The sequence below is a fragment of the Dermacentor albipictus genome, chromosome 2, assembly GCF_038994185.2.
Source record: "Dermacentor albipictus isolate Rhodes 1998 colony chromosome 2, USDA_Dalb.pri_finalv2, whole genome shotgun sequence".
Taxonomy (NCBI): Eukaryota; Metazoa; Arthropoda; class Arachnida; order Ixodida; family Ixodidae; genus Dermacentor; species Dermacentor albipictus.
The window spans coordinates 82,603,805-82,844,990 of NC_091822.1; the positions used below are offsets into that span (position 1 = coordinate 82,603,805).

Below are 241,186 nucleotides of genomic sequence, written 5' to 3' on the forward strand. Positions count from 1 at the left end.
TTTCTCAAGCTGACAGGCTGCCGCAGCAGCCTTCCAGCAATTCTTGAAAGGCCCCTTTTGGGACCACCAAATTGGTGCCTTGGCGGTGCTTGCATATCGCTTGCCACCTGTGACACCTCTTTGCACTTGTTATAGCAGTGCTATTCTTTAACACTGACAGCCGTGGCTTGTTATATGCGATCGGAGTGCCCGGGAAGCAGTTAAACAAGTGAACACAATCAGCGGCCAGGCGGAGGAAGGTGGTGGAGAGGGGCACTGGCCTTCCCACCTATACAGTTTTCTCATATCAGCTCTACCATCCCCCTATTTTGATTTTTTCATGCAACCTGGTTATAACAATTATGGATTATAACAAAGGAATTTTTATGGAACTTGAATATTGTTACAAGTGGGTTCGACTGTACTAGTTTGCTGTTACAGTTTAGTTTTTCCTAAATGTTAAACCAACTGAATTGTCACACGAAATATAAAAAAAAATGCACTACACTTTTTTATTGTTACATAGTGGCATTCAATATCTGCCATTAAGAAAATTCATGGACAGTTACGATACTCCCTAATGCAAAACTTTAGCGCAGCCCTATACGTGTTTTCATTTCGTGTGTCTATATTTTGTATTGTGATTATGTAGGTACAGGGTTTATATTTGGAAGGGAACGTTGTGAGTAGGGTGGCTGGCGTGGACGATCTGCCTCCTGTGCCACGCTGCAAACAGAGTGAAGTGTGGCGCAACTGCCTAGCTAATCAGGAGATTGCGAGAGGCAGCATGTGGGTGACGCTTGGACGTGATTCAAAGCAGCCACCCCATAGAGATCTCCGCTCATGCAGCACTTTGTGTCCATTATGTCTGATGTGTGCTACTTTGGCGCCATCTCATAGCCATCGTCAAACACCTTGCGGTGTACATTGTGAACCCACTACCGGTGAGACCGTGATTACGTGCAGCTGTACTTGGCGTCTCTGCGTGAAGCGCCTAATTAGCCGCACGGCCAACTAGCCCTTGATGTAGTCAGCCATCGTCGCCGCAGAGCCCGTCTTGCGCGGCACTATGCTTTTCTTCTCATGCTTTTGCCATATCCCCCTCCTCCACTTTCCTCTTTCTTTGCTATCGTCATCTTTCGTCACCCACTGCGCTCCGTGTTTGCTCTTTTATCCTTCGCTGTGCTCGTTCACTCGGTTACGAGTGACGTCGAGGCACGCCGACGAGGCATGCCGGCACTCAGCGCAGGAATGAGCGCCTATGAGCTGTGCCCTAAAGGAAAGCAACACTCGGCTATCACCGTCATCAGTTGCCCGTGTGAAAAGTCGTAGCAGTCCAGCAGTAGCTGCACTGCTTCCGGCTTTCAGTGTCCATTTGTGTACGTGTTCAGGCATCTTTGTTTGTGTGTTTGTTCTGAGCATTTCACACTGCAGGGGCAATGCCAGCAACACACTTCAGTAGGCTTACGTGCTGCACAAATAATTCAGAGACCAATGATGGTTAACCAGCAATGTTGTTGGCCAAAGTAGTTCAACTTTGTGACCATGCGTTGGAAGATGAGTCCTTTTATGGTCTTCGAGCGAAGTGCAATAAATGTCGGTTTCCTGCACCTAAGAGGAGTGCTGGTTTAAGTATTATTCTGCTAAAATTTCCAGCTTGCAAAAACATTGCTTATGACAATTTAGTGTCCTGAAAAGGGTGAGTACGGCATTTTCCGATAAATGTACAAGGTATGCTTAATCATGCTGACTGATTTAAATGGGTACATCTTATACGCAGGCAACCGAGGAGCCAAACTGCATCAGCCTTCATTACCGAACCTTAATTGGCTGTGGTATGTGCAGCCTTGGCTCACTTGCGACTGGTGCACTTTCTGTTTGATTCATATTCGGCTGAGTCTCAAAAATTGCTATCTGTACACTCCTGCATTACTCCGTTGAAAGTTGTGGTTTCATTTTGTGCTCGTGCAACTCGCAACTGCTGTTCAATATTTTTTTGGCTAAGCCTCTTGAAAAGAGAATGTTTCTGTTCATAGTCTTGCAAATTGTGAGATTTCTATTATTTCTTGTGCGGTGCATATACACACTGGTACATTTCAATGCTATGTAGGTTTTTGGTTTCTTAAACCGGATTTGTTTTCAGGTCACTTGCTGCAGAGTGGGCAAAATACGGCATGCGCTTCAACTGCATTGAGCCTGGGCCTGTCTACACCAAGGTGAGCTTATTATGGCACATAATGTGTGAAATAAAGGGATTATCTGTTCACACTATAGGACTTTTAGTCATGCTACATGCTCTTTCTTGCTCATAACAACCAATTATTTTTCAGGCATTTTGTGCCTCATTCTGCTTTTTTTTTTCACTCGGAACTTCTCACGATACGACTCAGCTCTTCATTGAGTGAGATAAGTGTAACTTTTATTTACTGAACTTCAGTTTAATCAGAATCGTAGTGTAATGAACATTTTACTGCAATCAACTATATGGACATTGTTGCCATGGGGCTCTGCATATATTTAGGTTATATGTATGCTATATTATCGTGCTCAGTATAAGCTACACTGCTGGAGTGCGTGTCCAAGCACACTGTACGGTTGTGCAGTGACGCCGATCGTGACATGTTTTCGAGTTATCGGGAGAGGGTTTGGCTGTTCCTGCTAGCGCGCATCACCTCCACTTGCTTGCTTTCACTCTCACCCTCCTTTATTCGAAGGAATTTTGTGTCATTTTTTTGTTCATTCTGTATTTACTGAAGAAAAATTGGAAGATGATACAGAAACTTTGCCACCTACCACAGATGGCGTGCGAAACGTGTCAAGGAATGAGTGCTACTTTCATCGAAGAAAGCCTATGCAGATGCTTTTTACTTAAATTGAACACTTTCTGATCGCATCGTGCTTCTAGCGAAGAGGGAGACCTGGTGACGAGATGTGCCGTGCAATATTTTCTGTAGAGAGTTTTAGCAGAGTTGTGCTGCCAACGCCTAACGTGTTGCCGTTGATATTACCGTTCTGGTGCTTGCATGCAGCATTTCTTCTATGGCTGCAGTAGCCGTATACTTTGCTTGTTTACCGGAACTACGCTGATAATACGCTATAATATAACAGCACCCGTTATCAACATACGCCAGTCTCCCGTCAGTTCTAGAAAATGGAGAGGCAGGAAACGCTTTTCTTGGATACGTCAACATGAGGTCGTGTGCAGTGCTCTGACTAAGAAACTTACGTGGCTTCCCAAAAGATTGTCTGACCATCAAAAGAGAGCAAAATGCGGCGGAAATGAAAAAAAGGGTTCCGATATTTAAGCGAAAACAAAAGATGTGCCTCTTTTTTGGTTTCCGTTATTTTTGTATGACAGGAATTGCCATGTATAGCGTAAGATGGCAAAGAAAAGCCAATTCCTTGTAGTCAAAGAAATTAGGAACAGAAAAATAACACGAAAATTGTAACATATCTCTATTGTAATGCAAAGCAAATAACATAGTGAGCAAGCCCTAGTCAAGATATATATATGGGTAACACTGTGAATAATGCGTACTGACTGCATTCAGAATGCATAAAAAACGGAGGAAGGCAAAATTGTAGTAATAATAAAAATAATGACATTTTCTAATATGAAAGGAAATATTAAAGCGCAAGAACACGAGTAACGAGAAAGGAAAATATATGGTGTAGTCGTCACGCCTTAGTAGTGGGTCATGGCCCCTTAAACGGTAATCACATTCTGAATCATTGATGGGAGTGACGAGTAAGATTCTCAATGAAACTGTTCATTTTGGAGTGCATCGATTATTCTTCTACAGTGCTCCATAGCTCATCAGCGGATGTACTGTGCAATACTCTTTTGCAGAGCCTAACTTTTATTGTACCCCATACAGCCTCAATGATGTTAAGGACTGCCTTTTTGGCGACCCACCTGAGACATCGCACCCCTCGCATGCTCAGGAGCTCCTCAACAACCTTTGCAGTGTGGACATGTGATAGGTCTTCTTGGAACAGGAAGTCTCCGTCAGGAAAAGGCCCGTCCAACGTGTAAGGGATCATGACATAATCAAGAATGTCCCAATACCTTGCTGATGTCAGCGGTCCTTCAATACGATGCAAAACGCCAAGTCCATCTCGGGACATAGCGCCCCAAACATTGACAGCAGTGGACCGGCCGCTCGATGCAACTTCCTGCATGTAAAGGGGGTTGTAGTGGGCATTGACGGGGTGCCACATACGTCATTGATCCCAGCGTGTTGTACAGTTTCTAATCGTCCATGGTCTAGGAGACGTGTTCGGTCGTCAAGTTAAGATGCACCATCTTGTTTGCCTTGGAGAAGCATGGCTTCTGGGCCGCAACATGGCTCTGGAGTTCTCCTTTCTCTAGTCGTGCTTTTATTGTCGACACGCTTGCAGACACATCAGCGGCAGCACCGATCTCCTTTGCAGTGCTGAAGGGCCTTGCCTGCACCGCGGCGAGTTTATCCATGTCCTAGAGCAGCAGTCGCTGCACGAGGCAGCCGTTTATGAGGAGTGCCGCTGATGCAGCCTTCATCCCCATAAGCTTGGATGATGCGATAGACATTCGACATCCCCGTCATCTCTGCTATTTGGCGTTGAGTATATTGCTTCAGGGACAGTTAAACTACTCGCAGACGCTGAGTATTTGGCATTCGGGACATTTTCCAAAGTGAAGAACCTGTTTGATTGTGCGCACTACACGCGGCCACTTTCACGCAACAGGGCGCATGGTGCGTCAGTCTGGAATCCCGCATTAAATAAAATGAAGCAAATGCAAAGATCCAGGCTAGATATCGCCTGTTTTGTGAAGCTCGACTTGTCGAGCAAGTCATGGCGGCAGTTATCATTTTCAAAGCTCATATCATCACTGTACAAATCGAGGGCGAGGGCGAAAGCAAACAAGCAGCGGTGAAACGCACTCCCAGGAACAGCCAAACCCTCCCCTGATAACTCGAAAACATGTCACGATCAGCGCCACTGTACAGCCTTACAGTGCGCTTGGCCACCTGCTCCCTGGTGTAGCTTATACTGAGCACGATAGCACACTTATCCATGCCCTATATGTGGGTTATATTGCTACACTTTTCAGTCACTAACGCTGCTCATACAAGGTCTTATGTTCATGATTAAATTATTCCTCGGAATTTGTAGAATGGCAGCCCAGAAACAAATATCATGAAACATAACATTCACAGTGCATGCTTTTTATCATAAATTTTCTCACACTACTAAATATTCAGTGTACAAAACAATATCAGTGCTCACCTGAAAGTGATGTAATTTTGCTGGCACAGCTCTTTACAGGCAGTATAGTGCCACTTGCGCAATGCTATTGCAGGCCCTACACTACATGTTCAAGCTTTTAAGGCTGGTAGAAATTTTGCCGCACCTGTGTAGGTCATGTCCACATTAGTCGGACCCACGTGTAGTTAGAACACCCATCTGAGAAGTTCAAATGCAGCATTAACCCGTGGGTTGGGGCTTCCAACCTGACGTTGGCGGCGAGAAGCCATCACTACTTCCCGTAGTGGAGAGACACATCACCATCAAACTCCGCCACCTGCTGCCCGCAGAATAAAGCAAGTCAGAATGCCATTGCCGTTTGCCGTTTTCCTGAATGCTACCTATTATTTGCAGTAGCGTTGTTGCTTCACCTTGCAGCTCAGTCGTGACAGTTTTCTCGTAATTATGAGGTTATTACTACAGCTCTGCTTCGACATACTTTGAGTGATGCATTGAGCGCCGGCTAATTTGCATGTGAGAATCACATTCTGCTTTCTCCTGTTTGTATGACAATGCGCATGGACTGTTTGGACAAGCTTCTTGATGGGTAACATTTCTGTAGTAGCAAATTGCAAGTAATTGAGTGCTTTATCACAGGCGTATGATTAGGTGTCAAAGGGATGCTGACTGTACTGTGTGACACCTATACTCCTCGAGTTGTGTTGCTAGAAAGGGCTGCAGCGGTTCGAATAGCTTGGGTTTTGCGGTAATTCTTTAATACAGATGCAACAAAGGCACTTCGGATCATGCTCAAGCCCGATCCAGATCAAGTTTGTTGAGCAGCATGACGGTGCAAACGACAGCCTGCAATCGCGATCGACTGGATCGAGATTGTGAATAAACGTGGTTGAAAGTACTTGTGTAGGTGCACTCAATCCGGATCGGACTCGATCGCGATCCAAAGGGCCTGTGTGTCAGGGGTATGAATTTGTCATGTGTTTTGGGAACTCAGCGATAGGACACTCGTGTTGTGTGACATGATAGTAAAAGGCTCTCTCTATACTTGTAAGGTGGCTTTCCAAGGGAGTTTTTTCATGCTTTCTAAGTGTTTGACGAATTTGTTGCCTCTTTCTTCGTTTCCCTTTTTAGTATGGTGATCGCTTCACATCACGTCACTCGCTGCACGTGCACAAAGCTGCCGCTGTTGCCGGCGCTCAGCGGTAGCAACCAGCTGAGGCCATGAGTCCTCGTACCCCCTTTAATAATGGACCCCAGTTACACGCGAGAGCCCCATTGACTGACTGCGAGACACAGATAAAGATTTCGCATGCTAAAGCAAACAAGCGCAACTTACTTGACTTTGCCGACAACAGCAGGGGTGCCCGCTTGTCCTCTCTCTTCTTTTGCACTACCTGCTCCGAAATATTTAGAATTTCACGGACATACGTCGGCACTTCGTGTTTTTGAGGCTGCTGTGGAATTTAATGGCAGGCTTGTGCGAACAAATGCACAGGAGACACAATATTGCATGCAGTCCTTACTCCCATGTTGAGGTCGAAATAGCAGAAGAAATGTATGAGCACTGGCTGGGACCTTCGGTCGGGATTGAATTGATTGAAAAATCGAATTAGGCAGAGTCAGTTTAACGGAAGTCTACTGTATAAACGTAAAATTGGTTGAACAAGTGTCGGTAATTGGGAGGGTGTTTACTTCTCCAATTTTTCATATGTCAGCAGAGCCGTGGTATCTCAGGGCCCCTTTGACTATGGGCACCATGTTGCAGCTTATATTGAATGTGTCTGTACATATGTTCTTCGAGTCTTATGACAAGCTTATAAATGAAGGAGAGCAACATTACCTGATACAGAAATAATTTGTGCGCATTGTTTTACAAATGTTGCTGCAAGCAGCAAAAAACATTGTGAAGGGGTAAACGAGACATATCACTGTGGCACCTTTGAAGTAGTAGTTTAGCGCGAATAAAACCACGGACACAAGGAAGACAGACTGGGTCAAGCGCTTCGGTCAAAGTGGCATCGGTCAAAGTGGCACGGAAACCACATTGGGCAGTCTGCACTCCATTCATGCTCGTGTGTATGCTCTCAAATGTGTCAGCAGCCGTTACTGCCCTTTAAAGAACTCTGTACTTATCTTTGGTAAAAACTGGGTCTCCATCGGTGAGGTAAAGACTTACACTAGCGCATTAAATGAATGAGAGGAAAGAAGAAAGTTTTTTTCGTACATGATTATTTCACTTTAATTCATAATTTCTACGCTTCAATTATTACTACAAATTACTTTCCTTTGCTTTTCGTGGATTTGCCATCTGTTGGCTTCAGCGCCACCAATGACCGCCTTGCGGGAGCTTTCAAAAGTACGCTTGGGATGCGGTAGCAGACTTCAGCACTTTGCAGCAAGGATGGCTGAAGTTTGCAGCTGTGATTTTTCCCTATGTTGATCTGCCAGACCGCTGCGTCAGTGGTACAGTCGCCGACCGTTTATTCGGACCTCACGGGGACTGCGGAAATGTCCGAATAAACAGGTGTCCGAAAAAGCAGATTATGAAAAAAAAAATGAAATCCTTTATTTCCACGCACTTATTCGGGCTCGGCAGTAGGCTTGAAGAAATCGCGAATGCGCCGTTGCACGCTGTTCCGTTTACGCGCAATCAGATAAGCCTGAATCTCGGAGAGGGTCGTACGGTCACTATAGGCAACTGAAAGCACAGTCACTGCTTGTACACGCTCCGCATGCGACGGCAGCGTAGCACATGGTGCGTCAACTTCCGACTCGGTCATCGTCCGGCGGTGCAGCAGAAACCTGACGAATGATCTCGCCGTCGTCGAGTTCTGCGCATGCCAGTACAGCAGTGTCAGCACCTGTGAAACTGTCAATGAGACGGTGTCCGGAATCGCAATGCAACCACTGCGCAAGTCTCGGCAGAACATTTTCCGCGTCGGTAGGGAGCACATCGGAAGGCGACAAATCTTAGGCCTCCCGGCACCCGCTTGCCGGCATTCCGCAGCGCAGTTTGCGCGGGCACTGTCGGCGCCATCAGACACTTGACGAGATGTTTCCGTACACCGCGTTGGATCACGGAAACCTCGACACAGCACACAAACACCACCGTGCCGACACCAGTCGCACAAACGAAAAACGTGGCCTGCTCGCAGCGTCGTGCGTCGTGCGCGAAAAAACAAATCAGCTGCTGGATTGTCTTGACATGGCTTACTAAGCTGAAACCGGAACTGCTGCAGAGCCACTCTAACCAGGCAGAAACGATGATGATGAGCGGGGATTTCCAGTAGCGCCACTTCGTGGGGTAGCAAGGAAGCTCCGTTCAAAACAAACATGGCGTTCAGCAAGTCGAACCATAGCCTCCTATATTTTTCATGCCCGCGCAATGGTGCCGCGGAGACCGTCCATTGCCCTCTCCTTTCCTCCTCGATTTACGCCTCGGCTCTCCGCGAGAGGCGCTCACACCCCATACTACCTAAAATGCTGCCCTCACATGCCAGACCGAGCTACGCGTCGAGGCCCATCGAAGCACCCTAGCCGATCCGTCAAGCAAGAGTTGTGCGATTTCCGTCGTGTTGGTTGCAGGTAAGCGTATGCGTTTTGCAACAGCAGCATGTTTATATACATATTTTCTTGAAATATCAGGGATGCATGACCGAACTTGTAAGCAGTGTACATAAATGAAAGGAACGTTTGTTTACTAGATTTTCCGCGACCACGTGTTAGTTGTTGGCGTTGTTGCAACGTGTATTGCTTTACTAGTGTAAGATCAGTGATTTACGATGCACAGTTCTTATCGTTTCCTTGCGTTACTTTCTTTTTGATACCCAATCAGTTCTCTATCTGCAGTGTGGAATCGGTTGTGGTGTCCTGCGCCCGACAAGATGCCGTACTGCTGTGTGCCACGCTGCAAGTCATCCAGTAAACAACGGACGCCGGGCATATCGTTCCACGAAATACCAAGTGATCCGGAACTGTGCGCAAAATGGCTGAAAGTCATTTCTCGTGAAAACTGGGTGCCGAATACGACGTCGTGCTATTCTACTGTATGCAGCCGACACTTCAGTTCCTCTGACTTTAAGGAAGGTTGCAAAATTCGGAAACTTAAGAAAGATGCTATTCCCAGCATTTTCGAAGAATATCCGGCGTACTTGCAGCCTCCTAAAAAAAGAGAGAGAAGCTACGCGTCAGTGAAAAAGCGCGAGGCTGCTGCGCTAGCCAACCCACCACCGCCGAAGCGACGAGCAGTCATTGATGACAACCAAATGGAGTCGTGTCCGCATCCGCTCTACGAATTGCCGGTTGTCGACGTCGTCTTTGAAGATTTGTCGCCTGTGGACTGCACCGCTACCGAACCGTTGCCACCCGTGAAAAACGGCGCTAGCGAGCGCTGCATCACCGCGACTTTGCAGATGGACAGAGCAGTGCAGGTGTCCTCACAATTCTCGGTTTCTACAGTGGACAAACGAAAGTGGAGACGCAAAGAACGAGACTTAAACGCGCATATTCAGCGGCTCAAGAATACCGTCGACAATTACAAACAAGAAATACAAAAGCTCAAGGAAGAGTGCTTTGTTCATGCATTCCTCCAAGTTGTCGAGAAAGCGAAGGAGAAAGACTTGGCTGCGTCAGTATTAGTAGAACAAGTTAAGAATTTCGGGAAAACGAAACCAACGTGGTCTGATCTGACAGTGCGCCATGCTGTAGTTTTACGTAACCTCTCGACTCGCGCATACGAGCACATAAGGACTACAGGCATTCTCCGGCTGCCCAGTCGAAGCACCCTGGAGCGTTTTATGGGCACATCACGTGGCGAAGTCGGCGTGACGGAACTCGCGAAGCAAAGGCTGTCAACCGAGCTCGCTTCTCATCCCTCATCGCAAGCCAGAGCGTGCTCTTTAATTGTCGACGAAATGCGCGTGAAACAGAGGCTACTTTACCATAAACAAAGGGACGCCTTCATCGGTGAAGTAGACTATATGGTGGGAGCTTTCCTAAGGAAACAACAAATGAGCCTGTGCTAGCCAACTCACTTCTGTGCTTCGTCCTCAACGGCCTTTCAGTTTCGTTTAAAATACCCGTGGCATACTTTTTCACGAGAAATTGCACTGGCCGCGAGCTGCACACGCTCATGCGACACGTCCTGAATGAAGTTGAAAACATAGGATTTTTCATCGTGCGCATTGTCACCGACAACCACAAAATCAGTGTCTTAGCGTTCCAACTTCTATGCAACGGAAGCCTCACGCATTGCATTGAGCACCCAGGAACACCGAATCGAAAGCTTTTCTTAGCATTCGATCAGTGCCACTTGGTCAAAAACGTGCGCTCGCAGTTTTTATCGCGTGACATTGGAAAAGGCGGCGAAATAACGGCGAACCACTTGAAGAGCCTCTACAAAATGCAGCAAGGCAGCCTTGTAAAGCCAGTTAGATTTCTAACGAGAAAACACGTGTTCCCCACAAACATCGAAAAAATGAACGTAAAAAGAGCAATCCAAGTTTTGTCTCCTGCGGTGACAGAGGCATTGAAGCTCCTGCAAGAGCAAGCGGGCCACACATGCGACGCAAGTTTCGCGGGTGTCGGACCGACCGTTGAATTCATGGACACCGTGCACCGCTGGTTCATGCTCATGGACGTGAGCAATTGTACCCAGCACATACACCAGAACAATGCCGATTGCAAGCAGTTCGAATTTACAAGCGATGAACGGTTAATCTGGCTTGAAACAAGCTTCCTCGACTACCTGGCCGATCTCAAAAGCCAGTGCCTGGCGAAGAACTTCTTAACCAAGGAGACTTACGAAGGCCTGGTGATGACAACTCGTTCAAATGTTGAGTGCATTCGATATCTTCTTGAAGAGATGCGCTTTCACTTTGTTTTAACGAGAAAAATGTCGTCTGACCAAATCGAGTCGTTTTTTGGCTGGCTGAGGAAGTCAGCAGGGTCAAATGATCAAACGGATGCCCGAGCTGTTCTGTCAGGTATTGAGAAGACTCTGAAGACTGGCATCGCGTCGGCGGCTGGTACGAGCAACGTAATGGCAGCAGAAGGCAGCGATTACTTGTCAACGCTGCCGCAACAGAAAAACACAAGGGAAGGAACCAGCGAGGAATTCCCTGCAGATGCATGTAGAGAGCTCACAGAGCGACTCAAGCGAGGACAGCCTCTGCTTCCTACTCCAGATGTCGCAGCATTGGCTATGGTCGGCGGCTACTTGGCAAGAGTTGTACAAGAAAATATCAATTGCGAGGAGTGCGTCAGCCTGTTAAAAAAGCCAAACGCCTCGGCGCCCTCGGACTCGCTGATAAAGCACCAAGACCGCGGTGGACTCATCTACCCATCGGGACAACTTTTAGCGGTTCTCTACGCATTAGAGAAATTTATCGGCGTTCTTCTCGCAAGAAGAAGGCACATGAATCAGCCTTTGAAGGAGGCTGTGAGTAATGCCGCTGCAATACTCCGCGAGCACAAAACTTTGATGTGCTCGACGCCAGGACACCAAGAGAACCTGCTGCAACTGTTGCTGACAAAGTTTTTTCGCCCAATATTCACAAATTTTGCATTGAAGGCGACAGACAAACACGACATGGCTAAAGTGTTTGAAATAAAACCGCTGTCACGAAAGACCCTCAAACTGTGAGCTTTGATCTCACAGTTCGGCGCTTTTTGGTGAAGGGCTGGCTCTCCACAACATGTTTTGTGTTGCTTACTTCCACTGTACATTGTGTACGAACATCAATTTAACGTGCGATTATATTTTATAATTCCATCTCAAATACGAACGCCAAACTTGTCTCCACGAGCGCGTGCGCAAGCGGCGGCGTCGCGTCGTCTGCTCTGGGACAGGGTATGGGAAGGCAGCGTGGTCTGGTGGCGGGCGCATGAACTAGGCGGTACGGACGGCGCGCTTTGTTCCCCCACTCAGTGAGCGGGCATGAAAAAATATAGGAGGCTATGGTCGAACGATGTATGGAACCATGCACCGGTCAGAGTCGGTGCATGGTGCTCTCGACCGAGTTGGCTCAAGGAGTGTCCGAAAAATCAGACGAGAGGTTGCAAGGTGTCCGAACTTTCGGCAGTTGTTATACATTATGGTCTATGGGGAGAACGGCGGTGCCGCGAGGCTGACCGAATAATCGGGCATGTCCGAATTTTCGGAGTCCGGAAAATCGGTCGGCGACTGTAATAGCTGCAGGAAAGGCACGGGCCTCTTATGAGAGTGGACACGCACACAATGTTACTGGAATTTGGGACAGCCCAGTCCACATATGTGCCAGGTGCGTCCTGCAGACAAGCGCGATGAGGCCCAGTTATTCGAAGAGCTTGTGCTAAGTAGCCGATTCGTTTTGTTGATCAATGTGGGGTCTCTAATTCTACCCTAGCTGGGGTACTGTTTCTGTGCCTCAATGACAGGCACATGTCGTTGGTGCCGATTTATATTGGTGCGATGCCGGCACACATGATAGTGGTCTTAGTATTGATGAATGCACATGACATCACCGAATAAGTGTTGTCATAGTCACATCAAAAATAGTATAATTACGAAATCGGTAATGGAAATGCGTACATTAGTCACCGAAGCCACCAAATGCACGGGTGAATAAAAGCACGAGTTAGTCTTGCACGGCCGATGCAATTCCACTGTGTACGTCGATGAACTGCCCTGCCAGTTACAGTTTTCACAACCTGAAATTCCCTTAGTGACCTGCATGGGAACGTACAAAGCTGAAATCTTCATAAATATAAGATTTTTTTTTTCAATTATTACAAAGGAAAGACGGCCAGAATACATTGAAAGGTGTAGCAATGGCAGCCAGGGCAAATTGGCAGTGGTGACAAGGCCGGGTTTAGTCCTTTGTGGCGTAGGCATGCACGCCTACACCACAAGGTCACCGTGATGCAGGTTCTTGTGTTCAAAGGTTTTGACGGTTCTCTGAGGCGGAGCCTCCGAGAACCTAATTGAGGACAAAGCCATTGGTTTCAAAAACACACACACACAAACTTCTAATAAAACTAGAAAGAGGCATAAAATAAAATGATAGAAAGAAATAGAAATAAATAGAAAGAAAGCATAAAATAAACACTCAAACAGACACTGCAGTAAGGAACACACTCAGGGCTATGGTGGCGTTTAACCAGTGCACGAGTCCGGGTTGACCACGATGGCAGGGGCGCTTAATAGTCTCGACGTGGAGATGTGGCGACAAGGTGATGAGAGAAGGTGTGCCAATCTCACCAAAGGTCGGGGTGTTGACCCACTGATCAGGCGACCAGAGCACCCTAGCTCTGGCTTGGAGATGGAAGGCAGGCGGTGTGGCGGCACGAGCGCACGACGACAGCGTTCTGACCGGGCAGCTGGGCGTAGTGTTCGGGCCTGTAGCCCGACTGCTCTCGTCCTGCTCATGGGCACAGAAGCTCGCTGGCCTTGGGCAGCTGGCGGCACGATCGGGTAGAGTGGCGACAAACACGAACGGGTTGGCAGGGGGCCCCGGTCGTGTTAAGTCCTGGTGGCTCGGGTCCAGAACCCGACGGCCCGTCTTCAACTCCCGGTCCGGTGGCCGACCTTCTCCTGGCACCGCCTCCTGGAACTTTCCCTGTGTCTCCCCCCGCTTCTGCCAGCGCGCCTTGCTTTTTCTTCCGCTCTGGCCGATTAGTCGTTTTCTGATTGGCTGTTTGACGCTCTGTGGTTTCTCCTAATTGGTTGGCATGTTCTCTTTTCTTTTCTTGCGCCTCACGTTCACGTGCCGGACGCTCTTCGGCATTGTCGCTTTCTTTCCAGCAGGGAATTCGCCTCGGGGTGCACACTCCTTGTCGTCTGCTTCTGTCCTTTCTGACCACCGCACCATGTCGCGCACTACACACATGACTGTCACAAAGTGAAATGATAATAAGAAAGAATTTAATTGAGTATAAAATGCACACACAAAAAGGTGGTCCGCATGCTAAATCTGGTCAGAAAGATCAAGGTGTAATCAATTGGCATACATGATGTGAATTTTTCAACAAAAATCAAACAGCAATACTCTATGCGACAGCTGTTAGCTGTTGCATAGTTAATTTTCACATTGAGCTCTCTTTCCTAACACATGTCCCAAGCAACCATAATGTAGGAAGAACACGGTAGCAATACTGTGAAAGACAAAACTAACTTTTATTGGGCGAACCTGTGCCCACAAGAACAGGCTACATTTATAGTACAACGATAGCGGTGAACACGGTCGGCGATCATCGAAAATCTTATCAACGGGTCAAGTGCGTTGGCTTTTATACATCAGTCGCTGAATGTCCCAGACTAATCACTGGGACCCGCGTGTCTTCCACAAAGTTCTACACTATTCGCGTCGCGCATACATGCAATCAGGTTACATCAGGTTCGGTGACAGACAGCGGATGGAACCATCGATAACATTCCAGAAACTTCCTTTACATGCAGGCGCGCCCTGCGCTGCGTGATAACATTTGTTAAGCAGTGAAACGTGGTCACCCGAGAAAGATAAACATGTACACGTGTCAATATTGAACATGTTCTCATGTGAAAAGAATAAAGCTATAAAAGAAGCGCTTGCCTGTTATCATTCTGATTAAGCATGGCGCTGTTTAAGCGCCTTACAGAGGAGGGGAGGTCGCAACCTCATTCTTAAAGATACAGTCGACTCTCGTTACAACGGACCCTGATAATCCGAAAAAAATGTCTGTTTTATCCTAAGTCCGTAATTTCCTAAACTCTTCTCGTCCGAAACTTTCCCTGTGATGTCTTACAACTTTATTGCAAAGAGTGAGTGACGAACGTCGAGAGTAAAAATGGCTGTGGCTTAGCTAAGGTTAAGCCCAGGATGCGAAGCATACTAGCCTTTATTTTAACGCGACAGCGTTAAGGAGCTCGTGTCGCAGAAAAACCGGTGTCGTTGGCGTCGGCTCAGGCGTGCGGCGCTTGCTCAGGCGCACATTTCGTTGTCGCGCCGAACACTGCGTTGCTCGATGCTGCGACGGTGCGAGCGACGGTGCGAGCGACGGCGCGAGTTGGAGCCCCGTTTCTCCTCTGTCGTGACGTCACGGTGTCACGTGGTATTGAAGGCAACACCGCCGCGCCTGAGGAGCTGGGTTGAGCTCTCGAGCGACGGCGCGAGTTGGAGCCCCGTTTCTCCTCTGTCGTGACGTCACGGTGTCACATGGTATTGAAGGTGACACCGCCGCACCTGAGGAGCTGGGTTGAGCTCTAGTAATATGCTTCGCATAAAAAACGAACAAAAAAAGTTGCAGTTTCGCTCTAAAGCCGAAGCATCGATAGCAAATTAAGATAAGTGTGGCAGCAGCAGCGAGCGAATTGGCCTTTGTGCCGTCTCTCACTTCAACGCCAACCAAACATTGAAAGCACAGCGCACATGAAGCTACCGGCATTGGGCGCACTTTGCACGCATCGCAGATCACTTTGAAAAAGAGGCCTGCGCAGGCGCGCACTTTGTTTGCATCACAGATTGCTTTCAAGATATGGCGGCCACGCAGTAAGCAGCAGCCGCCAGAGTAGAACCCTCCTTTCTCTAGTCCCCCCACCCTCCTTGTGCCTCGTGTGCAAAAGAAGACGGTGCGTTTCCGCTCTGCCTTCCTCCCTCGCGCACTTGATATTGAGCTGCAATCATCGGCTGACTCTCGCAAGTCAGTTGTCAGCCCGTGTCGACACGGCAAAAGTACATTATATATGCCCGATTTTGAAAAAAATTGCAGCTTATTTCGTCCACTGTAGCCGATAGACCGTTGTGGTGTGGTCCGTTAAAAGCAAACTTCGTTGCACGAATAAAATAGGTAGAACATGCTAAGGCGGAAATATGGTTCGTTACATCCGAAAGTCTGTTGTATGCTGGTCCGTTGTAACGAGCATAGGCTGTATCGTCAACAGTTCTGCGTGAAGCAACTAGCAGCAGTTCAACATGTGCAAAGCCACACTTAAGATCGTTAAAAAATATTGGCAGCTTCGTCCGAGTGGGGAAACACTGGCTGTGATAGCAAGATTTAGCATTGCATTTGAGCTTCTTCAATGGGGTTCTAAATATATATACTGGTCCGACTAATGCGGATGTGACATATGCGGATGTGATAAAAATTCTGGCACTCTTAAAAGCTTTGACATGCCGTGCAGTGTCTGTAATGACATTGCACGGGTACTACTGCACCACCCGTAAAGAGCCGCGCAAGTAAAATTCCATTACTTTTCAGTTTTGAGCTCTGATATTGTTGTGTACATTTAATATTTAATAAGTTTGAGAATACTTCAGATAAAAGGCATGTGCTGTTAATGTTATGTTCCACGAGATTTGTTTGTGGGCTGCCATTCTCAAGATTTTGAGGAATAATTTACTCATGAATGTAAGAAGTGGTATGAGCAACTTTAGTGATTGAATAGTGTAGCAATATTGTTATGGCGCAACCAAGAGTGGCGCCATTCAGGAGAAGACCATGGGACGTGTAGAGGTGGAATTGCTCTTGACAGCCATGTTATTTATGCGTCATTGTCTCTCGTGTAAATATTGTAAATACATTGTTAGTGTGACTTCTGCAACGTAAAAAATAGGCGGAGGTGTGGGGTACCCATGAGAAACAGCAACGAAGCTCCGCAGTGGCTCTCACCTCAGAGTTGACAACGTGATGAACGAAACGGGACCCAACATGGTGTGGCCCTTATCAACGTCTGCAACCCCGACGGTTGTGCCGGTTCAGCAGGGGGATCCAGGGGAACATTCTGCAGCACCGACCACCTCTACGTGGAAGACTGGATTGCTACGTATGAGTGTGTAAAATCCCACAACAAATGGGATCTGACGATTGTGTTGGCTAACTTGGTCTTCTACCTACAAGGCACAGCGAAGGTGTGGTATGAAAATCACGAGGAAGAGTGAACGACTGGGACACATGCAAACGGAAGCTGAGAAACTTAGTCGGCCATCCACTGGGCGGAAGAGCACCACTAAGAAAGAAGCAGCAACCCGCGCCCAGACGTTTACAGAATCATACATCTCTTACATCGAGGACGCGTTGGCTCTGCGCTGTAAGGCCAACAGCGATACTGCTGAGTCAGACAAGGTTGGGCATGTACTGAATGGGTCGCTGACAATGCTTTCAACCTGCTCATGTGCGAAAACTGTGAAACTGTACAGGACATCATAATAGAGTGTCAACGCTTTCAGCAGGCCAATAGCCACTGCACTGCAATGTCGTTCGCACATCTGCGGAACACAGCTGAGACATCCTTTTGTGATGACGGGCTAGGAGAGCAGCGACCATCATCATCAGATGACCTGACACGTATAGCGTGGCGAGAACTTGAAGCCATGACACCTGCAGCCCTTTTTTCCCGCCCCAGTGAGCCGAACGACTTGCCTGCAGCACCATTTGTTCAGGCAATAGTCCGCGAAGAACTGGCTAATCTTGGAGTTCATTCTGTGTGTGTTGTTGCCGCTTCACAGCTGTCTCGTGCTTCAGGTCCATCAACTGGTCTGCAGTATCCTGCACGCTAGAGAAATCCAGCCGAGTGGCGAACCGCAGGTGATCGGCCATCTGTTTTGCCTTTCGGCATATCGGTCAAGTTGCTCACCATTGCAACAGCCATGCTGTCTCCTCCCGTCTGTGACTGCCATTCACCAGTTATTATCATTCTGAACAGAGTGAGCATCGTTACCAGCCTCCATTGGCACCGCAACATCCAAACAATGACGCTCATGCCGCTCTTTCGAACAGTTCCTCGTTTTCATTCCGACGTCCCCAATTCCGCTATGAAGCAAACTTCACGAAGTGGATTCGGTTTTGCATGCGATCACACCACGCAGGAAATGTTCGGCCCGATTTTCATGAAGGTGCGCATTAGGATCAGGTAAATACTGTAATCAGACAATATGAGCTATAGTTACTGCTAAAATCTTCCTGTGGCTGACCAAAAATAGGTGTTTTTGACAGAATATGGGTGCATGCTCAATGTATCACTATCCCTTAAGCTCCGCTGAGACTGATGCTACCACTAAAGGGGTTACTCTTAAGGTCAACATAAGGGTCACGCATGTGCTTGCTGACTGGTCAAGCTTTAACTCTTTCCCTACCATAGGGAAAAGGTGTTTTTTTAGGGTATGCCAGATATTTTTTTTCTGATGGAACTACTGCACTCAATATTTTATGTAATGCACAAGCAAAAAACACAATGAATGCACTTTTCACGTATACTAGTTTTACTAACGTGATTTATGTCATAAAAAAGATATAAGTTGCTAGAATCATGATTGTGGGATAAAATTTAACAAAGTTTGTAAAGACACACTTGTATCTACTAAGAAAAATATCTAACAGAAATTATGAGATATACAAAATGTATTGCCGCCTGATAGGCACTATCTCCAAAAAAAATCTAATTTTCTGCGAACAGGTATTCTGCTACAAATATTTAACTGCAAGCACTAGAGTTCGGCGTGCCGGGCTGTGGCCGCCAATATTCTGGGCTTGTTTGCGTCTTCAGCGCTCTCTGAGTCAAAGTCCGATGTAAAGGCAGCATCCTCAGACTTGCTGCTGCTCGATCCATCGATAAAATAAGCTGCAGGTGCAATGGAATCACAAGATCCGCGATCTTTCGAAGTGCGTGTGCTGCTCCCGGAGACAGTCATTTTTGCTTTCTACTTTGACCATTGCGAAACTTCGAAGCGCGTTCAAAAATCACTGCCTGGTGGGAAAGAAGCAAACTGCTTAGAAAACAAAAACATAGTTCTTCTTCACGACCGGTTATACAGTGTGCCCGTGGGCGGTGTGGTAGGTCTTGAAAGCGGCATTTGAATCCATTAGTGGGCTAACAATGCCCAGTAGGTGCGGTACGGAAAGTCTTATCTGGCGATGGCCAATTTTAGGATTTAAATAGCGAAAGCTTGGGCCCATAGAAATGAATGGGTGCCAGCTGGGACCTTTGGTTGGGATTGAATTAACAGAAAAATCTAACTAACCGAAGTTGAATTAACATAAGTACACTGTATTTGGCTGTGTTTGTTTCGTGTTCGAGTGTAACAAACTGATTGTAGGTTTTTGAGGAGGTTTGTTCTCTGTTTACACACAACTGCTTCTTTTGTGTTTTCTACCTAGGGTGCCTTCAGCAGGCTAGATCCTGATGGTCGCTTCTCCAAAGAAGCCGTGAAGGGTGCCATAGAGAGGCAAGGAGAAATACCCGAGGTTGTCAATTTGGCAGCGTACCTGGTCAGCGATTACTCCAGTTGGCTGACAGGAGAGGTAAGCCGGCACACTTGTACAGTGTAAGAACTTGTGTACAGGCGATGTTATTTGAATCCACCACTTCCAAATGTAAACGGCAAGATACCAACCAATTGCTAGCTGCTCAGTATCATTCTTGTACCTTTGTTAATAGCATGCTTTAGTGTAGGTGTAAGTCTGATTTTAGTGCATAAATACTTGTCAAATACACAAATGCATTTGTAAAATGTCTGTTTGACCAATCTGAAAGGAACTTGTTGCGTTTGAAGAAAAGGTCAGATATCTGATGAAATATGAATTTGGAATTTTGCCCCCAAATAATTGGTCAAAACTGACAGTGGTTGCAAAATATTTAATATGCTCAAGCAACGAGGGGCAGTATTGCATAAAGATCTCAGTTTCCGAATGTTCGCTTTGCATTTTACATCACTGAGTAGTTTGCTTTCAATTTGCGCTCCCATCTCACTGTGCTGACGACCACTAATAAAAGTGTGGTGCGAGCAAATTACGAGAGATTAAGTGAGCATAAAGAAAGCAAGATGCTTGTGTGATCTCGCCCAAGATTACCACCCTTACATTACGGTAAAAATAGGCATTAAAGCTATGGAAATGTTGCCTTTATGTTGAGGCTTGATAAATTGGTTTATGTAGTTGTTACCTCGACAACCTAGGCTTTGCAGAAGTCCTTTTTATAAAATGCTGCTTTGTCGTAGAACCAAATACACAGTACTACAAATTTCGTTCATTTGATTGGTAAAGACATGGATTGTGGGCAATAAGATGCTAACTGGATACTGTAGTCATTTACAGAATTAAAAATTGGAGGCTTGTTCTGGCAAAGTGTGTTGCATTTGCTCTACAATGCAATGCTCTACGGTGCTCCCGAAGACAGTTCAAGGACAGTTTGGCAAGGCATTCATTGGGATCACTGCTGTTCAAGAGAGAGAGAGAGAGAACAAAAAAAGAAACAAAGCAAAAACAAGCATACCTGCATTCATGTACCATGCTCTGCCTAGTGTAGTGGTCGGGAGACATGAAGAAAGTACAACCTCTCACATGCTTTGCACGCAAGGCAGTTTAGAGAAAAAGGTGTTATTCTTGCGTTCAAGGTTTAAAATATTCATGAATCCTTTACGTTATTACCTCAAAGAAATTTTATGCAATATCATTTGAGGGATACTATCAGTCGATGATTTTCTGCCAGTTATCTGCATTGAAGAAACCTTAATTTTTCAATGAAACACACTGCGAGACATTTTTCAGACAAATTACACAAAGGTGCAATTCGAGGTTCCTCCAACATCCATTAGGATCATGATTGTTTTCCCCATGTTCAGAAAAAGAACACCCGCAGAGGCTGAGTTAGTTCCACCTTAGTCGTGGCTGTCATCTTTTGTTCCTCTTGAACGAATAGTATGTTTCGCTTCTCTAGGGCTTGTGCCCCTACCTTTCTGATGAAGGTAAAGAGGGGAATTGGATCACGAAAGCGAGGGCTGCGAGGTCGACAAAGTGCAATTGGTGGGCATGTGTTTATAAATTGTCATCTGCCATCATTTCATCCGGCGTCATTTTCCGCTGAATTAATTAGCTTAGAATTGACTGTCATGTAACAAATGGGCGAATCTCATTATCATCAGAAAACTGTGTTGAATGACAGGTTCCCCTTTGCATTTGTTTAAGTTTTCATGCTATAATCTTCCCCTAATTTTTGCGCATCTGTACGAGATAACAAAAACAAATGAGCCCTTGCAAGAACATGCCTGTAATTTATCGTCATGGCTACACAGTTGCACCATCCGTGAGGAGCCTGCTTTTGGGGAGGTCGCGGGCACGTTGCTGGCTGCGGTGGCCACGTTGTGCAAGCCATTCGAGCAGCAGTAAAAATATTTATTAAGCTTTAAAGGCCTTGCCAACACTATCCCTTCTAATATGTGACATGTCAAGAAAAGTGCTCTCATCTCGCAACACCAAGCACTATCGAAGCGCACACAATGAGTTGCACCAGCATGCATTCGCTTCTGAGGCATAGCACTCAGACACTGTTTGGTTTTACCGATACCTGACATGTGTGAAACAAACCCAAGAATGCTGTGCTGTCCAAAGGTTTCACAGCATCATAGCTGCAGCACTTTGAACTCAAAAGCATTTGTAATCACCAAGAACCACACCACTGGTATTTGCCTCTGTGACGTGCTGTTGGGGCCATTGGTTGATTATGGGTTCTGAGGCAGCTTAAGACACAGCTGAATGTTGTGGACACCAGTAAGAAATGGCCCCATGCCTTATATTTCTTGTGCCAGCGCTCGTTCGTGTGAGCTCAAAGCAAATCTTCATTTACCTTCTCATTGGGCCACAGGTGCAGGACACGGAGGGCATTGTTTACTCTTGCTCACGACAATATAATCGCAGTTCAGTCTTTTCTATGTGTTCCATTACATCATAAGCCGTGTCCAGATTACATCGAAGAAACTTTTTCAAGGCAACACTGTGCAAAAAACTGCAGCGAGCTTAGCAGAGTTCAGCCAGTGCTTGCTGCTCCAGTCGTGCCTTTGGATGGAAGAGCACGGGGATGTTTTCGTTGTGCACAGGAAGAAGAAATAATTTGTGGCAATGTTCTGTCCGTATAGCCGTTTTACGCACGGGAGGAATACGGTGGCATTTCTGTTCTACACCAGAAGTTCGTAAAAAAAGTGAGGAGGATGCGCCAGGGGGAGGGGAGGTTGGCGGTACTCAACCTGGCTGGCAGAAAATGTAATGGAGGGGCTTTAGTCACTTCTTCAGCTGTCATGTCGTGCCTCATTGCTGCATTCCACGGTTCATTCTTAAGTTCTGTAGATGCATCATTGGCTTAACAACTGGAATGACTATTGGATTGTTTTCCTGTCTGCAGGTTATTCGAATGGACGGGGGTCACCTAAACTACAATGCTAGTGTTTTCAACAGACTTTCCAATGTACCCAAGGACCAGTGGAAAGCCATCGAGGCTGCCATCAGGAGTGCCAAGGGTTCATGATTATTCGTGGTTCGCCTAGAGTCGAGTGAAATGTGCTCCTCAGCCATAAGGTCTGCTGAGCTCTTTCTTTTTTTGAGCTCCATACTTGGTGACAACCTAGGAATTCAGTACAAGCTCCAGCCACAAAAAGCATGGTGATTGCCTTCTGTGCCTCTGTGCGCTGAAACATAATTCCAGAGAGATGCCAATATTGAAAAACATTCGCCTCCACTGTGACAACCTAGAAACAAGCGAATGCAATTTGTTGGCACATGTATGCAAATTCTGTTTGGGTTAGAAAGCAGTGTATTTGCAACTGCATCCTTAGGCTGTCACAAATTGTATTTGTAGCGTGAGATTGTAAAAAATTTCTGCTGGTTTTGCAGCTAGAATTTACACTTGCACATCTCTAGGTTAGTAGTTTGTAAACTTTGCAAGAGTTCAGCTGCATACCTAAAGCAAACAACCTTAAGTAAGGCAAGAGGGTTGTTAGCCAAATGACGACGTATTCATTTGTGTGATGGAAAGAGAGCAAGAAAGAGGGCAAGAAAGAGTTCGAATTGCCTAAGACTGACTGGTTTGTGGAAAGTCATGGCAAATGGTGGTTTACTGGCAGCCACATGTTTGATACTTTGAATTTAGGGTGTCATTTACATCCAGTAAATTGTAGAACAGAACCTGGACTGAGCCTTAGTTTTCATGCAGTTGACATGCATGAAACTGTGGTCCTATTTTTTTCTTCTTCTCTAATGCAGTATTGGTATACAGTCTGCGGGAAGTTGTAACTTTTATCTTTCTGTAGCTGTTGATGTGGGAATTCTTTGTCTACTCCTTTGAACAGTGATGGGTTTCAAACAACAGGAAGTTCTTGTGCCTTATCTAAAACTGTATTTTTTAGAGAAATAAAAGCTATATTTTTACTGTTCGTTGTATTCTGTCCATTATTGTAGCATGGGCTGCTGCGACCTTATTTACTGGTTGTAACTTGGTGTTGCTATAAACTTGTCAGACACAGTGTCCCTGAAAAAAAGACCCCCCCCCCCTTCCATTTGGTCACTAAAAAGTAAGTTTTTTTTCCTCCCTGTAGTGATCACATCTGCAACTCTGCATCACGATTGGTGCCCTGGTTTTGATTATAACTGACGATGATAGCTAACCACGGGTGCCAGATGTGCAGTCTTTTATAAGCAACTTGGTATGCGGCATGCGGAAGACGATAAATTTAGGTACTATTAATCACGTGTTCTGTTCCTGTGTTTGTTGCCTAAATAAAACTGGTGTTTGCGTCCTTATTCTAGCTCGTGCCATGCAACAACATTTAACTATGCAATGTGATGCACACGCCAGTCATCTTAAACAGCTGGTTGACATGAGAGATGTAGATTGGCTCCAGAAAGTAGAACCACTTATGACATAAAACAAATATTTAGCCCCCCAAGAACAAGATGCATTGGGCTAATGTTTTATTTCATTAAAATTTGTTAATTCCTTTTTTTATTTTTTTGTTACTGTGCCGTTTAACGCAGCTTGGGCAATACAAAGAAAGGCGAATGTCGCCTAAAGGCTGTTACCTCGGGCTGCTTCGTTTAGAGGCCGAAGTTCGATCCTAGCCTCATAATCTTTTTTCTTTCAAAATAAATAAGAATGAGGAAACATTTCTGAACTCATTATTGAGTGCATCACCCTACCCGAAGCACGTCTAGGATGACCCCCCTTCACTGTCAAGACCGTAGGCAACATCCACCTTCCAGAAGCTCTTGGGTTCAAAGCTGATGGAAGCATTAGGTGGTCAGCAGTAGGCATAAGAGCAATACATTTAGAGCACTGGCATCACTCGGCTTCCCAGCACCTGGTGGGTCAAGCCCACCGCCTCTTTCTCTCGCAACTCCCTCCTATTTCTTGACTAGCATTTTGTATAGTGAATGTGAAATAGTTTAATAGAGCCACACTCCTTTTTTTTCCCCTGTAAGACATCATTTATTTATGTAAAAATAAAAAAGGACAATATGGTAGCAGTTAGATCTGTCACATTTCGTTAGCGTTTAGAAATGTATTTGTTGTTTATTCACAGTACCCTTCTAATTTAATTTAATTTCATTTATTTACTCTCGGGGCCATTCGACGTTACAGAGACGAGTGGGTATACAAGAATGCAAATGGGTATACAAGAATACATTTGTAGTAGGCAGGTTAATGAAGATGATCACATAAAGTACACTTGAAGGCTTCGGGTACTGCGATGGAGACGACTGAGGCAGGAAATGTGGTTCCAGTCCGCACTTGTCTTCGGAACAAATGAATCAAAATAAAGATTAGTCTTGCAGCTTGGCACGCCAACTTTGAACCGGTGGTCCATGCGGGATGAAAAGTAAGTGGGAGTAATAAAGAGTGATTGCTTTAGGGTGTCATTGGTGAAATATATTTTGTGAAAGAGCCGTAAATGAGAAATACGATAGTGTAAGGAAAGGTCAGGAAGATCTAATGTTTTCTTCATAAGCGGTACACTGGCTGAACCAGCATAATTGAGAAAGTATAAAATGAACAGAACGATTTTGGGTGGATTTGAGGACTTGTATGAGAGATTTGGTGTGAGGATCCCAAATGGAAGAAGCATACTCTAGTTTCGGGCACACAAGAGCATTGTATAGAAGTAGGTTTAAGGACACGGGAGCCAGGGAAAAATTACGGCAAAGAAAACCAAGTGTGCAGTTAGCATTATTAGTGATATGTACAACGTGCGTTTTCCATGATAGGTTGGCAGTAATGTATACGCCAATATACTTATGATCAGAGACTGAAGTTGAAGAGTTATTAAGAAAGTAGGTGCATGAAGACTGGTTAGGCGTCCGTGTTATTATCATTGCTTTGCACTTACCAATATTTAGTTTCAGAGACCAGGTGTGACACCAAGTGGAGATATTATCCAGATCAGATTGAAGAGTGGCGGCACCAGGAGGTTTAGATATTTGTCTATATAATACGCATTCATCAGCATAGAGTCAAATTTGTGACTCATTGGAATCGGGAAGGTCGTTAATATAAATTTGAAAAAGCAGAGGACCTAGTGCGGAGCCTTGGGGAACTCCGGATGTTACGGGGCATACAGGTGAGTCACAGTCATTAACTGAAACGTTCTGGGTACTGCCCTGCAAAAAGCACTCGATCCACTTCATCGGATTAGTATCAAGATTTAGTTTACTAAGCTTGAAAAGTAGTAGTTGATGTGACACAGTATCAATTGCTTTTGTGGAATCTAAGAAAATGCAATCCACAAATGACGAACAATCCAAAATGGAAAACAAATCATTGGTAAACGCGACGAGTTGAGTTTCGCAGGAGTGGTGTTTGCGAAAACCATGCTGATTAGGTGTTTAGAAACAGTTCGATTCAAGATGTGAAATAAGTTTAGAATATATTGTATGTTCAAGCAGCTTGCATGGAATTGATGTTAATGAGGTAAGCCTGTAGTTGTGGGCACATTGAACATCACCAGATTTATGCACCGGAACCACCTTCCAGTCGTCCGGCAACGTGGCGCTCTGCAATGACTGCGAAAAGACATATGACAATATAATGAACGAATAAGTCTGGGTGTTTTTCAAAAACCTTTAGTCAATACCATCGGTACGAGATGACGATGAAAGTTTCGCAACTTGAATGAGTTTAGAAATGCCTACCCAGTCGATAAGGATAGGGTCCATTTGAAAGAAGTCAGGTGCAGAAATAATAGGAACGGTTATTGGTGCAACATGTGAAAAAGATGATGAAAATGCGTCATTGAGTAAGATACAGCACTGTTTATTTGAGACAAAGAATCCATCATTCTTGAAGCGAACTTCATCGGATTAGGATTCCTTGAAGGCATGCATATAGTTGAGGGTACAGTAACCCGTTAATTCTACCCCGGTTAGCTCAAAATTTTCGATTAATTTGATTCCGACCGAAGGTTCGGACAGCGCCCATATACTTGTGTGGTCCAAGACTTCCGTTATTTCTATCTCAAATTGGCTTTTGCTGGATAATCCCAACGTGACTGGTCAGCTTCGCCGCCATGCATCCGTGTTATGCAGTGTAGAATACGAAGAATGGAAATGGGCCACTGTAACGGGGCATATTACACGTTCCTTGTACGTACGCGTGCATGCGCCGTCTCCGGTCCCAGTAGGAGCACCTAGACGCTAAATAAGCATACTGGCAACCATTGAAAGCTGTTTGTGGCGTTTCTGTCGCGGTTTGAGCTCTCGTTCGCCTCCCATGCGTGTCTCGTATACGAGTCCGTTACCGGGGCCTAGTCACATAATCGTACGCGCGCACACGTGCTGTGCAGCGAGAAGCGGAGAAAAACCATCTGTGTTTTGGGAAAGCGAGCGAAAAGGAAGGCTGTAATATGAAAAACTCTGAAAGCGAGAGGATATTTAGCCCCCCCCCCCCCCCCCCAAAAAAAAAAAACAAAGCGAGATTTTTATCTAAATCTCTGAAAGCATGCCAGTAAACTTATTAGGCATTTCGGTGACCGCACTATGACTGGAGACGGCACATGTGCGTTTGCGAATTAAGGAACACATCCTATGTCACGTAATCAATTGCACTTTTACCTGCGTAACATGCTTCACTGCATGGCATGCCTGAATTGTGGCGAAGCTAACTTCAAAGGCAAATACTGTCAAGTGAATTAGCGGCGTTTCGGTGTTCCTACTATCTTCATTAATTCGACCTGTCGGATAATTCGAGCAGTTTTCTCCTGTCGCGTCAGGGTGGAATTAACTGAAATCGACAGTAGTACATAAGGGGGTGCAGTACAAACAAAAATGATTACGAAGTAGTAGTCCCCCCCCCCCCCCCCCTAAAAAAAAAGAAGCATTAGAACGAAGCACAGGACAAAAGTATGCTAACAGAGTTTAGCTAGTTAGAAACAGTGTAAGATACAATAAAAATAGAAAAAAAATTCACCGACGATTACGATACTCCCTAATGCGAAATTTGAGCGCAGCTTTATACATGTTTTCTTTTGCACTATTCAAGGTTACCGAACTTTTCAACAGGCCGCAGTACTACGCAAGGGCAAAGGAAAACAACAAGCGCAAGGCCAAGCTTCTCTGTCAGTTAGAAACGAATGCACCGCAATAGAACTGCAAATACCAGATTTGTGTAACGATTTCAGAGAACTTGTGGCAGTAAAGCTACCGGCCAATGGTTATACACTCTGTGCGTACTACAGACCCCTAACGGGCAAGGACCAGAATGACACCTACCAATGGCTCGGAAAGGCGCAGTCACAAGCCGGAGGCCTTCCTGTTTTAGTGGGGGGAGAATTTAAAGCCGAACACCTAACCTGGGGCTATGCCAAAGCTGATTTGAGAGGGCGCATACTACACGGTGCAATAGAAATGTCAACCCTTGACATATGCAACACACCAGAAACCACGACCTCCTCTGTAAAAGTTTATAGAGGAAGTCGTGCCAGAAACACCAACTCGCATAGGGCTACATGAGTGACAACATGACACAACACCTGATCTGACACTAGCCACTCCAGGGCTCATAAGGGTGGTATAGTATCGACGACATGGGCAGGTGACCATTTACCAATAATAGTCACGGTCAATCTCAAAAAGATCCCGGAAAGGAGGGAAACTGTTTGTAGACTGGAAAAAATTTTGAATGGCAACCATACAGGAGTACCTTTTTTTGCGGACTTTCAACAATTCAGCGCTATGGTCGCGGAGGCGCAGCCAGAGCCCAGAGGGACTAATCCTCTGCGAAGGCACTGCAACTCACACGAATATGCATCTTGCAAATCTATGGCGTAAAGTCAACCGTTTGATACCGTAATGCCGGTATAAAAGAAAGCATTACGAAAATCTCATTCGCCCTAAACATCAATATCCACTCATACCAACGACAACTAGACGCAGACGCTTGACACAATACGTGCGCCACGCTTGGCCGCGAACCCGATCTAAAAAGGCTATGGCAGATTTTGAGGAGCCTGCCTGGCAGAAACAAAGGTGCGTCTCCTCTCGCGGAACTATTCTTTTGCGAGAAGAGCGAGCAGCGCTGGAGGACCGCGTTATCCACACTTTCTTGCCGCATGCTGCCGAAGCGCCTCTGGAACCGCTGCCTTGTGCCACGATAGACAACGCGAACGAGGAGCTGGACACGCCCTTTACGCTTGAACTCGCAGCAGCCATTGCACAAGCCAAAACGAAGTCGGCTCCCGGACACGATAGAGTGACTTGGCAGGGACTTCGAAAGCTCAGCAATGAAGCTCTAGAACAGCTCTTAACAATTGTCAATGAATCCTGGGGATCAGGACTAGTGCCAGATTCACTAAAACTATCTCTCATCTACCTTATACCGAAGCCGAGCAAAGAACACACGAAAGCAGCTAATCTAAGGCCCGTAGCTCTAACTTCAACTGTCTGCAAATTGATAGCAACAAGAGAATACAGCACTATATGGAATTCGTACAACCAGCTTTGCACCCTACACAAACAGGTTTCCGGCCGGACATGGACGCACATGACTGCCTATGGTTGCTCCGCAGAGTGATCAACCGCAAGTCTCTCAAACAGATGCCTGACTATATGCTTGCGGTATATATGCGTGAACCATTCGATAACGTCATGTAAGAGGTCATCCTACAGGAATTGGTAGCCAGGCATCCCAACCAAGGAACATATAATTGGATCCGTAGGTTCCTTCAAAGCAGACCAATTCAGCTCCATGGCAAGGCACCGAGGGAAGTCCGAAGACCTACCACTTGGATAGGGGAATACCGCGGGGCTCCATTCTCAGGTTTATGCTATTCAATCTGGCCATGCCACAGATGGCAGAACGACTTGAGGGAGAAACTTCGGCCCACTTTGCTATTTACTCTGACCAAATCACAATGTGGATGGAAGCTGCGGATTATTCGAATGAGCAGAGAATGCAAACCGAACGGCAAGCAGCGATTATTAGCCTTACCGACACTAGCTTAGGACTGCAACTGTCGCCAGAGAAGATGGAACTGATCAGCGTATAGAAGGAAAGAAAGCGACTAATTAAAGCAAGCAGATCATGTTACACATCGGCCAAAGCGACATTCTATCGACCAATGGACAAATTAGGATCCTCGGCGCACAGATTGCTGGCTGCAGTGGTCTCCAGCAATCGATTCGCACACTGAAGCAAAAAATGCGTGGCTCTGCTATCGCAAACACCAGAGACTAGCTTAGCTGGGGGAAGGTCAGTAAAATAGTACCAAACCGCACACTTAGGAAGGAACGCAATGATAAAGGAATGCCAGAAATCGGATATCCTTACGGTGTCTCTCTTTCGGTTCGATCACAAAGTGCGAGTTCTTGGAGTACTTTGTTTGCATGAGTAGATCGATACACAGCCTTGGAGTTAGCGGCACATATATACTGACTCCAGGGGATTGGCCAAGGAATTCGCTTACAAGAGCACGGGGTCAGTTGCACTGATTTTCATCTTCACTTCATACTCTTCATACGCTGCGATAAAAGCATGCCGTGTTTGACCACGACTAGTGCTGGAACGCGAGCAGTAGTGTTTGACAGCGTGACCAAATTCGCTTGGGCATGCAGAACGATGTTTATTTCCAATATTGTTGCCCCTCCGAAATCGACCGAACCTGTTTTGTGTGATTTTGTTTCACAACGCCGTTCGAGCGGAATGTCTGGCACTAGTGGTAGTAAGACAGTCGTCTTAGACCAAGATAACCGTCTTGAAGGAATGGTGTTTCGGTGTGGCTTATTTTTAATCGAAAGCTAGGCGGCCATTAAAGGCGTATAATCAATATGGCTGCAGGGTACGCTGCACTGACTCGCACATGTGTGCGTCCAGGAATTCTTCCAACTGCAGAAATATTTGCACGAAATCTTGTGGAAAACTAAAATTGCTTTTGCTAGAGCCCCACAGAAACGTTCGCACAATAGGCGTCCAGGCGTGTAGCCGAAGTTGAGAGCCTCGTAAAATTGGGCCATATTTCGCCGATATGTTTATTTTTTCGTATGTGATAGGAGTGCTCGTACTTCCATACTCAATGAAACCGATCCTAATGTAACTTTAGAATGCTAACTATACCTCTGCATACCGCTGCTACGTGGCCCCAAGCAGCACCCATTGATACGCGAACGCCGCACTTCAAAAAAATTGTTGCTTTATGTGCACACGAAGAATGCGTTTCAATAGCTCTCATCAAGATTGCGACTGGAGAATGCTTTCACAGGCTTCTCTGCCGTAAGGAAGCCTTTAATTTATCGCCGACATCGCTCTGCTGGTGCGTGTTTACTGGGTTGATATACAATTGTTCTCCGCCAAGGTTTGTAAACATGACACTATATGTACAGTTCTTTTTATATTCACTTTTCTTTCGACGCATTGTTGTTCAGGTCACTGTAGGATGGCGACAGCTGTTCTCCAACCCGTGACACCCACTATAAACGAAGGAAACCGCATCTTATTTTAAGATGGTCTTTAGCAGTGCTAGACGGGCGTCAAGTTCAATACTCTTCGCTTCAATGAGCACGCGCACTGCGTGCATTACAGGAATATGCCTTCGCGGCAAACGTCGACCAACAAGGCAGATTTTTTATTCAGGTATGTTGCTTTGCTGCTCGCATTCGCTACTTAGTTCAGTCGCTGTTGTAAGGTTTAAACCGTTTTCTAGAAAATAGCGATGGCATGGTGTGGTATGGTAAAGCTTTATTGAAGTCCTGCAGATCGTAAGTCATCACGAAGCGGGCCGCTCCCACGTTAGGAACCGGAAGGCCATGCTCTCGGCCGCATCGTGGGCCTGCTGGATAGCCCAGAATTGGTCAGCCAAAAGGGAGCTGCGGAGAACCGCCTCCCATCTGGCCGAGCTGTTATCGATGATAGAACGTGACCGGGCACACCGCCAGAGCATGCGTTCTAACGTGGCTATTTCTCGGCAATCGCGGCAAGTACCATCGGTGTAAGTATCCGGATAGATTGTATGTAAGAGCGACGGATTGGGATAGGTATTCGTTTGTAGCAGGCGGAGCGTTAGTGCTTCAACTATATTGATCCACGAATGAGGAACGAAGTGGGTTCTACGGCTGAGATAGTAGTGTTTCGTAATCTCGTTGTTGGTGGAAGGCGCATCCCTGTTCTTTGTGGAGTCGTTTTCCGATTGCTCGGGGATAGCGCAGTGGGCAAGTTCGCGCGTACCAACTCGTTTAGGTTGGGAGGAGCACCTTCTATCTGACCCTGATGTGTGGGAAACCAATAAATGAAGAGGTGTGTGATTTCCTTGCCCCCAAGAAGTCTGAGGGCCTGTTTGGAAATGGCGCCTTTCTTCAAACACTCTAACTGCAGACATTGAATCGCTATATATAGCATCCAGTGAGCTATCCAGTAGGGCTAGTGCAATAGCCATTTATTTATTTACTTACTTGTTTATTTATTTATTTATTTATTTATTTATTTATTTATTTATTTAAGATACTTTCAAGGCCCGGAAGCATTACAGAAAGGAGTGGGCGAACATAACAAAGAAATTGTGCTATATACAAAGACATATTCAACGTGGCGTTTCATGAATGCTGGTTTTGAAGGTGTCGATATCCAGGATGGCTGCAACGGTGGCGGGAAGGTGGTTCCAATCTTTGCTTGTGCTAAGGATGAATGCATTACTACAAAATTTACTACGTGAAGACGGCACAACAACTTTGAAACTGTGGTCAGAGCGAGATGATATGTACGACGGTTGGGTGATAAGCTGTTCTTTCTGCAAAGGGTTGTGGTGGTAGATTTTATGGAATAACGAAAGGCGGAAGCATCTACGACGGAAAGAAAGTTCTGGCAAGTTAAGTGTTGTCTTCGTTGAGGTAACGCTAGCATGTCGGGAGTAGTTTGATAAAATGAAACGCGCTGCACGATTTTGAATGGCTTCTATGCTGTTTATGAGTGTAATGTTAGCCGGGTCCCAAATGGCGCATGCGCATTCTAGTTTGGAGCAAACTAATGTTTTGTAGAGAGTTAGTTTCAGTGACGATGGTGCGGATGAGAAGTTTCGGCGCAAATAGCCCAACATGCGATTGGCATTGCCACATATAATGTCGACATGCATGTGCCAGGAAAGGTGGCTGGTGATGTTTAGTCCAAGGTATTTGTACGATGAGACAACTGAGAGGGCTATTTTTTTAGGAAATATGTATGCAGGTTAGTAGTATTGGTACGCTGTGATTCGCGCATGCATTTACATTTGCTTAAATTAAGCTTCATAGACCACTTGTTATACCATAACAGAACGTTATTAATGTCGTCTTGAAGTTTATGAGAATCATTGAGGTCAGTAATTTTATGATATATAACGCAGTCACCAGCAAAAAGCCTAATAGTAGAAAATTTCACACAGGAAGCAAGATCATTAATATAGATTAGAAAAAGTAGAGGACCGAGAACCGACCCTTGCGGCACGCCTGACGTTACCGCGAGAGGCGCAGACGACGAACTGTTCGCGATTACGTATTGTGTTCTATTAGCAAGAAAGTTTTTAATCCAGTCCAGTACTAGCGGGTAAATGTTAAGAAGACTAAGTTTATAGATTAGTAGGTTATGGGATACGGTATCGAAGGCTTTAGCAAAATCGATAAAGATGCAATCGGTGTCAAATCCTAAGTCGGTGTCAGAAAAGGCGTCGTTAGTAAAGCAAGCTAGTTGCGTTTCGCAGGAGAAGGATTTCCTAAAGCCATGCTGACTGTTGTTAAAAAAAGAGTTCGTCTCAAGAAAATCAACTATGTGGGAATATATAATGTGCTCCAGCATCTTACAGGGAATGCTGGTTAGTGATATGGGACGCTAGTTTTCGGGACAATGTGTGTTACCTGATTTGTGAACAGGAACCACTTTCCCCACCTTCCAGTCGCTTGGTAGTGATGAGCAGTGTAATGATTGTTGGAATATCCTAGAAAGAATAATTGATGAATACAGTTCGGTACACTTGAGTATACTTGGTACACTGAGTATACACTTGTTCAGCAATTTCCGAGCTACTTGTCCGAACCGAGGCAGCATTGGTGATTCCCCGCTGACCATCGACAGCGACGATGGTGAACACCGACGACCCTTGCATGAGGCAGCATCCACAAAGCTGACCTGCCGCTGATCACTCTGTAATTGCCTAAGAAGGTTGGCCGCCCTTGCTCTCCTTTTACCACGATTATGATCTGGGTGCATGTTCCTTGGTAGGGGCGCGACCGTAATGTTCTCACGAATCGATGGAGGAACGTCAGAGAACGCCTACGCTATTCTACCGGCGTGATGTCCGAGTTCCTGCAAGGTGGATCTCCCTGCCTTAGTTGTAGTGAGGCAAGTTAGCTGTGCGCACTCCTGGGCCTCTGCAATGTGTTCCAGAGTATTGTGAATGCCAAGCTGCATTAAGCGCTCTGTATAAGTGTATACGGGTAACCCGAAAACCCGCTTGGTAATCTTCCTAAGCTGTGCATTCAATTTATCTCGCTCTGCTCGTTTCTATCGATGCATGGCTGCCACGTACCTAAAGTGGCACAGAACGAAAACATGCATTAGTCGAATAAGGTTATCCTCCTAGAGTCCATGATGCCAATTTGATTCTCTCCGAAGTAAACGAATGGCACTTTAAGTTTTAGCAATTAGCTTGTCTATAGTGTTTTTTTGTACCACTTGTACCCCCTGACTCAATAATCATGCCCAATACCTTGATTGAATCGGCTCTGGGTATGCGGCAACCATTTCTAGTATATAGGTTGGTGTCTGTGTCTTCTAACGATGTCTGACCCTTGGGCCTTGGATCACGTTTCTTGGGTATGTGGCAACCATTTCTAGTATATAGGCTGGTGCCCCTGTCTTCTAACGACGTCCAACCCTTGGGTTTTGGACCACGTTTCTTGCGACTATACAGTAGGAGTCCCGACTTCAAGGGGAGCATCTGATACCAGTTGGTTCGAGATAAGTTTCGACAGTGTCTATGGCCTCTTGTAAGGCTCCCTCAATCTGGCCATCATTGGCTCCTGTGGACTATATAGTGATACCATCAGCATCCATGGTCTCTGGGATGATTTTAATCTTCAGAAGCTTTCTGTTATATTGAATAAAGAAGGGGGAAACAGCAATAACCCCGAAAATATTAATAAAGTGCGAACTCTAGCATCTACAAAACAATCACTTGCAGACCTCTTGCATAGTTCCAATAACCCTGCATGCGCAATGGGTTCCAGCCACCACCGTGAGGGGTAGAAGTGCGGGAGAGCGCAAAATGCGCGTCGGAAGCTTATTGGCCGCGTGGGCTCTGCTACAGGGTGCACTGAGTTTTCTGCGATGTTCCGATATACACATAACGTTTCGCTGCATCTGCTAACGCAAGCTTGGCTCTGCGCAGCAGGATAGGTAGAATATATTTTACCACGTGTCCGCGCTAGCGGCATGAAGGCGTCGTTGACTACTACAATGCGAAAGCGGCGAAGGGAAACGACTTCACTGCAGGAGGTAGAGCTTTTGCCCAGCCTTGCGTCGTTGCTGATTTTATTAGAGAAAATTACGCAACAAAATAAGCTTGGCGTGCAGCAATATCCCATGCACTGGTGTAGCAACCTAGCGCCATCATCTATACTCTGTTTCAGCAGTTACCCGCAGCAGAGACGAGCCTACGCGACCTGCGAGTGTAGATTCTTGCGTAGCGAGATGTAGTGCCAGCAGTGACATAGCCAGAAATTTAGTTCGGGGTTGGGGGGGGGGGGGGGGCGGGAGGGGGCTCACGTTGCAGCTCAGTCTTCTCGTTATGGATTTGTCGAGTGATCAAATACATGAATGATAACTGCATTGACATTGCCAAACATGCTGCAAACGAATTCTTGAACGCTATGCACTGGGAAGACAAGTAAAAGATGTATTTTTTTCATGAAAGAATACACACGTATGTCCCAAAAATTGTACCCGAAATAAGTGATATGAATGCTTCCATGTTTTTCGTGTATTTATTAAGTAAAGAAAAAATTACATGAACTTTAGAACTATATCAGTTCGAAACCAGCAAAGCAGTGCATGCAGCTGATAAGAAATATATGAAGGCCATGAAGTGAACAAGTTGAGAACAAATATTTTAATGAAACTTTCATTCAAGAACATTGTTTACATTTTTGTACAAATGCAACGGCCAAGGAAAAATATCAGTGACGCTGTTCTTTGTTCTAATGTATTGTGCAGGAGCAGCTGTCATCTGTCGTGTATTGTGAGTAATTGCACCGAAATTATAGTCGCAACAGAGAGCACATATGAAAAGCAGGAGTTCTGCAAAATATACGAGGGTGAGTCAAATGAAAGTGAGCCAATGCGAATTTATATATGACAAACGGCGTAATTTATTTAAAAGTAGTCTCCATGACCATTTAGACATTTGTCCCGTTGACTAAAGACTCGCGTGATTCCCGTCTCATAAAATTTCTTGGGTTGCTGCTTCAAAACGTCTGTAACTGACTCTTTCACGTCATCTTCCGACACGAATCTGGTTCCTTTGAGCTGTTTTTTCAATTGCCCCACAATCTGGAAGTCGCAGGGCGATGGGTCTGGGCTGTATGGCGGATGTTGCAGCGTTTCCCACTTGAAATTTGCCAGCTTTTTTGTTAACCACATCAGCGACGCGGGGATGGGCATTGTCATGGACCAAGATGACTCCATTCGTCAATTTTCCACTTCGTTTGGTCTTGATTGCGACACGCAGTCGATACGGCGTTTCACAACATTTGAAACGATTGATAGTCTCTGCAGGTTTAGCTAATTCGATCAGTAACGGCTCATGACGATCGAAAAAAAAGTGACTAACACGTTTCCGGTGGAAATGATGGCCTTTCTTTTCTTTGGGGTGGTGAATTCGAATGTTTCCACTGTAAGCTTTGCCGTCGTGTTTCAGGCTCGTAGTAGTGGCACCATGATTCGTCCCCGGTCACAACTGCAGCGAAGTCGTCACCCTCATTGTGATACCGGATTAGGCGACTCAAGGCAGCGCCGAAACTCTCCGTCTTCTGGCGGTGGTTCAAAATCTTGGGCATCCATTGCGCACACAAGAGCCGATAACCGAGATGTTCATGAATTATGGTGTGACCCGAACCGTGGCTGATTTTCGCGCGCTCTGCCAGTTCATTGATGCTTATCCTCCGTTCTTGTCTAATCAGTTCATCAACCTTTGCAATTGTATTGGGGGTGAATGCACGGCGGCTTTGGCCCGGCCTTGGATCGTATTTGAAGCGCTCACGCCCTTCTTTGAACCGTTTGCTCCAACGCTTCACAGTGGCCAATGAAATACAATGCTCAACGTACACGACAACCATATGGAGACTAATTTCTTTTCGGGAAACACTTTCAGCTGTCAAAAACCTCACGGCACCATGTTGTTCAGCTCTTGGAGCGTCTATTATGTCACACAACCATTTTAAACTCAGTGTATGAGAACATTAAAGAACATTTATCCTCACAGTTGTGTGCCACTTTTGTAAATGAGAGATACCCGTGTGCTACGCGCATGCCTAATTAACAGAGAGTGAACCACACCATTATTGAGCGGGATGCATTGGCTCACTTTTATTTGACTCGCCCTCGTACAGTAGAAATGCGAAGATACAATGAAATATCCAAATGCGAAGATAAAGCTTGATAAATGGCAAGAAAGTGTCACTTGAAACAAAGTTCACTGCACGATTACACAACACTTTGCAACAACATATTTAAATATACGTATAAGTCTCCAATAAATCTACGCATCTAAGAAATATTCACTGTATATATTGCGTCAAACAAAACAAATAAACATGTTGCGCAATCACATATTCACAGATCACAGAATCCTAAGTCCTGCCCCCTCTGCTTCCACATCCCCTGACGTATCGCGCGCGACGGAAGGCAGCGCGCTTCCTCCCCGCTTTTCTCCTTTGCGCACACACGACTGAGCCATCATCGTCGGCTCACCCATGCGATGCCCCCCCCCCCCACCCCCCCACCCCCGCTTTCACTCGCACATACAGCATGCGGCGCACGGTCACGATGTTATCGCCCTTGGATTTTATCCGGAACATGACGGTGACGGCAGGAATGCGCTTGGAGTGCCCATATAATTGCTATCGCAATAATATAATAAGATTATCCGGCATCTGAAGCGTCCCACGGCTCATCACTTTGCGCAAAAGAAGTAGCAAAAGCAAAATTTCACCATGCGACAATTCACTGCGCCGCAACAATGTCTTCTTTTCTTTTGTGGGGCAGGGGCACCGAAATAAAATAAACCCGAAGGTAAGCGTGTTGGCCACAATCGAATGCCTACTTTGGGCACCTAATGTGGCTACCGAAGGAATATCGAAGAAAACGTGAGACGCTTGGTTTACGGAGAACCATACGCATACTGCTTGGTATCCTACACCGCCGAGACAAGACTTTCCGGGGAGGTTGCGCCCAAGCGAACGCGTTGTAATACGTCGAATCCCCTCAGTGATGGCGGTGAGCGACCACGGTTTCTTTTTGTCGTCTGCTAGCCAGAAGGCGTCCAAAACTCTGCCAGGTGAAAACTATTCGGCCAAAGAAAAGCGAACGCGCACTGAAGTGCGCCGCGCGGCGGTCGAGGCAACACGAGGAAAACGCATGCGCTCTGTCTAGCTCTGGCAGCCCGCGGATAGCAAGAACGAGAAAATTAAAGAGGGTCAATGTGTCCTCGCGAATAAAAGTCAAAGTACAAAAAGAAAACATAAGAACGTAGTTACCTTTGCTGGCTTTAGTGTCTTGACGTGGATGCTTTGGCACAGGTAAAAAAAAATGATATTCTTTTCTGGGACATGACGGGGCACAAATGAACCACCACAACGCTTCGTCTCATCGGACCTCGCTGCGCGCTTTGACAACTTGCCGGATAGTGTGTTGATTTAGCTTGCCCCTTTGTATTCTCCATTGTACGATTTTAGAAAAGTCAATGCACCTTTGGTGTCAAATGTTTATAACAACAATAAACCCACAAAGTTCCGGAATTGAAAATCTAAAGCATGACTTTGGAAATGTCAATGCACCTTTCGCGTGAAGAGTTTGAGAACTTTATATCCACAAAGTTTCAGATTGGAAATCCATCCGCTCGTTGGATTCCGCGGCCTTTGCGAGATGCCGCGACGAGCTCACTGGCCATCAAAACGCCCTTGAAACTTTGGGCTTGAATGGGGTTCCTTGCGTTACGTGACTCCCGATGCATGAGCGTTGGCACGGAATCAAGCCCGAGTTCGCAATGTTCGCGCTGAAATGTGTTTCCGAGTGTGAAAAAGACATTGTAGACAAAATCCAGAGTGATTTCCGGTGCCGGGGGTTGTTTTGGTCGGTGGTGCATGACAGCACGAAAAAATTTCGGGTAGGGGTGGGGGGGTGGGGGGTAAAGCGTTGCTTGACTAAATAGCCTTGACCAGCGGTCTTATCGTCGGGTGCTTGCTTGGAAGCTTATGTGCAGGACGAAGCTACAGTTTGTTGCGCGATCTTACTTCGTTTTTTAATAAAATATTTATTGAGACTCTGTGAGACTGAAAATGGAGTTCTTCACTTATTCGAATGAAAACGTGCAAAGATCAGAAAAATAGAAATGCGCGAAGAACAAGCCGCCATCCTCTCGGCTCAGCCTCGCAACCTTTCGTTCGCACCTACAGAATACGGCGCGCGGCCGCGATGTTATCGCACTTTGAATTTATATGGAACATGAGGGCGACGCCGACAACGACGACTGAAATTCGCCTGGAGTGTCCCGTCTTAAATTTGGATTCCAATGCAAAATAGTGATATTGAAGCATGAAGTATAGATGTTTGTGTACGCCTCCAAGTAGCTAAATTCACATCTCATTATCTTCCACCCAATAGCTACACGATCGAGGGAATGACAGTTGGAGCAGTGCTCGTATTTTTGGGTAAGTTCTCTGCCTTCCGTGATTTTCTATTGAGCCACGTCGAGGCTTCTGTCGAAAACACTGACGTTACCTTTAGTAGTTACAGTACACCAAAGTTAAAAAGAAGTGACTGGTTCGGAAGTGTACGTTTTGGTATTCTTTCCTGCTTTTCGTTGTGCCGGTCATTTGTCATTCAGGAGTTTTTACAAAGTTTGTGTCACAGCGAAATTCATGCGTGCGTAAGATCACATTAAAAAAGCAAATGAGTCGAGTGTGCCTTTTCTTTACAGCGAAGCTTTTGTTGCGACTAGACGTGGACAATAATGTCCAGCTCAATATCTCTGCTACTAACGTTCAAATAAAAGTTTATTGAGAGGACAGTTTGCATTGGCACAATAAAACTTCGATGGGAAAAATTTGGCTTGTCGATCGTCATGTGTGCCCAAAATTATCAGTGTGGGATAATTAGCACAAAAGCACCTAACATCTGTCTATTGCGCACTTGCGCTATATGGGATATTCAAAGATGTGTAGCTTTACAACCGTCCAGTGTATTACGACGAAGTTTAAAAGCAATTAAGCATACTTCTGGGGAAACGCAAAATAATAAATGTTGTAGTTATACTTTGAGAGTGCCAAAAAACACGATAAAATCCGTGATAATTAGAGTTATGGATGCCTATGGTGCGACGAAAATGTTTGCTGTTTGCGAATTGCTAGGTGCATAATATGAACCACTGAAGTAAGGAAATGCGCATTGTATGAAGCATGCTGGAGAAATTTTGTAGTTCTGCGCGTGTTGAAAGACCCCGTAGGGAACTTCCAAAGTGCAGTGAGAGCATTTAAAGCGCTCCTTCGGGCAGTCAATTAAGTTTTAGAAGTGTTCACGGGAGCACACAAATCATTAAGGATTGAAGCTGCGTATACGTACGTAGGGGAGGTCAACTACTTGACGTGCGCTACGTGAATACAACCAACTCAGTCTTCTTGATTGATGTCTTGGGAAACGCAAACTATTCTTTAGTATGAGCCTTTCAATAGTTAGCAAAATTTTATTAACTTGTAAAGTATTGACTGAAACGCCGAACGCGCAGTGGAGAACCTGTAGATCGCATTCAGAAATATTGAATTCAATTATTTCCATGAAGATAGCAGTTGTGGTTTCATTTATTTCGGGTTTACAAAAAAACCGTCGGAAATCTGAAAATATACGATGTGACCAGGCGCTTGCGCGTCTTGACATTAGCGGCTTCAAACATGTTTCGAACAAATGATCAGTATTACCACCATTGTTGGATGCAAACGCCACAACTTCATGCACAATTTTCTGCTTTAGCTCAAACAGCGCGTTAGAGAAAACCCCAGCAAGTTAAAGCACAACTGATAGTGATCTTTGCAAGTGACATGCGAACAAACAAACTTAGATATATAGATAGGCAGATACATAGCCCCCAGAAAGTGCGTGAAGTGCTCTTAATGTTAGTAAACGCATCAACTTAAGAAGGTTGGCTTTGACTTCATTCCACTGAAGTACCATCATTTTCGCCCAAAGAATGGGTGTTCTGTTTCGAAAGACCAGCCTGCCAACGCACCTGGATTTATATTTCCCTTCTTATTGCACTTTGATTGCATGGTTGAGCAAATGGGGAGACACTGTAACATATTGTTTACAGAGGTGCAACTAATGAGTGGTGCATAAGAAGAGCGAATCTCAAAATAGTTTTCTGTCGCGCAGGTCTCCTTGGGCCGTCGGTGGGATACAAAAGTAAAGGAACACTTCTTTATCGATGCGAAGACAAGGAGAGAGGAGTGATGCCATCTGGGTATAACGAGACAACGGTACCGGAGATTCGTGTTCACAACTAATCGTCTGCAGAATGACGTTTCTTGCAGGTACACCAAAACGGAAATGCGGGGCTAGTGACGCAACCACGACTTAAGCCCATGACTCTGACATGAGAAAAGATCAGGTATACGCATGCATGTGTCGCTTGCGGGGGCGCTGGAGGGAACCTGTATTGTCGGGAGGGCAGCTCGCCTCCTTGCCTGCTCGTACTATCGCTTGACAACGTAAGATGTGCTTCTGTACCAAAATATTAGCAAAATGATTGCAGCAGGTTGCTCCTTACGGCATTGCCTTACAATTTCCAGTGTATACACAAAATAGGGACCTGCTCAATAATTTCCGCGAGGAGGGAGACGTCCCCTGCGTCGTCTCCCAGTTATAATCGGCCGGTGAAGCTTGAGGCGGTGGGATGATGATGTTTTTTTATATCAAGCATGTCAACCCCACCCGCTATAGGGGATTGACCATGAAATGGACGAATTATTCTAATTTATAATGAAGAATAAGTTTCATATTCTCTATGAACTTAGCGCTGTTGAACGTAACATTATCTGTTAAAATAAAATCAGTAAGAACAAATCGAATCAGTAATGAATAATTTAATGTGCAGAAATATACAAAAGGTGGAATGTTAACTAGGCGTTCGGTTGGATATCATAACAAATGTTTGGAGAGCTGAGCAAATATTCCTGTGACTGAATTTCAAATTGGAGACTTCATACGAAAGAATAACATGTTCTGTTAAGTCCAGGCCAAGTCTTCGAAGTGCTTCTTCTGCAGTAAAGCGGCGACACAATAGGATGAAGTGATGAATTGTTCTTGCTTATTACAAAAGGAACAGAGAGGGGAGGGTACCAAACCTGACCTGTGTAAGTAGAAGTTGAGGGAGGGAATGTGTGGCAACGTAATTTTGTGAGGGAGACCTCAAGCATCTTTGTGTTACAGGATTCACTACGCCAGGGAAATATCAGGTGCTTATATTCTAGAGAAGCAGTCAGCACTGGGTCTAATAATGCTTTCATACTTGAACGCATCTGAATCTAGTCACCGTGATGTATGATATCACTGGTAAAACAGGAAGGACTGGGCCGAAAAGGGACGTCGTTGGCAGTAAATAGGCATTTTCATTAAAAAAAAAACCTTTTATGACCGGATACCAAAATCAAATGAACACATTGTAGAAACTAGCTAGTGAAAGCGTTTTAGCGTGGGCGAATCACTAGACTGTCGCCTTTTAAGTGGCAGCACACCCTGCTAAGTGCGATGTTCGTTTGTACGTGGAACGCTTGGGAGCAGTGCAGTCATTGCGCGCAAGTGGGCATGTCACGTGGTATTTCTTCGTATTTAGTAAGGCATCTGCGGTAATCGCAAAACAACTAATACTTAATAGATAGAAAGTTACAAACTGTACAATAGGACGTTTGGAAGCCGCTCTACAACTGTTTAATTGCAATTTTTTGCCTCACTTCATTGCTTCAGAAGTTGGTTTATTAATCTTGACTAATTATGCAATTACACAGGATACAAAAAAATAGTGTGATATACTCCATGTGGTACGCATTTGGTCGTGCCGTCTTAGGGGGCATCGGTATATTTTTGAACTCTGGCTAAAGTTAGTAGGGACACCCTATATACCACCAAAAGTGATTTTCTTCGCTTACCTGATCGTCGATTTTGCAACTTGCGCAAAATGCCCATGGCGCGTACTCCTTTTGTCGCAATATATTCAATATGCGGATGATTGTACTTGTGAAATATATTCCAGTTGATAGTTAAGCGATATGTGTCTTTATCGGGAAAAAGAAGAATAGCACACTTACATCATTCAGGTTTGAGTGTAAGCTATCGAACCAGCCTTCCAGTTCTATAGATAGTCTTCAGAAGAGTATAGGCTTGGGCTGGTTGGTAACTATGCAAATCTGTAACTCTGTAATAGGACTCTAGTGTAACTCTGTAGATAGCACTGCAAAATTGGGTTAATGGTTGAATTGTCTTTAGCCATAGCAAAAAAGCAATGCCGTCAACATTAACATAGGTACTCACGCCCTGGTGAACGGGTATTCTGCTCAGCAAAATATTAAGCAATAGCGGTGACAGGGATGATCCCCGAGGCACTCATCTTGTTTTCTTGTGTCTAGGAGAAGAAAAGTCACTTTGAAAACAGTAGAATTCCCTCTCTCTTGAAATTCATTTATCCATGCTGCAACACCGTGGCTCTGTAACCAAGTTATCAACCTTAATTGTTCAGTACTATCATAGGCTTTACATATATCTAAACTAACTAAAGCCGCACACTGTTTTTTTGCGACTTTCAAGGTCTACATGCGCGGGCCATGTCTAATGACCAGATTTAAATCTAATTTGACAGGCGCTCGACAACTGGTTTTTTATAATAAAATCTATTATATGCCGATGAAGCCCCTTTCGATAAGTTTCAGCACATCTGAAGTTAACGAAGTCGCTCTTATGTTGTCATATTGTCGACAGTATACCCTGTTCCTTGCTTTGTAAGTAACGGAATAATTTTGGACAACTTATTTTCATGTGGAATCCGTGCACTACAACAGAGTAAGTTGACATCTTGAAAATTTTATTCGGAGCTTCTTGGAACAACATCTTTACCATCGCATTTGTTATTTCGTCCGGGCCAAGTGCTTTAGTTGGCAACGTTAATATGACTGGGCCTGCTTTCGAAGAGGGTACCTCCCTGTAGCTCGAGAATGCCGGAGTAAAAACATAAGCTCGAAGATGCGCTGTGAACCAGCTTTCCGATCCTTTAGCCAATAGTTCTAATTATTATTGTTATTAGTTATGGAAGCACACAAGCACACAAACCAAACAGGGAGTGAGCAAGCTGACAACTACCACCAAGAGAGGCACAACGCCTGTCTACTCTTTCGGGAGGAGGGGAATAAAAAGAGAAGAGGAAAGGAAAACATGAAACGAGGAAACAGGAAATGAAATAGTAAATAAACAAATGACAGAAAGGCTCCTGCATTTCATGCAAGGTATAGACTATTGAGTCTGCATTAACGGTCGCTGAAACACTCTCTTCAAAACGATGGGATGAACATGGCGGTGCATGGTGCTCGAGCATAGCTCGCTATTTTTATCGCCTTCTTCTAGGACTAAGAAAGAGCGATTATATATAGTGTGGACGCCACATAATACTACGCACTGGAACCACACCACATCGCACCACATTTTTTTGCAGGGATTAGAAGCGTTAACTAGAACAGCGACGTATTTCGCCATGTGCATGTTTTCATGGCTAATTTCTTGAAATTGTAAATTGGTGGTATGGGCACAGAACCTCGATTAAACGGATGGTTTAAATGAACTGGCTTGTTTCACTCTTGAGTGAGCAAGTGTCTTAAGGCTAATTAAAATTTTATTAGTGAACGTAAGATAATTAGTGTGTCAAAGCACATTAGTTCAAATGACATTGCTAGTGTCAAAATTATCGAGGTCTTATATCGTCAAAAGCTTAGCTGTTATTTTGTACACATCGATTTGCACTGACAATATCCTCACGAGGGGCTGAAATCGGATAACAGTGGGAAACTAGTATGACAGGATATCAAACTATTAAAGAAGCTGTCAGGGTACGTCACGCTCAAATATGCATAGTACGGCTGTGTGTACCAATAATACCGAAAACGTTTCTTACACTTCTCTTTGAAAACAAAACGATGGGCAAAAATAACGCATGAATTGTGTGCCTATTCCTTTGGAATGTTAGGTAAGCAATATGTTTACGCTATGAATGAACACGCGCGAAAATTATGACAGTCGATGAAAGCATGGGAGGTCCCAGTCTTATCAACTGCAACAAAACAACGGCGGTCACAGCCTAAGCACATTCTTAATTGTAAGAAATAATGTGATGTAGTGCATGGCTCTAAGAAGACGTAGAGTATGCGAGAAACACAAACGGCCTAATATTACACCATGAATGTTAGCGTTAGAAGGCTGAAAAAATAAAAGCGTTTTACAAAACAAAGACAGTTAGACAGACAGTGTACAGTGCCGTATCGCGAAGGGCAGTATAAAGGGATCGTGTACTTTTATTTTCAGTAGTTTAGCAAAAAATCTGGTGTACTTTATCTCAATAAATACGCGAATATTGTTGTTTTGCGTGCTTTTTTTGGGGAAATAAGTTAGGCGGGGATATTTCTAAGGTTAGTCATTCAAATGTAACCTCATAACGTGGGGGGGGGGGGGGGGGCGACGCACAGTTCCCACTGAGAGGCTGTTGCACCATGTGGTAGTGCACAGCTCATGGTTCAGGAACCGAAAACGTTTTTTATAGTTTGACAGATCTGACTCCCCAGAGCGCACCATGACTGTAAACAGGCGAAAGAAAGACAATTACGAATACAGTGCCGCGGACGACTGTGCACGACCACTCGGTAAACAGAGCAGTCGGCTTGCTTTTGCCCTCTAGTTTCGTCATTTCAACAGTTCTCTGCTTTATTTCGCCGAGCAGCGATTATTTGCAGGCTCTTTAGTTGTTTTGAAACTCGCGGTAATTTGGGCATTTGAGCACGGTACGGCCAACGGCACATTTGAATTTATTACTGTAGCTTGCAGACTTATCAGGCACGCCAGAGCATGGAAAGAACGACTTCCCTAGACTGCCATAGATTGAAACGTTTCCTCATATTGTAATGGCGTTCGCCGCAAAAAGGGACTTATGCATCATGCGTGACGCGGGCCTAATCATTTAGAAGCTATTTGCTTGTTCATTTCAAGGTTCACCGCGAGCGGGATTTTTTCTTTCTCGTCCCCGTAGGACGGGGTAAGCGTGCCGGGGAGGGGGGATCGAGGGGGGTGTTAGGGACGTGATGTTAGGATTATGCTGTTACAGACACCCTGCTGGTTCGCAGTTCCCGTTTGCTGGGGGGTGATAGTTCCTAATTTTCCCAGAGTTTCTTGTTGCACGTGGAATCATTTCATCATCAGATTGTTTCGCGTCCACTGCTGGACGAAGGCCTTTCCGAGCTATTTTCAATTACCTTCGTTTTGCGTCTTCCTACTCCATAAGCTCTGATGCAAATTTTCTTATAACCCTTCGCATTACCTAAGTCTCCGTCTCCCTTGACTGCGCTTCTCTGCCTTTGGCGCACGGAGCCCAAACAGCAACTCTAATGCCCTGTACGCCTAGACCCATGCGGTTACGCTCTGATTCTTGTTCGCACTTTATTTTTTTTTTCAAAAGTTGTAAGACCACATGTCGTGCCATGCTTGCTTTGAATTTTCGTTAATCGAAGCCCTTAACGACCACCACTGAACTTTTCACAGATGGTTGAAATAAAGACGGAATGCATTTACTGGTGCAAATTACGTGCTAATGATCCAATTTGGTATTATGGACACATAACTGATGGCGAAGAGTGTAAAGTGAGTATTTTTTTTCCAGCCATATTCTCCTACTCTTGGTTATTGATAAGTAAAAGACACATTCTTTTAAACTGCTGTGGCATCGCGGCGTTGAACTCTATCTTTTAAACAAGCTGCGCTTGAGAAGTGTCGCTGATTTCTGTCCGCTCTTATGCGTGGCTCGCTTGCGCTCTACGCATGTTTCTGGTAGCAATAACGACGATTCTGGCCTTAATAGCAGAAAGTTAATTTTTTGTGCTACAATTGGTGCGATGTTTGTGCTTACTCGTATCCGCACCTCATTGCCAGATTGCTACGTTGACATGGAGTAATATGTCTGCACCCATGCACGGCGGAGCACAGTGACTGCACGATAAGTGAAATGATGTGCGATACCCTGGAACTCAGTAAGCTCGCGGAACTCTGACAAACATAAACAGCGGAACTTCAACAGCCCCATCACTTAAACAGGCCGTTTACTTATGCACTACACTAATGAACCGGTGCATCGACACATTACGCCTGTGTTGTGTTCCCGAAACGCTGTTCGTGAAGCAATGGTCAAAAGCGTGGCAGTTTGGGCGAGTTGGTATGTCATGATTGAAACAGAGCGCTCACTCTGTTTCCCGTTCCCTTTGATTACCCCTACCTTATTCCTTTTTTGCTCTTCCGAGCTGCGCTGCAAGCCTAAAAAAAGAAGCAATGGTCGACTGCTCCGCTTCCCGAGATTGAAACTCAAAGCTTGATAAGGTCGACTGCTCAAACAAATCAGTGCTCATCGCCACGCATGCCTTTGCTTACTTGTGATTGACGCGCTCATACTGATTCTTTGCAAGAGAAGGCATTTCCTTTCAGTCACCAGCGAATATGCCGCCACCTCTTGCTGGGGATCTCGTTTCCAGAAATCAGTGGCACACAACAGGATGTGCTTCAAGGTTTCGTTCTCCATGTACAGCTCGCATTTCCGTGCTGGATTACTCGTGTATCTGGCAGCACGGCTACTTGCCCCCATGTGAACGCAAGTGCGCAGACTGTGACTAACAGAAAGGCAGCCAAGCAGAGAAGAAAAGAGAGAGAGAAAAATAACTGGCATTTTTTCACCACAAACGCCTATAATTGGCTAATAATAGGCTCCACACTAAGCTGCCATGAGCTAATCTAAGCAGGTCGTGTGGTTATTCTTGTCACTCGTTTCTTTCTGTTGCCACTTTTAAAATATGGCTATTGCTATTATATTGCGCATCTGGAACTCGCGACCTGGCAGTAGGATCACGACAATAGATAGATAAATGGATTGATAAGATAGATAACCTAAAGATTATCCATTTGTAGCACGGTAGCGGCATGGATCACCTTGCCACAAAGAAAACACTTCACCCATTCACCAATCCTGCAGCTTCCTGTTGCTTTTCTCCACGTAGCTTTCACCCATCAACCGCTCCGTGGCGGTATTTGAATTCGTTTGCTCCTTGTGCCCCTGTGCTGGTATCATCAATTTGAAGCTGGGTGGAATGCCAGGGATCATATATAGCACAGCACATTTCTGGCGAGCCCGGGCTGTGCCGTGGATGATAGTATCTAGGGGCCGCTGCGATCAAGGTCGTACACGATTCCGTAAAATGGAAGACTCGCAGAGAACAAGCGCGATGACAGTGCGGGAGCGACGAGATGCCCAGTTCCCATTTTGCGTTGCGCTCTCTCGCTTACTATTCGCAGAAACGCAAAAAGCCGGGACGATGCAGACAGGGCTATTGCATTACCGGCGAACATTCGAGCACGAGACCTGATGATAGCACCAATCATGAACTCACAACGCCAAGTAAGTATATGGGCCTGGGAAATGACTCAGGCGACAGGAGGACGCCCGGAACCAGAGGGACGATGGGTTATTGTGCACACTGCATTTGTAAATTTGTACACCTGTATCATAGTGCGGTGGGCACGTTCGATGCCGTGTTAGTTGTAGGAGAGGCGCACGCGTCTGATACGGTAAGCACAGGACGAAAATAAAGCCGTAGTGGTCAGGTCAGCTGAATCGCTGGAATGTAAATCTATTCAGCAGAAATCATCGCATCCTTGTCAATAGCTCGCTACAAGTTTTAGGGTTTTATATTTGGCAGTGACTACTGTGACGGAGCCCGGTACTTTTAACATCTGCACTACAGTGACGGGGCCCGGTACTTCAACATCTGCACTACGGTGACGGGGCCCGTCACTTTAACAACACTGAAGCGACGGGGCCGTCCCATAGAGTACGATGTTGGTATCGGGGGCGAAGACTTACCGAGTCGCCCTCTGTCGGAAGCGCCTTACATGCGTACGCGTAGTCTGAGGGATAACTCGGCGCGCTCCGCATAGGTTTGGCTATCGGCGCTAAATAAAGATACTACGCGGCAGCCGTCCTGACCATTTTTGCAAGTGCTCTCGAAATGACAGAAGTATTTTACCTTCAAAATAATAATGTTAAAGAAATTATGGGGTTTTACGTGGTAATAATAATAATAATAATAATAATAATAATAATAATAATAATAATAATAATAATAATAATGTTTGACAAACAGAAAGCGCACAATGGTTTACAGATGCTATCTCTTTACCCACTACGTACGGTAAGCTGGGACACTGTGCGCGGTCGCCGCGATCGATTCCCCCGAACCGGTTTGCGTGAAACGTAGGCAACCGCTGAGAGAAAACTATGTGAAATATGTTCTTATATTGGGCTGCCTGTATGTGTAACCAAATGTAGCATAACAGAATGAAGCTTCAATGCAGCGATCCCACGGGTTCGCGGTGACCGACTTCGCGTCTGCATGCATGTCCTCGCACAATGTTTCGCTTTCGCTTCGAGCGCGTTTTCGCACCGTGCCGTGAGCTTTATGCCGCAGCATACGACCATCACGGCGACTTGCGATGTGCCGTCGCGATAATTCAGTCTTTTTCTTTCCTTCTGAAGTCTTGGAAGCTTCAATATCATTTCTCAATTTTCATCGAACTGCATGTTTATGGTCGTCTAAGCGAGCAATTACCCGCTGCTTCTCTTTCTTAATCCAGTACAATATTCATTGTTTAGTGCTACACAAGCATGAACATATGCCATGCCTTTCTTAATGTTTTTTACCGTTCCCCTTCCATTAGAGTTAACTTTCTTGCTCTTTTTGTATTATAATCATCATAGGTGTTACAGTGCATACGCAAAAGATTGTTGGAACAAATAGCCGCAAGCTAGTGGATGGGTCCGGAGGCGAAAAATAATAGACATGCGGTACAAGCATAAGAGTATCAATACAGAGGATGAAAGCAACACATTAGCACATTAAAAACAGAATTTTTTTTTTTATTATAGCACACATAAAAAATATTACCAGTTACGTAAATTATCAAACCGTAAAGAACAGAACGCCAAGCATGAATACAGGCACCAAATCAGTGGTTTGTAGCTAATAAATACGATTTCAGTGCTCTGCCGAAATTTCGTGTTTCTTTTATTTTGGTGGGTATGTTGTTCAATGCCTTAAATCAAACAAATCCAAATAGTCTTTTTCCACATACATTATGTACAGGAGGCAGGTTGACATTTCCAGCGGCAGTACTTCTGGTAGAACGTGAAAAAATATACGGACACATGGAAAGGATGATTGCGTTTCACAATATTGTTTACATAATAGATAGCTATTTTACGCCCACGCATAAAATCGAATGGCAATATGTTTAGTTGATTGAACAGTGGCCTGCTGGGTGTATCGGTTCTTGAGTGCGCCATTATTCTTAATGCCCGCTTTTGTATGCAACCAAATGGAGCATAAGAGAGTGAAGCTTCAATGCAGTGATCGCACGGGTTCGCGGTGACCGACTGCGCGTCTGCATGCAAGCGCACGTTCCGCTTTCGCTGCGAGCGCGTTTTCGCACCGTGCCGTGAACTTTATGCCGCAGCATATGAGCAGTTGACAGTACGCAAGCAACTATTGTTGCGTGGACGTTATCATACAGCATCTGCCATCAACCTGTTCATAGACCAAAGCTTCACGACAGTCGGGCAGCGCGCGCGGGCGAGCGTTTCAGTGCGCACTTTCTGCTACTCATCGAACATCGCAGCCCGACGCCTTATCACAAATCTTCCTCGGGGAAGTGCTCGCTGCACAACCGCGTTGTAGCCAATGGCTGCTTGCCGGTTCTAAGTTTCGCGATCCAAGCTTCGCGCAGCTTTTTGTCCTGCGGGTGTGCACCGAGCAGTAGCCTACCATGTTGGACGCCTTGAAAGGCAGCCACTACCTATTATAGTTTTTTCAAGTGTTGTTACGCACACACCTGAAGCGGGGAAATCTCCTCACTAAATCAGAACCGCAGCTGCAAGTGGAGACCTTAAACATTCGTTGTTAGCTCGCTTCGGTGCTTCCGAAGCAGTCGACGCGGCCACTGTGTCCACGTGATCCCTCATACGACGTCACGCGCCGACGGCGGCGCCAGCTCTCCCAGTGGTGGAGCTCGCCCCCAATAGTGACGGGTCTCTTTCGAGCACGTGCTTCGCCAGTCACAACGGACACCTCATCCCTACACGTGTTTCGCCAGTCAGAAGAGCAATCTGTTCACGGCACATGTGTCGTTAGTCAGTCGTTTTTTCTTTCGTTCTTTCTTTGTTCCTCCACCTTTCCACACACTTTGTGGCATTTGCCACGGCCGTATTACGGGGCCATAATAATCATCACAATAATAATCAATGCATTCCGTTACTGCACGGAAGTTGCTGACATCGTGAAATTCACATGGTGCTGTGGACAGCACTGGAATAAAATCTCGCGGTCCGTGAAGTGCTCGGCGTCCCCATAGGCGCCAGCACGCAGAAGCTCATGCAACTGTGGGTCCACAACACCTTCGATGAGGTTGTCAAGTCACATAAGTCAGTCCAGGTTGTCAGGCTCACTTCCTCGCCTGCGGGGAGGCGGATCCTGGAGGCGCTGGACTTTAATCCACTGCCCTCAGGGAAAGGCGGCGCGCGCTCGACTCGGGGTCGCGGAGGCCGGCACGGTCTCGCCGTTTCCGCGCAACATGCACCCGCAACACAATGTGCGCCGTGCTTCTCGGATCCGTCGCCGGCGATCCACGATCGGTCGCGTTCGTCGACATCACCCAATACGGTTCGTCCGACCGGTTCGCGGCGGCCGTGGTGGATCACAGCGTCCGTGCGGGGCTCGTCCCCGGCACTGGCGGAACAAATTGTGGCCCTCCGGGACGAAAGCAGACTGCAGGTCTACACGTATTCCCGGGCGGCGGTCAGGGCCTTCGCCGCGGGTTCGGTTTCGAGGGAGGCACGTCGCCCCCCAGGTCATCACTTGGTTCCCGGCACACATGGGCAGCCTCGGGTCTACCCCGTCGTTGCCAACGCCAACGAGCTGGCACACGCCCACGCGCCCGAACTCACCCACCGCGCCGGAGAAACGCCGCTCGCAGGCGCGGACGCAGGGCTCCACAAGGACTCGCTCGACACGTTGAACGAGATTACAAAGCACTATCGACAGGAGGGTCTATCCCCCGCACCACGCCAGGACTCGTTCAAGCCCGATTGTTCGGAGTGCGGAGATCCATTCTGCATCTTAGAACACATGCTCTTGCGGTGCCCCTCGTTGCGGGACCACGATCACCTCACCACGGAAGAAGAGTGGCAGGAGGCGGTCAGGCACGGCCTGCCCGTCCCAACGTTGGAGTGGCTCGCGGCGGCTCTTCCCTCATAAGGGGGTTTTGGAGTCGATCCTTAGGACCTTAATAAAGTTCAGTACCTGCCGTGAAGTGCTCGAAGTTGTTTGCATAAAATTTTTGAAAGAAGTGCTGCCATTGACCTCGCTACAGCGTCACTAAGGGGCCCGCCCCGTCACTGTAGTGTAGACGTTAAAGTGCCGGGCCCCGTCACTGTAGTGCAGATGTTAAAGTACCGGGCCCCGTCACTGTAGTCACTGCCTTTATATTTTGTCACCGGGCTGTTGCAATTGCGTGACGTACTTCGTAAGGGACCACAGCTCACTCCTCAATCATACCTGTTAACCTGTGAACCTTATACAATTAGTAAAATTCCAAGGGAGGCGAGTTGGGGGGAGGAAAAGGAAACATAAAACGCGTCTTTTTTTATACTTGTCCTAAACTGGCCCTCAGCGTACGTCTTTCAGAGATACATATACACGTGAGTAACGATACTTTATAATCTTCAGACGCAGTGCACCGACGAAACTTGGAAAAGCAACTATTGACAAGCAGCAGACTATTTCTAGATCTCGGGAACTTTTTCAGCGACCTTGCTGTCGCCAACTTCACCTGCTTCAAGAACTTCATCGTAGGAGCTTACTCGGAGCAAGCATCCCTCTTGCGTACTTTCACTATCAAAAGCCTGACACAGAAGGTACTCAGGCGCGGAGACCGACGCGCGATACATTTACGCAAGCAGAATTAATTTTTTCGTATAACTTCACGCGACGTCCGTAGAATGGTAAAACGTGTCCGAACTCGTAAACTTTACAAAAAAATCGGGAGAGTTAGGAAATACGTCGTGATGCATTTGGCTTTCCCGGTACTGGCAATTCCCTGCGTGCTTTCATTTCATATGCTCGAATGTTTCCCATAGAAATACGCGTTTATTTCTTCTATCGTCCATATAAAACTTTAATGACCTCGCATTCATATCCAGCTTTTATTTATACGTAGCTACTAGCGCCCCAAGTGGCCGCGGCATCAAGCTAGTGCGTTTTCAATGGAATGAGCGACTTTTTAGCGAATAATTGAAAAGGGCGGTCGAATATTGAAAAAGGCAGGCGACAGACATGTTCTTGAAGACAATCCACACGAGACAAATGCAGTGATCATGCTGTGGAACGCTAACAGTTTGCTCCCAGAGCGGTTAAACATTCAGCAATGGAAGCCTATGGAAATGACGAAAATTTTTCTTAATTCCTTAGAAGAAACGGCCGCTGTGATAGAACTACAAGCGCTATCGTAATAGCCGCTACAGCATATGCAGTACCGAGACTCAGCTTCCGATTGATGCCTATATCGAATTTGTACACATGGCGTAACACTGTTCCCAAAAGCGACTTTCAGAACACAGTCGTGCAAAGTCACGTGGCATCTTGATAAACGCAAGCGTACTATTGTGGAAACGTCGGAAGCCGTGGCTGAGTGGTTTAATCGCACACACTTATTGTCCCGCGTCATGCTGGCAGCTGTTCAATACCGTGCTCCGCAATATTCTTTAAAGCCACATAGGACTTGGTTCCACATTCGTCAACTATATAAAAACAACCCTAAGCTCAAAATTTGGTTTCGGTTTTGATTTTTCAGTAGTGCTCTTCAACGATTCTATTTTCTCTTTTTCCTTCCTAAAAGGTAGCAATGTGTTGCTCATTTGTTAAGTCCTCACTTTTATATTCAGATATTATTCCTTGGATAACATAACAACAAGCACGCGCATGTCTTTGTGTTACATTAAAAACGAAAAAAAAAGTTTTCGTGCCTTGTAGCACGGACATACTTAGAAATTCTGGCGATTACACCTTCACCATTCTGTGCAATTTCACGACAATGCCCATGTGTAAATGCATGGGCACAATTTTAGAACATTTTATTTCAATACATCGGCCGAGTACCAACAAGTTTCAAACGACTGCGCCGAGAGGGTAGTCCCTTCTAACAGCACATACATTTATGGCACTTAGTCGAAAACATTGGTGGTGTGCTACAGCAGTGTTTTGGTCTGGGACGGGCACTTATGTCACACGACAGGAGCAAATGATTTTGCTGATTTGCTGCATATATTTTGGCTGTCCAATGTTAAGACCTAAAGAAGAAAATACGCTGGTTTTTGTGACAAGTGATGGTGACATACGTACAGTCACGTGTAATATGAGCTCCGACGCAGTGCCCGTGGTTGAACTGGCCCCTGGACTACAAGGTTACTTTGGCACACGAAATACTGGTTTGATAAGTACCAGTAATCAGAAAGTGTTTAGCTCTTGAATTTTCAGCATGTCGTCGCCGCTGTGCAGTCTTGGGGGCACTTTTTACCACGCGCACTATGTTTCAGCTAACGCAACTGTATATTTTTTTTTCTTCTTTGGCTGAGCTTTCTTTGGCGTCTACCCGCTGCTTCAAAGTTATCGGTTAGCTCAACACGCGCCTGCATGTATTTATAATATCCAGAATGTTGTCACGGATTAAATAGGGAAAAAGTGTTATGTAACCAGGTCGCGCGCGTGAAGCGAAAACTGGTGTACGTACTCTATCACATTTGGGCGCCCGAGATCGCACTGCAATGTACGAGCGTTCCAATCTGACGAACCGATGGCTTGATCCGTAGATCAGATTCAGAGGAAGCACTACTTCGCGCGGAGCCGTCGTTGTGCTTCGAGCGTTATTTTTTTTCCAGCGCAACCTCGCCTTATAGCGAGCTAGATTGGTGACTCACTCTTTTGGAACTGCCTTGTTCTTCACATCAGTACAATTCGACAGCGCAGACGTGCTGCATTTTCATTGAGTGAATAGCAAAAAAATGGATTAGGACTTTTTTTACGTATGCGTTTACACACCTAACGCAATAATTTATTATACATAATATACTTCCTAATTTAGGTGGTTTTAAAGGATAGCAGGAGTCTTAAGAATAAAAAAAAACTTAAATGCTTATTAGTCAGCTTTCACCTCATGATAGGGAAGGAAAGTTAATTAAAAAGTATCCTTAGGATAATTAAAAGCCTATACGCTTGAAAACGTTTCATCTGAGCTTCCACTATGCAAGCTGATACCGATTTTAAGGTGGTTCGTATCGTGGGCCCTTGACGTATGTCCAACCATCAAACAAAGGGTTATTCCGAATGTTTCATTTCAGGAAGGCCTGTTACTCTCCTGCCCTCCACTCCGGTTGTCAACCATGGATCAGACGAAAGTGGTGCGTAAAGAGCGTCGTTAGCACAAGGTGGCTCGTGTAGCTGAAGTTCATAAGCACCGGCTGTAAGCACTGCAGGTTTACCAGCTCAGTACGAGCGCTAAAACGCCTCTCCTCGTCAATGTTCCTGTGTAGGCCATAAATGGACTGTAGGACAACTTTCATAAATGTTGCTCAATGCGCATATGTAAGAGTCGTATTGGAGACAGTGAATAAGCTTGGAAAGAAATGTTGAATTGGTAACCGTCAAACAAAGGGTTATTCCGAATGTTTCATTTCAGGAAGGCCTGTTACCCTCGTGCCCTCCGCTCCGGTTCTCAACCATGGATCAGACGAAAGTGGTGCGTAAAGAGCGTCGTTAGCACAAGGTGGCTCGTGTAGCTGAAGTTCATAAGCACCGGCTGTAAGCACTGCAGGTTTACCAGCTCAGTACGAGCGCTAAAACGCCTCTCCTCGTCAATGTTCCTGTGTAGGCCATAAATGGACTGTAGGACAACTTTCATAAATGTTGCTCAATGCGCATATGTAAGAGTCGTATTGGAGACAGTGAATAAGCTTGGAAAGAAATGTTGAATTGGTAACCGTCAAACAAAGGGTTATTCCGAATGTTTCATTTCAGGAAGGCCTGTTACCCTCGTGCCCTCCGCTCCGGTTCTCAACCATGGATCAGACGAAAGTGGTGCGTAAAGAGCGTCGTTAGCACAAGGTGGCTCGTGTAGCTGAAGTTCATAAGCACCGGCTGTAAGCACTGCAGGTTTACCAGCTCAGTACGAGCGCTAAAACGCCTCTCCTCGTCAATGTTCCTGTGTAGGCCATAAATGGACTGTAGGACAACTTTCATAAATGTTGCTCAATGCGCATATGTAAGAGTCGTATTGGAGACAGTGGATAAGCTTGGAAAGAAATGTTGAATTGGTAACCGTCAAACAAAGGGTTATTCCGAATGTTTCATTTCAGGAAGTCCTGTTACCCTCGTGCCCTCCACTCCGGTTCTCAACCATGCATCAGACGAAAGTGGTGCGTAAAGAGCGTCGTTAGCACAAGGTGGCTCGTGTAGCTGAAGTTCATAAGCACCGGCTGTAAGCACTGCAGGTTTACCAGCTCAGTACTAGCGCTAAAACGCCCCTCCTCGTCAATGTTCCTGTGTAGGCCATAAATGGACTATAGGACAACTTTCATAAATGTTGCTCAATGCGCATATGAAAGAGTCGTATTGGAGACAGTGAATAAGCTTGGAAAGAAAGGTTGAATTGGTAACCGTCAAACAAGGGGTTATTCCGAATGTTTCATTTCAGGAAGGCCTGTTACCCTTGTGCCCTCCACTACGGTTCTCAACCATGCATCAGACGAAAGTGGTGCGTAAAGAGCGTTAGCACAAGGTCGCGGGATTGAATCCTCGCTACGGCGGCCGCGTTTTGATGGGCGCGAAATGCGAGAACACCCCGTGTACTTAGATGTATATGCATGTTAAAGAACTCCAGGTTGTCCAAAGTTTCGGAGTCCGGCATTACGGCGTGCCTAATAATCCGATTGTGGCTTGGCACGTATACAGCCCCATAATTCTGCCAACACTTCTGCCCTGATGCGATGTGCCATGTGAGGCAACGACAAGGCTCAGTATTCTCACAGGTTGTACACAATGGTGCACAACAACGCCTCAAGCAAACACGTCTCCCTGTATGTTCTGTGTAACACGCCGACGAACAGCAGTGGTACACGCAAGGTAACATTTGCCATCAACTCACTACTCTCGAATCGGACCAAACGGTAAAGAGATGGAACATTCGCAGTCACCATCACCGCTAAATATTGTCAGTCAAAATACAAAGCACATAGAGCTTCGCTTACATCGATTCGCACAGTCCGCGGGATCTGCATTGTTTTCTAGATAGTGAAGTTATATGGTCAAACATCGCGCTAATTAATGAAATAGTTGCTTTCAAAGTGGGAAAGAGCAGCTGTCAGGTCCACGGTAAATTTGATTTAAACGGCTTCAGTCAAATCACCGTTGCGTGATTGCCGACTTCCGTGGAAATGTAGTTGTCAAAATGGGCTACAATTAACAGTGAATTGCGAACGTTGATAAAAGCCAAGAATGCAGAAACTTGCAGAAGGTCTCACGAAAATAAAATGACTTTTTGAGCACCATGGTGAGAGGGCCGAGCTATGGTTTCAACGTCTGTCAAAAATCCCCTAAAATATGAACAGAGGCCGACAAAATGCGGGCATCTTGGGAAAGGTTAAACCGATGGAAATCTCAGGATAGCACTAATTTAAATTTAAAGATAACTTAAAGATAAAAAAAACCATAACGCACGTTGGCAGGGTTGCCAAATTTTGAGAGAAATAAATGAGCTGTTTAAAGAGTTGAGCTGAAACACTATGGTACGAGACAAGGCCAGAATGTCGGCAGGTGTTGAAAAGAGATCCAGTAGGTTCTAAGGCCGACGCCAAGCCCGGCAACAATTGGTATAATACACATATAATACACATATTACACAGCAATACACATATAAGCGAGATGCTTAGTCCTCCGTCTTGCAAGGTGAGTCCTTGCAGGGTGAGGCAAGGGTTTGAAGTTTGGGACGTGGAGTTCATCACATTAATTACAATGCACTCTACGGTGTCGTTTTTCGAAGGACCATCCCAATTTTTTACGCTACGAGGATGCGAACAAATTGTCTCATTTGCCAACTGTCACCTTCCTCGAACTGCCAACCTTCCTCAATGATGTCCTCGACAGTCGCACAAATCTTGAATGCAAGTAAGTGTGAGGAGTTGTGCGCAAGGCCTTTGAGTACGTGGGCGGCCTTTTTGGCGCTCGGCACCTGCTAATCTGCATTGCGGCTATACTATAAAGGCAGAACAGCAACACGGTGGACAATATGAAGAACAGGCAAATCCTGCATGTATTACTGCACAATAATCCTAAATAGTGGTCATCTTTCACGCACATGAATCAGGGTGACAGGTCAGTGCTTTGACAATTAAATACAAGTACTGCATATGTCATGCCTAAAGGTGTACCTGGCCCGATGACCAGTAAATCTGACGTGATAATTTGAGCAGTTTCGGCCATAGCATGCTAATGCACGATGACAATGAAACAGTTCGCACAATTATTGTGTCATACATTTTGCCCCAAAATGCAAAACCAGCTTGTTCATGCGTCCATCTTAATACCTTAGCGCATACGTTCTCGGTTTGCAGGTGCTGCGGTAGCGCATCAGTGCAGGAAGCAAAATTTCTAGGGAAATAATAGGGGGTACCTTGACGAAACGGATGGGTGAAAACGAAAAACCGTCCATGAAGGCGTCTGCTGTAGGTGCTGTGCGAGGTTGAGAAAGGTTTTGCTCGGTCTCCTATCTAAATTAATGGAAATGGAGAAATTGTTTTTCTAGGCGAGCATATCACCAAATTTGATGAGGTTTGTTCCATATAAAAGACAAATTTAAAGTATAGTTGCTGTCGGTTTGGAACTTTTTATTTAGGTCGTCAATTTGTTAAGAAAATTGGCAAAAAGCTCATATTTTCAGAAAACGAAGCTATCTATAACCCAGCAGTAAAAATAAATATCACAATTTCGTCAATTGAACCTAAAGGTACGCCTGAAGTGGACTAAACTAGTACATTATACACGACTCTCAAAAATAGCACTAATTTGCGAATAGAACATTTGCGAAACCCTTGTCAACATTGTAATGAATTCACTTATGATATAAATCGATATATCAAATTTGTCCGCTTTGGATGCTCTCATAGATGCAGGTTACAGAGTCGTGATTTATATTCTAGGTGCAGGGTTGTGAAATTGTAAGCTTCGTGTTTCTATATTTTTCGAGCTTACGAATTTTCGAAAATTATTTATTTAGGACATCCAAAACTAATCCGAAATTCCACTTCCACCATTTCCTAGAATTTAACATCCTCTTTCATATTCAACAGATGGCATTAGATCCCGCAGGGGCGTCTGCGTGAGCAGGCGTTAGGTGCGTTGCGACACCACGTACCCGAGCGCACGAGGGTTCGACCCTCCAACGTGTAGCCATGCGCGGCTTAGCCGTGTCTGGGGAAAGGGGGATCCTGGATTTTGAGCCGATGCTGGGTGTTCGGAACTTTCAGGCCTCCCTCCCCGGCGAAGGCAATACACCTCTTTGGCCACTTCTTCACATAGACGGCACTTCCAGACTGACCCACCTGGAGGAAAATGGCAGTCACCTTTTCCTGTCTCTCTCTCCTGGAATCTTTCTCTCTCTTGATTTCGGGCCTTTCCTGTCTTCTTCTCTCTTCCATTTACTTCCTTTCTCCTTGGCGGCAAGGGTTAACCTTGTGTGGCTATCCTACCTTGGGTACACCATATTTGGTTATAATGAAGGTGCACGACTGGCGTCGTGCAGACTTGTACGCAAGTTCTGTCACGTCCCCTCATTGGGCTTAGTGGTGGACGGTCGGCGCTGTTGCCGGACATACACATTTTTCTTATGGCAGCGCAAACCTCTGTCGCGTATGATCGGCGTCTGAAAAGTTGCCGCACCGATGCACCGTTCCAGTTCTCCTTTCGGAGCAATGCTCCATCATTTCCCAAGTACTATGTACTGCGCAGCGAAAACATTATACCATTAAGAAAGTTCTCTCCATTCCTGGTGGCCAAGTGCCTGAAAGACAAAATCGGACCGACATGCAAAGCCTCAAAAATGTCTGGTGAGGACCTCCTCCTAGAAGTAAACAACAAAGATCAAGCACAAAAGCTCTTGGAACTTACCAGTATTGGCGACGCGACAGTGACAATTTCAGCCCACAGAACACTAAATACAGGCAGGGGTGTGATACCCGAGGAAGACTGTCTTGGCTTAAGCGATGAGGAACTGCAGGAAGGTTTCGAGGAACAAAACGTTACAAAGTACAAAGAAGTGTGACCCGCAGATATGACCAAGAAATCCCGAAAAAACATGCTATACTCACCTTTGGAACAAGCGTAATGCCTACCTCGCTGGACGCAGGTTGCGTAAAAGTAGATGTAAGACCACATATCCCGAACCCCAGACGATGTTTCAAATGCCGAAGGTTTGAACATGCTTCACATGCATGTCGAGAAGAAACAACCTGCGCTAAGTGCAGCTGCAACGGTCACCAATCTGACAATTTCACTCCTTCTCCGCATTGCGTTCACTCCAAAGGAAACCATCCAGCTTACTCGCGGTCTTTCCCTTGCTGGAAAAAAGAAAAAGAAGTAATTGCACTAACTGGTAAAAAAGCTCCTTCTTTGAAGGAAGAAAACGATCGTCATACCTCTCGAGAAGAAGTTATGCCGATGTGACGCAGGTGGGGGCAGTGTCACAGAGGCCTCAGGAGTCCTCCTGGCCCACGCATAATGGTCCCGCAGTGACCCCTCCCACCCCCGTGGGGGAGGCAGCCAGTGCTGCTCCATCCTCTTCAAAGGCCCTGCAGACACCAGTTTCGTAGGGCCCTAAACGCAAACGAATCCCAAGGGCCGGGACACGGGTCTCGGCGGCCAACTCTCGGTCCTCCATCGCCTCATAGAGAGAGCGATGGGGGTCGACCCAAAAACCCTGGAGTCATCTACGCCGAAGGACAAGCGCTCTCTCAAGCGTGGAAAGAGGGAGAAAGTCCCAATAACCACATTAAATGAGGAAGCGATAACCTAAAAGTTATCGCTCCTTTGTATTAGCTTTCTTTATATCTATGTCACTTAAGATCTTTCTTATGTTTTATGTTCTGCTGACAAACATGGACACTCCGGCTGCTCGTAGCGCACTGCAAGTATTGGACGCGCTGACTCCAGTACTTCAAAGCATCGCACAGCACCATGGCTCGCCCCTCGCTGCCTTTCCACAAGGAAGTTAAGCAAGTATCTCTACTGCAGTGGAATGCCCGTGGTCACAAGTGGAGAATTTCAGAGTTTAGACATTTAGTCTTTGAAAACCGTTTTCCCATCCTCGTAATTTGCGAACCGAACGTGCAGAATGCTATACGCATTTCTGGCTATGAGGCATTCATGTCCTCTACCTGTGGTGCTGTGAGCAAGGTAATTGTATATATTAGATGTGATCTGACATACGTGTTGCACCCAGTCCCACCTCACGACGACAACCAGTACGTTTGTTTAATTGAGAAAACGAATAAGCTTACATTCACACTCGTCGCTGTTTACAATGCTCCTTCAAGTGGCTTCGACTCTAAGCGACTGCACGACGTGCTATCAGCGACAGCCGGCCCTACGATTCTCACCGGAGATTTTAATTCTCACCATCCCCTTTGGGGGAGTTTCAAGATGGACTCCAGGGTAAAGAGACTAGCACCCTTTGCCACACAGCACGACCTTTACTGCCTCAGCGATGGTAGTCCGACATATTTACGTGGGCCAACCTACAGCAGCTGCCTAGACGTGACCCTAGTTTCTCAGCGTCTTTAAAGAAACGTGCAATGGTTTCCAGACGTCGAATCACATTGAAGCGACCATTTCCGACGTACCTGAAGATCAAGGGACTATCTAAATACTCCTCCACGACCCTCCGGCGAATTGATTGGTCGGAGTTTTGGTAGCACATGGAGGGAGTAGGTCAGCAAGGGAACCATGCAAGTGTGGAACACGAAATTCAAAAGGCCATGCAAGAGTCTACGCGTAGTTTTCAGCCTTTCCCGAAATGTGAAGAAATTGAAGCCGAACTGCAGTGACTACGAGCAATTCGCCGACGGGCTGAAAGAAGATACAGGGAGAACTAAATCCATCCATGATCTCGGAGAGGCAAGTGGACGCAAAAGAAGATTCAACGCCGCATCCATGCACTACAATCTCAAAGATGGAAACTTTTCTGTGAGTCGTTGGATCCACGTCAACGATTATCTCAGATGTGGAGAACCACGCGTGGACTTCGCATGTCACCGCAACAGCGTGTTCCTTTCAAATCTTAGAACTGAGGTGAAACAGCGCGAAAAAGACGAGGACACAAGGAAAGAAATACCACAGACAAGCGCTGACTGCGAACTGGAAGTTTATTTGAAATTCACCGGACATTTATACCTTCTTCAGCATAGGCATGCACACATCAGTCGCAAAAACATCTGCAAATAAACATTTTAATCTTTCTTCCAAAAATGTGATTTCAAATCCCTCGCTTTGCACGAAAGTCGCAGCGAAATTGACATTGGTGAAGAATTTTGCTCAAGACTTGCCAGCTTGCAGCTCCAACGCGCACTTACGCCATGTGCCATTCCTGTGCCACGGAATTCCCGCATAGATGTAATGTTTCCGGTGGAGGAGCTTGAAGCGGCACTGGTGACTTGCAGGCGCTCTTCGGCACCTGGCCCGGACGGCGTTACCTATGCGGCGCTCGCGAATCTTGGGCAGAAAGCATGACTCATGCTGCTAAACCATTACAACGAGTCTTGGCGCAACGGTGTGCTTCCACGTGAATGCAAATGCAGTCGCTTGGTTCCACTTCTCAAACCTGGTAAATCACCGTTAGTTTTGTCATCGTACCGCCCCATCGCTCTGGCCAGTTGCATAGGGAAAATAATGGAAAGAATGATTTTGACACGCCTAAAATGGTATCTGGAAAATTACAATGTGTACCCAGATGCTATGGCTGGCTTCCGGCGTGGGCGCTCATCCATAGATAATGTCATCGATTTGGTAACGTTTGTTCGGCATCAAAAACGTCTGAAACGACTCACTGCGGCATTATTCCTTGATATAAAAGGCGCCTATGATAAGAGAGAGAGAGAACAAGGGTAGGAAAGGCAGGGAGGTCAACCAGAACAGCATTCGGTTTGCTACCCTGCACTGGGGGTGGGGGAAAGGGGAATAGAAAGAGGAGTGGAAAGTCTCCGCTTGAAATCTCATCATATCGTCCGATTGCGCTTTCGAGCTGCGTCGGCAAAGTGATTGAAAGAATGATTCTTGCTCGATTAGAATGGTACCTAGAGCGATTCAACATCTATCCGGACGCCATGACAGGTTTTCGTCGAGGTCGCACGTCCATCGACAACGTCATTGACATCGTAACATGGGTCCAAAATCAAAAAAGCCTCCAGTGCCTATCTACGGCACTTTTTCTAGATATAAAAGGAGCATACGACAACGTCGCCCATGAGGCCATACTAAACTCACTTGCGGCTGCTGGAGTTGGTGGCCGGATGTATCAATGGATTCGGGACTATATGACTGATAGGCGCTTTTTCTTACAGACCGAAGACGGCCCAACTTCAGACCATTACATCTGCCGTGGTGTGCCGCAGGGTGGAGTGTTGAGCCCTATTTTGTTCAACCTCGTCTTGGTAGGACTAGCGGATTGCCTACCACAGACAGTACATGTCTCAATATACGCCGACGACATTTGCATCTGGGCCTCTGCGGTGACTCGCCCTCAGCTAAGAGCCAGGCTTCAGCGGGCGGCAACCATGACGGCTTCTTATCTCCGAGAACAAGGCCTCAGTGTGTCTACTGAAAAGTGCGCATTACTTGGTTTTACGCGGAAACAAATGTCATCGTATCCTGTTACCATCAATGGTCAAGCTGTATTCTATGTTAAGACGCATCGCTTTCTGGGCGTCATCATTGACCGTAACCTCTCGTGGAGCCCTCACTGCGTCTATTTGAAGAAGCTAGTCGCCATTGCTCAGGTCTTCAAATTTCTATGCGGGAAAAATTGGAGTACAGCAGTACATTGTATGTTGCAGCTGTACAGGGTTTTATTTCTCGGAATTCTACGTTACAGCCTACCAGTATTGTCAAATGCATGTAAGACGAACTTTCGCGCCTTGGAGAGCATACAAGGTCAAGCCCTACGCACATGTTTAGAGCTGCCTCAGTGCACCTCATAAGCAGCAACAATCGCCATCGCAGGAGACCATACAATCCAGACACATGTAGCTGTCGACTCTCTCAGAGCGCACATTCGCCATCTGTCAAGGATCCCCGACCATCATTTGGCCTCCCTACCAGCCGAGAGACCTCAAGCGACCTTTTCACGAGTGATGAGCGCTCATCAAGAGTACATACCGGCATCTTTTACACCGGTGGCGAAGCCTTCCTCTCCCCTGTGGTGCCTGCGACAGCCTCAAGTGAATTTTGCTATTCCTGGAATTACAAAAAAGTCTAATCATCCATCGCCGGCTCTGAAGCAACTTACGCTCCTGTTACTGCACCAGACGTATCATGACCGCATACATATATATACCGATGGTTCGACCTCACCTACCAGCTCAACTGCCGCATTCGTCGTTCCAGCCAAGAATGTTACAGTTAAATTCAAATTGTCGCACACGACTACATCTACATCGGCAGAACTTGCAGCTCTCCATGCCGCTATGATGTACATCACCGAAGAGCCAACAGAGAAATGGGTCGTACTTTGTGACTCTAAGGCAGCTCTTCACAGCATCAAGTCCGCATTACGTCACAGAACTTACGAGCAAATGACATCTGAAATCAGGGAACTGCACCACCATGTTCTGGAAAGAGGACACCACAATATATTTCAGTGGATTCCTGCTCACTGTGGCATCGTCGGCAACAACCTAGCTGACAAGGCTGCCTGGTGTGCCCACGAAGATACCAAGACGCGTACAACACCTTTGGCGAGGTCGGACGCTGCCAGAGAACTTCGCCAACTTGCGCGCAAGAAGTCCCAAGATCTCTGGATTTCAAGTGGCTTCAATTGCAGATTATGTAAACTGGACCCCACGCTACGGCTACAACTGCCATCTAGCCTTTCCCGCGGCGAAGCAACCTTGTTGTGTCGCTTGTGGCTGGGAGTGGCGTTCACGAACGCATACTCCTACCGTATGGGAATGGCCGAGAGCCCGATGTGTGACTCCTGTGGGTGCGAGGAGACCATCGAGCACCTATTGTGTACCTGCCCTCGCTACGATGTCCAACGCCTCTCTCTGCGGGCAACTTTACGCAGACTGGACTCGAGGCCTTTCACCGAGTCAAAGATACTCGGACCGTGGCTACACCCGTCACTGGCTCGAAAAGCGATTCGTGCACTAGTGCGGTACTTGAAGCGCACGGGCTTAACAGGCCGCTTATAGTGTCCTTGTGTATGGTGTCCCTCCTACACGTACTCAGTGGTTACTTTCTCCCTTTCATCCTATGATAATATAACACATTATGCCAGTGTAGATGCTATGATTGAAGCCGGAATCCGTGGCCGCACTTTTCAGTGGCTCTGCAGTTATTTGACCGACAGGCACTTATTTATTCGTGATGATCGAGGATGGCGCCACGACTCGACACCAAACGTTCCGTGGAGTATCACAAGGCGGAGTATTGACCCCGACGCTAGTCAACCTAGTGCTCGTTGGCCTAATCTGATTCTTGCCCATCACAGTTCGAGCATCAGTATATGTCGACGGCATCTGCATTTGGGCGTCTGCTGTAACACGACTGCAGGTACGAGCACGGCTCCAAAAGGCAGCTATGTTAACATCACTGCACTTGCGAAAACAAAACTTAGAGCTGTCTTCAGAGAAATGCTGCCTTGTTACATTTACTCGGAAGGCAATGAAGCGTTACTCTGTAAGTGTCAATGGGCAAACAGTTGCAAATGCACGGAAACACCGCTTTTTAGGGATAATTATCGACCGCAACCTATCATGGAACCCACACGTTTCATACCTAAAGAAGAGGTTAATGACAGTAATACATCTCTGATTTCTCGGAGAAAAGTCATGGGGCACATCGGTGTGGTCACTGCTGCAGCTTTATAACACCTTGTTCCTTGGTTACGCCAGATACAGCCTTCCTGTGCTTGGTAACGCTTGCAAATCAAACCTGCGTGTACCTCAGGGACTACAAGTTCGAGCCCTGAGGACGTATCTCGGTCTTCCGAGGTGTGCGTCTACAGCGGCAACGAATGTCATAGCTCGAGATCACCCAATATCAACGTACTTGGCAACCGACGCTCTCAGGGCGCATATTCGCCACGTTGCTCGACTACCTTCTCACCATCTTGCCGCTCTACCCGCAGAAAGGCCACACACAACTTTGAGTTGTATAATTGTTGCCAATCGTACCTCATTACCATCGAAGTTCATGCCTGCAGCAAGACAATTCTCACCTTTATGGTGCCTGCACAGACCTGAAATACGCCTTACCATCCCAGGAATCATGAAGAAAGCCAACATGTCGTTTACCCTGAAGCAAGCCTCATTAGAACTTTTACATGAGGTGCACAGCAGCCGCGTACACGTTTACATCGATGGCTCAGTCACATCTGCAAGTTCAACTGCCGCTGTGGTGATCACAACAAGATCCGTCAAAATACAGCTAAAACGTCACATGCATCATCAACGACAGCTGAACTGGTAGTCCTGCGTGCGGCTCTTTGTTTCATTCAGGAGGAACCACCCCATGCATGGTCAGTGTTCTGTGATTCCAAGGCAGCCCTACAGGGTGTACTCTCAGCACTGCGCCATGGATCACATGAGCAGCTCGTCGCAGAGATCAGAGAAGTCCACCGTCGCATAGTTGACGAAGGACACGATGTAATATATCAGTGGTTACCTAGTCAATGTGGAATACATGGCAATGATCGAGCAGACGCAGCTGCTCGATCTGCTCATGACGGCGTCAACTGCGTTGCCATTCCTCTTTCGAGAGCCGACGCAGCGAAAAAACTTTCCGCACTTGCACGTGACCTGACATTAGCTCAGTGGAATTCATCTGAGTTCGCAAGTGCGTGCGTTCATACCCCGGACCATAATTTACAGCTCCGTATTCCGCCCGAGCTTAACACGGCGTGACTGCACCCTTCTAGTCCGTCTATGGCTTGGAGTACATATTCAAAGTAGCATTACGGCACGACAGTACTCAGGCGAGCCGGCTTTCGGGTAGTCTAGCCATTGTTATGTAGGGCGGTATTGCAGCTAGAAAAAATGCCAATGATAGTCACATAGAAGGCGTTGCTCAATGTTTTAGGGAAGAAAACCACCATCATTTCTTCATTATACATTCCGCCATATTCGCATTTTACTGTAAGAAAGCTGGAGTTAACTTTAAACCAGCTAGCTGAACTTTTTTTGTAACGGGTGATTTAACGCACATAATGCGTTATGGGGCAGCAACACAACTGACACCAGGGGACAAACACTTTAACATTGTATCCTAGCAAATGACACATGCCTTGTAAACACTGGTGCTGCAACTTAATGCTCCTCAAGTACAGGAGCTATGAGGTGTCTAGATCTGGCGCTATGCTCTCCATCTCTCTTTATCGATTTTAAATGGAGTGTTATCGACAATCCCTATGATACTGACCATATGCCTGGTATAATTAAAAAAAAATTATCTCTTTTCCAGACAATACCGTCCAGATCACCTCGTTGGCAACTCCATCTAGCGCTGCGGCCTCTCTTCAGTAAAAAGCTCAGTCTGGATGAAATATACGCTGAGCTAACGATATATGAAATGAATTAAAATAATACCGCCTCTATATTTGCTGCAGCAGAACCGACGAACCCGCAATCCTCCGTCTTCTTAGGAAAACGATTAAAACCCTGGTGGGCGAATGAATGTACAAAAGCGAAAAAATTACAAAGCAAAGCGTGGCGTATCTTTCGGTGATACCCAACACAGTATATCCTACTCTCTTTCAAAAAAGCAAAAGTGAAAGCCAGGTGCACACGCAGACAAGCCGAAAGACAGTCCTTAGAAAACTATGTATTGTCCATAAATAGTTCGATAACATCCAAAAGAATATGGGATAAGCTTCGTAAGTTTAGATGCGACTACTGTCCTTACACTATCCCCATACTCTCACTCCCAGGCACGCAAATAAATTTAGAAGAACAAGCAGACATATTAGGGCAGCATTTTCATAGCATATCAAGCTCAGCAAATTATTCTGTTCCATTTCAAACATAGAAGCAATCAGCAGAAAAACTAAAGCTTCCGACCACAGGAAGTTCAGAGAGATCGTATAATGCCTCCTTAACACTCCCGGAAATCGACAGAGTACTCACTATTGAAAAAAAAAAAACAGCACCTGGACCGGACAAAGTTCATTACGCAATGCTCGCTCACATGTCCCCTAAAGCAGTTGAAAGCTTGCTTCGTTTTTAGTATAATCTGGGAAACGGGAAAAATGCCGAATCAGTGGAAGAAAGCCATCCTAATCCCTTTCTTGAAAGCCGGAAAGCATCCTACAACAGCAACAAGCTACAGACCTATAACACTCAGAAGCTGTGTTGCAAACTCTTGTGAAGCCACTATAAACATAAGAATGACATACGTCCTTGAAACCGGGAACCGGCTGGATATCCATCATTGTGAGTACAAGAAAGGTTGCTCTACAACAGATCACCTAGTCCGGCTACAACACGAGATACGTGTGGCCTTTGTGCACGAGCAATACTGTCTCACTGTTTTCTTCAATCTAGAAAAGGCGTACGACACAACCTGGAGAATTGGTCTTCTAAGGGACTTAGCGGATTTGGGGATCCGCGGTAGAATGCTCAAGTGTGTAGCCGATTTCATGTCTGACCGAACATTAAAGTGCGTTTAGGAACGATGCTGTCACACGTATTCGCATAGAAAATGGTGTGCCACAGGGATGCGTATTAAGCACAACACTGTTTGTGGTGAAACTGAACTCGGTCATTAATGTAATTCCATCCTCTGTACTGCGGACATTATATACGGATTATCTACAAATTGCATGTGGTGCATCGAACTTGGCAACCTGCTAACGCAAATTTAAATTACGTGAAACAAGCTCACGCAGTGGCCATCTGAAAACGGTTCTCGCTTCTCAACTGAAAAAAAAAACTATTAGTGTTGTCTTTTCACAAAAACGAGGCCTACAACCACATTCCGTCCTTAAGCTTCAGGAAGCCACACTACCAGTAAAACAAGAACAGAAGTTTCTGAGTGTTCTATTTAATAAAAAGTTAAACTTTCTTGCGCACATAAATAGCATTGAAATCAAAACTAACAATGCACTTAACGTCCTCAAAGTCCTGTCCCGGTAGTGCTGGGGCTCTGACCGTAAATGCCGTCTACACATCTACCGCACTTTGGTACGTAGCATATTAGACTATGGTAGCAACATAAATGGTTCAGCCAGACAGTCTTACGCCCAGCGACATGATCCAGTTCATAACCTTGGACTACGACTGGCAAGTGGTGCTTACAGAACATCACCTGTCCCAAGCGTATACGTTGAATGTAATGCGCCTCCTTTACAGCTTCGCATAGTGCTACTAAAGTTTTCCTTTATACTAAGAATCCACTCCTCACCAAAACACCTATGCTTCAACATCGTCACACAGTGAAACTCACGCTTACAGTGCGTAAATAAACCGAACATGATTAGACTTCTTTTTCTGCGATGTGAGGAATACTGTCGCGATTATGACATTCCTGATGAGGTTCTTCAGGTTGCTTAAAGGCCACAACGACTACCCCTGTGGTGCGAATTCATGCAGTTATGTGACTGAGCATTGGTGCACAAATAGATCATACAAGAATTCAGCGCTCTTCAGGACAAATATCAAAATTGCATGGAATATTGCACTGACGGCTCTAAAACAAAAGAATACGTGGACGTGGGGGCTGTGACAAAAAATGTGGAAAGGAGTATTCGACTACCACAGCATGCCTCTGTCTACTCAGCAGAATTCAGTCTACGCAATATGGATTGTGGTTCTAAAGACCACCGCTGAAAAAAATGAAAACACAGTCATATACACTGATTCATTAAGCACACTGAATGTTCTTCACATAAAATCCGAATGTGAACCCCTGTTAGGATATGTTAAACATGGTAACGTCAAACAAATATGGCAGGCCAATTAGGTTTTGCTGGGTACCAAGCCATGTTTGCATACCAGGTGATGAAGCAGCTGATAGATGCGCATCAATGGCAGTGCACAAAGACATAACAAACACAACGCTTCGATATAAAGATAGTTAAAAAATTATGGGGTATTTCGCGCCACAACCACTTTTTGATTATGAGGCACGCCGTAGCGGGAGACTCCGGAAATTTGGACCACCAGGGATTCTTTAACGTGCACCTAAATCTAAGTACACAGGTGTTTTCGCATTTCGCCCCCGTGGAAATGCGGCCGCCGTGGCCGGGATTGGATCCCGCGACCTCGTGCTCAGCAGCCCAACACCATAGCCTCTGAGCAACCACGGCGGGTATATAAAGATGGTATCACTGCGATTTGGGAACCCTTGATGTCAAAATTTCAACAAAAATGGGACCATTGTATAAGCAACAAGCTACATCTTACCAAACCTGTAATTGGCGAGTGGAAGTCGTGCAATCACCAGCAACGGTTCTATGAGATGACCCTGTGTCGACTTCGGATCGGACGCACACATCTGACAGAATTTTCTCCTCCGAAAAGAAAACCCGCCGACTTGCGAAACATGCTGCGAACCTCTTTCAGTGATACATATCCTCATGACGTATCCACACTTTGAAACACAGACATGGACACTTTTACACACGCTTCATAATTTACATATATACATTTACGCCCTGCCCTAGTGCCATTTACTAACTTGTCTGACTTTTTAGAGCCTACTGGTTATTTGCGCCAACTATAATGTAAGGCAGGTTTACCTGTTTTAATGTTGCGTTTTCTATTGTCTTGTGACTGGCGCAGCATGGCCTGTGTACCCTTTGCGCCATTAATCCTCGACCGACCGACAAACTGACCGACCGACCAACCGAACTTCATTAAAGTCGGCCCAGTGGTTATCTCAGAAAAGCGTTTCTGCGTTTTACATGTATTTTAATAGGAGTCATCGGAGACAGGACCCTGCTAAAGCTGCCGGGAAGTGCTTCCGACGAGTATCCCAGCTCGCTGACTCCGCAGCATTAAAAAAAAAAGAAAAAGAAAAGCCGTGTCTGCCTCTCGGGAAGACTCTGAAAAGCACGGAATCAATCAGCGCTGGGTTCGCCTGGTCGCGACTAAACGTTCTTAGGATGACAACTTTTAGCCGACGAGCGGCCACTCATAATCAAGAACAGTGATAACGCCGGTGGGACAAATGTGAAGTTCAGTCCATACGGAGAGCTTTTATTTCTTTTAGTTTTGTTTCGTTGACGTCATCAGTGCGTCACTGCAGGAACATTGAAAAGTTTAAGGTGACTATCCACGTAGTGGAACTCAGGCGAACTAAATCCTTGTGTCCAGAAAAGCTGGATACGCTGCTAAGGAAGCCTTTGTATGCCGCGGTAAATGAGTAATTGCAAGTGTAGCTTTGTACTCCTAGCTACACCTTGCTTTCAGCGGAAAGTCTACGGAAAGATTTGATATGCATCTTCCATTTTGGTTGGGCTGCGGTTGCAACAACAGCCACACGGCACATCACTCACAGAATTTCGTGGAGGAAGAGGCTTGTTTATCCGTACTTCGCCACGTGTGCATAACCGGGTTCCGGTCGCAATGCGCGTGACACCCAACGCCTGTTTTTCTGCCTTGCGGATACTGGCGGAAAAAAAGAAAACCAACGAAAACAAACGCGCACCCATTTTTCGGCCCGTTGTACACAGTCGCACAATGGTGACTATGCTACCGGAAGCTGACATGCTATTGTGCGGAGTGATAAAAGAAAACAAAAAAAGAACATTTTTCTATATAGCTGCATTTGCAAAATGAACTCATGCTGTTGTTTCGTTCGTTTGTCGCAGTTTGCTTCAGGTGTGGCATGACTGAGCTATAAAAAAAACAGTTAAAAAACGCTACGTCACGGCGTTTTTATTTTATTTTACAGCATAGAAAAAAGAACAAAGTAACATAAAGGCTCTGCGCAACAAGTGCTAAGGTTTTATGTTTGCGTGCAGTTGTGAGGCAGCCAGACAGCATGAGTTTAAGACATTCAGTTAGCCTGCGACTCTTGAGCCGCGCACACAATTCTTACTGTGTAAGACTACGAGTACACGTGACGATTCGCTCAAATCGCCCATCCCGGGCGTACTCTCTGATGCGCATCCTCGCATCCTCTGATGCATACGTGGTGCACACGTGGTGGGCGATATCAGTGATATGTCCTGTGTACTCGAATTTTGCCTTTGATGCACGCAATAATTTGTGTAGTCAAGCGAGTTGACGTCCAGCACCCACATTGTGCTAAGGTGTCCGCATTTAGTCAAGCATTCTAACGATGCTCCATAATGCCAGTAACAAACTCGCGCAGCTTTCAGCAATAGTAGCACCACAGTGACTTCCAGCGATTGAGGACCTCACATATAATTATTGAAAAGGTACGGATTTGCTGCTCATGACACGTGCCATGGCAACAGTTTCAAAAAGGGTGTTCTTAACGAATAATTGCGATAGTGCACTGCGCGCTGCCATCTAGGATCAACGTGCTGGGAATGCCGGGAGAGTAACGAGTTCATGTCCAACCATTTCTAAACACGTCTGCCGCTCGTATGCTCTATACATGCATGGCCTTTCACTGACTACAGGTACTGAGGGACGACGAACGGACGTCTGCAGGCGGTTAAATACGGGAACGTAAACCTCATTTCGTTTGATGATTGCGGCCTTTCGCTTAGTTATTCTTTGTTCACCTGCTGATATGAGCAAATTCTGATCTCTTTAGAGACAGGTATTCGATAAGAACGCGCTGATGCTCGAAGGCGCAATGAGGCGAGAAACTCGAAGGCGTATATGGCACTGTGTCGATGAAATACCTACTGACATCTTTTGCAGTGCGAATGAATGATGTGTTGAATGATGCGTTATAAATGTGTTGTAGAGGAGCTGGATGTTTTAAAATGCTTTACGCGTGCACTTCAATAAATAAATGAATTGTATTTTCCCCTTTATTTTGAGGGCCTTCTCTTTTGGGACCGTAACTGGCCGGCACAGAATAAGAACCAGGCCCGCAAGAGCAACGGCGGCGCTTTCGTGATGCGTAACGCATGGGTACTGCTTTGCCACATGCCGAGAATACGCCGCAGTTCCAAGTTGGAGTCACGTTTCAGGTGCAGTGCCGCCTTCAAAGGCTGTCGCTCTGACGCGCAGTGGCCGCAGCTGCACAGAACATGTTGAAGGTCTTCAGCAGTGTTACATTCAGAACACATAGCCGAGTCCGTCATTTGAATCTTGCACTTGAAGTAGCTCCGCGCAAGCCACGCTGAGTTTGATGCGGTGAAGGTATGTTTAGTCTTGCCTATTGAGACCTCGTGGCATATAAAAGTCACAAGATAGATATATTTTGTATAGGGCTCCGTACTGATGCCATGCATCTGTCCAGAGGGATGGCTGTAAACGACAAGCGTGTACAGGTACCAGTGTCGCCGCCTCTTCTCTCCAGACGGGTATCTGGACCATTTCGCTCGCAGTGTCATGGCTCGAGTGGTACAGTAGTGTGGAAGGGAAATTTTAGATGAAGTTGTCTGATAGTAAAACGATCCAGTTAGTTTAAATGAGGGTGGCAAAGTGCAAGTATTGAGTGACAACTGAAAGTAAATTCTAGAAAAGCTTATACGAGGAATGACTGGGGCGTTGGCTGTTCATTTCAAAGATTAATAGGGAAGATCGAGATGTTCTGGCCACGGTATCTGAAATTAGACAAGAGTTTCATCAGCGATGAAGCAACAGTGATATCTATTGATGTCAAGCCGAATGCGCAGTTTGATGTAGGTGTGGCAAGGCGTCTTAGAAGAATATGTCAACGCCATGAATTTAAGAAAGCTGTGAATTAACGCAGTGCAATGTGAACAAATAGCGAATATATATATCAGAAAGCGCTTATAGTAGAAGTATGGATAACGTCTTTTTTTAAATCAAAGGCCAAAGAAGCGGTGATCCTGTAGTTTCCAAATATATTATTGATATCGCACGCAGAGTTTTCGCCTATACCTATCTCCTACCTAAGGAACTATGCAGATCTGTGCTCTAGGACCATTACCGTCCGAAGCATGCGTGTCAGTTAAAAACACGACGCTCGGGTGGACGCCAATTTGCCTCTCGGCTTCTATTTGTTACATCTGCACAATATAGTTAATGAGGCCAAGGATGAAAAATACGCTCGGTCCATAAAAGTATGCTACACCTGTGCTATTTGCCTCCGTGCTTCCGAAAATATATGTACGTCACACAGGCACGCAGAAGAGGTTCCGTAAAGCGGTAGCACTGTGCACGTCGCGGTTACGCACCCAGACACACGAACAGTCAACATCATCATGAGGAGTAGAGCTAATGCTTTTACAAGAGATGCATCGTTTATACCTATTTTATTTTACTTCGAAAGGCTCTCAATAAAAGGGAACCACCTGAGGGATGTGCTTCATCTGAGAGGAGCATTTCAATAGTAAAACAATGAAACTAGATAGTTTCGACAGGACCACAGCTGCAGGGGGCAGGTCATCCTAGGCCCTTGATGCCTTGGCGAAGAATGATGATAGGTGCGCCGATGTCCGGACGGGAAGAGGGTAGACCGCGTGTCAATGGCTGATGTGGCTTGACATACGATGAGCCGGCCAAATGACAGAAGGGCATAAATAGGAGTGTTAAACACGTGAAAGAGGCAAGGACTTGCCATTTCATGGCGAGATGACCAGGCTGTGTCGCTGGTCTTGTAATTGACTTTAGTAATGCTGCAGTAATAGCAGCAGTTGCTAAAGATGCATCTCATTGCACGGTTTTGAACAGATTTTAGCGGATTAGAAAGGCGTATTATACGAGGGTGTCAAACTGTGCACGCGTACTTCAGTGTGTGACCATCATGATTACCATGGTCACTCCAGTACTCATGACATGGCAGAGCTTCAGCATAACAAAGGCTGGGACGTGAAAACGAAAATGGAGGAAGGAGAAGGAAATTCACAGGCTATGATTGGCTAGCGTATGCACACACATTTCCTGTGAGGGGCATCCTTTGTATTGTTGGCGTTTCCTCGGCTATAGCTGGGACAAGCACACCTATGCGTTCTTTCATACACGGCGAGTATAAACGTACATGCGTACGCATGCCTGTCTGCAATCTCAGTAATAGAATATAGTGTCGCAGGTTCCGGTGCGGCCGAAACAGTGTTGAAATAGCGGTATTTAGGCTATGAAAACGTCTCACTCTTTCTGTATCATTTCACGTAAGCACTTGTGCTGTTTCGCTTCTTATCGTACGCTCCTGAATCGCGTGTAATCGGAAGAACCGGGCAGAGCGGCCAACCCCAGTTTGTCGAAAAAGCGAGCAGTTCGGACTAATTATGTCTAACCTATTCGCGAATCATTTCGACTTTGCGATAAATAGTGGGCTTTTCACTGCGTTTCTGTCACCGCCCTGTTTGTAATTGGTCCGTGAGCGACGTTTTGTTCGAAGTAAAGCATACCCGGCTTCTACCAAGCACGTCATGCAAACGTGGATCCGAAAACGACGATAATAGATCACGATGAATTAAGAAGGAAAGAGTTTTATTGTACTATTCACACCAAACTAAAAGTTTCGTAAAAGCAATCATCTAAAATTAGCAACGCGGAGTTTGTAGCGATTACTTCGACGCAGTTCTGACGGTCATCCGTGTTTCCTTTTAGCTCTTAGCTGAGAATCATATGCGAGAAAGTTAAATTCTCAGCCCACTAAATTGCAGCAGATGAGTTATGTATGCGAAAATTGCACAGAGCTTATTAATGCTTGCGGTTCTATTGCGCGGCTTCCATGTCACCTGTGGAAAAGGAATGTGTGTTGCACTGCACTAGCGCACTAGTTATCCCGTCAGGACCGTAGTTACACTTCGGCATTATAGCGTATGTATAAAAATTTGACTCGTCGGTTCCCCGAGTAGTTATTGCAATTTTTATGCCAGTTCTTTGTTCATGATATCTCAATGCCATGCACCTGAAGTATTAATCATTGCGTTGATCGGGACTGAGATATTCATATTTTATTTAACTCTATCGCTATCTCTCTCTCTGATCTGTTTTCAACGGGAAAGACAAATGGTCGTATAACACACGCAGCTGGAAGAGCAGACGACTGTCGTTGTTTTTGTCATCGTGTTTTTCAGCCTCGTTCACAAGGTGGCCGCCGCCACCTTGGTAAGTTGTTGCACGTGACGTAAGTTCCACGTGACGGATGATTATCACATCCGTTTGATGGCGTATAAAAAGTCAGAAATTTGTTGAAACACCAGCAACATTTGGTCGTCTCGTGTTGGTTGATACCTTTGCAGATTCGACTCCTTTGGTATGTATGCATTAATTTTATTTTGTCTTTCTAGAAACCACAAGGACTGATGATGTGACGGGCTAATGTCGAGCATGTGGAAAAAGACAAGCGATTTTCTTCTTTCAACATAATCTTAAGCTAGAAGCGTATTACGTAGAAGGGAGGCAAATTGAGAATGTGCTGTTACACAGCACTATGAATGCTTTACAGTGCTAAGTGCAAAACCTTTTAACGCTCTTACAATGAAACGCAGGTTACATCATGATACTCGCCTTAATTGGTCAGTCATAGCCGCCGCACACCAATAAAACCTAGATGGGTGCAATATGAGAGCAGTATTCTAATTGTTCTCCTTTTTATATTTCGTCGATGGTCCGAGTGGCACTCAATCTACGTTATCACCAGGATCGGCTAGTAGAGAGCGGCGACTGATGCCAGTGAAATATAGCGGAATCAATCGTGACATTATACCATTTGCTTAGTAACCACTGTTTTTGTGTCAGAGCGGTTACTTAGCGGCTACTTCGCTGGCGGTTTTATCCGGACTGCTCAGCTGGTGGCACTTTTCTTCTTTCACTGCCAGCACTTCAAATTACACAAACGATCCAGTGGAAATTTGACGTGTTACTAAACAGTACAGTTGGCAGTTCTTTTCTTGCATAAATCGGCAGGAGGAAGGTACCACAAAAGAATGCAAGCGCACTGCTTATTTTATTGTGTACTTTTATTTGTCAGCGTTCGGGTCACGAAAGCGCTCATGACGTCACTGCCTATTTTTCTGCTGTCTGAACCACAGCGGTTCCATTCTGGATCGTAATTTTTTAAAACTTGAACATTGCGTAATACTTCATCATGAAAATTTGTCCGGGTATTGAACTGCGCTATCTGGTATTGCTCATTCCTTTGCTTAGAGACAGCGTATTCAGTGATTCATTTATAAAGTGAATTTTCAACATCATCGACGATAGTAAAGTGTGATACGACGTAAGGTGTGCGGGGAGAGATTTTGATGCTTTCTCTTGCTTTTTTTTCCAGATAAGTGAAGAACATCCAATAAGGTGTTCATCATGACGACGTGTAAACCCAATCAGAGCCTGAAGACCATAATATTTATAGCCATCCTGTGCTTTTCGTGTGGTAAGGGCAGTCTCGAACTAATTTTTATTCTTTTCATTTACCGTACCAAAGGTGTTGAGTGGGATCTAAGGCTGGGTAACTCCGAAGTAGTTTAGGCTTCGAAGTGAATCTTTATTAAGCACAAGACAATTCATGCACTCTGTCCTCGATCGAAGCCATGTTCCGGTAATGAACCCGTGACCTCGTTCTCAACAGCCTAAATCGAAGAGCCACAAGTCTAAACGTTTCAACCAGTCAGTTATTGGAAGCAATAATGCGCATACCGTGGGAAAGAAGGGCTACGCTTTCACATTGTCTGGTAGCTGTCTTACGGCATGGGCCCGTTGTCACCCATAGTCAGTGAGCCATCCGAGCAGTTTACACTGGTTTGAATTGAGCCGAGCCTGGTTGTCGATTGTGCCCGACGTCCCGTTGCGGTGGCTGAGTAGCTATAATGCTCTGCTGGTGGGAATGAGGTGGCAGGTTCGATTTGAACTCGAGGCAGCAGCATTCGAGTGGGGTGTAGATAACAAAGCCCGCGCAGGGTGCTTAGGGTGAACGTCACAAAACATTATGGCAAAATTTATTCCCGAGACTTCGACTACAGTGCCTCTTATAGATGATGTGCTACTCTCAGGTGTTAAATTCAATCAATCAATCAATCAATCAATCAATCAATCAATCAATCAATCAATCAATCAATCAATCAATCAATCAATCAATCAATCAATCAATCAATCAATCAATCAATCAATGTGCATAAAATTATATCCTTATTTTGTAATGCCAGCTATGTTTGATACAGTTAACTGCTTTGCCATTGGGTTCTCAAGGTAGCGTCAATCAATATATGCTAACAGTATCACTTTTAGCCTGTGTTCCAAAACCTTTGGGAAAAAGAAAATTCATTACACTGAAAAGCGAAAGTGCATGGAGCGCCTTTAGACACGCACAACAGTACGCGCGGCGCAGTTTCGACGGTGCCACAGCAGCAGCAGCCTTAGCGAAATATGTTGAGCCGGATTTGCCGTCGCACCATGTTAATGCGGAGCGGTACTATTTACACGCATCGTATCGAGTTCTGAGTGGCTATGGCAGTGTCGTATGCTATATTTCACGTTAGAGAGATGAGGTTTCGGTGGGCGCAATGTATCGTTCTGGTCTTCTTCCGAATCATACACAGTATGCTCTTTCGTCGGTGCCTTGCAGGAACAATGAAGAGCCTGGGAACAAGTGCGGCTGGAATTTTGCATGCAATAGAGTCCATATTTGGCCAAGAAGGGTCATCAGGTTCTGGCATGGCTAGTAGTGGCAGCTCACCAGGCGGAGGCAGCAGTGGAGCAGGGGGGATTGGCTCCTCGCTTGGAACGGGCGCTGACGGAAGCCTCTCGGGTGCGCGGAGCTCTGGAACAGCGGGAATGGGCCTTTTTCATGGGTGCCTTGTGCGCATGCGCACCGGAAGTGCTCTGACAGCGACACTAGCGGCGAGCGCCCGAAACATTTTTGGTGACATCCGGCAAAGAACGTACGTACGGGCTCTCCGTGTTGGCCGCGCTGCTCCTTGGCAGGCAGGATCATAGCTTTTATTTTTTTGCGATGCCACAGCGATGTGCTGCCGTAGGCTGCAGTAATGCCAGCGGAAAGCCTCCAAATGTGCGATTTTTTAGATTTCCTGCCGCGACACTTCAGGCAACGAGACGAAAGAAATGGGTGCAAGCAATACATCGCGTCAACGCCGACGGATCGCCGTGGGAACCGACAGCGAACTCCCGCGTCTGCAGCAATCACTTCGTAACAGGTAAAGAAACAGTGACTTGATATTCCTTATTACTTGATGAACAGCGTGTCTGTTGAGCGCATAAGTGTAACTTCGAGCCCTTTCCGAGCGGGACCGTGGCAGGTCGGCGATCGTGCATTTGTTTAGTACGCAGTTTCGGTTGTGTTAGCGCAGTGTGTCCTGTGTCGTACACGCGTTAATAACAGAAACACTCAAGCTGTTTAACCGTCACATTTTATTTCAGGAGCGCCCTCCCGCTTTATGCCCCACCCGGACTACGTACCATCGGTTTTCAAGCACACGCCAATGAGATGCCCTGTGTCAATCGCTCGCTTTGACAGAGTGAAGAAACGGCAAGGTATAGACTGTGTGTGACGCTGTTTGAGATTCGTCAACTGTCAGCATTTACGACCTTGCAGTAATCTTTCTTCATTTTGTATTCGGCACTTGATATTATTTTTCATTATCATGAAATCGCCCGTGTAATGCTGAATACGCCGGCTGTCGTGCGATTGCCGATGCTAAGCAGCATCGTGCAGTACTTTTCTCCCGCAATATAACTCGCGCTTTCGTCTTGGGCGAGTCAGTTACGGTATCGGCGGCAAGATGCTCCCTTCTCTAAACACTAACCCATTTTTAATGGGTCTTTATCTAGCAAAGGGAGATTAAGTGGTCACTTATTTATGAGTAGTACAGAGTTTTTATATTTGATGTTGCGCCTATCTTATTAGTCTTAAATAGCACATTGTTACACTGTCGCGAAATATATTTTAATGTTATTTATCAGCTTCAAGACTGGCAAATGCAAGTGGCCAAGCCAGCAGCGGTGCAACCACATCAGCTGTTGGACAGAGGACTCCACCGAGTGTAGCAGCAGGCCAAAATAGGACACCACAAGATTGTCAACCAGTTGCCGGGGCATCTACTCCACCTCTTGGTCAAGGAACACCATTAAGCAGAGCAGCAAGTGCAATGTCATTAGGCTCTACGACCTGTGAAGATGGTGCAGTATTGCATAGTGTACCAGCTGAACACGAAAAGAGCTGCCAGACGGATAATTTCTCTCTAGAGCGTATTATGCTGCTTGAAAGCCAATTAAGTGCAGAAAGAAAGAAGGTGCAAAAGCTAGAAGTACAGCTAAAAGCTGCTGAGGAACAGACAATACAGTGGAAAGCACATTACTACGAGCTGAAGGCTACAACACTGTGCCTCGATAACATGCAAGGTACTGAGCATATGTTGTATTACACAGGATTGCCTTCTGTGCAAGTGTTTTACGATATACTAAATTTAGTTTTGAACAACAACCCTCGGTTTGCAATAGACATAAAGAGCAGGTCACTCACTGCTGCCGAGCAGATGTATGCAGTACTGGTTCGCTTAAGGACAGGTATGGCCACACGAGAGATTGCTCGCAATTTTTTAATTTCAATGGCCTCATTCAGTCGTATATTTTCAGAATGGGTACTTATATTGCAGAAGGTTCTCACTGAAATAACCAGCTTCCCCACACTTCCTGAAGTACAACAGCACATGCCACTTCATTTTAGACGGTACCCAAACACACGTATAATACTTGACACAACAGAAATTCGTATACAAAAGCCCTCAAGCTTAACTGCCCAAAGACGAACTTTCTCCCACTACAAGTTCGCAAACACAATGAAATGTGTTGTAGGTGCAACACCTGACTGCTATGTTAGCTTTGTGTCGCCATTATATGGGGGAAGTACCAGTGACAGAGCTATTGTGCAACAGTCTGGAGTACTTGATCTATTCGAATCAGGAGATGGCATCATGGTTGACAAGGGATTCAAGGTAGATGACCTTCTGCCACGTGGTGTTGTCCTTCATATGCCTCCATTTCGTATTCCTGGAGAAGCGCAGATGAGTGCCAAGGATGTTGAAGCCACAAAGCATGTTGCAAGTGCACGGGTGCACATTGAAAGGGTCATAAGAAGAATCAAGGAGTTCCATTTATTGGACAGACCCTTACCTATAAACATGTTAGACATAGCAGATGCAATTTTCACAACATGTGCATTTCTCTCAAACTTTAGGCGACCACTAATAAATAATGGGAAGGAAGTGGAGACGGACACCATGTAATAGAACACGAAAGCATGCGGTATATTTATTTATTTATTTATTTATTTATTTATTTATTTATTGATACTGTTGACCCTCGCTTGAGGGTCGTTACAGGGAGGGAATACAATGTACAACAATGTACAATTTTGCACAACATACAAAATTCATATATCATAATCATCAAGTTGGGTGCTCCTGACAAAAGATGTCGATAGAACGTTCGAACTTGTGCACGTCCGATTGCTCGACAACTTCAACAGGCAAACCATTCCAAATTTCGATCACATCAGGAAAAAATGAAAAACGAAAAGCATCAACACGTGACTCGTAAGGCTTGATGGATCGTGTGTGGTTTGTTCTCGCGCTCCGTTTTCCCGGAGGCTGAATATATCTATTTGATTTAATCTTAAAGTGCCCTTGAATTATTTGAAATAAAAGCTTTAGTCTTGATTTTTTCCTTCGATTTTCAAGTGACTCGAGCCCACATGAGTTCAGCATTTCCGTGACTGAATCCCTTCTTCTGTATCTTGACGAAATAAAACGAGCGGCCATTCTTTGAATTCGCTCCAGTTTATCTTTTAGGACTTTTTGGTGCGGGCTCCAGACAACACAAGCGTACTCCAAGGATGGGCGGATGAATGTTTTGTAAGCTATCAGCTTGACATCTTTTGTTGCATGTTCCAATTTCTTCCGCAGAAAGTAAAGTTTTTGGGAAGCTGTCGAGCACACATTATTAATATGTTTATGCCACTGCAGATTATGTGCAATTGTAACACCTAAATACTTGAAGGTATCAACATTTTTTAGATTATTTTTTCCAATATTATAAGAAAATAGCTGCACAGTCTTCTTATTAGTTATATGCGTAAAAGTTGATTTTGTGTAATTAATTTCCATGTCCCATTTTTCGCACCAAAGATGCAAGGAATGAAGGACACGGTTTATTCTAATTTGGTCGGTAGCTTGTGTTATTCGAGAATAAATTAAACAGTCGTCTGCAAAAAGCTTCAATTCTACGGGAGATTCGGTAACCTCGTTAATATCATTAATATAAATTAGGAACAGTAATGGAGCTAAAACCGATCCTTGAGGAACGCCAGAAAGTACTTCTAGTGTAGAAGAAAAACAATCATCCACATGCACAACCTGCCTGCGATTGTTCAAATAGGCTTTAATCCACTTAAGAATGGTTTCGCTAATTCCTGCTCTGTATAACTTGAAAAGTAATTTACTGTGTGGAACCTTGTCAAATGCTTTTGCAAAATCTACGCAAATGACATCTATTTGTTCTTGGGCATCTATGGCTGAACTAAAATCATGTATCGTTTCTATGAGCTGTGTTATGGTAGATAGCCCTCTTCGGAATCCGTGCTGATACTGATAAAAGAACGCGTTATCCTCGAGGAAAGTTAGTATATGTTTACTTATGATATGTTCTAATAGTTTACAGCTGATACTTGTCAGGGAAATTGGGCGATAATTATTTGCGAGTAGTCGGTCGCCGTTTTTAAAAACAGGTGTTACGACTGCGCACCGCCAATCTTGTGGCAACGAGTTAGTGTGTAGGGACTTTGTAAAGATTATTGTCAAGAAAAATGATATCCACTCAGCGTATCGCTTTAAAAACTGGGTTGGAATCCCATCCGGCCCGCTAGCCTTTTTTGAATCCAAAAGTAACAATTGATTAAACACGCCGGCCTGAGTCACGACCAGGTCTTCCATCGAACATGAGAGGGAGGAAGGCGGGTACGCGTCAAAGTCGTCATTGCTTGGTTTAGAAAAAACAGACTGGAAAAAGTTATTGAAATGATCTGCTATTTTTGTTTTTTCTGTTACTATGTTGTCACTAATTTGAATTCTATTTATTTCCTCTTTGTTGCCACTAAGGTAAAGCCAAAACTTCCGAGGTGCCGTTTTAACGAAGCTACATAGTTTTTTATTAAAAAATTGCTCTTTTGATTCCATCAGAGCCGTTTTTAAACTCTTTCGTAATTTCGATACCTCAGCTGAGCTGTCTTTTCTCCTGCGCAGCCTCTTTATCTTGCGCTTGATGTGTATAATAGGTCGATTAATCCAAGGGTTACGGGGTTTTATTTTCTTTTGTCGAGTTGGAATGAATCTGTCAACGCAATGTTTTATGATATTCTTGAAACGTAGCCATAGATCTTCAACTGGTTCACAATCGCAGGCAAGTTCGAATTCACTATATGACATTTCTAGAAAATCTTGAATGGATGTGTCGTCTGCCTGCCTATAAGCCTTAAATTGCACAGGTACAAAGGGTTGGCCACGAGTGTTTGTTCTGATCGGAATGTGCACAGAAACCATTTTATGGTCAGATATCCCGTCTTTAACAGACACAGTATAGTCACCCACTCTGCCCGAGAGAAACACCAAGTCCAAAAGTGACCGGGATTCGAGTGTTACCCTCGTGTCTTCTTCCACGATTTGTTTAAGATTGTGCGAAAACATTATTTGCAGCAGTGCTTCGGAACTAGAAATTTCAACGTTCCCAGGTATCAGTCTGTCCCAGTTGATGCTTGGCAAATTAAAATCTCCGGTCATTATTAGTCTGGTGGTACGGTTCAAGTGAGTGCATAAGAACATATTAAGGTCATCCAAAAACTCTGGTGAAGTGGCAGGCGGCCTATACACTGCACCAACAAGGTAAGTAACACTCGCATAAGTAATTTTGCACCAAACTGTTTCAGGCAAAGTGCACTCGACCGTTACTGCATCTATAGATCTTTTGACAATGATTGCAACACCCCCACCACGAGTATCCCTGTCCCATCTGAACATCTGGTAATTTGGGGGTACCATACAGTGACTAGGCACACCGTTGTTTAGCCATGTTTCGCTTACGACGAGTACGTGTGGACTTTCTGTCAGTAATACATATTCTAATTCGGTTACTTTGTTAAAAAGGCTACGAGCATTCAAAGATAAGATTCGTAGCTATGACGGGGTGAGTTCAGGCATTGATTCGCCGGAATTATCCGAGGTGTCAGAGCCATCATGCGAGTTGCCTGCTTTTCTAGTGCGTTGCTTGAACTTATCTCGGGAGTTCAGGAGCGAGCGTGCGTTCTTCTCGTTGTCCCATGTGTATAACTTGTCATTTATTTTGAGCTTGTCGTCGATCAAAAAGACTTTCTTGCCCTGCGCCCTTTCAGCAGAGGCACTTTCCCACAACTTCCTTCGCACCGCTACCGTTTCCTTTGCATAATCATTGCTTACACTAACCGATTGTCCTTTCAGTTTATTGCAGTTCTTTAGCACTTGTTGCTTTTCTCTGCTGTCATAAAATTTCATAATAATTGGCCTAGGTCGTTCTTTGTTCTTTTTCCCTATACGATGAATTTTTTCGACGGTTTTTACTTCAACTCCCAGCGTATCGTGAAAAATTTTATCTATGACAGCTGCCTTTAACTCCGTCTCTGAATCGCCGATTTTTTCAGAAACACCAAAAACCAGCAGATTGTTACGACGACTATAGTTTTCATATTCAGTCAGTTTCCTGGCCTGTTGCTGAACTGTTACCTCAAGATATTCAATTCTTTTGTTCAATTCTTGTATCACTGCCAAGGAATCAGTCAGTCTATCAGTCTTTTCATTAAGTTGACCAATATCCTTGCTGATATTAGTCAACCGGCAGTCAGACGCGGCTTGATTATCAATAATCGTCTGTAACAGTTCAGCTGTCTTAGGCCCGGGGTTTTCTTTTATGTCTCCCGACATCAACAGCATCAGCACGGACCAACAGTCAATAGCAATGCAATGAAGCCTACCAGGGCACGGCAGGACAACTAAAAATCTATTGTCACTATGGTAACAGCAGTCTGTGGATGGGGAACCAACCTGCACAAACAGCAGCAGCGGGTGAGCCATGCTGTTTCGGAGCACCTAAAAGGTGTCATCATGCACTAAAGTTTTATGATGCAAAGGAACGCACTATGTGTGTGTCAGCCTTCTGATAGTCATCTTCAGATGGTCCTCATCACAATGGTCAACTAGATAAAACCCCACAGCATACTTTTTGAAGGACACGTAGCCTGCACCTGTAGTGTAAAGAAATCCAAGGCGTCGGATACGTCGTGTCATGAGTTCTGGAATAATAGCAGCCTTATAGAAGTACACCAGGCCCTGAAGTATGTCTTTCCAAATTTCTGCGTCAAAATATATACGTTCCACTGATATGCAGTCTTGCAGGTCAGCATGATCTGTGAAGACTACAAAGTCGCACCATGGCTTCTTCGCGACTCCCATCTGTCCTTGTACTTGGTAGTAATAATAATGGTCTTTCTTCAGGGTGACCTCACCATTAGTTACTGCCAAGTAAAAACCTTTGTCAGCGCAGGCGTCGACAACTCTTTGGCCAGCTTTCGAAGCGGGGCACTTCACTTCTAGAAGGCCATCCTCACTGCCATCTCTCACCAGGCGATCGGGCGATGCGGCGATGAAAGAATGCAATTCATGAATATGTAATCCTGTTTCCAGGACATCTATATTTTTGTCATATAGCTGCATGAATTCTAGATATTTTTGAACTGCTTTTGCTTCATTTTGTATTCCGTAGAGCCTGGGGTCACCACTCTTCATTATTTCTTTGCGAGGATAAAGTATTTCTTTAACAAGCCCTTCTGGCTTCAGGCAGTGCAGTATTCTGCGGAACTTTGAAGCAGTTAGCTTCCCGGTTCTTTCTGTGAACCATAGAGGGTTCTTATCCTGGCCTACAGTCTTTGCACAGATATCTGCCCTCTCGGTAGCTGTGAGCGACACCTGCTCCTTGAAATATTCATCGATCAATGTGAGGCACTTCTGCGAATTCATGTCCTCTGTGTCGTTGATGGGGCTCGCATTTCTCACTGGTGCTGGCCTCTCTGTGTAACGGTTCCACACCAGCTCAGGTGCATGTGTTGCAATCGCACTCCTGAACTTCAACAGCCCAGCCTGCCCAGCTGTTCTCAAATGAGGAGGAAGTTGTCGCTTAGCCTTAACGGGCACCGTCTTGTTAATCACATGTTTCTTAAATGTGATGTCCACCAAGGGTTTGGTCAGCAAATGGTTTTGTCCTGAAAATAACAAAATGCGGGGACTTGTATACAGTTCATACACATGTTTTATAAAGCTTACTGGCCAAGATCTATTTTGACATTTGATTACGCATGCGGTTATTTTGCACTAATGATGGACACTGCAAACTCCTGTGAATCCGATCAGCATGCTAGCTCACCTCTTTTCAAATACAGTGTTTCTCTATCAGCATGCTTACATTCTACATTAAGGTACCATTACAAGGAAGAGTGTAGATACCAGACCAAAGCTCCTTTTGAAGTCATTTGTCACATCGTCTTGTGTTCTACCACATACGTCCCTCCTTATTCTGTTCGCTGCATTTTACCTGATTAACTTGAACTGTGTTCTGAATAAAAACATTCACCTTACCTTGTGTTGGTGCCATCCATCTGCACGGGACACTCGTACAAGACGGCCTCTGGATACTTCGTATGGCAAACAGCAATGCAGCTATATGCTGGCACCTTTGGCTTTGACTAGGAAAATCAGAAGAAAATAAAAAGTATTCACATTTAGATGCCTGGTAAATGCTCCTGTGAGTGGGCAAAACAAACGGAAAGAGAAAGCTAATGTTCGTTACAGAATATATATTTAAGAGAGCACGTTGTTGGGCGAGTCGGTCGTACATACTTAATACTTTAAATATATATTTAAGAAACGCGGACTCGCTGCACTACATTGAAGTGCGAGCGTACATTGATTTTCATTCTTTTTCTTTTCTAGCTGCACGGGCAAGGTTCTCGAAGGCGCTGTTATCCGTGCATGATATAGATAGCTTAAACGGTTTATGCACGGTCGGGTTGTTTCTTTTTTTGTGTAAATACGGTAGAACATCAAATAATCGCCAGAACTATTCGCCGCGAACTACTCTTCGCAAGGTCATATAGGCCCGAACCAGTGACATGTGAATGCTTTTACGGCACCCATCGCCCACAGCCTGTGGCTCGACTCACTTTGTAAACGAAAAATGAATGTTTCCCGACAGCGAGCCGTAGCGGTGCCTGCACGTAGAGACGGTGAAAGCGCTGCCACCTCGCGAACGCACCGTTGTTAGGACACCGTTTTCTACATCGTCGTTCAGTGTTATATCATAAGGGCGGACAGCACATTCGTGCACAGCATTTCACGTCTCTAAAAAATGTACTTACCCAGCAACGCAATCGCAGTATGCTTGGACGACGGCCCCTGCTCCGCCTTTAGCAAGCGCTACGACTTGCTTGTAGTGGCCAGCTTTCATCGAGCACAAACATATGCTGCGCAACACAAGTTCGGTCCCTGTTGGTTGTCCGCACATCAAATACTCGATCCGGCGAATGTACCTTTCCTCCTTGAACATCCAGCCTTTATGCAGCTGCCGGTGCGACTCGCCGAAATGGCTGTCGATCATGTTGTCAGTCACTGGCGGCACCAACTCCAAATCGCAGCTCCACTGACCGCCGGAGTCGTGAAGTTTCTTGAAGTCTTCAATAGAAAACATGTCGAAGAAAGCTTCGCAAGAGTCGACAGGCGGTTGCGAAAATCAGCGGTGACGATGCAAGCGTACTGTGGAAACTTTAAACAGCAGCAGTCACAGCACAACGCAAAGCAACAAAGAGTGTCATGCCGCCGCGTCAACCGAGAGCCACCGTATTTGCTTTCGGCTCTCGCCGCTAGAGGCGCTCTCCCATCGTGAAAAAGGTCAATTCCTGGTCTCGGTGGCAGTGGAAGCACAGGGACAATGACTGGCTCGGGAACAATTGGAAGCGGAGGTTCGTCTGGTACGGGTGGCGCTGCTACTGGTACAGGAACTGGTGGGCTCGGAAGTATCCCAGGCATCGGAACAAGTGGCAATGGTGGCGCTGCTACTGGTACAGGAACTGGTGGGCTCGGAAGTATCCCAGGCATCGGAACAAGTGGCAATGGTGGCGCTGCTACCGGTACAGGAACTGGTGGGCTCGGAAGTATCCCAGGCATCGGAACAAGTGGCAATGGCATTCCTAGTGGATAGATCACTGACATGCATGTATGACTCGGCGTCGCAAGATGTACAAGTTATAGAGTTAATGCTCTACTTGGAACAAGCTACTAACGCCAAACAACAGATAGAATGGTGACGGTGGGACACTATTTTCTGGGAAACCAATCTCGAGCGAGTCTGTTTCTTTGTTACCTTTTGCGTTAATAAAATGGACATAAAGGAGGAAAAATGCTTATTTTCTTTTGATGACAATGGTTTCAAGAGCCACAAGCAGTCATCATACCTATAGATTTTATTTGTTTATTAAGACATACTGTCATCACCTTTCGGTGGTTTTAGCAGGGTGTTAGATAATGATAATGATAATCAGAAAGGGGTTTTGTTACGTAAAACCCCATAATTTAATTTTTAATATAACTCCTGCGGGGACGGTAGAGTATCCGTCTCCAGTGAAAGAGGACCGTGATTCAAATCCCGGCGCCGCGCAATTCTCCACCGGAAAATACAAAAATAACCGTGTGTTGAGAAAATTGCACAAACAGGCCTGGAGTGCGGCCTGATCCCGGTGACCAGAACCAGTAACGCACTCTCTCACCAGAGCAGGATTGGCCAGCCTGGTGCAGCACTTGGCCACAACCTCCTATATGAATACAACAATCAAACCCCGGCCCTCAGTCCCCAGCAGCTGCGAAGCAACTGACCACGGCGGCGGTCAGATCTGTGATGCTGCAGAGGGTGCTAAGAATACCTGGCTCCGGACAGGCCGCCATTGGAATCTGAACCTGACAACGTTTAACGTTAGAACGCTATCTAGTGAGGCGAGTCTAGCAGTGTTATTGGAGGAATTAGAGGGTAGTAAATGGGATATAATAGGGCTCAGTGAGGTTAGGAGGACAAAAGAAGCATATACAGTGCTAAAAAGCGGGCATGTACTGTGTTACCGGGGCTTAGCGGAGAGACGAGAACTAGGAGTCGGATTCCTGATTAATAAGGAAATAGCTGGTAACATGCAGGAATTCTATAGCATTAACGAGAGGGTGGCAGGTCTTGTTGTGAAACTTAATAAGAGGTACAAATTGAAGGTAGTACAAGTCTATGCCCCTACATGCAGTCATGATGACCAGGAAGTCGAAAGCTTCTATGAAGACGTAGAATCGGCGATGGGTAAAGTCAAAACAAAATACACTATACTGATGGGCGACTTCAATGCCAGGGTAGGCAAGAAGCAGGCTGGAGACAAGTCAGTGGGGGAATATGGCATAGGCTCTAGGAATAGCAGAGGAGAATTATTAGTAGAGTTTGCAGAACAGAATAATATGCGGATAATGAATACCTTTTTCTGCAAGCGGGTTAGTCGAAAGTGGACGTGGAGGAGCCCGAATGGTGAGACTAGAAATGAAATCGACTTCATACTCTGCGCGAACCCTGGCATCATACAAGATGTAGACGTGCTCGGCAAGGTACGCTGCAGTCACCATAGGATGGTAAGAACTAGAATTAGCCTAGACTTGAGGAGGGAACGGAAGAAACTGGTACAGAAGAAGCCAATCAATGAGTTAGCGGTAAGAGGGAAACTAGAGGAATTCCGGATCAAGCTACAGAACAGGTATTCGGCTTTAACTCAGGAAGAGGACCTTAGTGTTGAAGCAATAAACGATAATCTCATGGGCATCATTAAGGAGTGCGCATTAGAAGTCGGTGGTAACGCCGTTAGACAGGAAACCAGTAAGCTATCGCAGGAGACGAAATATCTGATCAAGAAACGCCAATGTATGAAAGCCTGTAACCCTACAGCTAGAATAGAACTGGCAGAACTTTCTGAGTTAATCAACAGGCATAAGACAGCGGACATCAGGAACTATAATATGGATAGAATTGAACAGGCTCTCAGGAACGGAGGAAGCCTAAAAACAGTGAGGAAGAAACTAGGAATAGGCAAGAATCGGATGTGTGCTTTAAGAGACAAAGCCGGCAATATCGTTACTAATATGGATGAGATAGTTCAAGTGGCTGAGGAGTTCTATAGAGATTTATACAGTACCAGTGGCACCCACGATGATAGTGGAAGAGAGAATAGCCTAGAGGAATTCGAGATCCCACAGGTAACGCCAGAAGAAGAAAGCCTTAGGAGCTATGCAAAGGGGGAAGGCAGCTGGGGAGAATCAGGTAACAGCAGATTTGTTGAAGGATGGTGGTTAGATTGTTCTAGAGAAACTGGCCAACCTGTATACGCAATGCCTCATAACCTCGAGCGTACCGGAATTTTGGAAGAACGCTAACATAATCCTAATCCATAAGAAAGGGGACGCCAAAGAATTGAAAAATTATAGACCGATCAGCTTACTGTCCGTTGCCTACAAAGTATTTACTAATGTAATCGCAAATAGAATCAGGAGCACCTTAGACTTCTGTCAACCAAAGGACCAGGCAGGATTCCGTAAAGGCTACTCAACAATAGACCATATTCACACTATCAATCAAGTGATAGAAAAATGTGCAGAATATAACCAACCCTTATATATAGCTTTCATTGATTACGAGAAAGCGTTTGATTCAGTCGAAACCTCAGCAGTCATGGAGGCATTACGGAATCAGGGTGTAGATGAGCCATATGTAAAAATACTGGAAGATATCTATAGCGGCTCCATAGCCACCGTAGTCCTCCACAAAGAAAGCAACAAAATGCCTATAAAGAAAGGCGTCAGACAGGGAGATGCGATATCTCCAATGCTATTCACAGCATGTTTACAGGAGGTATTCAGAGGCCTGGAGTGGGATGAATTGGGCATAAAAGTTGATGGAGAATACCTTAGCAACTTGCGATTCGCTGATGATATTGCCTTGCTTAGTAACTCAGGAGACCAATTGCAGTGCATGCTCACTGACCTGGAGAGGCAAAGCAGAAGGGTGGGTCTGAAAATTAATCTGCAGGAAACTAAAGTATTGTTTAACAGTCTCGGAAGAGAACAGCAGTTTACAATAGGTAGCGAAGCACTGGAAGTGGTAAGGGCGGTAAACATCTACTTAGCGCAGGTAGTGACCACGGATCCGGATCATGAGACTGAAATAACCAGAAGAATAAGAATGGGTTGGGGTGCGTTTGGCAGGCATTCTCAAATCATGAACAGCAGGTTGCCACTATCCCTCAAAAGGAAAGTGTATAACAGCTGTGTGTTACCAGTACTCACATATGCGGCAGAAACCTGGAGGCTTACGAAAAGAGTTCTGCTGAAATTGAGGATGACGAAACGAGCTGTGGAAAGAAGAATGATGGGTGTAACGTTAAGGGATGAAAAAAGAGCAGATTGGGTGAGGCAACAAACGCGGGTAAACGACATCTTAGTTGAAATCAAGAAAAAGAAATGGGCATGGGCCGGACATGTAATGAGGAGGGAAGATAACCGATGGTCACTAAGGGTTACGGACTGGATTCCAAGGGGAGGGAAGCGTAGCAGGGGGCGGCAGAAGGTTAGGTGGGCGGATGACATTAAGACGTTTGCAGGGACAACATGGCCACAATTAGTACATGACCGGGCTAGTTGGAGAAGTATGGGAGAGGCCTTTGCCCTGCAGTGGGCGTAACTAGGCTGATGATGATGATGATGAGATAATGATCTAATTACAAAGAAATAAATGACGTATGCATGAACCTATAATAGATACAGGTTATACAATAGATACGATAGATATAAGCTATCAAGGGCGCAAGAAATATCGATACAATAAAAGCATAGAGGTTTAGGTTATGCGGGGTCCGTTTGGGAGTATACTATAACACCTTTGCTTAGAGGAAACTAATGACAATAGGATAAAAGTAGGTACAGTTCACTTCAGCACAATTTATTTAGGAAGTTCATGTTCTAAATGTGAGGAAAACGACGACAACGAGGGTGCTGAAACAATAGCAATAGTTACGGTATTCCAGTCGACTATGGTGCGAGGAAAGAATCAATACTTAAATATTATTGCATGTGCGAAACGGGGTAATAGTAAGGTCGTGTTTCTGCCTAGTGGGGTATACTGAGCAAAAAGTAAAAAAAATATCTATGTAAATTTTATAATGACCATTAATCTATGGACATAAGTACGGAAGCATTGAACAACGTTATCTTAAAGATAAGGGCGCAAGTCGAGCTCTATTTAAAAGGTCTGTAACTGAAGTCCTTGAAAAACTGTTATATATAAAGCGCGCCACTCGTATTTTCACTTTTATAGCTTGTTAATATCAGATTTAGTAAAAGGATCTGATATGATCCTGGCGTAATCTATGATTGGTAATACAATTGATTTGTAAGCTAAAAGGCGGACTTGTTGCAGCTCAGATCACTCGATATATAAAGCTCCAGATAGGTATGATTAGTTATTTTAGAAATGAATACATCTTTAATGTTGCACCTAGCATGCAGATGAATTTTCTTATAAGTAATCTTCATAGAGACAGTTTTATCAAAGTGAACTATTGCCGTTTTTATCACTAGGAGGATATCTTATGAAATGCCTGAATGAACAGCAACTGGTCGGATGTACTATGAACATCACAGTGTAAAACAATATGAAGCTTGACCTTGGCCGGAATTTGTGTCACAATATCATTAATACACAAATGAAACAACAAAGGACCAAGTACTGAGTCTTGGGGAACACCAGAATGAACCTTCACATGTTTTGAACAAACAACAAACAATCGCGGAAAGAAACAAATTGTTCCCTTTTAGTTAGGTATGAAGAAAAGCAACGCATAAACATTTTATTGTTAAGTAGCTTGTCTAGTTTGAAGCACTAATTTTTTGTGCGATACCTTATCAGAGGCTTTGGAGTGATTCATAAATATAGCATCTATTCGTTTGCCATGGTGAATAGATTTCGGAACATGATGCACGGTTTTGTGGAAGCTTGGGCAAGTTGGTGTGACATTCTTTTTTCCACAGCGCAAAGGACTGGGACCAGACGAGTGTACATACACAGCGCTGAACTTACAACTGGCTTTATTGAGGCGATTTCCACTGCCTAAATACGGTGGCAAGCAATCTCAAATGAAAATACACAAAGATACACAAAATTGGCGGGAATGACAGTACTTGAGCACAGGGCTGCAGTGGCACATGAGCAGCTGTGCACATGTTTCCTATTTGTCTTCAAGAAAACGCAGTTCATTTTCTTACAGAGCTATTGAGGGCAGCGCTTACGCATTTCTCTTTGAATTCGTGGATTTCATGGGCTTCAATAATCTCTATAGAGTGTATGTGCACGCGGCTCGTACTTTTCCTTTGTGCTTTGGAAAAAAGCCTGTACGATTTCAACGAGATGTGTGCAGGGTTGAAAAACATTTCTGAATCCGTGATGATATATAGTTAGAAGTTGTGTTCATCAAGAAATTCAAGGATGTAGTTGTGTAATATATGTTTCATTTTTTTGCGAGAGGTCGGAGCTAACCAAACTGGTCGACAGTTCACAGCGTGGTTCATCATCTTTCACGCACAATAAGACACGCATGGTCAAGTTTCTTGCCATATCGTAATTAGCTGCCTTACTTCACTAGGGTAGCAATGTGGGCTTGTTGGTAATGCATCTTCAAGGGGAGTATGGTAGCGCGATTCAAAGACGGGACAAGAGAAGACACAAACTTATGATAGACTTATAATAGAAGCCGAGCAGATTGATGCCCTAGGTGATACATGTATCAGCAAACCATCATTGGCTCTCTCTGAAAAGGAACTGAAATTTCTGCGCATGGCCTAACTTATCACAAAATGTATAGCTATGATTGTTAATCTGTTCACGTGGATGTGACTCATGTTCTTTGAGTGTATAAGTACGACCTGGTTTTCGACAATAAACAGTGTGTGAAGTTAGCGCTGTGTGTGTCCCTTTGTGTCTTCTCTTGTCCCGTCTTTGAATCGCGCTACCATACTCCCCTTGAAGTTACTTCACTAGATTTCAGCATGGGTAACCTCCCTGCCTTTTTCCTTATGACTTCTCTTTCGCTCTCTCTCTATCTCCCCGTGTATTTATTATAATTGCGTTCGCGACCCAATTTAACGAAGTTGAGGAGTAACAGGAGAAGCACAGGTGCGCGAGTTTGTGTACGTGATTATTCCTTTCAGTGTGTTTTCTTAAATTGCGTTTGCTATGCAGATTACGAGCGCAACTAACATGTCAGAGTATAGGAGTAGGCGGAGCCACATATAGGCACCAACTTCTTCTTGAATACCGTTACAATTGAAAGAGAAAAGCTAGTGTCCCCGTACAGGGGTACATGGCTCTGGAATTCTGCTGCTGAAAACGAGGTCGAGGGTATAACTCCCGGCTGCGGCGAAGACCGCAATTTGGTAGAGGCAGAGTCAAGAGCGTTCGCGGGCTGAAACTTCAAAGCATGTTCGATTACGCCAGATGGTTGAAACGAAATCGGTAGCCCCAGCTGTACAGATGGCGAGTCTCGTAGCCTACTACAGCGTGTCTCATCGCCCAAGTGTTTCTTCGACAGACCAACCCCTATGACGAATGAATCAAAGCTGAATTGATACAACGGCTAAGATTGCCGATTCAGCCCGCATGTGAGCTTGACGTGGCTGAGGTGCAACGGATCGCGCCGGTAGCACCTCTTCTGCGGTGTCCTTGCGCGCGGCTTTATTCAACGGCGCAATGCTAATCGGCGAAGTTCAGTCCTCGGTGGGAATCTAGCTTAAGGGGTGTGTAGAAAGACGCTCTTGTCGATCATGGTTACCGCGACATCGATCTCATATGCCTCTACCGGCGCGCATCGTGTATATATTTTCGAGGCATTTTTGGTCCACGAGTGCCCGGAGCATAGGCTGCTTTTAGGCACGAAGTGTTCACAGGGAGCTAAGCAAAAACTGCCATAAAAAAGGCGCTTGCTGTGCAGGACGGGCTCGAAATTAAAAAAAAAAAGCAGCCTGCATACATTGGTGCCCCATGGGAAGTGATGAATAAACACAGAAAGCAGAAGCGCCAGGTGGTATATCGTCAAGTAAAAAAAAAGGGGGGGATTGTCAGGCGGAAGTCACTGCACAGAGGCACTTTCCACTGCGTAGTTATGTATCGCGTTGCTCACTAAGGAAAACAGTCGCATACACTCCCCGTTTCTCGGGAAAAAATAAAACGATGAAAGAATCAGAAGAAAGGAGAGCCCGCCAGGTGTTTTGTAGAAAGCTTCCGTATGATGAAACTCGCTACACAGAGGCCACTTCAACTGCGCAGTTATTTGTCGCATGTTTTTCAATGTAACCGACATTGCGATGCAGAGTGATGTCGCTGGGCTGCTAGTAAACAAACGGTTGTGTGCCGTACCACATGACATGCAGTTTCATCTCGTTCCGGGAAGAGATGCTTTATGCACGGGTCGACTTGAACTGGCTCACTCCAGCTTGTTACGCTGCACGTGGGCAGACGGAAGGAGAGCAAAAGTAGCGATGAATCATAATGACGAAAAGGAAAGGAATGGATGTACATGTACAGTGCGGACCTCTGTTGAAGGGAGCACTCTAATGTGCGGGTGGGTAGCTGCGCTGACACTCTAGGTCCAAATGCCGGCTGAATTTACGTGAATACACTGCGTAGGTGTGTGGAAAAGTGGCAGCGTCACCAGCCATAAGCCACCTGCTGCAAAGCTTCGCCATTGTAAACATACTAGGGTAAACGTACTAGTAGACCGCAATGTGCATTATATAGCGGCAATAGCCAGTTGTACAATCTCGTGACACCGAGGAATTGTCGTTACGCTATAGCTGTCTACTTCGCAGACGTAGTATCAGGTAAGGGGCCGAGAAAAGCGCCCTCGACAGTACTTGCTTACCAGACTTAATTTGCACATGCACGTTACAGCAAAAAATTAATAATAATTATTGCGGTTAGTTCCTTCAAAAAGTGTATTTGATTACAGTAACCAATTACATAGCCACAAATATGAGTGAGGAATTATTAAATGCTATCGATTTCTTCTACGTTACTTTCTTCCCCACCCTTATTGACTTTGCATGAGCGCATCAAATAGGAGAAGCTTACTTGGCTTTTTCGGTGCGTCCTCTGCGGCACTTTGCACGTTGTTTATCTTCGCTAACAGTTGCTTACCGAAATTTTCGTTGGCCATCGTCCTTCGTTTCCTTGTGGAGACATCAGCAGCGACACCGAAAACTTGCCGGAGGGAATGCGGTGGTGTTACATACGAAAACCTTGCGCACAAGAATGTGGTCACTCAGTGCCGCGATGCTCGTGTCTTGGTACTCGATGCGGTGTAGCACCTCATTGCTGCCGTGGCTCGAAGAAGGCGCTCCTGGTAAGGCCAATGAAACGCTGAAAAAAACCGTCCATCGCTGGTTACCTGTTATAAACGTCAGAAATGGTCATTGCTATCGAGCTACACCTGTTCGATTCGTCGGTTAGTATCTGTTGGAGCGTTAAAGATGAAGCCAATACTAAGCGCCTGGGTCTGCCTGCCTGTAACATGGGCATCCACGAAGCTGCAGCGTGGCCCGCGATTGCGGGCTTTGTACTGCGGCTCCGCCAAACATAGTAGCTCAAGGATTCGTCACCTGTCGCAGTTCGTCCTGTCGATGTAGTAACTGGTTGCGTGTAATCAGTCATTGAACATTTTTGCATTAAATGCGTAAAGTAAGTAAAGTAAATGAGTAAGGAGCAAAAAAACTAATCGATCAAGTGCAAGATTGCCACAAAAATGCAATTCATAACAAGTAATTATTTGCATGTAATTTATTACGCACAAGTATAGCTCACCGGAACTGTCGTGCAGCCTTCGTCAGGCACCCTTCCCCCTCTCCCTTCCACACCACCCCCTCCTCTAGATAATGTGCACTCAGGAGAAAGAGTATGGAGACCAGTGGTACCATGTGAATTTTTTTCTTTGCAGCATACGCATGCCGGCTGCAATCAAGTAGTTGCAGGATACATGCGCGTGTCTGACCAGTGCAATGTAGTGAAGCAACTCCACGTCGCTGAGCTGTGGTAGAATTTTTTTTTTGTCGATGCTGTGATCTGCACACATTTGCTCGCTAGGATCAACGCTTGAAGCAACAGGAAGAATAAACTTTCACTGCCGGTTAAGCGTGTTCCCCCACATTCTTTGTTAGCGATATGTCGATGGCGTAATTAAGGCACACAAGTAGCGTTTATTCAGAAGGATTACGAACGGTTTTAAGTCATGATACTTCATGACTGCGGGTAATGCCACCAGTGCCAACGGAAAGCGCCGCGCGATAATCCGCTCGCTACTCGCGCTTTTTAGCAGAGCTCAGTACGAGTGAGCCACTTTCTTCCGCATTACGAAATGGTGCGGCGTGCTACCCACAACGAAGTACAGCTGTTAGAACGGGGCGCATAATTAAAACACACAGAGACGAAGGAGACAAGAGGAGCACCTCGCACGCGCGCGTCCTGTCTTCTTCGTATGTGTACCTGTTCATTGGCACCCTTTTTCTAAAAGCTGTGCTACAATTTATATTAGAAGTACTCCCGCAACGGTGAGCTTTTATAAGGACATGGAGCATCGGTACGCGCATCACAGATGGCATAGCAAGGGTTGCCCTTGGAAATGTTTCCAGCTCGGACGCGGAGTAGTTGTTTTCGCGACTGAACATATTTGAAGTTGAAAGTACGAAGAGGATCCGACGTCACTGTCACGTGATTTTCACCGTCACGTGATCTGTACTCTGCTATTAATTTTTTTTTGCGCTCATCTCACGTGACGTGATTCCAGGCAGGAAGTTTTTGCGCGCGAACAAAAGTGGCTCGGCCCCGGTGGAACGCGCCATCTCAGTGAATACGTCCGATTGAGGACGCGAAGAATTAAATCAGGTGAGTTACTGCATGTTTTTCGTTTAAAAGCTTTTTTTGATTGGTCTCTTTTTATCTAAAAGAGAATACGCTTTCTGACCAATTCATCTGCGCGGAAGATTACTTCCCGTGTGGCACATTATGTACACGCAACCGGCAACGTTAAACTAGGGGAATTGTAGCTATGATTTTCGTTCTTGTTCTGTGAGAAATTTCTTAAAGTGACATTGAAAAAAAATTCGGCTTGCCAATATTGTGACTTTTCCGGTTTAATTGATAACCTGAAATACTTGCTATAAACTACTTTCTTCATAAACACACGCAGTATACTTCGGTATATGCGTGTTTTTTTTTCGCCCGACCCATAGATCGCTTATTTGGCGCTACTACCAAATCGTTCCACCTTACTGGGCTAGTTATGAGTTATGAAGGTTAGAGTAACAGTCATAGTTCGAATGCTTTTGTCAATAAAATTACATTTACAACTTTTGCAACATAGTGCGGGTGATGGGGTCTTTAAAACCGGCCTTTCAAACGGTTACGCGCTGTAGTAATTTCAAGATCATTTTTCTTTCGGTCGGCCTAATCATAAATAATCAGTGTGCACACGCCTTATGAGATCAGGAGTTTTCGCGGTCTTCGTGACTTCGGTGACCTCCAGGTTAAGCGGGGTTAGCATGAAAAACATTTTGACCGATCGTGAAAGGCTGATTGCACAGAAAGAGAAGAGAAACAGCTTGTAACAGTCTTGCTTAATTGAAAAGCTGATTGCACAGAAAGAGAATAGGAACAGCTTGTAATAGCTTTTCTTTATAACATCCCTGGTGTACATGTATAAAATAATGTAAACAAGCTTTGAGTTGCCGAACAGACACCTCGAGAATTTAATTTACCTTCCTTTTTCTTTAATTGTGGGTTTTCAATATTTGCTTCGATATTCCCCGGTCATTTCTCTCGAATATTCATATTCGATTCAATTAAAGAATTTCGCTATTCGAACACCGCTGTATGTTAGTATTGTAGCTATGCATCAGGGAACCTATTCTTTTCCCCTCCTGAAAAAGCGCATGTGTGATGCAGATCAGTCAGTAGTACTCTGTAGCGTGTCGCCATCATAGGGGAATGTCGATAAAGTTTACTGTGCCGTACAGGTCGGCGAACCGGTTCAGTGTTGCATAACGGTTTGGAAGCCGGTATAATATTTAACTTCTCCGAACCGGAACTGAACCTGAACGAAATCGCAGCACGTTGGACGCGAACTCGAACCGAACCGGCATTCTTTTTCTTGGATTCGACACCTTGGTTACAACGCTGCAACTGAGTAATAAAAACGTTGTCACAAGTTTGGAAAGTGCACCTACTGAGGCATCCAAAGCGAACAAAATTGATGTACTTTACGGCACTTTAAAATGTACCACTAATATGTAAGTAGGTATTTTGCGAAAGACTCGTAAGCATTGTGACAACGGAACGTAATTTTTAAGCATATAGATCACAATTTTACAATATAAATCTTTAACAGATGTAATACACGGTAGGGTGATAGCTGTTATTGGTGCACAGCTACATATTTGTAAATTATGCACGTGTTTTTTAATCTCACCAATTTCTGGCAATTCTTCAAAAAACTAAAAATGAATCCAGGCTCTAAATTAAAATTGTACTAGATAGAGTCAATACAGGTAATGTCTTTGTCCTAAATGGCCCTTAAATCACCTTTCATAGTTTGAAAACAATCACGTGCTCCTCTCCATTCTGTTCCTGTTTCTTTAAGCCGTCGTGACACCAACGGGATCGTGCATGCGACGAAACCAGCTCAGTACCTGTCGATTGGCCCACGTGAACGAGAAATCAGTTCCGTTCAGTTGGCCAGAATGCCTTTACTTGGGCCAGCGTCCAAGTGCGTCCACTGCGGACGCTATATGAAGCTTTCCCATAGCGCTACACATAAGTATCGGGACCAGACAGAAAGTATTGAAGGGTCACACCAAGGCAGAGGGAGAAACAGTCTCCCCTGCCTTAGGGTAACCAAGGAAATCGTAAATACGGCCTCCGAAACATCTGTGTCTTTCACTGCGAGAGCAGTTATGTGGACCCTCCAGGCAAATTTAAGTGTATATATATATATATATATATATATATATATATATATATATATATATATATATATATGGGTCATTCCATCTCAAGTGTACTCGGTGTTTTATCGACCATCCGCGATTCTGCTGAAAAAAATCATACTGTTTTACCTCAAAGTGCGAAGTAATTATTCAAGCGATTTTTCTTGAAAAAAAAAATTTCTAATGCCCTGAGGACGCTTTGAAGATTGCGCACACAAGTGAAACTATGCCAGGTAGAAAAATTTCTACAAAGTTATTGCTTTGACTTGTTACTGCGAATATTTTTGGAAATAGTCGCCAGACGGTGCTCTTTCGTGACTATTGTCGTTTATTACTTTTTGCTTTAATTTACATAATTTTTAGCCGTAAGGAAAAGTCGACAATTGCCCCTTTTTTAATATTTTTTATAAAAGAAAGTAACGTTTCCACGAGGAATATATTCACAATAGGGGCTTGGTATGTGTGTATACTAGATGATAAAAATATTAGTTTAAGAAATAAAGCCTAAGCTTTTGCTTAATGTCATGGTAAATATGAAAAAAATTACGTTCTGACTCAATTTGTGGCTTCATTTTCGCAATGTAGCGTTCCAAGTAAAAATATGGCATAGTCGCCATCGGATAGTATGCTTTGCTGTCTATCTATGTACAAAGATTCAAAAGATTAAATTTTGTTTTAAGCGAGAAAAAAATTTTTGAACTGCACAATCACAAGGTTGCGCGGAGCATCTCTTTGCTTCGCCTTCACTGCATAGCACGTCGGCCGGTGTTTCAGTCTCGCTCATTTTACGCGCTTCTTCTTTTTCATTTTGAAGACGAGGTCTTTTTTGGCGACTTCAGGTTGATTTGCGGTTCGTGGGGACTGAGTTTCTGGCCATTGTCATCTTGTAAGATTATATAATTGCAGGCCTTCTAGTGCACGTAGGACAAGAAATAGGCGTCTGAGTTAAGCTTGGAACGAAAAAGATGCAGAAAGTTAGTGTGCTACTATATACAGAACACGACTCAACATCTAGCGGTGGTCATCGAAGAAAGTGTCCTCCATGGCGTATTAGGGCACCATGTGGTTTGTTGTCTATAGTGTACTGCCTTTGGGATCAGCCAAAAATTTTAGACAGCAATCTCTCCGGGATTGGCCCATATCTTTCGTAGAGCCACACTACCGGTTCCGGTTTTAGCCGCATGCTGTGCGAACGGGCACATGTAAAGTTATTTCGCCATTAGGCATTGTAACTTCTCCGTATATAGTAGCACACTAACTTTCTGCATCTTTTTCGTTCCAAGCTTAACTCAGACGCCTATTTCTTGTCCTACGTGCACTAGAAGGCCTGCAATTATATAATCTTACAAGATGACAATGGCCAGAAACTCAGTCCCCACGAACCGCAAATCAACCTGAAGTCGCCAAAAAAGACCTCGTCTTCAAAATGAAAAAGAAGAAGCGCGTAAAATGAGCGAGACTGAAACACCGGCCGACGTGCTATGCAGTGAAGGCGAAGCAAAGAGATGCTCCGCGCAACCTTGTGATTGTGCAGTTCAAAAATTTTTTTCTCGCTTAAAACAAAATTTAATCTTTTGAATCTTTGTACATAGATAGACAGCAAAGCATACTATCCGATGGCAACTATGCCATATTTTTACTTGGAACGCTACATTGCGAAAATGAAGCCGCAAATTGAGTCAGAACGTAATTTTTTTCATATTTACCATGACATTAAGCAAAAGCTTAGGCTTTATTTCTTAAACGAATATTTTTATCATCTAGTATACACACATACCAAGCCCCTATTGTGAATATATTCCTCGTGGAAACGTTACTGTCTTTTATAAAAAATATTAAAAAAGGGGCAATTGTCGACTTTTCCTTACGGCTAAAAATTATGTAAATTAAAGCAAAAAGTAATAACGACAATAGTCACGAAAGAGCACCGTCTGGCGACTATTTCAAAAAATATTCGCAGTAACAGGTCAAAGCAATAACTTTGTAGAAATTTTTCTACCTGGCATAGTTTCACTTGTGTGCGCAATCTTCAAAGCGTCCTCAGGGCATTAGAAATTTTTTTTTCAAGAAAAATCGCTTGAATAATTACTTCGAACTTTGAGGTAAAACAGTATGATTTTTTTCAGCAGAATCGCAGATGGTCGATAAAACACCGAGTACACTTGAGATGGAATGACCCATATATATATATATATATATATATGTGTGTGTGTGTGTGTGTGTGTGTGTGTGTGTGTGAGGAAACGAAGGCGCACGCTTACGTAAATTGCTTTTTTAATGTTGCAACGTTTCGGCCGTGGCATGGCCTTCGTCAGAATAAACACAGACACAAGTGCGCACCCACATAATACATATATATATATATATATATATATATATATATATATATATATATATATATATATATATATATATATATATATATATATATATAAGTGTGGTATACTTCTAGGCTATGTCGTATATTCTAGGCACATGCATACATGCCCTACTATTCAACCACCAGAAATGCTCACACCAGGCCTATGTTATTGGTTGAATTATTCCTGCGAGTGACAGATAAAGTGCAAGAAATATTACAACTCACAACCTGAAAATGATGTAATTTTATTGCGCTGCTATTTATGGGCAGCGCAGTGGCACCTATGCGATGCCATTACAGGCCCTACGCGGCGTGCTCAAGGTATTTTGAGTGTGTTTAGAATATCGTCGGAAAAGTTCGAGCGCAGCGCCAAGCCTTGCTAGAACTGTCAGTGCGAAACTGCCAAATTCGCCATATTGATTTGGGTCAGTGACAGCAACTTCTTCATGTTTTGCACTGCGCGTGTGAAGGGCACAGCGTGTAGTTGTAGTGTAGTTGTCTAAGTAGGTGTAATGATAAATCTCAGTTGGCCAACGTTCAAATTTCAAGTTTGCTCACCCCCAAATTTAAGTTGGCCTTACCCCAATTTTCAGTTGGCCCACCTCCACATTTCAAGTTGACTCAACCAGAAATTTCAAATGGACCCACTCCCGAATTTCAGTTGGCACATTCCTACTTATGCTTCCCCGTGCTTTTTCTAAGGAGCGCTATGTATATCTATGAGTATTCTTAGTTTCATTCTTTTGTTTAAGTTGTTTCTTATCGCTTATACAGCTTCCAATCACCTACATTTACGCTACTACAGCGATTGAATGTCATAACTTTGCAAATTACGCCTCTTTGTGCCGATACAAGGCATTCCATTTTTTCGCGTGACGGGACTGGTGTACTCGCCAAAGGATGCTTGCGCCTTTAAAGAAACAGTGCCAACGTGACGTGTGCAAGTGATGTAATCTGTACGCGTCTTTTAGAGAAGTGTGTAGCGAGAAAGAGGGACCACCTGAGGCGCACTTATCGAAGCCGAGAGAGCAATCACTCACTCCCCTTCGAGCACAGCGTTGTTTAGGGGTCCTTTAATTGAAACTAATTTGTTAAGCAGTGGTCTAATGAAGGCATTTTTGCATATAACTTGTATTTGAACTGGGAAATAGGCGCTGGCCTTGAGCTAAAGCTTCCTCCTAAAGTATATTCGTGTAGCAAATAAGCACTACTGAATGGTTCGAAAAGTATCTTCACATAAAATGGCTGGCAGTTTTTAGTTGTGCTATGTTCCGAATATATTTGTTAGCAATCTTCATTAGCTGTTTTCCTGCAGGTCCACTTGAGACTGCGCTACGCGCCCAACATGCTTTCGTGGACGATCAAGAGTGGGAAGGGTGCATTTCTAGCGGCACTTTTCCTCTACACCTGTGGTAAGCCTGCCTTTAGGTTAAGTACATCTAGCAAGAACACGCGAGTACTGTGTCACGAGAATATTTTAATCAGCTCACAAAGCTCACTGGAAAGTGCTTCACGATGAAGCCTGCTCTGTTAGCGGTTTAAGCCATGTACTTGACTCTCCCAAAAAGCAGTTTCTAAACGTATATTGATTTTGACAAACGGCTTCCCAGCAAGTGATTTTTGATGGGCAGGATTCGCGAAAAGCTTTAGCGCTGGCAGCCAGGACCGGCGATAGGTGCTACCCTTCAACCGTTTGTGCACAGCAAAAAATGAAACGCATTTCTTTCGATGACTGCTATAATATGATCTGTAGCTTCCGGTTGCACGCGGCGCTATTATTAGACACCCGCGCGATGACTGATTGGATGGCTGTAAGCGCTGCTGGCATTCGTCGAAGGCAAACATTTCTTTAATTTCTTCGAGTATATGACCAAGTTAATTTGGCTCAAGTTCATGGGCCTCATATGCTGTGTGAACATTGCTGACGTTCACCGTCGTTGATATTCCTGGCTTGTCGTACACACTCATTCTTGATCTTTGAACGGTAGCATGACAGAGTTTTGTTGACGCTTCCCGAGGAGTCCGCTACTTTTATTGCGATAGCAATTAAACGGACACCCCGGGCGCATTTCTGCCGTCGGCGTCGCCATCAGTGTCGCCGTGAGGTTCCGTGCGAGTGAACGCGTGTGAGGATGAACCGGCGAACGCGGCTCAACCTGGCGTGCACGAGCGAGGAACGTCGCCCAGATGCGTGCCCTCTCCTGTGGTGCGAGGCAAGGCAAAGCCACCTAGAAAAAAATGTAAGGCCTCCGCACGCCGGTGTGACGTCACGCTAGTCGGATGGGCCGGACAGTCGACGCCGTCGGCGTCTCCGCGCCTAGGTTCGTTGCGCTGGCAGGGTGTCTCTTTGCGCGTCGCGGATACTATGGCATGAGAAAATTAGTGCTGTCCTTAAAGTGACAGCAACCTATAAATGCATATGCTTCGGTTCCAAAGCAAGACACCTATAGCTGACGCAAAAAAATAAGGGGGAGCCGCTGGTTAACCGCACTCAACACCACCACAGAAAGAAACATTATTTCATACCTTATTTAGGTTACTTGACTCGCGAGATTTTTTTGCGTGTATCGCAACACGACATCCCTTATTGTGCTTGTGATGTTTGGATGAGACTAAGACTAGCAAACTGCATGCTGCTTAGTCACTTTAACAATTAGACGGAAAGAAAGAAAGAGGAAAACTGCATATTAAAGACACAGAATATACTTTATTCACAAATGATAAAAACTGCATTCAGTAACAAACATTTGAAATCTTCCGTATACAATTATCATTCTCACTCTGGCATTGCGTAAAACAGTCCTCGCTGGACACACGAATATCGAGGTTCATTTTATTGTGAAAATTTTATTTTTATAGGGTCACGCACAACTAATTGTCTAATAGAATAAGCTTCCGTCTTTGTTGTATCATTTCTTGTGGTTCTTTTATTTCCACCCGCCTTGTTTGCAGGCCTTTTCGGTCTTCATAAAATGCTGAGATAATGGTGAAAAGTAAGTAAAAAATGAGAGGCCTACTCTCAGTCCTGAAGGAAAACATGCAATTAATGGATTGCGGTAGCATGGGGAGTTCGAATCATAAACAGGTAGCACAATACACTCAAACGCTAACATTTGAATTGGCCAAAATGCAGAGTTTAAATTTTGATGATGTAGGCAAATAAGTCCTAGCTACGCCACAGGTTTCTTTTTACAAGGATTCTGTCAATACAAACATACGTAGATGTTAAAGAAAACAGAGCTTCATGAATAAAAAATAAATAATGAGAAACATATCTCAGGCCTTCAAGGTCTGCAATTTTCGGTCGTTCTTGGCGTTGCGTAATTTGTCATTTCCTGTGCGGCACAAGTTGTTCAGCAGTGTATTCGCTGCAGCACTTACGACATGCCCCATTACCTCCTGTGCAGGATGACCGAAATCACACACCTCTACATCCTCAAAGTCATGAAGCGTAGTGAACACAAGACCGACAAGAGTATCTTTCTGCCTAGGAAGGCTGAAAAATCGTACGGAATATTCTGGTGTCCTGAGCTTGTCCAATATAATTTCAGTAAAGAGTACAGCATTAACTACAACTGCTCGTGGAAACTTCAGGCCACCCCTCGTCATCTTCGTGATTAATGCATTTTCAGGGTCATCTAGATCGACGTCTTGCAACACAAGGCTTTCACTGCAAGATGCGCATGTCAACTTTATTAGAGCTGCATGGGCACAATAGCCGGCAACATATGTTAGTGCCGGTAGCCTTGACGTTTTTTTCTCAACGTTAGAGTCGGTCACAGTGACATGAAACTGGCCGTTTCCTGAATTTGCACTTGTCTCCAACGTGCTCGCGCTCGGTGGTAGCAAATCTGGCAGGTCCAGAACCTTCTGCAAACGCAATTTGTTTTCAGATTCATATATCTGCCTTATAGACACGTGGTAATTGGCACCAGACAATTGCCGATACTTTCCAAAGCGATCCTCGAAGCTATCAGTTTGAAATTTGCCCAAAAGAACATACTCGAAATGAAGTTCTTCGAGACAGTATATGGCAAGTTCGTGCAAGGCGTGGGTAGTGTGGCTGAAAGCTGTGTGCGTTTCACGTGTCAGGCGGCAATTGTCATGTTTGGGGGTTTCCCAGTGATCAAGCCATTGAACTATTCTCTTTAAGAATTCTAGTTGGGGACATGACGATGAAACTATGGGACCTTGCAACTGATCACGCAACAGCTGTCTTTTTCTTGGCGTCTTGACGTTAACAATGTTCCACCAAGTCAAAATGGTGTCGACATATTGAGGTGTTTCCTTTGCATGCTGGAATGTTGCGACACTGAGAGCAGCAACAGTAGATGAGTTAAAAATCTTTAAGGCCAGTTTAACGTTCTCCCGTTCCATGTTCGAGGGGTTCAGTGCCTTCAAAGTGAGCATTGGCGCTAGCCTCAATAGCTCATGCTTTTAAGCTTCGTGCAACTGGCATAATACCTTGAAAGATGCTGTAAGTATCTTTGGTTCAGCCTCATCACTCTTCGGTTCAGGAAAGTACATGCATTTGCCAATGTTTCTTTGATTCAGCCAGTTATTTCTTATACACTTTAGTACGTGAACTGGGTCCACCACGAAAAACAGGGGCCGTGATGGGTCAGCAGGATGCTGGTAAACAATGATGACACTTGCCGTCTTAGTGAAGTAGGACATGGCTTTTCTGTTTATAGAGGTATTGTCCGAGATCACTGCGATTATTCTAAAACCAGATACCTCTAGATCAAGCGCCTTAGCATCGATTTCTGCCACAGGAAGAATGTGTACAACATCCTTGTTTGAAGAAAGCAGGTTATGTGTCATAAATACGTGGGCAGTTATTGCTGCAGTCGATGAATTTACCGCAGCACCAGTAACAAAGCCAGCCTTGTAATAAAAAAATGATTGAAGGTGAATCTCATCAATCATTAAGGTTAGTCTTTTCACGCTATTTATATGTGCTTACAATACGCTTTCCATAGGAAAGAAAGCTACATTCTTGCTGCTCCGTTTCAGGGCGTACATCGTACTATGAACACAGTCTTCTGATCGTACCAGGATGCGGCATCTTAAGCTTCATCGAACTTCTCAGGAATCTGTATGCATGAGGCGAAATTGTGAACAAAAAGCTAGCGAAAACCAATAAATCGGGGGGATATCGGCCAGCATTAATCAAAACAAGATCAACTTGACTCTTCAAGAATTTAAGCACTTCCAAATGCCATTCTTGCAACTCGCGTGCAAATTTTTTTCCCACTTACTTCCTCTAGCAATGACAAAACCAGTGTCAGTAGATGACGGGCCTTTTCAGAACGCTCCGTGCTGATATCCTTATGTGTCTGTTCGATCATGTGTAACACACTTTTCAAATCTCTCAAGTCGCACAGCTTTTCAGGAACTAACACATCACCACACTTCTTCACACGCGTTTCACCAAAAAATACTTTGACGCGCAGGCCTGTGGACACGATCACCGAAGTACGGACTGCAGGAGCAAATTGTAGTGACAAGTCCAAAAAGAAAACCTTGGAGCCCTTGTTCAAAACTGTCCAGAAGTCCGAACTCTGAAAGCTTGGCAAGGCCTTGAGCAAGTCCGCAAAGCTACCAACCACATTTTTGGCATCCTCTTCTGCTTGAGTTTGCTGAGAAAGCATTATTGCTTTTTGCAAATATGTGGCTTCCAAGCGCGCTCTTTTCGCACCTGGCGCTTGTTTCCCAGGGCAACTGGGAAACAAGCTCGGAATTGCAGTTTTCTTCAGACGAATGTTTTTCATGGCAATTTCGACCACTTTTCCTGTCTTGACGTCCTTGTAAGATGTCGTCTTCAAGTAATTCGTTGGCAAGAAATGCTTTTCACAGAGCTGAAATAAAAAAAAGAACAAGCCGTTACAGGTATGCAGTTCAACGAAAACGTTGAATTTACAAGCGCGTCGACAGGTGCAAAGACCCATCTATTGTGCACGCATGCACGAATACATTGCGCACTATGCTGACGAAACCCATTCGTCTGGAAACCCAGAAAAACCACAGAGAGAAGAAATACTTACCACTGTGTACTTCGTTGGCGAGAAGTCCTTCCGAGGAACTGCTCTCGTCCATGCTTCCCGAGTGGCTCGGTCAGATGGGAACTTGTGCACTCGGACACTTGGTCCTCCGTCATAATTGGACTTGCAGTTTGGTGCGCAACAACAGCCAGACATCGCTGCGCTTCCGTGTACGACGAACCACGCACAATCGAAGAAAAGCAATCGCGTTTACGGTGCAGCCAGCCCAACCAAAGCCACCAAGAAAATGCTCCGCGCGTTGCCGCTCTAGCGTTGCAGCCACGGAGAAAATTTGTTTTTCAGAACGCGCGCCGCGTTGTAAAAACGCAGCGCTCCCCCATCCACCGCTACCATCCGACTCTTGTGACGTATTGACTAGGAGAGGAGGTGATGCGGTGGCCTTATATTTTTTTCTAGGTGGCTTTGCTTCGGCCCGCTCTCAATGGCGGTAATTTCTTTCCAGACCGCCAGGCGCCGCCAGCACAATAACGGCTCCGCGGGCTTGTGACCTTTTCTGGCCGCCGCAAACAGCGGAGTTTCCACTCCTAAATGTTTCTTGCTCCGTGACCTGGGGCGCTATTCTGGACATTCCGCCATTTTCTTCGGTGCGTGACGTAGGCGCGACGCAAACAAAATGGCGCCGGTGGCCCAGTTTTGCTTACGTAACGTGACGCCAACTTGACGTTTTGCCTAAGAAACTGAAATGAAGGCAATGAATGTAGCGTTATCGGTAAAGCAAAACAGTTTTCCTCCGCAGTAAAAATAAAGCAGCTATCTCAAAGCGTATGATTGTTCCGTCGAAAACGCTTCGCGCTTCCATCGTCTGCTGCGTACAAGCCGTCGTCTGCTTCAATAGCTAGGATGCGTGTCCCCGGAAAATGCAATGAGTCATCGCATGTTGGCGCCGATGCCCTTGTTTTCTTACTTGAGACAACATACGCGACCTACCAGTGGTGATGCGCGCACGTTCTAGGCCACGTTATCGCTATTTCGTGAAACGCAAGGGACTCAGCCCGACACGGCTGGCTAAGAAACGGCCGAATATCACCGATAGCGTTGCGGGCGCCAGAGATAACCACTAGCGCGACGCAAGCGCCGGCGCTGCCATCTCTTGTTCATTTCGCTAGTTACTCGCACCGCGGGAGGAAACTTCAAGGCGCCACCTTGCGTACATTTCTTTTTATAAATTAGAAAGAGGCCGTTGTCATAACGTCTGATTGTGCGAAAAGGCATTAATCTCGATTATAATAGAAATGCAGCAGTGAAAAGTGGACAACATTGCTGAAAGTTTGCTATATTCAACCAATATTATTTCGTATAAACGCGTTCTTTTAAAAAACGATGGCCCCAAACACAAATGCCAACACCACCCGAGAGCGATGCAAATACTATGAGCACGCGTTATGAACAAAAGATTTTCGTGGCGCCAAACGACGGGGAAAATGTGGCGATACGCATTCCTCTCGGCTGCCATTGCATATGGCTGCTCATTAGCATAATTCGCGCGGCTCGTCGCAGCAAAAATTATGGCGGAAAATCTCAGCAATGGCGGCCCAGTGCAACGTCACGCATCGTCAAACTGACGATTACGAAACAGCCCTTCCTGTGACGCTCCTCACAAGATATTCCTTCAGCCAATCAGCAAGCTGGCATGGCGCATATCTTGAATCGCCACCACATATTCGCGCAATTGCAGATGCATTGCACTGGCTTCTGCACGCTACCGCTCACATTCTTTTTGAAGCGCTAACATCACAATATATCTGCCAAGGACCAAAAAAATGTATTAGTCCATAAAATTTGCAGCTCCACGTCACGTTTCGTCATCTTGATGAAAACGCAAAATGACATTTCGCAAAACTTCCGTTTCCCGGCAAAAATTTCAAGGCACGTGAGCTCGCCACAGCCAATAAGAGATTAAACATGGCGGATAATGGCGGCTGTGCAGCCGCCATGCGTGTCCAGAATAGAGCCCCTGGGTGGCTTGCGTGCGTATCGTGGACAGCAATGCGCGCAGCTAATCATTTAGGGAGAGGGGAAAAGAGTGTCGCGATGGCGCCTGTGCATGTGGTCTGGGCTTCTGTGGTTATAATGTCACGCGCATTAGAGGTGCCGGCGCTGCTGGAATGCAGAAGGGTAGGGGAGAGAGGGAAAGGATGTGGCGACAGCGCTACATCATTCTAGATGGATAAGGGAGAGGGGAAAGAGTGTGGCGACCACAGAGTATCCAACAATAATTACTAGAGGGAACGCTGGCGCTGCAATCGTTCAGCCACCATGGGAAAGATGGGAAGCACATGGATTCGTCTGATCTTCATGCTTGTGGATTCAAACGTTCTAGTGGCTTTGTTTATTACGCTTTGTATGCCTTGTCGTAAATTTCAGAGCAATCTATACTATTAGAATTGTAGAAGACGTCGCGAACACGCACAATCGCTCATAATTGCAACGGTTGAGCTTGTCGAGGTGACAGAATCGAAACGCGCCAAGCGTCTCAAGCCACTGACTTGCCCGGGATAGATCCATAAGGGCGTTCTATGTCGCTCATCAACGCATGCGTCCATGGCTTAATAGTTTCAATATCGGGTTTATGTGCTATAGAGACAATCGAATCCTGCCGTCGGATAATTTTCATAGTTTTTCTTTAATTAATAATGACATATTACTATGTTGAAAATGACGAGTAAACAAAGTCATGAAGCTGTTTGAAGCCAAAAGGACAATGTTTATGTAAATCCATGTACTTCCCATAATTCCCATGCTGGCTGGACCACCCCCGTTGCAGCTCCCACGGACTCTAGCGCCAGAGTTCTCCCTAGCTATTATTGCATGAAACTCTATGCTGGCGACAGCGCTGCAGCAATGGAGACGGGCAGGGTGAGAGAGAGGGAAAGAGTGTGGCGATGGCGCCTGCGCACGTGACCTGCGCTTGTGTCACGCGCGTCGGAGGTGCCGGCGTGGCTGCAGCAGCGGTTGCGGTGACCGCGGCGGCGAATGTGTCGGCGTAGTGTGGTGCCATATGAAAAAGAAATCTATGGGTTTCATAATGTATGCAGCCCATGCATGCAGGCTAAAGAGCTTCGCTGGTAGTCCGTTCCCATATGAATGTTGCAGGCCCACAAATTATTAATGCAAAGAATATTAAAAGCTAAAGCAATGAATGCTGACCCGAGCATAATTCCCACCACATCCCTCTACAAGGTCACTTTGCTGGATAGTGTGCGAGAAGGCCTGGAGTTTTGATCATCCGGAAAAGTAGAAATTGAAGACAACTAAAAAAAGGGAATATAACATGAACAATTCAGTGCACAAACGTGTGAAAAAAAACCAAAAAAAACGAAGTGTTCTGCGATCCACATGAGTCGCATCAAAGGGCACTGACAGTGTTTGGTATGCAAGTCGTGGAGCCTCTGTATGAATTTAGTGCACGAGCTGCAGCGAGTGTGCTCATGAAGCGTGCGTAGGGGCCCACGCCTACAAGCATCTAATTTATAAGCAATGAATTACGGGAATGTGTCGAATTAATGAATTTTTTTTAGGGGGGAGGGCAGGGGTTGTCTCATTTTGCCCGCCCTACCTGTCTCATTTTGACCGACCCGTGGGCAAAATGAGGAGCATTTCACTTTTGAAGAAAATTTTTATTTAATACTTATGCTAATTGGAGCACCCTAACTTTTCCTGACTGCAAATGTTTCATAATTTTTCTTGCCCTTAGCAAGAATCTGCGTACGTCTTTTTCGAATTTATAATTATAGCAGAAAACTCTGCATCAATTAGACAATTTCTCTGTAATTTTGCGTTGCCTTACTCTACTACAGGCACTGGTGGCTCCACTAACGGATACGGAAGCGGAAATTCATCGGGTAGCAGTGGAAATGGTACTGGCAGCACCAACATCAGCGAAATATCCGTAGAGATCACATTTGGTTCAGGTGAAATTCCAGGCATCGGAGGGGCTGCAAGCGTCCCCGGCAACGGAAGCAGTGTACCAGGACTCGGAAGTATCGGAACTGGAGCAGCAGGAAGCGTCCCAGGAAATGGAGGCAGTGCAACTGGAGGGCTACCAGGAATTCCTTCCAGTGGGGCTGGAAGCGTGCCGGGAGTCGGCAGCATCGGAAGCATCCCAAGCGCAGGCAGCATTGCCTCGGGGATGTCCTCGGGCACCGGAAGTGGAAGTGCAGGAATAGTTCCAGGAGCGACACAACCGGGGGTTGGCTCTGGCGGCCTCCGAAATCTGACCGGTGGCCTGACAGCTGGCGGAGCATCCGGAGGTGTTCCAGGTGTTGGAATTACGTCGGGACCCGCAACAGGAGTGGGCAGCGATGGAAGCGGTACCACAGATGCCCAGCAGGTTGAAGTTGTAGTGAAAATTAATGACGATAGCAGTAACGGTGGAGCAAGCGGGTGAATGGGGCTTGACAGGCGTGTGCCATGGTCATAAATCCATTCGAGTAGAGAACATAGATTGCGTGGAGGGAGTCGAAGAGCTTGGCAGATAGGCAACGCTGCTGGATCACTGTAGTATTTCTGATAACATGCACCGGCATATTTAGGCGAATATTTGCACGCAGTTGAAATTAATGTACGTACGTTGTTGCCGCCACGTCGGAAGGGTGCTGGCGTTCTTGTGTTCTTTTGTCACATTGGACGAATAAAAATGAACATGTAGTAAAGTTCGGGTACTGACTTGGCAGCCCACGTTTCTAGTGGACCTGCAGCTATGGCTCAGGAATTGACTTTCCTCTGTTGCGCACGTTGTGCTGAGCCAGGTTGCTGTGGCCGCGTTCTGACATCGACAGTGGCATAAAACGGGACCGCCTGAAAACTCTAGGTGGTCGGGAAAATCTGGCGACACATTGCACAGTCTCACAAGGTCCTCATAGTCTGACATTGCATTCGTACGGCTAAACGATCAATCAGTGAGTAAGTAAAGCCTGTTTACACAAAGCAATTATTGAGGCCCTTTTTAAAAATATGCAATAAATTTTTGGCAGCGCTATGTTATCTGCGTACTACTGCTAACGTAAAAGCTACAAAATGGGTTAAAAGTAACCGTTTGTTTGTTTCTTAGCTCGCAGCATTTGTACTGTGCCGCTTTGCCGAAGACCGTGACGAGTGATCGCTGAATTTCCCTAACATTGTTGGACTGCGTCTTCGCTGCATCATAACATGCTACGCAGTGAACGCATAAAATATAGGTTCGGTGAGAACTGAGAACACCAGTCATCAAGTAGAAAATGGCCTAGACATCTGGGGGGGGGGGCTGTTTTTTTTCGTATACAATTATATGGACGCCCGAGGCGCATTTACGCCATTGGGATTGTTGACGTCGTACTATTCGGCTATCAACGGCACATGTGCGGCGCGCACATGAAGCATTAGGAGTCCAGTGTGTTTGGCTCTAAAGAAAAAAAAGAAAGAAAGAAAAAAGCTCGGCGAAGCCACGTGGACGCACATTCACGTAGTCGGGGCAGCCTTTTGGCTTCCGCTGCTGACATCGGGGTTCCTGCGGAGGAGCTGCGTGCATACCACTCCGTGATGAACGTCAGGCTAAATTTTGTAATGCTTTCTTTGGACGCTGACCAACGCAGGAGATTTTCCTTTGGTCTCGTCATGGTCTCGTGCGCCACGGAAGTGCGACGCTTGCAGCCCCGCTGGCACGATTCTGATCACGCCCGTGTTCTGGGATCCATTCGGCGCGAAGCTTAAACATTGCTGCCGCAGCTGTCAATTTAATGTCCTTTTGCAAACTGTAGTTGTCCTTTTGCTGGGACAACTAGAAGTGTGGTCGCATAAAAATGCGCTCGCAGTTAGTGTCGCTAAACCTAAGGCAGTACTTTTTCGCCCCTATAGTAAGAAGTACAGTGAACTTGGTACTTCAGTAGAATTGTTTCAATCATTCGGTGTAATGTTCTCCAAAACATATGCGATCGAACGACCACATAAAGCGTCTGACATGGAAATCGTCTAAAGCCAGAGGTTTTTTATGCCGCGTTATATAGATATTGTAGGTTATAGTTATATAGGTTATAGAAAAACAAACTTGTTACTGCAAGATGTGTCACTCTGCTCGCACATGAATTACGGTACACTGGTATGGGGGTGTGTGGACGACGACTGCAGAAACTAGCCTTCAAAACCTAGCCGTGCTTGAGAAAGGTGCTCTTCGCACTGTGTTTTAGTTCACCCGAGAGACACTCGACAAAACAAGTAATTAGAAACCAAGCAATTATTACCACATTAATATGTATACGTGTAAATTATTACGTTAGTACAGAAAAGAACCAAATAAGCACTCAGAAAATATTTGTCGATTAGCTGCACTGCATATGTTTGAATCACCATACCCTAACCGCTACAAACGACACTCGTTGTTACCAGCTGTTAGAGCAACTATGGGTACCAAACATTATGATATCAGTTACGACTAGCATTAAACAATTTATATGACGCACACTATATTATAAACAATGTCAGTAACTCGGCCTTGCATGAATTCTGTATCTTATAAGGCTAGCCACCTCTGCGCCACATTGTTAGATATAATCAGTACAAAGTGGTAATGATCTGCTTCACAATGTTCTTATCAATGCTCTGTTTGTCAACTACATACCATACATGTCTTCTTTTCTTTTTCGTCAACTGCGCAAGCTGATATGTATTTTTTAAAATATTATTTATGCTGTGCAAGTTTAACTAGTTATTCTCAGCAAGAATGCCAATCGTCGTTCCGTCGCTGCCTGCTGTAAAGGGGATGGGAAGCTCGTGAAGTGCTTTCGCTTTTTTTCCCACCTCCTACATCCTAATGTAGTCATGAAAAAAAAAATAATGCATTTCGTCTGCACTGCAGCACGCTGTATTGTAAGGTGAGAGGCTTGCGAGATGCCCCTGGATGCGTAGAACAATGCGCAGTAGACGGAGTAGAGAAGAGATTCTGGTATGGCAGTTGTAAAATAATGAGAAGGAGCTTAACAGCGAATGCGTGGGCTTTGAGAACGGGTGCGCTCACAGATGGCAGAAAATAGGCGGCGGTTATAAAGCTCGGGGACAGGTTTAAGAACAAAAAAACCAGTAAAAAAACGCAAAGCACAAGAGGAGAGGTTCACACCCCAATGACTGGTTCCAGTGGTTGTGGCGTGAACCTCTCCGACCCGCCGTGGTTGCTCAGTGGCTATGGTGTTAGGCTGCTGAGCACGAGGTCGCGGGATCGAATCCCGGCCACGGCGGCCGCATTTCGATGGGGGCGAAATGCGAAAACACCCATGTACTTAGATTTAGGTGCACGTTAAAGAACCCCAGGTGGTCGAAATTTCCGGAGTCCTCCACTACGGCGTGCCTCATAATCAGAAAGTGGTTTTGGCACGTAAAACCCCATAATTTAATTTTTTTTTAACCTCTCCTCTCGTCCTTTGTGTTTTTTGACTGTTTTTTCCCCTTAAAGGATGTACCAACTGACCTGGATTTCAACCCCTCGGGAATAGGCTCGGTTGTTTTCAGAAGACCTACTTCTCGAATTCTAGGTGTTTCATTCAGCTCAAGAAGCTAATGGACATTCATGTACGGGTGAGGCACTACACTCACGTATACCCTGCGTGCATATTGCGAGCTTCTGTTCGCTGTTCGCAGCAATCAAGAGAAATGAAAGAAACACTGTACTCTGGCTTCGTTGTTTAATAATCAAGAATGACGCGGTACATATAAAGAAGTGTGCATGCTAGAATTTGTATGGCTCATCCGTACTGTTTTCAAACAGGTCGCGAATGGACTAAGGTGTCTACCTTCCGAAATGGCTGGCCGTCATATATGCATAACCTACCAATAATGTTAGCCTTCTGTGACTACCAGCAACTGGCCTTTCGTGATGCCAGAAACTAAAGGTTCACTGTTGCTGGTGTCTCCTAGTGCTTGCTACAAAGGCACAACCGATTCTAAGCGACACACGAAAGTGGTCGTTGACACGAAGAGGTGTAGCCACGTAATTCGTGGCTACACCACTTCGTGTCACGCCCATGCGCCCTCATTCAATGTTGTGCACTGTGTTTGTCTCTTTCCCGCTTTGTTTGGGAAGCAGCGTGGCCGGTTTGCTTAAGCATACGTAAAAACTTCCACTGGTATTCTCGCCAAATAACTACTCGAGAGACTGTGAGATGGACAGTTATGCTTTAAAACTGCTTTTATATGGTTTGGTTTAAATGGGCCATCATTGCACTGCATTTCAAAGCTAGCTATAGTATATTTAAATATAGCTATTTTGGGAGAGCGCTACACGTATTTGTGGTGGAATGGAAAGTGGTTAAACGCTCGCGATCATATCCAGAAAAGCGGATTACTTCAAATAACAAAATGATGAAAATGTGAAGAATGGATTGTGGTAAGCCCTCCAAGTGTTCTGAAAGGAAGTCTACTGATTGCGAAAAAGTATCAAGAAAGATTATGTAGACAATTATGTAAATACAATTTACAAATGCGAAAAGGTATAGGCGGTCTGCATCAATCAGCTTTTTTTTTTATTGCGATAGCAATTGTATGGTCCCCCCAGGCGCATTTCTGCCGTCGGCGTTGGCATTGTCGTCACCGTGAGGTACCATATAAAGTCTAAGGGCAATAAAATTGTCGCCGCGCACCGTATGCTGTACGTGCGAGTGAAAACGTGCGAGGGTGAGTTGGCGATCTCGGTTTGATCTCGTGCAAGCAAGAGAGGAAGGTGAGGAGGCAGCGCGCCGTCTTTCGCCGCTTGTAAGGCTTAGGGAGGAGGGTGTGAAGGGGGGGGGGGCGATCTACACCTGGCGGCCGCGCCCGCCCGCCAGCGCCACCGTATCTTGAAAACCATCTGCGATGGGGGAGAATCCGCCATGCGCTGCGTTTTCGCGGCTTAGTTCGCGTTCATGCGAGAATTGGCTCGCTGCTGCTGCCGTGCTTCTTCATTGCAGCTCTGTGACAGCGAGCTTCCGCGGTCATCGAGCGAGATTTGTTTATGTTTGCTGGTGCGCGCGTGACACCACGTTTGTTTAATTTAGTTATTATGCCAATGTTTACGAGTTCATATGATCGATAAAACTAGTAACCTCAGTTCGTATAGCTGTCCAGTAATTTGTTATCGCAGTCGATGCTTCGCTCAGCAGGAGAAACTGCAACATATTTTGTCTCTTGAAGTGAACAGACCACTGCATATTTCACCTTTTATTGTTTATTACACGACTAAGACGTATATAGAAGTATTTATAATACAGGACCAAATTGAATGAAACCGAATGACGCAGCGCCGTAAGGAATAGATGGCACATGCTAGGGATGTGGCTGCGCGACCACAGGTTCGGGGTCCAATGCTGAGAGCTGGTGCAGTTCCATCACGGATGACGGCACCAGGCACCGGCTTGTCGCGCTCTGCATCAAGGGAATGGACACGGCACATCTTTAGAGACAATAATTACAAACCGAATGAGAGCACGGGGTGAAAAGCAAGAACGCAGCGAGCACACTTTGACGCTTGTCTGTCGCTGTTGAGTGTAGCACTAACGGAAGACGCATAAACAACAACACGAGGACGAGTGCTGTTACGCAGCATGCTCCATTAGAGAAAGCCGTCTGGCGTTTGCGGTTTTTCTTTTCTGCGACAAGGTATGCACGCACGAGTTAACGTGTCAGGCGCTCGCTCAGAGAGGGCTCTGCTTGGGTTATTCAAACTTTCATAAAGATCTGGGTGGGAGGTAGTTTTCATGTTAATCCTGCAAATACAGCCGAAAGAAAAAAGAAGTACGACATAATAGCAAGTTTTATACCCGTGGTTAATTCTGCACGAACGGGCCCCGTTCGCACGCTAATTTAGGCTCATTGCACCCGCATCGGGTGCTCGATAAATGTGGTTGAAATATTTTCGTAGAGATCATAATTGATATGGAATTTTATTTCAAAAGAAACTACAGAGAATACAGGAAAAGGTCAGCACAAAGACAATAAATTTTCTATGACACCTTTTGTAAGAGACATGTACTGTAAGGCTAGATTAGGCAATAAAATGCGTGTTTGAAAGTGGAGCAATGACTTTCAGTCCGGTACGTATGTACGTATACAATTTGCTTGTCCACTCCCGATGCTAGGTTAAAAAGCTCATAGCTTAGCTACAGATTCATTCATTCATGGCCGTATTATTGGGCTTCATGGTTGCCTGAAGTGATAGTTTAGCTATAACTGCAGGCCCGTCTTTTGTCCTTTCTCAGCACTACTAGTCTCTCGTGTAGCTTATGTTTGTACACATTATGGAACGAGATGCTTTGCTGGGCTAGTTGATCTGTAGCACCAAAAAGGTGGACAGATATGGGTGAAAGGGCAGAGTGCTACAGGGCGCTCCGGATTTTAGTACACTTAGAACTGTCGCTTATTTCGTGGCTATTCTTTAGGCCTTGTCGCTGGGGAAGTTGTTGAAGACTGAAGAAAGCCAGGCCAGAACTTCTTGATTGTGCAAGAGGGAATAAAAACGCGATTGTGCAGGTGCAGCAAGTTTGTAAGCTGGCTTCTATCAGACGGGGACCGAGGCTTGAATGGGATATAAAAGGTAAACATGCTTTCTTTCTTTACTTGAGATGGCGGACACATATGGAAAGCTTGAAGACGATCCCGTCTTCCTGATACTTTTAAAACGAATCCGTATTTTTTAACTCTTCGCTCACTTTGCGAGTGCTGGCTGCTGCATAGTTTCTGGCTAATGCATTGCCGAGTCGCGAACAGCACGTTCTGTTAACTTGTCCTAATACGTACGTACCGCTGGGCATGTGCCATTTTTTGGCTAATCTCCTGAATGGGCCTGTGTCAATGTGACAAAAGGGGGTGTAGAAGGAACAAGGAGAGGGGAAACAGTGGGACTAAATTTTTGTTTATCACGACTGTATAAAGCCAACAGGCAATGAAGCGAAGAAAAGGATAGGAATTCCTTATGTTGCCCCTGGCTTCGTTAGCTGTTGCATTTATGAGGGTGGTATGGAAGCCCTACGTGTATTTCGACTTGTGTCGTATTTCTCTGTGGACACGTATCGCATCAATATTATTCTTTCGCTCCGCATCGTACATCGCCTTCGTTCTGATAACAGGATAGCTAACAATTACGGGCGACTAAGCTGTGCTCGCTTCAGCCGCTACTGCTGCCACCTTACTAACTCGAAGAAGCTTGGCGTCATTTAGATTCTAACATAGCGTCGGAACTGCATGATTTCTTTAGTTTATGGACAAAAGTCTTCTTGTTTCCGAAACAAGGCTAGGCGAGCATTTAGTTCAACGTGCTTGTTCTTTCGTTTCTTTAAGCTCATGTGTACAAGTGATCTCCATGGTTGCAAAATAGTAATGTTCACAGGGTATCTGACTTCGTTATTGCGGTGCAGCGTAAGGAAGCCGGCACTTACTCGTCTCACCGATGTGGCAGCCCTGGCGGCCCACAGCGGTACTTGCAGAGCTCCGAGCGCTATAAGCACCCAGGCCACGACGCAGGCTTCCGGAAGACCCGGTGGTGCCTCCGCGCCACCGCATCCGCCACTGAGCAAACCACCGGCCAACGCGCCGGAGAGAAGGGCGGGCAAGAACCACGTCCACAGCGCCTCAAGAGTCGGACTCCATGACTCGCCGTGCATCAGGAGCACGTCGAGGCGGAAGTGCTCCAACCCTGCGAGAGGACCACGGCAGAGGCCGCGGATATAGTGAATCACTTGCAGTCTCGCCCGAAAGGCGAAGCATCGATTGCGATACCAAAATAGCAGACAGTAGAGGCGCCAGGCTGAGCCGCGATCATCGGCTCCCCTTGCGTGCTTATGGGGCTTTACAGGCCGAAACCCCTATTTGATTATGAGGCACGCTGTAGTGGGGGACTCTGGAAATTTGGACTACCTGGGGTTACTTACCGTGTAGCTAAATATAAGTACACACGGGTGTTATCGCATTTCGTCCCCATCGAAATGTGGTCGCCGTGACCGGGGTTTGATCCCTCGACCTCGTCCTTAGCCGGCCAGCACTATCTTAGCGACTTCCCTGGCTATATATATATATATATATATATATATATATATATATATATATATATATATATATATATATAGGGTGTCCCACATATCTTGAGCCAATGTTACAAAAATGAAAGGCACTCCGGACGCGAAATGCACCGAACACATCATGTTGGCACTGGCTTAGAGTTACTCAGGGCGTTTTTTATTTTCGCCTTTAACTAACGGACTAGTTATGTTTAATTGATCAACTTTTTGGGTATTGGCTCCAGACCCCAAGTAAAAAAAAAAGACTTTTCACTCGCACTCTGCCCGCCTGCCCGCCTCTTCTAAAGCCACAACAACTTGCCGCAAATGATACCCCTGAATGCTCCCTAACCTCTCGCTTCCCCAACACCCTGTCATGCCCCTCTTTTTTTCTTTTTCTTTCTTTCTTCTTCTTTCTTCTTCGTGTCTCCTCCTTTATTTTTTTTCTCTCCTTTTCTTTTTTTTTCTCCCTGCCTTGCCGCTGTCCCGTTCTTGTCTCCTGGTCTTGGGAACCACGCTCACAGACGTCAGGCGACAGCGCTGATTCTCTTTGAAGTCTCTCCCTTTACAACAGCCGGCACCGACAACAGCCGTACGTGAAGTCACTACACTAACGCTTTAAAGCTAACATGTCGAGGATGATGAGGTCACCTTTGACGGAGATAGGTGCTCCTATTGACACGTTGGCCAGCCTTTCTGAGGCACCTTATTCCTGTTCACAAACTTAATACCACAGTGTGCTATATCATCTGTCAACCCCTTTCTTGATTTTGGACTTCAAAGTCCCAAAGCAACAAATTTCCTATGACACGCAATGTATTCAAGGGTTGCACATTATTTTCACCGTATACGAGTGTTATCGCATTCCGTCTCCATTTTCGTGGCCTGATATTGAACACGCGACCCCGTGCTCAGCAGCAGAACATCAACACCATGGAGGGCGGGTAGCGGAAGTGACCGCGCATCACACTACCCACGACACGTTTATAAACACGAGGTGGCTGACAGCGCCGGGGGCGTGTGAACTCGAACATTGGAATCTCTTCGTGTGCATACCGGTGTAACTCCGTTTAACGTGATTGAAGGTGAAGAACTGTCTCAAAACAGAATGATGCTTTCGACCTTGTGGTCTTTAACATGCTGAAAATCACGGTACACGATTGTTTCTTTGCTTTCCGTCGCACATTTACACCGCAGAGAAATAGACCTACAACCTCGTGCGTGAGCAAGAAGGTGGCCTTGGGTTTGTACCCATTCACAACAAAACGGGTACAAGTGAAGATTGTCGTTAAGGGACTTGCGTACCATAGAACCAGGTGACGGCGATTACCTCGCAGAGCGCGGTATACGCTAGCAAGGGACCGAGCACCTGGGCGTCGAGGAGGTGCAGCAGCTGCAGCCCCGCCTGGCGCGACACCAGCGGCAGGCCGGCCACGAATCCGGCCGCGCAGTGGGCCATGGCCAGCGCAGGCCTCTGTGCACTCAGCCCCGGGAACGTGTCCATCCAGTGGGTCAGCGCCGACTCCACTAGGGCCGCCTGCGAGCGCGTGGAACATAAGTAGACGCCCTTGTCTTTTTCACAGATCAAGGTTAAAATTCATGTTCAGGAAATTACTTGCCTACTAAGAAAATTCGCTTTGAAGCGCCATAGAAACGTGCGCGGTTACAGGCAGCCAGCAATACACGCCGACGCGAGGACACGACCGCTAACTTCCAACTGATTGTGATGTACAATTGACTGCCTCTCAGAAATACTGGGAAAGCCGAGACAATGCGCCAAACACAAGAAAAGATCAGATTGTTTGGTCTTGTGTTTCGTTTTCTCGCCACATCACAACGCTCACAACATCACAACAAACAGCCCCCCTTCTTGCTGACAGTCAAGGAGCCCGGCGCATACATTTCCTGAGTTGCCATTACTATTTTCCTAATCACGTGGTTCTATAACTCTCATGCACTGACGTCATCAAGACCACGATAGTGTTGTGCAGCTAGCACAGTGAAAAAGCGATGCGTTACCTCCATCCACATATCCTCTAGCAGTGCTGCAGAAGTTGTAAATAGAATAACATGGAGTACGTCAGGTCTCGGGAATTACTCTCGATGTTGTTGTCGAAGAACACCACCACCTGCAGTCCCTCTTTTGGTTTTACCCTTGTTATAAACGAACATTTGTGGTAATTACTAGAGATCATAAGATGTGCTAAGATACACCCTTTTCTGTTACTTACTTTGACCACGGTGGAAAAATGAATGGGCGTCTCAACGACACCGTCCCTCTGCGGAGCGGGGCGACTGTGCTCCTGTTTGTGCTGCCTTCCGTCGCCGGAAGGTGCAGTACAGTGTCATTGTAGCGCTGTCCTGTGTGTCAGGGCTGTACAGTGTCAGCGCTGTCCTGTGTGGTCCTGCCTTCTGTCTTCGTCGTCTTGCGCCGCCCCATCAAGATGTTCAACCAGCACCAACTCGCCCAAATGTCGATCCTTCTACACTACAGTGCTGGCGTCGTCATTGTGTGGCACTACGCTCGCATACTTTGCTGAAATCTCCCAATTTATGCGTGAAGCTACCTCTGCTGTGGCACTATATACCAGCACTTGCCACTTCTGTGTTACCTTTTCCCGTGATATGTGTGTTTAAATCCCCTACCAAACCCCCCTGTTGGATGTCTATTTGCTGGACGGTCATCCAGCATCGCACTTCTTAGTTGTGGCTTTTAAGAAAATTTTCGGGACGCCTGTACGTGCCTGACTGTGCTTGTGTGGGAATTTGAAATCGCTGCACCGTCGCCTCGATTGTGTCTCAGCCTGCAGGCAGTGATAAAATACCATGCGGCTGAAGCGAGGTGCACATTTCTGTTCAGTTGTAGTAGATTCTTAATTCGGATTATCAGATTTGGGAGTACGACTCCGCGAAGCAGTATTTTGCTTGTCTCTTGATTCATTGTTCAGCGCACGAACAATGGACCTCGCTTGCCTATCCAGAGCTATTGCGTTCATCATACAAGCAAAAATGTGTCGTGCTGGGAAATGTCGGTGGTCGCGTAAATTATTTTCTGTCATTTATCCCAAGACAAAGACACAGACAGAGTGGACATACTTCTCCGTGTAAAGTGCGGATTATAAAAGAGTAACCTGCTCACCGCGCACAGTGCTGCACTAAACAAAACATAATCCTTGATTTGTGCGCAATGACAAGGGTGGATCAGTTCCTTTATTATAGTGCAATTTGGTACAACCATACGAGTTAATAATTGGAGAAAACCTAAGTTATCGGCAATAAGCATGCGCTCTCTCACTCTGCAGCGTAGACAGAAGTTTTGAAATAGTAACACCACGCTCACGTCAGAAGAATTAAAAGCGCAGTTCCAAAAGCGAATACTCCAGGGTGACCTAGAATCACTCGGGAACTGCCTTGCAGTGCTTTGTTTCGTGTGCGATTGTGAAGCCGTGTTGGAAAGCTCTGAAATCATAGCCCATATCGTCAAGAGTTGTTTTAATTCGGGTTTCCTAGTAATCACTGTAGCGGAAGAAGTTACCAATTCGCATTCAAGCCAAGCGGTACTGATTACCCAGATTGCTTGAACACAATGAATTTTTCTCATCGGGGCTACTATTCCTTATTTTTGTGCATGATCCTAGAGATCGCGCATAGAGTTCGATTCTTTCCTCCTGGGAGATGGCGTTCTTTGACTTCTTGCGCCATCTGACTAGATCAGCGGAGACTCGGATCAAGTGAGCGGCACGTCCGATATAATATCACGTGTTCTCGTTAGTTCTCTAATTATTTTTACCCCGATTGGGTTTATTTACGGTGGTTATTATCCAAGTATTCACCTCCGTAGCTGCGTGGTTTCTGCTGTTCACTGTACGCCAGACTCCAAGCTTCGGTATCTAAGTAAGTGCCTGAAAAATATAGCAACTGCGCACTTTTCAGAGACGCTTTTAGGCTAGTGCTTTAGTGACTCGGAATTTTCTGCCAAAGTGCTATAACACCCATTCATAACCTTGCTGTTGGCCACATTTAAACCAACGACCTGTATTACAGAAGCCTGATAATGAAACCATTACGGCATAGAGACGTGCGCTCACAGCAGGCATAAAACACCCTTCCCCGGGGCAACCTAGCGTGTTGAGACACTTGGCGCGTTGCGATTTGGCCACTTCGACCGCCAGAACAACTCCAATTAATCGAGATTATACATATTCACAATATCTTATTGCCTTGTGCATTTGAAAACGTATACATCGCTTTGAAACTTGGGCAAATAAAAGCAGATAAAGCATACTAAACAAAGCCGCAAGCACGAAGACTGGACAAGCACGAAGCACGACAAGCACGGTTAGCCAGTCTTCGCAAGCACGAAGACTGGCTAACCCTGATTCCCATGGTAGCTGAACGTTCGCAGCGCTGTTCCCTTTAGTTTCATTACGGGGACACAGCGCGATAAAAAGCGAGACAAGGAAGACGGACAGGACATGCACTGACCGCCAGTAAAGCGCTTATTTTTGCGAGCAAAAACATACGCACATTTTAGGAGTGAGAGAGGTGAAATGGTGGAGGTGAAACACGTGCACGCGTACTACCCTTTCTAGAACAGTGAATAGGTCAGCTGCGGAGATAGTTAATCCATTTGTTCGTGCAACTGAAAGTGAACTAACATATGCAGGCCCTAGGAATGCATGACAAGCGCCTCATAGATTTCGCGAGTGCGGGTATCGCGCTAGCTCCGGGTGATACGCGTCTGTGGGAAGTGACGGCTGCATCTGCACTGGTCTCAATGGATCTCCAATTTGCTGCCGGTCTTCGCTCCAAGGTTGCTGGCATGTTCACGCAAGCGGTCATTTATACAGCTTCAAACTTCAATTACAGCGCGTACATAGAGAAGGAGACCGAAAGAACGACGAAGACGAGCGGTGTTATTTCGTCTTTCTTTCGGTCCATTTGTATATGTGTGCGCTGTAAGTGAAGTTTGCAATCGAATATCCAATAGCCCGTACGCAAACGCTGCTTCGTTTATACAACGGCTCGTCTGCCCCATGTATAGGCCACCACACAACGTGAGAACCTCGCACACCACCTCTGCCTTACAGGGGACGAAGCGAGTTGCATGTTTTTTCTGTAAGTGGGTTTGTCTAAGCACGAGGCATTCATTCGCACTCAGATAGAACCGAGTTTTATGGTCGCCGAGTATACCACTCTCACTTCAGCGTGCGGCAGACTTCTTCACTCTGTGGGAGACGCCGTGCAAGTTAGGGATCACGACCACTTTCGCCTTGTCAGCCTCTGGCTGAGCATTCTTTCTTGGCAAACGTGACCCTCGTAAGACTGCTTCTGCCAGCCCCATGACAGGAATGGCTCTGGAAAACGTGCCCTCGTCAATTTGTCAACTCGATGAATGAAACTCGAAGCGACTTGGTGAGGACAGGAACAACTTAAGGCATTCTTCATGTTGGTTAGTGCGATAGCGCGTTTCACGAGCTTCGATTGGTGAGATGAGAAAGGTAGAAGTTCCTTCCTCGAGCATAGGTCAAGTAAGTGTGCTTGTCGCTTAAGCGAAGCGTGAGGTCGGGAAAGTGAAGTTGATGACATTCAGGCAGCTCCCTGGTGAAGGAAAGTTCGGGGAAGGTTGTGCAAAAACTGCGGAAAATTTGGTCGACCCTACTGCTGGGTTCGTCAGGATTGGCTCGGAATAAGACCATAAAGTCATCGAGATAACTAATTATCTTCACATTGTCTTCCTTGTCTTGTTATTGGGCGCTATTTCCCCGTAATGACGACATACCAACAAGCACAAGTTCAGACCCTTTTAAAGTATATTCCCTCTAGCGATTATTATGCGAAACTCTGTGGTTCAGACAATTGAATGTCATTAAACTCAGCCACGAACCTCGCGTCGAGTGACCGCCAGGAGCTGGGACATTTTAACGTCGTCTTCGGCTTCTGTTGCGGAATCTGCTTAACAGCAGTTGGCTGCTTCTATGGCGTGGGTCTGCATCATATGGTCTACCTTGATGAATTCATCGATATTAGCATGTGTACTTGTTTGCCTTTCTCTGATGACCACTTTTCCCCCGCTAGCAAAGGGTAAACGTTATCGCTCGGCGTATCGCAGGTTTATCGAATGTCATTGATTGTTCGATCCGTCCACTGTTGTCTCCGACCACTGTGTATTTTGAGTGCGTGCGCGACGTGAATAGTGCGGTATTTCTTGAAGGCGTGCGGGCAATTACTTAGGAGCATTCGGCAGTCATGTATAAAAGCCGACACGCTTGACCCGCAGATCAAATTTTCGATGATCGCCAACTTTGCTCGCCGCTGTCGTTGTGCCTGAGTGTTACTCGCTTCCACAAGTTCGGCAAATAAAAAGATAGTTACGGGATTCACAGTTGTCGCTACTGTGTCCTTAACGGTCACTGCAAGGTGACAATATCACTACACTCGTTTGATGACTCGCGTGCTCCAACTAAACAAGTGAGGTGCTCCAGCTCACCTGAGAGTTTGCGCCTACAACGAGTACGAGTAGGAAGAAGACGCCTGAGTAGGCCCAGTGCACCGAGTAGCTGTTGAGGGCAATGAACATGGCGCCCTGGCCTGCGTGCGTGGAGTGACCATAAAAGCTTGAGTGAAGCACGCTGCTGCAAGACGCACCACGTTTGCAATATCGGTGCCGCACACTGCATTCCGATAACAGTTCTTTGCCAAGAGGGCATACTGCAAGTTGAACAACAGAAGGTTGAGCGACCACTATATGAAAGCGGTTTACTCTACCAGTACCGAAATGCACTGGTGTTCCAGTTAATTTTGTGCTTCAATACATAAAACATGCTAAGGGTGCTAACTGTAGGTTAGATTTCACTGTGGTGATGCTGGCTCTCCTGTTATAGTTGGATAAAATGTGTAAAGTGGAATTGTTCTGCACCATTTGAACTGAATAAATTACATTATTTTGACTAGGATCCCGAACTGAGAAGGCATATTCGAGTTGAGACCGGATTAGTGTTTTATAGAGCATCAGTTGGAGAGACTGTGGCGCACGTGAAAAATTGCGTCGGAGGCAACCCAATGATCTATTAGCATTGCTTATTACGTGTGCAACGTGTGTCTTGCAGGTTAGGTCACATGAGACGTGAACACCGAGGTATTTATAGGATGAAACGCAAACGAGTGGGACGTTGTCGATGTAATAGGCTGGTGGAATGTTTGTTACTACATTTGGATATTCCCAGTGACTTATATTTGCTTATGTTTAATTCCATGCGCCATATTTTGCACCATCCACTGATATCATCAAGATCAGATTGAAGAGTGGTTGTATCATGGTTAGTAGTTACTTGTCGAAATATTACGCAGACGTCAGCAAAGAGATGAATATGAGATGTCATACAAGAAGGTAAGTCATTAATATAAATTGGAAATAGCAGTGGTCCAAGGACAGAGCCTTGCAGCACGATCGAGGAAACCAAATTAGAGGGAGAGCAAGCGCTGTTAGCAGAAACGAACTGAGAACGACTCGGCAGGAAACACTCAAGCCAAATAAACAATTGGGGATCAAGGTTAAGCGTATGCAATTTACACATTAGTAGATTATGACGTGCTTTATCAAGCGCTTTTGAAAAATTTAGAAATATACGATTCGCAAGAGAAGAACGTTCTAGAATGGCGTGCAGCTTATGTGTAAACGATATTACCTGTGTTTCGCATGAATAAGTTTTGCGAAAGCCATGCTGCGAGTGCTTGAAGAAGGAATGAGATTCGAGACAGTTAGCAAGATTAGAAAATAAACATGCTCAAGAAGTTTGCAGGGGATATGTGTGAGCGAATTGGGACGATAGTTAAGTGGAGAGTGCCTATACTACCTGTTTTATGAAGTGGAATTACCTTTCCTATCTTCCATTCCGCAGGGATAGAACCCGTGTCAAGTGAATGTTAAACAAAATTTTGGTTAGTATAATGGAACTATACTCGCTCGTGCTTTTCAAATTTCATTTCAAAATAATTAGTTACGTAATCGAACGGCCAATACGAGCATTGATATATAGGGGTGTTAAAGTAAATCAAGACACGCATTCGAACAGCTATTTTACGTAAAGATGACGATAAGAACACAAGCAAAAACAAAAACCGTAAAAGCATAACAATGACACATCCGAAAACTTGAAGACACCTATGGCCGTTAAAATGGGTACTAGAAAAATTGAGGGTTGCTTGGAATGCGTAATTCAAATGTAAAATGCTTGTTAAATAGGTACACTTGCCAGCGGACACTACCTGTAAGAACAGAAGAGCGCAACCAGAAAAAAAAATTAAACAGTCAGGAAACTCGGTGCTAACCTAAAGGATAGCCATTTGCACAAGTAACATCAAAATACGGTGATGAAAAAAAAGTAAACGCAAGAAAGAGAGCGCAAGAACAATGATGTCTTTTGTTAATGAGGAAGAAAATCCTACGTGTGTACGTTAAAATACTGTTTCTGTTTTTCTAGAAAATCATCATGAGTTAGGGCGGATACGATTTCATTTGACAACTTATTCCCGTGATATACCGCGAGAAAGAGGGACGAGTGACCGAAGAAGTTAGTGCGAGCAAGGACGAGCTGCACTTTGAAGGGATCGATGATCGATGCGTGGGAGGATACGATGGGCGGGCCTGATGAGGCATGCGTTAACGCGCTGATGTGGCCTTTCTCCATGCTTCTCCCAAGACGAGCAGCAGGGCATGGCGTGACAAATTAGATTGCTGTCTCCGCTCAGCACTAAATAATGTGGTTTATCATTGTTGCTTTAGCAAGTGCTTTCTGTACCTGAATGTAAGGCCCGTTCGACGGGTGCGCCAAGCTCCCAGGAGAGAGAGCCGAGCGACGAGAACACGATGATCGCGTACAGAAGACCGGCGCCTACGGTGAGCGCTAGAACCATGGTCACCGTCCTGCGCCGAGTGCACGTCGTGTTTTAGATTGGCGCGGCTACTGAAAAAAGAAAAGGCGATTTAGTCTGCTTTGTGTCATTTAAATCAGCTTTTGTCTGAAACGTCTCTAAGAAGAGCCTTATACAATATACAATAAAGCGTAGTGTCTTGTATTTCGATTAAATAGCGGAGAAATTCATGGCGTCAACCCTTGCTTTTTATGATGGCTTTAGTCTAAGGATAGTTCCATTTATTCTGAAACAGGATACAGAAACAAATAACGATGCGCTCCATCGCCCTGGAGCTTGTACGATATTTTCTCTAGCTTCCTGGTGCAATTCAGAACTGTTTTTGCATTCTGGCTAGCTATAATGACCATATTAGTAAATGCACTTTTCTTTCTTTGCTCAAGCGGTGAAGATCTAGATCATGGAATGTAATAGTATGTCCAATCGCATACCTTTTTAATATATTTATTTTTTGTGCTTTGGGGGGTGAATACCAAGGGCGCGAATGGGGGAAGATTACTCCAGCGTCGTCAGCTTGTGCTCCACTACTGCACATACACTCTGAAACATTGCCGAAGAAAGAACTGTACTGTCTCTCTTGCCCGGTGACCCTATAGTACGACCGGCGTCGAAGGTGCTGGTGGTTGCTGCATTTGTGCCAGTAACTGAGTGCCGTGACGTTATCTTTGAAAACAACGCGGGTTACTTCGAAGCACCGGGAAAGGATCTATTTCAATCGCCTTCCGCGTCATGCGAATAACTGAGCTTGCTGTTTTCAATGAAGACCTATAAACTACTGCTGGAGAACAAAGGAGCAATAGAAACGTTGAAGGAGTGCGACGGCAATACAAGAAAGATCGTGAGTAAAGCAGGCCTACTGACCGCAATAATTCTATTTTCTGCGTTCAGTTATCTTCCCTAATTTGTCCCTAATATAATTAAATGAAATTAAAAGCACAATTATTTTCGAAGAGCCCGGCTTACTTTATAGGTGTGCGACACCCCGCATAAACTGCGGGATACATTGCAACAATGGAGTAGGCACGCAAAACATGATTTCCGCGAATTGTCGAGTGCAGCGTTCGCGTTTGCTTGGTGCGCGAGAGTGCTACACAGGCCAACGACTCGCTTGTGCACGTCGTGCAGCTCGCGGCAGTAGCTTCCGTTGGCCAGCGCCGGTCCGTGCGCCAGGCCCAACACCAGCAGCACCTGCTCGGCTGCGCGAGCCCACAACGCCGGCTTCACGATGTCGGCGAGGCGCGGCATGAACAGGTACATGAGTCCGCGGCTGGCGCCGGTGAGCCACGCGGTGCCCACGGCCAGCAGCGCCACCATGGCGATGGGAAGCACTAGCGCGGAGGACGGCGAGCGCCGGCGCAGAGCTGCCCACGCGAGCGCCCAGGCGGCGGCCAGGCAGCAGACCAGCTCGGGACGGACGCCCGCCTGCTGGTCGCTGCCCGTCACCATGCCAAGGGACGTGTGGCTGCGAGGCGCGCGGAGAGCGAGTCATGTTGAATTCCAATGACGGAGTCGGAGCAATTTTAACGCGATAGCGATAAGGAGCTCGTGTCGCAGAAAAGCCGGTGTCGTCGGCGTCGGTGTCGGTGTCGGGTGTCGGCGTCGGTGTCGGCGTCAGCGTTTTGCGGCGTTGACCGTGAGCGATAAATCACGGCATGCACTCCATAAATAAAAAGCAACTTCCAAGATGGGCTGGGTGGGAATCGAACCAGGGTCTCCGGAGTGTGAGACGGAGACGCTACCACTCAGCCACGATTTCGATGCTTCCATAAGGTACAAACGCGCCTCTAGTGAATGCGGTGTTGCCTTCGAAACGAGCCGTGGAAAGTTATACTGTGGTGTATATCGGTAATTATGAACATGTAACTTACAGAAGTCGCAATTACACGAGTAGCGAAGTGCGTTTCGTTGCATTTCTTCTGCGCTTTCCGCACCCGGAGAGCCATCTTGCGGCAAACACAGAAGACCCCCTCCTCTCCATGTACGGCGCTGCCCCGACAGATGGCGCGCCACGCGCGCATTGGAGCTGTAGCGGCTCGCTCCCTCTGTAGAATCAAGCGTCCTTCCTTTCTTTAGATCACTATCTCTCTATCTCTCTGCCCGTGCCGATCACGGCGTTTGGCTGGCGTGCATCATTTCCCCCTCCGGGATACCGAGTTCTTTGGTTCGCTCCGCTTGCTCAGGCGCACGTTTCGTTGCTGCGCCGAACGCCGCGTTGCTCGACCATATGGCTCGACGCTCACCGCGTCTGATGCGGGGCGCCTCGTAAGTGATGGCTGCCCTGTAGCCCATTGTCTTACACCCATTGGCGGGTCGACGGGAACGCTATCGCGTTCCACTCTTGAAGGCGAAGCTTAAGCGTCCTCCAATTTTTTTGTTCTTGTTTCGGAGCAAGTTTGTTTCAATGACAGAGTGAGGGCGGGAGTAAGAGAGAGAGAGAGAGAGACAAAAGGGAAGGAAAGACAGGGAGGTTAGCCAGTGTAAATACCGGCTGGCTACCCTGCACTGGGGAAAGGGGTTAAAGGAATAAAAGGACAAGAGAGCAAAACAAAAAAAGAAATATGCACAAAGTAACGCGATGTTACGCGCAACAATAGTCGAAGGCGTTCGCACAATTCACATGTCTTTAAGAACTTGAGCAAAGCCCTTAAGGCCTTGAGTGCCGAAGCCCGTCTGGACCAGTGTCCGAGAACTTTCTCGGGGCGATTGTCCAGTTTTTCAAGCCCAGGGCGGGAGTAAGGTGTTCCAAGGAGAGAGTCGGAGGGGATTTAGAGCGGGAGTCACTCCGTGGAGCAGAAAAAGATGCTCCACCAAGATCGGCGCTTGCGTTCGACCAGTCTTGGTCCAAGGCGCAAACGCGTCCCTTCAGCGGCGGGTCAGCTGCGCAGCTCTGCTTAACGCGGTTTATGTTACGGCAAATCGACCCTTTTTTGTCCTTCATATCGAAAGTGATACGCTGCATCTATGGTGCATGCCAAGCTGTTTTACAGGTATGCTGGTAAACTGACAGTCAAGCCGCATGAAGTGAGACGGGTGATATGATGGCTGCTCGAACCTCTGTAGTATTGTACTCGCCACCCTCCCCGAATTCACTGATAGGTTACGTGTTTGTCGCAACAGTATTACAGTTGGGTATAGCCGGCCGACGTGCCTCTAGCCCTTATGAAAATTAGTGACCAGGTTACTCGTTGGTTGCTCGTATAGCTAGCTACTCGATGTGCTGCGGTACTCGCGAAGACTTCGCGTTTTCGATGCTTGCGGCAGTGCAGGACATAGTAGTTATCATACGACTTTGCATTCAAACAAAAATACAAAGCCAAACATAATACTAGTGTAACACAAGTTTTCTATATGTTTATGAAATCAAGCGCTGTTATCCGTAGCTTTAAACTGTGGCTTTAATTTTGGCTTTACTTGCACTCGAAGCGCTTCATGCCGATTGATGTCAGCGACGGTCAAAATAGCCCATGTGGCTCTAGTACAGAAAGAACACGCGGAATGCGAAATGAGGCGGTAACGTTCACATTGTTTTAAGTCAGGGTAATTCTCAAACAATCGGGAAATCCGTACTGAATATATAAAAAATATCAATCTAGTCGCAGCTACGACTTACGGTGAAGGACGCAGGCATTTCACTTTAATGGTACGCAAGTCTTAATGGGACCTGTCTTTCAAACGCTTGTCTGTAGAAGCGGTTTCCTCTCAAAGCCTGGTGTCACTGGTGTGAGTGATTTCTACGCACTTTGTCCGGTGCGAGCATACGTCATTTCTCTTGCTGCTGTTCTTTCCGTTTCGCATTGCAAAAAGCAGATCTGAAGTTCGTATCCCAAAGAATGCTTTTCTGGACTCCCTGTGGCTGGCTTACCCGAAAGCCAGTTACCCTGGCATTTCTTTTGGCTTTTAGTCTTGCAAGACAACTTGGATGTTCTAAACAATACAAAATATATACGCTTTAATCACTGGCGTACGGAACGATTGCGACCAATTACTTTATCTATGCGTCCGCTGCATCGCGGCGTGGGATACTTATAGCGGGATTTCATCTCGTGACCATGATTTGTCTATCGGCGGTGCGACATCGAAGAGAAAAGGGCTGCGGTACTGTACATGTTTTAGCTACTTTTTACAGGAGCAAGTGGTGAAGGATAACGTTAATAAATAATGAATGAAAAAGGGCAGTGTCAACCATCACTTATCTACGACGAAAGCCCAGATACAGAGCCCGGTATACGGAAAACTAAAGGAAGAAAATAAAATGTAGACTTGTCTGCGGAGCTAGCCAACGTATACGTATGTGCTCATTAAGGCCGCCTTGTAGATCTAGATGCATTAGTTTTATTTGGTTACTGTTGTGTCGTCACTGATTCACGATTACCACTACTACGAGCGACATAACCTCAAGCCGCTCACTTACCCCATCAGACAAACGGGTCCAAGTTGAACAGATCAATGGTCAGAAAGACACGGTACACCTTTCTAAACGTCGATCAGAAAGTTCGACAGATGCATCGCACCCTGGTTTCCGCATTCTACAGCCTGTTGATCAGCGTCTCAGTGGCGCTGCCATAATAGCTTAGGTGTGTGTTACGTCTCGAAGCTGTACGCCTGGGTTATGTGAAAAGTTTGATACAAGGGTTTTAGTATTTACTGAACCAAAAACGTTTCTTCAGCCATCTCCGGCCTTAGAAATGTGGACGCCGCTGCAGGGATTGGACCTTGGAGCATAGCACTCAGCACCGCATTAGGCGCTGAGCCACTTTGGTCACTGAATAAAGAAGAGAGACTGAACAGTCCTTATCGAACGTCTTTCATTGGTGTGTCGCTTTCATGTGTCGTTACGACTCAGCATGGATTCTGATCTTTCCCATGGCAGGAGATCGCTCATGCGCCGATAAAATGCGAGAAAATATTGGTCATGGTAAGCGTGCTCACATGCCACTTTTTCCTCATAGTGACTGGCGTTTCTCGTGATTAAATCGATAGGCACGCGTACTGAGATTGATGTCAGAGAGGAATGCATTGGAAAAAGTCGCAATATCGCGCCAAATTCGAAATATTGACAGCGATAGCAAGGTACGTGAGAGAGGTTCGTAATTTGCTCACTAACCAAATTAAAAGTATGGCGTCACGCGCACACGGGCAAACATGAACAGATCCTACTTGATGACTACGAACATTCGCTGTCACAACGCAGGTATTATGAAGAGTGCCGGCAGTGGCGAGCAAACTCTTCGTGCTGTCTCTCGCTTCACGGCGTCTCGGAAACTTGACACTGTGTGACGTACAGACTAGGCGCGCAGAAACATAGTGCACGCGAAGCCACCAGCCATCTCGGGTCGCCCTTAGTCTTTGCACTCGCCGCAGATGAGCTCCAAGATACTGTGACTGGACCCCGTATGCACTCAGCCGCGCGGGCAGCAATGCGTAGCCATGGCTGAAATAGAGGAGGAGATGCGTGCTCACCCCCCCTCCCCCTCCCTAGAGTGCGCTTCATTACGGGACCCCCCCCCCCCCCCCATTGGGCGGGAGGGAAGACGGCGCGCAATTAGCCACCATCCTTCTCACTCACTCTCGCACGCTTTCTTTCGCACCCACAGCGCACGGCATTTGGAGGTCGATAGAATCTTATACCACTTTGACTTTGCATCAAACATCACGGCGAAGCGTGCGAGAAAAATTCGTCTTGGGTGTACCTATAATTGTTATCGCAATAAAATGTTTTGAGAACTTCGGCAAGGAATAGAAAGATCATATTGAAGCTAAACAAACAAAGGAAATCATTCTATGGTGCCCCTCTTGTGTAGGCCCTGCGTTTTTCTAGCTGTCTAACTTCATTTGCAGTGGAGTGCGACCGCACCATTCCACTAAGTTAGTACCTGTTACGGGCTATCCACCCGGTAGTATTTCTTGGGAGGGAGTTCTGTGCGTCAGTTCAGACCGATGAGCCCTCGCCTTGATGTTAAAAATATGCCGGTGTACCGGCACTCACTAGATAGCATGTTGTTGGCCAGCGAGCGGAGCACCTAAGAATATTGTTCTCCTATCTTAAGCTAATAATTAAGTACCGGTTAGGAAGCATTGCAAGTCGTAAATTGAGGGCGAAACTCGGAAAATTAAGAATGCACAGTTGATTCCGAGCAACGACACAAAAGACAGAATAGATTGGACAGATAAGTGTTGAGAAAGTTGTTGACCGCTCTCCAGAAACTCCAGTGAAGCAGCTAGTTGTTACCACGTCCTGAAAAAAGCGCGTGACATACGAAGGAAAGAAACGTGACAACTCGATATATTGCGCCGCGACAGACTGCTGAGCTTCATACACAGCGCACGAACGGTTACCCGAGTGAACTGCTGCTGGAAGTGTGGCAGCGCAACAATGCAGTCCCTAGCTTCGAAACACAAGCCGGTAGTCTGATTTTGTTGCATCACATAAAGCTACGGGTGTGATAGCGGCGGGATCACATCTGAATTATGGGAAATCAGGTATTTCTAACATGGATGTAAACCCTATGGTCATGGCGAACTAAACGTCCTGCAGAGGAAAATTTTCTCTGTTACTCACACCTCCGATGTTTTGCCATATCACTGTCATCAAGGTCCTGACAAACAAGCTTCGAACTTTTCTTTAGCTTCATCAGGATTCTCTTGCCACCGTGACCAACGCACACAAAGTAAATGACTGGAGTAACCGGCGCTCGCGCCACGTCTTCGGTGACCAATCGTGAAAATATAGGAAAGTCAGTGTACATAGGGTTAGTGATACAGCATTAACGCTTGGTAGAGGCGCAATACGCCGTGGTAGCGTAGTGGCAATGGAATTTTGGGGTTAAGCTAGCGGTCGTAGGTCGGATCCGAGTCACGGCGACCGTATTTAGATGAGGGCGAAGGCCGAAAACGCGTCTGTACTTACCTGTAGATACACGTTAAAGAACACCAGGTGGTCCCAATTAATCCGGAGCGCCCCACTACGGCATACCTCATAAACGTTTGGTGCTGTTTGCACGTCAAACCAGAGAATATAATTTCGGCTGGTGGAGCTTTGTGCACGCATGTGTTTGTGCCATTTATGCGTATGTGTGCTCGGTCGCAATCGAACGGTGTCTACTTCTGTCAATGCGTTGCATTTTGCACAAAATCGCGTATTCTTTTTCATGAAGTTCTACCTAGCGACCAAGTTTACGTACAATTTCTTGTATGTTGCTCTCTGGATTCCTATACGCATGAATTTGGTGCGAGACGACGTAAGCTAAGGTTACAAAGGATGGTTACATGAAGCAGCAGTACCTGGGAAATGTAGAGGGGCGTTTCCATATGTGTGCCGATTTCCGTCCGTGCGCTTTGAATACAAGGCGTATGCCGGATCTGGCTATCTTGTAACCACCTCCATAAAAAAAAGGCGGTTGGTTAGGTGACTTGCAGATGTCGTATCAACATGAAAATAATATGCAACGATTCCTGACTATGCCGAGAACACTTAGAAATAGCCAGCAATTAAGAATATAATAAATATGAGTATAATTAGCCGTGAACATGGTTCAGATGGTTTGCGATGTGAGTGCCTCTGTCGCTGTAACCCTGTGCACCACCGCCACCAAGTCTCACCTAACTTGATTGTCGCACACTCAGCCACAGATGGCGCGAAGTTCCGAGTATGGGACGGAAGAAAGCTCAGTGTGAGAAGCAGGAAGAGCGGAGAGTCACTGGCTGCGCATCCTATAGTAAACATTCAGACGTAGATGGGTGAATAAATTCATGTGTATAAATAAAAGATATGTATGCAATCCTAATACCATACTAAGGGAAAAAGAAAGAAGGGGCCAAACGAGTGTTGAGGATAAGCAAGACAAGGTCGACGTAGTTGTCAGTGGAATACGATAGGAAATTACAAATGAGAATAATGAACATGAAAAGGAGTCTGAAAGACACAAAACACAAAGATATAATCAAAATTTAAGAATGGAATCATTTGAAGCATCATTTACGTGGACCTTGCCTTCCTTAGCGTCAATACTTGGTCGACCTTTCTTTGTTATTGAACTCGTCAAGCTTGGTACTCTGATTATTGCGCTAATTACGAGCTGTCATGGCGTCCATGTTTTCAACAAGGAAGCATTATAAACTGATTACTGAAGGCTGGCACTGATTACTTTGACAAAATTGCCCTGAGGAAAACAACCCGAACACTCACCCCTTTGTTTTGGAGGCGCAGCGTTCCAGCCTGTATCCCTCTTTTTGTTATGGTCAGTCAGAGGCGTGACGCACACAAATGTAGATTTTCAAGACTCGCAGGGTAAGTGGAGCAGTGCTGTCACTAACCAGGTACAAGGAGCCAACGCACATGAATCATGCAACAAGAAGCCAATTGTACTGTTATAAATGGAAGAATGAGGAATGAAAACCTGTAGCGAAATAATCCATGCAATTCATAAATGTGTTGACGAAGTCTGAGATGAATTAAAAATGTGGCTGATTCATTGAACAGATTAATGGTATGTGTGTCCAGAAGCATGTAAGCGCTTCTGGAAGGTCAGCTTTGTAACGCTACTCCTTGGTAAGTGTTTCTACGGTAATCTGCATATGAATTCGCTGAGTACATGCGTTGGCAGTTGCAGACAAGTTCTTCGCTAGAGAAATATCTTTCCGCGTCAGCCAAAAAAAAAAAAAAGAAGAACACATGTAACACATGCAAGAACTTTAAGAAGATATAAGTTTCAGCACTCACAAAAAGTGCTCGTTGACGCTTTCGGTGACGTTGACACAGTGCTTTGTGGCTTGTCCAGGGGCACATAACCTCTGCATTGTCACAGAGACATTACAGTTCATTAGAACGTATACGGGAAGTCGTGTGCATTTAAATAAATAAATAAGCAAGCAAGTAAGTAAGTAAATGAATAAATGAATAAATAAATAAATAGGAATAACGTGCAGCGGGTTCTTGACTTTACTTGTGCATTCTCACAAAAGGCTTCGACTATGCAAGTCCTCGATTGTGTATTCAACAAAGAACACGTGCCGTCGGTTGCATATTGGCTAAGACTAAGACCTTCGCTCGAGAAAGTGCACCACCAAAAGCGATAATTTTCGCATGTGTTAGTTACTACTTCGTAACATTTTACGGAAAAGAATTTGATACGTTATATACCATCCTGAACTAATCGAATAATTAGTAAAGGACACCTTTGCAAAACTCACGTAACCAGGGGCCCTATAACGTAAAACTATTCCAATATGTTTCTATGCCAATCTCCTGACGTCAAATTTGCGTAACCACCGACGCAATCACCGGGCGGTAACCCGCAGGGTTGTTTGAACAGACCAATAAAACGCTCTCCTCATTCATAGGAGGTCACTTTTGTTCGCTTGAAAAACGAATAACATTGCCATACTGAGCGCCTTGTCGTATCTAATTGGTTGACGTGAGGCGAGGGGAACGCTCAAGTGGAGAGGGATTCGCTGGGGCAGAGCCAGTGCACTGAAAAATCGATAACCGGATGAAGAGGGTGGTGCCGGCGTCTGCGATTGGTCGACTTTCACTTACTTAGCTTGTGGTGGCTGGTCGAAAATCGCGGCGGCACGCAACGGAAGCTTAAGAATGACGCTAAAACTGACCCTCCGCAATGAAGAGTTGGGAGAATGAGGTGGTAAATATGCCGAAAGGGCTCGAAAACGTTACATGGCCACGCAAGAAGTTTTATTATACGCAAATACACCCATGCTCTCCGGCAGGTGCTAGTAGCCAGGGCCTCAGCGATTGGCGGCAGTCATCTTTTATTCCTTTCGGAACTGGGCAGCCTGCGGCTATTCCGAAGAAAATTCAGTTTTGTTCGGCATATTAATGCATCTTTATCGCGTACACGTCACTTTGACGCGGTGAGTTTGTGCGGTTTTGTGACGTCGCGTTACAGGCAGGTGAAGTGGGTGCAGCCCGAAAACTTTTTACCAATAGCCGAGGGCTAATGGCGAAAAGGGGTCGAGTCAGAAATAACTTTTTCTTTTTTCTGTCAAATCATGCATAATCAGTGTGTACACGTCATATCAGATGGGGAAGTATTGCGGTTTTCGTGACGTCGCGTGACAGACAGATGAAGTGGAGGTGGTCGAAAAAAGTTTTTGACCAATCGTGGAGGACTGATAGCAGAATTGGAATAGAAAAGTTTGGAATAGTTTTACGTTATAGCGCCCCAGACTAACAATTTTCACATAATCTGAAAACTATTACGTCACGATCGTCCAGTTCTGCCGACCTTACAGGTACAGTTTTACGGATTTCTGATGTCGGCTTTTCGCACAGAGTGATGGAGCTGTAAGGTTCGTACTTCCTTTTTGTCGACCTTATCGACTTCCGTCAATATCTTCAAATTTCTAGGTACTAAATAAAAAGTTTGCTTCCTACCATTCGTAAAGGCTTTAGTTTTCTCTTGTATGCAACACCTTTTTTTTCAAGTAATTTGGCGGTTGTTTGATGAGAACATTTCCGAGTTTCACAAGTATTTGAAAACGGAAGAGGGAGTGGGCCCAAAATAAAGCTCCTTTGTGAGAAATCGCTTTTTTTTATCACAAACTGGTGAACCGCATGTGAGCTACAGCGACTGCGTCCACGTGGAAAGGGAGAGGGGAGCAAAGTAACATAGAACAGAATATGGCTCACTGCGAAGTCTACCTCACTACTGTAAAGACATTGATCATATTTTGCCCTTTTCCTGGCAGTCGTGACGGGTAAAACGTTAGCCACACGGGGCCGAATATCATTTTATGCGTTGCATATTGCAATCACTCAGTTCAGCCCTTGGGCGCCGCCGGGCAGCCCCAATTGAGGGTATGAGCCATTGTTCATTGCTGCGAGTCTCATATGTGGGTCTATTCTCTTTTATGTTTGCTATGTTTGTTATTAAATTGCTTCTATTTTTATGCGTTGCATATTGCAATCACTCAGTTCAGCCCTTGGGCGCGGCCGGGCAGCCACCATTGACCTTTAGCGCAACCACGTGACGTGACGTCACGACAGCCGGAGGAAAAGCTGGGCCGCAACTCGCGCAATATGCAACGCATTCTTGGCTTAACCAAGTTAAGCCTGGCCATTTTTTTCTAATTTTTCGCCGTCAGATCTTGGCCCCTTTTTGTTTAGGTTGCAATTAATTTTTTTTCGTATACCTCTAGGGCTCATAAAAAATGGGTATTACAATTTGTTGCACTGTAATGCCAGTCGAGGTGTGTTTCGCGCGGTTACCGACGGCACAGTGAATTTCGTGGCGGCAGTCGTCGCAAGTGGACTTTGCGGCGCGTAATGGCCAGGATGTTATAATGGGCTAGCCTGCGTATATATTTTTGCGTAGTGTAGTGGTGTCACAGGTATCATTACGCGACACAAGATGAACATGTAATGTCTGACACCAGAGTGCCAAAAAATACGCTAAAGAAACTTCATAGAGTTTCGTATATAAATTCCTAAAGGGAAATGGGGTGCTGTAATTATTCAGCCATCACAGGAATCCTGGGTAGCACACATATTTTCCGAAGATTTGGTAGGGCTTCGTTAAACAAGGTGATCACCGCTTCTTCTATAGTTATTTGCTGTTCAGTAGTATACAGTGTGCATGTTGGCTCGTTGAAGTTTATCGTTAGCAACTCAGTGTATCGCATTTCCAAATGAACAATTTCTTTGATTAATTCCCATCACAGATGTAAATTCTGACATCCTTGTGTATGCATGTCAATAAATATACCAGATTTTGGCTTAGTGACACTCACCACATGTAATTATCTTTTCTGTGTTTTAAATATTCATTTTCGTCCTTAATGACCTGAGGACCATCGAATGGTACAAGTTAGACGGAAAATGGAACTAACCATTGCGAAATAAACATTTTGAGGGAGAACATGAGTTTCCGAAACGGTAATATCAGGATAGGCAAGGTATCTTAAAACCCGAAGGACGTAGTAATTTAGGCAAATCAATCGACTAAATGAACAGCATAGAGGTGGTAGACGCACGTGAGTGCACGCGCACGCTAGAGCCATACTTGCCTTTGGTGTTCTGAGAATTAGCTATATGAAATGAACACTTCACGCGCCTAGTGCTTGAATGTCTCACCCTGGAGCCAGGGTGGAAGCACGTCTCGAGCGGCTTCTTCTCCCAGAAGCCCTGGCAGCCGGCCCAGCGCGGAGGCAGCTCGGAGAAGGCGAGCAGCAGGTGAAGCACGGCCTGAGCCATCACCGAGCCCATGGAGGCGGCGGCGCATGCGCACACAAGCGCTATGCTCACCTCGACCCCTGCGGCACAGGAAAGGGCGAAGGACTGGTCGTTTATGGTGATGAGTAAAAGGAAGCGCGCGTGCGTATTTACAGGTTTGACCCTGTTTAATGAACGCTCATAAGGGCTAACTACTGTCAGTGTTTCGTCCCTGAAACCAGCGTCCATCGGAACCACTTGCTTAGGTCCGTCGTCTCTGTTCGCCATTCTGGACGTCGTCCATAAAGCTAGCGATAGAAGCTATACTTGGCATTGTTAACTTCCACGCCTTTTTGCAAATCTCCTAAATTGTACGCTGTAAATTGTACGAACATAGGTTTGCATTGGTTGAGGCAGACAATGTCTTACTGAATTACAGGTTACAATACAAGCATTTCGTTATTTTTCTTCAGCAGATGCGACTAGTTAAAATATACCTGCATCAGTTTGCTGAACGGAATGAACCGGGCTATATTGTGTAATACACTTTGGTAAAGCAAACTCCTATCAAGCGTGAAATGCTTTTAGCTCCACTTGTGGGTGACCTTCAAGTCACCCTGAGCAAAAAGTTAGCGCCGTTATCCGGGCACTCAAACGAGAACGCCCGGGCAAGTTGAGGGTACGCAAAGAGAAGTTTATTGAATTGTCTTCTCACATGTTAAATCATCTTGTACACTTTGTGTAATGAAGGAAACAATCAAAACAAGAGCAATGATATTTACAATGTACTAAACATAGCAGAGGGTGAGAATGTTATTTATAGTTATACAAGAACAGACGTATCAGCATGTGTACACACCTGTCAATTTCCGCTAGCTTAAGCAGGTCCAAAATACATGGGAACACTTGATACGTGATCATGCGGGCAACCAGTCAAAAATTTTAAAAATTCAGTATCTGGCCCTTAACCCTTTGTACAGGACCTCATTACATACGCTTGTTACTGCCCAAACAAGTTAAAAAAAATATTGATTTCGAGTTCTTCCTAATGTTTGTTCACAATATCAATCAAGCTGTAACTTCTAGTACGCCAAATTTTTATTTGTCATTTCCAATAGCGACATTAAAAAGGTAGATACAGGGCTCCATACACTTGACTGTGATCTTTGAGCGCTTAGACGGTGAATATGGGGCAGTCCTACGCATCTAGCCCGTTCATGAGCTTGTCGCTCAATCATCAACGCCCGATCACCAGCTTTAAGCACTCTTGTGAGGCTTTCAGCCACAGACGCCACAAGTTACCTAGGGAACCGTGCCTTTGTCAGGCGAACTGCCTGCAAATGCACACTTTCATGAACCTTGTGTGAGCAGGACTTGTCCAGGGCAACGCGTAAGCGTGTTGACGATTGAGCGACAAGCTCATGAGCGGGCTAGATGCGTGGCACTGCCATATGTTCGCCAGCTGACACGCCACCTTAAAAAGGTGGCGGAGAAAGGCAATGTCCGAGTTGTGCTCACGGCACCGGATCAACTCGGGAAACTTTGCAAAGTTGTCAGTGGCGCTACTTGCAGAAAACCATCTTGCCCAATAAAACATGAACTGCCTTAAGTGGAGTGCAGGACAATTGTGGTGTACAGAATTCGGCTATCATGAGGAAGTTGCTAAATCGGTCAAACTGGCCGGTGCATCAACGTTAGACTAATAGAGCTCAAGCTGCTTGTCGAGGCCCCATCGGGATCTGGGCACTTGGCGGCACATTGCAAGCGTTGTGAGAACGAATGCATGCCGCTCTTTGATAAGACTCAATTGATTACTTGTAGCACAGATCAGAGAGAGCATGAAATAATAGAGGCCTTCCTTATTCATTGGCAAAAAGAGGCCTGCGTCAGCGAACCTAACGTATCGAACCTAACGTGACGGCAAAAGAAATAAAATTATTGCACAAAAAGGTGCCATTGCGCATGCGCTTTAGGGATTGATCATTTAGTACGTGTCTTTTTGCATATATATTTGTGTCCTCCTGATAATAAAGCCAGGTAATGTCTAGCGTTCGGTGCGTCTTTTTTCATGTTCCTGTCCGTGTCCTTTTTTACGCGCTAGTGCGATGTCCCCTTATTCGAATAACCACCAACTAGCCAAGCTTTCTGCCTTAAATTTCCCCGTTTCATGTCTTTCAAGGCTCTTCTGACCTGATCTCTAGATATAGGAGTTGCGTATCCTGTTCATTATCGTGCCGAATGGAGTTCTCCTGGGTCCTTTGGGTACTGTAGAGGTCTGTATAGAATTCTTCCACTGCACTTATTATACCTTCGAGATTGCTGATGACATTACCCTGCCTCATAATAATATCGTGGTTTTTGCACGTAAAACCTCATATTTTAATTTAACGCCATTGATCCGTGCGTTCCGCAGCGCGGGTTTTGGGTCGCCTCGAGAGATGGCGCCACGCTGCGTTGTGTCTCATTCAGGCGATTTTCTTGTTGCAGCTTGGCAGTGCGTTCTGTCTCCCTAGCGTTTTCGCTGCCTGTCGTGCCGCCTTCAGCCGGTTTTCTTCTCGTTCGGCAGCGTCCATATGGACCAGTGCGTGGTATGGCGTGGCGCGGTGTGGCGAGGTGTGGTGCGTTGGGGTGTGGTGGGGTGTGGTGTAGTGGGGTGTGCTGTTGCGAAAGCCTACTACATCTAGTTTAAGATTGTAGCTAGTATGATCTACAACCACTCTGCTTTGCTGGCTGCCATTTCATGCTTACACTTACTCTCGATTACGGGAGAGCCAGAAATGTTTATGGTAGGTGACACACTGCAAGAGCGTTTATTGGGCGCTAGAGAGGATGAGCGCACCTTCGGTTCATTCATTAGCGCATTTATGCTTTGTTTGCAAGAGTAATGTGAGGTCAGTGCCAAACAAAATTGGTTAGAGTAGTTAGTTGATCATGAGCTAATTTTATATTGCCTAAAATATAAAAAAAGTTCAACAGCCAGATATTTAACTATACGCGCACAAAGGAGAAAAAGATTTGAACAAGTTCAGTATTTAGGTACGATAGCGAAAGCCTCAATAGGATTAAAGAAATTGTAGTTGCATACACGTAGGGATAAATGTCGACATTAGTGCTATTAGCAGTGAAGCAGTGCAGTGACACACCGCATTGCCATCGTAGCGCCGCGATGTTTATTGCGAGTATGCGGCCTTGCTACTCTCTCTCGTGCTTCCCTCTTGACAAGCTGCATCATTCAGCGGTGCTGTAGGAAGGTCCGCAGGGGGCGCTTTGTGTGAATAAATATTCAGACAAGATTATCTTCTTATATATGAAACATTTTCGATTCATCCAGCACCGGAAAAATCTTAAGTTACCTTTTCTCCAATGAAGAGCTGCACATACAGTGGGGCACATGTATCTATATATACATATTTTAAGGTGTTTATTTGATTGGAAAAGGAGTAGCGCAGCGGCGACAGCCAAAGTAGGGTACGGACTCCGAGCGCGAGCGGCATGCCTGATCAAAAGCACTGGAGAGGACGACCCACTATACCGTTCCAATCCTTTTCTACACTTATTCCCGGGAACAAGAAGGGAGCCACCTGGCGACCTAACAGCTTCTCACTATGAGTCGGTCATAGTAGGTCTTGAGGCGGTCGGCGTTGAAGATGTCTCGTCCACTATGGCGCATATCCGAAGACGGTTCAACGGGTTCGATCACGTAGTTGAACGGAGATGTGCGTTTGACAAGGTGGTAGGGGCCTTCATACTTGGGCAGCAGTTTCGACGACTGACCAGATGCAGTGGAAGGGACCGGGAGTAACACAAGCGCTCCGGGGAAGAACATGTGCGCATAAGTGGTGTCACCGCGAACGCTTTTCTGACGCTGTTGGTGATTTGAAGTTAAAGCCCGCGCGAGATTGAGACACTCTTAGGCATGTCTGGCTGTGGGAGAAACAGGCGCATAATAAGATGCACCCGGTTTGTACGGAAGGATTGTGTCGATTGTGTGCGACGGGTGTCGGCCGTACAATAAGAAAAACGGTGAAAATCAAGTGGTGGTCTGAGTTGCGATATTGTAGGCGTAGGTTGCGACGGGTAGGACAACATCCCAATTTATGTGGTTGGAGGCTGCGTACATCGCGATCATGTCACCAAGCGTACGGTTAAAGCGTTCTGTGAGGCCACTGGTCTACGGATGGTAAGCAGTAGTTGTGTGGTACTCAGCGTGGCATTCTTTGAGGATGGCTTTGACGACTTCCGACGAGAAGACACGTCCGCGATCACTGAGCAACTCCCGTGGTAGGCCATGACGCAGTATGAATCGGTGAAGCAGGAAGGAGGCCACATCGCGTGCTGTAGCCGCTGGGAGGGCGGCAGTTTTGGCGTAGGTGGTCAACAGCCATGATGGCCCAGTGGTTATCAGCAGATGTGAGGTGAAATGCCCATACAAATCGATGCCGCCGCACCCGAATTGCCGGGTAAGGCTAAGTAACGGTTGCAGACCAGCTGGTGAGAGGTGCGGTGAAGATCTCCGGCACTGACAATCGGGACACGAGCGAACGAACTTCTGAACGTAGCTGTACATGCCGCGCCAGTAGTACAGCTGTCGGATGCACTGGTACGTTTTGATTATTCCGGAGTGTGCACACTGCGGATCGCAGTGGAACGACGCGCATATTTCAGAACGCAGACTGCGGGGTACTACTAGCAACCACTGGCGGCCATCGGCGGTGCAATTGCGTCGGTGGAGTAGGTCGTCACCAATGGCGAAATGGTGGGCTTGACGACGCAATGCGCGAGTGGTTGGTTGTGCTGATGGATCAGAGAGCATGTCGATCAGCGAGGCAATTCACTGGTTCTTGCGCTATTCGGAAGCGAAGGTGGGAATGCCGATGGAAGAGACGGCAAACTTCTTTCCCGTGTTTTATCTGCTGCAGGAGGCTTTCGCCTGTCACACAATACAAAGAAAGTTGCAGTGTGATTTAACTGATTTCAACTTGGCCTTCGCACATAGTTTTCCTTTGCATGTCGGTTTTGATGTGAAATAAAACGCTTTTGCGACAGTAGACCTCTTAATTTGTAACTCCATTATTCGAACAAATATTGAAGTAAAGCACCTCGGTTCTACCACGTTGAGCCGCGTTGCTTTCAGTATTTTATATCCAGCTTAGCTTTGCTTACGTCATAAGATTTTTTTACGATGAATTTTTCACCACTGAGATGTTATGAATGTGCTCTGGCTCTCACGCTTGTTGTTGTTTTCGAGACTGTTCTTACTAACTTTTGAAAAATATCTTTGGCTCAGAGAATGCAAAATGAGCAAACATTTAACAATACGGGCTAGCTGACTTCTATAGAGCTCCATAATATACCTGGTTCGAAGAATAAGGACGAGAAAGAACCACCGACTGGGACAAATACTACTGCAAATTGAAGTTTATTTTGAATAGATGGTCTATTTATAGAAGTATAGGCACACGTACATGTTACATAGAAAAGGTGCTAACAAGGGCGCGACGAAACGTGGTGTCGAATTACAGGTATAGTGTCTTCAAGAAAGCAATTTCAGCTGCGTGCAAAGGAACAGACGAATCACTGACACAGTTAGAGCAATATTTTGCAATATAAAACACCTGCAGTGTTTCCGTTATCGTGGTGCCGTTGCTTCTGCCTGACAACCAGGCCGCGTCTTCACACTCTAATAAAAAAAAATGAGAAAACCATCTACTTATGTCAATGTTTTTAAACGCATATTTGTTGTCCAACTTCTTGCCGGAATTGTTTTTCAATCTACTACTTGTGGTTTTTTCAATAGCTTTGGCTAACGTATTTAATTCCGAACCATGGTACATGTTCACAAGCTTACTATTTACTCCTGGAGCGGCTGGCCTGTGATGTTCAAAACAAAGAAATGACACGTTTTAAAGAGTAGGATTTCACGGAAGAATTTATGGTTGACGAGCTTTTATCTGTTTTTGGACAAGGTAGCTGGGGCATGCTCTTTACGCATGAACTTCTGGTCTGCGGCTCTATTCACTTTTTATTTATTAAGCTGCAGTTCTTCAAGCGACATGTGTGGGGGACCTATTGCACGCTGGCAAAGAAAGATCTGTTGTGTCACTCTGCACATTTGAAGACGGTTCAGAGAGTGATTGCTGCTAACTACCTGAATTCTAACTTTCAAAAGGCGGACCTCATCAGAGTTTGTTTACCCTTCAAAATTGGTTATGGCGAAATTGTCCGCAGGCTTGCCTTGGTATGCAGTCGCTAATACTATTTCGCAAGGAAAAAAGAAAGACAGCTGAAGTAGTGCAATTTTCACACAAAAGCGAGAACTTCAAGAAAGTGGCTCCCAGGCACGGTATGCCTTTTGTATTATTTGCGTCCGTCAAGATGGAAAGCTTTGTGGTGTCTTCTGCGATGATAGCTGGAAAAAATTCACCGACGATTACGATACCCCCAAATGTGAAATTTGGGCTCAGCTATATATGTGTTGTCATTTCGCGATATATTGGCTAGCGTGGACAATCTGTTTCGTGCGGCCCGTTGTAAACGGAGCGAAGTGTGGCGCGACTGCTTCGCTAATGTGGAGATCGCGAGAGGCAGCTCGTGGGTGACGTATGGGCGCGATTCACAGCCGCCGCCGCATACAGACCTCCCAGACGACGCGCGCTACCGTGGCGCCATCTCGCAGCCGTCGTCGCCGCGATTCTCTTTTTTTATGATTTCTCTAGACCCTCCTCCTCCGCTTTCCTTCTCGCGTCTTCCTACCGCTGTGCTCTTTCGCTCGCTTACGCGGACGCCGACGCTCGCTGCAGGAACGAGCTCCTAAGAGCTGCGCAATAAAAAGAGAGTGGCGATAAGAAATATGGTACGGCCTTCGCCAACAGTTCTACGGGAGTGATGCGTTATATTCCGTTGTCCTGTGGCAAGTCCAATGTTGTGCAGGCTGGGCGCTGCGTGAACGACAGAATGAGGGAGCATGCGCAAAATTTAAATCGGACCTTTACGGCGCACTTTGGTACGTATGGTAATCGGTGTGGTCGTTAGCCGCGGGTTTAAGAAGGTAGAAATTCTGAGCAATACGAACAACGCCAGCGCAAGAGAACACTGGTCGCCTCTTGTATGAAAAAATTTATGGTGAGAAAATGTGCCAGTGATTGGTCTGTTTGTTTGCAAGCAGCGGAAATGGCTTTTTATAGAGCTATCTCTGTGATTTGACACCGCGTCAAGTCTCGTCCTTGTTAGCACCTCTTATAAGTGTGTGCACCCACATGTATAAATGTGCAATCGACCAAATATATGCTTCACTTGGCAGTGGCATTTGTCCGTGCCGCCTTTTTCGTCCGCATTCTTCGAGCCGCGTATACCATGACATCTACGCACAAATTTCCCCACTTCAAGCTGTAAGTCAGCGCACGTGTGTGTCGTCATCTCTTTCGTTCGCGCTATTATTTGTTCGCACTTTGTTACAGAGCTACGTACCTTTCGCGATGGGCAGGCAGCGCGTGAGTGCGCCCGGACCAAGGCGGGCGTAATGTCCCAGCAGCAGCTCGAGGTAGAGCAGCGGGTAGCCCAGCAGTAACAGGAGCATGGTGTACGCCAGCAGGAACGAGCCTGTGCGACGCGCGGAGTATCTATGAGAACTAGGCATTTCGGAATTAGCAGACATCCGGACGCTACTAGCAATGCAGGCTCCGGTGCATACTATTTCTGAGTGCGAAGTGGCGTGTCCAATTACCGGCAGCGGCGACGTACCCATCATAAAACCCATGTTGACATCCTATAGCTTTTCTACAGAGTTTCCATGTCCTTCAATTATCGTTCTTTAGAATTTTTTAAAATTTTAAGTACTGTTTTTGCAAGGAGCCGAAATCCATCTGGTAAAGAAATTCGAGGAGAACCATGTACTAGAGAGCTGGTATTAATACTCTAGTAAATAATACTACAAGTAAAAATTAATATAGTCAGTCTGCCAAATGCTTACAGAGGGTGCAAGAAACCCGTTTGCCTCAAAGGGGAGATAATAGAAAAAAGCAGAGGGGAAGAAATTAATTGCAATGATGAGGATGAGGAAGACGCCAGCAACTCTAATAGGGGCACTGGAACAACAAAAAATCAGCTAGCTCTGGACAAAAGTAAAGGACACTTCACGGAAAACACAATGTTTGTAAGAAAGAGGCACGCTGCCCGACAAATTTGTTAGAAATTATGACAGGGACCGCGGGGGAAGTGAAAAGTACTCTGCCATCCACCAATAAGGCGTCCACCATAATATCTGTAATTGTCAGCAAGTCAAACATTAGCCATTACTAGGCGGTGAAGAATACGTGCCTCCGCCGTTGTCGTAGAGTAGGGCGGGAAGGCGCCAGGCGCTGACCAGGCCGATGCCGATGCTGGCGCACGACAGCGTTAGCTGCAGTTCGGAGCCCCACAGTCGGCGCTCGGGCCGCGCCGAAGGCACCAAGGGCAAACCTGCGACAGAGTGCATGCCACCTGACATGGTGTCTCGCTGAAAACCTGGTTCTTCTCCTCTTGGCGGAGTGCTGAATGATGATAGTCATGACGATGACGACGATGATGGTAATGATGATCTTGTACCCGCTGCCCTTCGAATGCTCCGGGTGGTGGTAGCGATGATGCAAGCCATGCTTCTAGAAATACGAGTAATGCCCCGAATGCAGATGAATGTATGTCTAATTCGAACTTTCTTATGATAATTTTGGTTTACTGAAAATTTGAGTTATTGTTCGCTTCATACATGCAGTAGTTAGCATTTATTGTCACTTACGTCCAGTTACTAATACTGTTTCAGATATTGTTCGTCGTGTCTTCTTTCCTGGACACTCGTACCACCCAAGGCATAGCCCATCCCCGAGAGTGAGTTGCGTCATTTTATTTAGGAACAATAAACCGATCACTTTAGATTGTCATGTAATACTTACTTGCATGGCACTACTTTGTTTCAGGACTTTTTGAGGGCAAATGCGCAATGAAAGCAAATGTTTTTCGAATGCACCTGAAATCAATGGGAATGCGATGAAGCAGAAAAGGGATCCCGCGAAAGTCCATAAGAGTTAGTGGAATCAAATGCATATGGTTAGTTCGTCACACATGAATGCCAGAGGGGAATTGCACTTAGAGGCAGTGGCGAGGTTTGAACTGCGGCCTTAGTACCGTAGTTAAATTTAAAGTGAATATCTTTGGCTCTGAGCTGTAGCCCGAACGATGCGGCGCTTGTTAATACATCTTTGATACAATAAAACTAGGACTCTCAGACAGTGACGCTGCTGGTCCCACTTTGTGCACGGTGAAGTTGGGCTAAAAATCATGAAAGAGGAGCAAAGCAAGATATTGTGTAAAAGGGAAAAGGAATTCTAGCTGGGCGGGAAAAAAACCTTTTGTTTCAGCTTTACGCGCTAGAACTCAAGTCTGAGGGAAGCTCAGTGTAGTGTCTGAATTGCTTGCCTTTTAGGATCTGTACGAGGTCTGTTAGAAAAGTATCCGACCTTTGGCTGAAGAAAAAAAAAAACTGGCATAACTGAATCATTGGAAACCTAATGATCCTCAAAGTAGTCTCCTTGGGACTCCACACACTTCTCCCAGTGGTGCTGCTATTGTTGGAAGCACTCCGAGAAGGCCTCGTTCGGAATGGAGTTTAGCTCAGCTGTCGTTGCAGCCACAAAGACCTCTCTTGTCTGGAATCGCGCTCCTTTCAATGGCCTCTTGATCTTGGGAAACCGCCAGAGGTCACAGGGGGCCATATCAGGAGAGTAAGGAGCCTGATGAACTAGAGGCTGGTTCTTCCCCCCAAAAGTCTGAATCAAGTGCGAGGAATGTGCAGGAGAATTGTCGTGATGGATGCGCCAATTTCCTGCTGACCACAACTCCGGTCTCTTCTGCCGCACATCATCACGTAGGTGACGTAGGACATTCCTATAGCACTCTTTGGTGATTGTTTGACCCTGTGGTGCGTACTAGCGGTGTACTACACCGCGGGAGTCAAGTAAAGGAGCCAGCATCACTTTGACGTTGCTGCGCACTTGGCGCGCCTTCTTTGGTTTTGGTGACGTGGAATGCTTCCACTATGATAACTGGGATTTGGTTTGCGGGTCGTACCTGTATATACCTGTATACCTGTATACCCAAGATTCGTCACCAATGATTATAGTGTTCATGAAGTTGAGGTCACTGCTTGTAGAATCCAGCATGTCCTGTGGGACTTCAACACGACGTTGCTTTTGCTCCACGGTAAATTTGCTCCACGAATTTCGCCGCAACTCGCTTCATGGCCAAATATACGGTCCTAATGGAATGTGCAGAAAAAGTGCTGATGCGCACCTCTTCCGCAATTTCTCGGATAGTCACACGACGGTCCCGCATCACCACAGCGTTTACTTCGGCAATGACCTGGTCCTTTTGGCATGTTGATGGCCGACCGGAGCGTGGCTCCCACTCCACCGATGTGCGGCCATCTTTAAGCCGGTTGTACTACTCCTTAATCTGTGTGCTGCTCATAGCATCGTCACCGCAAGGCGTCTGAATCTTCCTAATGGTTTCCACTTGGCTGTCTCCCAGTTTCTGGCAAAATGTGATGCAGTAGCGCTGCTCCAGTCACTCCGCCATTTTCGTTGCAATAAAAAAGACCGACGAGAGCAGTGCGCACTGCCTCACTCAAACGCTGCGTCCCACCGACTGACGCTATCGGCAGGCGGGAAAAAATTCGAGCATGCGCACGAAGGTTCGAGGTCGGCTGATACAAGCGCGCTTGATTCATATCGATCAGGTAATAAGGTCGGACATTTTTCTAACAGACCTCGTACTTATTCCTGCGCTCCATATTGCCTGTGCATGAATTTGGCCCGAATAAAAAGATCGCCTTACAGCTCTGTTCCGCTTGTTCTCCAATAAGCCTCGAGGTCATGCGGTCCGCTGGCCCTGTTTTGCAGAAGGGTGGAACGGCGCTGGCAGTTTCCTCAACGGCACACTCGCCGACCCATTGTGCATAGCCCGAAATGCCTCCGGATGTCTTCGTGGCAATCGCCCCTGCCGTGCCGTATCCGCATGTGAAGTAGCCTGTACAAATAATAGGCTAGCACGCTTCGTTGAAGAAATGTCGACGTTGATTCTTGGATTTAGTTTGAAGGAATATTTCTTTTTCTGATTGTTTGGTTGGGTGGTTGGCATTCATGAACTCATAATAAGGGTTATAACTTCTTTTTACTTTTTTTGGATGCAGGACAATACTGAGAGAATGCTGGGTGACAACTATCCCACTTTACGCAGCGGGGGTGTCGCATCGTGTTTCCCTGCACAGCGGTGTTACGCGCCGCATTTTTATGAGGTGAGGTGGCCTCGGCAGCTCTGAAGGCCGTGGCGTCACCATTAACATATAAAATAATGGCATAGGTCGGAAATGTAAAGCACTTTCGATGTACCGAGGTAGTGCACTTGTCAGCCAGAAGTTTATGATGAGTAATTGGAATTTGTTAGCTTGCCTGATCCTAAATCACTGCGCATTTGTGACATGTACTCTCCAGCCCTAAATGAGCTCAGTTTGTTCATGTCTAGCAGGTCCTGTTTTGATTTCACCCGACCTGTGCCTCCCCTCGAACAGTGCGGGCTTACAGGAATTGGAATGTCACCAAATTCAAGTTTATAGCATTTCTCATGCTGCCGTTTGTGACGCCGGCCATATTCGTAGCTTTCTCTCGAGGACCTAGTTTGTCGGTAAGACATTTTGCTACAAGAAAGGATGCGCGAGGGCTTAACAGTATTTTAGAGGATTTTATTGTGTATCACATGGAAAGGTGGCAAATTTAGTTTGCGTTGAACAAAAACGCTTCAGTAGAAGGTGTTGGAGCATGCTTCAGGAAAAAGCACATTATACCGCATCGACGAGCACTAACATTTGAAGCGGAAACTTGTAGGTTGACAAAGGAACTTGAAACGGAGGTAGAACAGAAAACGATTAACGAAAAAAAAAGCAATACGCGATACGCTATGCGATGGAAATTCTGCTCTTTAAAACGTGCTGTCACAGCTGCTGAAAACTTGTTTCTCAGGACTCGCATGTTGGCGAAGGCTTTTGTCTTAGAAGGCAAGGAGGGAACATTATTGAACGACATATTGAGTTGTGCGGACCAGTACATTGTATTCTAAAATTAAAATGACAACAAGTGTTGTCAGCCAATGAAAGCAATATGTAACCTGTAGATTCCACATGTTTTTTGCGAAAACACGAGAGTGTGACTCAGCGGGGCTTGAGCTCTTGGCGGACCGATGCGTCGTGTTTGGACGTCTTTGTTGACCCAACCAGGTTTAGGCTTAGAAAAAGATCATATGATTTTAAGCAGAAATTACGTACACAGAGTAGTGAAGAAACTGACTCAATTAACACTATGTCAGCACAGCATTAAATACTACTTGGCACCTTTGGCTCGTCGGTGAATCCACGCGTCTAACAAAAGTAAGGCGGACGGTGGCAATCCTGAATATGCAGGTTATGCTCATTTCCTGTCAGAAAATGCACGGGAGAGTCGGCTTTGCATCATTTAATGGGACACTAGATAGAAAAGCAAATTAAGCTTAGACTTATAAGTTACTATTTCAAAGCTCGGTTATAATTGATTTCAAGGTAGCAGATTTATTACTAGGAAAAAAAAACAAGGACCAAGAAGTAATTTCTGAATTTTGCCCTGCAACCACATCACCGGTACGCCAGTGTTACGCTGGATAGATCAATGTTGTTGTATTTGGGCCGTGGTGGCTCGAAAAGCGTTGTTAAAACTTGCCAAGTCATGTTTTTGTCCCCTTCAAAATAAAATTCAGTCCCTAAAAATGAAATCCGGCGGCGCCCATCGTGGAAATACGCGAATGACCACACGGAAGAGCGGACCGTGGACATACATGATGATTTAATGGAACAGCAACGTGATCATGATGATAGTGAATGAGCAGGGCACAAGAGTGAACGCACGGCTGGCCCCGACAAAAAGTGTTACCTCCGTATCGTTTGTCAAACGACAGTCTGGTGACACTACACGATAACGAGAAAGTCCGGTGCCAGTCTCGTGAGGAAAACCTCTCGCAGGCGGCGTTGCTCACTTGTTTGTGTTAATTCGACTTGTGGCTGGCTTCTGCCCAGATCTGCTCTGTAACCTCGCTGTCATTTCCAATGCATGGTTCGGCTTCCTTTCGTTCTGAAAATATTGTTGCGCACTTGAAGAAGAGTTAATCGACGTTGCTCAGCATTCAATACGAGCAGCTGACGCTGCTGTCGGTGTTTCGTCTTTCTGGCAACAGTGTTTACGCCTTCATGCGATGTGCAGCATTGGCGAAACGTTCTGCAAAGAGGCTACCTTATGATGTTGTCACTCTGCGTTCATTTTGGGCACGCGGTGTCTGCGCTCTTACAAATCGTGATCCTTCCCTTACTGGATATCTGCGCTGGTTGTAGTCTTACCGGTCGTACGCTGGTTGCTTTTCCCGCATACGGTTTTTCCGACGTTAAGCGGTCAGTTCTAACAGCGAGAGACAGGGTAGTGGGCCGGCACTTCTTCCACATTGATTTCCCCTGAGATGATCGGCCTTCTATCGCCGGCCCCTGCACTGTTCAGAATTGATTTGAATTCTTCGGTATGAGAGTCATCCCACTCCTCGCTGTCAAAGGAACTTTTTATTTTACGTTGACAGATCCTTCATTCTTCGGTAAGGATAGCGTCTTCTTTGGCTCATGGCTTGTTCATCATAGACTTCAAAGTATCTCTTGCAATTTTAACTGGTCGAATGTCCTGAACACTGCCTAATGACTCTTTTGGTAACATTGTGGCTGGAAGAGCTAGCTCCTTGTAGTTCATAATTCTTGTGCCTTCGACGCGGCTCTGGAGTTCAAGGCGACGACATCAGCTGATAGATGCCTTCGTTTCTGAAATCCGTTTCATTAACGATATTACTGCAGGGCTTAGGAATGACGCTTTCGTTTTCAGTAGGTACTACAATGTAATTGAAGATGTTCTTATGCCTTGTGTTCTTGTACCTTCTTCAACATAATCACAGCTTGAAGCTTCTGTCATACGATCTTTTGCCGGTTTTCTTTTTTGCAACGCTTCACGAGACATATGTAATAAGCTGGACATTTCGCTTCCGGATAAGTGCGACACGTCTTCCATTCTTGCGCTGAGCCCATATGAACAAGTGTGATCTTCAGACTTAAGTCTAATAAATTTACTTGTGTAGCCTATGTGAATAATAATAATAATAATAATAATAATAATAATAATAATAATAATAATAATAATAATAATAATAATAATAATAATAATAATAATAATAATAATAATAATAATAATCACTTATGTTCACGGCACAAGGAAGGCGATGTTCAATTACCCCTGTCTGGTGCTAGCTAATTCTAACTCGCGCCTGCAATTTTGCTAATTTCATCACCCCACCTAATTTCCTGCCATCCTCGACTGCGCTCTGCTTCCCTTGGCACCAATTCTGTAACTATATATATATAAGGTCCTCCGGTCATCTGCCCTACGCATTGAGTAGCCTGTACAGGTCCATTTTTTTCTCTGGCTGTCTCCTTTTGCTTTTTGATCCTCACTATCCTGACGTGTATATTCTTCAGATATTTTATCGTCAGAAGTCGTGACTCGATCTTTTCGTCAAACGAAGAGCCTGTCCTGAAGCGTTTCGAGCATGCTGTTCATAAGGTACAGCTGAAACATTGCGGACTCACTAAGCGACGTGTCTCTATACTAGAATAGGAAGCTTATCGTCATTCTGGTCAATGCCTTATACACAGCCATCTCGGCCTCATTATTGCAGGCGGCTGCAGATGGATGGATGAGGGCAGTCGATTGTGTTAACACCACTCATGCTGGCGAATCCGTGCATGGGCTCGTCGTCAGTTGGTCCAAGAGGCTGTTCGGTCGATGATCAATATAGCTCCGGGATTGCACGGCACCAATATTTAGAAGCCCATGAAGAACCACACACGAAGAACGTTTGATGGACAAGCATGGTGATTTAATTGAACAGCTAAGTGATCATGATGATAGTGGATGAGCGAAGCGATCAGCATTGAAGCAACGTATCGGCAACAACGTAATGACAAGGCCGTAGCTTGTATGCAGCTGGGCACCTCTCTGACATTTCCCACTGGACACGCGGCGCCGCCGTAAAGTCAGCGCGTGGCGCGGTTTAGATTCCGCTGGACATCGAAGAATTTTTAAGCATATTTTTTGTAGCTGTAGAACGGTAGAAGGGCACGTACCCAGTGGCACATACCAATTTAACCGTGTTTTTGGAAAAGAAGTTAATTGAAGAGTGGGATACTGGCACATACGGTGTGCTCGAAGTCCATGTTGAAAAGATCCATAGAAGAGCGGTACATACCCAATACCACAACCCTAGTGCCGCATCCCCAGTGACTAATGTGGGCGCCAAGGAGATTCGGTGACGAGTGGTACATATGTACACAATTTCATAACGCAGGTTCCCCAGTTGATCCGAAGTTCGGTTTCAAACCCTTTTTTCTCAGCAGAGCAACCTGACTGGCTCTGAATCCGACCATGCACTACCTAGTGGCCCATGTAGGCGGGAAAACGGTTAGTAACACACACACACACACACACACACACACACACACACACACACACACACACACACACACACACACACACACACACACACACACACACACACACACATACACACACACACACACACACACACACGCACGCGCACACACACACACACACACGCACACACGCACGCACACGCACACGCACGCACACGCACTCACACACACACACACACACACACACACACACACACATATATATATATACACACACACACACACACATATATATATATATATATATATATATATATATATATATATATATATATATATATATATATATATTGTTACGGAGATGGGTATGGGTATATTACCCATACGGAGATGGGTTCCGGAGATGGGTATGGGTATATTACACAGTTACAACCGTCACAAGCCGTGGCGACGGATGCTGCACTATTGCGTGTTCCTGACCACTTTGTCGCTGTCGTCATCGTTAGACCGACAGTAGCATCTCGCCCACTGCCTCGTGGCACTACTCCCACCGGCAAGAGTGCCGGCCCGGCGTTGGTGGGATGAATGAACCAATGGGGGGGCCGTCACTTAGGGCTTAAGTCTCAGAACGTGCACGGTAGCAGAGGGCGGTCGCGTAGACGGTACTGGCTCGACGACTGGTTAAATTTCGTATGTAACGTCAGTGACGTAAAAACCTGTAAGGACCATCACAGCGGGATAATGGCTTTTCGGAGAGACTGATACGGCGGGACGGAGACCATTGTAGCACGAGGTAACCTGGGGATTAACAAACGTCTCTGTAGTGAGGACGATACAGGGCTTTTTGTGAAGCCGGGGACACCGGGAGGCGTTCGCCAGCGATCTGACGAGCTGCATTGGCGCGCTATGGCATTGCGAACGTATGTAATGGGCGAGCTTAGAGTAGCGGGAAGTGAAGTATTGAGAGGCAAAGAAGGTTCGCGTCCATAGAGAAGTAAAACGGTGAGTAGCCAGTGGTGTGAGGCCTGGATAGGCTGTAAACGAAAGTAACGTGAGGTAACATAGCGTCCCAATCGCGGTGGTCGGCGAAAATGTACATTGAACGTATATTGGTCAGAGATCGGTTCAGGCGCTCTGTTAGCATGTGGCAAATAGAGCATGAACGAAGGATGTCACCGATGACGCGAGAGAAGAAGTACCGGCCTTGGTCGGTCAGAGGCTTACGAGGAGCACAGTGATTCAAGATGATATCATAAAGAAGAAAGACAGCGGCATCCGCAGGGCAGCTGGTTAGGAGGGCGCGGCTAATTGCGTATCGCGTCGCGTAGTTGGTCGCGACGGCGATCCACTTCTAGTTTGATGTTGAGATTGAAAAGGGACCAAGAAGGTCGAGCCCAATACGAGAGAACGGCTCAGCGGGGATGTCGATAGGATGAGGCACACCTGTTGGCAGCATAGCATAGCTGTCCGCTTGCGGCATTGGCATGGGTCGTAGTAGCTAGCCACATATCGTTGCGCGGAGCGGTAGACACGAGGACAGAAGAAACGCCGCTTGATACCATCCTATGTGCCGTTCATATAAATATATATACATATACGCACACACACACACACACACACACACACACACACACACACACACATATATATATATATATATATATATATATATATGTGTGTGTGTGTGTGTGTGTGTGTGTGTGTGTGTGTGTGTGTGTGTGTGTGTGTACGTGTTTGTGCGTATGTGCGACGCGAGCAGTAGTTTGCCGACGTAGACAAATATTGTCGCCCGAACACTGCCCATAGCATTCGTCTTTATTCATATCCAGGCGCGGTCAGCCTGTACACCGTTACATATTCCCCTCCACCGAAAGAGAGCAAGGAGAGTCAAATGCATGAAAAGTATAAAGATGTGCAGTTATTCCATTGTCCGAAGATGGCTTGGAAGATGGAAGATGGAAATTTAGTGTAGTGGTACGATGACGTTTCGCATAGCTATTGTAGGCGAGACTGGCTACAGCGTTCATGATGACGTCTACATGCATTGTAGCATGTGATCAGTGATGGGATTACATGTTGAGCACTTGGCACAATTGAGTGAAGTTGAAGCATGATGAAGTAGCAGTAGTTGTATTTGGACTTGAAGGTAGTGCATGTGGACCTCAGAACGCATGCTGTGAGGTGTCTTTGGCAGATTGCTCTCAAGGGACACGTACCGCTTGTATGAAGTGGGCTCGTTTCTGGTGGTTCGACGTGTGCGTCTTCTGAAACGAGTGCTCATGGCACGAAGTTTTGAGGCGCTGTTTTATTGTTTTGGCATGCGACGAGATCGCAACCTCTCCTCTTGACCATTACCTGGCGCTGTTTTCACATTTCTCGTATTAGGCGCTCTCTTGATTGCTGGCGTTGAAGACGTCCTTCACGATGTTCATTCTTAGGAAAATGACATACTGGCCGAGTTGTTCTTCGGTTCAGTTGACCATTGCTTAGACATTTCTGTTAGTTGGTAATCTGTGATATCTGGCGCCCCCTATACTTCTGCGATGCTAGCGGTTTGCTAAGGTCTAGTGTGCGCAAAAGATTTTGAAATAAGCAAAGCAGCTTGAACTCCAAGTGTAAGCTGTTCATCCGCTGCTGATAAAGGTCTTCCCATACGGTACTAGTGGTTTCATTGTAGTGTTCTGGCAGACAGTAACCTGGCTTAATTTGTTCGGCTCCATTAATTCGGCTCCATAAGCTCCAAGCATTAATGCAACCTCAAATCCCAGGTGATCGACCTCTGAACGACGCCGCATTAGATGTGGCCTCATCACATGCTTACACTAATAAGTCTGTCTCTGAAAGATTCGGGTGCCATGCGCGAACAAAGCAATTCTGTGGAGCACGGGTTGGGGACTGAATGCTGCGGAAGGAGCAAACAACGATAAGCGTAATTAGGAGCTAAAAAACAAGGACTATCACGTGATATATATTGTAGCAGAAATGCAACAGATCACAAGTCCAATAGAAGGCTACGTCAAAACATTAGTTACAGAAAAAAAAGAAACTAAAACAATATATAGAAATATCACAAGGTATGAAAACAAGGAAAGTAAACTTATAAAGGTAGCTTAATAATATAGTTCAATATATTTTCTTTTTCTCTTTAGTGTGGTTGACCTCAATTATGGCGCCTCACACAGCTTTGCACGACTGCAATGTGACTCACCAGGCGCATGTTGAGTTCCCGAAACGAATACCAGGAATCGCTCATGTTTTCTGACAGCATGCTGGATATCAGTGGTATCAAGCTTGTGGCACGAGTTGCACGCCTACTCAACTGCAACTTGCACTAGGTGCAAAGTTGGATTAGCCATTCTCACATGGGACTTTTGTGGAACAGCTTTATTGTGATGACAAATATACTGACACCGGAGTCGCGCTTTGCCTGTATTCTCTGCCATGCTGTCACAGTACGGACGGGACGTGGGCGGCCTGCGCATTGCGGTTAGAAACCCGAGCGACACGGTGTGCGTTTGATTGCAACAACGACCAAGGCAAGTGTACGCCCCTACACGCTACGCTCCAAGCCTGTTTCACATGTGATTTTCATCGCACCGGAAGGGCGAGTTCGGTCGCTTTCAACGGAGATCGCTTTCGCAGTTGTCGACTACAGGTGTTGCAGGTATCGGTGGTGGTGGCGGCCAACCGGTTCGTCACTTGTCGGACCAATCCCAGTGATTGCTGCGATGTTTCGGAGAGAACACCGAGATCCATGAGAGTTTTTCGCTGCTTGTTTTTTAAAGGGCGCCAGTCGCTCAACACAACGTTTAAAGATACTTTTATTTATCAATAAGTGTGGCCTAACAAGCATTGAAGAGTGCAACTAATTGAGTGGAGCCGTGGATTGCGCAAGCAGTATGTACCCCAAGCACTGACACGCGAACAAGCCAGACAGAAACTCATAGGTCAGAATCGGTTCTGTCATTTCTATGCTTTCGTTGACAGGCTACGTTGCTAATCAAGCGACGCTTTTTATTACGTTGTAGTCTGGTGCTGATTGTACGTACTTTTGCAAGCCTTCCCGTTATTCACACGCTCTGCGAGTTGTAAATACTACGAGGTGTCGGTTACGAGAATACATGACCTTCGAATGCCAATCCAATTTTCTGGTTTGTTCCGTACAAGCTAATCGCGATATACGAAAATGCCATAGTTGTAGCGCGGTATGCTTTTAGGGACTCAGAAATTGAAAGAATATGCAAATATGGTCAAATACTGTGTCGAGGGACTATGACAAGACAGCATAGTATCCAACGTTTCAGCGACGAACTATAGGCGTGACCACATAGCTGCAGCCTGTTGGTCTCTCCTTTTACGCGTATTTATTCCGGTTAATTATCTAATTTCAAGGTTTTGCTACTTGCGCTGCGAGACGCGACTGCTTATCAAGCTGACAAAGCGAACGCGCAAACTATACATCGGAGTGAATTTTTTACAACAGGACGTTTAACACTTTGACTAGGAATAAACAGCATCGTCAATTTGTTTTCTAATCGTTAATGCCGCCATAAGCATCTTTTAAACAGTTTTATATTTTTTTTCCTGATGTATCGCTTCTTTCCTTCACAGAAGCCAATAAAACTTCAACATGTTCAAGACGTTGCATTCTAACTGCTCCCGTATTAACCCTCACTTCAAGAGGTAATTGCCTATTGCACTTACTTCAGTGCGCTGAATTCGTTTTGTTTATACTGGTCGTAACATATTGCAGTATGCGGAGAAGTTATTTCACCGTAAACATCCCTGGCTTTTCTTGCTTCTCTATCTGTACCTTTTGTAAAACACATGCAGCAATGCAAAAAGCAGGCAAAGACCTTGTTTTTCTACACATTGGATAACACATTAAACAAAATATGCTTTCATGCGAATGAAAGCATCCCTTCAAGTGCGTGTGTTTCTTGCACATTCATGGTTAATAAAATGTGCCGATGTGGGCCGAGGCGTAGACCATGCCCAACAAGGCGGAAGCAACGTTGCCAGTGAATTTGTTTTTGCATGTATTACTGCATAAACTCATATAACCATATGCCGTTATTACTGCCTCATTAAAGTAAGTATCATGCAACTTGCAAGACGTACAAAGACAGCATGGCATTTGTATATCGGAATATTTTTTGTTACATAGCGAGATGCAGCTGCGTACGGTTCTATTCCATGGTGTGATTTATTGTCATGTGTGTGCAGACTCCCCAAAGTTCTACCCAGTCTTGCTCACGCGGACTCACACTCAGCCAAAATTCTCCCTTAGCCAAGCTTGTTTTGACTCCTATCCACAAAATTTCTACTCAACCGAGCTTGCTTTGACGCATATTCCCCGAAATTCCACTCAGCCAAGCTAGCCCTGACTTATATCTACCAAAATTATACTCAGCCGAGCTTGCTCCGGCTCATATTCACATAGAGTCAGCTGAGCCAAGCTTGCTCCATTTCACATTCACAAAACTTCTACTCAGCAGAGCTTGCACAGGATCGTGTTCCCCAAAGCTCTACTGAGCCGAACTTCCTTTGAACCATTTCAACGAAAATTTTACTTTGAAGAACTTACTCTGATTCAACTTCCCCAAAATTCTACTCAACCACCCAAAACCCGTATGACAAAGAAAGTTTGAACTGAGGCGGCTATCAGAAGTTCAGAGCTGGCAGACCAGCTCTGGGTCGTCCGGCAAGCCGAAGATGCCGCTCGAGTCCAATAACTTCGAGCCGTCACCTGAGGCCACCACATCAAGAACTGCCGGACTATTCTTTACTAACGTTTCTTCTTCTTCTTGAACTAATCAGCCGAACTTGCTTCGGTAATTTTGTTTCCCAAAACTCTACTCAATCAGGTTCACACGAACTCAGCCTAATGGGCCAGTACAAGTTTTGGTGAGCTGATGTTTACCGAGAGTTTACCGCGCTATGTGTACATTACATGACAATAAAGTTGTGACCTGTGCAGTGCAGAAGCAAACATTGCTTAGGAGGCTGTGTTGCATGGGTTGAAAATAAAAACAGTTGTACACATTGCCGTTACTTTTATAATTTAATTGACCGTTGCGTGGAAGCATTTGCCTCATGACAATTCCAACAACTGCATTGGATCTGCATGATACTTTTGCCGAATCTGCTGGCTGTCTTGCCTATTACAGGGTGGCCACGTTTTGTACGTTTCAACACAAAGTTGAATAAATGACTGTGGTGCAATATATTAAAAGAACGGTTACATTACTGAAAATACAGATATATGGGGCGCTATAACGTAAAGCTATTCCGAACTTTTCTATTCCAATTCGGCAATCAGCCCTCCGCTACTAGTCCAAAATTTTTTGGACCACCCCCACTTTGCCTGTCTGCCATGCGACGTCACAAGAATCGCGATAGCTCCTTATCTGACATGACGCATACACACTAATTATGCATGATCGACCGAACAAAAGAGAAATAATTATTTCTGATTAGACGCCTGTTTGCCAGTAACCCTCTGCTATTGGTCAAAAAGTTTCAGGCTGTACGCACTTCACCTCTTTGTCACTCGACGTCCCAAAACTGCGAAAACTCGTTGCGTCAAAGTGATGCGGACGCGTTAAAAATGTATTAATATGCCGTACAAAAGGGGATATTTTTCTGAATAACCAGAGACTGCCCCGTTCTGAAAGGAATAGAAGATGGCAGCTGCCGGTCGCTAAGGTACTGGCTACTCGCACATGTCGGATAGTATGGGTTTATTTGTGTATAACAAAACATTTTGCATGAAAGTACAATGTGATGGAGCCCTTTCGACACGTGTTTGACACCCTTCTGCCAATTATTCGCGGTTGAGGATTCGTTTTAGCGGCATTTTTAAGTGTCCGTTGCACGCCGCCGCGATTTTAGGCCAACGCCTGCAAGCTAAGTAAGAGAAAGCGAACCAATTGCAGGCGCCGGCACCTCCCTCTTCATGCGGTTATCTGCTTTCACTATGCTGGCTCGGCCCTATCGGTACCTTCTCCATTTGAGCGTGCTCCTTGCCTCTTGTAAGCCAATTAGATAAGAAAAACAGCTCAATGTAGGCAATGCTATTAGTTTTTAAAGCAAACAAAAGGGACCTATAAACGGGGAGAGCGTTTGATTAGGCAGTTCAGGCAACGCTGGGGGCCACCTCCCGATGTCTCCGTCGGCGGTTACGTAAATTTGACGTCAGGAGGTCTGGAATAGGTCTCCGTCATAGGGCCCCAGGACATGATACAAACACTTCTACGTAAGAAGATGTACATGTATGTTAGCACATGTACAGACATTGCTGACGAGTTGGCTGCCATCGTGAATTTGCAAAACAATAAGCGCAGGCCAACACTTTAATGAGACGTAGCATGATGATACCGCTTGCGGGTTCCATGGGCTATAGGCGAAACACACGTGGAACCTCGCAGTTACCTTAAAGTAGCAGCTACGGATGCTCTTGCGTTCAGCAGCCGGCCAGTCAACTACTCAAGTATATACATCCTGTACTTGTACTTAGGCGCATTTTTATTGTCTATATTCTAAAGCTTTCGTGTGGTCTCCTGACAAATTTCACAATGTTTGGATTCTGAAACTTGCAAAAGTAAAGTTTTATTCCATTATTGTCCACGAAGAAAGCTCATAAAGAAGCCTAGAAATATTGGGAATGCTTAACACTTTCCCTGAGAACAATATGTAGTATGCTATTGATATCCAAGCAGGTTTTCAACGCAAAGAAAAGGAGTCGGCGTCCTCTCTTCTGAGAGAGAGAGAGAGAGGAAAATAACATCTATTAGTGGAAAGGAAATAAAGCCCGAGTCCAGGCCTTTTGGTAGGCAGAATTGGATCAATACAGGTTTTTTAAAGAGGCATGAAATTTCGCTAATATAATCTGTTCGGGAACACCTGATTAGATTGTACCTTGAAGCCTTCCGAGCACTTTCCTATTTTGGTCGATTAATATTGTTTGAAACAGGTCCCATTCGCATGCTCTACAACTGAAGCAATACAGGTTAAATGCCTCACTAGCTTAACAGATTGGGAAGCTCGCTTCACTTTCCTGCAAAGAAACCGTGGCATCTCTAGCTGCAGAGGTTTTTTGCTAATCTGAGGTTTCCAGCACCGCTTTAAGATAATGCGTTGAAGCCGCTGGAAGCACAAGCATGTCAACGAGATTGGCCGATAGTTACGATCGCTAGGTACTTTATGCTTGCCACTACGAATAAAAAACATTCTAGCGCTTTATTTTATTACAAACAAACAGATGTTCTCATAACAATGTATTTAACGTTTGCCGTTGGGCTACGCCGCAGTGCTAAGTACTACATCATATTGATTTAAGATTCTTGGTAGAAATTCACAGCATACCAACAGCCCGAGACACAGGACGAGGAAGTAGACGACGCCCACGTCTGTTAGAAGGCTATGATGCTACGGGCAAAAGCGACTGTAGTTTCTACAAAACTTGTGGCGTTGGCTTTTACGCCTTTTAAATATTAAGGGAGGACTTCTATACATAACTAAGCCACACGCGTCGCGATGGACCACCCAGGCTAGCGTTAAGTTTAAAGTTCACAACACAAACTCTATTGCACGTTCAGTAATCAAAGACAGACCACTTGCGGCTTCTTTCATGGGCAGACGTGAACACTGGGGTTGATGCTTAATGATAAGCTTGGTGCGAGAACATGGCTAGGAGCAGGAACCACTTATGTGCAATTACGAGGAATACGCGAACATCGTTTCTTCAGAAGCTGACGCAAAGCACAAGTAGCCCGGGGGTCTCTCTGCGCAGACATGACGACTTGGCTGCAGCCGAATTTTGAATACTGCATATTTGCTGAGGATAGCTATAAGGGCTTTTTGATAGGGCGTACTTAAACTTGTTGCAGCCCAGGCAGATCGACACGGACATAGAAAGCACGCGAAACAGTGCACAACGCTGAACGACCAATTGCCAACAACTGTTTACCTCTGCCGTGTCTCTTCACAATGAACATCAGGAACAGCTATTGCGCACTCCGAAACAAATTGAAACTTTGAAGCGTTTTGGCAGATCGACACGAACATAGAAAGCACACGAGACAGTGCACAGCGCTGAACGACCAATTGCCAACAACTGTTTACCTCTGCCGTGTCTCTTCACAATGAACATCAGGAACAGCTATTGCGCACTCCGAAACAAATTGAAACTTTGAAGCGTTTTATAGCGCAGGTTTTAGGCGCCCGCTCCTGCGGTGAGCATCGGCTTCGGTGGCTTAACCGAGCGAACAGCACAGTGAAAGATGAAAGAGGGAACGTGGAGTGGCAGATGAAAGCCGCATATGGCGATAAAATTTAAGGCATTAGCAAGTTAATGTCATTATCTGTGCTCGTGTGGCACGGTATTAACCATAATTGCTATCGTTTGGCCCTTGGGAGGAGACTGCCTTTTTACTGCTACACTTTGGCAAAGGATAGGCCAATTTGCATTGTTACGAAGCTATCTGAGAAATATGACTCTGCATGGCAAATCGATGGAACTGGTGCGGAGGGTTGCATACTCGGTGATGGTGTAACATTTAGCATGTCTGTAACTGCGAGTTCGTACCTCAGGCTGACCTGTCAGCGTTTCATATAATTCCCCTTTTCTCTCTCGCTCTTTATAATTTAATAGTTTGCACATGCCACCATACCACCATAACCTTCCGCTCCTTGACAGCACGTACTAAATTTCTGTGCGAAAACAAGAGATATAGGGCTTTCGTTTCACTTATGTCTTTGGAAGTCGGGAATCGGCTCCAATTCTCACTTTCTCGTGTGTTGATGAGCACCTTATTTTTGAGAATAAACGTTTGTCAGCTGAAGGAAAATTTCATCAGAAGCAGCAACGCGAAATGGAATGCACATACGACTTGTGCTGCGTTGTAAGACGTCCATATTCTAAGCTCAAATGAAAGCGCAATAGCATCAACGCGCATAACATGCAGCTCTGTGCATGTGCAATGCGCATGCAGCCTCAGGAATATTCGAGCGCTCGTGACGAGTTTAAAGCGATGTTAATATGCCTGTTACAAATCAGGAATGTATCATCATCACCATCATCATCATCATCATCATCATCATCATCAACAACATCAGCCTGGTTACGCCCACTGCAGGGAAAAGGCCTCTCCCATACTTCTCTAACAACCCCGGTCATGTACTAATTGTGGCTATGTCGTCCCTGCAAACTTCATAATCTCATCCGCCCACCTAACTTTCTGCCGCCCCCTGCTACGCTTTCCTTCCCTTGGGATCCAGTCCGTAGCCCTTAATGACCATCGGTTATCTTCCCTCCTCATTACATGTACTGCCCATGCCCATTTCTTTTTCTTGATTTCAACTAAGATGTCATTAACTCGCGTTTGTTCCCTCACCCGATCTGCTCTTTTCTTATCCCTTAACGTTACACCTATCATTCTTCTTTCCATAGCTCGTTGCGTCGTCCTCAATTTGAGTAGAACCCTTTTCGTAAGCCTCCAGGTTTCTGCCCCGCAGATGAGTACTGGTAAGACACAGCTATTATATACTTTTCTCTTGAGGGATAATGGCAACCTGCTGTTCATGATCTGAGAATGCCTGCCAAACGCACTCCAGCCCATTCTTATTCTTCTGATTATTTCCGCCTCATGATCCGGATCCGCCGTCACTACCTGCCCTAAGTAGATGTATTCCCTTACGACTTCCAGTGCCGCGCTGCCTATTGTAAATTGCTGCTCTCTTCCGAGACTGTTAACAATTACTTTAGTTTTCTACAGAATAATTTTTAGACCCACTCTTCTGCTTTGCCCCTCCAGGTCAGTGAGCATGCATTGCAGTTGGTCCCCTGAGTTAATAAGCAAGGTGATATCATCAGGAAATCGCAAGTTACTAAGGTATTCTCCGTTAACTTTTATCCCCAATTCTTCCCAATCCAGGTCTCTGAATACCTCCTGTAAACACGCTGTGAATAGCATTGGAGAGATCGTATCTCCCTGCCTGACGCCTTTCTTTATTGGGATTTTGTTGCTTGCTTTATGGAGGATTACGGTCACTGTGAAGCCGCTTTAGATATCTTTCAGTATTTTTACATACGACTCGTCTACACCCTGATTCCGTAATGCCTCCATGACTGCTGAGGTTTCGACTGAATCAAACGATTACGAGAAATGTACCCATTTCTTGCAAGAATGCCAGATGTATTATAGAGGAGTCACGAGTTTAGATTTTGGTAGTTCGACCTTCTCGTAATTTCTTGAGCTTGCTTGCAACAGAATCTGTGATTCATTCGAACATACGTGGCATATGTTTTTGCAAAAAGTGCGACTACGCAATTTTAGTATCTTTCTGTTGCGGCGCGAATATTTGTAGACGCAATCCCAATAGCATTCCCACTGCGCACCTGCAGGAATTGGTGATAGCCAAGCCGAAGCGAGTTTTATTGTGTGTCTGCAGCCCATTGTTACGCACGCGGATAACTGTCCGTGGTAAAAAGAAAAAGAGGAATAACTGTGCAGGCAAACAGCGCACACGAGCGCTCCTGGCATAAGTCCTACAATGTCACCCGCATCAGCTTAAGCTGGGGAAGAGAGAACATGAGCATCTTATTTACGACAGCAAAGCTAGAGAAATCACAAGATTGTGTGTAAAACTGCGCCTATTTCAGCGCTTCTTTTTTCTGCACGCCTTCGGGAAACTGAGAAACCGTCGCACATTGAAGCTACGCTGGTTCCGTGTACAAACAACTTGAAAGAGCAGTCAAACGAAGCCGGAATACTTGGCGCAATAACACCAGCGCATAATCTCCGCTCCCGTATAGCGTTCCCTTCACTGCCGCAGATGCCGCAGAATGTTGTCTGCGAGTACAGGTGTTCCGCAAAAGCCTCGTCTTTTTTACAGGCTGCAGGTTGACCAGAGTTCTTCCGAAGTTTAGTGTATGTTAAGCGGCTGGTGGAGGAGAAATGGAGAACAAGTTGTCGAAAACGCATGCTGTCGCCTTTAGTTCAGTGTTACGCCGCTACAGTTAAGCTCTCGTCAAAAATAATAATAATTAAGAAGAAAGCAAGGAAAAATAAAAATGAGGAAGCTGATTTTCCTGCTTATTTTTTTCCATTATTTTACGAGCACACAGTAGCGACGACCTGTTCGTACTAAAATTTTGACTGAGGTCTGTAAGATCGGGCGACCCATAATGGCAACTGAAATTGCCAGAGCAGTACTAATCCCAATTGCGATTACTCACAACAACGTTCACAGTGGTCTGAATGACCACACCCCTCCATCTATTTGGCTTGAAGCGAATTTTTCCTTGTGACAGCAAATTGTGTTAGAAAGAACCTATATTTATTCGTGTTCAACACCCTCACGATCAACTTCAAGTTAATAAATCTTAAAACGAACAGGCCCGATGCTGTTTGACGTCGACAGAACGCTGTAATCTTACGCTAGTAGAATAACCTAAGCACTACTGAAAAGGCGTCGAGGTGGCTATAACATAATGATTAGGCACGAGATAGAAAGTTGTTCCAAGTTGAAGCACTGGAAGTGGTTATTTAGCAGGGCAGCCTTCCGAATATCCGATCCAGGACCCGTAGGAATAAGGTGCAACACGACGGATGTGCGTTCGGGTAGGATAATTGAAACTGCCCTTACAACCCATCAGCGGTGCCATTCGGAGAATGAGAAATTTCAGATGCCCCTTCAAAAGGAAGAAGTCTACCTTGGCAGATAAGGGGCGCCTTTTCTCTGTTGGATAAAATGAAAAGATGACAACGCTGTTGCATAGAGTAATTGAACAGTTGTGTTGAGATAAGCGAGAGAGGAACCTTTTCAATAAAATGCAGAAAATTCTATCGATGAATATCTAAGTGTTTACTTGTTACTTGACACAGGGAAGAACTTAAGGGAGAGTAAAGGTTCAGATCAGTTAACTAGAGACTGAATTTTCAATATCCATGTATGTGGCATAGAAATGACGCCCTGGATCCGGTACATTGATGTTGAAATACGCGACTGGCATCATGAAGAGCGTGCAAAGTTATGCGTGCTATAAACGGTCACCTAGCCAGGCCGCAATAGCCGCTACCCCTGCCCACGAAGATGCATATATATATATAAATATATATATATATATATATATATATATATATATATATATATATATATATATATATATATATATATATATATATATATATATATATTATAAACGAGAAGAAAGGGGGTTAACCGATGGACCCTCGGTTAACTCGCGTGCCGGCGCGCCGCACGCTGGCTGCGCGGCAGAGCATACGTCATGGCTTTTTGCGAACACGTGACCACTTTGTTTACACACCCGGTGAACCGTTTCGTTGCTCTCTGAAACCGAAACTGGGACTGGTCGCTACAAAAAAGACTGCAGATAATTACCTGTCGCGCTCTGAAGTAAATGAGGTCTCGTGCCGTGATTACTGGGTCATTAACTACTTAGTAAAGCAGAAAAAACCACATGGATTTTTTTTGTGTCAGTACTCCTTTATTGCGAACTGAAGTGGCTTCCCCTTGCGGTTCGAATTAACGAGCTTTTACTGTATTTATTAGTCATATAATGAGAAGCCAACAAACACTGACACCAAGTACAACATAGGGGAAATTGCATGTGCTTAATAAGTGAAATAAAGTAATGATAAATTAATGGAAATTAAAGTGGATGAAAAAACAACTTGCCGCAGGTGGGAACCGAACCCACAACCTTCGCATGTCGCGTGCGATGCTCTACCAATTGAGCTACCACGGCGGCGTTTCCCCATCCACTTTCTTGGGTATTTATGTGTACTAGTAGAACCCTGGGAGTGTTAGCCAGCGCCCCCACTCACAGACCTTGGCGGCGGACGTGGAACGTCTTTTTTGCCGCAGGCGTCACGAGAACGTGATCTTTTCGGGTGAAGGCAACTGGTCAATAAACCCACATATGCTACCTGAAGGCATCAATGTTGCCGGATTCGAGACCCTCGTTATATAATAAACGCGAAGAAAGGGGGTTAACCGAGGGACCCGATATTTATTAGTCATATAATGAGAAGCCAACAAACACTGACACCAAGTACAACATAGGGGAAATTGCATGTGCTTAATAAATGAAATAAAGTAATGATAAATTAATGGAAATTAAAGTGGATGAAAAAACAACTTGCCGCAGGTGGGAACCGAACCCACAACCTTCGCATGTCGCGTGCGATGCTCTACCAATTGAGCTACCACGGCGGCGTTTCCCCATCCACTTTCTTGGGTATTTATGTGTACTAGTAGAACCCTGGGAGTGTTAGCCAGCGCCCCCACTCACAGACCTTGGCGGCGGACGTGGAACGTCTTTTTTGCCGCAGGCGTCACGAGAACGTGATCTTTTCGGGTGAAGGCAACTGGTCAATAAACCCACATATGCTACCTGAAGGCATCAATGTTGCCAAATTCGAGACCCTCGTTATATAATAAACGAATGGCAAATGGCAAATGACGTTGAATCCAGAGAAGTGTGTGAACATGCGTGTTTCCAAAAAAGAGAAACAAATAGAAAGAGCTTACACCATAAATATGTATGTGATTACTACCGAACCAACATGCAAATACCTTGGTGTTGTTTTATCGCATGATTGTTCATGGAATGCCAATATTTATTATGTTGTTGGTGAAGCAGCAAGGGCTCTTAACTTTATCAAGCGGAAACTAAGATGGGCACCCCAGAATTTAAAGAACACAGCCTACCTCACATGTATTAGGCCGATTTTGGAGTACGCATGCCCTGTATGGGACCAAATGCAGGCCAGGTCTATAGATAAGCTGGAAAAAATTCAGTACATAACTCCTCAGTTTGTTTTAGGACGGTACAAGCGGACAGACAGATGTGCCACTACGAAAACGGAATTGGGTTGGGAATCGCTTTCATTGCGCAGAAAAAAACTGCGCTGGAAGTTTTTTTTATGCGAAGCATATTACGAGGGCTCAACCCAGCTCCTCAGGCGCGGCGGTGACCATGAAATCACGTGACACCGTGACGTCACGACAGAGGAGAAGTGGCTTTGGCTCAACTCTTGCAAGACGGGCTGGGTGGGAATCGAACCAGGGTCTCCGGAGTGTGGGACGGAGACGCTACCACTGAGCCACGAGTACAACGCTTCAAAGCGGTACAAAAGCGCCTCTAGTGAATGCGGTGTTGCCTTAGAAACGCGCTGTTTCTAAGGCGTGCGTCTCTTGCTCAGGCGCACATTTCGTTGCCGCGCCGAACGCTGCTTTGCTCGACGCTCACCGCGTCCAATGCGGGGCGCGTAGTCGCTGCCCTGTAGCCCATTGTCTTACACCCCTTGGTGGGTCGACGGGAACGCTGTCGCGTTCCACTCTTGAAGGCGAAGAAGTAATGCATGAGTTGTTTCTTCGTCTAGCCGAACCAAATATAGCCAAGCAACAGCAGTTCACAAGGCTAAACAGTGGTTCAACAACTAAAATAAAGGCTAGTATGCTTCGCATCCTGGGCTTAACCTTACCTAAGCCACAGCCATTTTTTTGTGCTTTCATGGTAACACTCGAATTGCTCGTAATAACTACTTTCATGCGCCAAATTACACATCCAGTCGAAATGACTACCCACACAAAGTGAAAAAGTACCGTGCAAGGACAACTATGTTTTTCAATTCCTTCTTTGTGGGGACTATCAGAGATTGGAAACGGCTGCAAGAGACGCAAGTGTGCTGTGTAGATGAAGAAGTGCTTTATTTAAGTCTGTAACACCCCTGTTGTAATGCCTTTTTTTGGCAAAGAGGGGCACTCACTGAATAAAGAAAGAATAAATAAAGAAACCATATTTCAAAATATTCCTACGGAAATTGGTTCTGTGCGCCTAGCCCGACCTCTCATGCAAGCGGCTCTGTTACTGACGGCCGAAAAGCCGTTCCAGATTGCGCGCGAAGTTTGAAGTATGGGAGCCTATGTACACATTCAAAAATTTTGGATGCTTTTTTGGCTAGTAAATAGCGATTTGCGATGAAACTACTGCATCAATTGGTATATTTCCGGGAATTTATCAACTTCAATGGCTTAGCGTTCAGCTAGTTGCAGTAGCTCTTGAAAGGGCAAAAAAGTCGTTCCGAATTGCAGTTTTCATAAGATCGAGGAATTTATTGTGATAGATATATAAACCCAGTATTTGCCTGTAGCAGCCGTTTTAAGTGATAGCCGAGCGGTCTGAACAACAATAGTCACTGATACCGTGAGGGCGAGTTTGTAGGTTCGAACCCGGCTTAGCCTTGCTTTGTTTTCATCCCTTTGTCGCTGTTCAGTCCGGCAGTTTTGTAATACATGGCGTGTTACGGATCTTCTTTTCTTTCTATCTGCACAAACATTTTCGCACAGAAAATAGCTGGCTGGTTTCGTGAACATGCGAACGTACTTCCAAGTTTCTTTTGAGCTTTAGGTATAATGTATTTTTGACACTAAATTCCAATAACATGTTTTGAAAGTTTTCTTTCTTAAGGCGACGATTTATGAAGATATTACAAATACATATTGCTGCCTCTGCAGCTGTTTCAAGGGAAAGGCGTGTTCGTGCGACTATTGTGATGTTTAAAACGTATCAGAAAAAATAAAAGACATTGAAGTAGCAAACCCGCCAGGAGCCGCATACGTTGTATTCGTACAAAGGAATGTAGTTGAAGCTATTTGACGCAGTGCATTTGCTTTGTATCAAAGCAGGATATTTGTGTGCCTTACCTTGGTGGAAAATGTGGGCTGTGCGAATTATTGCACATGCTTGTTTGCTTAGTACAAACTGGTACCTCTAAGCCTAAAAATTATATCCTCAATATGCAGCGCACGTGTGTTTTCATTTGCACCATTCCCATACAGCTTCACGAAATTTGAGAAATACTAAAGGTCTTCATATCTTTTTAACATGACGCACACAGAGGGCTATTGGAAATTTTATGCGAAAAGACACAGGGGCGTGTTAGTGTAGCCTGCCGTGTAAAAAGAGAGAACGATTCCAACCGCAGCCCCTTTTTAAGTTATGCCCAAGAAGGTGTGCACGAAAAGCCTTGTCCCCGGCTACAATCACAACAGATACTATAGCCGTCTGCTTTCAGTTCTTGGCTCACCCTATTTGTCAATTAGGTGACAGCACCGTCATATAAGTACTGGTGCAATTATTCCGTTATTCCCTGGCAATATTCTTCTACCCTAAATTTAACGTGTTTTAACAATTGAAGAAACATGAGAAAGGGCATTGAGGGTTTGTTACAAATGTTTCCTTATTAGAATAGTTTACGACCCATATCGACACTGCGGTTTTATTATGATCGTGCCAGCGCCCACTGAGAACCATTTAATATTTCCTCCACTGTCAGTAAATAAAACCTAAATGGATCGTTCGTTGTGCGTGAGTAGCACAATGGCAGTTGAGCCTTTTATAGGGTCTCATTGCGCCACACATTCCCTCTTCTGCCATGGTGCCACAAGATATGTGAATTTCGCCCGTGAATTTCGCTCTTTCAGTTTCCGGGAAAGCTTAGGGAGGTGCACTAGACGAGCTCGTGAAGTTTTGAAATAGTCCTGACATTTGAGTAAAATTTCATGGGAAATAATATTGTCGTTTAATAGTTTACATATTTATTATAACTCACTTTGTGCTAGCACTGATGTAATACATGCAAGTTGAGTTATTCTACTCAATACATCATGTTTGCCATGGTTGTCCTGAAAATTTGTCCGGCTAAACGACTGCATGACGTTGGCTGGAAGGCCATTCATTAAAGAGATTATGTGCAGAATAAAGAAAAGACAGGTGCTCAATGCCAAAGACGCCATCAAAACCTTACGCGGGACGGTTCTACAAGTAAGTCCATTTTCAACGCAGGTAGCTAGGCCCGAAGCTAGTAAAATAATGCAAAATCTTTATTTACTCTGTACCAGTACATACGGAAAATCCGAATATCACAGTGCATGCCTAGGGTGCTGAAATATAGATCGCTTTTTCATATTGCGCGCTTCAAAAGCTTTTGACGCTGAATACACGTTCGGAAAGCGAGCTGCTTTTTGGCTTATACGTGATGATAAGCGCCGAGCTCTTGATGACGGAATATTGGAGAGTAGAATGGCGGAACTTATGCGAGGTCAGGCGAATTCACGACGCAAATCTAGCGATAGAAGCTCAGCATGCTTTTTGCTTAGTAAAACTGACGATGAATCAATAGTGAGAGTAAATGAATCTTACCGTCCGATTCTGTACAGACTCGCTTGTGCTGCATAGGTTCTAAGTCGCTGCAGATTCGATACTAATTCCGTACTGCGCATTCCTATTCTAATTTTTGGCTTGCAATATGCCTACCGGGTTTTTAGCAATGAGAAGTGGTAGGCAGTTACATCTTGGGATTATAATCTGAAGTCAGGCTACCTGCGTTAAGTGACAATGGAAATTACAGAAACCTTATAGCGCATAAACTTTCTGGACACAACAATATACATTGACAATGGTGAACTAAAGACAACGCTGTATAGGAAACCTTTCGACAAACAACAGTACCTAGAATATACCAGCCACCATCCCAGACATTGCAAACAAGGCATCTTTAAAGGCCAAGCCACACGACTACGTCGCATTTGCGTTGAAAACCAAGACTACATAGATAGACTCGATCACCTTAAAGAAACGCTATCAAACAGGAACCACCCAAACAGTGACCTTCAAACAGCTTACATCGCTGCAACCAAACTTGATCGAGCCGAGGTCCTCAAGCCCCGCCCGAGGATCACAAGAACAACAACGCCTCTTCTTACTACTAAATTCTCAAACGCACTCCCAAACGTGAATAACATCCTAAGTAAATACTACCCGATTCTCACCAGCAACCAGAAACTTAAGAAGATTTTTCCCGACCCTCCCAGAGTGGCCTACAGACGCAACACTACTTTTAAAGATGTTCTTGTGCACGCCAAACTACAGAAAAAGAAGAAGTTGGGAACCAATCCCTGTGGCCGCCCCAGGTGCTCTACATGCAAACACATTCAATCAACTACTACAGTAAAAAGTACAGCGTCGAATTACACACACAAGGTAACTTCGGCTTTCACCTGCACATCAAGCAACGTAGTCTACTGTCTAGAATGCGCCGCTTGTAGCAAACGTTTCTTTGATAGAACGCTTGTGCTTTTGTCTCCGCTTTTTCGCTTTGTTTCCCTGCATTTCTGGGAGCTGCCGCTCCCTCCTTGCGGTAATGGATGAAGAAATCTCCGCGGACTTTCCTGGTGTGCAGCCGTCAGGTCGGCTAGCGTCCAGGAAACGTGGAAGTGCGTCAAGCGATACCGACAGCGAGGCCACTGAGATATGTTCGGACAGCTACGACTCGTCGGACGATGACTTCCAGGTCGTGATGAGTAGATCAGCGAAAAGAAGACTACTGCAGGCATCTTCGTCGCCAAGTGCTTCTACCGTGAAGAGTGCACCGCTGCGCTGGCCGCACACTGTGCTCTTTATGCCCGTGGACCCGGCGACCAATTTGCGGCTCCTCAACAGGCAGGTCCTCTCTTCCTTACTCGAGAGAATCGCACCAAATGAGATTAAAGACGTGCGAATAAACCCGCGGAAAAATGTCCTGGCAGTTGATGTGCTACATCGTAGTGCCCTACAACACCTACGAAATATAACTGATATCGACAACGTAAAGGTGCGATCAATGATCCCTACAGGCGGCGATGGTACTGCGGGCGTCATTTATGACGTCGACGTTGCCATTCCTAATGACGACTTGCCAACGCTGATAAAGCCAACGACAGAAGGCAATTCCATTACCAGAATTTCCAGATTGGGAAACACACGCTGTGTGAAGATTATGTTTGAAGGAGACAGCCTTCCTTCCCACGTCAAAGTAGGACATGTCCGCCATCCAGTACGACCATTCGTACCGAAGCCCCTCCAGTGTTTCAAATGTTGCAAGATTGGCCACGTGAAGGGTGTCTGCGTGAACAGTGTAGTGTGCCCGCGGTGCTCTGAGTCCCATTCAGAAGACGCCTGCAGCACACATGTTCTAAAGTGCCCGAACTGCAGTGGTCCTCACAAGGCCTCATCAAAGGATTGCCCGCGGATGCGGAAGGAATTCACGATTCTAAAACGCATGGTGCGCGAAAATTCGACGCATCGAGAGGCTGCTACCGCTGTTCGGCGACGTCGGCATCGACACCGAAAACGTTCAAGAAATTCCGCAACTGAAGATAGGTACACGCCAGCTACAGTCAGAAGGGCTGCCGCATCTCCGCACTGCGCCACCAAGACAGATACAAGGAAAGCGAACAAAGAGGAGAGCCTCGCCCGTCCTGAAGAATGGCCTGAGCTACCGAGGGCACACCTCCCTGCTAAGATACCTCAAAACGCACCGGCTTCAACAGCTTCTGCCACTGTTGAAGCGACGCTGGCTGATGATCTCCAGGTCATCAACATTCTGCGGTCGCTCATGAGTGCCATTCGCGGTATACTTACCAACATGAAGTCTTCGTCTGCGCAAAGCGCACTACAGGTGCTGGACACTTTGAGTCCAGTACTTGCAGCTCTTGGTTAAAATCATGGCTCTCCAGAAGCCGTCGTTTCGTGACGAAGTCCGAAACGCGTCGATTTTTCAGTGGAACGCCAGAGGACTGAAGTCACGCATGTCGGACTTTCGACAGTTTGTGTTCACGAATAAGTTCCCAGTCATCGTCATCTGCGAGCCCCTATCAGATAACATCAGACTGTCCGGGTATGAATGTTTCATGTCCGCCACCCACGGAGAATGCAGCAAGACCATCGTATTCATGCGACGTGATCTTACGTATGTCCATCACCCAGTGTCGCCTGACCAAGAAAACCAATACGTCTGTCTGACAGTGAGGAAAGGCAAGCTCACTTTCACATTAATTGGAGCCTACATATCGCCCTCAAGTCGGTTGGACTGCGAGAGATTACGGCGAATCACCACAGCGACTCCGCAGCCTTTGGTGATTACTGGAGATTTTAATGCCCACCACCATCTCTGGGGAAGTTCTAAGATAAACTCGAGAGGCAGAAGATTAGTGTCATTTGCCTCCGAACAAGAACTATGCTTGTTAAATGATGGAAGCCCCACCTTTCTACGTGGAACTGCCTACTGTAGCTGCCTGGACCTGACCTTTGTTTCACGCTCCTTCACTAGAAAGGTCAGGTGGTTTCCGGATATTGAAACGCGGGGAAGTGACCACCTACCCACTTATCTTAGGGTTGAAGGGTTGACGGACTCCAGGTTAGCCGCCGTCACACAATGCATCGACTGGCCAATGTTCAAGTCAATTGTCGAAGACGGCTGTCGTGATGACTTGGCCCCTAGCCTAGAGGACATCATAAAAGGTGCCCTAGAGGCTGCGAAACATTCACTTCCGAGAACGTCCACACGCACCGAATACGACATTGAACTAGAGAAGCTTCGTGCAATTCGTCGTCGTGCAGAGCGAAGATACAGGCGCACGAAGTCTGCAAATGACTTGAGGTTGGCCAGAAGAACTCAAAAGACAATTCAGCGTCGCATGGACAAACTTGCATCACACAGATGGAAATCATTCTGCGAATCTTTGGATCCACGAAAACCATTGTCTCACATATGGAGAACTGTTCGTGGTCTCCGTGGAACCCCTCAGCAGCGCCACCCTTTCAAGTCTTTGGCCCTTCACCAACAATGCAGCGAGATTGACGTAGCGGAAGCTTTCTGCAGGAGGATTGCTGGCGAAACTAGTTGCGCTGGAACATCGACGCTCCGCCACTCACCGATTTCACGCGACTCCCGCATGGATAGTCCTTTCTCCATGGACGAGCTCGAAGCTGCACTGGCCTTGTGCAAGCGTTCATCTTCACCAGGCCCCGACGGTATAACCTACCGTGCCCTGTGTAATCTGGGTGATGAGGCTCGAAAAGTGCTCCTGCTCCTATTCAACAGCTCCTGGCGGACAGGTACGGTTCCCCAAGAATGGAAGACCAGTCGCATAATTCCACTGCTCAAGCCTGGCAAGTCGCCTGTAGACATTGCATCATACCGACCAATTGCGCTTGCCAGTTGCATCGGAAAACTAATGGAGAGGATGGTTCTAGCACGGCTAGAATGGTACCTCGAACATTACCAGGTATACCCAGATGCAGTGGCCGGTTTCAGGCGGGGCCGTTCTTCCATAGACAACGTTATCGACTTGGTGACGTACGTCGAGCACCAGAAGTCCTGCAAAAGATTATCTGCTGCCCTGTTTCTGGATGTTAAAGGAGCGTACGATAACGTAACGCACGAAGCGATTTTGAACGCGTTAGAGGCAGTAGGACTTGGCGGCAAAGTATATATTTGGATACGTAGCTATCTACATACGAGATCCTTTTTCGTACTTACCGAGGATGGCCCGACCTCCCAGCATTACAGTAACCGTGGGGTGCCTCAGGGCGGAGTACTCAGCCCAACGCTCTTCAGTCTAACACTCATTGGACTCACCGACATCCTGCCAGGCATTGTTAGGCTCTCCATCTATGCCGACGACATTTGCATTTGGACGTCGGCTGTGACGCGACTGCAGCTTCGCGCGCGGCTTCAAAAGTCAGCTACTTTGACATCATCCTACCTTCGAGAACAAGGACTTCATATATCATACGAGAAGTGCGCAGCGGTGGCATTTACCAGGAAATCAATGTCGCCATACGTGATATCCGTCGACAGACACATGATCTCGTACAGCACGAGTCACAGATTTTTAGGGGTGGTCCTTGACAAAAATCTCTCCTGGACCCCTCATGTGAATTATGTGATAAAACGCCTGACAGGAATTTGCCATATGTTTAAGTTCCTTGCAGGAAAGACCTGGGGAGTGCCAATACACTCTATGCTGCAACTGTACAGGGTCCTCTTTATTGGATTCCTGCGATACAGCCTACCTGTCATGTCCAACACCTGCAGAACTAACCTGAACATAATCCAAAGCATCCAAGCCCAAGCACTCAAGATATGTCTCGGTCTACCGCGGAGTGCGTCAACGACTGAAGTTATTGCAGTGGCTCAAGATTTCACTATTAGAACGCACATTAGCATTGAAACAATGCGTGTGCACCTAAGACACTTCGCCCGGAACCCTACCCACCACCTAGCAAGTCTCCCAGTAGATAGGCCCCACACGACATTCAGTGCGACTGTCTTCGCGCACCGTGACTCTTTCAGGTCAGGTTACACACCTGCGGCAAGGCCTTCTATTCCTCCATGGTGTATGCGCCGTACTCAAGTGAACCTTACAGTCCCAGGACTTCAGAAAAAGTCGGACTTGCCATCATCAGCGCTCAAGCAACTAACTTTATTTCTCTTGTACGAGAAATACAGCGACTGCACACACGTCTACACTGATGGATCAAGTACATCAACCAGTTCCGGCGGCGCTGTAGTTATACCAGCAATGAGAATAACCAAGCGGTTCAAGACTTCCCATGTCACTACGTCTACAGCTGCAGAGCTCGCGGCTCTCCGCGACGCGCTTCAAGTGATAAATACTGAAAGTCCTAGAAAATGGGCAGTCTTCTGCGATTCCAGGCCGGCCTTGCAATGTGTGCATTCATTTCTCCGACATGGAACTCACGATCAGCTCACGTGCGAAATCGCGGAACTTGTCCATCACTTAGGAGAAAAAGGCCATGATATCTCTTTTCAGTGGATACCAGGTCATTGCGGTATCATTGGTAATGAAGACGCCGATAAAGCAGCTCGGACGTCAAACAAAGAAGACCGCTGCGTCCCCATTCCGCTCTCAAGGACCGACGCCGCGAGACAACTTGGCATTCTGGCACGCACGATCTCCTTAGCAGAGTGGAATAATGTACATACAAGACGCACAAGACTGCACCGACTAAACCCATCACTTCAACTCGGACCTCCAGCCGGTGTGCACCGGCGTGAAGCGTCTCTTCTGTGTCGGTTATGGCTTGGAGTGGCCTTCACGAATGCCTACTCAGCACTAATTGGAATGGCTGATAGTCCTGCATGTGATGTTTGCGCATGCGAGGAGAACATTGACCACATATTGTGCCATTGTCCTCAATTTCAAGCCCAAAGACAGTATTTGTCCGACACATTGAGGAAACTAGACGATCGTCCTCTGAGTGAACAGACAATATTAGAGCACCGTCCCGACCGATCATCGGCTCAGAAGGCAGTGAAGGCACTTTTGTGTTTTCTCAGAACTTCTGGTTTGCTCGAGCAACTTTAACTGAAGTGCTGTCCGTACGCGTACCTACACCTTCTCTCTCCCTTCTTTCTCTTCCCCTTCTCCCTTCCCCCAGTGTAGGGTAGCCAACCAGACTATTGACTGGTTAACATCCCTGCCTTCCTGTATTCTTCTCTCTCTCTCTCTTGTAGCAAACAATACATAGGGGAGACTGGACAACAAATCAATACAAGACTCAATGGTCACCGCGCGGACACAAAACACAATTTACCCAAAGCAGTAGCCAGCCACTTTAATGAACATGGACATATGTTTGACAAAGCAAGGCTCTATATACTACAAACAAATTTCCGTTCCCCTCGCGAAAGGAAGTATACGGAATCATACCTTATACACAAGTTTAATTGCCTACACCCGACAGGAATTAATTTGGCATGCGGCAACTTAGAATCTTTAAAAGCTGTAACTTAAATCTGAAACTCTCATATCATCAACCAATACACAAAACACATTAGGCCACCAGCCAACTTTAATACTTAACCTCACCTACTCTTCCATGTCGGGAAAAAAAATTTTCCTGCCTACTACTTAATTTAATGTACTCTTTCAGGTTTTTACGTCTATACCAACTGTACGATCCCCTTCTTCCATGTACACTTGCCCCCGCCCGCTTCCGCACGCGTCACCCTCCTGTTTGTTATACCGATTTCGGCCCCCCTCCTTCCCCCTCCCCCCTTTTTTAAAAATTTTTTTTCTTTTTTTCTTGAAATCCCCTCGACAACACATTCCGAAGTCAATATGCCTCTTTCGTTGCCTCAACCCAGAATATCGCCTTCTGGATGCCGCCGTAACGACACCTACGTTAAGCGCGTGGGGCAGTGCCCCTTGAAAGACCATGCCGCTGCCTTTCAGTCACCCCATACATTGCACCGCAGACTCCTTGTCGCCACCTTAACTATTTCAAAACTACTCGACCTATTACTACTATGCTACTCAAGTCACTTTCAACTCATGCGTTTTTTTGTGTGTGTGTGTGTGTGTCTCTGGGTTTTCTCCTTCATTTCTGTCTCTTGTGTTACTCGCGCCTCGCGCACAGACCGCTTGACCGGCCGTTCTAATGCCTCTAAAACATGCCGCCAACGACTCCCCCTGAATGCCTCCTAACCTTTCGCATCCCCAACACGCTCCCAAGGCCCCGTATTTCTTAAAGATTTCATTTTTCTCCTTCTTTTTCTTTCACTCCCCCCCCCCCCTTTTTGGGTCTTGGTGCCGCCCTGGTCCCCCCCCCCCTTTCCCCCCCTTTTTTTCGCTTTTTCTCTGCTTCTATTTCTTTTCTTTTCTTTTCTCCCCGCGTGCCCACTCTCACGCTCTTGTCCCCTCGTCTTGAGAATGAGGCTCACAGACGTCGGACGACAGCGCCTGTTCCCTCTTGTAATCTCTCCCTTTAAAACCAGCCGCCAGCGACAACACCCCCACGTCACGTCACTGCACTAACCCTTTAAAACTAACACGCCGAGGATGACGAGGCCGCCTTTGACGAAGATAGGTCCTCCTATCGAAACGTTGGCCAGCCTGTCTGAGGTACTTCATCCCTGTTTACAAACTTTATATCCCTTATTGTATAAAGTCATTTGGGAATGTCTCCGATAAAGAGTTATTAGTTTAATAATACGACAACTCAATACCCTTCTGTTAAGCTATCTAGAAAATCACTGCGTACTAAGTTCTGTAGATTGCTGTCATCATCGCTTCCCGAAACACATGACTATAAGTTTACCTTTCTGGGGCATAGTTCATTCCGCCTGGGTACCGCTGCCTGACTAATGACGTTTATATTTTTAAATTTGTCCCGATGACGTAACTCACGTCGCGGAACACAAATAAATACAGTTTCGCAATAATGAACCATCACAGCTTCACAACAAATATCTGTACGTTGGCACGAGTCATCATCTGTGATTACGACAAGAGCGGCAGCCCGTCGTTCATAGATGACTCGCCGCTGCCTGGTGTCTTTCCCAACGACGCGACTAAACCGTAGAAAGGTAATTCCTACCTTGACATGATGCTTGCGACCTTTCAAGTGGCGGTCGAGCGAGTTCTTTGTGTATATTTCTAGCGCATGTCATCGAAAACCTTAAATCTTTAAAAATTGTGGTGTTTTACGTGCCAAAACCACTTCATGAATTTGAGGCACGCCGTACTGGAGGACTCCGGAAAGTTTGACCACCTGGGATTCTTTATCTTTCTTTATCGTTATTCTTATTTAGTGATTTATTTTATTTATTACATACTGCATACCCTTGGGTCCAAGCAGGCGGGTAGGTTTAAGAAACAGTGATAACACAAAAAAACGAGAGGATAAACTGTTTGAAGGAATAGCATACATAATAAAACACAAAATATCAACAATGGAATCTGTTTCACGATTGGTGTAATAAGAGATAATACAACTGAGTACAAAACAATGACGGAATGTTTCGCTAGATTAGTGCAATAATAGTGCTACAATAACAGATGTGAAACTGTGCAACAGTGATACTTCGGTGTGGTAGGGGAGACTAAGAAGTTGTCTGGATTAATTCATTCCGATCTAAGACCGTGCGGGGAATATAGGAATACTTATAAGTGTCAGTTCTAGCAAAGTAAAGCGTTAAAGAGTTAGGCTGATGATGCTTTGTGGGTCTGGTTACTAAGAGTGACAGATACTGTGATGTATCTATCGCAAGCTTGTGGTTAAGAAGTATTGAAAGGAAGTCTATTCAGAACTGTTTTCGACGCGTTTTAAGAAGAGGAATGTCATTGGCTATCATTATTTAGGATGGAGAGTCAGTTCGTGAGAACTTGTTATAAATAAACCGGACTGCTTTCATCTGTATGCTTTCAAGACACCGAATGTTTAAAAATAACGTACAGCGCAAAGGACAAGGACAGCGATAGACGACATACACTGTCCTTGTCCTTTGCGCTGTACGTTATTTTTGATCATGAATTACCAACTAGCTCAAGCAACCACCCTAGACCGAATGTTTATTTGAGTATACGGGTTCCATACTGCACTAGCGTATTCTAATTTGGGTCTGATTAAGGAATAATAGCACAGTAGTTTAACATTGCTTGGGGTCGTTCGAAGTTTATGGTTCAGGAAGCAGAGCTTTCGAAAGGCAGATGAACAAATATTGCTGACATGTATATTCCAGGATAAATTAGTTGTTATTGTAGCACCTAAGAGTTTTTAATTGTCGGCTTTTTTCAATGACGATGGGCCAAGTCTGTAAGTAGAAGACAGAGGTGTTTTTTTACGTGTTATAGGGAGGAAAACAGTTTTGTCAGTGTTAATAACCATCCCCCAATCTTTGCACCACTTCAATATGTTATTCAGCACAGGGTAGCCAGCTGGCACATACACTGGTTAACCTCATTGTCTTTCCTCCCCTTTGTCTCCTCCTCCTCCTCCTCCTCCTCCGCCTCCAGGTTGTTATTTAGCTCAGTCTGATCATCGGAACAAAAACTTTCTTTGAACAAAACGCAGTCATCTGCAAACAGCCGTATTTGCACACCAGAAGTTATTACATTTACAATATCGTTAATATAAAGCAAGAAGAGCAGGGGGCCCAGTACACTACTCTGTGACACCCCTGACGTGACTGGGAGACTGTCAGAAAGCTGTCCTCCAAAGTCAGTGAGTTGCTTCCCGTTAGTCAGATATGCGGAAAATCAGTAAACAAAGATTTCAGGGATGCGAATGATTTTAAGCTTTAAAATAGGTTCATCATGCCGGACCTTATGAAAAGCTTTACTAAAGTCACGAAATATTACGTCTATTTAGCCGTTACGATCAAGAGATAAAGCGAATGGGTGAACCACCGTTATCAGTTGGGTTACCGTAGAATACCCTTTTCGGAAGTCGTGTTGGTACTCGGTTAACGCAGCATTATTTTCCAAAGAATTGTGTATACAATTTGCAATTGTATGTTCTACAAGGTTGCAGCATTGGGAGGTTAGTGATATCGGTTGATAATTCTGCACAAGTAACCGGTCGCCTTTCTTAAACACAAGGACAACCCGGGCAGTCTTCCAGTCATTTGGCAATTGCGCTGTCATGAGTGAGACACGGAATAAAATCACAAGAAATTTGGCAAGCATTTCAGCATATCGCTTGAGAAATACGTTAGGAATTTCGTCCAGACCACATGAGCTGTTCGTTTTCAAGTCAAGCAGCATATTAAATACGCCTGCATGAGACATAAAATTTACATCTCTTAAATGGACATCGGTGTGACAGAGAGATAAAACTTTATTGTGTCCTTGATGGGGTTAAGGGGTGGCGGGGGTCGGGAGACTAACCCCCAATCCCCCCCTTCCTCAGACGGCGGCCAGTTCTTGCTTTCTGGCGGCGTCTTCGGCCATCCGGACGGCCCAGAGCTGCTCCTCTGGGTCTAAGCTGAGCAGCAATGTCTCCCACTGCTCGGCCGTACTAATGATGCGTGTGTTAGTGAGGGAGGTGTTGGTGGGTGAGGCTTTGGGGCATTGCCAAATAATATGATTGAGGTCGGCGCGGGCTTTGCACGCTTTGCAGAGTGGTGAGTATGCATCGGGGTACATGCGGTTGTAAAGCACGGGGTTCGGAAAAGTTCGTGTTTGAAGGAGTCGCCAAGTGGTGGATTGAGATTTAGTCAGTGATTTGTGTGCTGGGGGGTAGCGTAACCGCTCTCTGCGGTAGTGCAGTAGAATTTCTCCGAACGTGACCATTCGGTCCCGCGCGTGACCGCGATGCAAAACAGAGGGCTGGTCGGGATCGGAAGACGCAGGAGAAGGATGATGCGCCCGGTGTGCGAGAGCTCGGGCGGCATCGTGTGCGGCTTCGTTTCCAGCCAGACCCGAGTGACCAGGGGCCCAGATGATCTGCACGCGGCGTTGCCTTGAGGGAGGAGTCCCAGAGAGAATCCTCTGCGCTTGGGGTGCTATTAGTCCTCTTGCGTAGTTACGAATGGCCGTTTTTGAGTCGCTGATGATGCAGTGTGCATTGGTAGCCGCGTAGGCCAAAGCGATGGCCGTTTCTTCTCCTACTTCGGGTTGCGTGGCGAATATTGATGCGGCCGCGGAGAGGTGGTACTGCGAACCCGCGACTGCGACGACCGCCATGGCGTTTTGGTTGGGGTAGTCTGCTGCGTCTACGTAGGTTACGTCAGCGGCTTGGTCGTAGCGCTTTTGTAGTTGTTTAGCCCTTTCTGCACGTCGCTCCGGATTGTGTTCAGGGTGCATATTGCGAGGTATGGGCGGGATAACTAGCTGATCACGAATGTTTGGAGGGATGGGTACTTTTGGTCCGAATTGCGTGGTGTAGGTTATGCCTAGGGTGCCTAGAATGTGCCTGCCCGTGGTGGAATGGGCAAGTCGTTCGTATTGGCTAATACGTTGCGCTTCAATAAGCTCGTCTATGGTGTTATGTCACACCGATGCCCTAGGCATCGGTGTGACAATTTACATCACCATGCAGTGTGACATCGTATGCGCTCACTGTAGAACCAGAGAACACACTTTGAAAGTAATTGTTAAAATGCTGAGAAGTGGCACTCCGATCTGTAACTGCCTTCCCGTCAATTGATATTTGCGAAACTGGCTTCTTTTCTTTTATGTACTGCCAGAACTTAGCAGGATCATATTTTATGAAGGTAGGAACCGATATCTTGAAATAATAATATTTCGCGGTGTGAACTGCAAGTGCAAGATTGTCTTGCATCTCTCGTAATTTGTTGCACTGCCCCACATGATTCTTTTTAAACCTTTTTATTCTGCGTTTCAAATGGATGATTTTTCGATTCATCCAAGGCGTTTGTTTGTTAACTTTCTTCAGTTTGGGACTAAGTTAACCACACAATAATGACACATTTCCTTGAGCTTGTTCCAAAGTAACTGAATATTGCTGCTATCGAAATCAACCAAACAGGTTTGCATGTATTCGACAACGCTTGCGTCATTGGCATTAGAAAAATATTTAAAGTAGAGCGCAGAGGGGCGTTCATACTTATCTAGAGGTACTAGTGGTAGCGATATGTTTACGAGATGGTGATCGGAGAGCCCTTGCTCGACTTTCGCAGTGTAATGAGAGAAATCTCGACTGAGAAATACCAAGTCTAACACCGAGCTGGATGCATTTTGTACACGAGTTTGTTCATGGACTGCCTGCATCAAGTTGTATTGTAACATATTTTTAAACATAAGGTTCACAGGTTTGTTATGTTGACTACTGGCAATAAGGCGTTCCCAATCTACTCCCGGCAGGTTAAAATCACCAAGCAGCTCAATTTTGTTTCTTTCATGCATGAACATTTCTATATTCAATTTCTCTAATATATCTGGTGAGGCATCCGGATGTCTATAAAAAGCGTATAACGTCAAACTGTGACCCCAAAGAGACTTTGACACGCAGGCATTCGAGGTCGATAATGTCGTCCACCAAACAGCCTGAACGCTATCTTTAATTAAAATCGCTACACCGCCACCCTTAGAGTGCCGGTCCTTACGATAAACTTTATAAGAAGGTGGAAAAATGTCATTATCGCATATCTCCTCGTTCAGCCAGGTTTCTGTTAAAACAGTTTACATGAGGATGGTAGTGTAGTAGCAAGATCTCTAAGGCCTCGGTTTTGTTTTTGACACTGCGAGCCTTTATATTAAACATTCGGAGACACTTATGAGCTTCACAGGCATCGTGTCAATCTCGAGATAATACGGATGCATTATCTTGCTCACCTTCCACAGGCGTGGATGATGCGCTTTTTAGAGCTTTACCACGTTTGTTAAGCGATTCATCCCAAAACAAGACTTCCTTGTCAATTATTAGTCTGTCGCGGATAAGCGAGACCCTTCTTCCCAGCTGCTTCTCATTTTTCGCACTTTCCCAGAGCAGTTTTCGTTTTCTTATCGCTGATGCCGAATATTCATTTTGGATAAACGTTGTGCTGTCTTTTAACTTTTTGACGTTGGCGAAGATTTCCTTCGTTTCATTGTAATCTCGGAGGTGAATGATTACTAGGCGTTTGCCTTTCCGCTGCCCAAGTCGATGGATGCGGCCTATGGATTTACACCTAACGCTAAGTTTTTCTTCAAATATCTCTTTGACTACTTTGTGTTTAAGTGAAATTTATGTTTCATCGTTACGACAACGATACGATATTACGATATTACGACAACGATAGGACAACATTACGATATTATGAGACACGCCATAGCGGCGGATTCTGGATTATTTTGACACCCTGGTGTTCTTTAATGGGCACCTAGACCTAACTGCACTCGCGTTTTTGTATGTCTCTTCCATAAAGATGTGGCTGCCAGTGTCGGGATGGAACCCGCCACCTCGTGCAGTGTCATAGCGATGAAGCTATCGTGGCGGCCACAGAAGTGTTGACGTGAGACCGCTTCCGTAGTGTCGCCTAGACCCTACATTGCCTTAATGCAGCTTTGCGTGCCTGCATGCCCTGCGTAAGCTGCCCTCTTAACAAATTTGCTTGATGCTTATTTTTCAGAGATAGCAGAAGCGTACCGTAACGCACCTCCAGTTTGTCGGCGACCGCTGTTTCCGTGCATTCTCATGTTATCTCTTCCCTCTTCCGCCCTCTGCCCTTGTATGAGAACTGTTAGAATCACAAGGCTGCGTCCCCTCTGGACTTGCACGTTTGTAGAGAGGTAAGCGCTGCAGTTTCTCCAATGCTTTTGAGGGGAGTCAGGGATATATAATTACAACTGTCAAGAGGCTCAAATAGTAACATCCAGGGAGCTCCAGAGGGCATTCTGCGGAGCCACGCGATGAAAATGTCCAAACGCGTTTCACGCGTCGACTTTCCACTCTGCCATGCTCCTTCCATGTATATGCACGCTCTGAACCAACGCGGCGGGCAAGACAACAGCAGCAGCAGCGCAAAAGTTGAAGGAAGAGGAAAGAAAAGCTTTGCTTTAATTCTGCTAGTCAGGCTATGTAATGTGCTATGTAATGTGCTAGTCAGGCTCTGTAATGCGTAGGGAAGATAACCATTGAACGATTACAGCTACAGAATGGGTGCCAAGGGAAGAGAAGCACCATCGAGGACGGTAGAAAATTAGGCTGTGTGATGAAATTTGGTAATTTCCAGGCACAGGTTACGATCAGCTAGCGCAAGACCGAGGTTAATGGGGGTCGCTCGGAGGAAGCTTCGTGTGATAGTGGAAATAAAAATAGTGTGATTATAATGCCGGAGGTAAATCCTTGCAAGCTGTACTTGGATTTGGAATCGTGTGACCAACTTTGGCAAGCAATACAAAAATTCACCCACGACTACGATAATCCCCAATGCGGAATTAGAGCTCTGCTCCGTACGTGTTATTTTTCACGATATATTTGCTGGTACCGAAAGTCAGTCTGATGCAGCACTTTGCAAACGGAGCGAAGTGTGGGGCAACTGCCTCGCTAATCGGGAGACCACGAGAGGAAGCACGTGGATGGCGCGTGTGTGCGATTCACAACAGCCGCCGCAAACAGACCTCCGCTCATGTAGCGCTTCGTTTTCGTATACGGTATCCGTGGCGTCATCGGTGGACAGACGAGGCACGCTACTCTGGCACCATCTCGTAGCCATCACGGCCGCATACACCTCCTTGCGCGGCACTACGCTTTACTTCTCACGCTTTCACCATGCCCTCCTCCTCCGCTTTCCGCCTCATGGTTCCGCTCCACTCAACTCCTCCAGTTTCCTCCTCGCGCTCTCTTCGCGATCACCGTCTTTCACACGCCGCTGTGCGCCGCTTTCAATCATCCTTCGCTCTGCTCGTTCGCTGGGTTACGAGGGACGCCACCGCCGACGCTCGCCGCAGGAACGGGAGCCTAAGAGGTGCGCTCTAAATGAGTGAAGGTGCCTTAAATGTCAGGCCGTCTTTATTGAGTCTTCCTACGGGTCTCTTACTCATAAAGCGAAAGCCATCATTGCGGTAGAAGGCTGCATTATTAGGCCACCCGTTGCACAAAAGTGAGAAGACGAGGGAGCGCTAGCATGATTATACTATCCTAGGTACTCTAGCTGTTCATGCAAGCCTGACCTTGTTACACGCTATATTATGTCTTTATTATCGACTCTTTTGAAGCCTGAGATAACTTTTTTCCTTGTTTTTTCCCCTTGTTTTATGTGGCACAGGGGGTTTGAACTATTAGTGTAGGATCATCATCATCAACATCACTTTTCGTGCAATTAAAAAAAAGTTTTGCTACCAGTTAACAAGCGCCATACAACTGTTTTCAGCTCAACGTTAATCCAATTATTTTTGCCCTATATGAAATATAAGGAACAGGAAAATCGGTATAAAAAAACCCCTATTTTTTTTACTTTGCTTCATCGCATGACCAGTTAGCGCAATATCAAGCGGTGTTAACACTGTCAGCTGGAGGTGTGAAGTACAGCATTTCATACAAATACATGGTGGGAGTTCCGACAGTTAGAAAAACACAGCTCCCCCCCCCCCCCCCCCCCACTCTCCCTCTTGACTTTGTTCCCGATGGTGGCCACCGCGTATCGCACCTAGCTGTGCTTCAGGCTATATGATACACGCTTCCCTGTTGCGTTCATTTTTCTCATGATAGTGCATAATTCTTTTCCCGGTTTCCAGAATCAGCATTGTTGACATTCCTTAGAACGACAGCAATAGCTGCAGCACGCATTGTTTCCATAGCAGCTGGAAACGCTACTTCAAGAAGTAGCAGAGAAGGCTGACGTCGCTATTGTTGTATAAAAGCGCATGTATCTCAGAGAAGCCAGTTGTTGTACTGAACACCAGTCTACCTAATCTTACTCTGTGATGATTTCGATGAAGATTGTCCCCATTAGCTTCCTAGCTGTCGCTATCATGCTCACCTGCGAGTAAGTAGACCTATGAAAACCCTGTCTATGATTATATAGCGAACGACGAAGTCGTCTTTTATTCAGGCTGATTCGCTGCGATGAGGATAGCAACTTTTTAGTTTATGTGTCCTAAGAGTTGTGCAGTTTCTAGTCACGAAGGCCTGATGATCTGTGAGGGAAATTACTTTTGTGAGAAATTTGGTTACCATGAGTTCATCTGTCTGTCTGACGCAAACTCACTTCGAAAGAAAAGGAAGTTAGCTAAAGAACCTTTTGTGTGTACGAAGCGCCCGGAATGAAATGCTGTCGTCGCTGATGGTGCGGTTAGAAAATTTGGAGGACGCTTAAGCTTCACCTTTAAGCATTCAAAGACCTCTGACTGCTTTTCATGCTTCCCGGCAACTGCAGCTGATGTAACCTTAACGTTTACCGGGAAACGCAGCCGGCGGACGCTATGCACGAAGGCAAGCTATCTGTTAGAAACGCGGCCATTTGCGTGGGTCGATTTCCTGTTATTGTTTCGCACTTTTAATATTTCTGTCTTAGAAGAGCTACCGTAAAGATGTGCGCTGTAGGCGTTTTTTTCTCCATTGCACTTGTTTGTGGGCTGTTCTCAAAATTCGGAGGAATAACTTTGCAAAGAATGAAGGACCATGTATAATCAACTTTGGTGGTAGAAGAGCGGTGGGGTATGCGTGGTTCGGAATTTGGCACGAAATCCCTTTTGCCGAAGCGACGTGCGGCGCTGTACGTGGGACGCCGACGTCGGATTTTCCGTGACATGAGGCCCTTAACGCTATAGCGTTAATATATGTGCGAGAAGCAATACATAGCTTGACTATGCTGTTTCTCTCACTGAGAAGTCAACTCCGGCGTAACAGGCTGCTCCGAAGCCAGCAATCGCATTTGCGAGAGATGCTTCTGGGGGTGTTTATATGTCTGCAGTTCGCCGAATGAATTTCGCTATAAAGCACAATATCCCGGTATTTGATATGGTGACTGTGAAAAGCTGGCTAGAAAAAGTTACTTCGCGTCAGCAGTTTTTAATTCGATGGTGCTGTTCAGGAGTCCGAAAAGCAGTTATTTTTTCTCCAATTGAAACTACACGAGCAAGCAGAAAATGAAGGTAGAGAAGGGATAGGGATGTTATTTGCTAATATTAATTGCAACCTAGACGCAATAAACTAAGAAAAATGAAAGTGGCTAAAATAACTCGCAGCTGGTGGGAGCCAAACACACATTACGCGTGTCGTGCTTGAACTGTAAGCTACCGCGGTACTATGCGCATAGACACATTCTTAATCGGCATCCACATTCTTGGGTATTGGCGTTTTGTGTGCGTGTGCTATATTCTCGACATTGGTGTGTTGGACAGCGCAACTCCTGGCCATGACGGCTGATGTAGAGCAGGTTTTTAACCGCAGGTGTCATATATATGGGAACTTAGGAGCCGCCACAACTGGCCGATAAACCCTCGTACGCTACCTGAAGGCATCAGTGTTCCCAAACTTTGAAGCCTCGCTATGCATACAGCGAGCAGAATTAGGGAGACGGATGGGCTCAATTTTTAAAGTGAAATTCATATAAGCAAGCAGGCCCTAAAGTCAATTTCATATGTATAAGTAATAAATAAACCGGCCTATTAAGTTGTGTGTTCGTTCATTTTGATTTATCCAAATTTCAGTCGCGACAAATAACGAAAGAGATATTCCGACTGGGCCTGCCGCTTGCGTAAAATCGCAGTGCAGCTATTACATACACTTGTGAATGACCTACATCTACCTGTTTAATGACCCATGTCGCTGATCAATGTTTCAGTCACGAAGGATGATTGACATTCAAGAGATGCGTCAAATTTGGATAATTGTTTTCAACGCATTGCATGCTGCACTCAAAGCAATTTTATAAGTGTGCCACTGCGCATTTTCTAGGGAATCATCATAGTTACACAGTATCTGAATTAAGATCTAGTGCATAGTCCGTCACGTCGCATTTTTTGTCATTAAGTAGATAGACTCACCGGCTCAAAGCACATAAGCAGCTTGATTATCGTCATTAGGCATTCCGCGTAGCGTATACGCTTACTTTCACCTTGACTGACGGAACACGGCACATCGTGCATTGCGCAAACGCGACAGTGTCTTCATTGGAGAAGCTGTCTATAGCAAAAGCAACATTCGGTAAGCAGAGAGTTCAGTTGACTCACCTCACACCCTAATGTCCGTGTTGCTTTTCTTGCCGCTGCTGGAAAGAACAGCAGCAGCAGAAGCAGCAAAAAAAAAACATTTCCAGCAGAACGCACTTGATGATTAACGTTGGCGTCAACGCTATTAGCATTGAAGCTATGTAGCGGTACATAGTATTGCTAACGCCGAAACGAGTCATGTACTGGCCGTGTATGCAGCCAGGCTCCGCTCTCGCACTTCCCATTGGACATGCTACGCCATCTAGCGGCGGAAATCTGGTGTGGCGCGTGTGAATGTCTATTCAGATAACGTTGCTTGCGTATATATCACACGTGTACGATTCCGTTCAGCACCGGTTAAATGTTAAAGGCCTCTGAATCACAGCGTCTGGCAGTTCTGTAATTGGGGGTCGCTTTCTAAAACAGCATGTAACGAAAACATGTTCTAATATTATTGCTTATATATTTGCAACCGTATCAACCATGCACCTTAGTATGATATCATTTTGTAGAGGACAGAAGCCGTTACTGAACTATGTATGCACAGCGTCCACAGGTGGCATCATTGTGACTCTAGGCATGACGCAATTAGAGATATATTTAGTCTCTCGCTCTGCGATTATAGAGGTCTAACTCGGCAGTATATTTGTCGATCCGAGCGGGAGTGGCCGCGTTTGAGAAAGCATACTCTGACATCCATCGAGCTCAAAGAAAAGCTCGTCAGGAGTTGTACGCTTTACAAGTATGTAATTTCTTACATAGTTTTGATGGTTTCTGGCCTACGGCGTCTCCGCGTACGACACGTGGGGTCTAGAAATGGCGTGAAGAAACTTGGATAGCAAAAAATCGGGATACCCATTCACACACACTAGCTTTGACGACGGCGAGTTCGCTACTAAAAGCAAGCGAGCATGGTAGCGTGATTAGACCGTAGGACCTCCTCTGCTGTGTCATTGGTAAAGAATGTAAGCTTTGCAATGTATGAATAAATGTCGCTTGTCTATTTGGTTAGGTCAATTCGGTACTCTAATGTCTATATGTCCACAGCAGCACGCACAAGACATTTCACGTACCCCATTGCGGCTGTGTACTCGATAGAGTCCACCCAATTTTATTTCATTGAAGAGCGGCCCATACCCAGTGGCCGAAGCTGGAATCAAAGAGGTTCATTGAAGAGCGGCACATACGCAGTATTACATACACAGTAGTCCAAGGTGATCCGATGGTTGGCTTCGAACCCAGTTACCTCAGCACAGCAATCCGTCGTTCTGGGCTAGTTTCCTGCGAACCTCTTTCGTGCCAACTTGAGTTAGTAGGTATAAGCCATAAGGCGTGTGCCGCACTTCAATGTACGTTTTTGACGCGAACTTGGGTAACTAGGCAGGTTACAGTGAGAATGCGGCACTCTATGATGGCGAAAAATGCACCTGAAGTTTCTCCGATACATATCAGCACAGAAAGCACGTCTCAAGGGTTTCCTTAAGGACTTCAACGGGGCACATCAGCAGGTGAATCTATAAATGCGCTGGGTGTGTACCAATTTCAATAAATGCCTTTCGCACCAATGCTTAAGCGACCCTAAAGGGCAACGAACTCGCCCACTCCAAGGCCCGAGAAGCTATCGACCAGGCCGCGGAGGACACAGAAGAGCTCGCAAGACTTACAGAATACCAAGAAATCAGTGAACATAACAAACTCAACCGCAGTAAACTCCCACCACAGCATCCACTGCTCACGAAGACGCAAGAGACAACTTCGATTCTTGCAAACGAACACGTTCCCGCACCCAAGGAAGCTTCATGTCATGTTGCCTACACAGTATGACGAACAATGTAAATACCGCGAACATCTAGGAATACTCGGCACATTGTCATAGATTATGAATTCCAGTCTTGCCTCCTCTAACCCGTAGCGCTCCCCCCCCCCCCCCCCCCTAGAGCAGTGGGTGACGCCGCTGTTCAGCTCCCGCCTCACGAAACCGATCATGTGGGTTGAGAGGGCGGTCGCAACCAAGACGGCGCATTGCTTCCCGTCAAGAGGGAACCACTCCTGCAAATCTAGACATCCTTATGCTCAATAAAGATGCCCTCTCTCTCTCTCTATTAGCGAGCTGCTTCATGGTAGTAGGTATGGGCCGCTCTTCGATGAACCTCTCGAAAGCTTGGGTTACTCAACATGCTCCGCTGAGTATGCGAGAAGCGAGGAGACAATTCTCAGAGTTCGCAGGCCCCGGTGCACCACAATTCCCACCTTGAAGGCGGGGCGTGGACTTCGCGGTGGTGTCACTAGATGGCACAGCGTGCCCACAAAGAAACGCGAGAGAGGAGACCAGTTGTCGTATGGTGCGTTCATCGGCATTCGCACGCACCGGCACTCCATGCATTTCGCAGGCCACGCGCAGGCTTCGCTGTGGCACCACTAGATAGCGCCGAGTGTTCTTAAAACAAGCGCGAAAGCGGAGTCTCGCTGCAGTACACGCCTCATACATACCTCGTTTCGAGGGTGGCAATACGTTGTGTCGCTATATTGATTCAATGCTGACGCATTAGTGCCGACAGTCATCGTGAGACAGGTTCTGCCGAACTTTTGTTTGTTCCTTTTTGACGTCACTGCAATATAAATGGGGAACTAGTATAACTCTAGGCGCATATTAGACCGCAACATCTGCAACAGGCGGACGTACCCTCTGAAAGAGCCCGCGTCGAATTTACTGGGGAATTAATCTCATTTGGTGTGCTAAGTTTTGTGGCATCGATGAAAACAAAACAAGCCTTAATACCTACTAAAAAGAAACTTGTCTCACTTTGCGATTCAGTTGTCCGAGTGAGTATGAAATATAAGTTGTCAATGCTCGCGAATCATATCAGCATAGATTGTTTTCTACATGACCTTGCAGGTAAACATTTGTACGCATCTTAGTCAAATATAACAAATGTCCTGTCTACAAAACTGTCCATTTCGACACAAAAGCAACAAGCGCAATATGAAAATGCGTGCCTAAAGATGCGGTGTGGATACAGCTTTGGCGCTGCTCTATAAATTTATTGGATTTTCTTCTTTCAGGTTCGATGTCTCCAGTGCGTCTCCTCACCAGTGGAGCTATCCGGCGGTTTGTATTAGGACGAAGGTAATATTTTACGCCACAGCTGCAATCCCTGCACTATCCTATTGGGTCTTTCAGTTCGGCCTTTCAGCTGCCACCATACAGAAGTTCTTCATTTACCTCCCATTTTCGCAATATTGCCGCGCAAAATTTTCGCGCTTAATCTGTATGCTTCGTAGCTAGAAACGACTTCTTGTGATGGCTACGTTGTGGTCCGGAGGACTTATGACCTTAGTAGGAAGTGATTAGGTCAGAAAACTCAACATTAATGAACACAACGCACAGCCTACCGATTATTTAACAGTACCGCGCGAGCGTCGACTGACCGGCAGGTGAGCGTCTTCTAACGGCATGAAGCGACGACATCAGAAAGAGTAGCGCATGCGCACAAAGTTCGACGCATGCGCAGAAATGGCTGGATGGTCATATTCAAACTATAAGTCGGGCCCAACTCCGATGCCTCCTATTGAAATACATATAAAACGCAGAAACACTTTCCTGAGATAACCACCCAGCCTAGTTTAATGAAATTTGTTGCATTTGACAGGGGAAATTCAAGTCTAGTGACTCTTGAATTGGAACTTTGATTTAAGGCTGGAATTTCCTAAATTAAGATTTTGAGAATTGGTGAGTTTGAAAAAAGAAACAATAAAGCACGAAGTTTACAAATTTACAGCACTGCACCAAGAACAGATATCACAGTTTTATGAACTCCGTCTGTTAGAGAAACCAACGTGGAGAAATCTGATATACAACTTTCTTTCTTAGGAAAATTTATTACATTGTTTACGAGGGTATTGGCAAATGCCACTCAGACTTTAGCGGTCTATTGAAGAGCCATGTGTAATACTGTCACGTTGTACTGACCGTCAAGAACACAGTAGCAAAACTGTGAATGGTGAAACTAACTTTTACTTGGTGAACTTTTGTTCACAAAACAAAGCGACAATGAAACCACAACGAAGACATCGAACACAGTCGGCGATCGTCAGAAATATGATCTGCGGGGCAAGCGCGTCAGATTTTATACACGAGTAATCGAAGGTTTCTGAGCAATCGCTGATGCCCGCATGCCTCCCAGAAAGTACTACGTGACTCGAGTCGCGTATGCAATCAGGTTACAAAAGGTTAGGTGATGTAGGAGTTGAGGAGGACGTCGGGATGAAAATTTGGGAGTTTTATTTACATTATTTACAGTGAGCGTCAATTAACAGTCTTAAAATCATTACGGTCCCGCAGCAACTCGGACGCTGCGGCCCGTGGCAAGAAGCTCGAAAGAGATGAATCAAAGAACGCTCTAGGAATGCTCTTCTGCTGCTCCCGGTCTGCGTCTTTTAAGCCCTTCGATGTCTCGAAGACACGTCACGTTCGGCCAATGGGCGCGCCCGCTCAGATGACGCAATTTCGGCCAATGGTAGGCGCCCGTGCGATGGAGTCACACCCGGCGAAGAGAGTCGCCGCTGGGTCCCCAATTGTCCGAGGGCTTACTTCTCCCTGCCGTCTTGCTTCGGGACTCACGTTACCTGGAACACCGCCAGGCTCTCGCTTCATTTTAGGGAAGAGTCAAGCAGTGAATAGCTCCACCTGCGGCGCACGAAGTGGGGGCCGCCAACTTGTTTGCACGTGCGCGCCCCAGGAATGTGGTATCCGTGCTTGACAACAGACAACGAATAGAACCAGCGATAACAGAAAAACTTCCCGATACATGCAGGCGCGTCCTGCGACGCGCCGTGATGTTTACCATTTGTTAGACGGTGAAAAGCGGTTCCTCGGGAACGATAAAGTAGACGTTTCAATAGATCAAATTTTGTCCACTTTCGATGTACTAGTAGACGCCATTGACAATATATTGATATGGGTATTCATTGCTGAGTTACAGAGTTGTAAGCCTTATAATTGTGTTTTCTGAAAGTGAGACCTATTTTTTTTTCTCCTAAATGCAACGACCTCCATCCAATTAGGTGCAGTGGTTGTCGAGGAAAATTATTTTTGGTTGATTCCACGAAAAGTCAACATGGGTCGAAAACTTCATTTCTTCGATTCCATTGCACATTTGTTATATTTTATTCGCATATCACTTGGTTGAACCAGAGATAAATAGGTTTCTTTATCAAATGGATACTACTTTGGGAGGAGTAAAATACTGAAATCCTTCAGTGTGGAAGCGCCATTTTCATGCAGCGGGCATTCTCGCAAATCCACAACAATGGGAAATATAATATATTACCACACAAAGAACACATTTTTTGTGCAAAACACACACGTGGAGAAAAGTCAGCCAACATTGCTTGAGGCTGCTGAACAAAACGGAAGTGTTTTAAAAGAATTTCTAATTTGATACACTTTTCAAAAGTTCCTATATTTACCAATTCTTATCTACTACTAAACCAATGCATGCAGCTTCTTGAAATTTAGTGGGATGTGAGACCTTAGCCTGTGGAAAAATTGTGCTGAATATTATTGCTTTATCACAAATTACTATTTCTACAATTGACCTCACATGTGAAATTTTGTCGAAAATGCACAGTATTTAAAAGCCAAATAAATACACCCTGTTCATTTTTTCTCAGAATCTCGTGAACAGCAGTTCAAAAACACTGGAAAAAGAACATCGGAAAAGGCATGTTGCATTCTTTTGTTTGTAATCACAGTATAGATGGTGGAATGGAGAGCTTCGCTAGGATGCAGTAAAATGCTTAGAAGAAGGGAGATTCGGCTAAAAAGTTGCAGTGACGTTTCGCGTGTGAATGTGGGTGACGCGCGAGCGCATGGGTGCCATAGCACACACAAGGCTATCGGCCCTCGGTGGGCATACACGCCTGCAGTGTTTGCAACGTAGATCATCTTGACACGTGCACTTGTTTAACTTCATCGAGTGACCGCATTTCACCGTTTAACAAATGTTATCGCTCCGCGCAGGACGCGTCTGCATGTATCGGAAGTTTATCGAATGTTATCGATGGTTCTATCCCTTGTCTGTTGTCACCGGACCTTCTGTAATCTGATTGCATGTATGCACGATGCGAATTGTGTAGTACCTTCTGGAAGACATGCGGCTATCAGCCATTACCCTGGAACATTCGATGACACATGCCGGAAAGCCGACGCGCTTGGCCCGCCGACCAGGCGCCGTATTCTGAATAGATCCACATCGGCGATACTGTTGCCTCGACGATGGTTCGCCGTCAGGCACGTGCTGATTGGGTGCTTTAGCAAAATCGGATGAGCTACGTCATCTGATTTTCCTCAACCAGCCAACTTTCGTCGAGGTGGATCGTTTCAGAATACTGCACCTGACTTAGACGATCGCCTACTGTGTTCACCACTATCATTGTGCTTTGACCTAGCCTGTTTTTGTGGGCACAGGTTAGCCCAATAAAACTCGCGTTTCATCATTCGCAATTTCGCTACTTTGTTCTGTACCATCACTACATTGGGACAGTATTGAAGACGCGGCTCGCGCGGCCGCAGCAGCCGACGGAATAGAACGCCTCGTTTTAAACATTCACTTATTATCTAATTTATCTAGCATGGTGTCGGTGCGCACAAGCAGACATGAACACTTCACACTCGATGACCGCGGACACTCACTGCGTAAACGCTGGCGTGAGGAATCGCGGCAGCAGCAGCGAGCGAAGTGACCTTGCTGCTGTCTGTCGCGTGGACGCAAACTGAGTGGCGAGAACCCAGCGCACGCAAAACTACGAGCAGTCGGCTCACTTATGGTGTTTTTGACTGGTCGATTCGGAGCAGGAGTTCTTGCTCCGCGGCAATGAATACGAATTTCCCTGGTCGATCTGGAGCGGGTTCGTGCGTTCCACTGGTCGTTTCGGATCGACTCGCTCCGCACCGGATCGCTCTCACTTGCTCCGCCGCCGAAACGCGGATTCGAGCGGAGAAAGCTTGCGTCACTTCGGTCTTCAAGCGAATTCGGTACCCGGTTGGTCCCCACAACATTGTGTTGCTTCGCAAAATGGCTGCGTTCGGTGCTGCTGCAGGGCTCGCGTTTAGCGATGAGAGCTCGGACGAGAGCGATTACGAGGTGACGCAGGTGCTGTGCGAAGCCTTCTATGCACATTGTTCATGCACAATCCTTGCGGCCGGACATGCAAATGAGGGACTCTGCGACTGCTGCGGTCAAGTTACGCACGGGGGATGGCGAGTTTGGTTGCCGTGGAAATGTACAGAGCGGAAGTCGGGCATGGTTTCCGGAAGTGGCTTGTGTCATGCATCCGCAGACTTCCTGTGTGATCCCCCACGGAGCGTTTTTGCGCTCCGCTGGCCGATTCGGATTTGTGAAACCCGAGCGCTCACTCGAGGATTTCGGCGGCCGCTTGAGATCGACCAGTGAAAAACGCGATTAGACTGTGCCCCAAAAGCACATCGCTTTCAAGATGAGGCCCGCATGACCGAGCGCGGCCATAGTACAACGACCCTCCTCCCTCCCTTCCTCGGTGCCATGCGCGCGACGGAATACGGTGCTCATCGTCCCTGGCACCCAGCAGATTGAGCCGTCATCGTCGGCTGACCATCACATGCTTTTGCTCGCACATGCAGCATACGGCACACGAGGACGATGTTATCACGAGACGAAGCGGTACGTATGCATCGCAAGGAAAACCTGTAGCAACTGCCAGAAGAGGTCAACCTCCTCCGCCACTTCCTCCTCCGACTTCCGATTTCCTCCTCCGACTTCCTCCTCCGCGACGCTTCGCCTCGTTTCTCCATCCCCACTTCACTTGCGTCACTTTTCTATTCCTCTAGGTGATGTTACATTGCCGTGCGCTCAGCCCACTCCTTCGTACTTTCCCCGGCGCGGGATTCTTTTCACCTTCAGGCGCATTCCTCGTTCGCTTGCTTCTCGGCTCCAAACACGAACCATAACTGCCTTTCTGTCGCAATCGTGGTCAAGTTTAGGCAAGTCAGAGGCTTAGGCATGTTTGTTTTACCCAGTTGTCCCTTTTTCTGAGCACAATGCCGCATCCTGGCGAAGCTCTCAATTCTACCACCTGTATTGTCATTACTACCAAAATAATGCAGCATGCGTTTTAATGTTCTTTCTTCATGCTCTGTGAACGGCTGTTTACGAGATTCTGAGAAAATGAACGATGGTGTTTGTATTTGGTTTTTAAATATTGTTAATTTTCCTCTGGTAAAAATGGTAATTTGTGCTACAGCAACAATATTAACAGAAATGCTGAACAAGTTAAGATCTCACCTTTCACCAAATTTCAAAAAGCTACACGCATTGCTTTAGTAGATAAAAATTCGTAAATATAGGAACTTTTGAAACTTTATTAGAAAATTTTTCTAAAGCACTACCGTTTTGCACAGAAGCCTCAGGCAATGTTGGCTTACTTTTCTCTGCGTATACGTTCTACACAAAAAATGCATTCTTTGTAACCATATTATTTTGTATTTCACCTTCTTGTCAATTTGCAGAATGCCCGGTGCATCAAAATAGCCGCTGCAAACCGAAGAATTTGAGTATTTTATTCATCTTAAAGTATCCATTTGGCAAAGAAGCCAAGTTCGCTTCCATGCTAGTGAGTGACATGCGCATAAAATATGAAATGTTAAATGGAATCTAAACTACGCATTTTTGTACCAGTGTTCATCTCTCGTAGAGTCACCCTTCTTATTTGCCATGTATTTAGATAGGAGCCTTCGAGCTATAGTTTTCTCTTAAAGGTACATAAGGAGCTTCCCATATCCGAAAAGGCCTCACAAGAAGAGTTAGAGTTTCAGCCGAATGCGAAGCATTGACTTCAATAGCGTAGTTTACCGCGGTGTTGTCCCACCGCGGTGTTGTGACAATGTGCGGAGGCGACATGGCACGACGAAGCGCGCAGGACAGCTGCTACTGCGCAACTGGAACAGCTCCTTGGCAGGTACCAGATGTGTCACAACGCTGGCGCGGGATGAATGTAGGCGATGACATTACTGGCGTAGCACCCCGATGGCGCACGAGATCGACGTATAATTGGCCAAGCTGCTGGCGTCCGGCAGCGCTAGATTTATCTTGGCGTTTACTGACCTTTCCCCTGATGGCACGCAAGCACACGCCTGTTCAGCAAGAACGCAGTGCTCGGTGCGCACAAAGTTCCCACCCGTAGTCAAACCAGAACCTGAGGGTGATCCATATTTTTCACTGCGTTGGAATGAGATGGAGCGCCAGCTAGCCTGGTCATACCCTTCGTGAGAGTGACTTGATTTGGACGCTTCTGCAGCCAAGCCTAGTCTCCACCTCTGTATACCTCTCCTAACAGTGCAGACGAAGGCCACGCATCCCCGTCTATACCATGACAGCACGGAAGTGGCGATGGGAGCGTCCCTTCAGTGTGCTGATTGCTATCGCAATAGAATGGCTCTTGTAAACAGTTCTTAGAGGAAGGAAAAAAAGGCTCACACTTATATTATGTACAAGAGAGGCTGAAAGTTCAAAGCCGCGTGTTCTAGCATGGGCACGAAAATAATGCAGGTGGGAAGTGCGCTGCCATATTAGCCTTGGCGAGCCTACGACGAAGCAATTCTCGCGTATAAATTTAAGGGCCACGACGAACACTGGGAACACTGCTGTTAAGGTGGAAGCCATCTATGTGTACTGCAGTCACCATAAAGCAATAATTAACGTGCAGTGGCGTAGACAGGCAATGTCACACGTGGGGCCTGTGCCGCCCCTTCACCCTCCACTTTCGGAGCTCGACCAGCCGAGAGCCCTCTCCCCTCTCCGTCCCCGAAAAACGTAGGAAGATTCGACCAACGGCGCCACTGTCAATCGAAGCAATAAATAAAGACAGCGCTAAAGGGACGCAACCAACATTTTGTTTTGGTTCATTCAAAAATGTTTTCACATGTTCGGAGGGGGGACGATATATCGCAGCTAATAATGATACCACGTTCCAATTTTTCCAAGCGAAAGGCGAGTAGGTGCCTTGAGTTGGGAAGTAGGTGCCTTGTTATCTGCCCTTCCTGCTTGGACCACATGAGGTCTGCAGTATTATGTAAATAAAATTGCAACAAAACAATCATATCGAAAACGATGAAATAGTGCAATCGCAGAAGCGCTAAGATAACATATATATAACGGTTTTTAGTATGATTTTCTTCCTTTCATTAAAAAGAACCTTGTTTTTGTAGCAACCAAAATAATTCGAAAGCTTTTTTCTAAAAAAAAGAAACAAACATGAATAAGAACTGTTTTTCTTATTTTGTTAGCTAAGACAATTCAAAGGCAATTCTGCCACATGTGACTTGAGCTCTAATACCTTAGATCTACGCAGAGCGCCCGCGTATGCTCCAAGGTCTCACCTAAGATAATCATCGAACGGGTCCGGGTTCGCAGCATCATGACGAACCATGGCCCAGGCGCGAGGACGTCAGGTCCGGAACAGGCCCATGCCCACTAAATATAGCCTTACCCGGCCGATCCAACCCAGGAACGTGCAGGGCTCTAAGAACTGTTAGACAACAGGCTTTCATCAGCCGCCTGGCTAGATTCAGTAGCTTTTATTATCCGATTGCTGAGCCAGTAGTACAGGTGTGGTCGTCGCTTTCATACCAAGACTGTTTTTAACACGATTCTTTATTATCGAAAATCACCTCGATAAAATTGCTATATACACTATTCCCACAGCTACTTGTTAACTTTGCGTTCCAGTCAGAGTGGGAAATTATACAGTCAAATTTATTACCGTCATATATTTCAATGTATTTGGATTCTTTTCTTTTGTTCTGATGGGAGCTCCAGCACCAAACCTGGCATCCTATAAAGTAGTTGTCTGCCAGCGTTTTCATCTCTCGAACGAAATTGATATTCGAAAAACCTATTGAATGAACCATCACGTGGTCAATACAGGAGGTCCCAACGCGAGACGAAAGAAGGTCTTCTCGTGTTGTCTCGTTAACAACCCACTCAGCGCCTTAGTCAATAAGGTGTTCAAGTAACTGTTAACAATGGCTCTCTCAGAGCTTAAAATGTCTATGATTATGTCTCCAATGAGGCATACGCTCGAATTAGAAGGTGAACAAATTACATTTTGTTTTGGTTCATTCAAAAATGTTTTCACATGTTCGGAGGGGGGGACGATATATCGCAGCTAATAACTATACCACGTTCCAATTTTTCCAAGCAAAAGGCGAGGCTTTGCGCCTTCGTAAAGAAAAAATGTCTTAATTGTAGTTGCTCATTTAGGCTTCATGAATACAACTGTGCCGCCTTCTCTCCTGACCGCTCTCGTAAAAAAGTGTTCTGGGTAATTCGGTAGGCAAAATTGTGACAACTTATCATCTTGAATATTAATCTCTGATAGTGTCAGTGCATCCACTAAGGCCAAGTCCTAAGCCCCATCGATAAAGAATTGATCCCATTATTTTCTTGTGCTTCTCATGTTTGTGCGAACGAATGAAGACGAAAACTTATCACAGTTTTCGAAGATAAATCCTAATGAACCCAAAACCGGGAGAGAAATATAGTTTATCTCCGTGAATTGAAACCATCTTATCGATGTCAGGGACTGAGGCGATCCTGATGACACGGCCTCCGTCGTTTTCGTGCAAAGATCTTTGCCTTCTTTATCCAGGCGTATACTTATAGCTGTTTTCTTTGCCTTTAGATCGAGTTTTCCAAAAAGTTCTTTGGTAGTTTGTGAGCTGAAAAGGTTAATATATAAAGAGAGAATGAGGGCAAGGACTGAAAATGCAGAGAGGTCAACTAGACAAACACCCTGTTTGCTACCCTATACTGGGAGTGGGAGAAAGGAGGAATAGAAATAGAAAAAGAGGGAGAGAGTGAGCTCTCAGTGTGTGTGGGAGGATGCACAAGGACACTATAACAATCTCTTAAGGCGGTGCACTTCATGTAGTCTACTAGTGCACGAATCAATTTTGGTGCCAGTGACGGTTGTGGTCATGGTCCGAGTATCAAGTTTGGCTCGGAGAATGGTCTTGAGACCAATCTGTTGAGTGTTATCTTCAGAGAGAGGCGTTGTGCGTGGTAGCAAGGGCAGGTACACAATAGATACTCGAAGGTTTCCTCGCACTTACAGGAGTCGCACATCGGGCTCTCGGTCATTCCGATACGATAGGAGTAGGCGTTCGTGAACGCCACTCCCAGCCACAAGCGGCACGGCAAGGTTGTTTTGCCGCGGGAAAGGCTAGATGGCAGTTGTAGCCGTAGCATGGGCCATGCAATCGGCCATTGAAGGCACTTGAACTCCATAAATTTTGCGACTTTTTGCGTGCAAGCAGGAGATCTTTTCGGGCAGCGTCCGACCTCGCCAAAGGTATTGGACGCACCTGCCAAGTCTGTAATATATGTATATAAAATACACCGAGATCATTGATCTCACAGACCTTACACAATGATACAGAATCTACAAAATAAGAAAAAGAAATTCTTGCTGTTTTACATGTGACAGTCATGACCTTGGTCTTAGTAGCACTCAAAGTGAAGTTATCTTTGCACCCTTTAGAAAAAGAAAACAGGTCAGACTGCAGGATGCCACAGTAATCAACAATGCGAATTTCTTTAAAATCTTGATATCATTGGCATATATAGAAAGAATAAATAATTCCCAGCAGCGGAAAGAACTTATTAGTCCTAATTGATGCGTGCAAGAAACATAAAGAAACAATACAAAAGGGATAAAGTGCATCACTCCTAATGCAGACTATTAGAGTGGCTGTGCCCCAAGGCCCTGATTAAACAGAGATGTAGGAAGTAGAACATACCTGGGAGAAGGAGTACATTATAAAAAATGATGTCAGAATAGGCAGCAAAATATAAACATTATTTAAATGATGTGGGGACCACCCAGAACTTCCGTTTATTAATATGTCATTAACCCGAAAAGATTCTATGTGACGGAGTTAGGTTGTCTTACTTTGTCCATGCGTGTAATAGGAGAGAGCCACGAAATTAATTATCGCTTGAGACAGACAAAAGTACCTGTAAATTATTGTTCTTTTTCTTTCAGCCCTGCACTCCTAGTAGCGTCTTAACTGACTGCGGACCAGGCTGTCGGTGTACGTACTACAGACCCCCAGGCCCACCGGAGACTCAGAAAGGACCAGCGTTAATGACGTGCTCAGGAGCTTGATAATATAATTTTCTGCTGCGCACTAGTATAGCTATAAAGGTTAGCAGTACTCTGAAAAATGAAGCGTTCGCCTCACTTCCGTTTGTTTCCTATGTATGTATGTGTGTGTGTGTGTGTGTGTGTGTATGTATGTATGTTTGTATGTATGTATGTATGTATGTATGTATGTATGTATGTATGTATGTATGTATGTATGTATGTATGTATGTATGTATGTATGTATGTATGTATGTATGTATGTATGTATGTATGTATGTATGTATGTATGTATGTATGTATGTATGTATGTATGTATGTATGTATGTATGTATGTATGTATGTATGTATGTATGTATGTATGTATGTACGTAGGTAAGTAGGCAGGTAGGTAGGTAGGTAGGTAGGTAGGTAGGTAGGTAGGTAGGTAGGTAGGTAGGTAAGTAGGTAGGTACGAATGGATGGACGAACGGACGAATGAGTGTGTGGTTCGAAGAATAGGTGGATCCATGGACGCATGCCACAACTTTAGCTTAAGGCCTCCTCAACGAACTTCTAGTAAAAAAAAATGGCGGTTTCAGTACCATTGTAATTATTGTTCCACGAAGGGTGCAACTCAGTACCTAGTCTACAAGCGCCGCGAGTAACTGTGTCCAGCTGTGCCCAGTTCAGCGGCCACTTCGAAGATAAGTAAAAGCAAACTACAAACCATTGTGTAAATAGCATTTCGATATGTACGCCAGTATTGCGCTTCAAATAGTTGCGTTGTTCGCACAGTGGCGGCATTTCGGGGTGGTTGCGCTCTAATACCACAGTTGGGCGCTGGATGCTGGGACGCTGGGCAGGCGCGGCGTACTGGGAGGCACTGGCTAATGGTGCGAAAAACAGCTCAAGGGCCTTAATTGCGCCATGCCTGGACACCGTATATATATTTTTTGAATACAGAAAGCAACAGAGAGCGTTCTATTGCAATAAAAAAGCAAAAAAAGTAAAAATAAAAGTACCCCGACCAGGATTCGATCGTCCGACCTACAGATCCCAAGCACGCTACTTTACCGCTACGCGACGCCACCTCCTTACTTTTCTTTATTACATGGAAAACAAAACTGAAGGTATAATACAAAGTGGACACAACTACACATTTAAAACTCAGGCAAACACACACATGCATCCAACAAGTGCATCCAGTCTGGCGGAGGTTCCTGCGCAGCGTGCACACGTTTTACATAAGCAGCACTTTCGCGAACGGACGCTTAGAAAGGACATTGACATCGCTCCATATTTAAATAGGTTTCTACCGTTTAAGGTTACGGGTGGTCCTCCGTACGACATGTTCATACTACTTCGTTTATACAGCCTATGGAGATGTTGGCTGTGTGATCATCGTGCCGAAACCCTGCGGCCACGCCAGCACATGAACATGCACGGATAATTTGCCATGCCAAAATCGAGAAGCAGTTTTAGTTTCGCAGGGATACGTCTTGCAAAGACATGGTAGGAGCGCTATCGCCAAGCAATTAAATATCACGCCTGTACTACAAAGAATAATTTGCTGACCGTATTCAGTAGCATGCTTGGAAGTGCCACAACATCGATTTTCACTTGCCATTGGTAATTTAACTTCGAAAAACGTCCCAAATGAACCGCCGACCCGGTATGCTGTATGGACTGTTACTGCCGATTTCGATAGCGATAGGATATGAAACGTTTTCTTAGTTCAGTGAAGCCTTTAAGTGAACACGTCTGCCTAGTCATATATCTTCGTCAGAGAAGCGCAGGCTAGTGCTGGGAGCCTTCGGCGACAGCGCATGTATACCTGTCTTTATGACGCGTCGCACGGCGGTCATCGCTTCTTGTGCTGGCGCTGTAGACATGAAAAAATGGTTTATTTAAGAGCACCGATGCGAAAGCTGAAATACAGAGTGATTTATCCTTGTTAAACGTCTTGATTCCTGAGCCTAGACGCGCCGATAGCGTGCAGACGGACTCGGCGGATACGCTATGCCTTAGCTTGGGTGGCGACCGATCTCGGCGTGGGTTGCTGGCGAAAGCTAAAATGGGTGTATTTGAGCCTCAGAAGCTTTTTTTAGTACCATAGGGAAAGTGGAAGCACGCGAAGCACCTCAGCTTTGTTATCGATGCGATAATATCAGTCAGCGGTAGGCTTCGAACTCGGGGTCCGTTCGCTTGAGTGTGAAGAACTTCTGCATTTCATGTCCACTCCACAACGCTGCGACAACGGCGACAACTACCAGTCGTATGTTAGGTGCGAACTACTAAAAAACGCGGCGTCTTTTGCGTTTGCGTAGTTTTGTTAAAGAATTTAGCTATCCGGCCAATCAAAAGCGAAAATGCAAGAAACGAAAGTGATCTTCAGTGTGAAATGTGCATGAATAAACAGGGCAGCTCACGTACCTTTATTCCAAACTGCGGCACGAAATAGAGTTTTATGACCCCAAGATATAGCGTTATTTACGATAAAAGACTCTTATCAAGCGATGAAATTGAATAAAGCATTTAGTATTCAGCAGCGCTCGTCTTGTGTACTGGTACCGGCGCGGCACAGACACAACCATGGCAGTGTCCTGTGCGAACCAGCGAACTGCAGCTAGAACCAGCGCCTGTACAGCACAAACCAGTGCGCCCCAGTGTCATGGCATTGGAACCAGCGTATCTTCCAGTGTGATCCAGCTCGTATCCAGCGTTCTCACTGGTGTCCCAGTGAGTTCCAGCGAGCGCCAGCGTACCCACTGCGATCCAGGGCCAAAAAATGCGCTGGTTTCACACTGGAAGGCCCAGGAAGATGCTGGTTTTTGCAATAGGGATGTTTATGACATTTTAGAACTTCACAGTGGCGCCATTAAGAACATTCATAGGATAAGGAGGAAAGCAACTGACCGGACGCGACGTGCGGTCCTGAATATATTAGAAGCACGAAGTAATACGCACGCATTAAAGTGGGAACACAAACTAAAGAAAAAAACGCGCCATTTTCTATAGCCAAAGGTTTTTGAAGGTTTTGTGATTTTACTTGACAAAACCATGATTTCATTTTTATTCCTTAAAGACCCTGTAAAGGGGTATTACATAAGGTACATCATAAGGCCCGCCGTAACGGGGGACTACGGATTATCTTGGACCACCCGTAGTTGTTTGAACCTGCACACAATGCATGGTACGTGAGCGTTTTTGCATTTTGCCCGCATAGAAACGGGGCCGCCGTGACCGGTAATCGGACCCGCTACTTCATGCTTAGCAGCGCAACGCCACAGCCACTAAGCCCCCTTGGCCGGTTTTTCTAAGGTTCGCGATGTGAGAACGAAGCTGAGGCCAAGTGCCAAAGGGAGCCCGTGACGCTCATGATCGAATTTCGCTGGCTTTCGATAAGTTGTAGGTGAATAACGTCGCCTACGCCTTTGATAAGAATGAAAAGAAACAAAGTATCCACAAAGAAGCGACGATGGAAAGTCAACCCGGCTATTAAGGTGCGATGCCACCGTGAAGTCAAACATTTTTATTTTAAGGCGTAAGTTCAGTGGCTCATGGGTGTCCGGGCGCTGTCCGTGGTGGACTCAGGAAAGCGGCTATCACCGGCGAGGGGAGCAAGGAGAGGAGGCGCCATACCAATAGCGCTGTGCGTGTGGGCGCGTAGGATAGCGCGGACATGCGCGTGGGCGTGCGCGCATATCGCCGACATCAGAATCAGAATCGGTTTTTATTGAGATCATTAGAATGATTACAAGTTGTTAATATTCAGGAGGAGGTCCCGGAGTCAAACACTGCAATGGGACCTCCTTTACAAAGTAAACGTAATAAAACAAAAGTACAGCAGTTTTCAACACATTGTTAAAAAATTACAGGTTTTAGTATGAATACCATGATTGAAGAAATTACATATGCATAAATGTCATGAAAAAAAGCTCTGTAACACAATCTCGTTGATAACTGATGAAGTAACTGCGTAGATGACGTGACGAACACAGTAGAATTTGTTAACTCGAATGTATATGTGATGCAAGAACAGAAACCTAACGGTATCGCAATGAAAATGAAATGAAGGGACCCTGAAAGAAATGTTATGAGTATGGACTAGGCATCAGTATTCGACATAATGTAATCGTTTAGTTGTTTCTTGAATTCGTGAATTTTAAGTGTTTTTATGTAAATTGGTAGTGCGTTCCAAAATGCGATAGATGAAAAATGGACGCTCTGTTTGCCATAATTAGTATGGATTTTAGGTAAAATGAAGTTACTATTTATTGCAAACCTGGTAATATTAGTATTTAATAGAGAAGGCTGTGGTAACAACCTATCGCATCGTGTGTAATTGATTTGGCGGAACAAAAAGGTACCTAGATTATATTTAACGAGTTGTGTGACTGATTAGTTCGTAAAAGATATGAGGCGTTGTTATTATATGGGCTAAATGTAATTATCCTAATAGCCTGATTCTGTAGAATTTGCAATGAGTTTAAATGGGTTACGTAAGTGTTTCCCCAGCAAGTAACGCAGTAAATGATGTGGGAATTAATAAATGAAAAGTATAATGATAGTAATATTTGATGGTCAAATAAGTTTCGTGCTTTTAGAAGTACCCTAATCCCGTAGGTAATCTTCTGTTTTAGTTTGGTTATGTGTTCAGTAAATTTAAGATGTTTGTCTACTTCTATGCCAAGGTAATTGCATGAAAAACTTGCAGGGATAGGACTTCCGCCTAATAAGATAGGAGGAATGGAGTGAAGTGTTCGTTGGTGGGAAGTGAATACAAGAAATTTTGTTTTAGACGGGTTTATCTGTAGCTGGTTAGTTTGGCACCACTCCATCAGGCTGTGTAAGTCGCTATTAAGGTTAGATACTAAGGTTGTAATACATTTATTGGAATTATTAATAGTAGTATCATCTGCATAAAGTATACATTTCGAAAAGGACAGGCAGTTAGGCAGATCATTCACTTATAATAAAAACAAAAGGGGACCCAATATAGAACCCTGGGGCACACCACTATTAGTGAACATGGTTTTAGAATGAACGGCTGAAATGGTTACTATTTGCATTATGTCTGTTAGGTAATCTTGTAGTAACAAGAGCGCTGGGCCGGTGATTGCCAATGATTCAAGCTTACGAAATAAGATGCGGTGATTTATTTTCTCAAACGCTTTGCTTAAATCTACAAACACTGACGCTGCATAAATCCCTTCATCGATAGCTAGTTTTAGTTGATCGGTTAGAGCAACGAGAGCCAGTTCGGTCGAGTAACCCGAGCGAAAGCCGTATTGGAATGGTGAGAGAATGTTAAATTTTGTAAGGTAATTAGTTAAACGTTTTTCTATTAACTTTTCGATTACCTTACTAAAGAATGGTAATACACAGATGGGGCGATAATTAGAAATTAAACAGCGGTCACCTTTCTTAAAAATTGGGGTGATCTTGCCTTGTTTTAGCTCTTGTGGGAAACTGCCTGATTTAAACATGACGTTGATTATGTCTGCAAGGACATCACTTAGTAGGGGTGCAATTAATTTTATATGGGAAGGATGTAATTTATCGATGCCGGCGCCGGTTATTTTCATGTTGTTTATAATGTTCAGAACTTCCTGAGATGTAGTTGGAAATAAAAAGAAGGAATGAGGCAGGCGCTGGGGCACGGGATTGTCATGCGCAGGTGGCTGTAGCTCGCTGCTAAAGAAGAAATCAGCAAACGCATCAGCTATTTCTTTGGCGGCTAGATTTCGCAGGAGTATCATTATACAGTCAGTGTCAGGCTCCGCAATTACTAACTCTGCGGATTACGGACATCTCCTGCACCCTTGGAACAGAGATTTTTGCCGAACACGGAAAATTGAAGTGTCTATCACGAAGCTGCGCTGCCGTATACCTGCATTGAACTTCTACCTCCACAGGTCTGGTCTGGTCCCCTCACCATTATGCTCATTCTGTGGCGAAGCGGAGACAATCGACCATTTCTTGTTGTCTTGCAGACGTTTTTCTATTATAAGAAAACGACTGCTTGAAATCCCGCTTCGCTCTATTGGTTTAACTTTATCAGTGCCTCTGATCCTGTCTTTTGGAGCCTCCATTGTTGGGTTCAGCAACAGAAATGTTTGCTTGGCGATCCAAAATTACCTCATTGAAACCAATCGATTTCCATGTTAGATTGATCGTTCTCCCTCCCAACCATAGCTTTTTTTTATTTATTTCTTATCTTTTATTGATTATTATTGTTATTAATATTATTATCTTATACCCGGTTTTGATCTGATTATTTCCTTTTTTCTCCAAACACAAAACGTTTACTTTTAAACTCACACGCCCAAATTGTTAACTCCCTTGTTATCATTATTATTTTTAGGCACCTAATTAAACCGCCCGATTCTTGGCCAATCCCCCACTGTGGGTATGTGCCACGGCCACTAAGGACAACAACAACAACAACAACATTTCTTTGGCGGTCTTGTATACCATACCCTGGTATGCAATTTCTGTTATAGCTTCGCGATTATTTGCCCTGTTTAAGAAGGAGTTAAGAATTTCCCATTTCTTTTTTACGTTTTTATCGCATTCCAAAATTTTCCTTTCGTACCATGTTTTTTTAGCTTTTTTCAATGTGGCAGAAAGCTGGTTAGAAAACGTTTTGTACCGGATTGCTAAATTCTTGTTAAATGGTTGTCGTTTGGTTTTCTTATAAAGATTATCCTTTTTGCGCATTAAAGCTAAGAGCTTATCTGTTATCCATGGATTTTGAGGGGACGCGTACATCTTCTTGCATTTAACTTGAACGGAATGACGATCAACACATACCTTGCAGCCGCTTCGTTTGCATCCCATGCTCGCGGCCACGGCGGCGTCCGTTCGCAGAACAGTTCAGACAACTGCTACAGAGGCAGTCATAGATAGGCTTTCGCCTATCGCAGTTTAGCTCAGCTCATATGTATTTAAAGAACATTTTTATTTCTTGTGTCCTTTCTGTAAAATCAATTTCAATGTTGCCAACTTGCTTATAGCTGTATAAACATTTCGTAGTTTTTTTAAGATCAACATTTTGAGCTCAGTGTTAAATTTGCATCTCACGCCTACAGCCCATCGGCTCACCGAAGCATTTTGTCTTCCCCCTCTCCCTTTCTCGCTGGATTCTCACCCGATTTCTGATAAATGCAAAGCGTCACTAGGTTCAGTGCAGTGGTCGTTATCGCCATCGTCATCGTTATCTATGATCCTGTCTCACACGCAGAAGAAGACAATGAAGAAGATGGCGGACGCCGATCCCCTTGGTTCTCGCTCTCCTAAACTTCAAGAAGAGAAAGTGCCTGCAGAAAGGCGTTCGAAAGGCAAAAGCTCATCGCAGAAAGGTGCTTACTCTCCTAAGTCACCAGGCTATAGATCGCCGGGTCAGAAAACGCTGCCAACGCCGACAAGAGACTCAGCCGCGAAGTCCCGTGCACCTGTCGACAAAGGTGGCCCTAAGTCCCCTAAACTGACAGGCTCACCAAAAGGGACCCCGAGACTACAAATAGGTTCACCCCAGGTATTGGGGCACCAGACACCAGCTGCTGCAGTGTCAGCAAAGCCAGCGATATCTGGCCGACCAACGGTGAAACCTGCGGGCCCACTACTGGTCAAGTCTTCGCCGATTGTTGGGGATTCGCAGCAGAATCCGGTTGTGCCCTTGCCGAAGAAAAGTGGGACTCACGGTGCCAAATCCGACGCGTCTTCACCTACACAGAAAGCTTTTTCCTCAGGAATTGGGACCTCAGCTGAACCCGGTGGCAAGGTACAAAATGAAGCTTCACGGAAACGCAGCGTGGTGCCGAAGCCTACTAGTCCGCCGAGTACAGGCGGTTCACCGATACCAGGCGGCTCTGCGAGAGACCCCGGATCGCCGAGGCTAGTAGGCTCACCTGCGTCCGAAGGTATGAAGCAATTTGGTGCACGGCGTAAGCATCGTATGCATGAAACCTAGAAATTTCTGTAAGCGAAAGCAGTCGTACCCAGTGTAGTCTGTCTGGCATTGCACATGCCCTGGTAACGCAAGTACTATCTAAGCCAGCAGCCTCGCCTCGCGTAAAGGTAGAACGAGCGACGACAAAAGAGTGGCCTCTGAGATTGTGGCGTGCTGCCGTAATCTTGAAGGCATCACTGCCAGTGCATAAGCTGGACGATGTTCCAATCATTGACCTGATTCTCCCTCTCCAAATTATGTACCCCCCGTAAGTTCCCCAAGTGGGTTGCTTAAGAAACCAACCCATCTCCTGCAGGTGTGTGGATTGAAACCGACCTGCTGGGATTTTACATAAAACAAACAAACAAGTGTCAGACCTCAAGAACCAAGTCCATCTATCTTTGTGAAGTGTATGTTGGAAGCTACAAAGTTGCTTTGTAATATGTATACTTAGACGCCTATCGCAATAGACACTATTGACTAGGGGTGCCAAGGAGGAAGGCTCGAGTTTTAAATAATAATAATAATAATAATATTTGGGGTTTTACGTGCCAAAACCACTTTCTGATTATGAGGCACGCCGTAGTGGAGGACTCCGGAAATTTTGACCACCTGGGGTTCTTTAACGTGCACCTAAATCTAAGCACACGGGTGTTTTAGCATTTCGCCCCCATCGAAATGCGGCCGCCGTGGCCGGGATTCGACCCCGCGACCTCGTGCTCAGCAGCCCAACACCATAGCCACTGAGCAACCACGGCGGGTTGAGTTTTAAATAGTTCGGGATCTACGCTAACTGTGATGGCGTGTTCAGTGGAATAAGGTAATCGTATAGAGAATTCAAATTGAACTGTCGGCGCGCCTGCAATTTCATTTGCTTATCCAGATTCTTTCTTCAGTTATAGCCACTTGGACGTTACCTCACGGGCGGCCGGAAAGGGAATCACGTGGTCGAACTATGGGTGCCTTCTTTCATTTGTCTATCGTCCCATTCAAAGCATTACCTGTGCAAATAAGTTACCGAAAAAAAAGTTATATTTAAGGTGTTCGAAAGAAAGGAAAGGGGGCGCGAGAATGCACCACGTTTGCACGGTTCGCTTTCGACGGTGCACAGACAATGTCTGAAGGAGGACATTGAGGAGGCCCTTGACTTGGTCCAGAAAGGCGTAGCAAGCGGCTTGCGCCGAGCGTGTAGCTAGTTAGCGGAAGAGTCACAATACTGAGATTATTGGTTGATAACAATACGCGACACTGGCACGTAACATAGGCCAGTCTACCTTCAGCATTCGAAATGAGAAAATGGCGTGCGCAGGGTACGCTCGTGTTGCGATACTTCACTTTATCTGGACATTTTGTTGTATGCTGTTATCGCGCGTTCCGCGCTACCTTTGTTTACTGACTGCCGTCCACCAAGCTCACGCGAGCGTGAACCTCTGGGCATCCTGCTTGGCACCTCTAGGTCAGTGTTCAGAAAAAAATCCCTTACGCTAGAATCATTCGTAAAAAAAAAAAGAAACGCACTGAATCCGGTCACTGGACATATCATTAGCGGAACCCACCGGCCTATCGAAAAAGAGCACTTCCAAAAGATAGGCTTTGTGAATTCGGTCCCAGAATCTTCTAATCTCGCACAGCCGCTTAAAGCAAACGCACTTTATTTCGATCCTCGCCACCAGTTATTTGCGCAGCGTGCGCTCCGCTACGGCTTTAATGACAGGGAAGCTGATGTAAAGGTCATGGCGAACGAACACTTGAGGCCATCATGCGATAAGGACCGGCTGAGTGCCATAGCTGCTCTTCTTTCGTTCGTTCGGCCAATTCCGCAATGTGCGACAAAAGATGGCTGCCCTCTAGAAGTACTGCCTGGTTGTCGTCATTATCTTCAATCCGAGCCATCATATGGTCGCTTAAGTAGCACGGCAATGATGACTGTTTAGTGCATAAACAGATTCCTACAACAGTCGTTCTGATGGCATTTGAGGAGTTAAATTTGCCTGTTTATAAAGATGGCATCGACAAGGCTAAATTGGATAAATGGTGCCTTGCGCGCGCACGCAACATTGCGTTATTTGTTTTGTTTGGCATTCGTCTTTCTGTCATCCTACATATATATGTGTGAGCACTTTCATGCGTTGATTTCCATAGAAGTAAGCGCTTGTGTTTCGTCAATTTCGCGCTGCCTGCCACAATAGAAAGGTTAGCTCAGTTTGCACATGAGTACAAGACTACTAATATACTTTCGAGTAGAACTTGTTGCTTGGCGAGTTGGTTGGGATCTAATGAATGAATTATTGTGCCAAAAAGGAACATGACGACTTGGGAGGGAGTCTGTCGTTTCCTACTCTCCCTCCCAATCTTTATTCTTCTTTTTGGCGCAATAATGTATTCATTAATGCATTTCCGCAGCTTTCCATCAAAATAATAACTTGGAATATTACGTGTTCCCCATTTACCATACATAGTGGAGTTATTTTCCACAAAGACCCATAATCATTGACACAAAAGCTCTATACAATCCGTTAGTCAACACAGTGGAAGTTTAGCAGCAAGGTGCTTTCGTTCTGCGTATAAGCGAACGCTGCATTGCAAAGACAACATCAATTATCTCCGCGACAAAATAATGCCAATTTATTAAAGAAAATTCAGCGTAAGCGTAATACGTATTCTTGCTAGAATTCATGGGAATGGGAAAACCAGCATCAAAGGAACGAAAACAAAGGCCAGAAAAAACCGTCATATCATACCGTTGTAGTTGGCGCCCTAACACCCGCGATAAACAGAACACGCTTGCGTGTTGAAACAAGACACGCCCGCAGCATGGACTGAACTTATACTTCCTGCTTAAGTGCGACATTTCTCATGTGCTTGATGCGCTCATCTCGCACTCGTACTTGCAGGTTCGACGCCACTCGAGCAGCTTGTTAAACTAGGGGGCGACCTCTCTCCGGCAGCTAAGCCCCACTCGCCAAAACTGGAGGCGCCAAAACGCAGGCAAGATTCACCAAAGTCAACACCCACGTCGCCCAAACCAGAGGCGGGCTCACCAAAAGCCGAGCTCGATAAGACACCAGAGCCCGGGTCACCTTCACCGAAATCAGGAACGCACCGTCGACCAACACTCTCGCTAAAGGACCCCCGCCTGCAGCACTTTTGGCGCGCATTCAGAGGTCAGTTGCAACGAGAAAAACAATCGGGCAGCCCCGCTGACAAATCACCCAACAACATTTCACCCAAGCGCTCGCCAAAACTGTCCATGGTCGAGGCCGCAGCTGCAGCAGCAGGGTTTCCTACTCGGAGACGACTGCAACCCACCGCTGCTGAAAAGCCCTCCGGCTCTTCATCGCCAGCGAGTGCTTCACCCAGGCAAGCTATACCGTAAGAATACAAACGCGCGCGTTTCTGTTTATAGACCTCCAGCCGTGAATTTCGCAGCAAATGATGGAGTCCTTGTGTGCAAATGGCTCCAGAAAACATGTAGATAACAAGATGACTGCCTCTTGAGTGCCTTGTGGTCGCCTTGTGATCACCCAGCCGCCGCCTTTCTGTTCTTTGTATTCATTGGCACTCTTTGCATGGCATGACAAAATCAATTATTGCAGCTATACGTTCTGTAAGATATTTTCCCTTACCGGTTGCTTTCAAGAGCAATGCTTCCCAGGAGCGATTGCCCAATCGAAATGCGGGAACCACAGGGCATTCATCGCGGTGCCTTTAATGGCACAGTTTTTCTGTTAACCATTCCTTTCACTGTAGTGCTGGGTTTGATAGGATCACAGGGCTGACTCATTAACTTACGCGCCAGAGAGAGAGAGTTGGAAACGACAAAAATACGTGCATGGCGTCGAAGGTCATTTGCACACTTTAAGAAATAATTGTTAAGCTCACTACATGTATATTCTCAATTCAGAGTTTCTGGACGCCCCCTCTCCCCTAGTAGGGTAGCGCAAATCAAAAACTAACACCTGGACGAAAATAAACATTTGATGAACGCTTATTAAAAAAAAGTTACCACAATTTTTATTTCCACGTGCACGAAACCGCTATAAAAACAGATTCAATTGGAAAGTCTATAATCAAGATTTCATAAAATCACAACAAGTACCATAGTCGTGGGAATTGTGCGCGACGTTCGTAACGGAGATCTTTCACTCAGGCTAGTTAAAAAATCCTCGAACTGCTTTCTGCAAAACTTTAGACTGCTAAAAGACGGCCACTACGACGAAACAACCATTGCTGTTCATTAAACGCGACGCTCCTTCCTTTCACAGCAAGGTGGTGTCGCCAAGTCAAAGCAAACGAGGATCGCCGAGCAGATCCGCGAAAGCCGGACAACGCAGGAGCCGGTCCTTGTCTCGAGTTCGAAAATGGCAAACTCCGACGAACAGCGAGTTCGCTTCGTCTTTGATACATTATGTGAGTGACACATTCAAAAATCCAAATTTATTGTGTGCTTTGGCTTCTGGTCAGGCGAGAGACCCTAAGGGTGACCTTAGGGTGCTTCGTATAATTTCACAACGCGCCCTCTGAGATCGGCACAGAAGCATTTTCGCATTCACCGGTATCCGGACGAGGTTGCCGAAGCGTGGAGTCGAACTCGCTATTTCATGGTCGGCAACAGAACGCCATAACCATTCAGCCACCACAGCGTGTAGATCATTCGAGATGTTTTTTTAAACGTTTTTATTTTCGTTTACTCTTGAGGTAGGAGTTTGTTCCCGGTGAATGCGGTGGCTTTCTCACATCAATCTCTCTTCGGCATCGCGACACAACCTGCGTGCTTTCCGATTGACTCGTATGATAAAGTTACTAACTCGCAGTGGCTTGCGTCTAGTGCTCAATGCCCAGTCCAGGAAAAGTTATTTTTCAACCGTGAAACCTTCTTTCTGGAATTCCTTTGTAGCTTCAAGATTTCATGCGTTGGATGGAACATTTATGCCTTTTATGGGCAAACAGTAACGGTGCTCATCAATCGAAGTGCGATACTCGGAGACCATGGCTGCCGGAAGTTTTGCGGCACCAGTGGGCGTTGAAGACGCCAAACCGACGTAGTTTTGTGCTGCATGAAAGCGATAGTCTCTGTGAAGTTGACTGACAGGAAGTGGCACCCTGGCACGCCACTGAGAAGCCCGCTGACAACCTCACAAGGCCAATGGCACGCTGTGCGGTCGATGCACGCGCGATATCACTAAGATATTGCAGTGGTGCACATCACGTTCACCCTCTCGATGCGTACACTCTGCGGTAGATTATTATAAGCGAAGGATACAGAAGCAAAAATAACTCCTATGCATCATTATTTCTCGTAAATGTGCAGTTCATACGATGTAATGGTCAAATATATACGCATATATGCATGAGATAGCGTTCAGGCACTCGCGCCATAGATGAGTAATTTGAGGCTGTACCTAGGAATTATTTTCGGGAGCGGTATCACGGGTATAACGGTTGTTATCCTTTAATACTTCCATACACTTATTCACGCGTGTGAATCAAATACATCGCTGACATAGGAAGAAGAAAAAGAGCAAGAACTTCGAGCTAAAGACCACGACGTTTAGGGATTTGTCTGCTCCGCAGGCCTTCTGTAAGTAACCTGTAAATACGTAACCTGAAAGCAGACGGTTCTCTTAGGTGCTTAGTTCGGCTTTGTTTTTGTGGTGTTTCCTCGTCGTCTGCGCCGTTCACGGGGGCGTCTTCGGTTACAAAGGGGGAAGCCTTTCTTCCAAGGCTACCCGGAGTCGGCCATGCATCACCTACATTGCTCCAGGTGGAAAACACCGCCAGTGGAAGCATCAGGCTCCACGAGTCTACGGATAGTTTCACGGAATAGGCAATGGAATCAGAGGGTGCATTCACAGTTTTGAAAACTATGCCGCACATCACCACGGTGCGAGTTGATGACGACTATGGAGGTTCAGTCCGTTCTGATAGGGCCAATGTCTACATCAGCTAGCGAACACATTGAGAGCCTTAATAGACAATTATTAGCATTATTGTTCTTCCCTATAGCCCCAGGCCAGATAAATGAAGTACGCATCAACGCCCGCAAGAACGTACTTACGGTTGATGCGACAGATGCGACCATACTAGAGAATTTGAAGGGTGTTCAGGCACTTGGCAGCATTTCGGTGCGTCGTTTAAAAGTGTATGGAAAAGATACCTCAATTGGTGTGATCTCTGACGTGTACTCTCAAATCAAGAACGAGAATCTCACCAGACATTTCACATCAACAGTTCGGATATTGAGTGTTCATCGCTTCGGACAGTCACGTTGCATTGAGGGGGTTTTTGACTCAACTTATTTGCCAGCGTTTGTAAAAGTGGGTTATGTAAGGAATCCTGTGCGGCCATACGTGCCAAAACCTCTACAGTACCACGGATGCAAGCAAGTCACGTGAGTGCAGTCTCCAAGAACCTCATGACATGTCCACGATGGGGAGGCATTCACCAAATAGAAGACTGTCAAGCCGATGCACCAAAGTGTCTCAACTATGCTGGATCACATGGCGCAACCTGAAAGTTGTGTCCAAAATACGTACATGAGATACGGATCCTCAGCAGGATGGTGAGAAACAATTCTTCGCGCAGAGAGGCCGCTGAATCCGTGCCCTGATGACGACGCCACTCAGGGCAAAAGCGCAAGCGTGCCTGCAGTACAGAGAACATGAACGGGAGACTCAACAAGCGCCCCGCATCTTGTCCGCACAACCATCAACAGAATCCGGAAATGTATAGAAAGACCGAGCGATCACTACCGGCATATCGAAGCCGGCTAGAACGCAGTGACTGGCCCCGCGCAAGATGCTGCTGAGATTGCCAGTCCTTCCCTGCCAACGATAGGTCCTCGCAAGGATCATACGGATGAAGGTTCTACTATTTGCCCTGCGGACAAGCTTGATGGAGCCAATGTCCAGAGCAGGCTTAGACAACGGTTGAATGCAATGCCTAATGTGCTTTCTATTCTACGCACACCATTAGCGTTGGCTGCGTTACAAATTATGGAGACCATAGAGACGCTTCTCGTGGTTCTACGGAAGCATCTATATAAGGCGCTATCAGCAAGAACTTGTTCTTTCGAAGAGTGCGTGCGTCGATCTGTTGTTATGCAGTGGAACGAGTGTAGTCTGCGTGGACAGCTTTCAGATTTTGGAAAACGCTTATTCAGTTATGACTTCCCTTTCATGGTCATTTGTGAGCCCAACACTCTATCATCCTTCCCACTATCAAGGTATTTACAAATTTGGTCACAGAAAGATTTCCACAAGCAAAGATCTGTTGTGCATTCGTCGTGACGTGATGTGCGCCCGACATATTGTCACGGAACATGTTTCTAATGAATGTATCTGCGTGACAGTAAGGCCTAACCAGCGCGTGTTTTCGATCGTTAGAGACTACATACCACCGAAATAAACTTGATCGCCTACACCTGAGTTCTGTCGTCCATTGGTGCCCTGGACCATATATAATCATCGGAGCCTTTGACGCCCATCACCCATTATGGGGCAGAGTTAAGACGAATAGACCGGAGGCAGAATTGGCAAACTTCATCCGTAAGGAAGGTTTCGCAAGCATTAATGACGATTCGCTTACATTCCCCCTAGGCCCGACATATAGCTCCTTAGACCTTAGACATATAGCTCCTTAGACCTTGCATTCATGTCCAGAAGCCTCCTACCCTTAACATCCCGGTGCACAGATCTGGCGACTTTTGGTAGCAACCACATATTTACGTATGTACAAGTGCAATGGTTCCTTCAAACTCCTGGACCTCGTATTCATTGTAGTAACTGGCGAAATTATCAGATATTGGTGGACAACGCCTGCTGAAACCAATCTTTGCCGCCTGATCTAGAACGTCATATTACCACAGCTCTTCATGACACAACAAGACTCATATGCGTATCGCTACCTAGAAGCTCCATCGAAATCGAGTATGAAAAACTATGAGCTGGGCGTCGTCGCGCTGGGAGGAAATACCGAAGAATGAAACTTACCTCAGACCGTGCTATCTGTCACCGAGCTCAACGACATGTCTGTTGGCACCTTGATAAACTGGGCACTAAGCGCTGGAGTTGATTTTGTACTTCCCTAGATCCTCGCAAGCAACTTTGTAAAATATGGCAGGTAATGCGCAACGTACGATTTGCCCCTCATGAAAAGTACCCATTCCGGTCTCTCACAGTGGTACAGTGTAGTGTGAGGTGTAGGTTGCGAAGGACTACTGCAATGTGATTGTGGCTGTAGGTTCTGGTCCACATTCAGCAATCGACCGACAAGCCCCACCGACCACATATAAGCGGCTTGACGTTATGTTCACGATGCAAGAACTAGACGCTGGGTTGGCTGTATCTCGAAGATCATCAGCGGCTTGACCAGATGGCGTCACATACACTGCGCAGTGCGTGCGGGAAGGCGCACGCACTCTCCTCCGCTCCCTCTTCCCTGCGCCGTGGAGCTCACGCACTGTGCCGCAGAAATTGAAAACCAGTCGTAGCGCTTCTGAAGCACGGCAAAACACCTCATGCCATATCCTCCTACAGACCCATTGCCTTGGCATGCTGCGTGGGTAAGATCATGGAGAGAAAGGGGCTGACGATGCTAGAGCGGTTTCTCAAAAAATACAGCGCTTACCCACACATGATGAGAGTTTTCGCAAAGGAACATCCTCCACTGACAGCGTGATTGACTTGATGTCAACCGTCGAACAGGATAAGAAGCGTCAACGCTTGTAACGAGCACTCTTTCTGGACGTCAAAGGCGCATATGACATTGTCTTGCATGACGCCGTTCTTGACGCACTTGAGTAGCTAGGAATTGGAGGTAGGATGTTTCATTGCTTAATGAGCTACCTTACAGGCCATACCATATTTATGACGACGACATACGGGGAGACTAGTCGTCAATAAATCAAATGCGGCGCTCTTGAACGAGGCGTACTCAGCTCCCCGCTATTTAGTATCCATCTTATTGGACTCGCCAATATATTGCTAGAGACTATCAGCATGAGCCTGTGCGCTGAAGTTATCTGCATATGGGCTTCTGGTGTTTCGTGGCCATAACTTCGTGCAAGACTTCAACGTGCAGTGCGGGTCATATCGAAGTATTCGCCGCAGCGAGGTCCACAACTGGCGACTGCGAAGTGTGCGGCCCTTGCAATTACACGCAAGGCGATGCATCTCTACCCGATTACTATTAACTGCTGAGCCATACCGTACGTAACGCACCACAGCTTCCTAAGAGTGATAATAGAGCAAAACTTGGGCTGGTCTAAGCAAGTGTCGATGCTCAAGTCGAAATTAAGCATCTGCGTACACGTGCTTAAATATATAGCAGGCATCATTGCTCCAACTGCATGAAACACTTCATGTAGGCTACCTACAATACAGTTTACCTACCTTTACAAGCATTCGCCCCTGCTGCTTACGTAAATTGGAGAGCTTACAAGCTCAAGCACTGAGAACATGTCTTGGTTTGCCATGCTGCACTTCAACAAAGAGCGTGATTGCGGAAGCATGTGAACCTCTATCTCTCGTGCGAGCCTTTAAGGGTATGTCTTCGACTGTGACACCGCCATGCACGTGACCCTCTACTGACGATTTGCACTCTACGTTCAGACAGCATTTTCTCGTGACATCTTTCGCGTCATGAGAGCGTCCTTTCCTCAGGCTTTACTACGGCAAAAGGAGCGGCCGTAGGAGCCTGGACTTTCTCAAGACCTGCGGTGGCCCAATCTTTTCCTGGAGTCAGGACAAAATAATACATACACTCAAGTGGACTCAACCAATTTATTTGATCCCACATATGTGAAGAATATGCCGCTTCCATATATATATATATATACATATTACTTTGGTTTTGTGCAGATTGATTTTTAGACCCACCCTTCAGCTTTCCCTCTCCAGGTCAGTCACCATGCATTACAATTGGTCCCCTGAGTTACTAAGCAAGACAATATCATCAGCGAATCGCTAGTTACTAAGGCATTCTCCATTAACTTTTAACCCCAATTCTTCCTAATCTAGGTATCTTAATACCTCCTGTAAACACGCTGTGAATAGCATTGGAGAGATCGTATCTCCCTGCCTGACGCCTTTCTTTATTGGGATTTTGTTGCTTTCTTTATGGAGGACTACGGTGGCTGTGGAGCCGCTATAGATATCTTTAAATACTTTTACATACGGCTCGTCTACACCCTCATTCCGTAATGCCTCCATGACTGCTGAGGTTTCGACTGAATCAAACGCTTTCTCGTAATCAATGAAAGCTATATATAAGGGTTGGTTATATTCCGCACATTTCTCTATCACCTAATTGATAGTGTGAATATGGTCTATTGTTGAGTAGCCTTTACAGAATCCTGCGCGGCCTTTTGGTTGACAGAAGTCCAAGGTGTTCCTGATTCTGTTTGCGATTACCTTAGTAAACACTTTGTAGGCAACGGACAGTAAGCTGATCGGGCTATAATTTTGCAAGTCTTTGGCGTCCCCTTTCTTATGAATTAGGATTATGTTAGCGTTCTTGGTGGTGATGGTGCGTTTGGCAGGCATTCTCAAACCATGAACAGCAGGTTGCCACTATCCCTCAAGAGAAAAGTGTATAACAGCTGTGTCTTACCAGTACTCACGTATGGGGCAGAAACCTGGAGGCTTACGAAAAGGGTTCTGCTTAAATTGAGGACGACGCAACGAGCTATGGAAAGAAGAATGATGGGTGTAACGTTAAGCGATAAAGAAAGAGCAGATTGGATGAGGGAACAAACGTGGGTTAATGACATCTAAGTTGAAATCAAGAAAAAGAAATGGGCATGGGCAGGACATCTAATGAGGAGGGAAGATAACCGAAGGTCATTAAGGGTTAGGTACTGGACTCCAAGGGAAGGGAAGCGTAGCAGGGGGCGGCAGAAAGTTAGGTGGGCGGATGACATTAAGAAGTTTACAGGGAGGACATGGCCACAATTAGTACATGTCCAGGGTGGGTGGAGAAGTATGGGAGAGGCCTTTGCCCTGCAGTGGGCGTAGCCAGGCTGATGATGCTGATGCTGATGATGACGATGATGTGTGTGTGTGTGTGTGTGTGTGCGAGGATATTGTAGCACTATTTTCACGAGTTGTGGAAAACACAGCGTTTTGATGTTAATGTACCCTTTTGCAGTCTATAGCCGTTAGATGACCCGCTCTAAAAGGGGTACTACACGAATTCCCTGGAATAATAATTTTTATTCAGAGGCATTTCTTGTGTACTTATGGCGTCCAGCGGTGAGTGATCTGCTAGATGGATTACGTAAATAATTGGTAGTCCGTCAGGTCAATTCAAGCAAGTCTGTTTAGGGTTCCGACAGTTAGGTCGAAACCTTTTCTTGGTTTCCTTCTTCGCGTGGGGCAAGCAGGTGTGTCGCGTGCTTAGAATTAAGGAAATGTACAGTGCATGAGCCAAGATCAAAGCCATCCGCTTCTAAGCAACATTCGCTCTTTTGTGTTCATGCAGATCCAGCAAACTGGCTTATGTGGCATTAGCGAGGGGAAGGGGAAGAGAGGTGCACAATTTTTGTTAGTCACACTTAACCATACAAAGCCAGGAAAAGCAGATAGACAAGAAGTTATTTGTTTTTGTTTACTTGAAATGGGAAGAAATTGCAATGTGAGGTGAAATGAAAGTGGGCGGAAAGCAACTTACCGGCGATGCAAATTGCTTTTACGTCATCATCTGCAAATTATTATACAAAACGGCATTTCACCCAACAAAACAGAAGTGAATTCTCGTATTCGAGCAATAAGTCACAGCTCCGTACTCGCACAGATACGATTTGCTCTTTGTATCCCTAAATCATATTCAGATGGTAATGTAAGACCTCATGATATTTAATGGTTTTATTATACACGTGGAACACCTCCATTATTAGGAGCTTGAATGTTACTGGAGGTCTTAAGTTCTTGCTGCACTATAACTGTTTCACAGAAACGCCACAATTGCGGCGCTTGTTAAGCCAATGCTTGAAAACTTCATATGTTGAAGCTACAAGAGAATTTATAGCATGTTTCACTCTTATAAGCATCTCTGCTTGCGGTAACAGTGGATGACGGCTGCACGTTGTATAAAACACTTTCACTTTCACGCCGCATGCAGGGCTCCGCTCGAAGCAGATTGGCGAACAGTCCATCGAAGAAGTCGCCGCATTCTGTATGGACCCTCCTAGGCGTCGCCATTTTCACCGTTATATTCGCTGGCGTCCTTTTAGCTGTCATGTGGCGCATCATTGCCCTTTTCAAAGTGGAGCACCGGCCTGCCTCTGAGGCCATCCTACACAAAGGCAACGCCAGCTCGAGAAGCCCGCGATCCAGGGCCGATGCAGTCACCGCCGTCGCCGAGGCCTACTCCGCCCTCGTTCGAGACGCCGTTGACAGAAGTGGGGACCCGTGCGACAATTTCTACAGGTTCGCCTGCGGTTCGTGGACACAGAATCATCCCGAAACATCTTCGCGCGTCGATAACCTTGTTTCCTTCATCGGTGCAGCTTTGTCGAGGATGGGCGAAGCCAACGCCAGGAATAAGGAACGAGATCCGATAAGCAAGGCTGTCGGCTACATGAAGGCATGTCTCGCTCCTGAAGAATCCACAGCCGTTGCTGACCTGAGGGCTGTGTTGGCTGAAGCGGGACTGACGTGGCCAGACAAGAGTGAAGGCTCGGACTTTCTGTCTGCCGTGTTTTTCATGGCGAGACGCCTGGCATTGCCGGTATTCTTCGACATCGACGTGCGGCTGCAGCGTGAGCGAGGTGGACGTCGCGTACTGGCGTTTCCCTTGGATCTGATCTTCCAGTCGACCTTGAAAAGACTTTGCAACATGATCGCGTCTCTGCACGTGGTGTCCTACCTACGCGTCGCTTACGAAGCACTGGCAGGAAGCAGCGTCAACGAGACTCGCTTCTCAGAGTTCGTGGAGCTTCTTGCCAACGCAACCGACGTCTTCGACGTGTACCTGCGATCCACCGACAAGGAGGAGGTTATGCGGAACGTGACGTTAGTTTTCCAGATCGCAACGCCGTTAATCACGGAAGGCAAATGGAACGCGGTCCTTGAGCAGTATCTGAGGACTTCCACATCTGACGTGGTCTCGCTTATCGTCTTTGACTTTAAGTCGTTTGCTGCGGTGTTTAGCCTTCTCAAGAGTCTCGGAGAAGCCGCAGCCACAGACCTAATGGGCTTTCTAGCTTTCCAGGCGGCCATCTTTTATACAAATACTAGGATACGAGGCAGCTTTTTCGGGTCGCTGGAGGAAGCCACTAGACAACAGAAACTAATCTGTTTCAAGGAGACATATGGGCTCTTCCAGCACGCCGTCAACAACTTCCTCCTCAACGGCGCCGAAGAGCAGGTGAAAGAGATCGTCGGCGTCGCACGCAGAGTGAGGAGCACGTTTTTTGAGACTCTTCACCGGAACCGCCCGCTATACGGTGATCATCCTCAGCTGCACTCCGTTGACGGCACCTTTAACGCGACGTTCGCTCTCCTGGACGCGTTCAGTATTGACACAAACTGGTCAATGTACGAATCCTACCCCAGCGTGAGTCTCGGTCGTCCTCTGCTAAATCACATCTCCTTCGCAGAGCATCTGACACAAGTTCAGGCACGCGTAGAGATGGTTTTGGACTTAGCAGCATCCAATGAAGTCCGTCGTCGCCCATGGCACTTCGACGACGACTTTTCTGTCGCGCGCGGAAGTTTTGTTCTCACCCCGTACCATCTGCATTTTCCGTGGTACACCGACAAGGCATCGCGATCAGTTTTATATGCAGGGATCGGTTCTCGCTTGGCGGCGACACTGTTCTTTCACTGCCTGCAGAGAAGTTCCACGTGTCGCACCGTCCTAGCCGATCACCGCAGCTGCCTGGCGACGAATGGGGCCGGCTACCGGAGAACATTCGGTGAAGAGCTCCAGGCAGCCTTGGCGGGAATCACCGTCGCATGGCGGGCTTTTCAAGACGACGTCAGCAACGCAACTGAGCACGCCGACAAAGCGTCCTCCCCCATGGAAGCGGACGGCCTGTTCTTCTCTTTCGGCTGCTACTTCTTTTGTGGTGAGGACGGCGGCGAAGAGCTATGCAATGCACCGCTGAAGCATAGCGCCGACTTTGCCCGCGTGTTTGAGTGTGGACGTCACTCTCCAATGAACCCTGAGCGCAAGTGCGCTATCTTCGCTTGAAATATTTCAGTGACCACCTTGTGTACTTTTTTCAGTTTCCTTGTGGCCGCATAGTCAAGCAATGTGTTCGCCGAATGTACTTTATGCATTCTGTGTGTGTCAAAATAACGCATTAGACTTCTCTCTTTATAAAAGAGAGTGAGATGTAACTTCGACGAAAAGGATGGCTCAATGGCCTAAGCAGCGGTGCGAATCAATGGTGGGAATTATAAAATAAACACAATGACGAAATAAGCATAAAATAGAAACACCATATTAAGTATTTGAAAGGAAACCGAGGAGCCCCAGTTCTTATTAGCCACGGAAACAACGGAATCTCGCCAACGCGACCGACGGTGCGATCCACCGACAAGGAGGTGGTCATTCGATATGCGACCTTCTCCTCCTGAATGGGGCCTTCTGAATGGGACATCATTTATTGCGTTTACTGAAGTGTAGAAATGGTAACGTAAAGTGAAACGAAAGTGCACGGTAAAGCAAACTTTCGCCAATGAGAGCCCAACTCATGCTGGGAGGGGGGGGGGGGGAGGGCGTGTAGGCTCAGGTGTGAGTTCCGCTCTCACCAACGGCAAGTTACTTTTTCGCACACTTCAATTTCTTTTATCATATGATTTCTACACTTGAGTACAACAAATGGTGTCCCATATGCCTTTAATGGCTTTATTACCTGCTGGCTCTGTATGTTTGCGCATGAGGGGTTGTTGGAGCTTGAGAATGTCTGTATACCCAAGTAATTTGGCATATTTTTTGTTTTTCTAAATGTTTTGGCGAACAGAAAGGAGTTGCAAGAGGTGGCGCTTGGTTACAGTATTTTCTTCATGTCTGTATCTAGTAGGTTATTGCAAGTGGAGCCTAAGAGTGATAGCGTCTTAATACTATGGTGCCTTATGCGTCGAAGCATTGGACTACACAACTTTGGAGATGTGTACGAAAGCCTTTTATCTAGCCAATAAGGATTGTCTTTGGTGTGTATTCTGTGTGACCTATGTGTCTGTGTGTGCGGATTTTATTGTTATTACGCGCGGTTTTTACTCTCTGTCACGCGCGCGTGTTACGCGCGGTTTTAATCTCTGTCAAGGAAAAATTATAAGTGTACCATTTTCTTAAGTTAGTTCGCTAGTTCTTTACAATGTTGATGTGCGTCAGTTATGCTCACAATAGCAGCTTCCACGCTTTTGTACTTTTGTTGCGTAGGCAAAAAAAAATGGCCGCCGCCCCAGAGTAAAAAGAGCTAAAACATAAAGTAAAACCGCATCGCCGGGAATGCCCCAGCTGCGTTCAAACGCAAAAAGTGTCAAAACGTATTCTTGTGAAAATATCTTAATAAGAAACGTAAAACCGGAACCGACACTGGTTGATATAGATTGCGGTTCTGCGTCACGGGCTCTGTAGGCAAATCACGTAATCTTATACAAGTTCCTTTCCCCTTGCGCAATGGATAGTCCACGTGTGGTAATGTCTGCGGAAGAAGAGCGCGCCTACGAAGAACACCTTCGTGAACAGAAGCGGGAATATGCGCGGTGACGGCAGGCGCACATAATGCGGACGAAGGTCGTGTCGCAAACGCCAAACGTGCGCACCTTTGGTTGGATCGCCTCTACCGACTCCACTCCCATCGTAACTGTGCGTGATTTCAACGTACATGTATCTCGGCCAGACGGAAAGTGGTTCGTGGCCTTTCTCTTGGAAAGGTTCGGCAGTCAATGTCATACAAACATCAGTGTGCCCACGACACGTCATCGGTCCCGTACAGAACTTACATTGGCTAAGAGCCTTTCCGGTGTCGCCACAGAGCCACTGGCCTTATATCATAGTGATCATAAAGCGATAGTTACTCTGTTGATCAAATATTAAACAAAAAAAGGAAATACAAGAAGGAGAAGCAAAATGAGTATGCAATTTAAGGTTACAACAAAAAAAGCGGACAAAAACTAAATTTATTGTGGCATGTGTCTTTCATTTCCATTAGACATATTTATTATTAACACATCGATCACCATTTATACAGCTCCGCTGGTCAGCTATCCACATAGAGTGGAATGCCTCTGAATTTTTTAAGCAACATCACAGTTGCGCCAACACAGCAGCTAGTGAAACCAACACAAAAACTGCCCTTAAGACCCTCTAATCTATTTTAGGCCCCCACTATAAAGTTGCTGTTCAAGCATGTCCTTAAAAACTTAGCATGATTTCATGTTTCAGTGACTTCCATATCATGGTACCATTGTCAATAACGACTATGCTGCCAGACTAATAACGCTTTGTTACTGAAACACTGCATACTCTTCTAATTCATTTTCCGATGGAGGAAGAGGCAAGGAAACATTTCTTGCTCACTCACGCAATGACAGGCTTTTGCGAACATTATGTAATTACCAATATACGACCTGTCTTTATCTGTATTCCTTGGGCAGTACATTGGATTGGTTTGGCTGCTGTAAATAAGTTAATGGCTGGGGGATAATAAAAATTCAAGCAGAAACTCCACTGGAATTGTCTATGTAGGGAAAGCATTGCTCCGTTTGCTCATCTCCCCGCAGCCAAGTGTCATTATCAATCTTATGAACTTTTGAGTAGGCGTCGCCACACGTATTTCGTTCTTGCGCTTTTTCTGGCTTACCAAACGTCTTATCGTTGTAAGAGTGGTGTTTTTGGTGTTGTAGGGCGGTAATTTACAGATGTAGAAGAAATCATTTTTCACTTTAGTGTCCCTTTAAGTGCAGAGAGTTTAAATAGGGCCGAGCCAGCAAAGCGAAAGTAGATAACCGGATGAGGAGGGTGGTGCCAGTGTCTGCGATTGATCCGCTTCCGCTTGCGCTGGTTGGTCGAAAAGCGCGGCGGCGTGCAACGGAAGTCTAAAAATGTCGCTAAAACGGATCCTCACCAAAGAATAGTTGACAAGAGTGGTTTCGTATACATGCCAAGATGTCTGGATAACATTATACTGGCAAGGAATTTTTTTTATTATACGCAAATCACGCTCCCCGGCTGCTCCGCGTATTCAGTGCCACAGCGATCGGCGGGTAGCCATCTTCTATTACTTTCGGAGCAGGGTGGTTTCCGGATTTTCAGCAAATATTTCTGTTTCGTTCTGCACATTAATGTGCCTTCAACGCGTACACGTAATTGTAACGCGATGAGTTTTCACGGTTTTTTGATGTCACGTGACGGACAGGCGAAGTGGGCGCAACGCGAATATGTTTGACCAATAGCAATTGCTCAAAAGACGCCTTTATCGCTAATCACGAAAAAACCGTCGAATCAGGAATTATTATTATTATTATTATTATTATTATTATTATTATTATTATTATTTCGTTCGGTCGAATCATGTATAATCAGTGTTCACATATTATATAAGATTGGGCGTCTACGTGGTTTTCGTGACGGCACGTGACAGACAGGCGCAAGGGTCGATAATTTTTTGACCAATCGTGGAGGGCTGATTGCAGAACTGGAATAGAAAAGTTTGAAATGGCTTTGCGTTGTAGCGCCCCAGGATCCGCCGAATTTGCCGAAGCTCGGTACCTTCACGAGCTCTGGCGACGCCTCAAGATGAAAGAACTAACAGTACCAAAACAGTTTGTTTTTCGGCGCTCCGCCAGCTTCATTGCTTTATATAGAGTCACTATGGGTGGCCATCATCCTTAAGGCGTTGCCTTGTGGGTGGTCGACAAACTGTAGCTCACGTGATCATACCGTCGGCGCATAGTCGGCGCCTTCTTTCCCATATTTGTCGTTCCACCGAGTGCATTACATGCACAAGCAAGTTGTAAAATAAATGCATTTAGTACGATAATATTAGTTACCCTGACGTGGTTTATAAGCGCTTTAATGTTTAAAGATGTACACTGAATATGTATTAGACGAAAATGTAATTTCACTACGTTACGCGTTACACCATGAGGCAGCGCTCCCACTCCTCTTTCCTGGTTGGACTGGTTCGCTACAGGCTTGGCGCGGCCCGCTACGTGCCCGCGCTCGCATTTCCGAGCACATATTGGTGTGGGCTTCGTTTTAGCACTTGGTTTCACGATATACGAGTTTGACACGAGTTCGCCTGTCCATCACGCTCCTCTCGAGGCATGTAACTCTTGTGCGCGCACCCACCACAGCTGGGCCACGCCCAGCATATTATTCGGCAACAGCGACGGGGTGCGGAGCTGAGAGGCATATCTTGACCACCGAAATAAAAACACGCACAACGCACTGTCATCGGTGATGTACTGAAAACCATTATTAAAAACAAAGTGTCCACTGTCGCTGGCTTATGCATTGATCGTCCCGTGTTGCGATGGCCCCCCAACACGGTTTCATTGCCTGCATTGTGGAGAGGTAGCGCACAGCAAATAACTATCGGCACGTCACTGTAGCCGCTTGCAAGGCGTCGATGCGCCGCGGTGGACGAAGTTGCTGAGGAGTGCGTGGTGTTCTCCAACGACGACGTATCGCAGCTGTCGTTCGCAATGAGTGCTCTGTCATCGGTCACCGTGGAGGACCGGTCAGCGTCGAGGCCGGCATCAGTCAGCGTCGAGGACCACTCGCTTTTCTAAATCCAGTGCGATGTCATTTTTTCACCACACGTATTCCGCACTAAACAGTTGCAACTCTACTCTACTCGAAGACTTCGAGTAGTTACTCGAGTAGTTACTCTACTCGAAGTCTCTTTTTATGAAGCACACAGGAGCCCTCACCTGCCAAAATGCGATTGCTGCGGTGCACTTACGATATACGCCTGTGATCGCTGTTAGCTCCAGCAGAGGCAATCGGCAAGCACCACCCGACGTGGTTGCTTACTGGCCACGGTGCTGGGCTACTAAGCACAAGGCCGGGGGATCGAATCCCGGCCTTGGATTTACGTGCACGTTAAAGAACCCCAGGTGGTCCAAATTTCCGTAGTCCCCCACTACGGCGTGCTTCATAACCAGATCGTGGTTTTGGCACGTAAAACCACCATAATTTAATTTAATCAGAAAGCATCTTGGAGTGCACAAATACTGCGCACATGAGCACACAAGCAATTTCACAGGGCAAGTGATGACAAGCAATCAATTGTGTCGTCTGGCCCCACGCTCTCCGCAATGCATCACAGAGGCTTCGCGCGCACAGATAAATGGGTACATATTCAGTGTGATGCGTCACTATTCACCCTAGAATATCGTTGCACCGTTTTGCAGTGACAGCCATTGCTCCCATTTCTATGGTTAGAGCGTCATTCTTATTTAGTCAATTGGCGGCCTTAATAGCTTCAGTGAAGCTCCTGCGGTGAACAGCCATGCCGCTGTGCTGCGTTGCCAACACCCTAATGGACAAGGAATAGTGAGATGATTATCATGTCTGACTTTATCGAGAATAGTATTGCAGCGCCCCTGGTGACTGTTCACCGTATGAACTCCCTCGTGTGTGCAACCCTCTGGAATGTATCCGCTTCTTAGCTTTCGCGACACGGTTGACACTCACAGTAGCGAACGCCGCCGAGCGGCGAACGCCGCCGCAGTGTAGCCAGACAAGGCAAAAATGTTTTGGCTGCCGCAAAATGAAGAACAATGCTTATATGTTGTTTGCTTGTGCTATAACTAATAAATTATGCAACAAATACCCCACTAATATGTCTATACACATTACCAGGTATGTTTAGTATTGTATCGATATTTTTGTGGATGATCAGCGGAGAGAGTTGGCCGGAAATGTTTAGTCTGGCGACCTTGTGCGACTGAAACGGGGGCTCTATTCTGGACACGCATGGCGGCTGCACGGCCGCCATTATCCGCCATGTTTACTCTCTGATTGGCTGTCGAGAGGTCACGTGTTTTAAAATTTGTGCCGGGAAGCGGAAGTATTGCAAAATGCAATTTTGCGTTTTCATCAAGATGACGAAACGTGACGTGGAGCTGCAAATGTTATGGACTAATACATTTTTTTGGTCCTTGGCAGATATATTGTGATGTTAGCGCTTCAAAAAGAATGTGAGCGGTAGCGTGCAGAAGCCAGTGCAATGCATCTGCAATTGCGCGAATATGTGGTGGCGATTCAAGATATGCGCCATGCCAGCTTGCTGATTGGCTGAAGGAATATCTCATGAGGAGCGTCACAGGAAGGGCTGTTTCGTAAACGTCATTTTGACGACGCGTGACGTTTCGCAGGGCCGCCATTGCTGAGATTTTCCGCCATAATTTTTGCTGCGACGAGCCGCGCGAATTATGCTAATGGGCAGCCATATGCAATGACAGCCGAGAGGAATGCGTATCGCCACATTTTCCCCGTCGTTTGGCGCCACGAAAATCTTTTGTTCATAACGCGTGCTCATAGTATTTGCATCGCTCTCGGGTGGTGTTGGCATTTGTGTTTTGGGCCATCGTTTTTTAAAAGAACGCGTTTATACGAAATAATATTGGTTGAATATAGCAAACTTTCAGCAATGTTGTCCACTTTTCACTGCTGCAATTGTATTGTAATCGAGATTAATGCCTTTTCGCACAATCAAAAGTTATTACAACGGCCTTTTTCTAACTTACAAAAAGAAATGTACGCAAGGCGGCGCCTTGAAGTTCCCTCCCGCGGTGCGAGTAACCAGCGAAATGAACAAGAGATGGCAGCGCCGGCGCTTGCGTCGCTCTAGTGGATATCTCTGGCGCGCGCAACGCTATCGGTGATATTCGGCCGTTTCTAAGCCAGCCGAGTCGGGCTGAGTCACTTGCGTTTCACGAAATAGCGATAACGTGGCCTAGAACGTGCGCGCATCACCACTGGTAGGTCGCGTATGTTGTCTCAAGAAAGAAAACAAGCGCGTTGGCGCCAACATGCGATGACTCATTCCATTTTCCAGGGACACGCATCCGAGCTACTGAAGCAGACGACGGCTTGTACGCAGCAGACGACGGAAGCGAGAAGCGTTTTCGACAGCATAATCATACGCTTTGAGATAGCTGCTTTATTTTTACTGCGGAGGAAAACTGTTTTGCTTTACCGATAACGCTACATTCAGTGCCTTCATTTCAGTTTCTTAGGCGAAACGTCAAGTTGGCGTCACGTTACGTAAGCAAAACCGGGCCACCAGCGCCATTTTGTTTGCGTCGCGCCTACGTCACGCATCGAAGAAAATGGCGGAATGTCCAGAATAGCGCCCCGGGTGTGCGGATTGCGCAGAGTTTCAGCGCACGCGCGCGAAGTGTTCAAGGGACGGCAAGGAACGGTGAGACGGCTGGCCGCTCCCGCCGAAAACAGACGGAAGTGACTCCGACAGGCACTTCCGGTAGCGTGAGACGCGTGCGCGCCGCGTCAAAGTCTAGCCGGTCTTGATCGGCGGCGGCGGGCGTTTTTCTCGACGCCAGGCGTCAAATTGGCGCCGTGAGGCGAAAATCTTCTCAAAAACACTCCATGTATCCCAGGCTTAAGTGCCCCTTCTGCCACACAACGATAATCATCATCTGCCTTGATGCGTTTCCTTTCTTTAACGCTCCGAGCCTGGTACTTTCCAGTAACGAACGGCATGCCCGTTATCAGCATGATAGCATAATCGTCATCTGCCTTGATGCGTTTCCTTTCTTTACCGCTGCGAGCCCGGTACTTTCCAGTAACGAACAGCATGCCTGTTATCAGCATGATAGCATAATCGTCATCTGCCTTGATGCGTTTCCTTTCTTTTACGCTGCGAGCCCGGTACTTTCCAGTAACGAACGGCATGCCCGTTATCAGCATGATAGCATAATCGTCATCTGCCTTGATGCGTTACCTTTCTTTAACGCTGCGAGCCCGGTACTTTCCAGTAACGAACAGCATGCCCGTTATCAGCATGATAGCATAATCGTCATCTGCCTTGGGGCGCTATTCTGGACATTCCGCCATTTTCTTCGGTGCGTGACGTAGGCGCGACGCAAACAAAATGGCGCTGGTGGCCCAGTTTTGCTTACGTAACGTGACGCCAACTTGACGTTTTGCCTAAGAAACTGAAACGAAGACACTGAATGTAGCGTTATCGGTAACGCAAAACAGTTTTCCTCCGCAGTAAAAATAAAGCAGCTATCTCAAAGCGTATGATTGTTCCGTCGAAAACGCTTCGCGCTTCCGTCGTCTGCTGCGTACAAGCCGTCGTCTGCTTCAATAGCTAGGATGCGTGTCCCCGGAAAATGCAATGAGTCATCGCATGTTGGCGCCAACGCGCTTGTTTTCTTGCTTGAGACAACATACGCGACCTACCAGTGGTGATGCGCGCACGTTCTAGGCCACGTTATCGCTATTTCGTGAAACGTAAGTGACTCAGCCCGACTCGGCTGGCAGAGAAACGGCCGAATATCACTGATAGCGTTGCGGGCGCCAGAGATAACCACTAGCGCGACGCAAGCGCCGGCGCTGCCATCTCTTGTTCATTTCGCTGGTTACTCGCACCACGGGAGGAAACTTCAAGGCGCCGCCTTGCGTACATTTCTTTTTATAAATTAGAAAGAGGCCGTTGTCATAACGTCTGATTGTGCGAAAAGGCACTAATCTCGATTACAATACAAATGCAGCAGTGAAAAGTGGACAATATTGCTGAAAGTTTGCTATGTTCAACCAATATTATTTTGTATAAACGCGTTCTTTAAAAAAATGATGGCCCCAAACACAAATGCCAACACCACCCGAGAGCGATGCAAATACTATGAGCACGCGTTATGAACAAAAAATTTTCGTGGCGCCAAACGATAGGGAAAATGTGGCGATACGCATTCCTCTCGGCTGCCATTGCATATGGCTGCTCATTAGCATAATTCGCGCGGCTCGTCGCAGCAAAAATTATGGCGGAAAATCTCAGCAATGGCGGCCCAGTGCAACGTCACGCATCGTCAAAATGACGATTACGAAACAGCCCTTCCTGTGACGCTCCTCACGAGGTATTCCTTCAGCCAATCAGCAAGCTGGCATGGCGCATATCTTGAATCGCCACCACATATTCGCGCAATCGCAGATGCATTGCACTGGCTTCTGCACGCTACCGCTCACATTCTTTTTGAAGCACTAACATCACAATATATCTGCCAAGGACCAAAAAAATGTATTAGTCCATAAAATTTGCAGCTCCACGTCACGTTTCGTCATCTTGATGAAAACGCAAAATGGCATTTCGCAAAACTTCCGTTTCCCGGCACAAATTTCAAAACACGTGACCTCTCGACAGCCAATCAGAGAGTAAACATGGCGGGTAATGGCGGCCGTGCAGCCGCCATGCGTGTCCAGAATAGAGCCCTTGATGCGTTTCTTTTCTTTAACGCTGCGAGCCCGGTACTTTCCAGTAACAAATGGCACGCGCGTTATCAGCACGACAGCATTTCCTGTCGGCAATGCTATCACGCGGATAACGCGTGTGCCGTTCGTTACTGGAAAGTACAGGGCTAGCAGCGTTAAAGAAAGGAAACACATCAAGACAGATGACGATTATCGTTGTGTGGCAGAAGGGGGACTTAGAGTGCAATGCGTTGGCGTGCTAGTTTATCATTATATCCGTTTCATTAATATTTATTATATCATATTATATTATATATTATGATATCATATACCGTAGTATTATACCACATCCATTTGTCATTAGATATTTATAGAATTGAAAACGAAAAACACGCTTTTTGAAAAAAAGTGTTTATTTTATTTGTTTCAATTTGAAGTTTTCGACTTAGGCAAAATGTAGGTGCAAGAATGCGGCGCATGTGCCCTGTTCGCATTCGATGTAGGATAGAACGATAATGCCCGAAAGAGGAGGCACGTCCTTGACGAAACAGTGAAAAGCGTGGCAAGCGGCTCACGGCAAGGGTGCAGATAAATAGCCGCACGGTCACGGTATTGCTAAATTTCCATATTACCTTGACAACAATATACAGCGCTGGGGCATTTCGTTACGCCGCCATCTGTGCTTGAAACGCGGAAGCCGTGTGCCGCGCTGGGCGCGCTCATGTTATCATACGCGGCGTTTCCTCGACATATTTTTTGCCTGATGTTCTTGCTCGTTCACTGACTGCCATCAACCAGCCTCGGGTAATACTCGTGAAAACGGGAAATTCGACGCTTCCTGCATTGCATCCAAGTTGGCTCTACATGCCCTCCCATAGAGGTTGCTATTATTCCACCATCACCAAATATTTCAACAAAGCATTCAAGGAACTGTTCGCCTTTGGAACTTGTTTTGTAGTGCACTGGTACAACTCATTGCTGTGGTTGAGATATGCAAGATTCACCTTCTGGAAGCTTGGGTGTTCGTTTCAAGCGGGTGGGACACGTCCGTCGGCAGCGCAGAACCTCCGAGATGTTTGCAGTGCCACCGATTTGCTCACTCGGCGGACGCCTGAGTGTCGACCTACGCGAATAAGTTTCGTTCTGGGCCATTTAGTGCAGAAGAGCCAGGAGTGGAGTTTCTCACGTATGCTACAGAGGTAACCAGTGCCATCGGAGAAGGTACAGACGGCATCAGGGAGGAAGAACAGGAGTCTCCCGAGCCAATGTTTCCAGCCGAAGTAGCACTAACGAAGCTACAGACTATGATAACTGGATTTGCACACTCGGTCTAGGAAGCCTCAAAGTTCCCTGATTACCATAAGGAAGAAGAGGCGATGGGCGCCAGTCAGAAGAACCCTTCCAAAAGCTCGGCTTGAATTTGACTTTTCCTGTAATTTTTTCCTGTGGTGCTACCGCACTGGGTTGCAGCTACAGAAACATTTGTGAAGCCCTCTGCATGTTTCTGCGTGAGACAAAAACGATTGCATAGGAGAATTTTGCAATGAGAATGCAATGTTTAGATAATTGAGTATTCATGTCTGTGACAGTACACACTTTAATTCTGAATAAAGGGAAAATCAGACTTCCACCCGTTCGTAGCAATTGCTACAAAGGAAACCCATACGGGTTCCTCGAAAGAAAAGCCTCATAGTTGAAGAAAAATTCGCCCTGGTCCTGGTCCAGTTCGTAGCAATTGCTACGAACGGGTGGATGTCTGATTTTCCCTTTATTAATTACTTCTCTCCACCTTGCGGGTTTCCGCAGACCTACTACGTCAAACACTTAAATTCCATTTGCAAGATGCATATTTCACTTCCCCTTAATTTATTCAAAAAAACTTAGAAGAGCTTTTTCATCACCAGATTCATGGACGATTCCCCATAATGGGTTGCGCCATTTCAATAGGGAAAAAGAACAAGAAGTCGGGCACGGAAGCGAAGCAACAGGGAGTACAGTACATGCACCCGAGAAAGCGCCTTCTAGTGCTTAACAACACCTCTGCCCTGGTGATGCTTTGCCGAGGCACTATTGTCAGCGTATTGAGGAGAGTGCCACAACGAAGTACAAAGGGAGAAAGACCACAGATTCACCTGTGGCCAAGGGCGATAAAAAACACAAGCTTTAGGGGAACAAAAATCGCTACCGCCTTCACCCTCACCTTACGTGTAGCGACACCCAACGTGTGTGGGTTGTGGAATAGAAGGCGTCAGCCGCAGTTACTTGACGCATTTAGCAGGGTGACATTAATGTTTTTTAGTGCAAAAACCAAGATTTCGTCTATTAGCGATACCAAACTTGCGCTACAAGCTTTTCTACCAGATGACGAGGTACGCGTTAGCCAAGCACGTGGTGCTTCAACGGGATGCTTTTTCTTAATTTGAAAGCAGTTAAATCACTCTTCAATTCGCTACGTGTTGATAGGGAAGGTCACTTTATATGTTGTCACCCCTCTCTTTGTTCCCGTAAATGGCTGTTTGTTTGCATCTGTGCTCCCTTAAAGGGGAATAACAGGAAGGCTTTCTTCGTCTCTTTGACTCCGTTTCTAGACATTGAAAGATTTGGTAGTGTCGGGAGAATTCAACTGTGTTTGTGATACTAGAGATCCTTCATACCTAATGAATCGATATGACGCAGGTGCTGCTTTGTTTCAGCAATTAACGGATGACGCCAA

The 241,186-nt window shown here is 45.8% G+C and overlaps 7 protein-coding genes and 2 long non-coding RNA genes across 23 annotated transcripts in view; 6 read left to right on the forward strand and 3 right to left on the reverse strand.

The window, feature by feature from the left end:
• Window positions 1-23,378, forward strand: part of LOC135895825 (2,4-dienoyl-CoA reductase [(3E)-enoyl-CoA-producing], mitochondrial-like) — a 45,909-nt gene extending 22,531 nt beyond the window's left edge. For 4 of the 5 annotated variants that reach the window (XM_065424028.2, XM_065424027.2, XM_065424026.2 and 1 more), the window contains 3 exons: window positions 2,123-2,195; window positions 19,336-19,479; window positions 22,352-23,378. In XM_065424028.2, coding sequence (XP_065280100.1) covers window positions 2,123-2,195; window positions 19,336-19,479; window positions 22,352-22,474 — 340 coding nt within the window. In that variant the 3' untranslated portion in view covers window positions 22,475-23,378. Of the gene's footprint in view, window positions 1-2,122; window positions 2,196-5,991; window positions 6,134-19,335; window positions 19,480-22,351 lie in introns of those variants that run through there. The other variant, XM_070533701.1, reaches the window with a different exon arrangement.
• A 7,539-nt stretch (window positions 23,379-30,917) lies between these two features.
• LOC135895862 (uncharacterized) lies at window positions 30,918-68,041 on the forward strand. Of its 9 annotated transcripts, XM_065424061.2 has the most exons (11): window positions 30,918-31,060; window positions 39,332-39,378; window positions 41,093-41,196; window positions 46,508-46,606; window positions 48,302-48,404; window positions 55,452-55,511; window positions 55,790-55,849; window positions 56,128-56,187; window positions 56,466-56,525; window positions 56,804-56,863; window positions 67,834-68,041. In XM_065424061.2, exons 1-11 carry the CDS (start codon window positions 31,014-31,016, stop codon window positions 67,893-67,895), a joined length of 762 nt encoding a protein of 253 aa, XP_065280133.1. In that variant the 5' UTR covers window positions 30,918-31,013; the 3' UTR covers window positions 67,896-68,041. The 9 variants fall into 9 exon arrangements, 8 of the variants coding, with proteins under 8 accessions (XP_065280133.1, XP_065280134.1, XP_065280137.1 ...); XR_011512067.1 differs by lacking the exon at window positions 56,804-56,863 and having other exon boundaries at window positions 56,466-56,587; XM_065424062.2 differs by lacking the exon at window positions 56,804-56,863.
• An 8,597-nt stretch (window positions 68,042-76,638) lies between these two features.
• LOC135895860 (uncharacterized) lies at window positions 76,639-87,096 on the forward strand. Its single transcript, XM_065424058.1, has 5 exons — window positions 76,639-76,686; window positions 77,704-77,805; window positions 78,994-79,582; window positions 79,806-79,919; window positions 80,349-87,096. The coding sequence occupies exons 3-5, from the start codon at window positions 79,381-79,383 to the stop codon at window positions 81,668-81,670; spliced, it is 1,638 nt and encodes a 545-aa protein (XP_065280130.1). The 5' UTR covers window positions 76,639-76,686; window positions 77,704-77,805; window positions 78,994-79,380; the 3' UTR covers window positions 81,671-87,096.
• Window positions 85,431-88,386, reverse strand: LOC135895861 (uncharacterized). The gene is made up of 3 exons (XM_065424059.2): window positions 87,877-88,386; window positions 87,098-87,204; window positions 85,431-86,724 (listed from the first exon to the last, which is right to left on the reverse strand). Exons 1-3 carry the CDS (start codon window positions 88,203-88,205, stop codon window positions 85,604-85,606), a joined length of 1,557 nt encoding a protein of 518 aa, XP_065280131.1. The 5' UTR covers window positions 88,206-88,386; the 3' UTR covers window positions 85,431-85,603.
• A 146-nt stretch (window positions 88,387-88,532) lies between these two features.
• On the reverse strand, window positions 88,533-96,983 carry LOC135895863 (uncharacterized). The gene is made up of 3 exons (XR_010562502.2): window positions 96,774-96,983; window positions 95,994-96,078; window positions 88,533-88,704 (listed from the first exon to the last, which is right to left on the reverse strand). It is a non-coding gene; the product is annotated as an uncharacterized lncRNA (long non-coding RNA).
• A 1,432-nt stretch (window positions 96,984-98,415) lies between these two features.
• On the forward strand, window positions 98,416-113,704 carry LOC135895849 (uncharacterized PE-PGRS family protein PE_PGRS46-like). Its single transcript, XM_065424043.1, has 3 exons — window positions 98,416-98,513; window positions 104,290-104,386; window positions 112,837-113,704. The coding sequence occupies exons 2-3, from the start codon at window positions 104,320-104,322 to the stop codon at window positions 113,424-113,426; spliced, it is 657 nt and encodes a 218-aa protein (XP_065280115.1). The 5' UTR covers window positions 98,416-98,513; window positions 104,290-104,319; the 3' UTR covers window positions 113,427-113,704.
• Window positions 113,705-118,190: 4,486 nt separating this feature from the next.
• Window positions 118,191-213,980, reverse strand: LOC135895840 (sodium- and chloride-dependent GABA transporter ine-like). Of its 3 annotated transcripts, XM_070532950.1 has the most exons (11): window positions 213,939-213,980; window positions 150,446-150,586; window positions 149,597-149,728; window positions 142,052-142,230; window positions 138,683-138,753; window positions 131,072-131,425; window positions 129,831-129,955; window positions 127,520-127,620; window positions 122,335-122,566; window positions 120,412-120,668; window positions 118,191-118,402 (listed from the first exon to the last, which is right to left on the reverse strand). In XM_070532950.1, exons 1-11 carry the CDS (start codon window positions 213,958-213,960, stop codon window positions 118,304-118,306), a joined length of 1,713 nt encoding a protein of 570 aa, XP_070389051.1. In that variant the 5' UTR covers window positions 213,961-213,980; the 3' UTR covers window positions 118,191-118,303. The 3 variants fall into 3 exon arrangements, with proteins under 3 accessions (XP_070389051.1, XP_065280110.1, XP_070389052.1); XM_065424038.1 differs by lacking the exon at window positions 213,939-213,980 and having other exon boundaries at window positions 150,446-150,638; XM_070532951.1 differs by lacking the exons at window positions 118,191-118,402; window positions 213,939-213,980 and having other exon boundaries at window positions 120,474-120,668; window positions 129,831-129,995; window positions 150,446-150,638.
• Window positions 191,679-207,217, forward strand: LOC135895832 (uncharacterized). Its single transcript, XR_010562486.1, has 3 exons — window positions 191,679-191,794; window positions 197,025-197,088; window positions 207,042-207,217. It is a non-coding gene; the product is annotated as an uncharacterized lncRNA (long non-coding RNA).
• Window positions 213,981-214,347: 367 nt separating the features above from the next.
• Window positions 214,348-229,729, forward strand: LOC135895830 (neprilysin-1-like). Its single transcript, XM_070533260.1, has 4 exons — window positions 214,348-215,047; window positions 217,971-218,436; window positions 219,342-219,486; window positions 227,197-229,729. The coding sequence occupies exons 1-4, from the start codon at window positions 214,348-214,350 to the stop codon at window positions 229,270-229,272; spliced, it is 3,387 nt and encodes a 1,128-aa protein (XP_070389361.1). The 3' UTR covers window positions 229,273-229,729.
• Window positions 229,730-241,186: the final 11,457 nt, after the last annotated feature.

Coding starts and splice junctions, on each gene's coding strand:
- LOC135895840 (XM_065424038.1), bottom strand. CDS start 150,614: ATGTCAGGTGGCATGCACTCTGTCGCAGGTTTGCCCTTGGTGCCTTCG. Junction 127,621..129,830: donor CGAACGGGCCTTACATTCAG/GTACAGAAAGCA, acceptor CCACGCACGCAG/GCCAGGGCGCCATGTTCATT. Junction 120,669..122,334: donor CGCCGTCACCTGGTTCTATG/GTACGCAAGTCC, acceptor GTCCTCTCGCAG/GGTTGGAGCACTTCCGCCTC.
- LOC135895860 (XM_065424058.1), top strand. CDS start 79,381: ATGCCACAGCGATGTGCTGCCGTAGGCTGCAGTAATGCCAGCGGAAAG. Junction 79,583..79,805: donor CAGCAATCACTTCGTAACAG/GTAAAGAAACAG, acceptor ATTTTATTTCAG/GAGCGCCCTCCCGCTTTATG. Junction 79,920..80,348: donor CAGAGTGAAGAAACGGCAAG/GTATAGACTGTG, acceptor GTTATTTATCAG/CTTCAAGACTGGCAAATGCA.
- LOC135895830 (XM_070533260.1), top strand. CDS start 214,348: ATGATCCTGTCTCACACGCAGAAGAAGACAATGAAGAAGATGGCGGAC. Junction 215,048..217,970: donor AGGCTCACCTGCGTCCGAAG/GTATGAAGCAAT, acceptor TCGTACTTGCAG/GTTCGACGCCACTCGAGCAG. Junction 218,437..219,341: donor CCAGCGAGTGCTTCACCCAG/GCAAGCTATACC, acceptor TTCCTTTCACAG/CAAGGTGGTGTCGCCAAGTC.
- LOC135895861 (XM_065424059.2), bottom strand. CDS start 88,205: ATGTTTTCTATTGAAGACTTCAAGAAACTTCACGACTCCGGCGGTCAG. Junction 87,205..87,876: donor TACTGCGATTGCGTTGCTGG/GTAAGTACATTT, acceptor TGATTTTCCTAG/TCAAAGCCAAAGGTGCCAGC. Junction 86,725..87,097: donor ATGGATGGCACCAACACAAG/GTAAGGTGAATG, acceptor TGTTATTTTCAG/GACAAAACCATTTGCTGACC.
- LOC135895849 (XM_065424043.1), top strand. CDS start 104,320: ATGCTTTCGTGGACGATCAAGAGTGGGAAGGGTGCATTTCTAGCGGCA. Junction 104,387..112,836: donor ACTTTTCCTCTACACCTGTG/GTAAGCCTGCCT, acceptor ACTCTACTACAG/GCACTGGTGGCTCCACTAAC.
- LOC135895862 (XM_065424061.2), top strand. CDS start 31,014: ATGCCTTCGCGGCAAACGTCGACCAACAAGGCAGATTTTTTATTCAG. Junction 46,607..48,301: donor CTGATGGCGAAGAGTGTAAA/GTGAGTATTTTT, acceptor TACTATTCGCAG/AAACGCAAAAAGCCGGGACG. Junction 56,526..56,803: donor CCATGCATCAGACGAAAGTG/GTGCGTAAAGAG, acceptor GTTTCATTTCAG/GAAGGCCTGTTACCCTTGTG.